This window comes from Panthera leo, chromosome B1 (genome assembly GCF_018350215.1).
Source record: "Panthera leo isolate Ple1 chromosome B1, P.leo_Ple1_pat1.1, whole genome shotgun sequence".
Classification (NCBI taxonomy): Eukaryota; Metazoa; Chordata; class Mammalia; order Carnivora; family Felidae; genus Panthera; species Panthera leo.
This window is the reverse complement of record NC_056682.1, coordinates 82929801-83140981: the sequence shown is the minus strand read 5'-3', so window position 1 is coordinate 83140981 and position 211181 is coordinate 82929801. Positions and strand designations below refer to the sequence as shown.

At 38.9% G+C, this 211181-nt stretch overlaps 1 protein-coding gene, 1 long non-coding RNA gene and 1 pseudogene across 2 annotated transcripts; 2 read left to right on the top strand and 1 right to left on the bottom strand.

The window, feature by feature from the left end:
* Positions 1 to 62319: 62319 nt before the first annotated feature.
* Positions 62320 to 184929, top strand: GAB1 (GRB2 associated binding protein 1). Its single transcript, XM_042935407.1, is given in 12 exon segments — positions 62320 to 62359; positions 62362 to 62390; positions 142633 to 142927; positions 154345 to 154570; positions 158549 to 159150; positions 160370 to 160455; positions 160635 to 160938; positions 169654 to 169743; positions 171440 to 171533; positions 172550 to 172673; positions 177621 to 177743; positions 180620 to 184929. Coding segments are annotated over 12 exon segments (2172 nt in total). The 3' UTR covers positions 180779 to 184929.
* On the top strand, positions 84531 to 118659 carry LOC122217828. Its single transcript, XR_006201697.1, has 5 exons — positions 84531 to 84689; positions 89747 to 89861; positions 98112 to 98277; positions 101274 to 101374; positions 118457 to 118659. It is a non-coding gene; the product is annotated as an uncharacterized LOC122217828 (long non-coding RNA).
* A 22335-nt stretch (positions 184930 to 207264) lies between the features above and the next one.
* Positions 207265 to 211181, bottom strand: part of LOC122218418 — a 7461-nt pseudogene continuing 3544 nt past the window's right edge.

Below are 211181 nucleotides of genomic sequence, written 5' to 3'. Positions count from 1 at the left end.
ATTAAAGTATTAATATATTAAAGATATAGGTATTATTATTCACATATTATTATATTAAAGATAGATATATATATATTAAAGATAGGTACATAGATGATAGATGATTGACTGATGATAGATACTTAGATAAATAATAGCACACTATCCATGATTTTATCCACCATACTTTTTAAAAAAGCATATCCTAGAGATCACTCCACAATAGTACAGAGAGACAGTGTTCCCTCCCTTTTGGAGCCAGAATCATCCTATTGTGTGGATAGACAATGGTTCATTAGACTAGTCCTCATCGGTGAACATTGGGTTGTTTGCCTGTTACCCTCTTTTTGAAGTGTTAACTCCTTGTGTTGTACGGACGGACTGCAGAGGGTTCAGGGCCCTGTTGCCTTATCACGAAGACCAGCCTGCAGTTCCTTTGAGTTCTGTCATTCCTCCCTAGATGTCCTCCATTTCTGAGCTTTCTCCTTCCTCTGTTTTGGGGAGGTTTTCACTCCCTCTCTTTCCTCCTACCCTTTCCTATCCTCCTGCATCATGTTCACTCCACTTAATGGAGGGGGGTGGGCAACTGTACTCTGCAACATTCTCAAGGATTTCATGTTTTCTTCTCCTTTGTCTCTTGGTGGAAGGTTGAAGGAGGTCTTTCTTTTCCTTCAGAAAACTTGTTATTTTGATAAAGTAAGTGGGTTGCAGGCAGCGTCACCAGAAATAAAACCTCCTCAAAAATGAAATCCTCAAGTCCAGCACTTCCTGGTTTCTGAGAACATAAATTATTAAGTATTCTCGTGTCAAACATTTCTAGCCACAGCTGCCCAACACCATGTGCAGCGCAATCCTCGCTTGTGATGCTGGGCAGGGACAGCGGGCCACAGCTCCCAATCAGCCGCGTGATCAAGGGAGTGAATAACCGATACATTCACAACCATTCTGCACGCATGCAGCCATTCTGCTTTTCACTCCAGCACAGATTCAGTAGGTTACATGAGATAGTCAACACTATTATAAAAATTGGCTGTGTGTTACAGGATTTTGCCCAACTGTAGGCTAATGTAAGTGTTCTGAGCACATTTAACATAGGCTAGGCTAGGCTATCATGTTTGGTAGGTTGGGTGTATTGAATGCATTTTCGACTTATTGATATTTTTAACTTATGATAGTTTTATCAAGACATAACCCCCATCTTAAGTCAGGGAAGATCTGTGTTGTTGGGAATAGCCCACCTCAGTCTGTTCAAAGGGTCTGAGGGTCCTGCCTTAATTCTCACCCTTATTAGAATTTATTCAAACGCAAGAAAAGAAAGCAAGGCTGTTGAGAATCCAAAAAACAGGGCACGGTGGCTGAGATGTCACCTCATGCCCATGTCTTAGTGAACAAAATAAAGGTAAATCTACTGAAAGAGACTGAGGTGTGGCTTCTACATTAGAGGTGATGTGGGTTGGACATAAATATTCAGGAGAATGACTTACAGTACTGAGCTGGCATTTGTTCCTCTCTTCTTTAGTCTTTCATCATCTCCTCCTCTCACCTGGCCCAGCCTAAATCCAGGGGGATTAAGACAGGGCAAAATAAGAACAAAAATCGGCCACAGTAAAGGTAAGACACACACCAAGCCCTCACTCACCTCTTACCTTTTATTGCTAGTCTTCCCAAGTTATTTTTATATTGTTATGAGTCACTCTTTATATATATATAGTAGCTAAATATTTATATATATATATATATATATATATATATATATATCTTTATGTGTGTATATATATATATATATATCTTTATATATATATAAAGATATCAATTGCTTCTTTATATCTATATCTAGATAGATAGATGGAGAGAGAGTGAGAGAGAGAGAGAGAACAAAGGGGTATATAGTGAAAAGTAAACTTTTTCTCCTGCCCCCACCCCACACCCTACACATGTTCAACTCCCCAGAGACAACTGCTAAAGGAAAAACTCCCCATTCCTGATTTTTCCTTCTATGTGGGGATGTCAGTCCTGGCCTCTCTCCATTCCACCCTGGAATTTATTTTAAAATGGCTTAATCCGAGTGGTGAATTTGAGAAAGAGAAACTAGAGAGCAGAGCTTCAGGGTGAAGGCATGCTCTGCTGCTGCCCAGTTGTGGGCTCTGCCCCAGTCCAGCCCTTTCATCACTGCATGGGTCAAGTTCCTGCTCCTGACATGCATTACACAAGCCTGTTAGTTCTCCCAGCCACCAGGTACTCCAGTTCAGCCTTTATGAATAATAAAGTAACCCTGGAATCTCCCATCAACCCTACTCCTTGCCTTATTCTGCAATTTGTTCAGAAACCGGATGAGAAAGAGGAGCTCCATTGATTAGTTCTCTTCAGAAACTCCAAAGCCACTTACTTATCATAATACTACTTGTAATATTTGTAATGTTAAAAAAAAAACACACCAGTATCTTCTATTTCTCAACCCACCTGCTTCAGATAGTATTTCTCAACTGCCCAATATATGAGGAATTAGTTCCCTACATTTTTGCTCCAACTCTCCTTCTACACTATCCTCCAGCTTATCAGCTCTATGTTTAATTTTATAGTATTGAAGTTTAGAGTATTTTTATTTTATATAGATGTACATACATGCCCATGCGTGCAATTATTATAATTCAGTGTTCTAAACTTTGTCTGAAAGCCAAATTATGAAAACTAAAAAACAACTGTAAATATTTAAAATGTGATTAAGGAAATGCTATTTTCAGCAGAACGAATGAAAAAGTGAAATGTAAGCTTATGTCAGTAAACCTGTGCTACATGAAGAAACCTCTATCAATGTCAAAATCAAACAAATTTTCTTTTCTTATATTCCATTAATCACTCACTATTATGCCACATTTTTTGTTTGCTTCATATTTAGACAATGAGTTTTATACAGATGATTGTTTTCTCCTATTGTATTAGTCAGCTCAGGCTCCCATAATAAAATACCAAAGACTGGGTGGCTTAAACAACAGATACATATTTTCTCACAGTTCTGCAGGTTGGAAGTCCAAGATTAAGGTGTTAACAGAGTTGGTTTCTGGTGAGATCTCTCTTCCTGGTTTGTAGATGGCCACTTTCGCACTGTATACTCACATGACCTTATCACTGGAGATCTTTCTCTTCTTATAAGGACACTAGCGCTATGGAATTAGAGCCCTACCCTTATGACTGCATTTAACCTTCATTACATGAAGATTACATCCCTAAAAGCCCCATTTCTAAACATGGTTACATTGAGCATTAGAGTTTCAATGTATGAATTTTGGAAGGATACAATCCAGTCCATAACCTCCATGTCTGTTCAAAATCTACATATTTTGTAAATACTAGAATAGGAATCCCCTATGTCCATAAATAAACTATCATTTACCAAATGTCTAGAAACTAACCTGAGGATGCCCTAAAACTAAATCATGGGCTTGTCTGCTCTGGAAAATATGTATAAAGTTGTATAATTCCCAGGCCAAATTACTCTTGTCCTCAGAGAAACCCAAATTCTTATCTAAATTCTAGAGCTCCCACTGAATGATCAAGGACCAGACACTGAGGACTATTCCCTCTGCCCCAACCTCCTTTCTCCATCTGTCCCACACCCTAATGAAGTTTAGTGATAGATACTATGACCTACATCCAGGAATGAAGTGGTGATGACCCCAGCAATCACTCTTTTCATAAAATCAGGAGTGAAAGGCATCTTAGATATCCACTTGTCCAAAGTCTCCATTTTATAATTGAGAAAACTGAAACCCAGAAATTTGGATGATGTTTTATGCCCAAATTACAGAGCAAGGTATATTAGAACCCAAGACCTCGACATTTTGTTCTGTTTCTTGTCCATGGAACCATTATGTTTTTCAATTCCTCTCAATGAGCAGAAGGACTCTGGAATTCAGGGAAGCTGCCCAATTGTTATGGATAAACATACATTTAGCCCAGAGTTAGAACTACAAATTGTGTCTCTGTTCTAAAGTTTGAGGTCTAATTACTGTCAAGAGCTAAACTGGAAAAAACTGAGCTGACAGATGCTGAAGTGGTCAACTAAGACAACAAGCCAAACCGAGAGTAACAATTAAGCCTGCATTTACTTGTTGCAATAGCATAACAAAGAGGCAAAATAATAAAAAGCACTGGCTCCCACAATGTTCTATTTTCCTTTCATAGGTCAGCTCCAGGTGAGGTTCAAATGTAACAGCACAGCTTAGGGGATTGTCTGACTGCTGGGGAAGCTCTGGATGGGAAGGAGGACAAAAGTGGAAAAGCACTAAACACTGAGTCAGGGTGTAGGAAAGCATCCTGAAGTCCCCTTGAGAAGGAGGCCTCTGAATAGAGGCCTTTGGACTAGGAATGTTGAAACATGTAACAGCGCGGCTGGCCTGTGGGGGCAGGTGCCAAGTGTCTGAAACTCCCTCCAGACTGTTATCAAGTATGGCAAGGACAGCTTTCCCCCAAGGAGCCTACCAGATAAAACCTTTCTAATTGCCTATGATTGGGCTTGAAAGATCATACATAGAATTCTGGTCTGGAGCCAGACTCCTCAATTACATATGCTAACATCACCTTTTCATGTCCCTAGACATGTTTACAAATAGTCTCTCACTCCCTCAGCATGACTATTGCTTAATGTATATTTTGATTATCACAGTAACTATAGCCAAAATAAAACTAATTATCACCAAATTTTGGGGGTGAAGATACCAAAGATAATATAATTGGACATTTTGTGCATTATTATGAGTGCTTTTCTGTGTTCAAATACAGAGTTGGGGAAATTGCAAAATCTCACTCCATAAATACATGCATATATTTCTTGTCTTGTTTTGGTTACTCTAAAGATCTAAATATAAGCAATAGTCCATTATATTTTCATTTCCTAAAGCAGATGGCCATTAAATTTACTTTCTAATCTTATTATTCCATAAATTGTATATGGTTGTAATTTTAATTCTCTCATATCTTTCTTAGTAGAAATAATCTTGGTAGAAATAAAGAAGATATTAAAGATATATTGATTGATATCTAAAAGATGCTGCCTGAGAAGATTTCATCATAAGAAAAGATACCCCAGATAGTATATAGGAACCTCCCTTTCCTAATCTTTTTTAAATTTTTTTAAACATTTATTTATTTTTGAAGGAGAGAGAGACAGAGCATGAGCAGGGGAGGGGCAGAGAGAGAGGGAGACACAGAATCTGAAGCAGGCTCCAGGCTCTGAGCAGTCAGCACAGAGCCAAACACATGGCTCGAACTCAGAAGCCTCAAGATCATGACCTGAACCAAAGTCGAAGCTCAACCAACTGAGCCACCCAAGTACCCCAGGAACCTCCCTTACCTAGTCTTGCCTCTAGATTCCACCTGCTTCCCTGCCTCAACACATTCCCTAAACTACGACAGGAAATTTTGGAGAAAGAAGAGATGGGAAAGAGAAGAAATTCACATCCTGAAACAAGCCAAAGCATGTTTCCGCCCATTTTGTGGGACTTTTCAAAACTTGCTAAAGTAAACTTAGCTCTGTAAATGTTTATTTTTAAAGGTTGGATATTAAGTATGGAAGGGAAATTGAACTGCAGAGCAAGATGGAAGTGTTGTGTGAAATTTCAGTAATTGTTCCCATTAACTGAAAAAATATTTGCTTAGGATTTCTTTGCAGTACCGCCCTTTGGTTAGCCAAGGACACTGGAATGTGCCTGCCAGGAGAGATCTACTGCCATTTTACCTACCACATTTGCAAAGCTGGCACATCTCCACCTATGCCTTCCTATGTTTAGTGTATTTACATACCTTCCCCTATTTGAATAAATAACACACAGAATGTTAATAGATCGGATTAAAGTGGAAACACACTACAAAAGAGAGAGCAATCATTAAGCCTCATCTTTCTGCTTCTTCCAGCTCTGCCTCAGGCTTGGAACACTTCTTTCTCCTGAGTTTTAAAAAATTGTTGATTATGATTTTATTTATACGACACACAGTAAAATTAATTTCTCTTTTGGTATACCATCCTACAAAGTTTGTTTCAGGTTTCTTTTGTTGTTGTTGTTTTTATTTTAGTTGTTTTTTTTTTTTTTTTTTTTTTTTTTTTTTTTTTTTGCTTGGCTTCTTTTATTGATTTAAGACCATTCATAGGCATTGATGAAAGTAGGCCTTTAGTATTTCCTTTCCTTGTATTTTTTTTATAAATGATTTATAAGTCTTCCCAATACCTTGCTCTTTTTTTTTTTTCTCTGCCTACTCTCTTCTCAATTTTTTGATCTTTCTGCTATCTAGTTCAGTCAGTTTCTATATGCAGGCAGCATGATATGCACACTATAAAAGACAGTTGTCCTGACTTGCTGTTTTCTATCTTTATGTTTGGACACAGAATAAAATTTGGGAAGCATAGGTTTCCCACCTTCTGAAAAGCCATGCTGTACCAACTGGTTTAAATTTTTTAAATCCAAGTTCAGTTGGCCTATGTTATGACTTTCACAGGTTATTTTGAATAGAGCCAAATTCTAGCTGCCCAAATCAACCGTCTTTTAGGCTGGATCCATGCTATTGCCTGGATCCCCATGGCTCTTCTGGCTCAGATCCACAGATCATACCTTGACCACTCTCGGCCCTGCCCTTCTCAGCCCTCGTTAGAGGATCGCACCTTTGGTGCAAGGTAGAAACTAAAGACTCAATAAGGAAATAAAGGTAGAGACGTTATGTCAAGGACTCAGGACTCTTTAACATCCAGAAATGCTAACAGTCCCTGGTTTCCTTCTGGCCACTCTTTGAGACCACTGGGAGTATAGTGACCATGTGAGCCTCCTTTATTCGTGAAAAGAAGTAAAATTAACCTAAATGATATTTGGGTGAATTCTCTTCCTCATGTATTCAATTTACTAAGAAGGACAACACATATATACATGAAGCCAATACATTTCCATCATTTACCCACAATTAAATTACTTAATATTTCAGATGTATTAGGATTAACTATAATCCTTTCCAAAGAAAATCTACTGAAGATAGTCATAAGTAATGAGTCAGTCTCATCCAAGAAATCACTCAGAAGTGGCATACGAGCAAAGATAATGAGGACTTTTTCATGGAGACATGCCAAAAATAAGATATAGAATAAGAAACCACTCCAAACTATTTTATGTCTAAATATATACAATAAGAGCAATATTATAAACCATAGACAAGTAAGAACTTGAGTGAGTGCTTCTGCATATTATCCATCTCAGGAGAACAACTTGCCAAGACTTGGGGAGAAACTATGCTTTACTTGCTACTAATAAAGAGGAAGAAGTTTGGATCTTCACACAGGAAAAAAATTTGTCTAGATATGCATGTGACATTGAGTAGCAAGGAAGACAGAAAGTGCCATCCCTTTATTAAGCATCCCAGGAAGATGAGTTTCACCAACAGGGCTTTGGACTCTATGCTTCTTAATATGGAGACTCTGTTTTCCATTTGGATCCACAATCAGGACTCTTGTTATCCCACCAAGAATAACTGCCTTAGTCACAATGAAGCACTTAACACAAAGAAGCAAAGGAAACAACATCCTATCTCAAGTTTCAAAACTCACATCAGAGCAGTGCATTGGATAGGTCAGGGATTTCTCCCTGTTTTGTTCCCTGATATGTTCCAAGTACTTATAACGATTCCTGACACCTAGCAGATGATCAATAAATATTTACTGAGTGAATGATATATGCAAAAAGTGAATAAGCAATGATTCAACATTATTTGCACTGATGGATAAACTATTCCTTGGTGTAACTATCAGACATATTTTGCAAAATGTTTTAGAAGTATAGTTGCCTCTTTCACTTGCTATTCAGCTACCAAATATTATATCTGAAATGAATTCAAAGCAAAAGCATAAGCATAGTTTATCTTTTTATTTCAACAAATAAGTCATTGTGGACCTACTATGTGCAGACCATCGTAATAAATAAAAGTAAGAGCTCTTATGTGAAAAGCAAATCACAATACAGGTATAAGACAAAACAGGAGTAGAACACACAAGAGAATGAGCACAGTGGATAGCATAAGAAAAAGAATGTATCTTGTTTTAATCATCTGAGCCTTGATGAGTAGTAACTAAAATCGCATAACAAAAGTCTACCCTTTTACCCTTAATGTCTCTTCTGCTTGGTTATATAGATTGTACCAGTCAGAATTTGGTCAAGAAAACAGAAACCACTCTAGGTATTTCAAGCAGTAAGGTATTTAATACAGACAATCAGAGCTCTTACACAAAACCACTTTAAGGGTGAAGAGAATAAAGGTCAGGGAAGCTCCTCACAGCATTGAGAAAGTACAGGGATCAGAAGAAATCTCTGCCACTGATCTCAGCTTTCTGCAGCACCAAAGTGGGTGATTTCTAGAAGAATAGTTAGAAACTTCTGGCAAAGCCTCATGTCTGCCCGTTACTAGAGCTCACATGCTTATCCACAGCAACTGAGTCAATGATGGCTTCTACTTCTCTTTTTTCCTTCTGTTGTGTTGTAAATCTCAAGGAGTGCCTTCTCATTTCTGGAACCTATACTGGAAGCCTGATGACAAAGCAGTTTTTAAAAAGTAGTTTCCAGGCTTCCAAATGTACAATGCAGGGAGGAATGGAGAGGAGTTGCAATGTTGCTTAGATCCCAACAGAAAATCCAACACAAAGATTTAAGTTAACACTATAGCCAACAAACAAACAAACAAACAAAAAACAGAAAACAAAATAAAACAAAAACATAAACAAAACACCCAAAAGCAAAAAACCAAAACCAACCCCCCCAAAAAAAGAATATAGCTAAATATAAATTGTTTTCATTCATCATGTAGATTCAGTCATCTTCCTTTTGTAGTTCTGTTGTTTTTGTTGTCTTTCTAAAAATCTCATTTAAGAACCCCTCTAGGTACCATCACAGAAAGCAATTGGACTGGTGGGCCCAACTTGTTCCCACTTGTCCCAGAAGGGACAAAAACCTGTTAAGCAGCTTGCCTATAGGTTGCTCAGAGAATGCTGTTTCAATAAAGCTTTATTTCCACCAGGGTAAGTCACTGGGAGGTCATAACAAGATGGAAAGGAAATGCTCTCAGGGAAGGTTTTGCAGAGTAGCAGTCCTCTGAACAGACAAGAAAGCAGTGGATAGTGAAAGCAACAGAAACAGCGTGTGATAAGCCTGTCCTAGAATTTAACAGAAGGGGGAAAACATGTCTCCCCTGACCACCTTGCATGTTTTCTCATATCCGCTTAAGAAACCTACATTACAAACTTTAAGTTAGTGATATCTGTTGAGGGAAAAAAAAAAAAAAAAAGGCATACTCTAGAGGTAGGGCTGAAGAAAAGATAAAGAATGGAATAATACAATCATATTTCTCTCATTTAAAACAACACAGAAAAGAAATTATTTCCAGCAGCCCTCCCAACATAAGTTCCAAACAAAAGCCTCCTGGGCAGTGTAGGGAAGAATGAGCACAAACCACTCACCTACCCATTGCTCTGACCACTCCCTTACTCTCAGTTCATCTCTCCAGGAGGAACTTAAGGGCCACCCAGGCTGTGAGCAGTGTTCTGCTCTGGAGGGAATGCCTCTGGGAACTGGATTATGGCCTCCTAAGTGGAGAGAAACTCCCTGCCCTCCCTCTTCTGACCAGTTTCCTTCGGTTAGGGAGCCCCAAAAACAAAGCTCAAGTATCAGTTTCTTATTCTGATCTGTAAACTAAGAAAAACATTCTTTTATCTTTTTTCCCACCAGACCCTAGAGAGTTTTTCTCCTGTAAGTGCAGTGGAAGTTCAGGCTCCAAAAAGCCACCTAGGAAGATGACCCATGGCCAACTTAAGACCCACACCCCTCAAGACCCAGCAGTAATGTACCGGAAGACTTAGCCAAAAGCAACATGGCAGGAGCCGTGCCAGGAGAGGAGCAGAGGGGTGAGAAGGTGTGTTAAGATTTTAAAGTTATTTCTTCTTCACTGGGTTCCATTACTCAAGATGGATAAAAATGAAGCACTTGGAGAACAAAAACACATTGAGAAGTAGCCAAAGCACTAGAATCTTCTTCATAAAAGAAGGAGGAAAAAGGAAGGGAGGGAGGGAGAGAGAGTGATGAGTGAATGAAGGAGAGAGAGAAGATTTTAATTTTTCTTTAGGGGAAATTAAAGTCTCTTATATGAGGAAGCCTAGATTTAGGGTTGCAAACACTTTCAAATATATCAGTGGCATACAGAAAAGACTGAAAATAAGTTGATAATACATTGCTTTTCAATGTGTTTACTTGCTCTCAGCTCAGTGGGTGGTATGCTTCAATTTGTGCTTTTCCTCATTATATAGTATAAAATGCAATTAAGGAAGGGTCATCAGTAGACTAAACCTTCCCTTATAATAATCTTCTGTAATAATGAATAATCAGTCACAGGGAAAAGAAGATTAAAATAAAAGGCTTAGTCAAATCCTAAAACTACAGGTTGAGCACATAGCTGCAGTTGTGTGATTGCCTGAATGCCTTTGCATGAAGCCAATAGATGAAGAATATGTGTTACAGAAACGTCCTTATGCTCAATCAGTTCATTAAGCAATAGTTTTTTTTCTTAACGTTTATTCATTTTTGAGAGACAGAGAATGAGCACTGGAGGGGCAGAGAGAGAGAGAGAGAGGGAGACACGGAATCCAAAGCAGGTCCAGGCTCTGAGCTGTCAGCACAGAGCCTGATGTGGGGCTTGAACCCACAAGCTGTGAGATCATGACCTGAGCCGAAGTTAGACACTTAACTGACTGAGCCACCCAGGCGCCCCTATGTGACAGTTTTAGTTCAAAGTCTATCATGCTGCATGGCTAAACACATTAGTACAAACCCAACTTTCCCCAAATTGGAACAACGACAATGACAATCAATCAGTCATCAATCAATAAATATTAGGCCAATAGACTATTGGACTTTTTTAGGTATAATTAACATACAATATTATGCTAATTTCAGGTGTACAACGTAGTGATTAAACATTTGTACACATTAGGAAATGATCACCAAGATAAATTTAGCTTCCATCTGTTACCAAAATTGTAACAATATTATTGACTATATTCCCTGTGTCATTACATCCCTATGACTGATTTATTCTATAACTTCAAGTTTGTACCTTTTAATTCTCTTCCCTTATTTCACCCATCCCAAGATGGCCCGCCCCTCCAGCAAACCAGATTGGTCTCTGTATGTATTAGTCTGTTTCTGTTTTGTGTTGTTTTGTCGGTTCATTTGTTTTGTCTTGTTTTTTTTACATTCCACATGTAAGTGAAATCATAGGATATTTGTCTTTCTCTGTCTGACTTATTTCACTTAGCATAATACCTTCTAGGTCCACCCATGTTACTACAAAGGGCAAGATTTTACTCCTTTTCATGGCTGTGTAATCTTCCATTGTATATATACCACATCTTTGTGCATTGGATATTCTTTATCTATTGGATTGTTTTGAGTAAGAATTAGGCTCAAAATGAAAAATGTAAATGAAAAGTATTCTTTATCTGTTTGATTGACATTCTCTGTATTCAAATTTGCCATCCCAGAAGTCTAGATAAAATTATAAAGCCCAGAAAAGTATAAAGGCTGATAAAAATTCCAGCTGGTATATTTTTGAAACCTGATTTTTTGTAAGCTTCTCTCTAAAATAAATTTCACAGTGTTACCACTTTCAGACTCTAACTGAAGAATTCCAAAGCAGCTGGTTTCTCCCTGGATGATGTTGCATAAGGGTATCTAATAAAGCCCTTCCTAATATACTAGGTACATTCCTGCACTGTGGAATCATTACCATCAAAACAAAACTTGATATTCAGAGAAGTGTGTTTTTCTTCTGTAGTCCCCCTCCTCCTTCCATTTTTGATGATAATTTCATGATCATTCCCAGCTTTGCTCTTCTAGCGTTTTCTTATAGGGTCATTACTGGAATTCTATGGGGGATGATTCCTCATTATTCAGGACAGTCTACGACACTATAGGACAACATTAGTATTCCCAGCCCTCACTCACTACATTGAGTAACACCTCCTAGTCATTCTGACATCACACATTCTCCCCCACATTTCCAAATGCCTACCAGGAGGTGGTACTCCTCTGGTTGAGAAGCACTAATGCCTCTAATACATGCTTCTGTACGGACAACTACTATCTCTCCCAATCCCAAAAGGCAATTTATACTTCTTGTGGCTGGGACACAAGATTTCTTCTCAGAATGTGGTGATTTCTCTCCAACGATGTATTCCTCTCTGCTGAAGACATGGTTCCTATAGAACGTGGGCCCATTTTGACCATTACACATGATCAGTGTTGTTTAGTGTTTTCCTATCTTATATAAAGACACAGGCCAATGTGGAAGTAGAAGTAAATGTATTTTCTTCACCTAGGAGTTCCCTCTCAAGTTCTCTCAGCGCAGCTCTGTACACATTCATCACTTTATACCACTTCCTCATCCGAAAGGACAAATGAAAGTGTTCCCTACGGGCGCCTGGGTGGCTCAGTCAGTTAAGTATCCGACTTCGGCTCAGGTCATGATCTCACACTCCGTGAGTTCAAGCCCCGTGTCTGGCTGTGTGCTGACAGCTCGGAGCCTGGAGCCTGCTTCAGATTCTGTGCCTCCCTCTCTCTGACCCTCCCCTGTTCACATTCTGTCTTTCTCTGTCTCAAAAATAAACATTAAGAAAGATTTTTTTTTAAAAAGAAAATGGTTCCCTAGATATTGCTGCTGCACCAATTACATTCTTTTCAAGAAAATGATTCTCAGTTCTAGTAAGAGGAACTACTTTTATTCACTGAGATCTTTTCCCAGCAGCATATTTGGTGCAACCTCAGCCACATGAAAGAATTTCAGCAGGCCTAGGAAAGGGCTTTTTAGGCTCAGGAACGTTCCTAAAGATAAGAGACAAACAGCTGCCTGGTAGAAAACAGGGAGAAGTTATGGATTAGGAAGAAAGTAGGCCACTCTGATACCACCTAGATACTCTCTCATCAATCATGCTAAGGCCTTGAAGAGCTTTGTGTTGAACATTTCTATCCCTTGTGATGGTGGTCTTATCAGTTCTCAGGTCTGTCCTCATCAAGAATTTTCCATTATTCAGATTATTCAGCATGAGAACATAGAAAAATCAAATCCTTAAGTCCACATGGTGTTTGGAGAGAGGTAAAACATTTATTTCGATGCATAGGTGGTGATCTTGGCATGACATAATGTTTGCCATGAACAGTAAAGCATTTTGGAATAAGACCAAACAAATGAAAGAGATAACCCTCAATTCCACCTCACTCCAAAAACTATTTTTTATTTTTTCCTGTATAGATCCTATCTATAACTGCAATCAGTTTACATGTCATTACTTATTGTGCTTTTAAAAAGTACATCACATTTTCTGTATTCTTACTTGCTTACATAACCATTACTATATTTAATGGTGGTACTAGAGTCCCTCTCATTTATAATCTGTAATTAGCTACATTCTTTTCTTATTGTTGAATATTTAATTTTTTCTTTTTCTGTTTTTCTCTTACAGATAAAAACATCTGTCCTACATCTGTCAAAATATTTCCTTAGGAAAAATTCTCTAGCATAGGATTACTTGGTCAAATGAGATGAATGTCTTTGTAGGTTTTACTTAGGGTTACCTTATACCTTTTAAAAGGAGATATGTCCATTTGAAATGCTCATCACTACATATTTATATCTCTACTTTACTTTCAACCCAGATGACATAAAATAATAACTCTCAATTGCATTTCTTTGGTTATTAGCAAGAGCACCTACCTTTGATTAAGCTATGCTCAAATTACCTCCCTACTCATTTGCAATTCTTTTGTTAAATGTTTTTATTATTTATTTTTGAGAGAGAGGGGGGCAGAGTGTGCAAAGGAAAGGGGTAGAGAGAGAAGGAGACACAGAATCTGAAGCAGGCTCCAGGCTCTGAGCTGTCAGCACAGAGCCCATGTGGGGCCACGAGATCATGACCTGAGCTGAAGTTGGAGGCTCAACCAACTGAGCCACCCAGGGGCCCCTCATTCGCGACTCTTACAGTGGAAAGTATAAGAGCAATAACAGTTTATGAGCTTATGTTGCTTTCATCCAAATTTAAATCAAATTGCAGAGGAAAACACTCAAAGGAGACAGAGGAAGTATCATTTATCCTTTGTGTTTTGATAAACCCTTTCCTGACTTTCTCCTGTGATGTAAAAAAAAAAAAACAAAAAACAAAAAACCCTCAAATATTTAGTGAAAAGCTTATATATGAGTTAATAAACCTATATAATAAGTTAATGTTTCTTTGGCTGCACAAAATATAAATTTACATTAGTTACCCAAGTGAGAAAAAGAATTTGTAGGCAGTATACTAATGAATCTAATAAAATATAAGGAAGATTCTGGGCCATATGGTCTATCATTTAGGATATATTTTATTGCAAGTAACTGAAAATTTAAGAGTGGCTTTATAAATGAAGAGATTTAATTATCTAGCAAAATAATATTCTACATATTCCAGGGCTGGTTCTGCCACTTGACAATGTTATCAAGGAGCCAGACTCTTTCCATCCTTTTATTTCACCAGCCTCAGTATGCCAGCCATTTGGGGGCTTAGTTGTCTCATGGTCACAAGATGGTTTCCTTGACACCAGGTACTCCATTCAAAGACAGGAAGCAGTAGGTGAGGATGGTGGCTAGGGTAGAAAGGAACTTATTCTTTCTCTTTTTCTCAAGGAGTAATAAGCATTTCTCAGAAGACACTTGGCACATTTCCTATTGTGTCACAGTAGATAAAACTGAGTTTATGATTATTATTAGACTTATTAGACTGAACTTGGTTATGACCATCCCTAGCCTGGAAGTTAGGACCACTTTCTATGACATCAAGGAATCTTCAGCTAACACTGGAGGGAAATTGTGGTGTTTGATAATGGATAAGAATAGAAGCTATGCCTCTAGGTAGACAACCAGATTGTGTGACACATATGGGAACCAGGGAGTTTGTGAACCTTCTTTTTTTCTATAAATGGGTTTTCATTGACAAGAAACTCAAATGTCTGTTTTTCTCCTTAGATCAAACTACAAATGTCTAAGAGTCTTATTGGTTCCATTTGCCTTTCAGAGAGCACCTCAGAGTGAAAGTATGGCTTCTGATGCCTCATCTGATGATTCACAGGTGGGAAAGGGGAGAGCATCAGCCTTAAAAAAAAAAAAAAGGGAATCGTCTTAAACAGCAATAAGCACAATGTATATCCCTTTCATCTAAATTAAACAAAATACCATCAAAAGATATTTATTGATTCCCTAACTTGTAGAAGAAATTGTACCAGATCCTATGGGGATGCAATGTATATCCCCTTGTCCTTGTCCCTAAAGTGACTACAATCCATTTCAGGAGTATAGATAGCACTACAGGGAATAGATGAGAGCTAATTTTAAGATACAGACCATAAATGTTTTTTACCCTAACAACTTTGTTAAAGAGAATGGCACATAAACTATTTCAGGTGAAAGGAGAGAAGGACTGGAAATGTTTAATTCATTCAACAACCCTCATGTAGTCAGCTGTGCCACAGCTCTTTCTTGGTCACTGGTCACCCAGGGTCTCAGCCTCTTCTTATGTTATATAGTCCACCATTTTGATGGCATGGGCCAATGGTGTGGCCTTAGAGATTGCTTCAAGAAATCCTGCTTCTTTCAGGCAGCCTTCATCTTTTCCACCTCTTCTTGCCTTTTTCAGGACATTCATTTTAACTCCTTCCACCTCTCACTGTCATTTTCTGAGTGGTTAGTGAAAACTATATTATTAGGGACAAAATTTTTCTAATCTCTTTTATAGCCACTAAGCAAACACATAATATAGGACACAGTTAATGATTCTGCTTTTGGTTTTCTGTGTGATAAAGAGCAAGTCTCTTAAATTTTCTGTGCTGAAGAAATCATTTAAAGGAAAAAATAATATGATTTGTTTCTTTTTCACCTTTTCAACTGAGTTTCTGATGTAAATCAGGGAAATAGCCCACCAAAACTTGTAGTATTTTAGCAAAATATTTTATGAAAATGTGTAGTTCTTTTAAGAAAATACCAGAGTTCAAATGGATTTGTTGTATATTCTCTCTTTTTTGAGAGAGGTAATAGCTCTTCAGCTGGAAAACCCAATTACTAAAGTCTATATATTTTATCTTGGTCATCAGAGCATTCAAGAAACACTATGAATCCAGTTAAGAAAAATAAATGTTCACACCCTTGAATGAATGATAGTAAGGAGGACTAAAATACAATTAGAAATGCTATTATCTGAAACTATTTGTGAGTCAAAAACCAATTGCTTAAACTAAAGCAGAGAGACAGACACCCAAAGGCCCTGGAATAGCATTTGGGTTGAAAATTTGGTTAATATATTCCTTCCAGACTGAAGCACCCAGATCTGGATCCATTATTGTCACACAGAGGTTCTTGTTTTTTAAATCATTAACTGCTATTCAGGACTTTCCTCAGGAAGCAGACCCTTAGTAACAGGAAGACTTTCTAAAAATTTCTCCTTTCAGGAAAAAGACTGGAAGTCCGGAAAAGGGGAATTCACTATATATTAGACTACATTATTTGCAGATGCAACTGAAAACCACTCCTTTGTAAAACCTTTTTTGATCCCATAAATTAGCAATTAACTTCCCTGTGTTGGAGACTACCAGGGCTGATAATTTTAATCTCTTCCTAGCATTTATGTTATTAACTTACACTACTGTTAGTTATTTCCCCATCAATCTTCCTCACCAAAGTTACAAGTTCTTGGGAGGAAACAACCAGTTCTTTCACATTTTTGACTCCTTCTTGCCCCCACAGTGTCTGGAATAGTTAATAATAACTTGTACTATGCGTCAGGCATTGTGTAAGCTACCAGACAGAAAATGGACAACAAAATTAGTACAGTACTCTTTGCTTCCTGCTTAAAATCTAGAATGTATAAGAGATACGATTGAATAAGCATTAACAACAAAATACCATGCATCCTGGGATAGGAGTTGAGGTGTTCAAGGAGGGCTCATTTCCGTGGCATGCTTGCATTATGAATACCTCATGGGTATGAATACCTGAAGTGTAGTTTGTTCAGTAGCATTCCATATGAGATTGAATATAAATTCATGGAAAGCTGGGTGAGTTCAGATATCAGTTCCTTGTCTTTGAGTCTGATACGAATCACGTGAGCCTCACACTCAGACTGTGTATGCACTAAAATGAAAAGGTCCCAACAGGCACCCTGAGGCTTTAGGATGGGGAGGAGGGAACTCTAACCCCCAATGCCCCAGCTTTGTTGATTGTTCCTTTTAATGAATGTCTTTCTACATATTTCTGAAGTCCAGTGTTTGCTTGTGCTAACACGTGTACGAGCTTCATCTTTCATGAGGAGTTCAATGAACTGCGCTGGTAGATATCCCTTGCACGAAGGAAAGTACAGGAAACTGTGGAAACACACAGAGCATATAACGTAGTTTCAACACACGTTCATTTGAACTATGAGTAAGTGATTATCAAAACTTGAGAAAAAAACAGCATTCAGATAACACTAAGAAAATTAAAATGGAAACAGAAATTATGAATTATTCATTCAACTAATAATTATTGATGACCTATTGCATGTATGTTATCTTACAACTATAAAATCTGTGATTACTTTAGAGTTTGGAGATTGTTCCTTCTCCTCCTCCTTCTTCTTTTTCTCCCTCTCCTTCTCCTCCTTCTTCTTTTTCTCCCTCTCCTTCTCCTTCCCCTTCTTTTTCTCCCATCAAAGAAGTGAAAAGACAACCTATAAGATGGGGAAAAAATATTTCCAAACCATATACCTGATGAGGGGTTTCTATCCAACATATATAAAGAATTTATACAACTCAATAGCAAAAATAAATAAATAACCCAATTTAAAAATGGGCAAAGGACCTGCGTAGACATTTCTCCAAAGATATATGAAAGGCCAACAGGTACATGAGAAGATGCTCGACATCACTAGTCCTCAGGGAAATGCAAATTAAAACATAATGATATATCACCGTATGCCTTTGAAACTGGCCATCATCATAAAGACAAGAGAAAACAAATGCTGGCATGGATATGGGGAAAAGGGATCCCTTGTGCACTGTTGGTGGGAATGTAAATAGGTATAACCACTATGGAAAACAGTATGGAGGTTCCTCAAAAAAATTAAAAATAGAACTACCATATGATCCAGCAATTCCAATTCTGAGAATATATCCAACATAAACAAAAATATCAACTCAAAAAGATATCTGCACCCCATGTTCATAGCAGTATTATTTAAAATAGCCAAGATACAGGAACAATCTAAGTGTCTATCAGTGGACGAATGGATTAAAATATATATACAATGGAATATTATTCAGCCTTTTAAAAAAAGGGATAGGAAACTGTTCTGGATTGTGGACTAAAGAAGTGCAACAACTAAATGCAATGAGTTATTCTTTTTTAGATCCTGGATTAAAAAAGTAAAGCTATAGAGGATATCATTCAGATAATTACAGAAATTTGATAATGGGTCATGTATAAGAGAATAGTTTCATACACAAGCTACTTGTACCTCCTAAGGGTTGGTGGATTATGATATTTTCAGATGGCTCAGAAAGAGAGAAATGGAGAAGCAAAGGATTAAAAATGAGCTAGCCTAGATAAATAGATAAATATATAGTTGCTCATTGCTCTCATCTTGCAAATGTTCTGGAGATTTGAAATCTCATCATCAACAATGAAAAGAAAACAATGCAAGTGCTCTGTCTCCAGAGGTGGAGATTTATTTTATTTATTTAATATTTATTCTCTAAGAGTAGAGAATAGCTTTCTGCATTCAGTCACTGTGCAGAACAGCATGGTAAAAGGCAGCATGGTGTGGTGTTAAAGAGGAAATTCCACCATTTGCAACAATATGGAGGGATTTTGAAGCATTATGCTAAGTGAAATAAGTCAGACAGAGAAAGACAAATATTGATCTTACTTATATGTGGAATCAAAAAAGAAGAAAAAAAACCAAACTCACACAAAAAGAGATCAGACTTGAAAGAGGAAGGTTCTCAAAAGGCATAAACTTCCAGTCATACAAAAAATGCATACTAAGGATGTAATGTACAACATGATGACATAACTAACACTGATGTATGATATGTAGGAAAGTTATTAAGAGAGTAAATCCTAAGAGTTCTCATCACAAAAATATTTTTTTTCTCTTTTCTTTTTTCTTTTTCTTTTTATTGTATCTATATGAGAGGGTGGATGCTAGCTGAACCTAATGTGGTAAAGGAATAGGCTCTGGAGCCAAACTTCCTGGGTTCCTATTGCAATTTTTTGCATAGTAACTCTGTGGCTTTGAACAAATCACTTAACTTCCTTGTTCCTTAGTTTCCTATAAAATGGGAATAAAACTAGCACCAACCACATAAAGTTTTTGTGAGGGTGAAAGTATATAAAGTGATGCTGGCAAATAAAGAAGTCAATAAACATAAGCTACTAGTATTTCACCCCAGTGGTCTCTTAAGGCAAGACTGAATGTCCTCAAAAGATGTCAGTGAGAGAATACATCCTTTAAAATGTAATAATTGTGGGTCTCACCAATAATAAAAATTATCATCTGGGAATATTTTTATTATTTCTTATTCCCTCTCTGGTATTCTCAGAACTTCAGTTTAGTGGCTTATGGGTTTTTTTTAATGAACAATTTTAATAATATCTTCCTGGTAGGGTTATTGTTATGATTAGAAGTCCAAGAATACTCACAACGATTATTCTGAGTAAGCAAAAAAAGTTAAATTATGCTTGATAATCTCTATTAAATATGACAGGGAAATATTTTAGAAATATTTTCACTTAGGGTGCCTGGGTGGCTCAGTCAGTTAAGTGTCTTGACTCTTGGTTTCGGCTTAGGTCATGATCTCAGGGTTTGTGAGTTTGAGCTCCACATCAGGCTCCATGCTGACAGTGCAGAGCTTGCTTGGGATTCTCTCCTTCTCTCTCTCTCTACCTCTCTCCTTCTCATGCTTACTCTCTCTCTCAAAATAAATAAATAAACTAAAATTTTAAATAATTACAAAAATTAAAATTAAAAAAGAAATATTTTCACTTAAAATAATTTTAATTTTAATTTTAATATTTAAATTCAATTATGCTTTCAAAACTACTTCCTTCAAGACTTTTCTTTCTGTTAAACCCACAATGGGGACTTGAAATAAAACCCAGGGACAAGCTAATGTATGAACCTAACAAAATATGTTCTTCCCCTTCCCCAACATGACTTTTTTCCTTTCATCACATTGACATTTTTTTTTTTTAGTCCAGGACAGACAGTTATTGTTGCAGATTGTCCCTCAGTTTAGATTCATTTTATTGCTTCCTCATGATTGGATGCAGGTAAAACATTTTGGAAAGGATAACATTTAGACAAAGTGGAGCCTTCTCAGTGAACCATATCATGGGCAAATAGGGTCAGTTTGTGTCGTTATTGGTAATGCTGAATTTGATCATTTGGCTAAGGTAGTTTCTGCCATATTTCTCTGTGGTAAAAGCAATGTTTCTCTTTCAAATTAATAACTAATATGTAGTGGGGGAGCACCTGGGTGGCTCGGCCAGCTGAACGTCTGACTTGATTTCAGGTCAGGTCAGGACCTCCTGGTCTGGGATGATGCTGGAGGAAAAGGTGAGAAACACTGCCTGCTTCCCTAAACCTTCTTTCATATGAAGCAAAAGCTCTATACCATTTGGATAGGGGAAGCAAACCGTCGTGCTGAGACCTACTTCCTGAAGGGAGGGTAGAAATAAAAATCCTGCAGGGCACCTGGGTGGCTCATTTGGTTAAGCATCCCACTCTTGATTTTGGTTCCAGTCATGATCTCATGGTTCATGATTCGAGCCTTGCATTGGGCTCTGCTCTGATAATGAGGAACCTACTTGGGATTCTCTCTCTCCCTCTCTCTCTACCCCTCCCCTGCTCGTTCATTCTCTCTCCCTCTCCCCCCCCCCCTAAATAAATAAACTAAAAAAAAAAGAAGAAGAAATAAAAGCCCTGCTCCTAGGGAAAAGACAGGAGTACCTCCTGGGCTCATATTCCTGTACTGGTATAAATTAAAGGTCTGCTGCCACTGGAGGGAGGGTAAGAATATATAAAAATGCTATTGAATTAATACATAAAGGAAAAAAAGATAAAATTTAGCAAAAGATATGTGCATATGTGTCATTAAAGAAGAAACTCAAATGACAAACATATTAAAAGTATTCAACTTTATGAATAATTAGATAAATGCAAATAAAAATCATAAAATATCATTACATATCCTTAAGGTTTGTATAATTTTAAAAATCTGGCACAACCAAATGCAAAGAAGTGAGTCAGTGGAGATTTTCATGCATTTTAGGGGGTAGAAATGGGGTATAACTGTTTTGAAAACCAATTTTTCATCACTAGTAAATGTAAATTTGTACATACACTGCAGTTTTGGTAATTTCACTCCAACATATGTACCCTAGATCATCGATTCATGCCCATGAGCACCTGGGGACAAGTGTAAGAATAATCAAAGCAGGATTGTTCACAATAGCTCCAAACTTAAAACAACACAAAGCCTATGACCAACATTTGGATAAATAAAATATAGATACTAACCAGCAATGAAAAGGAAGGGACTACATCTACACTGTTGAATATCACAAACATAATGTAGAATAAAATAAGCAAGTATAAAAGTATACATAAACTATGGTTGTATTTATAGAAAATACAAAGCAAGGCAAAACTAAAAAATATATTATTTAAACATGCAAACATTGGTGACAAAAATATAAAGAAATAAACTGAATTATAGACATAAAATTTTTACTCTCTCTCCATGCAAAGCGTGGAGCCTGCTTAGGATTCTCTCTCTCTCTCTCTCTCTCTCTCTCTCTCTCTCTCTCTCTCTGCTTTTCTCCCCACTCATGCATGCTCTCTCCCTCTCTCAAAGAAAAAAAGAAAAAAAAAAAAAGAGAGATACCAGCTCTCAAGCCTCATCTAGACCCGCTGAATCAGAAACTCTGAGGGTGGGGCCCAGTGACTCTCATTTTTACCAATTCTCCTGGGTGATTTGGATGTGTGCAGAGTTTGAAGACACATCTCTATACCGTCCTTGGATTTACCTCAGAAAGCCACTAGTTCTCATCTGAACAAGAAAGTCTTCCTCTCTTCTCTTCTGAGAACACATTCCCCACCCCCCTCTTTTTTTTTGTCTTTTTCAGGCTCATCTCTAATGCTACTTAATGCAGGAAGCTTTCCAAGCCTGGAAGAACTAAATTTGGTTTCTCCCATCATCTGGAAAGAGTCACCTCTCTGACTCCCGCCCTGACCCAGCAGAGGATATTCACATTGTTTCTTTAAACAAAAATAAATAAATACAGAAAACCAGAATCAAAACTTCAAACCAACCACAGAAAGCATTTGGTGTGTGTTTAGATGATATGTGAGTAAACATGTGACATGTTTATTTTACTGCTTTAGAACTTAAACTTCTGGACTCAAGGAACAATAACATATATTTACTCTTGGGCAACAGAGGAGCCAAATACATTTTTAAACACTGTATAATTGTGAAAATACTCCCAAATCATGATTCTGCGCGATTATCTGCTGTAGAATCCCAGGGCTGGATTGAATCAGTGTTCATGTAATTGCTTGCATTTAAAATTGTTCCTCAGAGGTTATGTCCCCATGGTGCTCTAACTACTGCATGGAATATATGACAGCCTGGCCCCTGTTCCCATGGCCACTTCCCTGTGGCTTTCTGTGCTTCTGGCTGAGCTTTCCCTGGGAAGAAAAACTGGATGCTTTCTTGGTACTGAGCCATGCTCTCATCTGGGATAAATATTAAGAAAGAGGGAGGGAGCTTTTGTTCAGATTATAAATGCCAGATCCTGCCACATTAATTGTCCTGCACATCCCAATGGTGCTTACTTCAAACATTTGGTTTTCAAGCCCTCCTCTCTAAAGGATGTGCTGGGAACTGTCAGGAATCACAGAGGAGTGAGTCCTACACTACTTTCATGAACACTTACTCTAAGATTGCCACTGACAGAATAAAGGGAAATCCCTGGACCATATTGTGGTTTATCAGCTTTCACGTAGCACAATGTTTCCCAGATTGGAGACTTCCATACCCCCAGGGAATCATGAGAATTGTTAAAGAGGTCACCATTTTGGCTTCAAGCCAAAAGGACATAAACCACCACCAATGAAAGGCTTTTTAGCCTTAGAGTTCGTATTGACTTATAGGAAACCACTCAGTTACTATAAATGAAAGAGCTCTTTGACCGTTTTCCTTGCAAAATCTGAGGGAGAGTAAATAGGCCATGGCTGATGGGCAGAAAGTAGCAAAAAGAAATGTGAGTGAATGATAACAGAATAAAGAGGAAAGAAAAGAATAGTCAAAGAAGAGAATGTGGAAAGAAAGAGCAAGCAGTGAAGAGGGAAAAACAGTGCAACAAGACCAACTCAATTTCTAATCCTATGTTTTTAATCACGGTGATAACTTTAGACACAGCTTTCAAGGAAAAAAAAAAAGGGTTACAAAGGATCCTAAATAAGATTAGTAATACTGACTTTTCCTTGTGTCTTAAGTTCCAGTATGGGCTGGCAAGCACTATTACTGATCCTGCATTTCTTTAATATTTTAAAATTCTGTTCATCCTGGATTTTTTTATTTTTTAAATATTATTTATCCTGATTACTGTGTTTTTTGGTGTCCCCTAAATTTTGCACCTTGAGGGGGTTGCCTCTCATGCCTCACCCTAGTCCTGGCCTCATAGACCAGGCTTTTGTTCAAAATTTGATTTGGTCTTGTCAGAAAATGAGATGGAGAAAAAATACTTCCTTCGAATGGAAAGTCTAATTAAGTGTCTCAGTTGAGCTGAACACAGATTTTGAGGACCGGAAGGTCTCTTGAGAAGCTATTTTCGCAGATTATAGGGTTAGAGAAACGCTTGTACCTGAAGAATCAGATGTGAAGACTTTGAGTAAAGTTTCCTCCAAGTGCTCATTGACGTCATCTAGCCAAAGCCAGGCAAGTAATTTTCTCCTGGTTCTCTCTTGCTCTGTCACAGATGTAAGGCCCAAATATGAAACCAAAGACTCTTGTCCTGCCAAATCTGATGAGAAGGGCAAACCAGAAACACAGCAACTCCCAGGTTTAAATTGCAATTTGAGGGGCGCCTGGGTGGCTCAGTCAGTTGCACATCCAACTCTTGATTTAGGCTCAGGTCATGATCTCAGGGTCGTGGGATCAAACTCCGGATTGGGCTCTGTGCTGAGTGTGGAGCTCGCTTAAGATTCTCTCTCCTGCTCTCTCCCCTGCTCTCTCACTCTCTTTAAAATAAAATTTAAAAAGTAATATAAAAAAATGCACTATGAACCTGACAAGCTTCTCCCTAGAGCAATGTCAGAAGGTTCAGGAAAAACATGTTTTGAATGTTGTGGGAAAGGATATGTCAACCAGGCTTCATACGTATTAAGTCTGAATCTGTAGACTCTAGCAGGAGACCACAGAAATGCATTTGGATGAAGAAAATCCTTGTGGAATCAAACTAAATTGACCGACCTCAAAAATCTGATCTTATGCTACCATTCAAAGAAATGTACAATGGTATGTTCCAACTACAAATATGGGTGAAAATTTGGTATGTGTAGCTAACGATAATAGTTTTATGAAATTGTTACCAATTGTTAAGGGAGAACAGAGTACTAAGCATTTTATTTGTGTTACTTTTATTAATCTTCATTTTAACCATGAATAGAAGATTTTACTATGAAGAAACTGAAGCTTAGAAAAATAATCTGTCCTCAGGCTAATGAAGCAGCTTTAGTCATGGGGCTGTATTTTTAACCTGAGTCTATCTTAGTCCCAAGTCACCGTTCTCTCTTCTAAACCAGGACTCTGCAGGCTACAGACCACACGCCAAGTTCACTGGGCCACCTCACAGTCTGCAGACTACTGGTTTTTACACCTTTAAATGGCTGAGAAAAATCCAAAGAAGAATACCATTTCGTGATGTGTGAAAATAATTATTTTGTGGCATGTGACATTCAAATTTCAATGTCCATAAACGAAGCTTTGTTGGAACACAGCCATGCCCATTCGTTTCCTTACCTATCTATGTGGCATGCCCACCACAGCAGCAGAGTCGAGCAGCCACTACAGAGACCTCACAGCCCACAGCCTAAAATATTTACTGTCGGACTCCTTATAATAACACTTGCTGACCCCTGCTCTATATCACTTTGCACCCTAATTTGGTAGTAGCAATTTCCTTAAAATTTCATTTTGAAAAATAATAATCCCAACATTGACAGGCCTTCTTTCCTCACTGTAGACATAACCAATATTCCTGATCCACATCTCTTTTTCTCAATTTCCCTGCTTGCAACCTCCAGCCTGCAAAAGAAATCTTATTCCTACTTAATGTTCTACCAATCAGATCAAGTCAAACTCTTGTCTAATTCAATTCTAGTCTATGTGGAAAAGAAAACTCTAAACAAGCACATAGACATGACTGCTAGTTTCTTGATAAAACACACATTTCTGCCAACACCATAACTGATTATAGGAATCCTACACCAAGCCAAGAGAAAGACCCCACTTAAGTAGCATCAAGAGAATATTTGTTTCAAGCTACATAATCCTATGAATAGAGAATAACAAAATGATGGCAAGGTAAACATCACCATGCCACAATGCAAACAAAACAAGCTATTGCAAAATTCTGTATAAATATCTAGTCTTTAACATCTTCTTCCAATAGATTTTTGCTGCCTGCATTTCCTCTGACACTTAATCTGCTGACCTGGCATCCCAGACATCATTGTGCAAATGTTCTGGGAATCCAAGAGTCAGTTCTCAGCACCCTTCTTCTAGCCCCCAAGCATTATTCATAATGCGAATGTCATCACCATGATCCAACTGCAGTCTCATAGTCTCCCTGAAACAGTGGAAGGAAGAAAATGAGAGAAATGTCTATCCCAGGGACTTAAAAGGTAAGACTGAGAGCAGTGCTGCCTTCACAACAACTAGGTAGCCTGTTTCTGCAGCCCTTGCTTCTCAGGTCTCAGAGCTGCCTCCCTGGACACGTCCCCAATGCTTTCCAGTGGTACCCTCCAGTTCATAATATTTATGGCTCTTGCTGTCCACTAAAGGAATTCATTGAACAGCAATGAACTATTATTAATGGGCTGGTAGGAAGCTCTTCCTTGGCTGATGAGATTGAAGTTTCTATGCCAAAAGAAATTTTGTTACGTAGAAATTCTACTTCTTCGCCTGGTCCTTAGTGGTTTAATTTTCCCCCCAATCTTCAGCCTTTAGTTATATCATCTTTTCATAGGGAAAAATATTCCCAGCAACCTAAGTATACAACCAACTTTCCATGAAAATAAACTCCATTTCTCCATTCCCCTGACCTCCCAGATTTCTGACACATTTGATATTTTCTAGAGTCTGCTAAAGTCAGAGGAGTTCCAAAAATACCTCGCACACCAATCTGTTTTTCAGACCTACTTGATATGATGCAGTTGAATTTTGACAGGCTAGCAGAAAGGAAGTGACTTAAATCAGAAGCAGGCTCGGTTTAAAATTGTCTTGTCTGTCTGATTGTTTTCTTTTTTCCTAGATGGTTCCAGAAAAAATAAATCCGATTCTTTGTGAGTGTCTACTTTGGAAATTTGGTTTTTTTCCCTTCTTTGTCATTCTCTGTGTGCATTCCAAGGGGCTGCTGAAGAAAATTTTCCGGGAGCAAAAGGAAGAGAAGAGTCAGTGAAAGACTCAGTTTGCTTTTACTAATGTAACTCTTTCTTACTTGTGGGTGAGTTATCAGTCAGCCAGCAATGGGATTATCGTTGAAAGCTCACCTAGTTCCTTGACCTCAGGAAAGTAAGTATCCGTTAGTTCTTAAATGAAGACCAGTTTGAAAAGTTCTTTTTAAGGATCCTGGTAACTATGCCAGAAATGACTTAGATAATTAGGTGGTTCGAGACCAAACTTTTAAAATATAAAGTACTTTGGAGAGAAAAACAAGATTTTTAAAAAAGTGACATTCCAAGGAGAACAAAGATAACCCTTTAAAATGTGGGAAGAGGCTGAGTCAGACCCTGTCAGCAAGCTTCACTGAGGCCTGGGGACTTGTAGCAACATGATTAAAAAAAGAAGAGAAGAAGGAAAAAGAAAAAAAATTACACAGCAACTTTTATTCAAGGATCTCAAAGTATTCTACAAAAGTAAAATCGTCTAACATTCCATGGTGGGGGTAGATTTAGGAAATTACCATGGTCCTTCTAAATCAGAGTTTCTCAACCTCAGCATTATTGACATTTGGAGCTTGATTAATTCTTTGTCATGGGGGGGGAGGGGTGGGAGTGGGGGGGCGGGATCCCCTGCAGTGCAGCATCCTTGACCTCTACCCCCTAGATGCCACTAGCGCCACCTTCCCTTCCCTGGTCATGACTACCAAAAATGTCTTCAGACATTGCCATGTGTCCTTCGGAGGGCAAAAATCTTCCCCAGTTGAGAAACACTGTTCTAAATGAATAAACCAAGGCACGAAGCAGTCAATAAACTTGCACAACAGCACCAGCCAGAAAGCAGTGGCCAAACTGGAAGAAGAAAATGATGATTCTTGAGTCCCAAGCAGGTGACGCTTACCACCACTGCTGCCTACCTCCATGGAAAGTCGTACAGTTCCCTAAGTTATTCCCCTGAGTCCCTAATTTATTCCTCGGGTTGGTTAGTTCTGACCACTAACCACTAGGACTCAGTGGTCAATATAAATTTTCTCTCATGATGTACTGGATGCTTGGCTGTGTTCAGTATGTCCGATTGGTGTTATTTTCCTGGGACTCACTAAGGAACTTCTGAGACCAACTCTTCTCTCAAAGGGGGCACGTCCATGTAGTATGAAATGGATGAGCAGCATGCCTATAACTGTATGTGCAGAATCACTGATACTATAAAGTGTTTACTAAGAGCAAGGAGGCTTGAGGGCAGGTTGGGTGCAGGAGGAGTCCACAGGACGACTTAGCCAAGCAGATGGATGCTTTTTGATTTGGTTATCTGGTAAGTCCTTCCACTACATTAATTTTTTTTCAGGGCATTGCTTAGAAATGATTGCAACATATACTTCTGTTAATTGATTTATTTAAAAGATGGTTTCATTTGCATACAACATTTTTGATATGTCAGTGCTTGTCTCTTGATAAATTAGAAAATGCCTGTTCCCTCCCTCTTCTTTATTCACATCGGTGTGCAAACTTGTTGATCTCTCCAAGTGAGTCAGGGAAATCAGGTACAGATTAATTCAAGCGATGAGCCACCTCCAGCATTTTGGAAATCGAGACAGGTGTAGAAAAGTATTTTTAAAACACGAGCTCTGAGGGGCACAAAAGAGGAGTGGGGTGGCATGCTGGTGTAACCATTTTGCAAAGCTGGATATAAACTTATACCACTCAGCTCTATATTTATTCAATGAACATATGTTGAGTACACGTTGGGCCCAAGGCCCTGTACTGGAGAATACAAAACTGCCCAGAATCAGCCTCTGCTTTGAGATATATATTTTTTGCATAAGCTACTTTACAAATGAGTAAGTAATCAGACTGTGAGGCCAAAGGTGATCGGGAACAGACAAAGTCTGTGTCTTTGGCATTCTGCAATTTTTGGTCCTATGATACCACAAAGAATTAAGTTTTCATCATGACAGCAGTGTAGAGTAAAAGACGCCGTGAATTTAGGGTGAAAAGTCTGGGCTGAATCCTGCTTCTTCCATTTCCTAGTTGCATACCTCTAAGCACATTATTTAACTTCGAGCCTCATTCCGTCATCTACAAAAAGAGAACAGTAGGGCCTCAAAGGGTAATTGTGAAGAGAACGTTAAATTTTCAGATAAGTGCTAAAATTTCTAGTGTTAGGAATCAGTCATAGCTATACTCTGTTTTTCTTACCTATGCAAAGTCCCTTAAGATACTGTCTTTAACTTATACAATAATTCTATGAAATAGGTATCATTATTTCCCTTTCATAGACAAGGAAATTGAAGGCCAGAGAGTTTAAGTGATTTCTCTGAAGTCCTACAGCTGCATTCAACAGACTCTACTGAATCTATTGAACTTCAGCCTATTGAACTTAAAAGCATGCATAATTCCCACAGCATCATGCTGCCATTTTGCTGTGTCTCCATTTTGCATTAGAGAACAAAATGTATTAATAAACAGGTTACTATGGCACTCATTAAAATATGGAGATTGATAAAACAACCATCAAGGAAAACATTGATTTACCATATTTCAAGGAAAAAAAAAAAAAGAACAAATCCAAGTTACTCTCAAGAGGAGTCTCAGAAAATGAGATGAAGTAACTTTGAACTTGAGACCAAAAAAAGCAGGTATGAGGATACTCACAGAGGTCCTTGTCCTAGTCTTTCTTTCTTCAAACACTGGAGCAGAAGGAGGCCCTGAGAACCTTGGGAGTTTTTGTGAGTTTGTGTTTGAACTCAGACCCCAGCAGCACCTCTCTTACCTAGACCAGGCTAAAGCTGTATTCTGCAGTATGAAGAAATGAAAGAATTAGCTAGCTCTCCTCAAGAAATGAAGACGTTTTCTTTTTAGCCACAGTATGACATATCAGAGGGAAATAATGTATGTTTACGCTTCACAGATTAAAAATGTTGCTTTTCTGGGACAGAACAGGGAAACATAGAATCATGAAAACTACTCAAGGCCAACAAGGATTTAAAGAGACTCCTTTCTAAAATAGTCTGTTATAAGCTGGCTGTATACAGCTATCTCATTCCATTCTTAGGACATTAATGTAAAGTACATGCTAGATCACTGTTTTGCAGATGAGAAAATTGAGGTTCAATGACCCTTGTATTTTCCCCAAGGTGTCTCTGGAGCAGTCATTTGTGTTGAGTGAGAACCTGTCCCCTCCAACATGAAAGGCTGTCCTCTCTCACCCACCAGGCCTGTCTTGTTCCCTGAGCACAGACTTACCTCCACTCACCTGCTCTGCCCCACTCTGCTCACCCTCCATCTGGCACCCAGACACACTAGCTGGCACCTAAATGAGCACTGAAGATGTTTCCAGTAGCCTGTGACCTTTGAACCCAACAATGTTTGACAGCCAACTCTCAGTTATCTGCAAAAGGCTTATGCATCTCCTTGGCAAACTCCTGCCACTTAGGTGTATTCCCACAATACAAGGGGATGAGTCCCTTGATGTAAGAGAATTTTCCTTTTGGCGTGAGCAAAGAATTAGGAATATAAATCTGTAGGCAAAAGGAAGCATATGAGGGGCGCCTGGGTGGCTCAGTCGGTTAAGCCTCCGACTTCAGCTCAGGTCACGATCTCATGGTCCGTGAGTTCGAGCCCCGCGTCGGGCTCTGGGCTGATGGCTCAGAGCCTGGAGCCTGCTTCCGATTCTGTGTCTCCCTCTCTCTCTGACCCTCCCCCGTTCATGCTCTGTCTCTCTCTGTCTCAAAAATAAATAAACGTTAAAAAAAGGAAGCATATGATGCCTCCAAAGCGAAAGAGAAACTCATTCTCTTTAGATTATCTATTGCTCTCCTCCATTAAGGCAGATAATTGGGGTCACCTGGAATCTCTAACCTTACACCAGCACTGAACTAGGTATTAGTCTATTTTTATAGATGATGAAAATAAGTCTCAAAGGTTAAGCAACTTGCCCCAGGCCATACAGCTAGCAGTTGCCAGAAGTGAGGCTCTTGAACCACATTTACCTTTGGTAAGGCATTCCCTTCCCAATGAAACAAACATCAGAGTGGAATGAAGGGGAAACATTCCTTTTCTTTAAAAGCATGATTAAAAACAGTTAAAACTTTGGCTCAATTATCTGGCCTTACATCTTGTCAGCTACTTACAGTAAATGTTACATTTTATTCTGGCCTTTTCCTTATATCTAGTAAGCTTCAGGGCCCTGTCAATGTATGTGCTCATTGGCAAGAATCATATTAATATTAGCCCCAAAACATAGCATTGCAAAAATAAAACCAAAATGGGAAAACAACATCAAGATATCTGATTCATTCCAAGTCAAACAGAAAAGACCCAACTTGAAAAAAGCTTGGATCTATCACTTTATTAATTCCAACAATAAAAGTTACCATTAAGTATGGATCATGTTAGCTCTATCTAGAAATTAGAAATTATTATTCCTATATCAAGTTGACAAAACTAAAACTAAGCAACTTGCTCAAGATCGCTGATCTAGTAGGTACTAGAACCTCAATTCAAACCTAGGTCTTTATATACTCACTTCCTTCCTACTGCACTAATATCTATGCCAAAGAGCTGTTTGTATTTACAACCCTTCATGTGATGACTTCTCAGCCTCTCAAAAATATTGGATGATGGAAAGTCACAAGACTAAGAAATCTGAATGGGTCCAGTGCCCAGAACCCTTCACCGCTGGGCTGACTTAGGGCTTGAAATTTTCACACTTTCAGTCATCTGACTAGAAGAACTAGTTGGTATCAGGAGCAAGCTGGGATAACTGGCATGATAGCAGATCAGCTTTGGGGGAAGAGTCCTGAGAGATACTCAGTCAAAAGAGGTCTCAGTATACAAGTGGTGACAGAAGGGCATTGGATGCCCGGGTGAAGTAGAAAACGTCCTCATCTACAAGGTTCATCCCAACCGTTGGACCCAGGCTTGCTTTGGCCAGAAGCCCTCCCCTGTGACATGTGGAGAATGGCCTATATAAGATCTGTCAGCAAAGCAGTGGTTAAACCAGCAGTGGGGCCCAGGATGCCCAGCTGCTAGTAGAGAAAATATACTTGGAAGACAGAGCTAGTATTTAAATTGCATCTTCAGGAAGCAAATTGAGTCAGGGGTGCCTGGGTGGCTCAGTCATTTAAGCATCTGACTTCAGCTCAGGTCATGATCTCACAGTTTGTGAGTTCCAGTCCCACATCAGGCTCTATGCTGATGGCTCAGAGCCTGGAGCCTGCTTTGGTTTCTGTGTCTCCCTCTCTCTCTGCCCCTCCTCGCTCATACTCTGTCTCTCTTTCCTTCAAAATTAAATAAACATTTTAAAAAGTTTTAAAAAATTGTAAAAAAGAAGCAAATTGAGTCAAAATCCAGATTCGTCCACCAGTTACTTACTGCAGGTTCCGTAAGGGTATCGACAGAGTCATCCCATGTCCAAGTACTTCATCACTCACTGAGGTTCTGACCCCAATCCCTCTTCCACTTTTGAGCTGGGTAAGTACAGCCCCTCTAACTTAATTAAAGCTTAGCCTAGAAGCAGGCTAAACTTTCCTAGGCTAGTGGTTCTCCAACTTTAACCTGCTTTAGCATCATCTTGTAGACTTGTTAAAACATAACTCACTGGGCTCCACCCAGTTTTTGATTCAGCAGATCTGGGGCCTGAGAATTTGCATTTTTACTGGTCCTTTGGTGATATTGATTGATGTAGCTGGTCTGGGGACCACATTTTGAGAATCAGTCTTGTAGACCTACACTCAGGCCTTGACTCCAGGGTCCTACATCTCCAGAAGCAGGAAGAGACAAGACAAATTCAAGGAAAGGGCACTTCCACACCAGGGCAAGAACAGCTGGTAAATACCTACCTTTCTCAGAGCCCCATTCACTTCCCTCCAGGACTTCCAAAGGCCCAGGACTTCCCTGCCAATTGACAGGCTACCTCAGTTTACCTCTCTTTGAACCAGCCGCATGGAAAAAAAAAAAAAAAAGAAATAGAAAAAATTGAAAGGACAATCTGAAGATCAAAGTAAGTCCTCCTCCCCTTCCAGAGAGTACTCCAAAGAGTAGGAAAAAATGGTTAACCTCCTTGCTTTTCCCCCAGGAACGCCACTTCTTATCACAACGACCTAATTATTGATCTTCCTTTCTCATGCGGGAACGGGGTTAAGCTTAGACGTGCCATTAACAAGGTTTACAGCCTCGGTCTGTGTCAGGTGAACTATGTTTTGCAGAGACATTTACCATAAAGTAAAGGAATTGGCACGTCTACCAAAAATATCTTTTCGGAAATTTTATCCGACCATTCCAAGAAACATGCACAAAAATGAATCTACACATCAACACATGGTAACTCTGTAATTATTTTTTCTCTTAGGCCTATGGTCTCTGCAAGTGTTTTTAATCATGCAAATTAGAGAGGCTCGAGTTAATTCTATAATGCATTAGATGGTTGCTGGGATGACTATTGATTTTTTTTCACCTCAAAAGACATTCAATTAAGGAACATGTACAAATAAATCATCACTGCTTCCAGTTTGAATGGTAATTTATAAAGTTTTAGGGGGTGCCTGGGTGGCTCAGTCGGTTAAGCGTCCGACATCAACTCAGGCCATGATCTCACAGTCCATGGGTTTGAGCAACCACGATGGGCTCTGTGCTGACAGCATCATGGAGCCTGCTTTGGATTCTGTGTCTTCCTCTCCTCTCTCTGCCCCTCCCCCCACCTCTCTCCCTCCCTCTCTCTCTCTCTCTCTCTCTCCCCCACGCATGCGTTCTGTCTCAAAAATGAATAAACATTAAAAAAAATTTTAAGTAAAAATACATAAAAATAAATCAATAAAGTTTTAGGGGTTAGAATATACAAAATAATTTTAGCTTGAAAGATGTCTTACAGGAATGTTTGTGGGAAATATCCTCTACATGATGAATTTCTGCTTCAAAATGCCTTGATTAATTAACATAAATAGCTCTGAAGAAAAAGGGAACAGCATCTCTGGCAGGACCCTGGCTGAGTTCTTTGGAAACTACAACACAAGCTAAACACAGTGAAGCCAGGACTCTTCCATTCATGGCTGGTCCAATTCCAGGGAAACGCCTTGGGCTTGGGACAGCTCTGGAAAGGATCTGCTCCAGTTGGCGGTTAACCAAAGTCCATTTCTTCTTCTGCTCCCAGTTCCCCTGAGAGAATGAGTCAGCTTCAGGGCCCTAGAGGTGTGGGCTGCGGCTGAGGAGATCTGGAGGACCTATAAAGAATAACCCTAATGCCCTGCTCTTTTCACTGTGAGACTGTCCTTCCACAATTCCAAAATGAAATGAAGCATTATGGGAAAGAAGTGTAGTATTTACTCAAAGTATCCTGCTGAGCTTTTTTAACATACATTATTTTGTTCTAACATTAATGCTGCAAGTCAGGATTATTGCCTCTGCATTCAGAGAGGTTAAGTAATATGCCCAGCATCACACAGCACATTAATGACAGAACCAGGAAAAGGACCAGAGCCTGTTTCACTCAAAAGTAACCATCTTCTCCACCAGTTCCCTCTAATTAACTACAGGAAAGGGAACAATTCAAAACAGCTCTACAATTAAGCCACTCAGACATTGAGTGGGAAATAAGAAGTTTTCAGGTCTTTCCCAGCGTCAGGAATGATTCCCACCACCACCCACCTCCCACCACCAGGTCCTTGAGCGACATTGTGAAGTAGGTGATGTTGGGTTTACAGACTTCCCATCTCCCAACCTCCCTTTCCTGCCACCCAGGGACTACATTGTCCCTTCTAGGAGAGTTCCCATCCAGCTCCTGGAATCTTCCAGAGCCCTGATGTGGTCTCATTCAATGTCATCAAGACCATGTAGTTACACTAGCATCCACTCCACTGTACAGGAAGAAACCCACCTACCAATTGTAGGGAGGCAAGTGCCCCTTGCTTAAAAATGAACCCTTCCCCTCCCACTACCAACCTTTTAGCAACCCTTCCAATGCTTCCACATTCCTTACCTCGGCTTGAGAAATGAGAGTAAACTGTGGCTGAGTAAAGTAGTTTGTGCTATCTGAATGACGAGCAGGTTCACCTCTTCAAAGAGATATATGTATTTTACAGCTTTTAATAAGTTGCTAATGCTGCGTGGGGAATTTTATGAGCTTGGGAGGGTTTTCAAAATGTATTTCTTCTTGTCTCTATCAATTTTCACTCTTCCCAGTCATGGGCAGTCCAAGACTTGGAGTCCCCTTGTGAAAGTTTCTTAAGGTCTTATCTAACATTACCAGGTTTTGACTGGGTGACCCTTTCTGCTGCTGTGATTTCTTCCAAATAAAGAGATTTTATCTTTCTATGAACAATCTTCTGCCTAGAAATGGAATATTGCCAAGAAAACCCTTTGGAGTCAAGGCAGTTGTAAGACTTCCCCAAGTTCCAGAACTAAATGGTATAGTTTCCCCCCCAAAATATTCCATTAAACAATATATGTCACAAAACTTTTTATGTAAACTACTCAAAATATTCTCCGTTCAGACATACTACTTACTTAGGATTGTTGAATAGCCAGTATGTCTTGCTTAGCATCAGAGCACATACAACTGTAGTCAATGCAAGTTTAAGAAACTGAAACGTTAAACTTGATATTTACATTCAAAGCAGAAGTTACATAAAGTTGTCTTTTACTTACTATGAAAGAAAAGTTGCCTGTATGTTTAAAAATCCAATGGTATGTTTTCCAAAGCAGAATGGATGTGGAGTCCCTTACTGGTAGTAAAAGCTAAGCTTGCTTCCTACTACAGTTGGAAATAGAAGGAGGGGTAAATACAAATACTGGGGAGAGGAAAAGCAGGTGAGGTCACAGAAAACCCTACCACCTGTTTTCTGTCACTACTCTGTAATCCGCCCAATCACTGGCTCTTAAGGCACCTCCTATAAGGCAGGCTGTTAGTGACATCAGAAGAGTGGGCTACTGCAGATGATTGCCCTGGAGGCCCTCTTCTGTTCATAACGTGTATTTCAGTCCCACCAGCGTCCTAGCTATTTCTCTGGTGTACCTCAGGCCCATCTGTCCTTGGCCTACACTCAAGCCCTTTCCTCCTCCAGGCACACACTCAGCCCTCAATCTTCCTCTCACTCATTAAATATCAGTCATTTATCAAGGTCCATTCTTCAGAATGTCTTTCCTGGTCCTTCCCAACAGGAGCATATCTCTTCCTGTTGAGCTTCTCAAGCACTATCTTCATATTTATTTAACAGGACTCTGATATATCGTTCTTTTTGTTTCATATTGCCATATTCCCCCTACCAGAACTCCCACCAGAAGGGGAACCAAGGCTTGTCCATCCTTGTACTTTTATTTTATTTTTTTAAGTTTATTTATTTTGGGGAGAGAGAGAGAGTGGATGCGTGTGCAGGTGAGGGAGGGGCAGAGAAAGAGAGGGGGAGAGAGAATCCCAGGCAGTCTGTCAGCACAGAGCCAGACACAGGGCTCGAACCCACGAACCGTGGGATCATGACCTGAGCCGAAAGCAAGAATCGGATGCTTAACTGACCGAGCCACCCAGGCACCCCACCCTTGTACCTTCATCAATGCTTGTCACATTGTCTTGAACACAAAAGATAGTCAATAAGTGTGTTTTTTAATGGAAGTGAGAAGAAAATAGTAGCAGGCTAAGGAAGAGAAATAATCCTAGAATATTCCCTTCTTTCTCCCTTGGAAAAGGGAAAGAAGGATGGTTTTTAAGCTGTTCCCATATTTCAGGGAAGTGAAAGGGCTAAAGTCCTGAATATGAAATTCAAGTTATTGTTTTTGTGCTTTCCCCTCAGTTAGTTGTGATGCTGCCCAGGGATGACAATACTCATCCGGAGGGATAAGAGTGGGCACAGGCTAGTGTTCACCATGCAGAAAAAGAAGTAACAGGAGACTAGAATTTAGATAACCAGGATTGTTTATTCATCTCCCACACTGACTTGCTTAGTGGTTTTGTAGGTTAATCCTACAAGGCTTTCTTTATATCTGGTCCAAAAAAATTATGCTTGGTGACTTTCTCACCTCTGAGGACCTTCAACAGCAGAGTCTATCATCCTGTGCTTTAGTAATCCTTGCCAGGCAATAGTATAGACCAGCTTGATTTCTTTTAACCCCAATCAAAATGTCCGATTAAACGGCAATCAGGAAAGATTCTCCACGTGAAGTTTTTAAATTTTGCCCGATTACGCTTGAGGCATTTTAATTTTACTAAGTAATTTCCCGGTTCACCTTACAGCAAGAGTGGACTTCCCCACCAGCCAGCATCACCCAAGTTCTGCTGCAGAGGCTTTTCCTCCCACACCACCACTGCCCATCAGGGGTCTGAACCAGCCTTCTGTGCACAGGGTGCTAGCACTCCCAGATGGCCTCAACTGAAGGAGGAGAAGTCCATTTGTGGCAGTGTGCACAGTTTCCAGGAGACTTTGGCCCCTGTCCAAGGGTGATGTGAGGCTAAGGAGAGGCTTGCCCTTGGCTCTCATGCTTCTATCCCGGACATTGCCTGGCAGTATTTTCCAATGCAGCCTCCTTCCTCTTCCTTCCTCTCCGTCCTGCACACGCTGTCAACCTCGGCTTCAACCAGGTAACTGTCGTCTAGTCCCCCCTTGTTAAGGCATAAACTCCAGGATAATCTATTTCCATTATCTTAAGTCCAGCTTGGAAGTACAGAACTGAACAGTATCTGGTTATTCTTCAGCTTTCTCAGTAACTAGTCCAGATGTTGTTATTGCCCATGACCTCTTGGTTTTCCTCGGAAGCAGCCTAATCAGAGGCTCAGGGAACAGAGCTGGGAGATCCAGATGATATGGTTAGTGTTCTCAGACTAGAGAATGAATCTTTCTCCAATGGGATGTCCCCAGGGGCACTTCCTAGACAAGTCAGACCTGAGAAAAGAGAAATCAATTCATTTTAGCTAGCTTGCACATGTGTCTCTCCTGCATACCCCGAATCCCCCGCCCCCTGCCCATAACACCCATATCAGGTTTTGAACTTCCCAGCCTCAGTCGTCTCCTCTGTCTCTCTTCCCACGTGGACCCCCTCCTTTGTTGCCTGGCAACGAAAGCCTGTATAGCAAACTGCTGTAGCTTTCCTATAGGTCAGTGAGAAAACACCCAAAGCCCCCACATCAGCACACTTTCCACCCGTGCAAAGAGTAGTGCTACCAAGTGATAGAAGGATGAGAGAGAAGCTGAGGGGGCCCAAGACAATGTCTGTCTGCTTTACAGTTTTTCCTGGGGCCACTCTTGAGAATCCTCAACCATTTCTCTTCAGCTCTCTCCAGCAGTACAAGCTGTTCACAAAGGTGCCATCCCATGCACATCACAGCACACTTTCAGTGGGGATGCTGGCTAGTGTGTATGGAAGTGTCAATTACCGGGGCGCCTGGGTGGCTCAGTCAGTTAAGCGGCCGACTTCGGCTCAGGTCATGATCTCCTCGGTGAGTTCGAGCCCCGCCTCAGGCTATATGCTAACAGCTTGGAGCCTGGAGCCTGTTTCAGATTCTGTGTCTCCCTCTCTCTGACCCTCCCCTGTTCATGCTCTGTCTCTCCCTGTCTCAAAAATAAATAAAACGTTAAAAAATTTAAAAAAAAAAAGAAGCTCCTCAGACACACCTCCTGGGAACTTTTGCCTGGGATGGGAAGATGGATAATTGATCTCTTCCTTGCCTGTTTCTCTAATTTGACTTGCTTTGGCACATTTACAAGTGCAAAGGAGTGCGAAGTACAAAGCATAGTAGTTAAGTGCAAGGGTCTTGCCATAAAAAAAAATCTGGGTTCAAGCTGTGAGTCCGCACTCATGAGCTTTATGGCTTTGAGCAGATTATTTTTGTTTTCTTGGCTTTTCTTTTTTCAAGTGAATAATGGAGGTAACATCTAACCTGCCAGGTGCTGTAAAGATAATACACATCTTTAGCACAGTAAGGATTCAGCAATGGTCGTCATTAACAGTACTGAGGACTCACGTCCACATGGTAACATGGGTGAGAGATGCTCCCTGGAATTGATCAGCGCCATGCCTGCGGGGAAATTTTATTCTGTAACTCTGGGGAGATGTAAGTAAAAGGGGAGACCTTTCAAAGTCCATGTGAAGCAGAAGTTGAATAGCTAGTGGGCAATTCTCAGCAGCAACAATAGCACTTTCATTTTTGCCTAAGTGTAAATTTGGTTCAGGGCAATTCTGGAGCTAGGGAGGAGGTAACCCCCTTTTACTAATTTTCCCATATCAGGGGAATATAATGATACCTTGTAGAACTCACTTAAAGGAAAAGCTTGCACATTTAATCAAATAAACACCTTGGACTTTTCAAAAGAGGACTGTAAAAATAGAACTTTATTTTACTATAAGTTCACGTCAGGAAACACTAAGATTTTTAAGATGTAATGGGGTATTAGGCAAGAACAGGAGGAATATTATGCAGATTAGACATAATTAGATACAATGATTAGACATAATTGTTGCCATCAAGGAGCTTCCAGTATAAAGAGCAGGGATTCTTAACCTGAGGGTTACGGATGAGCCTCAGAAGATCCATGAACCTTCTGAAATTGTATACACAATTGCATGTGTATTTGTGGGCAATTTCTGTCAGAAGGTCTAGGGCTTTCTTCATAGTCTCAACGAAATAAAAAAAAAGGTTAAGAACCACAGATCAGGACTAAAGAATCATTTAATTGTAGTAATTTTTCTATGGAATGCTATAAAAATAGACTATTTACAGTCATCTAATTCTGGGTTTCTCACACTGGTTTGGATAAAGGACCAGCTTAATTCTTGGCCTGCTCAATTTAAAGACAGTCTGAGTCTTTCATTCTTCTGTAAACATGTGATTTTTCAATACATTTGGATTTCTCAGAAATTATTCACAAAACCTGTGCCAAGATCTATGGCCCCCTCGGTATTACATTTGGGCTGCCTTAAGCCCCACAGTAATTTATGACCAGCCCGCTGTGTCGAGCCCTCCTCCCTGTATGACTAACAGGAAGACAAGTTTGGCAGCAACACAGTCTTAATGAATGAAAAATGCAAACCTTGCAAATCCCTCAGCATTTAAATCCCCCAGAGTCCTGATGCAGACGCATTTCCAAAAAGCCTGCATTTCCAAGATGCAATTTACTGCCCTGACAGATTTGTTGTAGGCCACCCAAAGTAGATAGGCCTTATTAAAACAGAAGTTTATCAGCCAAGCAGATATAGTGATTTTGATGATAAAATGGGAGAAATTTGTTGAAATGAGAAGCTCCAGTGAGAATGATAAGTCACATATTATCGTTGCATATTTCAGCTTGATTTGCACACACCGTCAGGAGAAAGAATTGATCTCTGACTCCACATTGGTTTGCTGCATTCCACCACTGTACCTTGAGGAAGGAAGGAGACATCCAGCTAGTTATACCCTTATGTGGAATTTTCTACATAAAAGTAAATGTGTGCCAAGGGAGAAGCTACCCCTGAATTCTCACGAGTAGTAGCCAGTAATTTCTTTTCATTTGTTGCTTTGAATTCAATGCAATGAAGACTCTGGGGAGATGCTGGTTACCAAAAGGCTGCTTCTTTGTTAGCATATGAAAAATAAGTTTTCCTGGAACGTGGGGGTACTATTCACCCTAGAAACGAGATTTTGTTACCCTATGCAGGATACAAATTATAGTACAGGTCCAGGATCCATGATTCAAAACCCTGAAGGCCAGATGTGTTTCAGAATTTGGAATCTTTCAGATTTTTAAAAGGTTAATATGGGGCATATACACTACTCTCCAGAGAGGATGGGGCAGCACCCCATAATCAAACAGACTCCATTTTTCCCCTTCTTTGAACATTAGAGTGTTGGTCATGTCTCCCCTCATGGTCCCATGATGGGTACAACAACTACAAGAATATTGTTCTCATACAATGATATTTAAGAGCAGGGAGAGAGGGACATGGGTTTCTCCTCAGGTGTCTTTCTTATCATGGAGAAAAGTTCTTTCCTAGAAGCCCCAAGGAGAATTTCCTCAAATACCTTTGCACAAAACTGGGTCTGAGATATATTCAAATATGAATTCCAGACAACATATTCCTTATACTTGGGACAGATATATCCTTCCCGAGCATGCTGCTGCCATAGCTGAACAAAGGATCCTTATTCAAGCACTAAGGAAGGAATAGTGTTGGCTAAGGCAACTAATGGTGACAACCACCCAGATTATATCAGAAAGTCAAGGCAGGGTCCTGGTTCCCAGGGAAGGAACGGCAGAAATGGCCTAACTGGCACCTGATTAAAGCATTAACTGTCTAGGATCCTAATCTCTGTGCTTCCTCTAAGAAAGCCCCTATAGACACGTGTTACTCAGGTACACAGATTGGTATAACCAGTGGTAATTAATGCCCTATCTTGGATTTGATGCTAAGGAGTGGTGTCTGACTCTCAGCAATATAATAGGAGGGGATAACAATGGAGGAGATCAAAGTAAATGAGTAGAAAATGAAGCAATAAAGGCACAAGTTATAGACGAATCAGGGGGTCAGCGAACTATGGCTGCTGAGCCAAATCTAGCCTGTTACCTGTTTTATAAATAAAGATATATAGGTACACAATCATGCCCCTTGGTTTACACATTGTCTATGGTTGACTGTATGCCACAACAGTTGAGTTGAATAATTGTAATAGAGATCATATGGCCTGCAAAGCCTAAACATTTGTAATGTAGTCTTTTACAGGAAAAGTTTGCTGATCCCTGAGTTAGACCAACTCGCCAAAGCAAGGAAATAAAAGAACAAGCATAAGATGACATTCTCCATTCTCAAGGAAGGGTCCCGGAGGAATTAACAGGGATTACAATAGATGGCCTGCGTGGCAACAGGGAATCTAGGTTAAATGTCCTAAAATCTGGGCACAAGGCCATAAGCATGTGGGAACTTGGAAGAAGGAATAGCTAGATCCCAGAGCTCATTGCAGGACTGGAGGATTAAACAGATGACTTGGGTGGGAATTTAAAATGAAAGCCAAAGTAGATGCATGGTTCTTCCAAATGGGCTTTTGCACCAGGGAGTGGGGAAGGGTGTGTGTGTGTGTGTGTGTGTGTGTGTAAATTCAAAAATTTGAAAACAACAACCCCATAATTAGGGTGAGAGTCCCACAGACGAGCAAGCTACAAATCAGGAAATTTGGTGGTTAGTAAAGATTTGCAGCATAGAGTCAGCACTTGGATATTATGTTTGGGATAAACCTGTAAGAGAACTAAAAAGTAATCCTTTACTGGTTTGAGGGGAACCTGAGGCCCTTGAAATAATTCCTGCCTCAAGCCAGAATTGTTCTGGGAACTGACCAGAACAGAGCCAGATGGCAAGACACCAGTAGCTCATCGGAGGGTCACTGGGGGCACTATAGACAGGGACACTGGGTGGCTGAATAAATCTAATTGTTTTCATTGGGAGTAATTACCTGAAATTGTTGATCTAGAATCACCACCCTCTGCCTTAGATAGCACTAAAGAAAAAACAATTATTTCCCAATTCTCTTTTTTCAAGATTCCCTTCAATTTAAGTACAACATCAGCTACATCCCACTTCCCCACTCTGTACTCTAATGATGTTGTTGTAATGTGTTGTTGCAAGATTATATTTTAGGTTAATGTTTCCTGGTGGCAGCTGGAAAGGCACCTTAATACCGATATTAAAAATACTTGGAAATGGCATTGTAAGATGGGCTTCCTGTAGACAGTGAATCCACCCCACGGTGCAAGGATCATTACAGCTCCATCAAAGAGGGTGTTCCCTTCCGGGAGGCAGTGTCCTTGCCTCTTCCTGTTCTTCTGCAGCCCAGATCTCATAGGAAAGCCTCCATATCCCCTGGAGATTTAGGCAGACTTGGTTTGAACTCCCAGCTTGTGTGAATCCAGGGCCTCCTAATTTTTTCCCAAGAACTCCTGGCCTTTTAACCTCCTGGTTCCCTCTCTATCTTTGCTCCTACATCTGTTTGTATAATCTGGGTCTCATCTTGAATGAGTTGAATTACATCCCCCAAGAAAGATATGTCCCCCCAGAACCTCAGAATGTGACCTTATTTGGACATAGGGTCTTTGCGGACATAGTCAAGTTAAGATGAAGTCATAAAGGTGGGCTTTAATCCAATATGACTGATGTCTTTATAAAAAGGGAAAATTTGGACACAGGGATAGACTTGCAGGAAGGGATGATGAAGTCAAGAGACATAGGAGAAGAAAACCATCTATAAGATAAGAAATTCCTAAAAATACCAGAAGCTAGGATGGATCCTTCCCTAGTGTCTTCAGAGGGAGAATAGCCCTGCTGACACCTGAGTTTTGGACTTCTGGGCTCCATAATGGTGGGACAATACATTTCTGTTGATCTAAGCCATTTACTTTGTGGTACATTGTTACAGCAGCCGTAGAAAACTAACACACATGCCCAACAGGCCTGGGCTCAAGGCTCTGCCCATAGCCCACAGAACACCAAATCTGCTCATGCCAGGCCTCTCCTGAGTTTGCCAGTTAGAGTTCCCCAGAGCAGTGACGTCCCATCCAATTACCCAAAAGAGAAGCTGTCAGACACACCGTTCCCCGCCAAACTACCCTTCTCCCCACATTTTCTGGTCATCTCTACATCTTCACTTGCCTCCCCCCTAACTTAAGTCACTATTGACTTTCTGTAGCAGCCACCTAATGGGATTTACCTGTTTCCCAGTCTTGCCCCTCTAATCCATCCTGCAAACTGTAGCAAACTTAAAATACATAAGTCATCTCACTATGCAAACCCTCAAGACAGGGTCTGAAATCCCTAAGTTGATCCAATCCTTTCTCTGGCCTAAAACCCTTGATAATACTTCATTCATGTGGAAATTTCTTCAGTTCTTCACAAATTCTACCCCATCTTTCCTCCCCCAACTTTGCATGTACTGTTCTCCTTGCTTGGCACACTTCTACCTCCTCATCTAGTGAACTCCATCCAACTCATTCACCAAGTCCCAACTGTAAGTTCCCTTCTCTCAACCAGGGGATTCCCTGAACTGGAGACCAGGTTATGTTTCTGGCTCTACATTCCCTGCCCTACTCCTACCATAGCACTCGTCCCTGGAATGTCTTGTTCAATGTCCGCTTCCCTCACTAGAAGAGGAACTAACTCCCGCTCACTGCTGTAGTCATCACTTCCAATAAAAAGCCCAGCATATCCTAGGTACTTAAGAAATATTTGTAAGAATTAATGAATTATTTAAATGAATTTGACCATAGAAGTACTTATTTGTTTATTAATTTCATTAATTCTAGGAAATATTGTTCCACTTGTTTAAACTGACTTCCTGGGATTCAAGGCTCTTCAGAATCCTTCCACCTTCCTTATCAACGTTCTCTGTTCTTACCTTCCTGCATCTGGGTCCTAAGGATATTATTCTCTCTCCTGGAATGCAAGATTCTGGCCCCTTATCTGCTCAAAATATAACCACCCATCAAAGCCCAGCTCAGATTCAACCTCCTCCTTGGAGCCCATTCTGCCTCTACAGCTAACTAACACTAATATCTCCCTTCTCTGAATACTTCTAAGAGCATGAAAAGTCTGCACTAGTAATTTTGCATTTTGTGTTCATGGTCTTCATGTTTTACCATATATTAACCATTTTTTCATATATTAACCATGATTTTCTCCCTGGATTTTCATATATTAACCATTATTTTCTCCCTGGATTTTCCCAATTCTTTCCTCTCCCTGACCCACTCAAGCACATCATCAGACCTGAGCTCTGACCACAGAGAAGGATGCATCAGAAAATAAATCACTGGGTTTTGTTACCCATACAAGTAAATTTCCAGAATGTTTTAAAAATTAGGTCAAAGAGAAGAAGAGATGACCAAAAGATTCCCACAGACTAGATAGAGAGAAGAGTAAGGATGGAGAGGACTTAAGCCAGGAGACCTCAGTGGATCCCCAAGAGAGAGGGTTTCTCCACCTGTTTCGGGGAAGAACAAGACCTCTGAGAGGTATGGGGACTGAAAGCAGCAGTCATCTGCAGGATGCTTACTGCACAGAGCTCCAGGGAGACAATAGGACTCCAGAAATCTGTCTGTAGATGTGCCTGAGCAAATAAGGACATGAACGTCGCAAATACACTTCATCTCAGTTTGGCAAGAAGGAAGCAGAATAATTCCTGGGTCTTCCAGGCATAGCATGGGAGTATCTGAGAGATTTGTAGGACCTAAAAACGCCATCCAGACCATTTTGGAATGAGGGACATCTTACTGGCAATCTGTATGCAAAAACAACTAGAACCATGGATCCCTCAGGGACAAATGATTCAAGGACAGATGGATCCTTTCCCAATATCCTGGCACTATTTACACCATCTAAAAGTTAGACAAGCTGGAGATTAATCCTACTAGACTATAAGCTTCTTGATGGCAAAGATTTCATAACATATCCTTTTAGTATCTCCTCACACTGGTGTCTTTTACCAGAAAGGTAAATGAATAACTGAACAAATCATACTCCCTGGAAGGATATGTCCAGTTGTCTAATTAGAGTCTCCAAGAGGAATATACTCCCCTAAGTCCCGAAGTCTAGGTAACTGCACGTTGAATATGGGAACTCAGGAAAAAGACTACTTCATCCCAGAGTGGAATGAAAAAGATATGTGAGTCCTGAGAAGGCCCATTGGTTGCTCTGGAAAACAGGGACTGGTGAATGTGTATTTGGGGGCCATGTCTCACCTAATCCAGATTGTGCCTTCATTATGGACAGTAGGCCATGGAGAATTTTGTGATGATGGCCATTTCAAGTAGGCCTCAGAGCTCCTACTTTTCTCATAGATAACAGAGGAAGTGGACCAAGTGCCTTTACTGAATGTTCTCTTTCTATACTGTTGGCAATGTATGAGTTTCCATCAACTTACTAAAGATGTTTGTTTAGGTATCTAAGTGCAGAGATAAAAGAAAAGGGGGAAAGAGAAGGATTGTTGCTGGAATTCATTCGTGACTAAGTTTAAATAACCTGAGAAAAAATTTTAAAACTAAATCCTGAGAAAGTATGGACACGTTGTAATGGTTTCATACTCTACTACAAGAGCATACATTTGTGTAGTGATTGCATGAAAAATCTTAAGGTATGAAAGAAGAGGATGATAAAAACTTGACTAGAAAGCAATGCCATTTTTGGAAATCACTGGTAGTGTACACATTTTAAGCATGTTAATTTCCTTTTTAGTGACCCCAAATAGCTCACAATTGTAATAAGATAATAACTATGGTTTTGTTTTACTCTTTGCTCATCGCCAGCTTCAACTTTTTGTTGTGCAACTAGCAATCTGAAAATCATTAATCACTTATCCAGGAATTTAAAGATGTAACTATTTCCAGATAAATACATTAGTGCTTTTCAATGAGGAAATCTCTGGACTTAACATTTCATGAAAAGATAGAAAAGGAAAGAGAATCCCACAGTGAAACATGTTTCTAAACCTTTCTAATTTGTACAAGATAACTTTTACAATGAAAACAGTTAGATATTGGGTTCAGGAAAGCATACTTTTTAAACCACCGGGGAGGGAAGAGGGCTTAGAAGTCTGAGGAGGAAGAGCTGGCACCCACAAGCAACCCCAATGCAGCAAAACACTCTCAGGAGCTCCCATGGGTACTTTTCAGACCAGCACCTTGGATTCTCATTCCATTTGGATTCAGCATCTCCTTTTCTCTCATGCTTTCTGACCTCAACATTTTGTAGATTTATAGGCCTAGCAATATCCAGGGCTTTAGTGGCTTTGCTTGGATGTTTCCCTGATCTGTGTTTTTATCAAACAACTTGGAGGAAGGCTGAGGTGAGGGAGAGGGTTGTTCGTGGTGACCAGGTCAGTGAGGTCAATGAGGCAGAAAAGATCACTCATTCACATATACAAGAGCAGTTCTGGGCCGAGTCCTCTATCAGTATAACTGCTTTCCTCATCCTTCCCGTCTGGGTTACTAGAATTTATATCTGCAGTTCCCAATAGTGGTTATTCCATTTGGTTTGCAATTCAGCTTTGCTCCTGGCTGCAGACTTCTGACACCTCCTAAAACCCAGCTCAGTGCCTCTCATAAGAATACCTGTTGCCAGCTCAGCTGTCTAACCGCAGTCCAGCCTTCTAGATATTGGGCAACATCTGATACTCAATCAAGACTCCAGTTGCTGACTGAGTATGCCCCCAGACTGGATCAGACAAGCCTAATCATGCTGGGATGCAATAAAGCCAAGTTTTCAAATCTGTGGATGACACAAAGCTAGGAGAGATGGCTCATATGATGAAGATATTTGAAGCTCATGAGAGGTTGGAAGGCTGTTTCAAAAGCAACAGAATGAGATTTCAAAATTTTGAGTTTGGGTTCCAAATACCATTTCATAAATACAGATGATGGAAAAAATGGTTTGACTATTTTATGTGAAAGGACTGGGGCTTTTTGTTGATCATAAGTTCAGTGTGATATGACTTAGCTGCTCTAAAAGCTAATCCTCTGTGGGCTGCATTAATAGGATTGTGTCCAAATCACGCAAGACAATAATCTCAGTAGATTCACCTTCAACTGGTCAGGCAACAGCTGACTACCCAGTTGTGACCTCCATTCTCTAAGAGTTGCTGTCAGCAACCACAGCCAACTCAGGGGAAGCAGACCAGGGTGGAGAAGTATGAGCTCTCCACTGCGTAGGGAACAGTTGGGACCACTGCTTAGCCAGAGCAGGAGTTCTGTATCAATTAAAACTCTTTTGCCACAGCAAAAACTCAGCTGGTTTAGGCAAAGAGGGGGTCATGAATCCTAACGATAGAGACAGGGCTGCCGTTCAGATGAGATACATAGGTATGGCTGAGCTAGTTGTTTATCTCTAGCATCTGCTCTGATTCATTGGTTCCCATAGAGTACCAGCTTTAAATATTTTGAATATCACCCCTAGAAACAGGAGTGCCTCATAGAATCCAAGGGTAGGAATATAGCTGAGCTTTAAGAAGGGCTAGAGCCAGGAAATGGAATGTCACTGGGAAGGCAGTATTGGCTGTCTCCTCCTCCCCTCTGCTTCATTATGCTTTGTCTCTGTGACACAGCTTTCTCCAGTTCCTAGTCTACTTGCCAAAAACTGGCTTTCTCTTTATCCTAGCTCCATGTTCCCAATAGAAGGGATTCTGTTTGATGTAGCATGGGTCAAGTACCTACCCCTATCCTTATCAATGTGGCCAAGTGTCTAATGGAGTCCATTAGACAAACATGGATGCTAGAAACCCACCACTATGAATTGAGATGGAGATGATTAATGAAGTATTCTGTGGCAGGCAAATACCCAAAATATTTTGTATCAGCTTCTTAACTTTCCTTGATGTCACATGCCTCTTTGAAAAGCTGAAGAAGCTTGTGTTTTCCTCTACATAAACACACACAATTTTCTTTACCTTTGCAAAAAGTTCCTAGAACCTTGGAATATTTCCAGGGATCCCCAAATAAGACACCCTGGCCAGAGAATATATCTAATATATTTATCTATATCTAATATATATATCTAATATATCTAATATATTTCCAGGGATCCCCAAATAAGAAACCCTAGCCCAGATAATAAGGGGAGAAAATATGAATATCTGCCTTCAACAGCTGAAGAATTGTTGGGGGAGGGGGTTAAATATGTAAACGTATGCATAGTAAGAAGTTTAGAATGCTATATAAAAATGAAAATGTGGTTCTCTTTGGGGATAGTAATGGATATTTACTAATGGATAATGGATAACTATCCATTTTTGGTTTGTTCAATCCCAGACGCACAGAACAGTGCCCAGCTAATAGTAGACACTCAGTAGACATTTGTTAAAAGAAGGGAAGGAGGCAAGGAGGGAAGGAGGGGAAAGAAGACTTGAAGTGATCAAGCAAAGACATAGCAGATCTCACAGAAAGAGTTCCTGAAATGGGAGGAAAGTGTGGCTTGGACCACTTGAAAGTTTCCTTACAAGTCTAAAATTCTACAGGATAGAGCTCTTCTCTTTTTGCACCACAACCCAGATTTTTACTTACTTAGATTTATTACTTGCCAAATTTCTCAGACAGGAGGCATTTGGTTACAAGGAAGAGAAACCTCCCAAGTTATATTAAATAAAAAGGGAAGTTTTAATTTCATGCATGGATTCTTATGGAGTCCAAGAACAAGAACTCCAGGGTGGCCCCTTGAGAGGCTAAAACCAGGATTGTCTCTTTGTCTTTCTGGTTCTTCATGAGATTCATCTCTCTTTCCCTCAGGGGCATCTCCTTTCTCCTTATTGGAGAATTGCAAGACCTCTCAGCTCCCGGGCCCATCACTACGTATTACAGTCTCTGTCTCAAATCCAAATTCTTCAAGAGTGAATCTGATTGGCTTGGCACAGCTTATCAGTTGTTTTCCCATATGTCAAATGGTACCATCAGCTGTCACCAAAGACAACAGCATTAGAGGGCACAACTATGACCAAAGAAGCCACCCTGGTGGGCTTGGGAAGGGAGGCAGTTCTCAGAGAAGAAACACATGAGCTGAACAAGCAAACTGGCTAGCATGCCAAGGCACCACCCCACTGGAATCTAACTGCATTAACATTCTGAACAATCTAATTTCACTTCCCCAGCAATTTCCTGTCTGGAAGAGGTTGCTGATTTCTTTGAAGCTAAAATAGGCACATCCCTCACTTATAAAAATAATAAACAGCTTTCTGAGAAACTTCTGAGGAAATTTTTTTACCACCTGGAAAAGCACAATGAGAGGATTCTTCTTCCAGAATAATAGTGGCAAAGACTTTACCCTGAAACAGACCTGCAACCTGTCACAAAATTCTGTACCATGATCACACACACACACACACACACACACACACACAATTGTTTTTTATAATAAATAAGCTTTTTAAAATTGAAGTCTGACATAAATACAGAAGTGTGCACCAATCACGTTCAGCTTGATGAATTCCCAAAAGGAAACACTCATGTAACCAGCAACCACATCAAGAAATCAACATTACCTCCCTCCTAGATGCAATTTCTCCCCTGTCCCAATACCTAGCAACGATAACCATTCTCCTGACTTCCATAGATTAGCTTTGCCTAAATGTAAGTGTTTGACCCTTTTTTCCTATTAAGTTGCCTATCTTGTTTTTGTTGTTGTTTTAGTTTTCAAAGCAGCTTTATGGAGGTATAACTGATACGCAGTAATTGCATGTATTTAAAGTGTACAAATTTTGGGGGGTGCCTGGGTGCTTTAGTCGTTTGAGCATCTGACTTCAGCTCAGGTCATGATCTCATAATTCTTGAGTTTGAGCCCCGCATCAGGCTCTCTGCTATCAGCCTGTCAGCACGGACCTGCTTCAGATCCTCTGTTCACCTCTCTCTGCCCCTCCTCCCACTTGTGCTCTCCCAAAAGTAAATAAATATTTTTAAAAAGTGCACAATTTGATGAATTTGTACACCACAATCAGGATAGTGAACATATCCATTCCTCCCAATCCCAGCTAATCACTGATTCACTATCTGTCATTATAGATTCATTTGTATTTTCTAGAATTTTTTTATAAATGGTATCATACAGTATATCCTTATTTTTGCCTGGAATCTTTCACTCAGCATAATTATTTTAAGATTGATCCACATCATTACATGGATCATTCCTAGTTCATTTCTTTTTATTTTTGGGTAATATCCCATTGTATGGATGTACCACACTTGGCTGATATAACCTGCTAATGGGCATTTGGGTTATTTTTAGTTTGGGGCTATTTAATATAGAGCTAGTAAGAGCATTTGTGCACAAGTTATTGAATTAACATATGTTTTCATTTATCTTGGGTAGATGTGTAAGAGTGGAGTGTCTGGGTCCTATGTTATGTGTATGTTTAACATAAGAAATTACCAAAATGTCTTCCATTTTATACTCTCACAGGCAGTCCATGAGGGTTTCAGTGGCTCCGCCTCCCACTAACACTTGATATGATCAATCTTTTTAATATTAGACATTCTAATAGGTGTATAGTGCTATCTCATTGTGATTTTAATTTCCATTTCCTTAATGATTAACGATCTTGAGCACATCTTTTGATGTGTTTATTTGTTATCCATATGCCTATTTTGGTGAAGCGTTGTACAAATATGCTCATGTTTTTATTAGGTTGTCTGTTCTCTTATTATTGAGTTCTGACAGTTATTTATATTATCTGGATACATGTTCTCTATCAAATATGTGATTTGCAAATAATTTCTCTTAGTTTGTGGCTTGTCTTTTCATTCTCTTAACAGTGCCCGATGAAGAGATTTTTTATTTTGATTAAGTTCAATTTAGTAATTTTTGTCTCTCTTGGTAATACTCTGGGTGTCATATCTCAGAAACCTTTCCCTAACACAAAGTCACACAGATTTTTTTCTATATTTTCTTTCAGAACTTTTACTGTTCAGAGGTTTTACATTTAGGTCTATAATCTATCGTGAGCATTTGAGCATGTTCTGACAAAGTTGGGTTTTGTTTTTTGGGTTTTTTTTGGGGGGGGTGGTTGTTTTGCATTTTGATATCCAATTGCTTCAGTATCAATTACTGAAAAGACTATCCTTTCTTTTTTTGAATTGCCTGTGTACCTTTGTCAAAAATCAATTGACCAAATACGTATGTCTATTTCTGGACTGTATTCTGTTCCATTAATCTATCTGTTTATCTTGATGCCAATACTACACTGTCATTACTCTTTTTTAATGTTTATTTATTTTTGAGAGAGAGAGAGAGAGAGAAGGAGAGCACGTGTGTAGGCGCACAAGTGGGGAAGAGGTAGGGAGAGAGAGAGAGAGAGAGAGAGAAAATCTGAAGCAGGCTTCAGGCTCCAGGCTCAGTCTTAGCTGTCAGCACAGAGCCAATGCTGGGCTGAAACCCACGAACCATGAGATCATGACCTGAGCCGAACCAGGGTCAGATGCTTGACCTACTGAGCCACCCAGAGCCCCTACGCTGTCATTACCGATATGGCTTTATATAGATCTTGGGGTCAGGTATTATAAATTCTCTAACTTTGTTCTTTTTCAAAGTTGTTTTAGCTACTCTAGGTCCTTTGCATTTCAGAATTAGCTTATCAGTATTGCAAACAAACAAAAGCTTTGCTGAGGTATTGTGTTGAAGTTATAGATCAATCTGGAGAAAAGTTGATAATAATATCATCTTGTGATTCATGAACTCAGCATATCTTACTTAGGTCTTTAATTTCTCCCACCAATTTGCATCTTTAATCTATGGGTTTATAGTTGCAATAAATTTGGATAATTTTTGGCCATTATCTGTTCAGATATTTTTCTGTGCCTCACCCCTCCTTCGGAGACTCCAATTACATGTACATTAGGCCAGAAGTGGTCACATTTTTATTGATGTTCTGTTTATTTCAATATTTTTCTCTCTGTGTTTCATATTGCTATGTGTTCAAATTCACTACTCTTCTGTGATGTCTAATCTGCTGTTAATTTTATGCAGTATACTTTTCATGTCATTGAATTTTTCATCTCTAGAAGATTTATTTACATCTTTGTAATATCTTTTATGTCTCTACTTAAATGATGTCATCTCTCTATCTTCTTGAACATATAGGATATAGTTTTAATAACTTCTATTTTTATCAACTAATTTTATCATCTGCGTCATCTCTGGGTTGGCTTCAGTTGATTTGTCTCTTCATTTTGGGTGATATTTACCTGTTTCTTTGTAATTTCTGATTGGATGTCAAACACTGCAAATTATATCTTGTTGAGTATTGGATATTTTTGTTTACATATAAATATATTGAACTCTTATTTGGGACATAGTTAAGTTACTTATAAACAGTTTGATTCCATAGAGTCTTGCTATTAAATTTTCTTAGACAAGACCAGAGCAGCATTTGGTGTAGTCTAATTTTGCCCCACTATTGAGACAAAATCCTTCAGAGTACCCTATAGCCCTGTGAATTACGATGTTTTTCTCTCTGGATGAATAGGAACTCTTTCTACTGTATGTGACTCCCTGGTGATTTTTCCCTGTAATCTTTTCCAGTGGTTCTTTCCCTAGTGTCAGTTACTTTCTTCACCTGTACCTGCTGATCAGTGTGCAGCTGAAGACTTGACAGGACTACTTGAGTAGGGGATCTCCAGGGCTCTCTCTCCCTGTAGCTATCTCCTGTCTAGTGCTCTGTCCTGTAAGTTCTAACCATATTAGTCTCCTCAAATGCCTAGATCCATCTTCTCAACTCAGACAGAATGCAAGCTCCCAGTGCTGTGAACTAGAAAGTATCTGCAGACAGTAAGCCAGGGCCATTGTAATAATCACCTTGTTTGTTTCCTGCCTCCATGTATTACTGTCCTTCAATGTTCGAGGTCCAATGTCATGAAAATTGTTGTTTCATATATTTTGTTCTCTTGTTAAAAAGTTGTTTCAGTACGGTAGGTAAATCTAGTCTCCTTTACGCAATCTTGTTTAGAAGCTGGAGTTTTGAATTGCCTATCATCTTCTTACTGGTTCTGAGGGTGTTTCATATATTCTGAATACAGGCTCTATGGCAAATAGAAGCAATCAAATGTCTTCTTCCATCCCGTCACTTGTTTTTATATTCCCTTAAACAGGGTTTTGATGAAGAGATGTTCTCAGTTTTGATGTTGCCCAATATATAACTTTTTTAATTTTAGGATTAGTGTTTTCTGTTTCTGTTGACCTATTCCAAAATCAAAAAGATAGATTTTTGTTTTTGTTTTGAAACATTCTGGGTTTTTTTCACTTTAATTTTTAAACCCACAAATCATCTGGCATTGATTTGTGCATATGTTGTGAGATAGGGGTCAAGATTTTTTTTTTCCATATGAATGTCCAGCTGACCCAGGACCACTTATTGAAAAGCCTATCATTTCCCCACTGTACTGTACAATCAACTTTTGTCATCAATTTAATGACTATATGCATGGGTCTGTTTCTTGACTGTCTGTACACACAGTTTTTATCTCAGTCTGATAAGTAGCACTGTTATGAAGCAATCATTTGATAATTTTCAGTTTAAAAGAAAACTGAGTTGGGAGTGCCTAGCTGGCTCAGTCAGTAGGGCATGCTACTCTTGATCTCAGGGTTGTGAGTTTGAGCCCCATGTTGGGCATTGAGCTTAATTAAGATAATAATAATAATAATAATAATAATAATAATAATAATTTAAGAAAAGAAGAAAAATAAAAGAAAATTTAGTTTTCTTAAGTATATATAACTTTGACTTAGTAGAATATTGTTGCTCATCCAAAATACAATTTTAACTCAAGATGTGTGAAATATAATTATCATATTAAATTACTCTAGTACCATTATATGTAATGGTTTTTTATGTTACAATGACGTAAGTAATTTGGTTTACATTTTACAAAATAAATACTTTCTTTTATCCCAGTTAATAACTTACATTTTGAAGTATTAGGCTAGAGATAAAATTATATAATTCAGGCAGTTTTATCATAATCTGTTTATATTTTTCATGGCCCATAATAATTATAATTGAAATATTCTAAAAACAAACAATATTTTATTCCTTTGTCAAAAGACTGTTTTCTCATTATATCTGTGTAAATCTTATTCCAAGGATATTTTCATTCCAAGATTATTTAAATAGAACTTCCTTAGAAACGCTTAGGTGTATGAAACTTTCAACTTTTAAAGTTGAGGTTTAAGTGATTTGTTAATCAAAAAATATTACATGTCTTTTTTTTAACTTGAAAACTTCCAATTATAAATTTTTGTCATAGAGAAATCATCAAATATACATAAGATAAATGGAAGAATTTTAAAAGAAAAAAATCCACCTTTGGATAATGATACAAAGCATGGTTTGTCACTTTTTGGAGTCTGGTTATTCAGGAGACAACGTCTACCTGTCTTAGTCCATTTGCACTGCTATAACAAAAATACCTTAAAGTGGGTGGCTTATAAATAACAGAAATTTATTTCTCACAGTCCTGGAGGCTGGAGAGTCAAATATCTAGGCACCAGCTGATCTGGTATCTAGAAAGGGTCCTATTTCTGGATCATAGTTGACGCCTTCCTGCTGGGTCCTCGTACGGTAGAAGGTGGTAAGGGAGCTTTTACTGACTTTTTATTAAAGTCACTAATCCTATTCATGAGGGCTCTGCTCTTATGCCCTAAGTACTTTCCCAAAGTCCTACCTGCTGATATCATCACCTTGAGGACTAAGATTTTAACATGTGAACTTCGAGGGCACATAAACATTCAGACCATAGCACTGCACCTTGATGCCAGCACAATCTCTTGTTACCATGTCAGTAGTGAGCAAACTTCTGGTTCACTCAGCCACCTGATGAAAGCCCTTTACTTCATCTATTCAGTAACTCACTGGACAAGCATGTGTTTGGTGTCTATTATATGCCAGCATATAATATGTCTGTTGTATGCTATGTGATAGGGGTACAAAGAAACTGAATAAACAAAATAGACACGGTCCTTTCCCTCTATAGAGTCCATTGTCTAGTGAGAAAGTAATTATCAATAAAATAACCTCAGAAACAGATGCAAAATGACAACTGCCATATTTATTCAGAAGGAGAAGACAATTAATAGCGAGGCAAGAGGGTAGAATAGGGAATGTAACTGAACCAAGTTACCAGAAAAAGTTTCCCTGTGGGAGAAGTGGGTGACCTGAGATCTGAAGGATGGGCAAGAATTAACCAGCCCCAATAAAACTAAATGAAAGTCACACAAGGGGGATGGTGGCATGCCAGGCATTGGAATAGCAAGAAAATAGGCCTTGTTGGAGGAAGGGAGAAGGGTGTATTTGCAGAACTGGAGGAAGGCTGAGTGATTTGGCACAGAAGGAGATAGGACAGTGGTACAAGATGAGGCTGGATACCTGTGGAGGGGAGAGGCCATACACATCTGTAGGCCATGTTAAAGAGTTTTGGTTTATCCTGTGATCAATGGGCTATCAGTGAAGTGATTGTATTTGTGTTTTATAACAATTACTCTGGCTAAAAAGTGGAGAATCTACTGATCAGGGTAAATAAAATGTGGATACATTAAGAACATGACTAAAAGTCCAAGTGAGAGATGAAGTAGTTTTAAAAAGAGTGGTAGTACAGAAATGGATGAAATGGGAAATTATTCCACAGGAAGCTCACCTACATTTGGTAGTGGGCTGGTGATGGAAGGTGAGAGATGTAAGGAATGACTCCAGGAGAAAAGGAAGGAATCGGAAAAGGACTGGATTTAGTGAGAGCTGGGAGCAGATCAGGATTTTTATTTTGTTGATTCTGTGGAGCCAAGTGGCATATAAAGATGGCAGTTAGATTCACAGAATGGTCTTTCAGAAGGGAAAATTCGGCCGGAATAGAAATTTGCGAAGTGTCTGTGTGGAGATAAAGACACAGATACCACCACACAAGAGGAAGCATAGAATGAAAAGAGAGGTGAGCTGGACTTTAGAATGCCAAGAGGGAGTAGAAGAAGAGCGTGCAGAGAGATCTAAGATGCAGCAAGGAGACAGGAAGGTTCAAAGCTGCAGTGTCTCAGGGAACAGGGGTACTGAGAGTTTTAGGAAGGGGTGATCAAGAAATATGAAGACTGAAAATTTGGTCTGAGTTAGTGATGTGGGGGGTCACTAGTGACGTTGGCAACTAAAAGAGAGAAATTGGCATGGCAGCCAGATTCAAGGAGGTTGAGGAATGATGAAAGATGAACTAGAGATAGAAACCATGGTAGCACTTAATAATAGTCTGGCTGTGAGAGAAGAGAGAAGAGCTGGTACCTGAAAAGAAACATAAAATGTAGGTTTTTCACATCGTTTTCTTTTTAATATCTATCTATCTATCTATCTATCTATCTATCATCTATCTTGAGAGAGAGATAGAGTGTGAGTGGGGAAGGGGCAAAGAGGGAAAGAGAGAATCCCAAGGAGGCTCTGTGCTGTAAGCTTACAGCACAGAGCCCAATGAGGGGCTCGAACCCACGAACCATGAGATTGTGACCTGAGCCGAAATCAAGAGTCGGAAGCTTAACTGACTGAGCCACCAAGGTGCCCCTCACCTTGTTTTGTTTTAACAGAAGAGATATAGGTTTAAAATGCAATGGATAATTTAACTTGGTGATCAATTAAAACTGAAGAGAACTGCAGTCTATTGCCTGTAATCCTTTTGTCACCTACAATGCAGCCAATTCTTATTTTAATTAGATGGTAGTTTATTCAGAAGAATAATGCTAACATTAGGGAAGAATTAAATAATCTGCAATTGCATGTTATCAGCAATTTCATATAAGATTCCCCTCACAATACCTATTTTAAAAGGCATTATAATAATGGTTCATTTCCATTTTAAAAACGGTAGTGCGTCTTAATGTACACCTGATCAGATCATGATCACATAAAGCAAACTTTGGCAAACTATGGCCCGTTTGCCAAATCCAGCTGACCACTTGCTTTTGTAAATCAAGTTTTATTGGAATACATACATACACAAAAGGTGATGGAAAGGACTGCATTGAGTGTATTTAGATAAAGAAAGAAGAGATCATTTATAGGGTGAGGTTCTTGAGAAGGTGCAGTGGGATGAAATCCAAAGCATAAGTGGAGGGATTGGCCTCTCGTAGGAAGAAAGTGATGTTCTCTGTTTTCCATAGGAAGAAGGGAGAGTAGGAGGAGTGAAGATAGTATGCAGGTTTGCATATTTAATGGCTACAGGTTGAAGAAGTTTCCATCTAAGCACTCTGGCCTTCTGAGGATGCTGTAAGAAAGATCTTCTTCAGTTGATGGGGGAAGGTAGGGGGGGTTGGAAACTTGAGAAGTCTGAAGAAGGTTTAAGAGTTATTGCAAGCATTATTTATAATAGCCAAAGAGTAGAAACAATCCAAATGCCCATCAACTGATAAATGGATAAGCAAAATATGGTATATCTATACAATGGAATATTATTTGATAATAGAAAGGAATGAGGTACTGATATACGCTACAACATGGATAAACCTTGAACACATTATGCTAATTGAAAGAAACCAGTCACAAAAGGCCACTTATTGTATTAGTCCATTTATGTAAATGTCCAAAAGAAGCCAACAGAAAGATTAAGTGGTTGTCGGGGGGGGGGGGTGGTATGGGGAGTAACTACTAGTGGGAATTTCTTTGCTAATGGGGTTTATTTTGGGGGCACTGAAATATTCTGAAATAAGTGATAAGGTTGAAGAGTTTTGTAAGTATATTAAAAATCACTGAATTGTGTACTTCAAAAATGTGAATTTTATGGTATGTGAATTGTATCTGAATAAAGCTGTTTTTTTTTTAAGACAAGTTATTGCAGAGGGTAGGCTAGTGCACTATCCAGTTAAAGAAAGTAGGACTTCTAGGTAGCAGGGACATCCATAACACTAATGTAACTTCAGCACTGGGCCACTCATTTTACAGGCTCCCGTGAGAGCAGGGAGCTGCTGGGAGAGGTGGAGTGTCCTAGTCAGGAGGGAAAGCCAGGATGCATTCAGGAATCAAATCTGTGTAAGGATTCTGGTAAATCATTACAGAGCTCTCAAAAGAAAGGCTTCTGTATCTCCATGGCTCCAGTAATATGTTTGAGATTTATTTTTTCATTCCAAATACATATTCATCCTAATTTTAAATTTGTTATTGTATATTCTATTCCTTTAAAAGAACTCCCCAAACCATAAAAGCTACAGGGCCCAGAAAACTAAGATCTGCCCCTGCAGATAGTTGAGGATCTACTTGAGGTCTTTGGACATGAATTTATAGAGATGCCACTTATCCTGTTGGGTGATTCTCTCCAACAGCACTTGGTTGCTTGGGTGCAGAAGAAAGTAGAGTTGGGCTCATCCAGAGTTGGGTTTTGGGAGTTGGGACCATGTCATTAAAAATGTGCACCATGAAATTTAAATTGGGTAAGGGAGGAAAGTGGAGAAAGGAGAGGTCTGATGGATCGTAAGAAAGAAAAAAGTATCAACAGGCTAGAAATAGACTAGAAAAGCTGTTAAGATTACATGGAAAGATCGTGAAAGGTCAAGTTGGAAGGTATGTGGTTAAAGTAGGATGCTGGAGGCGAATGACAAAGTCTATAGTGGCGATTGTTTGAGGTGATTTGAATCACAGGAAATTATATGATCATTTGCTCTAAGAAAAAGTTTAATCTGCAAGCATCTGGAACCTCACCCAGTCCAATGTCCCTCACACTTGCTTCACTGCTGCCTTCATTCAGGTCCTCAGGAGCTCCCTCTAGCCTGACGACTTGTGCACCTAGCAGTTTCTCTTTTGTGTGGAATACTGTTACTTTGCCAAGCTAACTTTACTCAACCTGAAGATTTCAGTTTAAAGTCGCTTCCTCAGGGAAGTCTATCCCTACCTAGCCATTCTCCTCCCTGGGGTAGATTCTCCTTTTATATGCCCAAATCAGTCTCTATTTTTCTTTTACCCCATTTCACACCACACATGACTGTATTGTAGAAGTTACGGGGTTTATTATCTGTAAAATGTTTTTTTCCAGGGTATTGAAGTGCAAGAGTAGGTCTGGTTTTCCTCCCTATTGTGTTCAGTCCTCAAGAACTTGTACATACTAGGATATACCATAAATATTTGTTGTATGAATGAAATTTAAGATACTTATGTATGATAATTTTTTCTAGCATACATTTTAATGTATAAAGATATAAAATGTGATTTAACAGATAATCTAAAAATGGCATACAATGTAAAAATAATGCAAATTTTCTTTCTAAAATATATGCATGAAGATGTATCTATATTCAACCTTTCCTCAACCCTTATTTGACCTCTAGAAATACAAATCTAAAACAACACCGTTGAAAATAGAGAATATACTTAAAGATTTCTTCAAACATTCTTCTCTCATAGAAATGAGATCATTGAATCCCTTATTTGAAATAAAGAAAAGATTATTTGAATTTTGAAAAGCTAAATAGTACAAGATATACTACAATTTTCCATTTAAAGGACTTTGTAACAGGAATGGATAGTGATAAATTTTCTAAAGCCAACAATTAACTACAGAACAGTGAACTAATGCATGTTAATTATAAATACTCTTGACTCTGTGTACAGACACAGTTCCAATGGGAAAAGTGAAAAACCAATTCCATGATTTATTTTCCTTTGGACTTGTGACAAAATCTGTATTCACACACTTTAAAAGAATTGCTTTGGTTTATTAGCTGCTGTAAAAATTATAATCACTGGTGTTCTAAAAAGCCCTACAATTTAAGAAAAGCAAGCCCCCTTGCTTGTTCTTTCCCTCTGCCCTCCTCATGGTTATCCCTTTTATTTTTTCATAAAACAAGTCTGATTCTCCCCTCTTCACACTATTTTACAAATCTGTCTAAATGCCCCTTCAAGGAAGACTTCCCTCTCATCCCATCTGAGTCCACCCCAGTATTCTTTCACATTACTGATTTGTTTCACATTACTGATTTGTTTCCCTCAGGGCACAACATTTATCACTATCTGTATGCCGACCCTTTGTTTAGGATCCTATGCCACCACAGGAATGCCACTTCCCTGAATGCAGGAATCTTTATCACCACCACAGCACCTAATTCTCCACTGCAATTGTACATCTTCAAAAATAGAGGAACTCCAGACTATGAGTGTCATGTTAATAAACAAATCCCTGTGTTAACTTATCTCCTAGTATTTTTAGCGCTTTTTATTTGATTATTTATATTCTGAAATTTGTTTCATAAATAAACTGGAAAAGATATTTCTACTACAGGACAATGTTAAGCTCAGGACCAGGTGTCATAATTGTAAAACACACACAAGTAGGCAAATAGAAGTAGGACATCCAGTAAGTGTCCCCGTTCTAGTCCAACATTCCAAGAGTAGATTTTAAACAAAGTCAAGTGGAAGAAACTGGCAACAAACGGAGGGAATGTGAGACTTTAAAATGTCCCATAGACAGAATCAGTCAAATACTCTGGCCACACAAGGCACTCCCACCACTCTGGCAGGCCTGCTCCCGGGACCAGCCCACGCCAGCCCGGGTAGGTACCCCTTTGTCCACCCGGCCAGGCTAGTCGCCATGGAACGCTCCCCCTGGCCCTCTCCCTCCTGTTCTCGCCCTTAAGTCTCCCGGGCCGGGATCCGCCGGGTCGCGGTCTCCCTCCAGGCTGCTTTGATTTGCAGGCTGTCAAGTGGAGAAAACCCGCCCCCCCCCCCGCCCCAACTCCCGATCTTCTGTTCCGTACAAACTCTGAACTGACATTCGACAGAGCCAACATGGCAAACCACAAACTGACGCTCGAACGTTCCTCGCTCCTCCCAGGGCCCGAGCCCCGGCGGCGCCGGCCTCGCCAAGGCCTCGGCCGCCCTCCCAGACTAGGTGCCTGCTGGGGGCTCTGGCTGCTGCCGCAGCCGGGTGGCCGAGGACCCCGCTCCAGCTTCCTGAACTACAGATCCCAGGGTGCCTCTCGGACTCCCGCTCCCTCCCTCTCTCGCTCCCTCCCTCCCTCCGTCCGCTCCCTCCGCCCCCGGCCCTTGTTGTTTTGGCTGGAAGCGCTCGGTGGAGTTTCAGAGAAAGTCTGGGCTGTAACCGGAGCCGGCCCGAACGTGGGAAGGGGAGGAGGAAAGGAAGAGGGAACGGGGAGGCCGGGAGAGGGAGGGATCGGGACCGGGGGACGGGCCGTTCTGAACCTGCCGCGCGCCCCGCGGTGGGGGAGGCGGCGCGGGAGGAGCGTGAGGGGACGGGACAGTGGGGTCCGTCCCCGGAGCCGAGCAGCCGAGTACCTCGTTCCTCCGCCGCTCCCCGCCCTCTCCGGAGGTGGCGAGAACGGACCCACCCTCCGGCGGGACCTGCGCCCTGCCCTGCGCCCGCCGCCCAGCGACGCCCCGCGCTTCGCCGCCACCCGGGCGGCTCCTTGCGTGGCCCAGGACCTGCCCTGCGCCCGCACGAAACCCTCGCGGCTTCCCTGTTTTCCTCTGTGCGCCCCCCGCGCCGCGGGGAAGTGACCCACCCTCTCCAGAGGAGCGGGAAGGAGAGGATCTCGCCGGGCGCATCGAAGCCGAGAGGGGCGAGCCAGAGTGGGCGCCACGCGGGGGCATTGTGTGTGTGTGTGTGTGTGTGTGTGTGTGTGTGTGTGTGTGTGTGTGTGTATGTGTGTGTATGTGCGCGCGTGCAACGTAGTGTCTGTTTCGGAAAGAGCTCTGGGGAGGTCCTGTTCCTAGGGGGCGGAGCGCAGGGGACCGAGGCTCGGCTCTGTGTCGGGGCACAGTGCCGCTGAGCCTGAGCGCTGCTGAGGCGGCCGGCGGGACGGTGCGCGTGGCGGCTAGGCGGGCGCACTGAAGGGAGGCCGGGGCGCCCTCGGCTTGGCGGCGACCCCTGCCCGGAGGTGCCGGCCTTGGCGGTTCTACCCGCTTCTGTTCACATCTGCGGACCCGCGCGGGAGACACTCGGACACTCAGAGCCAGCGCGCGGCGGAGCGTCCCGTCTGCCCCGGCTGCGCCTCGGAAGAGCGAGGTCCTCGCCACCGCGCCGGCGGCAGGCGTCGGCTTTGTCGGGAGCGCGCCCGCCCGCCCCTCAGCTGCCCGGCCGGGAGCCGGAGAGGCGCGCACCATGAGCGGCGGCGAAGTGGTCTGCTCGGGATGGCTCCGCAAGTCCCCCCGGAGAAGAAGTTGAAACGTTATGTAAGTAGAGCTTCGGCCGCCGCTCCGTGGGCCTCCGCGCCCGCACCCCTGCCCTGGTCGCGCGCGGGACTGGTTCTTCAGCTTAGTCCCCCATCTCTTTCCCCTCGGCCCCTTCCTCCGCAGGCTCGTGACCGAGGCTGTACACTCACGCCCTGGCTCCCTCCACTTTGCCGGCTAACTTTCTTCCTCCAGATTCCAGATGGCCTGCTTTGCGGGCCTCATCGGCCCGTGGGAGGCCCCGGGATTTCCACCTAATGCCTGCTGCGTGTTTTTATTATTCCTTGTAGCAGAGGTAAGGGGAAGAGCATTCTCCTTTCTTTATATCTGCAATTAATCACTATGGGGCTGCTGTATCCTGAATTTCCCGCAATCGGAAAACCGCTGAGGTTTTAGAGCTCAGCAGCCCTCTGGTGCGCTCTCTAGTCATACCCCTCGAGGTGCATTGCGTGCGGGAGGCTGTGGACCTGAAAAGTTGGTGTTAGAAACCAGCATCTCCGATCCGTGCCAAAGAGAAAGAAAAGTTACTACGCGCCCTGCCGTTTGCTTAGCAAGGGTTCGCATTTTCGCGGTTTTGAATCCTGGGGACCGTGGAGTTTGGCCGGAGAATCTTGGCAGTTTGCTGCGAGAGGAGGGCACTGGGGGGAGCCTGGCGGCTGGTGTTTGGGCGCGTTGGACGCGCTGTCAAGCCTCGCAGGAGGGGGGACAGCTGCGGCCAGTAGGATTTCTGTGTGTTGCGGTCCTTTTCCAGGCCACCAGGGTTACATAAACGGCATTTGTGTAATTGATACAAGATACTGATTGTGTGTTAAGCTATTTTAGCTGTTAAAAATATTCCTTGAAAGAACCAACCTTACTTTGGTGGAAATCTGTGTCCTCTTCAGGGGTCTGGAATCTTATCCCCTTCTCACCCATTGGTTCTTTTGTTGCTGCCCTTTGCAAAGGAAAGAAATGACACGTTCGTCCTGGCGTATGGAGCCAATGTTTTTCTAGTACAGTGTGTTTTCAAAAGCAAAACTTATGCCCCCTTAAATATAAATTCATTGTCAGTGACCAGCACTTCGAATGGAACTTGAATCTTGTTGAAGGATTTTTACACCTGATATTAGAGCCCAAATTAATCCTATTAGTCACTGCTTGGATGGTGGAGTGAAGTGCAATAATTAACTTCAGGGACTCGCTGGAGTTTCTGGTTCACTTTCTGTCAGCCTTTGTTATAGACAAGTAATTCTCATTTAAGGACTTGATGCCACACATCCGGAGAAAGTTCTCCAGAAATCTTGAACCCTTCCAAATCTTGTCTCCTTGTACTTACCACAGTTTGCCTGAATATTCTGGTGAAGATGCTAACTGTATTGCAAAATTTGGGGGGGGGGGATAAGTGGTTTTTTTCAGTTCGTGGTTCTAAAGAGAAGGTTGTGTATGTGTGAGAAGAGGGAGTAGGGAGAGAGGTGTATTTGAGAGGCATAGGTTAGGCAACATATAGACCTAAGTAGGTTCTAGGAGGAAGCTTAAGGACAGTACCTTTGCCTAAAAAGTAGTGATTATAGAGACTTAAGGCATTCTTTCACACGGTTGGTTTATGGCTCTCTCAAAAGATGCCTAGCACTGGACTAGGCACCAAAAGGTTAGAAAATACAGTAGGGAAGAAGCCCTGCCTTTTGCCCTGCCTTTTGGGCTTGCAATTTAATGTAAAATGACCTAGGATGAAAATCAGCCTGAAAGATTGTCTTAACAAGGACAAAGAAAATGAAAAGTCCAAATTTAAAAAATATATATTATTTTATTTGATCATCACACCGGTTTTATGAGGTAGGTGTTATCTCAGTTTTATAGATGAGAAAAGTTTCTGTATCCAGAATATGCCATGGATAGGATTTGAACCCAGATCTGCCTGACTGGGCTATATAAAAGGTTAATGACTCATCTAGTTCATTTCAAGTGGAGTGCAGACTAAATCATCTCTAAAGCTCCTTTCTGATTATAGCTTTCTAGGAGTCTATGACTATTAGTTGAGAATGCAAGGAAGAGGCGAGCTGGGGATCAGATGTGCAATGCTAAAGAAACATAAGACCCTTCAGGCAGTTTTCTGAGTCTTCGGGAAATGAGACAAGAATATGTGAAAAAGTGAGCCCACAACATAAAGTGGTTTCATGTTGTGTGCCCAAGCTGATTGTTATTTATTTTTTTAAATAGATGTTTTGAGGAACAAGCTCAGTGTAGTCTGAAACCGTGGGAATACTTTAGAGACATAGCAGGATCCCTAAGTTGTGTTTTCAACAGGGGGAAGAATATGCTTTACAGCTGGGGGGAGGTGGGGTTTTTCTTGCCTGGCTGAGCACTAGTGTTTTCTTTATACATGGCTATGGCCCAGGAAGATAGCGTGCAGGGTGCTACCAGAATTTAAGAGGTCCCTGAGGATGACCAGAATATTATAAGTTAAAGTGAGGTCGGTCTTAATATTTTAGCTGTCAGTTTGGTTGCCCAGAAGATTTTGACATTTCCAGATTTTTGATCTTTTGGCTTTGGTATTCAGTTCGGATTGTTTTTGCTAAACTAGCTTTGACCCTCAAAGACATTCATATATATATATATGCATTTCCTATGCTTGTTTTCTTTTCATGTAAAATCTTTATGAAAATAAAGGGTAAAAGGAAACATTGTTGACCATCCAGTATGCAAAATGTTGCTCGATAATGGTTTTTAATGAATGAATTTGCTGTGAAAAGATGTCTTGGATGAGTGGTACTGTAATTGTTAAACAAGACATCAGGGAGTTTGAGCATTGATTCTGTTGGGGAACTTTTGGCTCACGGAATTTTGACAGTTGTCTTGCTGTTTACAGTTTTTATAGGGTATTCAAACATTGATTAAGATGATCCTTAAGGGCTTTTATGTGGCAAAAATTGTTTTAGTTTTATCATTAAAGTCATCTCATGTTATGGCCCCGTTGCATTCCTTATACAACTCCATTTTATGTTTACTGTTTCATAGTCAACTACACAGCATTGTTGTCTTTGCACACTAGTGTGTTCATCTGATATGAAGGCTTTTCTTGAATTTCCTAAAGAGAGTAAAAGGGACATAAAAGAGGAATACTGGAGTAGTGAGTAGTTCCTCTAGCCTTTTCATCTCGTTTTACTTTTTTCTGTATTTATTTGCAAAAGAGCAAGAACCTTTGTATGTGTTTCAATTCATCCTCTGTGAATTTTTTGAAGTCTACTTAAAGTGGAGGTGAAAGTGTTCATGCTTTCTTGCAATTTTGCTACTACCGTGTTTTGGTTTTTGTCCTGTGTTGTATATTAAACAGCTGCTTTTTTACTGTAAGGACCTGAATGGAATCATTTACAGATCACCGTTACCAGGGTTACAGAGAACAAGTAAACTCTTGGTAGTATGCACTAAACAGTGATGCTCAGATTTTTTAAAAGAGTTCTTTAAAGACAAATCGGATGGTTGAAATAATGGTAGGATTTTCATCAGGACTTGAAATTTCAGCTGAGAGAAAATGTAAGTCTGAAAACAAAGGATTGATTCAAGCCAGCTGGCTATCACCATATCTCTGTAGGGGGAGCTTCCCTATGGCCTGCCTCAAGTCTGGACACTGAGTTTGTACTCCTCCATGGCCCAGCTGTCAGCATTGGGCAGGTATGCAATCTCAGCAGGAGAACCTACTTCTGAGGCTAGACCAAGGTGGCCTATTAGCTGCCAGCCAGCCTGGGAGTAAGACCTTGGCCAGTTCTTGGGTGTGTAATCTGTACCCAGCTTGGGGTCCACTCTTCTACTGTCACTTAATAGGATGGTTCTTGTCTAGAATATGCCCCTGGTTTTGGAAATGGGCCTAGAAACAGAAATAGCCTTTTCCTCCGGGTGGGCATCTGACATGTTACATGGAGGAGAGGGGCACAGACAGGCAGGCTGTCCTATTTAAGGACAGCCCAGGATCTGTGCTAAGTAAGCATTGTCTCTGCTCAATATTGTTGCTACAGCAAATGGGACTGTGATGTCTGGAAGCTCTTCTTGCACTTTTTTTTTTTTTTTTTTTTTTTTTTTTTCAATTACCAGTAACAATCAGGGGATTCTGAAGCTTTTGCTTGTAGTGACTGAAGGAACATAATTATTCTGTTGAAGGAATTTTTTTTCTGGAAAACTTCACTTTAGTAAACATTACACTCAAATTCTTAATGTTTTCTTTTTACTTTTTCTAATGTGGCAGGAACACTGTTTCTATTAACAAAGATCATCAACTACCAATTACATTAAGCCTTTATGATAGGTAATAATAGTTCATTCTCTGATTGTGCCTGGACTTAATGATGAGTACAAAATTCTCCATGTAAAACTTGCTGGATTCCTAAGTCTGATTGTTGTCTTTTGGGATTCAAAATAACCATTAGGAAGTTCTATCAGTTTGGAGGGTGGTTTTAGAGTTCTTTGTTAAAAATTGGTTTTTAAATTTTTTAAAAAGATCATCTTTGGACAAAATAGTAATACGACAAGAGTTACACTTGGATAATCTGGTTGCCAGCTGACTTGGTTATTTCTGTGTGTTTTGTCATTGAGTCTGCTTTAAAAATAAGAAGATATAAAATGACAAAGCACTTTTTATGACTAAATAAAATTCCATATTTTGTAGTCAACATAAAAAATATGTAGATAGGTCTTGATAATTTGCAGATTGAGGAAGTTTAAGAGGTGATTGATTCAGAACAATAAGTGTCATTACTCCTAATTTTCTTACAGAAGCTAACACAGGAGAAGGGACAATACAGCAGGTGGACTACTGCTTTATTTTTTTATGAGTTTGGGGTAAATTGTGCTGCTGTGGAAGGAACTCTGGACTGAGTGTCAGGACCCAGGATTCGACTTGACTTTGCCATTATCCACCTGATACTTTGACCATTCTGACCCTCAGTTTCCTCATCTGTAAAATGGAGAAATGTTGTAAAAATCTAGATTCTAAACTCTTGTGGCTTAACATTCCTTAGATATTTGCTTGGAAATGAGAGGCAGAGTGGGGAGCTTCTCATTAGGCCTCTGTTTTTGGGAAATAAATTTTAATTTCTTGTTCATCTTAAATAGTTTAGTGGATATATTAGGAACTGCCTAAGCAGAGTTCTTTAGGGACCCTCCAGCATTTGCTTTAACAGAACACAGGCTTACTGAACACAGGCCTGCTGCATCCTGCTGTGGGTGCCTCAGTTGTGACCCTAGCACCCAGAGCAGTGCCTGGCTCAGAATAGAAGAGCAACAAGTACCTGTTGACTGAATAAACAGGTATTTCTGGAGCTTTTGTAATGTGTCTTGTGTGGAATACAATGGACGGAAAGGCCCACTCCCTGCCCTCAAGGAGTTTCTAATCTATTTGTGAAGACAAGCTGTAAATGCACCTACATTTAAATCATTTTCCAAGACATATGTTATAAGGCCATATATGATTACTTGCCAGATGAATGATTCAGATAATAATTGCTTAAGAGTTCAGACTGGGAGGGAATGGAAGGGGGCTGCCAGGGAAGATTTCACAGATGAATTTTTAGGCTCTGTTCTTGGAAGAACAGAGGTACTTACTGTTGGCAAAAATAGCAAATCCTAAGGGAAGCCTGGCTTTAAAGGAAGAACGAAGACTTTGTGTTGATTTTAGACCTCCTAGTTAAGGGACGGCTTTCCGAACACCTCAGTTTCAAGCATGGAGTTTGGATGTCAGCTGTAACATCTAGTTTGAGAAGTTTCTGTTTCTGCCATGACCTAATGCTTCTGATGGGATCCTGACCGCAAGTGAATTTTATGTGTCAGACTAGAAACAAACAAAACAACTCCTTTGGTCACCTGAGCTTATTCAAATTCAAGGGCTATGTGTTATTTAAGATTTCTTTATGTCTGTTTTGAGCTAAATAATTCATTCTGGCAAGCGTTTAGTTTACAACAGAGAGGGAGCATGTTCTGGTGGGAGGGAGAATAAAAGAGCCTTTGATTCGTTTGCTCCTGAGTTCCAGCAGGAGGGCCAGTGCTGCCTTGGGCTAGTGTCTTATTTTGGACTTTGGAAGCCATCTTAGCCCAGCTGTGTGAGTGCCAGCTAGTGTTGGAGGAAAGAGAAGAACGCCACTGGGTCTCATTAAACCCCCTCTGACTGTTGATGGAAGGGGTTCTCTCATTTCACATTCCTCAAATTAACATGGTGGCTAATTTCCACCAACTTAGAGCTTCATCAGAATTTGCCATTTGAACTTTGGCTTGAAAGTCACAACGTTTCTGTGTGACTCCTATTATCTCTGTGTGTGGATTTGAGTACAGGAAACTTATCAAGTCACAGGTCTTTTTTTTCCTCCCCTCTTTGGCTACAAGCACAAATGAAATTAGCATTCTTTTCTTCTTTAGATTACTCCTGGGGAAAAGTGGTTCTTTGTACCGTGCATTTCCACATCCATTAAATAAGTAGCGTCTTCAGTTGCCAACTAGATGGCTGGGGAGTCTTACTGAATAGTAGGTGGCAGTTCAGGCCTGTGGAATTACTGGGAAAAGTCACTTTAGGAACTGGGCGTTTTTGACCATTCCAGGCTTGTACGCGTGAGCACCTTAATACAAGAATAACTGGACTGGAAAAGAGAGTCTTTTATATTTTAAGCAGTTCTTTTATTCATATGCGCAAAATTCTCCTTAACTAAGGGAAGAATTCTCACTGTTAAATGCATATGAAGTAGAACCCAGCAGCTTTTGACTGTGTGATAGCCTGCTTTGTAAAAAATAGTTAACACGGTGCACCGAAATACATGTTTGGTTGTTATCTCTGTTACATTAGCTCTTGAAGCATTCTGATTACAACTTGTAGCTGCCAAGCCCTGTCCTGCAGTATTTATCTGGAACAAAAATTTTCCATGTGGTTGTTTTTAGCAGAGCTGCTATATGCAAACTGCACATGAAGATGTAAGTTGCAAAGAAATAGAGCTTCCAGAAGAGGAAATGTGAGTTATCTTAAATTTTTTCATTTAATATTCTTTCCTTTATGTGTATTTCAGAAATTTTTATTATCTTTCTAAACTGAGGTTTTTTTTTTTTTTTTTTTTGTTTTGTTTTTTTTTTTTATCTTGGAAAGAATGCCAAGTTCACCACGAGTTTTTCTTATGGTGGTGTTTCTTTTTCTTTCTCAGCTTTTTACTTTGAATTCATACTTGGCCTAAAAAATTCCTGTGTATTCAAAAAGAAAAAAAAAATATACTAAAAGGAAAAAAAACAAATGGGTACATTGTTCCATGAATTAAAAACAATATACAAGAGAGTCCAAACATGAGTCCAAACATTTCTTTTCAATGTAAAAATCTTAGGTCATTTTTTTTTTTTTTAAAGGAAGAAAAACACTAAACTGTGCTTTAACTATCCTGTTCATTGTTTTTCTTTTCCCTTTTTAATTTTTCTTTGACTCATGTAGTTGAAATTGTTTTGAACATAGTTTTATATGTTCTTTAAGAATGGCACTCATGGAAAAAGAAAACATCAAAATTCCACTTTACGTTTCAAGAGAAAAGTGAGAGGAAGGCATCCATCCTGTGGTCTGAAGAGGGGAAAAATTGTCCTTTAGCGCCAAGGCTTTGTACATTACTTTCCTGTTGCTTGGTTGAGTTCAATATTTGTTGGTATTGTCCAGAGATATTTAGCTATTATACATGAAATAAGCAGGTAAATATAATATTGATCAAGAGGTTTGCTTTTGTGAAATGAAGACGTAGGACAGTAGCTATCAGGAGAAGGTTGAGAATTCTGTTGTTGTTTTTATTTTTGTTTTGTTTTTAGTTTATTTTTATTTATTTTTTTAGTAATCTCCAAACCCATTGTGAGGCTCAAACTCATAACCCCGAGATCGGGAGTCGCATGCTCCACCAACTGAGCCAGCTAGGCGTGCCCGTTTATTTTTGTTTTTAATACATCAATTAGCCAGTTGCCGTAATATTTTATTTGCTAACTTTTTTTTAAGTGGGAGAAAGGTAAAGGCACTCTTTGTCCTGTGGTTCTCTATCTAACCTCTTGCTCTTTTCCTCTTTGTTTTCACTTCTTTCTCTCTAATATAAGCCCCGCCACCAGTATCAGAGAGTATTTGTGTTAGAATCTTTACACACACATTCTTTTATCTTTTCTCTAAAAGTGGGAAGTTATTTCTGTCCCTGTACCCTGGTAATCAAGACTGGGAATAATAATGTTCAACCCAGCACGCAGATTGTTTTTCTCTCCTGAAATGCAGTTTTTAGTTACTACTGTATTGGGAAATGTGGTCAGGCCACTTTCCGAGTAGCAGATCTCCTCCCTGAGATGACTACCTGATGAAAGAATTAAGTACCTGGTGTGCTTTCTCAACTCCAGTCCATCACACATTCCCTTTAGTGCCTTGGCCAGAGTCAGAGCAGCCAGGATGAAAGTGCTTCTGGTGGAGGGATGACCATTTGATTAGTGGGAGAGGAGTTTTAATGTTGCACTCTTGAAAGAGAAACACGGTAAAATGCTCCCTCCAGTGTTTTGAATTCCAGTGGTGTTAGGTAGAACATGAAAAGGAACGATAACCTCATTCAGTTAAGGAGGTATTATTTGAACCCCCTTCCCTCTGGCAAAGTTATAATTGACCCTGAAGTTGTGTAGGAGTATTAAATTTTACAAGTTCTCCCTGACAGTTTCAGGTTTAAATATTTGAAGTGTTGAGAAAAGGTAAAAGGAAATACTGAACTGGTAAGAATGCAAACTATTTGGGAAGGTAATTTGATCCTAGTGATGCTGTTACATAAAACCAAAGCCTTCTGAGTAATCTTCATTTGGTATATAGGTCATTTATCTCCAAAAAACAGGCTGCAAAATTAAATTGGTGCTGTTGAACGGTATTCCTTTTTTTCTTTTTCTTCACTTAAGTAAATAGTCGAAACAGGAAAAGAAAGCCTAATATATTTAATATATTTTTTAGATGCTTTTCATAATGACCACAGTATACACAGTCGAAGGTGTGTACACATGATCTGCTTACAAAGAAAATTATGCCTTCATTTATCATTTTTTAGTGTTTGTGATAGGATATTAATTTCAAGAGGACAAAGATGGCATTTGTTCTGTGTCTAAATGTACAATGTGATCCTTTGCATAATCTCTTGAGCAGCATGACCAAATAATTACAGAATTTTAAACCTAAATTTATAAATCATCTAGTTGGTTGTTTCTCAACCTTTCTAACCCATTTCTCTTTCATGTATTGTTTGGATGTCCTTTGGCTTTTAATACAAAAGATTTGGATTTCTGTGATTACCAAAGCAATAGCTATATTTCATAAATCTCCTTCTTCCCTAGTCAAGAACCCAACCTCTTCATTTTACAGGGAGTGAAAAATTAGCCTTTGGGAGACTAATTGATTTGTCCCAGGTCATACATGTTTACCAACTGTTAAGGCAGAGCCAGATCTCTCACCTCTTGGGTCACATCCTTCAGTCACTGAGGGAATACCCACTATGAACAAGGTACTGTGAAGAATTCAGAGGTGGACCAAGAAGGCACTGTCTTCATTTTTTGGGAGTTTATATGCTACATAGGATGCACTCAGTATTGCTAATTATATTATGATCAGTGATGTTTGAGGCAAGACTCCAGAAGAATCTAGCAGAAGGAGGTAAACTCAGGGGCACTTGAAGGCTTAATGAAGGTGGTAAGAGATTTCTTACCACGACCTTAAATGGCGGATTCCATTTTCAAAGATGGAGCTGGAGTGAGACTCTTTTTATTGCTCCTTTTCTAGCCAGACTCTTGAGTAGGTTTTGTACGGTTGACTGCCCCTTCTTCCTCACCTGCCACTCATTTCGTAATGGAATAGAGCCTGGGTCCTTTTCCACTACTCTTACCTAAACAGTTCCCGCTGAGATCCCCAGTGACTCCTGGTTGCCAAATCTAGCAGAACTAGATTTGAACTTTTTAGCTCTTGCTTTTCATGGACCTTCTGACTACATTGTTGAAGAGATGACCAGTCCCTCTTTCAAAATCTGTTCTTTCCCATGCCATCCTGATACCAGGCTTGGGTTTCCTTATATGTGCGTGTTCTTCAGTAGGCTAGTGCTAGCCCTGGATGGCCCATTCTCCCCTCACATGCTGTTAGTGGTTTGTCATCCAGTGTGTGTTTGTGAACCCCTATGAAAATTTGATAAAAGCTCTCAGCTCTCAGTTTCTGCAGAATTCTTACAAACTTACACACAAACATTATCATAGCCTTGAACATTTTCTAACCTTTAAAGCCCATCTCTGGATCTTAAATGGCCCTGAATTATACGTGTGGATGCTTTGTAGGCATTATCTCAATCCGTTTCTCACTCCGCATCTGTGGATCTAACTGCTTAGGTCGAGGACTGCTTAGATCTCCCACAGCAACTGAGACTCAGCATGTCCATGCCAGGTCTTATCATCCTGTCATTAAACCTAGTCCTCTTGTTCCTTCAGTCAGTCACTCCACCAACCCTTGTCTATTGGCTTAAGCCAGAGGTGTTCTGTGTTGTCCTTCCCTCATTTTCCACACCCAGTGACAAATCCTATCAGTTTTACCTCCCAGATCTCTCTTTTTTTAATGTTTGTTTATTTTGAGAGAGAGAGAGAGAGAGAGGCGTGTGAGTGGGGAAGGGGCAGAGAGGGAGGGAGAGAGAGAGAATGCCAAGCAGGTTCTGTGCTGTCAGCACAGAGACCAACATGGGACTCGATCCCACAATCCATAAGATCATGACCTGAGCCAAGATCAAGAGTTAGATGCCCAACCTACTGAGCCACTTAGGTGCCTCCACCTCTCAAATATCTCTTGAGTTAATTGACCTCTGCTACCTAAGGTGCCTTTTGCCTTCTCAATTGCTGCAGAAACCAGTGGCCTCTACCTTTCCATTCTTTCACTTCTCCTCCAAACTGGCTCCATTGAGGCAGCCAGAATGGCCTTCTGAAACACCAATCTGAGAATGCTATTCCCCAGTTTGAAGCTGCTCTGCTGTGTCCCTTTGCCCTTACAAGTGCCCAAACCTTTTCTCTCAGCTTGCAAGGCCTGTTGTGATGAGGGGCCTGCGTGTGCCCCCCCGTAGTATTTGTTGCTGCCTTCTCACTCTTGCCCTTTGCTTCAGCTGTACCGAACTTCCGCGTCCCAGGCCGTGGGACCTGTCTGTGTGGCCTTTGCTCATGCTCTTCTCCGGAAATTCTTGGTCCTCTACTGTCTGCTTTCACACCAGGCTAAGTTCTGCTTGTTCTCTTCCCCCGAAGCCTCCTCTGAACTTCCACCACCACCGTTCCTCTCACACATAGAGCTGGTGGGCTGTGAGTATCTGCTTTATCCTCCTTTAATGCTCTGCCGTTTCCATGGCATGGTGCTTGTCGCACCTGATCATACATGCTTGTTTTAATTGTTTACTGCCCTTCAGATGGTGGGACCATATGGTGACTTTTATGAACCCCAGGTAATTTTGCCTTCATGGGCCCCAGTTCCTCTACAAAAAAAAAAAAAAAAAAAAAAAGGAATAAAAATTGTACTTTGTATCTGTGTCACTATAAGATGGATATGTTCCAAGCTGGTATTGTTATTATATTCATTTTTTATTCTGATTTTAAAAGAAATTAATATAAAAACACTTTTTCTGGGCTTCTAAAAAGTTTCATGGGCCCTAGCTCTGTGCCTCCTGTGCCTGATGGGTATGTTGGCTCTGTTACATGGGCATAAATACCTTGGGCCTACTCAGTTATTTTATTGTGTGTCCCTTTTCATAATGGCTTGGATAGCTTATTAAAAACAATATTAAGATTTTGTGTTTTAGCCCCTGGTAATAGAAAAATTTATGGAAAAATTGGGTGATATACTCAAAAGGCATATATTTTATATTTATATTTAAAAGCAGAAATTGTAAGGTTTCTTATGTCAAAAATATGTTATATGAGCTATTTTACTAATATGAACTTTTCTTCATGCTGTTTCTGCATGGAACAGTGGTTTTTAGTGGGAGTGGGGAGGTGATTTTGCCTCAAGAGGGGACATTTGAGAATGTCTGGAGACATTTTTAGTTGTCACAACTGGGGGTACTACTGGCCACTAGTGAGTAGAGGCAGGGATGCTATTAAACATTTCTGCATTGCACAGGACAACCCCAATAATAAAGAATTATCTAGCCCAAAATATCAGTAGTGCTGAAGTTGAGAAACCCTATGTAGACGAATTCTTCATAAAACCTAGTTTCTACATGTGTTTTATTTAGTTTATTTTCCTATGTCCATTAAAAGCTATACAGTTGACCCCTGAACAGCATGCCTTTGAACCAAGTGGGCCCACTTAGACATGGAATTTTTTCAGTGACTGTACTGGAAGATTTTTGGAGATGTGCAACAATTTGAAAAACACACAAACCACGTGGCCTAGACTACCAAAAAAAAAGAAGAAGAAAAAGGTACTATTGTAAGGATGCAGTATTTAATACATATAACATACCAAGTATGTGTCAGTTGATGGTTTTATCGGTAAGGCTTTTGGTCAACAGGAGGCTCTCAGTAAAGTTTTGGAGGAGTCAGAAGTTATATGCAAGATTTTCACTAACAACCCCCGGGTTGTTCAAGAGTCAACTGTATTTTAGGTGTAGGATTATGTTGTAGCACTGGAGCCAAACTTTTTTTTTTTTTTTTTTTTTTACCTCAGTAAGGCTGAGGAGAACAGTCACTGAGATGGCTGAGCTTGTGAACACACCAGAAGCTGCTACCCAGTAACCTTTCACCAGGGTTTATTTGATAGAATTTCTGTCAAATGGTCTGTTGTCATTTAAATCATTACCCAAATACTCTTTTTTGTCCTTGCTAATCCTAGCCAGAATACAACCACTTGTTGTCTGGGTGGGGAGGGGGATGTTGAGTCATTTATTCATGATTTTTATTACCTCTTGGCTTGAATATCCTCATTCATTGTTCATAAGCCGCCCAGCTTGTTTACTTTTTATAAATTACATGTAATCAGTCCTCTTGCAGGTCTGGCTACTGTAATTGGCAGTAGCCACAGAGCTGGGCTGACGAGTCTGCATTTGTGCTGATGTCTCACATTCAGCTTATATTCTACTCACTGTGCTTTCTTGCCTCTTCCATCTGCTTTTTAAAAGGAAGGTGAAGGGAGAATTGCCACCATGCTCTCTCTTCTCAGATGCTCTGATGGTACTAGTTTATAGTTTAGTCGAGTCCCTGTGTCTTGGGAAGAATCAAGGGTTTGGGACCATGATCTTCAAACTTTTGTAGTGTGTTTAACAATCACCTGGCTAACTTTTAACGTGAGGAATCTTGAGCCCTACCCACCTTCTGATATTTAGTAAATTTAGGTAGAAGTCCAGAACACTTTTTAACTCAAGGCCCTGCTGATTCTGATGGAGGTGGTCCCTTAAATTATCCTTCGAGAAATCCTGAGTTGGGCATTGAGGGAAAAAGGGAGAAGAAAGAAAATCCAATAGAAGTAAATACGTATAAAGAGTGGGATAGGAAGGCAAGAACCAAAACTCAGAAAGTAACTTTAGCCTCTCTACTGTAAGATAAAGGAAATATGCTGCGATTCTGTGTGCGTACTGTTTTCTAGCAGTGACTTAGATCAAACTGTCCCCTAAAGAGGACATATTTAGTGGAAGACAAAAGTGAAAGGGAAATTTTAAAAAGGTTAGCATGTGAGAAAGTACCTGAGACTCTCAAAAGACATTATTAAATCAAGGAAGGTATTATGTAACTATTGATTTAAAAAAGAATGTGCATTCCCGAATCAAGCGTTTATGAATGACTTGAAGACAAAGGAGGGAAGGTGAAGAAGGATTAGCTCTTCACCAGAAGTTCTGGTTATTCTGGTTTTTGGATCTGAAAGCATATTATTAAAGTATGGTCCAGATTTCCTAGAATAGTTCTAATTTCAAACACTCTTTCCCATTGTCTTTATTATTCATGTCTTGTTCACCCTAATTTTGGTTAGTTGAGATGTGGTCGATTTTAAAAGAGCACCAAAGCAGTCATACGTGACTAAAGAGGTTCTCTTGTTTTTCAGTGTGTGTGTGTGTCTCTGTGTGTGTATGAGTGTTTAATCTAGACATTCTAATCTAGCTCTTTAAATCTAAACTTTGATTTTAAAGTCCATTTTAGAGAAAGAGAAGACAAGACAAACAGACAAGACAGACTCTATTTAGAAAACTGGTCAAGAAGTGGACTAGGTAGGAGTGGTTATTTAATCTTAGAGGAATAAAGTAAAACCCTTACTTTATTTCCAGCTGCCTACTGAACTTAATCCATTTCGAGAAAGCTGTCTCTGTTTTTTTGGCATATGAGTTCCTTAGGGCAACTTTCTGATTCCATTCAGTTACCTTACAGAAAGCTTGTGACACCCGCCCTACCCCCCACCCACAGGAAAAGGATTTTGGAGAGTTACCTACAAAATGATGGCTCTCAGATTTTGTTATATCATTCTTTTCTTTTTTAATGTTTATTAATTTTTGACAGAGAGAGAGAGAGAGACAGAGACAGAGCATGAATGGGGGAGGGGCAGAGAGAGAGAGAGAGAGAGAGAGAGAGAGAGAGGGAGACACAGAATCTGAAACAGGCTCCAGGCTCTGCTCTGAGCTGTCAGCACAGAGCCCGACGTGGGGCTCAAACTCACGGACAGTGAGATCATGACCTGAGCCGAGGTTGGACACTCAACCGACTGAGCCACCCAGGTGCTCCTTTGTTAAGTTATTCTTTACCCTGCTCCAACCATCTCTGTGTCAGTATGCATTTTTCCATGCTAGGAACCCAGGCTGTTGTAAAGCTTTTCACCACTATGGTATCATATTGACTGGCTTGCTGATCTTTCCTCCCTCCCTTTTACCATCCTTCATGCTGTCTTCCTTCTCCACTTACTTGCTCAGGAATACTTCAGCCTCTTATGTACTCTGTGCATCTGCTTACAAGATCTGCTGGAATCTCCTCCACATCTGCTTTGTAAGTGTCGAGTATCATTACTGTTATTATATGAAGTGTCCACCACACCCTCTCGTTGCACTGTGAGTCCAAGTAAGTTTGGTTAGTAGATCACTTGGCTCCTGAAGTGTGAGTAGAAGGGCTGTTGCTGGATATGGTGGAGACCTAGAACCAGCTTCTGCCACTTACACCTGGCAACCAAGAAAGGCTAGACTCCTGGGACCTCTACTCTGTGCAAAGAATTGAAAGCAGGACTCACGACTTGCTCTCTTCATTCCAGGTGACCTTATTTCCTTGCTTTCTTGTACTTTTTAAGCCCTGTACTTGGTAACCCTCTTTTGTTATGAGTCTCTTAATATTTCTAGTTATTTTTTCAGATTTTTTTCTATAATTTATTCCAATCCATATGTTCTTTACCATAGTGATAGATGCTTCAGATTTTGTATTTGCTGAAAACAAGGATGAATGCTCTTAGGGAGAACTGTAACATTAAGTAGTCATACAAGTGCAGCATAAAAAAAATATATAGCTTATAAAGTTTCAGTGGGGTATTTTAAATTAAAATTTTCGGGTTTGGGTTTAACTTGGAAAATATATTAGAAAATCTTAGGTAAGCAGATTTGTTGCCCTTTGCATAAGTTACTAGAGGGAAGGGTTTCTTTAATAATTACATATGATTTATTATTAAAGAAAATTACATAGATGGACTTAAAATTTATAGTATATTGATACTTTGGTTATTTATGTTTTAAGGTATAGTTTTTAATGCTCACACATATTTAAATGTTTAATATCTCCCTACTAATTTCAGTGATTCTTAAGCAATTTATGATACTCTTTTATGGTAAGTTTCATACATACATACTAAATTTTTGAGGAAATTAGTTTTTATTCCTTAGAGAAATAGTACTTGTTGAGAAACCCATGTTTTTCCTAAGGTAAATTGGAGCATGAATATTGAAATATTTTTACTCTTTCAAATAAGTTTCTATTCATTCATGTATGTTTTCAAATAGAATCTGTTGTGTTTCTAAAGGATATATTTCCAAAGCAGAATACATTTTCATAGCTTTGAGATTTTTATTGAAAACCTTAGGGAGAAGAAAATGGCTCAAGAAAGATAATGGCCAGCTTTTCTTAATGTGATGAAAGGAAAAACACTTTTATTACTCTTCCTATTCCTAATGGGAAAAAATGAGGCCCTAGGCAGTTGAACCTAGGAAATACCCTGAGTCCAAGGCCAGCTGGTTTCCACAGACAGAGGCGTGAGCACAGGCTTCTGACCTGGTGCCATTCCCAGCCTGCCATATCCCCCTCTGTCTGTAGTAGGTTGGTGTAATTTCTCACATTCAAACACTTAGACATTGTGAGAGCATTTTAGTTGTCCCCGAGAGCAATGGCAATATGGTAAGTTCACCGCAATCTCTCTTTTTAATTTTTATTTTTAATTGTAAAAAATACATACCATAACAGGTACTGTCGTACCCATTTTTAAGTGCACAGTTCAGTAACAGTGAGTATATTCCCACTGTTGTGCCACCCCAGTGTCTCTTGCCTCTGTCTAATCTGTGTAGCATCAGAAACATCAGAAGGGGCTTCATACCAGCACCATCTGGGGAGGTTGTACACCTCACCTATGTTTACTCCTTCACTGTAGTAGGAAGTTAATTATGTGGGATTTGCTCACCTGAGCCACACCGAAGATCCTACTTGAGTGTACATTTGGAAATCCCATGCCCCTTTCTGCCCCTGAGGAAAAATTCTTTCCTGATCCAGAGTCAGTGTTGAATTTAATCGTGAGCGTATGAGAATGAGTCACCCTGGGGAAGTATGTAATCCCATTTATACCTTTCTTCCAACCTCCCTTTAATTTTTAAACTTAAGATATTAGATCCTGATTTCCTGCGTAAGGTCTGGTGACTGGAGGACTAATTAGGGACTGGGCAATGTTGAGATTGAGATTGTTTGTTTGGAACCAGCACTTTCTGTTCTACTGAAAATGAGTCTCTATGGCCTAAGTTTTAAAATTCAGAGTATGTGTGGAATGTCTGTGTGGATGAAGAAACAAGTTAAATGCTTTTTTGGGAGGCAGGAGGAAAGAAGAGTGAAAATTTTAAGGTAGTCAGATTTTGGGTGGGGGAGATTTGGGGATTTTTAGGATTTATACAAACCAAAGATGACTGACTAATTGCTCTGTTATTTCTTTATGTACACAAAATAAATACTTGATTTTGGGCTAAAGGGATATTGTTGGATAGTTGTATTAACTGATAAAATAACTGAGTTCTGCTTTTCATTTCAGTTACTGTTATCCATACAATGTGTAACCACTACTTGCATTTCTTTATAGAATGAAAAATATTTCACTGGGAAATTATTTTAAAAGAATACTTGTGAAGTACTTTGTAATCTTCAAGGTACTTGGAATGTGGTACTTAAAGAATATAAATCGTTAACGTTTGTATTTTTATACCCACAGAGGTATATGGGAGTGGAAGTGACTTGAACCTCATGATATCCATTTTTAAAGACAGCATACATTTGAACAAGCCACTCTCCCTAAATGCTTATTTTAAATTGGCAGTGGGTTAGCCAGCAGTCAGTAATTTCACATAGCAAGTGTTTGGCACGCCTGTTTTAACCTGTACAGGTTCACTTCACACAAAGAAAAGAGAGGTGGGGTTACATGGTGGAAGCACCACGTTAGCCTCATTAACATATTCTGAATAACTGTATTTGAACATTTGCCAGCCAAGCTGGGCTATTTGGATGCCTGCCAAATGAGCAATGGGAATTTCTGAGAGGCCCATAGAGATATGAGCCTGTAAAATGTTTACTTTTTCTTCTTGGAAGGGAAACATTTTAGAAGAACAGCTCCCCCCACCCCCAAATGTTTGTTTATTTTTGATAGAGCGCTTGCATGGAGGAGGGGCAGAGGGAGGGAGACAGAGGATCTGAAGTAGGCTCTGTGCTGACAGCACAGAGCCTGATGTGGGACTCGAATTCACAAACTGAGAGATCATGACCTGAGCTGAAGTCAGACACTTAACCTACTGAACCACTCAGGTGCCCCCCCCCCTTTTTTTTTTTTTAATACCGCAGAAATTTGAGATCTTCTCTTCCCACCACCTTTGTGTATTGTTTTTAGAATATGTACTTTAGGATTTGTCTCAGAAATACCTTTGGTAATCTCTCTTGGATTACATTGAGTTCCTACTCAGCCTGTTTTTGTTCTTTGCAAAATTAGTCCTAAAGCTCTTTCTGTGAGCTGAGCTGGAGAACCTCTTCTGCAGGCTTATCATGTGAACACAGATGGTTGGAACAGGACAGACAGGATAAGCTAGGGCACATGTAGAGTCAACTCCTACCCAGTGGATGCTTGGATGATTAAGATGCCAGCCTGGCTTGGCTCTATAGAGTACAGAAATGGTCTTTCCAAGGTTCTGGCTTTGTGGCCTGCAACTGTGTCCAGAAATATTTTTTTTGGCTTTGTGTTGACACCTTCTGGCTGAAACCACAACTTGGGGCTCTAAAACTAGTTAGGGGAGTAGTCAGCTAAAACCAGGGGTTCTCAGATATTGTGATGCGGCAGATTATAAAGGTAAGAAAATGAGGCAGCACATATGCTTAGTTCTATAGTTCTTATTTTGGGGGCAGGTCAGGGGAGTATCAGAGTACCAGGGAGCTTTTTCAAAAACCATTCACCTTGATTGTTTGTTCCTGTTCACTTATTGCAGTAAAGGGTGGAATGACAACATAATGAGGGGGCATTTGAATCTACAATCTGTTGAAACCATGGGTGCTTACCACTGTGTGGTAATTTCCATAGTTTAGGCCAGTTTGCAACCCTGTGTCTCTTATTCTTTTGAATGGAAAGGTGTAGCGTGGTAACACTAACTCTCACTGCTCCTATGAAAGATTTTAAAATAATATGTTAAATCTACCTTTAATAGGCTTGCCAAAAGAGGGTTTTTTTCCTACTTGGAGCTTTTTTTTTTTTTTTCTTTGTCTCGTCAAAGATGGTTCTTAAGACTGACTTTTAAAAATCACACAAATACAGTATATTGAAAACAGGAAAGAAAAATTTGATTATAGCTATTAAAAAAAACCAAACTTTAAAAAATGAGAACCTGGGGAAGAACTCTGGTACATTGTCAAGTCCTAAATTTTTAAGAAGTATTATAATGAGCATATGTATTTATATTTTATATGCCAATCATGTATGTGTATATAAATATATATACTTTTAAATTTCTAGGCTGAAGTTACCACATTTCAGCTAGTTTTTGTTGAACTTCATTGATTTACTTGTAATTTTTTGAATAGTGTGTGTGATTTATATTTTTACAAAATCACTATCTACTCTTAACCTAGTATATAAATGTAACTGAGTCTTCATAGTTTTGTTTTTTTTCTGGTTGATTCATAACAGCCCTTTTAAAAGAAAAAATTTATAGGTGAATGTAATCATGAAGCAATATGATATTAATGAGTGCCTTTGATCATCACTTCAGTATTTATCTTTTTTATCATAAAATGTTAAATATTGTGTTTGTGGAGTTTCTCTCTTATGTCAGTTTATTGTGTTATGGGAATAGTTATGGAATATTACCAGTTCCATGTTTTGTACATGTTTAACATCTCTGAGGGTGGTAGATATAAAATCTGTTTCTCAAACAAGTACATGCATGAAACAATTTATTCAAGTCCTGTAACAACGCTAGTGAAACTTGAGTTCTGGCACTAGGCCCACATTTAAGCTGATAGGGTGCGTGTGCTTGTGTGCGTGTGTGCGTGCGTGTGTGAAAAAGATACTAATCATTGATGGTTTCTTTAGAATGTGTTAAGATTTTTAGGTCCAAATATGAGTCATTCAGTAGGTATATAAGATTTTAAAAACTGAATGAAATGTAGATAATGACTTTTGTGTCCCTTTTAATTAATTTTAGTGACTCATTAGGTGGTATTTGTGGGGATACATATAATAATTTCTTCATTGGTTTTTGCATTCTCCACATTTTAGTAACAAAGTGCTGGGAATGAAATGTGAATGAAGAGGCTACCTTCAGGTATAGTGAGGTTTATTTAGCTCATTTAACCATTGCTCTGTCTTACCCTCCTGTTAGGTGCTCCCTAGCTCCCTGGCATATTTACATATTATATAATCCAGACTGGTTTGTCCTGTTTGGTAGGTTTGTTATAAACTGCAGGGCTAAGTAAATGGGTGATAACATTTTAAATGGCATTAGAAGTTAAACAGTACTTGAGGAGTGATGTAGCAGAGGGCCCCAGCTGTCAGGTGCTCTCGGGTCTGCCTTCTTTCAGGCCATTTCCGTTTTCTTGTGGGTAACAGTAAATAAACACGAAACTGTAGTAATGCCTGGCCAGAGGACCACTCCATTTTACAGATGACATCCCACATGCATTTCTGATACTGAAAATGTCTGATTCTGAAAGTAGGTATTAACTGTGTCCATTAATTACTTGTATACATAGGCAGAAACCACCAAATCAAACTGGTAGAACCATTTTCATCTGGCTTTGCCCAGTATGAAAACAGTGAAGGAGGAAGGTAACTAGATGGGTTTTGTTCCCCTCCTCCCTCCGTGTATAATGAGAGAACATTTCCACATGCTTTGTGGTGAGCATTTCTTATGGCTGCACACTACTGGGTTAAGCCAACATATGGAGCTTAACTTATCCCCAGTTTATGGGGCTATTGGTTTTTTTAAAGCATCCTCTGACCTTACTTGTTTAACTTTGTGAAAGGTATTCATCTCATGCGAGTGCTCTAAACCCTCTGTAGGGCTGTGTCCCCTTGAGCAACGAGTACGTCCTTCTCACGTTCACTCATCAGGTCCCCAGCTGGAAACTGGGATCTCCTGGTGGGTGTGGAAGTCTTTCCTGGAATGCCCCTCCCCTCCACACAGGGCTGCTTTGAGGTTTGCACGGTACCTAGTGCCTCAGGGTGTTTGTTAAACTTACAGTGGGTGGTGGTGGTGACAACCTTGCCCTGCCATGCTGCACGCTCCAGTCCCTCTACTCTCTCACCTGTTTCAATCTCAGGGGTTCTCTTTGAGCCAAGAGACTGGGGACCCTAACATAGAAGATCCTCAGTTTAACAGCAGCCTGCTTTTTCCTTGTGAGTCCATGCTTAGTTTGAAGTATGCTAAAAGAGGTTCTCATTTCTGTAGGTCAGGCAGGTTGCAGCCTGCTTGAGTTTTTAGTATCTCTGGTTAATAATGTTTGAGCATAGAAGAGGAAATGGCTCTTTTATGAATGTTGCATAAAACTCTGTGGCCTTGTGCAAATGATCTAACTTCACGTGAATCCTGCCTTATAGACAGAATCTGCATTTGTGTGAGTCGATTCACCACCCTGTGTGCTAGTCTGAAATAATGAGTGTTGGAATCATCCCACATTTAGCACATACACTTATTTTATGTATTTATTTTTATTTTATTTTATTATTTATAAATTTAAATCCAAGTTGGTTAACATATAGTGTAATAATGGTTTCAGGAATAGAATTCAGTGATTCATCACTCACATATAACGCCCGGTGCTCATCCCAACAGGTGCCCTCCTTAGTGCCCACCACCCATTTAGCCCATCCCCTCCACCCAACATCCCTCCAGCAACCCTCAGTTTGTTCTCTGTATTTAAGAGTCTTTTATGGTTTGCGTCCCTCTCTGTTTTTATCTTATTTTTCCTTCCCTTCCCCTGTGTTCATCTGTTGTGTTTCTTGAATTCCACATATGAATGAAATCATACGATATTTGTCTTTCTCTGACTGACTTATTTCGCTTAGCGTAATACACTCTAGTTCCATCCATGTTGTTGCAAATAGCAAGATTTCATTCTTTTTGATCGCTGAGTAGTAGTCCATTGTGTGTGTGTGTGTGTGTGTGTGTGTGTGTGTGTGTACATACACCACATCTTCTTTATCTATTCAGCAGTCAGTGGACATTTGGGCTCTTTCCATAATTTGGCTAGCACATACATTTTCTTAAAAAAAAACAGAACTCAGAGCTGGGAAAATTTTCAAACAGTTCACATTCTTCTGATTCTGATTTTTTTAATGTTATTTTTGCTATTTTAAATTTGCTTTTATTGTTTGAAATCAGAAATACATTTTTTATTCTAACTTTTTATTTTGGAACTGAAGATTTAAAACTTATATCCGTGGAATTACCATTGTGTCAGTGGTTAATTATCGTAATTTATAATCACAAGATGGTGAGACCTTTGGAGGATAAAATGGAAAATAAAATTAGGTTCGGACAAGGAATTCTACTTGGATATTGCAAAAATCGGAAAAAAAAAGGGAATGAATAACTGGCAACACAAACCCGTTTTCCTGTAAGTTCCTTTTTCCCAATCCCTTGCCATCATGCTAAAAAAAGTTTTCTTGCAAGTTGATTTTTCTCAGAATCCTGCTGCTTACTGTTAGTAATATTTTTTTTCATGTGCCAGAGTTTTGTTTTTCATGTGATTTCTGCAGTGTGATTTCTTACTGAAAATATTTTTTTAAGTGCAGTGGCAAAAGTTCTTGATAATAAGCCAAAAGGAAAATTTAATACGGACTTCTGTACAGTTTAGTTATAGTGATTAGGGGGAATTAAATGTATTATCCAAGGTGAATGAAGTTAAATTATTATAGGAGAAATAATTCTAATTGAAGAAGAACTATGAGTGCTCATTTTCAGTTTCAGAAATTACATTTTTCAGTTTCTACCTGGTCTTTCCCTCCAAGGATGCATATTTTTAAGATTTTTCTATCAGGCTAACGCAGGGTGATGCCACTAACTGAACCAGCTTAATGGGATGACATCATGGTTTCCTTGGGAATAATTAAGCAGGGTAAAAATTCAAGTTTTTAAGAGGGCGTGATTGGAGTTCTTGAGCAGTATGATACTTTAAAATACTTTGAAGATACTCTAACTGAATGCTTTTAAGGGGATAGCTAGTGTTCTGCATCTCTCAGTCTGATAGGAAAAAAGAAATCATGTTTTAGATACTACTATTAAAACAGCATGTGATTTTTTTCCTCCTGTTATTCTTTTAAGAAATGATTTCAGAAATGGTCAAGAACATCTTGTTCAGCAGCTCACTCTGACTCCTTGACTTACTGGGAGGCTCTCACTACATTTGTTTACTTTATAAATCTTACAGTGGCCTTTGACCAAAAGTAATAAAATGTTACCTGACCTGTTCTATCAGTCAGGATTCTCAGTTGTAAGCAACAAAAACCCTGGCTAATTTCATGAGAAAAGGAGTTTATTAAAGACATTAAGTAGTGCACAGTGTCTCTGGAAAGCTGAGGACCTAGCTTAGAAGCACATCAGTCAGGAACTCCCTCCACTGGGGGAACACATCATCCCTGCCTCACAGGCCATGACCATAGGCCCTGCGTCTCCTACTACCACCACCGTTGACAACTAGATACTGAACACTGCCATTGCTACCTCTGCAAGCTGCATTTGCTGCCCCAACCACAGACCCAGATTTTGTGCAGTTCTTATTTCTTGAGATTTCTTGAGATTTAAAATCTGGAATGAATTTGGTAGAACCAGTGTACCTGATTGTGTACCTGCACTCTGTTGCATGGTAGCTAAGAAACCAATTATCTGGAATTTTCTGCCTTTGTAGTATTAGGGTTAATGATTTTCCGAAGATAGGGAGGGGAGTGCAGATGCTGGACATCCTAAAAGAATCCTATAAGCCTACAGTTCCAGGCATATTGGGGGTAGAGGTAGAAGGATTCAAAATAAGGACAACAGGGGCACCTGGGTGGCTCACTTAGTTAAGCATACAACTATTGATTTTGGCTCAGGTCATGATCTCAGGGTTTGTGAGTTGAGCCCCACATCTAGCTCTGTGCTGACAGTGTGGAGTCTGGAGTCTGCTTGGGATTTTCTCTCTCTCCCTCTCTTTGCCCCTTCCCCACTGTGCTTGTGCACGCACGCTGTCTCTCTCAGGGTGAATAAAATAAACTTAAAAAAAAAATAAGGACAACAACTACCCTCCTACAGAACTTACAATGTCTGCTAATAATAGGTATGAGGAAAAAATGTCATAACAAAACCCATAATTTCTCAGTATTCTCATCTCAGCAGCTTCCACAGACATAAAAGCAAGCACTCTGTTTATTAAACAGCTGTTGTGTGCTGAGTGGTGGTTTTTTTTTTTTTTTTATTTTATCTCTAATCCATAAAACAACCTTGAAAAGTAGACATTATTGCCCTTATTTTTACAGGTAAATAAACTGGTGTTCCAAGGTAACTTCCCCAAATTACATAGCTGGTATATGTCAGTGCTGAAATTCAAACTCATTTGTGTCTGTTCCAGAACCCCTCTTCTTTCTACTGTTCCGGCTTTGTCCTCCCAGAAATTTTGTGAAAGAGCACATACAGCCTCCCTGATTTAAACCAGAAGTTTTTGTGGGTGCTTCTGCATTGTTTCCCTTAATCCAGTACTTACCATTTATCATGAATTGGGAGACCCTCCTTGGCTCAGGAGAGGGACTGGGGCTAGAGCTGCAGATTCAGGAATGATAAGAGCCTAAGTGTCCCTGGGTGCTTTGGACATCTATGCCATCTTCCTGGAAGAATCTGTTGAGTGAGAGGAGTTGGTGAGACCTTGCAGAACACTAGTTTGTCACGTGGATCAGGAGAGAGGAAGCAGCAAAAGACACAGTGACGGTCACTTGGTAGGAGGAGATCAGAGTAGGTACTTGTTAGAAGAGTTTATAAGAAGGAGGGTGTGGTTGAGATTCAGGTGCTTCAGGAATCGAAATAGAATGAGGTAGAAGATAGCCACTGAGGTGAACTGGCCAAGCAGGAAGGTATGGTGGCCTTTCATAATTTGGAATAATATTCTCCGAATCTTACCCTGCTCTGTTAACCTACCATAGTGCAGTGATGGAAACATCATCCTGTATTTTAGGTTCACATACTCCACGGACATGTACAATTTTGTGTTTAAATTTTTAATTCCTTTTTAAATAATGCTTTGGTAGTCGTTGGGGCCACACCCGTAGAGTGAACAGTCCAGGTGGACTAGAGTTTTCCCTATATCCCATTCCCTACATCACATTTATTTATTTAAAGACCATCGTGCCTCAGGAGTGACTTAGATTGACTCCCTGTCAGTCTTGTTATTTTACGTCTGCCCACATGGAAGCTAATCGTCCACTTTCCTTCCTACTCACGCGGACTTGTGAAATCTTCCAACCTCTTATGCTATTTGTTTGTCTTTTGCAAATCAGAGGAGCATCATGTCACCTTGAAACATCCTTCGAATTAAACTTCAGAAAGGATGAGTGATTAAAATTTAACTTTTTATAGTTTATTTAATTCTTCCCTCTCTAGAGAACCTCTTTAGAGTACACAGGCATAGGAAGAGTGAAAATAAAAGTATTCCTGAATGGGTTATAGAAAATTATGGGGAAAATTGGAGAGGTGTTGGAGTAGATTTTAAAAAACATTTTTTTTAATGTTTTATTTATTTTTGAGAGAGAGAGACAGAGTACGAGCGGGGGAAGGGCAGAGACACACACACACAGAATCTGAAGCAGGCTCCAGGCTCCAAGCTGACAGCACAGAGCCCGACGCGGGGCTCGAACTCACGAACCCGTGAGATCATGACGCGAGCCGAAGTCGATACTCAACCGACTGAGCCACCTAGGCGCCCCTGGAGTAGATTTTAATGTCTATAAGGTTATATGTCCGGAGCAGAGTCTGTTTTGGATGAGCCCTGAGCAGGATAGCTTTTTCCTGATTGAGGTACAGCTTATCTTGTCTGTTCCTGATCACAGCACAATTTCTCCTTTGTTTCAGAGTGATGGTATTTCCCTCCTCTCAGACCTTTTTGGTTACTATACAGCCCTAGTGTTTGCTAGTTCACTCCTTAGCCCTGGTCAATGCCAGTCATCTCTGCCCTACACTAGGAGGTATTGGGATTTGTTAAAAGGGAGTAGGGGAGATGAAAATAAAAGTTCTCGCTGCATCTCCTTTTTAGTTATTTCTGTCCCTCATCTCTTCTCACCTCAATGATGAAATGAATGTAGATAAAGGAAGAAAGAGAGGGAAATGATATCTAATACTTTAAAATTCTTTTCCTTTTCTGTTCATCACACCTTTCCCCTCTCCCCCTCATCCCTATTCTTATTTCTTACCCTCCAATATCTGTCTTCCCTGTTAGAATGTAAGCTCCCGAGGTAGAAAAAAAACCCATGTCACACCATGTCAGTTTTGGTCTCTGGTATGCCCCCCATTGCCTAGCATAGGGCCTGATGTATAGAAGGCACTGGGAATGTGCTTGCTTGGTCAACGAGTGAAGAAAGGAAGCCATGGGAGTAAACCATTATTTCTGTCAGTATCATTCTTGACAACTCTATCCTGGTCTGATTTCTTACTCTGCCCCCCCAAATCTCTAATCCTGAAGGAACCTGCCTCCTGGACAACATCAAGAGGATGGCTCTCACAGTATGGTGCTGGACACATTTTCCTATGGTGGATTTTTCTGCATAGTGATTAGTCTGTTGGAACTTTGTACTTAAGGAAGCTTTTGTGGGTTGGTCAGAGAAGTGAACCATTATGTTTACAACATTGTTTCAATGGGCAAATGCATTCTGAGTTCAAATGAATCTACTTATATACAGACTTTTGGATTACAACCTTTCCATTAGTTGGAGACTACCATTGCATGATCTCCCATTCAGGCTTTTATTCATTACTAATATGTAAATGAACAATAAGCCATTTCTTTGTAGAAGGACCAGAGCCAGAAGTCTTTCTTTCTGAGATTATAAACTATTACATTAAAATGAATTTCATTCATCCAACAAACATGGTAGTTTATTTCAAATGTATTTATAGAGTGCCTAGCACATACTGGGTTTTGTACCAAGGATTCACATGTGGATAAAATAGGGACTGTATCCTGGTAAGGTCACAGCCAGGTTTCCATTTAAATAGGAATTGGATTCATAGAGCCCACAAGGTCACTTCCAGCTCTGAAATTCAGTAATTCCCGAGTTTTGAATTGCTCTATTCATTGACCCATTTTCCTTGTCATATGTGGCTCTATTATAAAATGTATTTTTAGATAATACTAGAGAAAGCATTGGCATTCACGAGTAGCAATTAATGGCAGCAAACCCACCTTTACAGTTTTTAAGTAATTCTAAATCTGTTTTTATTATTAGCAATGAGAAATCTAGGGGAAAAAAAACACTTATTTTCATTCTCGCTTCTTTCATAGAAAGAATGAAGCAAGATACATGATGAAATTGACGTAAAAATACACTGAATGACTGGGACTTTAGTTTGAAAGCGTGTATATTCCACAAGGGTAACATATATAAGTGTTGGGATTAACAAATATTTTTGTTTTTTCTGAATGCTCTTCTGCAGTTTTTGAACAGTTTATAGCAAGTATGCGTCACTTTCCCACCGCCATTGTTGAACATACTCACGTTCATGTGCATACAACGCAGTATTTCTTCAGATAAGTAAACATATTAGTGAGGTATGTGTCTTTCCTCAAATCATTTACCCATGTGTCTTAATAAATAACTTGATGAACAAAATCTAGTTTCTGGGAATTGGAATGTGGAAAATTTGGATATTTAGATAAAAAATTCTATAGATATTTATAAAATATACTAAGAACTCTGTGGAGCAAAAAATAAGACTTTCTTGAGCTTTCTGACTTGTGACTTGTATTCTGTCAAAACAGTCTTATTCTGCCCTGAAACTTAAAAAGTTACCTGGTAGTTAATTTCAAATATTGGAACCACAAACTTCCTTATTGATAGATCTCTGATTTTTATTGAAAGTTTGTAATTCAAGTAATATAACTTGTTTCTGGCAAGTGAGTTAATGACTGTTTCCTCCCAGCACCTGGAGAAAACAGGTACTATATCTAGCTTCTAGAATTCCGTGTTATGATCAGGGTTTTCCCTGAATTAGTATCTAGAGTTAAATTTGCAAATGAGTTTTAGAGTGTTATTTTTTTTCTCTACAATAACTACTAATAAACTACATGTTTTATTGCCTTATTGGTTTCCTATTCATCATTTTAGCAGTTTCTTTTAATGTAAAAATCAATCACTAGCTAGAATATGGTCCCCATAATTACAGGAGATTGAAAACCCACATTTGAGGAGTAATTCGGTTTTAGAGAAAGAACAATTTATAAATTATTCATTAGTTGGCTTCTGTGGTCCTTTATTCTTTGTTATTTCATTTAATGCAGAATGGTAACTCATACAGGTATATAACACAGTGCTTCTGTTGACAAAAAGAGATCATTATCTAGAGTTGGCAAGAATCTTGCATTACTAAAACAAACTGGGTGCATATTAACTTGGTTTAATCAGTACTTGTTAGTGTTTCACCATTATAGGAATTGAAAGTAGAGGCACTTCCACAAGTTTATTGGAAGATTGTTTTTAACTAAAGTTTCTGTTTTAGGAGAAAATCACATTGCAAAGTAATGATTCACATTTAAAATGAGAGGAATGCTTCTCTTGATGACTGGCAAATACTAGGTACACAATAAGTAATAGTTTCATTTACGACAGAGAAGGTAAATATTCAGATTTAGAAGTTAAGGTCACCTCACAGGTCACAGATCTGCACATCATGAGGCATTTTCCTTCAATTTGTGTACACGGTGCAAAATTGGCAAGCTTTTACTCGTTTTACATGCACTCGTGTTTTTTCTTTCATTTGCTTTTACTTTTTTTTTTAAATTTTGTTTTAATGTTTATTCATTTCTGAGAGAGAGAGAGAGAGAGAGAGAGAGAGAGAGAGGGAGAACACGAGTGGGGGAGGAGCAGAGACAGAGAGAGGGAGACACAGAATCTGAAGCAGGCTCCAGGCTCTGAGCAGTCAGCACAGAGCCCAACACAAGGGTTCGAACTCAAGAACCATGAGATCGTGACCTGAGCCAAAGTTGGAAGCTTAACCATGCCCCAATTTGCTTTTACTCTTAAAATGAACTTTTGCTTAAGCTAGGTTTTTGCTTGTGATGAGTCAAGCTTTGCTTATACTTAAGTTTTTCTAAGTTCACTGTGTATAGCAAAGCACACAGTCAGAAATTTATGACAAATATGACCCTGAAGAGGAAATCTTGAGCTTTCTAAACTCTGAGTCTTTCTCAGGGAGACAGATTAAATTAAATACTAATATGAGGCCCACTTTGTGTAATTAAGAACAAATAAATCAGCTACCAACACAAAACAAAAACCAGCATCTGAAAATATGTGATTTGTCTTTTTTTATGCAGTCTTAGAAAACAACACTCCCAGTATAGAATGGAATGGAATGCAGCATTCCCAGGTTTCAAAAAACAATGCCATTTGAAAATTACACCTGATGCCATGTAAAAGAAACTGATTCTTTATACTAATAATTTTACCTTATGTTCAAATACTGAGCTTCATATAACTTGTGTTTACCATTTATTTAATACCTGAAATGAATCTTGAGTTGGGGGATTAAGAAGGTAAGCAGATGCATTTCTTCTAGGAATATTCTAGTGCACTGAATCTTAAACTTAAAAATGTCAACCTGCTATTATGTTCTATGCATATGTGATGTCCTCTATACATAGTTAATACATATATCTGGTGAAAAATCTGTTAGGGCATTAACTAGGTATCAATTCTATATAAACATAAATATTCAAATGGATTAATTTTATTTTTTGTAACAGCTTTATTGAGATATAAATCATGTACTATAAAATGTACATGTACCCTTACGTAGTGTACAATTAAGTGGGTTTTAGTATATTCACAGGGTTATGTATCTATCACCACTAATTCCAGAACATTTTTATCACCTCAGAAAAGAAACCCCATACGCGTTAGCAGTCATTCTCCATATCGCACCCCCAGCTAACCCCCCACCAGCCTTAGGCAGTCACTAATCCATCCATGTGGATTTGCCTATTCTACATATTTCATATGATGGAATTATATAATATGTGGTCTTTTGTGTCTGGCTTCTTTCGCTTGGCATAACATTTTTAAAGTTCCACGTTGTGGCATATTTTAGAACCTCATTCCTTGCTATTGCATGGATATATCACAGTTTGTTTCTCCAAAGTAGATTAAATTATTTTTGAATTGAAAATTTGGCAATCCTCAAAGCCCTCTGTAACTTTCCCAGGCTTCTTTCTCTTTCTTCTCTCTCTCCACATCCCGCACCTTTCATGGCTGGGTTTTCACTGTACTATTTCCTTGTTTGAGGAATATCTCAAATGCTACTTTCTTTTTTTTTTTTTTTTTTTTTTTTTTTTTTTTTTTTTTTTAATTTATTTTTGGGACAGAGAGAGACAGAGCATGAACGGGGGAGGGGCAGAGAGAGAGGGAGACACAGAATCGGAAGCAGGCTCCAGGCTCCGAGCCATCAGCCCAGAGCCTGACGCGGGGCTCGAACTCACGGACCGCGAGATCGTGACCTGGCTGAAGTCGGACGCTTAACCGGCTGCGCCACCCAGGCGCCCCTCAAATGCTACTTTCTGAAATTTTTTTCCTCAATTGCTTGAGTAATAAGTAATCTCTTTCCTTCAAATTCTCACGGCTCTTCGTCTTTGCCATAGTTTCAACTTGTGTTTTGGTTATTTATATACGTGTCTCTCATTTCATATCTTAATGCATCAGACCAGGGACATTTCTGTTGCCATCAGAAATAACCCTGCAAATAGCCAAAAATCAATACATAGTTTTTAACGTAATGAATGAGATCATTGAAGATCACTTGGGTGTCATAAACCAAGGCTGTCATTCATAGTTATTATTTCTAGTTGGGATGCCAAAAACTGTCTTAGGAATTAAAGAAGATAACTATGTTTTTGGAAAAACCTATCTTCTCATTATTAATGCAGTGACTTAGTGTCTGGTACATAATTGGAACTCAGTAAATGTTTCTTGAGTTGGACCTGGTATCCGGTAGCAGGACTGGGTAAATTTTCAATGTCTCTAGAAAGGAAATTCTATATTTGTTTATAAAGACATTTAGAAACCCCAAGTTTAAAAGAGAGAGAGTGTGGAGCACCTGGGTGGCTCTGTCGGTTAAGCGTCAGACTCTTGATTTCGGCTCAGGTCGTGATCTCAACAGTTCATGAGATCAAATCCTACGTCAGGCTCTGTGCTGACAGTGAGGAGCCTGCTTGGGATTCTGTCTCCCCCTCTCTCTCTATGCTCCTCCCCTGCTCGTGCTGTCTCTCTCTCTCTCTCTGAAAATAAATAAAATTAAAAATAAATAAAAGAGAAAGAGTGATAAAGTGAGAGCATATGTTGGTCAAATGAGGAAAAGGCAGGAGTGCCACGGAGGAGTTGCTTTTCACTGTCCTATTTACATATGTCAGTAATTATTTGCTTTTTTCTTTTTTCTTCCAGAGAAGTAAGTTCTAGTTACTACATAAGACTTAATAAAACAGGCTGCAATAAGTTGTCCTGTAAGTGCAAGGTCTGAAGGTACATCTTCCATCTTTTTTGAAGCCCTATTTGGACCAGCCTTACGTCAGGAGTACAGTTGTAGATTTGGATGAAGGTCTTTACGTTCTGACAAGGGGGCCATCCACAAAATGCTCTTCTAGGGTGCCACGGGGATCTTGATTCTGAACTAGTACTTTCAGCCACATCCATAGGGCTTTAAAGGAAGGAAGATGTTATTGGTGGGTCTAGATTTTGAAGAAAAAGAGTAAACAGGGGTTCCTGTCAGCATGGCAAACAATTTCTTACTTTCTAGTGTTTATTACTTTATGTGGTCAAAGATCAGAGAAAGGGAAGAAGTAAGCACCAGACTCTTGAGGTTCGCTTAGTTTCTTTTTTCCCCATGACAGTTGTCCCCAGAATAGGACTGTGCTGTTTTTGGAGTAGGTGATGGTACTCCATCATTTTGTGATTATATTTAAAACTTAGATTATTTAAACGATTTGAAAACTCCTTATTGTAGGAATTGTAATATAAAAGTTTCATTTTTATCTTCTCTATTCCCACCCCTCTAAGTTACTATAGATATGCCAAATTTCTATAACTATGTACAATCAAAATATTTTCATTATGAAACATATAAGCAGTTGTTCTTGGGAGTAGATTTCCTTTAGTGGTTTTTTGGTTATATTTTGTGCAGCTCTCAAAACTTTGTTCCTCTTTATTTATTTATAATGTTTATTTATTTATTTTGAGAGAGAGAGAGAGGGAGAGGGAGAATCCCAGGCAGGCTCCATGCTGTCAGGACAGAGCCCGATGTGGGGCTTGATCTCACAAACTGTGAGATCATGACCTGAGCCAAAATTAAGAGTCGGATGCTTAACCAACTGAGCCACCAGGTGCCCTTGTACCTCTTCATTTAATAATAACTTACAAAGTTATCTTTATTTTCCTTTGTCTAAATTCATCTGTTTTTATGTGTAATTTTCCCACGTGATCTTTTATTTACTTATTTGCTGTGACTCGAGGACATATAAAGAAACACCGACCCTTCCTAACATTTTCTTGCATTTTAAACCACTCTGTTGGCACTGAGAAAAGGCAGTTTTTTTCCCAGTTGGTACATTCTTTACAAGGTAAGAATCAGGGCAAGGAGAAAATATCCTATTGCTCTAGTAATTCCTGCAAAAGGTCAGCCTCAATAATGAAAGATGAAAAAGAAGTTTTGTAGTGTTTGTTCTTTTACAAATTCCTATCTGGAGAAAACATAATATATACATGATTTCCTGATAACTGCCTTTGGTGTCCAAAATTTGATATTGTTGCATGATAATCTGACATTGCTTCCTGTTTCTGAAGGAATGATTGGATGTGAAGCCAAACTGCTTGCTAAACCAGGAAACTGCTACTTCAAAATGCACAGGAAATCAGACTGCTTGAGCAGTTGTGCTGAGGCACAAGGCTAACTGTAAACTGTATAGGCTGCATGTCTTCCCACTGTTGTGGCTGTTTTTAAAAACCAGCTTCAAGGGGCGCCTGGGTGGCCCATGATCTCATGGTTTGTGAGTTTGAGCCCTGCATTGGGGTCTGTGCTGACAGCTCAGAGCCTGGAGCCTGCTTCAGATTCTGTGTCTCCCTCTCTCTTTGCCCCTCCCCCGCTCATGATCTGTCTCTCTCTCTCTCTCTCTCATAAATATTGAAAAATAAAAAATTAAAAAAAAAACAGCTTCAAATAAGTGAAAGGCCTAGTGTTAGTATAATACCACTAAAACTAATGAATAAGAATTACAGAGTTGACTGAATATAAAGGAGACATCTGTAACAATGAGAGCTGAGCAACAGAGCTCTCCAAAATCTAGCGTGCTCCCTGTCCATTCCTGTAAGCATTCATACAGGTCCTGGATGAGGACCTGCTTAGGTAGTGATTGGTTAGGGGCCTGGTGAGATGAGAAGCAGGTGGCAACATCCATAATTTGAAGAACATTCAATAAAAAGACTACTTCCTAAAATACTGAGTATAGTGAGAATATAAGGGCACATAAATGGGGTGGGCAAGGGCTAGTACCTATTCCTGAAGAGGACAGACGAGGGAATGTTACCAAACCCCCAGAAAGATGGCGATGTAGAAATAGCTGCCTTGTAGGAGTTGAGATCTCCAGTCAAGGGACATGTCCATCCATTGAAAACAGGGATGCAAGCCAGTCAGTCCCCTGCCCTCAGGCTCCTCTCTCTATTATCCACATTGGCCAAAGCTGACTGAAAGCCAGAGAACAAGGGTTGAAGCAGTCGTTCATAGTTCAGCCCTCCAGGTTCAGAGCATGATGGAACATGATGGAGGGTGGATCTGGAGTGGTAGATGGCAACTACTGCAGATGCCATAAAAGATTTCTGTATTGATTGGGGTATCCCTCTCATCCCTATTGATACAATGGAACTCATTTCTATGAAAAATCCTTGAATCTCAAAAATACTTAAGGTTGCCTCGTTAGTTCAAGCATGCAGAAAATGTACACTTCCTATTCATCCAACGTCTAGCTTAATGTTTTCAGTTATGGAGAACAAAATCTTCAAGAAGCAGCTTGTTCTGTTGTTAAACAGCTGTAATTATTAGGAAGGTTTTTCTTGCATTGAAACCTACCTTTCTGTAACTTGTAGCGGTTGCCAGTTCTCTCTTTTGGAGCCATGCAGGAAAAGGCTACCCTCTTCCCATTTCTCTTTTATCCCCATTTAACTTTGTTGTTTAACAGTCATTTATTTATCAATCTTGTATTTATTGTCTGCTCTGGGCCAAGACTTGTAGGTGCTGGATATTCAGTGGTGAACAAGACAAAAAACTCCTGCATTCATGAAGCTTCTATTCTGGTGGGTAGAGACAGACATTGAGCAAATATATAATGTGATGTCCAGCGGTGAAAAGTGCTGGAACTGTCAGCTGTTAGCCATCTTTCACAAGAGAAAACTCTGGTTGAGTTGGGGTCTAAATTATTATGAGTCCGTTCTGTAATGCAGTTGCCAAAAAGCCTAATTCCATTTTAGGCTATGTACATAGAATGTCCAGCATTGGAGAGGTAGTGTTTCCTCCACTTTCTTCTTCTTCTTTTTTTTCTTAAAGTTAATTTATTTTTTTGAGAGAGAGAAAGGGAGAGAGTACATGCATGTGCAAGTGGGGGAGGGGCAGAGAGCGAGGGAGAGAGTGAATCCCAACCAGGCTCTGTGCTGTCAGCACAGAGCCTGACTCAGGGTTCTGTCCCAGGAACTGTGAGATCATGACCTAAGCCAAAATCTAGAGTCAGATGTTTAACCTACTGAGCTACCCAGGTGCCCTTCCTCTGCTTTCTTATTGTCCACCTGGACTTGGAGTATTGCATTTACATTCTAGAGGGACATTGACAGACTGGGACTTGTTCAGATGTCCTCATTATAGCCTTTTAAATAGTTGAGGAAGGCCACAGAGTATTCTTTAGGCCAGACTTTCCCAGTTTTGTTAATGTGATATCATCTGTCTCTCATGTGATATCATCTGTCTACTTTTGGCCTTCCTAATCTTTCTCAGATAATTAATTTACCCTTAAAATTCTGCTTCTAGAATTTAACTCCGTTCTCTATATGTGGTTTTAACTTAGGTAATGCCTAATAAACTGTTTCTTCCCTTGATCTAGTTATTTAATTTTAGTAATGCAGCTGAGGATTGAATTTCCTGTTGTTGTTTTTTTAAACAGCTGTGTTACTTCTGACTCCCAACATTAAAGTACTGTTAAGCCAGGTTTCCAGCATTTCTGTTTGTACAATTTATGTTTATACTCAAATATAAGACGTAATATCTATCTTTATTAAAATATCATCTCATCCCTGTCCATACAGTATTCTACATGGAGATTCTTTTGAATATTGTCTTTTTTTTTAATGTTTATTTATTATCGAGAGATAGAGACAGAGTATGAGCATGGGAGGGGGAGAGAGGGGGAGACGCAGAATCTGAAGCAGGCTCCAGGCTCCGAGCTGTCAGCACAGAGCCTGACACGGGCTCGAACTCACAGGCCACGAGATCATGACCTGAGCTGAAGTTGGACGCTCAACCAACTGAACCACCCAGGTGCCCCTGAATATTGTCTTTAATCGAACTTTTGGTCCTCTGCAAAAGTATTAAGCATATTTCTCACACTTCATCTATGTGATTAATATAACTGTTTAATTAAAGAAAAACAGTGACACCAGATCATTCCTTCAGATTATAGCAGCTCAGTAATTAATATTCTCTTAGGATGGTGTTTCAGAGAACTGTGAACACCCTTAATTATGTCATCCATGTCATATTTCTCTCTTTTATCCAGACATTTTCAAGAAATGAAGATATATTCTGTTTACAGTATTTCTCTCTAATACCAGGCTTATCCAAAAGCATATTAAGATAATTGGACATGACATTGGAAATACAATGGGCTGTCGCTGCCCTGTCCATACCCAAGTCTTTATAATCTGTCTACTCGAAAACCCAAGGTAGAGTTTTGTTCGAGTTGATACCAAGCATCCATGTCTGTAATTTCCCCTTTTTGTATGTACCCTTTTCTTCTTTTCTGGAACTCTAGGGAACTTTGCCAGTGCTGATTGTTTGGTTCCTGAAGATGAGATGAGGCTAAACTTTAGAAGTGGCCTTTGTTCCCTTTTTTAGGGAGGGCTACCATTTCCAGTTTTAAGTCTCTTCCTTGATCAAATCTATAACATGGAGGCAATACAGCAGCTAGATGATTCTACCCTCTCACTTTTCTGAGGGTTGTGTCATTTTCCCCAGGATTTTAAAAGAAAGTGGGAAGGAGAATGGATGTGTTGCTGTGGTTGCTGCTGCTGGCCATACCTGAGGTCCTTCTGGGCCCTCTCTAGCCTCCCTGAAGCGCTTGCAGGGAGTACACTCTTACATTCAGCCCTAGGTATGTGTCTAGAGCATTAAGACATGTTTTTGGTTTGGTTTTTAATTTGTGAGCTCCTGTAAGACTACAGTATTTTTTTTAGAGGCTTCCTTATTTATGGGTTGGAAAAAAGACAGTATTGGCCATATTCTTCATGCTAGTGTTTTTGTTTTCCAAAGAGTTTGGTGTCCTGTTTTCTAGGATTTTCTAGATTTTAAATATAAAATGTTGACTCTACTCCATTGCCTAAGAACACATACACCTTGCTAGCAGTGTGACTTTATAGGAAAGAGTTCCTGAATGAAGCTGTGTCTTGCCTTGCACACAAGTGGCCGTGGACCTTGTAATTAAACATGCCAGACCTGTAAAGTCAAGTGACTTTTAACTCCCGGTGTGCATTGACTGCAAGTACTAGAGATGTCTGTGCCTCTGCTGATTGGAAGATTATGTATTAGCTAAGTTTCAAGACCAGGAGCTGTTTAACAATTTTTCTTGCTTTTCACATACTGCAGAGAAAAGGCTAACTCCATCTGGTGCATGCTATTGTGGGAACTTTATACATTAGATTCGTAAACAGCATGTTCAGGTTTTCTAGATTTGGCACTTCCCTGAGTGTGTTCTGTGTCAGTTTTATATAAGCATCAAATTTCTTTCCTTTTGACCATCACTGAATTTTAGTTGACTGAAAAGAGCAGAAGTTGTACTTCTGTTTAGTACCTGCAGCTGTAACCAGGCTTGCGTGGCATTGTTGTCCCCTTGGGGTTGCTTCACAAGTGCTGCCGTGGCTGTCACACTTTAGTGAACGCTTAACCCTGTTTTACACCATTATTCTGGCATAACTCCTTCTCCAAAGTGTCTTGGTTTGGAAGAAAAACTATATGGTTCCTTTGGATACATCCCAGAATATCCTAGAAAGCACATGCTTCTCACCATGTCATCATTGCCCTGACCTCTGGCCCTTTCTTACTCACCTTTCCTTACAACAAGAGCCCAGAATGACTTGTAGGACCAGAAAACCCAAAGATCGATGGAATACTGTTTGTCTTCTTGAAGGGGCATTTGATTCCATACTTCCTTAGAAGGATAGAGATGATACTCATGGCAGAGGAGCAACTTGCATCGTTTGGGAGATTGCAAACACATTTTCTTAATGTAACCAAACTTTTTTTGCTGAATGGATCTATTTGAGAACTTGCCAATGATGCCTCCTTGGTAATGTCTGCTGTTTAAATGGAGGATCTTTTAAAGAACCATGAACTTTTGCAGGTCGCATTGCACCTTGCTCTGTCCAAATACTGACCACCCTTTTCATTTATCTGTCCCCTTCTCTGGATGATAGCACCTGGAAGGCAGGGACCATACCTTATTCCTCTTGCCTCCAAGCACTGAGCATTCAGTAGATACGGCTGAGAGAAAGGGGAAGAAAGGGGCTGTGAATAAGCCCTATTGCTTTCTCCTTCCCTTTTAGAATTGAAGCACCTGAGCTGCCTGTCTAGGAATATGAAAGGTAGTAAATATTTTAGGAAATGGCCTCTTCAATTTTCTAGATAGGGCACAGCACTTAGTTTCCCAGGGTTGTTACTCTGCCCCAGAGCTTCTCAACCTCTGCACTATTGACAGTGCTGGCCTGGATGCTTCTGTTGTAGGGCTGGCTGCCTGTGCATGGTAGGATGTCGAGTTAGCAGCACCCTTGCTCTCTACCCACTAGATGCCAGTAGCACATCCCACCCCCAGCTGATGACCAAAAATGTCTCTAAACATTGCCAAGCGACTAGGGGGCAAAATAGAGACCCACCCCACCCTTTTGAGAACTGCTGCTGTACCAGAGCTCCTGGCTGAGATAAATGCTGAGACAAAGAAACTAGCAAATAATGGAAGTTTGGAGTTGGAAGGGAACTTAGAAATCATGTCACATACTCCTCTGGTTCTCCTCATCCCCACCCCCATTCCAACACATACCACTGTTTTTTTACCTGAACAAACTATGACCCAGGGGAATTAGTGAATATAAAAAAGAAAAAATAGAAGTATTTGAAGTAATACTGAAATTGGACTGTAGGCTTTAGTTTGTTCACAGACCCTTGGAAAAAGAAGTGTCTCCTTGTAGGCAATTCAAAATAAGAAAACATAAGCTTATGATTCATATCACAGAAAAACCAAAGATTAGCACCACTAAAAAAGAATTAAAGATATACATTGAATACTTCTCAGATTAAAAAGAATAGAGCAACTCACTAGGATATGGCTAGATTTCTGGCACAGGCTTGTGAAGCTGTATGGGCTTCATATTAGACTATTTTAAGTGCTCATATCTAAAAATAAACAGTGAAGAATATTTAAAGTAATAATAATTTGGCTTTTTCAAAATGACTTGCTTTTTACATCTAGATAATCATGATAATGGCCTACCTGATGAGATATTTCTACTGTAGGTTCTGTTTTATAAGGGTATTTTGTATCTTACTAAGAATTCTCACATAAAGGTAAGAACTCCAAATTAAATATTAGCTGCTTGTGGTTATTTTAAGACTCCTCTCAATAACCAAGAGAATTTGGTTCTCACACTTTGTACCTTTTGATTACAAACAGCTTTAAACAGGTTTATGTTGTACTTCATCAAAGATTATAGAGGATCGGCAGACTGAGACGCTTTGGGACTGAAATTGGGCAATTCAGAGTTTCTCATGCATGTAAGCCGCCTTTTGTTTTGATCCCTATCATTCTGAGTCTGTATTTCTTAAGATTCTGCTGGAAGGACTGTCCTGAGTGAGGACACCAGAGAAAATAGCAGGGTACTGAGCCACTGGGGCCACACGATACCTGCTGTTTGAGGTAGGGTAAAATCCAGCTGGCAGACTTTTGTCAGAACTTTTCTGCTGAGAGTGTCCTATTTAGATTCAGATGGTTCTTTCTTGTTTTTGGTTGGGTTTAAGCACAATACAGTCATGAACTTATACACAGTTAATGTTTCTGAAAAATTGTAGGTAAGTCCATTTTTAATAAACTGGTTGAACTTGCCAATTTATCCTAATGTTCTTGTCCCCTGTTTCCATTAAAAGAACAGTGATTATAACCATGCTCTGATTTATTTCTTTATATAAGCTGGGGTTTTTTTTTTGTTGTTTTTAATATTCTTAAACTGGGCACCTTGATTCTCAGTGAAAACACTTTGAATCATGCATGTTGGTGATTTCTTAAAAATTCATAACCAAAACCTACCATTCTGCTTTAGTACTTGAAATCCCTTGGCAGGGAGACATTTTTCTCAAAACACATCTTTTGAAGGACCTCACAAAGTTCATTATTTTGGCAAGAAGTCCTTTCTGAACTTTGAATCATTGTAATAGTATGCTATTTATGTAAAGAGTGGATTCCGACTTGAATAACTGTAGAGTCCTGGCAGACGTGAACATGTCAGATGTCTTGGCACAGTTTGGGGCAGAAGGGGACTTTCCCATTTCTTTATGTAATCCACAATCATAATATGTGGGAGTTTTATGAAATTTCTTCCGTTATACTGAAATGCTTAGCTTTTCATACCATACATGCTGCTCAGTGAGAAAAGGCTCTGTGTATGTATGCATATATTTAAATGAAATGAAAAAGAAAAATGAAATCCAAGAAATTCCTTAAGTTTGCAGTGGTGATTATTTTTAGACTATGTTCATGTGTTAAAAGATCTCTTTTAAATCAGTTGATTGGAACTTGGAACAGAACTTCCCATAGAAACAATAGTATAGTATGTGTGCTGGTAAATTTTCCAGATGAGGCCTCACAGCTTATTTAACCCATCATATGCTAACATGCTTTGCACTACAAGGGACAGTGATATATAGCTTATCAAAACACTGTTGAATGGTATTCAAACTGCAACCTATTTCAGTGCTAGAAATTAAAATTGAAAATTTTTTAAATAAATAATAAATAAATGTTATTTCTATGAAAAGATGGGTCTGCCAGAAAGTAACTTAAAGAGACTTGGTGATGTGGTAGATGAGCCCCAGACCAACCTAAAGATATAACATTTGCTAGTTTGGGCATCTTGGACAAGTAAATGAACCTCTCGAACCTCAGTTTCTTCAAATGTTGTCATTGTGAGGGTCGGAGCAAAAAGTGCACACGATGGCGATCTGTAATCTGTACAGCTCTTTACAAATATACAGTGTAAGTTCTGGTTCTTTCCTTGAAAGAAAATGAAAATGCTATGACCTGATCTTCCTTTTCCTTGGCATAGGTGTGGTGGTAGAACTCTTTATGCCTAACAATAATTAGTAAGGTCCCATTTAGCTCACAGACAAAATAAATACATATTATTTTGGCCCACTTGGAAAACAGTAACATTTGCTTTTTTGAGACTAATGAACTCCCACCATAACTTCTCTCTCCTCTCTCTCTCTCCCTCCCTCCCTCCCTCCCCCTTCCCCCCCCCCCCCCCCCCCCCCCCCCGCCCGACAGTTTTTTAGTCTCTAAATCTCTCCTGTTCTTTTCTTGTCAGAGTATCCCATTCTTTATCGCCTTCTCAAGTTTCACACCAGGGCATTCCAGGCTGGCCCTTCCAGTGGCCTGGCCTCTCTCTGACCTGTACCTCTGGCCTCAAACCAGCACCGCACTGCCCGAAGACCCTGTAGTTGGCCAGCTCTGACTGGGGCCCTCTTCTGCTTAGGGTCTCACTGGGTACCAACCAGAGGCCTTGCTGGGGGACCGTGGCCTTGCTATAGTACTGCTGGTGTGACAGGTCCAGTCTTGAACCCTGATGCCAGGAATAAGGCTAGAAGTGCTTGGGCCTAATCTCCCAGACCTAGGAGATTTTCTGGTAGAAGTGGTACCAGGAAAGGAAATGGGGACTCTGGCCATCACACAGCAAAGCTTTCCCATTCCCTGCCTGAGGAAGGATGGGCATGGGGATTACTTGCGTACTTGTAAGAGTCACATTAACACACCAGACAAAGAGGCAAATTGAAAGGGGGGCTGATTAAAGTATTATTTTGGGGGTCAAAGTTATAAATTTAAGATGCAACAAAATAATATTTAATACTAGAAGAAGTATTAGAGATCAGGAAATGCAACGAATTCATTTTAGAGTAGAGGAATCTTAAGCTGGACAGGTTAACTGATTTCCAGGTCTGTCGTGCCTTCCAATCTTAAAGGCTTTCATGGGACATTTTTAAGACACTGACATCTGGTCCCCACTACGCCTCTGTTCTCTGTATGAGGTTGGCACTGATTTTGTACAGCTGTGTACTGGGACCGTAGGATTTGCCTAACAGTTTACAAAGATCAGAAGGGAATCAGAAATGGTATATCAGGCTACCCACCTCCTTCCCTTCCCCCACCACAGTGAGAATTAGTAATATTTATTAAGCAAGGCATTTTGTAGAGGTTGGAGAAACCAGAATCTTACCAGAAATCAGAACTTACAATACCGTATTATCTTACATCATTAGAGGGAGCGAATTCTGGACCATGTGGCACTCACTGAATTAGATATTAGCGCTCTGGGTTCTAGTTTTATTTCTTCCATTGCTTCTCATTAAGACTTAGAAATGGTTTCATTCTTGGACCATAAAATGAGATTCAGTTCTGAAGTTCTTGTATCTCATACCTTTTGTGAGTCACAGTCTCATGATACTTTCTTATTTTAGTCATCAGTCTCTTGAACCCTATTATTTGTTTCAAGAAATTTTTAGCCAGGATGTAGACACTAATTAAATTGTATGCTGATGTGATAGGCAGCTTAACAATTTATTGAACCACAGGCTGGAAAAAGTCTGGGAATGTATAATGGTCCATAGCTTCAATTTTAAGGCAGAACTAGATCCCAAACCTATGCAAAATAATTTGGGTTGTTATATATACCTCATTAGCTTTATAAAATAGAATATACCTGCTTTTGAGTATTCACAGACTTAGAAAGTAAACTAGAGAATAATTATTATAAAATAATATTTTATAATATTATTTTACAAAGGGATTTGACCACAGAATTCTTTTCAGTAGTGAGTCCTTGTGCATGTAAAATATAACATGATTTGCAGAAGCTTAGTTTATGTGCATCAGAAATACATGGTTGTTGGGCGCCTGGGTGGCGCAGTCGGTTAAGGGTCCGACTTCAGCCAGGTCACGATCTCACGGTCCGTGAGTTCGAGCCCCGTGTCAGGCTCTGGGCTGATGGCTCGGAGCCTGTTTCCGATTCTGTGTCTCCCTCTCTCTCTGCCCCTCCCCCGTTCATGCTCTGTCTCTCTCTGTCCCAAAAATAAATAAAAAAAAACGTTGAAAAAAAAAAATTTAAAAAAAAAAAAAAAGAAATACATGGTTGTTTATATTTACGATGCATAGTTGTCTGCATAGTGCTGAGCATGTGCATGCCAAATGTGCTTTCTGGGAATTTTCTATGGTTTGAGAGGCTTTTTTGCTGTTACGTTGGAACTTTACACACCTTTCTTCCCTCACTCTTCGTGTTCCTCCCAGTCATTCAGGCAGCGTTTGTTTGTGAAGCAATTAGCTCAATATGGACAGCATCTCTGGTTGTCGGATGAATTGCCCAGTTAGGAGATGAACTTCTGCCTGGGGAGGTTGGATGCTTTCTGTAATAGCAGGAGCACGGACCGTGTACAAACAGGTTTAGGGTCACTAGCATTAAGCAAGATACTTAACCCTCAGAATCTCAGTTTTTCATTGGTAAAATGGGAATAATAATTATAGTAATAATAGTAATAATAATGTTGATACGACATCATAGATGAGAATGTTTATCTTTTCCGAAGGAGACACTCTGCCTTTCCCCTCCAATCCAGGGAGCAGCCGGAAAGCAGGAACAAAATAGTAGCCCTGGGAGTAATAGCTTCTAAGGCCAGCCTCAGGTTTAGGCAAGCAGGGCTGCTGGTACTAGCAGGATTCAGTGTGAAATCGATAGCCTAGTGTGTTGGTTAAACCCTTGGCCTTCAGAGCAGAGCCTGGGTTCTACTGGACTAGCTCTGTGATCTTGGAAAAGTCACTTATCTGTCACTTAAACTAAAGTGACTAAAAGTCACTTAACTGTCAAGATCAGTTTCTTGATCTGTAAACTGAGGATAATAACACCTGTTTCATCATGTTGGGAGATCACGAGTGTTAATCTGTGTACAAGGCTCAGAACAGTTCCTGGCATATGATAAGTTTTTGTGTTTGCTTCAGTCTGTTGCAGTGAAAATCTTTTTTTGTTAGAGTTTAATGCAAACTTTAAAAACATTGCGTGGAATGACTACATGCTTTATAAAGATAACCGATATTTTCTATTGAGGAAGCTGTTCTTTCCGAACAGTGCTGGGCCAGGAGATACATTTGCTCTTAGAAGTCTGCATCAGCCTTTCATCTCTTCCTCTCTCCCTGCATGTCCACTCTGTACAGCTTTTGTTATTAATGTGGAGCAGTTGAAGTCACTGACTTGGGTGCAGGCCAGACCAGTGTTTCTGTGGGCATATATTACTTTCCTAGACTCTGGCAGGAGCAGGATGATGGAAGTCAGAGGTATGGGGAAGCTGTCGTTTTAGGCAGCCCACATAAAAGGTGTGTTTGCTGTCTTCGTCACATTGATGCTGATAGATCAGAATCTTATTTAGTGTATGTAATTTTTTTTTTTTTTTTTTTTTTTTTTTGTCTTACCCTACAGTCTATCTCTTTGAGCTGTCATTTTGCTTGTTCTCTGCCTGGACAGACTAATGCTGTTTTGTTATGCGTCTCTCTCCATTGTTGTTTCATTGTTGAAAATCTTCTCTTCAGTTAACTAAATATTTATTTAAGGCAGGTAAAATTTCTCCATAAAGCTGTGTATTTGTATTTGTGTAGGATTTTATATATCCTATATAGGATATATATGACATTTGGGAATTATACAGTCTATATTGTCTTCTTTTTTTTCCTCTGTAAATAAAATAATCCTGTGGGGAAATATTTATCGAAATAGCAAGTGAAAGTGTGTTTCCCTCAGGAATAATGTAATTTGAGAACACATTTTTATTTTCAGCTCTGCTTTTGTGTTTGAGGCTGGGGAGACTTATGTTTTTGTTTTAGAAACGTGATGGAATTTTATCAGACATTTTCCTGAAACTCCCTCCCTTCACCTTTTCCTGAAATATTTCTTTCAAAGTCCTGGTTTCCTTTGTTCTGAGCCTCCATCCTTTAAAAAGTAAAGGAGTTTGGTTAGTTTAGGCCTTTTTGGTGATACCCTTGGCTTTACAAAAGAAGAGACTTTCTGAGAACAGCACTTGGAGGATCATATGACCATTAGAGTGAAACTTGGGGCAGTGATTTGTTAGCTTGAGCCGTTAAGATTTTTTTTTTTCATTATCTACAAACAGATAGGTTGCCCCAGATCCTGTTGTGCCTTGTGACTTGGGGTAGGAGATCCCTTCTCCAATCTTAGACTTTATTCTAACTTCTGTTTCCAACTTGTGGGGATTTTCTATGGTTTTAGTAACTCCCATTATGAAATAGAAACTGATTTCTAGTTGATTTTAGCTACCGCTGCATTGTGACATGTGTGTATTTCTTTTTAATTTGACAGTTGTTTTCTCAATTTGAAAACAGTAATTGTGAATTAGAATTCCTGGAAATATTATTCTTCCATAATGACATGTCACAGATGTTTCAGTGCTACACACACTCCTCACACCATTTTTAATGTCGATTTAGTGGAGCTGAAGTGTGGAGAATAGCTGTGTGTTGTAATGAGTCTGGACCCTCTCCCCAGTGGCTCTTTCTCCGTATGTTATGGTTCTTCCTGAAATGTCCACTGTTGGAACATTGAGATTTGGTGTGTTTAGTATGAGTTTCCGAGATGTTTGTATAGAGAGATTTGGACATAAAATAACTTGCACTATTCCCCAGACCACATTCTATATCCACTTACAGAACACAATGAAAGGAGAAGCCTGTGCCTTTAGTGTTGTGATATTCTTTATATAGTCCAGCTCTTTTAAAAATGTGTACTTTTATGTTACATTCTAGAAGATATTGAAAATGCTGAGAAGAAAATAAAAACCACTTGTAATTTTACCACTCAGAGAAAAACTGCTATTAAAATGTAGAGGTATTTACTTCCAGACTAATTTTCTATGTATATTTATATAGATCCATAGTCATTCTTCTATAAGAATGTCTACATACGTTTTTGAAAACTGCTTTTTTTTTTTTTTTTGGCATAGCAGTATATGTGAGAACATTTTCCAATCCCAAAATATTCTTTTAAAATAAGATTTTATTTTTTTATCTTTTAAAAATTAAAAAAAATATATTGATTGATTTGAGAGAGAGAGAGAGACAGAGAGAGAGAGAGAGAGAGAACAAGCGGGGGAGGGGCAGACAGAGAGGCAGAGACAGAATCCCAAGCAGGTTCTGCACCATGCACAGAGTCTGATGCAGGGCTCAAACTCATGAACCTTGAGATCATGACCTGAGCCAATATTAAGAGTCGGATGCTTAATCGACTGCGCCACCCAGGTGCCCCTGAAAATATGATTTTAAATGGCTGTATAATTTCGCATCCATTTGGCTCTGGAAATACTTAAAAATGTGCCAAATTAAAAAGTCTGTTTTGAGGGTAAGGTTCTTACTTCCTATTTTTAAATAATTGGTTTAAAAAGTAACTGAGAACATGTTAATTTTTTTGCCTTTACTCAAGATAGACTTATTTATTCTTCACTGCATTTCTGTAACAAAACATTTTCTTTTAACTACATAATCCTTAGTACGGTAACAATTAATTGTAATAATTAATTTTTAATTAGCCTTTTATAGCTGATTAAACATGTGAGGTTTTCAAAACTTATCCTATTAAAAATCACACTGTTTTGAAATAGCTCTTGCCTTCAAATTTGAAATAAGGTTAACATTTCTTGGAACTGAATTTTGGTTTCATCTACCATGAACAGTTGGTGCCATTGGCTATGCTTTAATTTTAGGGTGGATTTGACTTTCCTTGAGCCTCTAGGCTGTACAGAACAGGAAAGGCCATGTGGTCGGGGAAATGGAGCCAGATGGTCCCCAAATGAGTGCCAGGCCCCCAGCAGAGACGGATGCTACACCTGGCAGAGTAGGGTCAACGGCACATGTCGGTGGCATTTCTCACCCTTTCCTGGAGAGAAGAAAATCTTCCCCTCTGCTGGTATACTTTGAAACCACTATGCAGGCTCCGTTCAGCCTGGTATAGCAGGTGTCCAGGCAGTTAACTTCTAATGGGCAGTGGAGGAGGAGGTGGTGGCCTTAGCCGGGACCAAGTTGGCAGCCCCCATGACCGTCTCATCAAATCTGCACTCTGGCATTCTCAGAGTCTTTCAAAAGAATCTGGGTACGTTATTAAACTTGTGTCATTTTGGTTTACTTGGCTCTTTAAGGGGAATAGTAACTAAACCAAATGGAGCTGTCAGCGGATCTTAGTGGTGCTTTTCGGTTTGGAAATTGAAACTTGCAGTCACAGAGCCATCTCTAAATATCACCCTAGAATTGACTACCGTGGCTTGTCCTTGACACAAGGGAGCTGATTTGTGGAAAAGTGTATGTTTGAGAGTCACGTCCCCAAGTTTGTATATCTGGGCAGCTACTTATGACTTTGGGTGTATTTCTTAATGCTGTCTGAACTTTGTCTATAAACATGATCATCATAATAATTGCTTTCAGGATAAATGAGAGCTTATGTTAGTGCATGCCACAGAATAAGCTTTCACTTGGTATTAGTTCCTGTGATGGTGGCAAATTCGTGCAGTCATCTGACCAGTGTGTGGGTTTGTGATTGATCATTCCATAGCCGTGCAACAAAGGCATTTCCCCTTCAGAATACGATCTCATATGCTGAGCTAAACCTGAAAATGCAAAGCTTTATAAAAAGATGAGCCAGAATATGGTGGCTTAATAGGCTAAGAGGTTTGGGGGGCTTTTTCCTTCTTATTCTGTCTTAGAATAGTCCAGATGGTCCGTACTGCTCCAGGACTAGTTAACGGTTCTTCACTAGATAGATTTCTGCCATCTTGTTTCTCTGCCATCCCAAGGATATTGCCCCATCTTCACAGTCAAAGATTACTCACCATGATCTCCTTTCAGCCCCAGAGAAGGGGGCTGATCTAGAAGTTGTACAGATCATTTTCACTTATATCCTGTTAGCCAGAACAGAGTCACATGACCACAGCTAGCTGTAAAGGAGGCTGGAAAACATCATCTTTAGCAAGTCAGCCTCCCCGTGAAAGCTTCTGTTATTGTAGAACAGGGGTCAGCAAACAATGACCTGAGTGTCAGATCAGCCAGCTACCTGTCATTGTAAATAAAATTGTGTTGGAACACAGCCACTCCCATCTGTTCATGAATTGTCTATTGCTGCTTTCACACTACAATGAAAGAGTTGAATAGTTGTGCCAGAGACCATATTGCCTGCACAGCCTAAGGAAGTTATTATCTAGCCCTTTATAGAAGAAGTTTGCTGGCTTACTATCGAAAAACAGTGTTACTGAATGATCTATCTCAGTTGCTAACTCAGAAAACAGGTAAGCCCTGGCACACTGCCCCAGCCAACTGCTCATTCTCTGGGGAATCCCGAAGGGGGTTGGGCAAATAGAAAGCATAGAATCTGGCTGGGCTTGTCAACACTGGCGAAGAAAATCGGATAAACGTTGCAAGAGAAGCCAATAACTCATGAGTTGAGGGTTTGGAAAAGCAAAAAGAGAAATTTATTTTGGTTGCCGGCAGATTCAATCCTTAACAGTCAACCTCTCTGCCCATAAGATAGATACCTAGAGGTTTGTAGGGAAAGGTTCAGGGGGTATGTGTGAGAGAGCAGGCAGGGAGCACTGTGATCATGGGTGGGGGTCAGTATGTGTTCAGCTCATGATCATGGACAGAAAGGGATGTGTGGGTTGTTGTCTTCTAGGCATTACGTTGCTATCAGGGCTTTACTGGACTGGTGGTTGGAATCTTCCACCAATTGTCAATGCCTCAGGAAAGTGTCATAAGAAATAGTTGGTGTCTATAGTTGAACAAGAGGGCTCTCTGACAAGAGAAATGAACATAAGAGGAGCAACTGGTAGTCTCTACCCACAGGAAGAGGCCTGGTAAGCAGGATGAGTCACTGCCTTAGAAATTCAGAGTCAGGACTTTCTGCTTACGAAGTCTAGTGACCCATAGAGCAGAGAGTTGGTATGCAACTGACTGTTGAAGAAGCACTATTTAAGGAAAGATTTCAGGAGCTAAGCATAAAGTGATCTGGTAGAAGTAGACGAGGAGGGTACAGAAGTGAACTTCCATCTTTAAAGTAGAGCATGATAGCCCTTTCCCCCACGCTTCCTGCAGACCACTTCTCCATCTTGCATGTGGCTTTGCTGTATTTCCACGGCCAGGGCTGTAGGTCCAGTGTTCTTTCCCCACTGTCTTGTCACTGGTCTCCCGGCGCCTCAGCCTCTTCTATATCCTGCAAGGTAACCTTGTAAGTGTGGCTCTTAGGCTGCTCCCCTTTAAAGGATTTCCAGTAGATCCCATGACCTACTCAATAAAGGCCCAGTCCCTTGGGTTGTCTCTCCAGGTCTTCCCATACTTTGGCCCTAATCTTAATTTCCTGTCCTGCTTTTCTTCACAGCTTTCCACTACGGGCTATAGCCTCAGAGGAACACCTCACACCCACTCTGCACTTTGCTGTCTCTGCTGTCTTTGTGTACTTCCTCTGGTTGTCTCCTTAGCCTCACTCCATTGAAAGACTTTGGAGACCTAGAGACTGTGGCTCACACCCAGTAGGCACATTTACAGCTGAAGCAGATGAGGGCACTGACTTCTTTCTGTTACCTCCCACGTTTCTATTTCCCTTTCTAGCTGGGCCCCCTTCTCCCAACCTTGGTTCCTCCTTGAATGCCTTGTTTCTATCTCTTGTGGTGCTCACTGCTTTTCTGTGTGGTGTTAAGAGTTACTCTGTGTGTATTTCTAGTTTTGCAGAGCCTGCAACATCTCTGTGGCCAGGTTCAGAACTCACTGCGCTGTGCAGTCTTCGCTTTCATCCGGGACAGGTTGGTCAGTGTCACGGTGATGCTGTTTATAGACAGTGCCGTCTGCAAATTTAGGTGCAAATGAAAACAGAGCTCTGACAATTGTGTTCAAAATGAGTGCCACTTAAGATCTTAAAAACCCAAAGCCATTTTTAACTAGTTTTTGGTGAAAGAACGCAGTATTTTTGAAGTGTTTTCTTAAGACCTGAAGGGGTATTTGAATGCAGTCATATTTGGAAGTTTTAAACAGTTCCTTGGAAAGCCAAGGCTTAGCCAAAATGAGACCGTGCTTTTGTGAGGCATAAGGGAGGAGCATGTGGGCAGAATCCCTGAGTGCAGATGGGCCACCTGCAGCAAAGCCAAGTAGGCCACTCCTGGTGCAGGATTGGGGCATTTTTTCAGCTGCGCTGCCAGGGACATACCTTACCACAGAGAAGACCCCTCTAAAATCACTCCTGTAATACTCACAGAAAGTAGTATTTTCACAACTTCGTCTTTCCACAGTGGGTAATCAAAAGAGCTTTTATTTTTATAGGAATGATTGGCACTATGGAGTGCCAACTCTCTTTTCTTCCTCGGTCTTTTTCACCCAGCCTAGAATGAGGAGGCCCATCTAAATCACGAAACACTTGCTTATGCCGGCCAAGAACTCATACTGTTCGCTCATCTCCTGTTAATTAAAACCTAGTGAGGCTGGCGCCAGGGTTGGGAAGCAGATGGATAAGGATGAATTTTCAGTGTGTATTCGGACCTTGTGAAGGATTGGAAGGAAGGATACGACCTAGACAAAGTGGCAGGGCTTCCCCTGTAAGCCCAGGAGCTGATCCTGGAGGCATAAATACACAGTGCTCACAGCCCCTCTGACAGAGGCAGGAAGAGGCGCAAAGAAGGGTTTTCTTTTCTTAGAGTCTCTGCATTTTGCAATTATTAGAATGTAAGGCAATTTATTCTGGAATTTTCACACAAGCTTGAGTTAGGGTAAAAAATCATTACCATTACAAGAAAGTCACGGCTTTACCTCTGTCTCGTAGCACTCTGCTTTTACTTACTGTTCTGTGTCCGTGTCTGATACAGACTCAACAAACAGTGTTCAGTACATATTTATTGAATGAATAAATAAATGGACTCTGGCACTTAATTGTAAGAGCTTTCTGGAAGATTAAATGGATTGTTAAAAAAAAATGGTTTTTTTAAGGCGTGAAATATAAAGACAAAGTCCCCCTTGTCCCTTCACCCTGTCAGACCTCTCTAATACATAGATTTCTGGCAAATCTTCTGGTTTGAGTTCAAAAAGTTTGGAAGAAGTGAAGGTTGAAGGTGTGTGGCCTCATATTACTGAAAGGAAACCCCAGTGTTGTATAAGTGTTTCATGGGCCCTTTCATAACAAACACAATATTAAACACAGCCAAAAAAAGTTTGTTTTGAATTAATCCTGTGTCTTAACAGCATTGAACTGAGGTGTACAGACTTAGGCTTTGCGTGTAACATGATAGAGTTTTGGAAATGGAGTAAAAAGTTTCAACCAGAAGTTTCAACTTGGCCTGCTGTCTGATTCCTTTGAAGTTTCGGGGTTTTATACAAATTTAGATCTTTAGCATAGTAAATTAAAGGCATTTATGAACAAGCCAAAAATAATTTTTATTCCTCCTTTTTGAGCTCATAATGTTTCTGCTCTAGGTATATGAGAGATAACACGGAAGAAAAATCTCAGAGTGAGATACTTGCACAGTGATCATTAGTAGTTTCCTTTTAAGGAACACTGTAGTGTGGTTGGGCATCTGAACTTTGCATCATACAGATCTGCAGTTGACCACTGTACCATCCTTCCTATTCTTTTCCCTTGGAAAAGCACTCACCCCTCAAGTCTGTTTCTTCAGCTGGGAAATGGGAATAATAACAGTACTTTCCTCAGAGGCGTGTTAATGAGATAATTCACGTAAAGCACTTAGAACAGAGCTACATACAGTGTTTGCATCAATTATGAGAAAGCCTGTGCTGCTGGAACAAAGAGCCCCAAACTATAATGAATTAAAGGAGATAGGACTTTATTTATTGCTCACGTAACAAAGTAAGCCTTCCAGGCTTTGCGAAACAGTCATGCCCCTTGTGGAAGTTCAGGGAGCCAGGTTCCTTCTGCCTTGTTACTCCCCCCTCAACATTGCAGAATCCATCTATGTGGTTAAGGCAAGGTCATGGGCATGTCTGTGTCCTAGATTGAGGTTGGGGTGGGGGGAGATTGTGAAGACATCGTGTTCAGTGCCCTTAGACCCACACCCTGAACTGGTACACATCCCTGCCAGTCACTCCACTGGGGAGAATTATGTCACCTGGCCACATGTGGCTACTAGGGAGCCTAAGTGTCACTACTAGCTGGGACAGCCCTGTACCCAGTTACAGCTCATTCACTGTGAAAGGATAGAAGAGCAGATTTGGGTGAGCAGCTCGGGGTTTGCTAACATTGTTTATTTAGTAAAAAAGAACATTTTAAGTAAGCGTTTAAATATCCTTGTTCTAGGGGAATCAAAGACCTGCTGCAGCTGAATTTTTTGCCCCGTAAGATGCTAGTTTTTTGGGGGGAAGGGGTCTTTCAAGTATTGAACCTCGAATTCAGGTAAACCTAGGGGTAGAAAGGGTGGATACTGAGCCTGAGGGGTGGGATTGTGGTAAAGAGGAGTGAATGCTGATTTAACTGTGCTCCTCCTTCCTCCAGCCAGCCACTACTGGAAAGGCCTGATCTGTAAATTCAACTTAAGCCTTTATCCGACCTGGCAAGGACAAAGTACACCAGCTTCTAAAGAAACTTTTTATAGGAGCAAGGTGATTATTTCAAAGCAGACAAAAGAAGGCAGGTTCATAGGGAGAACCTCCATCTTTGATTTTTCTCTTTAAAAGTTCTCCTTTGTAGTGTGTTAAGAAACAATTACATAAATAATTCATTGAAATTATCTCTCAGTTGTCACAGTTGTCAAAGAAAAAGCAAAGGTGAAAGGCACAAGTTTTTTGCATTTAGAAGAAAATGCTTCGGGTAAAAATTAACTATAAAGTAAGCAACTTTTCTCAGCAGAAGAAATGTACAGACTTTTAAAATTTTTTTTTTAATGTTTATTTTTTGAGAGAGCATGAGGGAGGGGCAGAGAAAGAGGGAGACACAGAATCCAAAGCAGGCTCCAGGCTCTGAGCTGTCAGCACAGAGCCCGATGTGGGGCTCGAACCCATGAACCGTGAGATCATGACCTGAGCCAAAGTCAGACACTCAACTGACTGAGGCACCCAGGCACCCCAGAAATGTACAGATTTTTAAGGACAGCCGAATTGGGAGTAAAGATGTAGTGTTACAGCAAATATTTTTAAATTCTTATAAAAATGACTTCTCCAGTCATTTTATTTGTGTGTGTTTAGCAATTGCTAAGAAACGATTAGAAGGAATGAAATCATGTCCTGAGTTGCTCTATAGTATATATATATTTTTTTATCTGCATTTTTAGGCTTGGCAGGTAACTTGCACTGGACTCTTGTGTACAAGTAATGCTCATATGTTTGATAACCTGTCATCTTAAAGAGCAGGCATCTGTTTTTGTTTTTGTAAGTAACCCATTGCCTAATTGCTAAAAATAGTTGCAGTCATTTTAAACAGATGGTCCCAAGCTGATAGGAAAGACAGAAGTGAATCTGTTTTTCAGTTTTTATTTTCCCTCCACCAAAATGGCAAAAATAATTAACAGTAGTCCCTGAACCAAGGTTTATCTAGATGTTTACCTCTAAGGAGTTAGGTTTCCTAAGAGGTGGGATTTGTAGATTTATCTGGTTTGGTAGAGTCAAAAGCCAAAATAAAGTGCATAAGTTCCTACTTTCTGATTGCATTTATCAAAATGAACACTGCATTGTTGAAATAGAGCTTTTGCTTTTTAAAAGAAAATTAAGCTGTGGTAAAATATATGGAGGCTAAAAATTTTTAGAAAATTTTGAAATCATAAGACAGTGCTAAGTGGTGATAACATGTTAATGTGAGTAGAGGCTCCTGGTTGGCTCAGTCAGTTAAGAGTCCGACTTCAGCTCGGGTCACCATTTCACAGTTCATGGATTCGAACCCCACATTGGGTTCTGTGCTGTCAGTGCAGAATCCACTTCAGATCCTCTCTTTCTCTCTCTCTCTCTCTCTCTCTCTCTCTCTCCCTCTCTCTCCCTCCCTTCCTCTCTCCCTCTCTCTCCCCCTGCCCCCCTCATGTGCGCGCACGCACGTGCTCTCTTTCAAAAACAAACATTAAAAAAAATATATGTGAGTAGGACCTTGCCAGAGGACCTGAAGGAATACCAACTGAAGAAATTCATATTCTTACGGATTTCCAAATTCTTCAGGGGTTTTGAGCTAATAGCTAATTAGCTACTCTTCTTTAGTTTCTGACATGGAAGATCGTGAATATTTTGATAATGCAACGATGAATTAGTATTTAGGAGGGACTTTGAAAAAGACATTTCTTTCATACGCAGATGTTGTTCTTAGACATCAATGAGGAGATTACAATAGTAGTTCTGCCCAACAGATGAAGTAAGGAAGAGGCATATCCAGAGTTTTCTACTTATGAAATATTAGGTTGTTGAAACTCGCTTAGATTTTTGTTTTTTATTAATTCCCACTTGTAATAATCATATCTGGCTCATGTCTGTAAGCTATATGCTGTTGTGTGTGTCCACAAACTACCTACAATGCTTTGAATTTGATGTTTGTATTTTCTTTACTGTTTCACTGGCACCCCACAATTGATAGCTCTTGGGCGTTCATGGTCTATGGATTGTAGACTACCTGTCTGGAATCTTTTACCGTTGCTTCTGTCTGAATTTGTCTAAATAAAAAGTAGTAGACTGGCTCGCAGGAAATAATAAAATCATAGCCCAGGAGTCAGCAAACTACAGTCTATAACCCTGATTATGTCTAAGAAGGTTTTTTACATTTTTTAAAAAATTGCTTAAAGAGACAAAGAAGAAAAAGACAATGAGATTAAGACCATGTGTAGCCTGCAAGGTCTGAAGTATTTACTGTCTGGCCCTTTACAAAAATGTTTGCCGCCCCCTGTCATAGATAGACAGTGTAACAGTGGTTAAGGGCACGGGCTCTGGAGCCAGGCTGCACTGGTTCAAATCCTGACTTTACTACATCTGGTATGACCTGGGGCAAGTTGCTTAATCTCTCTGTGACTTGTTTTCTCATCTGTAAACCGGAGTAATTACAGTGCTGACTTCATAGAATTGTGGTGAGGACTATGTTAATGTGTAAAGTTCTTCAGACAATGCCTGGTATTTAGTATTCAATAAATGTTAACGATTATTTTATTGTAGTGGTGGTGGAAAGTCTTGGAGAATCAAAACTAGTGCTTGCTTTTGACTGATGAATGTCCATAATATCAAAGATCATTTTCTATTTTCTGCATCAAGAATGAAGGGCCAGGGTTCCTGGGTGGCTCAGTTGGTTGAGCATCTGACTCTTGATTTTGGCTCCGGTCATGATCCCAGGGTCCTCAGATCGAGCCCCATGTTGGACTCTGTGTTGAGCATAGAATCTGCTTGGGATTCTGTCTCTCTCTTTCTCTGTCTCTCTCCTCTCCCCCTTCCCCACCCCTGTCCCTCTCCACAACTCCTGCTCTCAATCTCTCTCCCTGTCTCTTTCTGCCCCTACCCCGACCTTGTCCCCAGCTCATGCTCTCTAGTTCTGTCTCTAAAACAAACAAACAAACAAAAAGAATGCAGGGCTATTTTATTTTTAACAGTGCCTGCTGTACTGAAAAAAGATGTCAAGATGACCCAGACTCAAATGTAAAAAAATGCTTGAAAGCATGAAAAGAAATAATAAAGATACCTGTTTTTAAGTTAAGAAAAAGACATTAAATGTGACAGACACTTAACAAAAGCAAATTCTTTGATGTATATATGAAAAGTGTAAGAGGAAATGAACTGGATGAGAGACATGGTTAAAAAGAGAAAGAAAAAAAAGAAACAAGAATAGGAAAAGTAGTCAGTAGAAGAGGAGAAAAATTTAGATGAAAAGGAAGGCTGGGGGTGTCTCCAGCGTGTCCAGTGCTAACATTTCTACTTCCCTACGGAGCCCTCCTCAGTTATTCTCTCTGCCCAATTTAATTACTCCCATTTGAAGGAGAGTGTATTTCTTTCCGATTATTTTTCCTTGGCAGAAGTGAATTTTCAGCATCAAGTAATGTTTATTGAACACATGTGTGCAAGGTGTGTTCCCTCAGGAAACCTGTCATATATACAAAACTATAATACTTTATTTATTTTTGAGGCCAAGTAATGTTATTATCTTTAGCCACTTGCCTTATTATCATACAACATTTGTTTTTTTAATAACTTTCTTCATTGTCTCTAATACCTCTTTTTTTAAAAAAAATTTTAGTGTTTTTATTTATTTTTAGAGAGAGAGCATGAGCAGGGAAGGGGCAGAGAGAGAGGGAGAGAATCCCAAGCAAGCACTGCGCATTAGTGCAGAGCCTGACCGACACGGGGCTTGAACTCACAAACTGTGAGATCATGAGCCGAGTCGAAACCAACAGTTGGACACTTACCCACATGAGCCACCCAGGCGCCCCTCTAATACGTCTTCATTTGCTCCCTTGCTCTCTCTCCGGTAGGGAAAGAGCAAACTTCGTTGGTTACAAAATGTAGAAAATGTTAAAAGAAACAAAAAAATGTAATGAAGGTTATTTCACGTTTTCTTTTTCCTTCTTTTTCACTTGAATTGTTTACTGTGTTTATGGATATCGGACCAGAGCAATGAGTGTTCCAGGATTGGTATTCGATGATGTCAAGGGACTGAAGTAATGGCCTCGTGTGGAGATTACAGGGTGAAGCCGCGCATTGATTACTTCATCTCATTAGCTGATGGAAACCTTTGAGAAGACAAGATTGCAGACCTTTCAAGCCTGTCCTCACTCCCAGGATCTGATCCTAAGAGCTTGATAATTGTCACTGCCCGGTGGGACTGTGTTAAGAGTAGTGGTGGCTTAGAGTACTAAAATACTTTCCATGAGAGTACTATAAAGTTCCATACACCCTTTGGATTATTTAAATAAGGTTAGGTATTTCAGATCAACTTTAGTTTTCCTTTATAGCAATTGTAGAACTCTAAAATCAGCCATGTTTGCTTGTTTTTGTCTTCCTCCACTAGGAAGTTTGCTGAGGTAGGTGAATTTTTGTTTCTTGAATTACTACTATTCCTCCAGTAGCCAGAGCAGGTAGTCAGTAAATATTTTTGGAGGAGTGAGTGAATGAGTAAATTAAATACAGTTACTCATTTGCCACTGAAATACCCTCTTCACACTCCTATAGATCACCAGTTGATATCATTTTAGATGTTTTTGTGCTAAGAAGAGTATTTTTGATTTTGAATGAATTCTGTTTAACACGTATACAGTTGTACATAAAAGGGAAATTGAACATGAAGTCCGTGTTTTCATGGGTTAATATTATTATAACTTAAATGGTAAATAATAAGATTATCAGATACACATGAGTTAGGCCTGTAGTTGCAACTCAACCCCCAAAAAATGTTTGAAAGAACTTTTATAAATAGTTGTTTCCTTTATTCTAATAGAGTAGCATAACACTCATTTTTTTAAAATGTTGTTTATTTTTTAGAGAGAGTGAGCATGAACTTGGGAGGGGCAGAGAGAGAGGGGGGCACAGAGGATCCGAAGTGGGCTCTGTGCTAACAGCAGAGAACCCAATTCAGGACTCGAACTCATGAACTATTAGATCATGACCGAGCTGAAGTTGGATGCTTAACCAACTGAGCCACCCAGCCGCCCCTCCCAACAAATACTAATTTTTAAAACTGTTGTTTCAAACAGAAGTGAATTATGAACATTAGTAACCACTGTCCTGTGCTGTCTCCTTTAAGAATGCCTTCCATGTGCCCTTTGTCAGGATTTCAGTGTAACAAAATGAGGACTAAATCAAGAAGACATGGCGTGCAGGGGTTGGTGGACTCACCCTGGGGAAGCAATGTAGGAAATCCGCAGGTGAAAGCCACAACCAGGCCTCTTAGCACCCAGTCCTGGTGAAGGAGAAGGGTGAGGAGGGGGGAGAGTGGACCTACGAAAGGAAGGAAATTGATAAGAAGTGGAAGTTGAGAAAGACAGTTGGTGAGGTAAAAAACAGAATCTTTTAGACTTTGGCCATAGGAGCGTTCTCTGTTGTGGAACATGGGGTAGTGACACTGACACTGGACAAGTATAGAGGCAAATGCAGTCCTAGCCCCAACTTGAGACTGTAGGGGAACAACACACCTGTCATCATGATAGTGTAAGTACCCTTTGCTGATTTTAAACTCTTGGACTCAACCTATAGAGTGAAAAAACAGAGAAGTGAGGTGGTTATACAACAGCATGTAAATATTATCAGCCTTGACAGTGCAAAAGTATATGTATAGCAGGTGATAACTAGGCAATGGAGGGGGCAGAGGGAAGATGAAAGGAGGGGATGAAAACTGATGGGCCCAAGAAAGTTACACTCTAGGACTGATAACTAAAACCTGCTAAAGTATGTGGCTTGAAATCCCCTCTGTGAGAGACTGAACTGGTGGTATCTCTATGTTGGGAGGAAGAAGGAAAGAAGCAGTAGGGGGAAAGTGAGCTGATCGGCAGGGCTGGGTAGATAATGTTGAAAAGTAATAAGTTATATATAAGCATGGTGTTTGGAAATATGAGGTATCTTTTAGTGTCTTGGTAAGAGTCTGAATTCAGCTCAGAAGATTCAAATGCAGACTTTAATAAAGGCCTACTTACAGTGCTGTGGGCTGGGTTTAGATGAGGTTTCTTACACCCTTAGGGCTGGAGGGACAAGGGAAGACATAATAAAAGCTAAGTTAAAAAACGTACATAAGACCTGCGAGCTCTGCAACAGTGGAGGAGCCACCGCCCAGGGTTACTGTGCTTAGGAATTAGGCAGCCACCACTGGAAACTAGGAGCTAAAGCCAGGGGAAAAGAGAGTAAATACATTCACCTCTTCCCCAAACACAGAGAAGGGCAGAGAATGGTTAGGGATAGAGCAAAGCGGGGTGGGGGTGGGTGGATTAAAACAAGAATAACCAGCTGGAGAAATTACCAAGAGAAGCCAAAATGAAGACATGTTTGTCTTTAGAACAGAACCGGGGATGTGGATGACACAAGTGGGGATTACTGTGTTAACTGATAGTGTAGAATTTGATGTTTACCCTCCTGTAGGTATGAATTTTATAGGCTATTTTCATGTAAATACTCTTATTTATATTATTACTGTTTCATCTGTTGTGCTGTGAGCTTGGTAGCAGGAGTGTACTCAATCTCTGCTCTTAAGTTGCTTGTATGTAGTCTACTTGGAGAAAGAAAATGCTAAACAAACCAGCAGAAAAGATAATAAATATGATTACAAATTGGATGAATGCTGAAGTTTAATTTTGTAGCACACAAAAAAGTTAGTGTTGCTTGTATAAACTTAAGTCTACTAACGATACTGCACAGATTTTAAAAATACAATTATTTGAGAGTGGGAACAATTCTGTCTTGAGTAGCTTATTTTGCTCTTTTTAACTATAAATACACAACATACTGCAAATGAGATACACAAATTGAACAGCTGCCTCTTCATTGTTTTGTTCCTTTGTTGTTCATTTTAATGAATAATTTGAGCAGACTCCAAAACATTAAATTAGATGTATAAGCATGCTTTAAGGGTTGTATCATAATGTTAGTGTATTTAAAACTTAGGAGTGATATCATTGCCTAAATATAGTAAATTTTTAAAGTCAATTATTTTAGCTGCTTTACCGTCTATAAATAATCTGGTAGTAAAACAGAAAAGAGATAAACATTAACCCATGGATCCATATCCAAGTACAGAGACTAGGGAAATTCCCCCCCACCTCCTTTTTCCTGACATATGAACCTTGATGATTTGAATAAGTCTTTTGGGGGTCCCTGGTTGGGATTTGCCTTTTCCTGCTTTTCTAGTAGAGATCTGAGCAACAACAGAGAAATTGGGGAAAGCATTAAAAGCACAAGAGTTGTATCCTGTCTTCTTTGATACTTCCTGTCGCTGAGGGTGTTGTCCAGAGGGGAAAGATAAGCGAATGAGGAAGATGGATGTCAGCTGCCTCCTCCTTCCTCGCGCCTTTCATAGCCTTCACAGCAGTCTGAGAACAGAAAAAACAATGTTAAGTCCTGTACTCCTGTATCTTGAGCATTTGCTTATTAAAATAAACCTTTGAACATTTTCTCTCTCCTGATTTAGGCTACTCTGTTTCCTCCATGAAAGAGCTGGTGAGGGTGTTTTAAGCTGATACGGCATACATGTAAAACGTAGTCATAAATCACTGGAAGCTCACTGCTTTTAGAACCTGCCAGAATTAACGTACTAATGCACTTCTTCAAAGGTTGTTAAAAATGGTCATTAAGTTAACTGTTTTCGTGCCTTTCTTCATCTCAATGTTTTTCAATGGATCCTCTCATTTGATTTTGATATAGTTCTGGGAAACAGAATTCCTACTAATGCGGGAGGAGTCTTACATGTTCAAGTACTTAAATATGGGAGAAAATCTAGAATTGCTTCTCTAGAATTCATTTTGTTTATAATTATCATGAATTATGCATTCTTATTGCTCTAGAAGTTAAGAAATGGAACCACGAGATCACTGTAGCCCAGAAGCTGTGTCTAATGCTTGCATCTCCCCTTCAGAGATCATTTTCTGATGTTTTCTTCAGTGAGTGTGATTTGTATATGCTGGCTGGTTGTCTTGCAAATGTGTATCACCAGTCACGGGGGGATGGAGGGTGCCACATGATTGGTTATTTACATCTGTCATCTTCATATATAAAGAGTGTGCATGTTAGTGCGAAACTCTAGTATAAAATGGGCAGACAGTTTAGAGGAGAGTCGGTTGTTGCTGATGATGAGATCATAACCAAAACCCACACTCCTCTCTAGACAGACAGATCCCATGGAGATAAGCATGCTTTTTGAGAGGAGTCACTCAATCACGCCGCCACTGAACCCTGGTGTCTGTTTCACTTTACCTGTTCCTTGACTTGAAGTACGTTGGAAATCTATAGTTTTCCAGAATCTTTGTTATGGAAATGACTTTGTTTTAGCTATTCATGTCTGAGATATCTGAAAACCAAAAATAGCGGCCAGATCATGTCAACTTAGAAACTAGCAGTAAGTTGTTTGGTCTTCTTAAACATTGAGAAAACCATGTACTACCTAGATTCAATTTAGAGATGCCAACTCTTCCTTAAAAGGCAATGATCAGAAGTCCAAATGTACTCAAGGAAATAGTGAACCTGCCTAGGTTGATACAAGAGTCTTGTCTTTGGATCATGGTGTTTAGTAGGAATTCATAAATTAACTTTGTGTTCTTGAGTGACTGATTTGTAGGAGTCCAAAGTAAGTGCATCTTGCTTTGTTTTGTTCTGTTCTGTTCTGTTGTTTTTGTTTGGTTTTCATTTTTGTGCTGCTTTTTGGTTGTTGTTTTCTCTGCTCATAAGGACTCCACTAGGGGGCAGACAGAAGAATGGAGAAGAAACCCATACCGGTGTATGCATTGACTGTAACCTTAAGCCCCATGTTTGCTGCTCCGGGATAGCTTGGGGGAGAGTTTTTCTATTTAGCTGTATTTCATATAGTAGTACATATTTAAAGTGATTCTTTTTTTTTTTTTTAATATTTTATTTATTTTTTGAAGGAGAGAGAGAGAGAGAGACAGAGCATGCGTGGGGGAGGAGCAGAGAGAGAGGGAGACACAGAATTCGAAGCAGGCTCCAGGCTCTATGCTGTCAGCACAGAGCCCGACGTGGGGCTCAAACCCACGAACCATGAGATCATGACCTGAGCCGAAGTTGGACGCTCAACGGACTGAGCTACCCAGGCGCCCCTAAAGTGATTCTTAATATGCTTGTTTCTACATTTAAAATGTAAACATTTTTATACAAGTTTAATGATAATTTTTTAATTAGTCGTCATCATGTTTGTTTTGCTTTCATAGCATGTTTCCACCATCAAATCACTTAATAATTATTTATGGATGACCATAATGATGATACCTATAAGGTCCACCTTACACATGAAGACTCTCATTCATTTGTTCACCTAACTTTAAGTCCCTCCTTTTTGTCAGGCACTGTGTGTGTCAGGTTTTGAGAATAGAGCAGTGAAGAAAAGAGGTAGAGCCTGGGAGACTGGGCATAAACAAATGGTAAGTTTCGTTTGCCCTCTGAACCATTTGATGAAAGAACTAGGATGAGAGGAACCAGAAGAAATTCTTAATGGCTACAGTGCTGGACACTTTTTATTAATGACTTAATTTTTTTTAACTGCTCATAAATATTAGAATGCCATGTGGGATTGGAGTGGGGACTTCAGTTGTTACGTGAGACAACAAGCCCCTCCTCTTAATCTGTGTCTAGGAGGACAGCCAGAGATGTTGTGTTTTGTTCTTCTTAACCATTGTCTTTGCTCCACCAAGAATTGCATTTTAGTTACCAAAAAGTTGTTTACTTCAGCCAACCGTGGGTTACTTAATCTGTAAGTGAAAATCTCATTGCTTTGCCTTTTCTTGGCCAATCATTCAACAAAATAAAGAGCCGTGCTTTTGTTTATTTCATTTTTTAAAGTCAGTCAAATTTTCACTAGAGATACTTTGTTTCTCCCCAACTTTCCTTCGTTTTTTGGAACAAACTATCCTTTGTTCATTATAGATAATCTTATAAATCTTTTAGTTTTTAAGGTATAAACATGTAAGTGTTCAAGAGGGAGAGGTATGTATTCCAGGAATGTCTTTAGGTTACAACGCCTAACATAAGTGAAATATCAAAAGATCTTTTTGGTGGCATAAATTCTTCATCTATTAGATTTAACAAATCGTTCTGTACAGTATGAGAAAGTAATTATTGGTAAAGCAAGTGATAGCCTTTCTGTCGAGGATTATACACATTTGTTCTGGTTATTATTTGTGTGTAGCATAAACTGCATGCTGTCGTAAATTGGACAGGACTTAACAGGACATTCTTTGAGTTTATAATTAAACATCTTGGGGCACCTTGGTGGCTCAGTCAGTTAAGCGTCCGACTTGAGCTTCAGGTCATGATGTCACAGTTGGTGGGTTCGAGCCCCGCGTGAGGCTCTGTGCTGACAACTTAGGGCCTGGAGCCTGTCTCATTCTGTGTCTCTCTCTCTCTCTGCTCCTCTCCTGCTCATGCTGTCTGTCTCTCTCAAAAATAAATAAACATTAAAAAAAATTTTTTTTTTAAATCTTAATTACTAACATGTATCTAGGATGCTGTGCTAAGAAAGTCCATGGTAAATAAGTATCTTGTGTTTGTACAGTCATTAAATATATTTTCTTTATTGGGTTTCAGAAAACATTTTAGCCAGGGCTTTACCTTCAATTTCCATAATTCTAGCATGATAAGACAGACCTGGGAAAAGTCACAATAAGTGAAATATTAATGGATTAAAATTTTAAACTTGAGAATTTTCAACCTCTGAAAGTTAAGAATGAAGCTCGTGAAACCAGAGATACATTCGGGGTGCCTGGGTGGCTCATTCGGTTGAGCATCTGACTTTGGCTCAGGTCATGATCTTACAGTTGGTAGGTTCAAGCCCCATGTCAGGGTCTGTGCTGACAGTGTGGAGCCCGCTTCAGGTCCTCCGTCCCCCTCTCCCTGCCCTCACCTACTGCACTCTGTCAAAAAAAAACCAAACAAAAACAAAATAAACAAAATAAAAAACACAAAAATACATTCATCTTATTTAAAAAAGCTAGCTACCTAAAAAGTATATATGTACATGAATAAGAATTAGATGAATATATGGAAACAAATGTTTTTTTGATATTGGTAGGATTATATAGAATTTCTCCCTAATTTTTCAGTTGAATTCATTGTTCCTTGTAGTTTAGTAATAATAAATTTAAGAAAATGCCTATATGACTTACACCATTTTATTCTAGAGAACACTTCACTTGGAAATTGGATAACCTCCAGAAATAAAGATCCCACCACAGTACTTTAAATTTTTTTTAATGTTTATTTATTTTTGAGAGAGAGAAAGAGATCAAGCATGAGCAGGGGAGGAGCAGAGAGGGAAGAGACACAGAATCTGAAGCAGGCTTCAGGCTTGGAGCTGTCAGCACAGAGCCCGATGTGGAGCTTGAACTCACAGACCGTGAGATCATGACCTTAGCCAAAGTCGGACACCTAACCGACTGAGCCACCCAGGCGATCCCCACCACAGTACTTTAAAGTAAGAGGTGCAGGGGCGCCTGGGTGGCTCGGTCGGTTAAGCGTCCGACTTCGGCTCAGGTCATGATCTCACGGTCCGTGAGTTCGAGCCCCGAGTCGGGCTCTGTGCTGACCGCTCAGAGCCTGGACCCTGTTTCGGATTCTGTGTCTCTCCCTTTCTCTCTGCCCCTCCCCTGTTCATGCTCTGTCTCTCTCTGTCTCAAAAATAAATAAATGTTTAAAAAAAATAAAATAGAGGTGCAGACACTTGAAGTTTCTGACATGAAAGTATAGGGTGAAGTCTGTTGCAGGTTTTTCTTTCTCTTTATTTTTTAAATAGCTGCTACATTTTCAAGATGTCTAAGAATTAAAGGCAGAGGATAAAATTTAAACAAATCCTATCCAAAAATTAATATCAAAAATAATTTCACAGGGGTGCCTGGGTGGCTCAGTCAGTTAAGCATCCAACTTTTGGTTTTGGCTCAGGTCATGATCTCATAGTTTGTGAGTTCGAGCCTGACACCAGGCTCCGTGCTGACAGTGCAGAGCCTGCTTGGGATTTTCTCTTTCTCTCTCTTTCTGCCCCTCCCCCGCTCTCTCTCTCTTTCTCTCAAAAATAAATAAACTTGAATAACTTCACATAACTCACAGAGAACAAATGGACTTTTTTTCTGCACCAATAAAATGCTTCTTTGAATGTTCAAAAGTCTTAGTATAACCCACCCCACCCCCACCAATCCCAGTTGGTTTTTAGTTGGAAAATTTTCCATGTGTTTGGCTTATTTTTTTTTTTTAATTTTTAAGTTTTTAATTGAAGTATAATTTACCTATAATATTAAATTAGTTTCAGATGGGCAACATAGTGATTCAAGAATTACATACATTGCAAAATGCTCAGTGCAATATATTACAATATTATTGATTGTATTCCCTATGCTGTACTTTTTATCCCCATGACTTATTTATTTTTAACTAGAAGTTTGTGCCTCTTAATCCCCTTCACCCGTTTTGCCTGTCTGCCTGCTCCCCTCCACTTTGGCAACCACCAGCTTGTTCTCTGTATTTATGAGTCTCTCTCTCTCTTCGTTGTTGCTGCTGTTGTTGTTTGTTTTGTTTTCAGATTTCACATTTAAGTGAAATCATAAATGGTGTTTGTCTTTCTCTGTCTGGATTGTATCACTTAGCATAATACCTCTATGTCCATCCGTTCATTCACAAATGGCAAGATTTCATTCTTTTTTATAGCTGAGAAATATTCCACTGTATGTACATATGCCACATCTTCTTTATCCACTCATCTGTCCATGGACAGTTAGGTTGCTTCCATATTTTGACTATTGTAAATAATGCTACGATAAACATAGAAGTACATATATCTTTCCAAATTAGTGTTTTCATTTACTTCAGGTAAATACCCAGGATTAGAATTACTGTTGATGGGATCCTATGGTACTTCTGTTTTTAGTTTTTTTTGAGGAACCTCCATACTGTTTTCCCATATTGATGCAGTGGCTGCATCAATTTGCATTCCCACCAGTGGTGCACAAGGGTTCCATTTTTCTCCACATCCTTGCCAACACTTGTTACTTCTTGTCTTTTTTGACAGTAGCCATTCTGATTGGTGTGAGGTGATATCTTATTGTGGCTTTGATTTGTATGTCCCTAATGATTAGTGGTTTAGAATTATCTCACTTTTTAGGAATAGAATAAAAATTAAACATGCCTATGCTCAACATGCCTTCAACATGCCTACTTTCATGTAGCAGCTGGGATGTGGGGACTTTTTCATATATGTATATGTTCCACTTGACTTCCTGTCTACATTTATGTGTTGCAGCAGCATCTAAAGTCACAGGAATGTGGAAGGGGTAAGAGATTGGATCGGAGAATGAATAGGTTGAATGGAAAAATACAGACAGGATATCCTTTTTCAGAAGGTCATGTCCCACCATAAAGAGTTGGGGGTTTGTGGTATTCTGGAGCCCTCTAATTAACTGGGGGGAAATGGTACCATCTTTTCCTTTTCTGCTCATCTTCCCCATTCCAAATCTGCCCCTCCTTCACTCTAGTTAAATACCACCAATTGCATATTGAAAATAAAATACTGAAATGTGAGTTTCTGTGGTGAAGTGTGGGATGTCTTGATGACGTCCCTGAAAACCCAAAGCCAATCCTTGTCCTCCAAACTCAAGGTTTATATTTGGAAGACACTGCGGATCCTGTAGTTTCAAAATGCTGTAAACATGTTTGTGTGGTTATTTTTAGCTCTTACAGACTTTACTGAACTTTCAAGTTGGCAAGTCAGACACAGTCAGTTGTCGTCTGTTACCTCAGATGGCAGCACTTTGTGAATGACTCTGATTGTCTCATAGGGTTTCTAACATATTTAAAGCAGATAAGTTATCTTGTGTTGACTGTGTGTGGTGTATCTATATATGTATGATTCTGCATACTCTACATAATTTTTAAGCTTTTATGAACTGCGTAACTTGGGTAACAGTTTTGCTTGGAGTTCAAAGATGACTTGGGGGCTGCCAAATGGCACTGTTACTCCTCTGGCACAAATAGGTGGTCGTTTTCTCCTTCCCCCAGCCCTTTTCTCCTAGTCCTCAAGCATTAAATCCTCATACAGAAGTCCTTACGGTCACTGTTATTTTCAACCCATTGTATCTATTTCCTGTGGGTCAAAGGTTATAAGGCTTGAGTGGTATAGAGGGGGAGATAGAAAGTTGACGGAAAAAAAGAAAGCTAGGCTCATTTTAGGGCTGACACATCACGAAATAGGTAAGATGGCATTGAATTGTTGAAAACAAAAAGAAGTCAATGATCAATAGCTTTTCTTGTATGAGGAGATCATTGTCTGCATGTTACATGGATGAAAAAGTGATTTTACGCAAAGAATCATGTTTTGTGAAACGGTGACCCCCACCCCCAGTGCCATGGAGGGGAATGCGAAGTCACCAGCAGCAGCAGCAGCAGGAGTGCTTAGGCCGAGTCTCCCACATTTGCATCAAAGATCTTCTTGATGTCATTTATCTGTGGCCTAACTTCTGTATCATGTTCAACTTTGTAGTCAGTTCCCTTCTTTGCATGAGGTTATTCTTCCTTGCATTTTGAACTTGATATGTTTTATAGTCAGTGACTTCAGAATGCATAACTTACCTATTTGGAAGTGTCTTTCTAAGGGAAATTCTCATTGCCACATTTCTTCGGTTCTGGAAGCTTTGGTGTATGAGTTTTATGTTTAGCAGAGAATTGTACTAAGCATTACTTTGGTTTATTATGTATAAATGTAATTATGGAAATTTGAAATTTGTTTCTGTAACACTTCAATGCTTTTCCTCTAGTTCTTAATATGAAAGTGTTGTTTTTGAGCTGTGATCCAAGTCTCAACGTATCTGTGTTTTGCTTTATTGTGAATTGTGAATGTTCAGTAAGAAACATAAAACAGAAAATGAGAACATTTTTTGTATGTTTTGCTGGGAACTCAAAATACAAGCCCTATTCCAGCATTAATTATTTTGGATTGGATAGCTGAACAAGAAATAGAGTTTAGAAATGTGTCGGTTTTATGGAAGATAAATTTCTTAAATTCTAGATTGTTATTGGTATTCACTTTTTAAAAAAATCTCTCTTGCAGCAAGCATGTTCTTTTCCAAGAAATAATAACAACATAGATTACATGTATTTGTGGGGCATAGTAAGCTTGTGGAACACAGTAAAATGAGGAAATAAGTTCACATAATTGTTCCCATCTCCGGCACAATAACTTACAGTTGCGCTACACGGTTTAAACATTGGTTGTGGGTCTTATTATTTAGAGCTACAGCCTCTACAGCATTTGGTATTGCCTCTCAAGTCAAAGAATGGACCTTAAAACTGCACTGTCCATATAAATAGTTACTAGCCCCATGTGACTAAATTAAATAAATTAGAAAATCAAGGGCACCTGGGTAGCTCAGTCAGTTAAGCGTCTGACTTTGGCTCAGGTCATGATCTCGTAGTTCATGAGTTTGAGCCCTGTGTCAGGCTCTGTGCTGACAGCTTGGAACCTGGAGCCTGCTTCAGATTCTGTGTCTCCCTCTCTCTGCCCCTGCCCGCTCACACTCTTTCTCTCTCTCTCAAAATAAACAGTAAAAAAAAATAATAAAAAAAAAGAAAAGAAAAGAAAATCAGTTGCACCAGCCACTTTTCAAGTCTCCTATGGTGACATGTGGCTAGTAGCTGCTGGGATGGTCCGCACAGTCATTTCCCAAGTTGCAGAAAGTTCTGTTGGACAGCACTGCTCGAAACTGCAATTTGAATTTGTATCTTTGCTGGAAATTTTTGTGACTTTAAGATGTGATATCAACTTCCTACCACTTAATAATGTTTGACTAAAATTCTCACATCTTGTTCATCAGTTAAACATGTACATTGACATTACTTCGTAGCCCATGGCATTTTGCCCATATTCTTTCTGATGACATTACATTCTACCCTCAGGCACTGGAATATCATTTTACACACGTATATGCATATGCGACAGTTCTGAATATATATCGGTATGTGTAGGAAGAAAGAGAATATAACTACATACAGTTAAATCTACTTCCGCAAAGTAGATGTTCTCCTAATACTGTAGGCACTGTCTGAAGTGGTAGTTTCCTAAGTACATTGGCATGGTTTCATATTGAGTTATTTCTTGATTAAGCTAGTTTCACTTTTTGGTGACTGAACCTTGTAGAGGAGATTTGATAGGATTTATGGCTGTACTCTTACAGAATAAGAAGGCCCCCTATTGCCTTTGGTGTATCATGCATTTATGTGGAGACTAAGTTAGTGAACAACAGAGACAGCATCCTCAGGGTCACCAGGAGACATTAGTCCATTTGTTCAGGTAACAGTTGTCATATGTACCTTTTAAGCCTCCGAGTCCTGGCATGTTGTACCCTGTGCTAAGCACTTCGATTAAAGGGGAATAAGACAGGGTCTTGGGGAGGAAAGCAGCTAGAGAAAGCCTGACATGCAAGGTGAGAATGCTCTGATAGAAGTTTGCACAAGGTGCTGGGGACACCCTGGAACAGTCAGCTCTGCCTAGCACAGGTGACAGGTAGAACGATACAAAGGAAAGTTGCCAGTATTTCTTCACACCAGTTTCCAGTTACTCCAAAGGAAAAGATTAGTTCCTTGCCAAGATCTCTCAGTGTTTTGGAAACTTTATAAACCATGAGGGGAAAGTCTTAAAAATGCCTTTCAAAAGCATCATTTTAATGACTGTGTAAGACTGCTTTGTGGAGATGTATCCTAACTTATTTACTCGGTTCCCTTCGGTGACCTACCTTACTGGTCTGCTCAGGACTGAGGGGTTTCCCAACTTGTGGAACTTTCAATGTTCTAAAACAGGGATGGTCATGGGAAAACTGGGATGGTTGGTCACCCTACCTATGGTTGAATATTTAAATTGTTTCAATTATATACTCACATTAACAACACTGTGTTGAATATTTCAGTGCCCACGTACTTAGCTGCATTTTGCATTATTTCCTTAGATGAGATTCCTAGAAAGGAATTAATGGCTCAGTGACCCTGGATGTGTTTGGAGCTCATGATAATGCTCACAGCCCTTTATTGTATTTACTTTTTCTATTTTCAGCTAGGTTGATAAGAGTCTGCCTGGACATTTTGTGCTACCTCTGTGTCCACAGATTCTTAGGGAGATACGCAGAAGACAGAGATATGTATATACTTGCTATATCACTAGCTGTGGCTCCCTTTCTAAATCACTAACTGGCCAGACTACATATGACATTCCAACGACCTTTTCCTTTTTTTTTTTTTTTTTTTTAATCATTTAACACTCTCATTTTATTTCACATAAATATTTCTCTCTTTTTTTTTAATTTTTTTAATGTTTATTTGTGAGAGAGAGACAGTGTGAGTGGGGGAGGGGCAGAGAGAGAGGGAGACACAATCCGAAGCAGGCTCCAGGCTCTGAGCTGTTAGCACAGAGCCCAACACAGGGCTCGAACTCACGAACCATGAGATCATGACCTGAGCAGACGCTTAACCGACTGATCCACCCAGGCGCCCCTCACATAAATATTTCTTGAAGTCCAGTTACATTTAACAAGTATTTATTACCTACTCTGTGTTTAGTTTCATGCTGAACAAAGTGTGGCAAAATATCAAATAAATATAAAATACTGTCCCAAATCACTGTTAGAGCACAAGACTAATAATTGCCGTAAGGCAGTCTGCTTTTTGTCTAGGCCAGAGGCAAGGCTGAAGTCTGATTCCCAAAAGATAGAGTGGACTTCCTGACTCCATTCTCCTATGACCCTTGCTCCTTCTCGGGGCACATCATAGTAAGAAAAGGATGAGATCACATGAAACCCAAAGCTGGCGATCTTTCTTCCCAGTACAGGTTCAGCTATACGTCACCCAGGCCTCTACCCCTAGCCACTCAGGATGTTGCAAACTTATCTTGGACCCACTGCCAGCCAGGATCCTGCCTCTCTTCAGCCTGCTCCTGGTCAGGGTAAAGAAGCCATGAAAACCCCCAGACTTAGAGTGTGTCCCCTCAACCCTGACAGTTGGGAATATGATGAGATACTTGAACTAGCATTCACAAGTAAAAATATATTTGACTTGCCCCACCATGCTGTATTGAGAGTTAATGGTATGAGGTGACCTACTTTCCTGTGGAACTTCAGTAACTACATTTCCCTGGTTGGGGTCCAAGGTCTCATACCAAACTGTTCTTTGTAGTAAGAAATATTAAAGTGTTGTTCTATTTCAGACATTCTTAACATGTGCCTCAGAGGTCCTGTGAACCCCTAAAACTGTGTACAATGTTATTTATATGCCTTTTTCTAAGAAACGTTTCCATTGCTTTTATCAGATTCTCAAAGCGATCTATGACCCAGAAAAGGTGTAAAAACTGCCTTGTATACACTGAACACTCAGCAGCTTCTGCTGTTGCTTCTTTCGTTTGTTTGTTTTATGTAGGACTTAGGCCAGGGCTTTGAGGTGGGCATCAGTTTAGCAATGATTTCAACAAGTAAATTATATGTACTTTTATTTAATTGCAAATTCCCTGAGTTTCCTTCAGGTACTATAATATTTTTTTCTGAATTGAATTTGATTTTTTTTATTGTTGTTGTTGTTAGTTTTGCTATTATGAAGTTGTTTCAGGTCCAGCAGTTTGTTTTTGTCCAGGCAATGTATGTAAACTGTTTGAAAGGTTTGTGGAACAGTTGTTAGCCTACATCTAGGTATTGTTCTGCATTATTTTTGGTGTATTCTTTTGTTTATATTACTAAGCTAAAGTTAGCACAGATAGCACCAGGCTAGAAAATGGTGACAATAGTTTGAAAACAGGAAATTTTAGGCTTGTGTGTGTTTGGAACAGATGATCATAATGATAGAGCCAGTAGAGTGGAAACTTCCACCGAGCCTGTTTTTTCCTTATTTTGCTCTATGAGAAAAGATGGTGTTTCCTGGAAAACAACTCAAGTCTTTTAAAGCAAATGGTTTTCTTTTGTCCTTGTTTCATGGCTAATTTGTTTTTCTTTATTTTATTTACCTTAGTTGTATTATTATGGAAATTTAATATTTTTAATAGGTAAAGCAATTCCTAAAGTGCTTATTTTTAGATATTTAAATATCTAAGTATGTTACCATTTACTGACATGGTTTTTAAAGAAAATTAAAATATTAAGAATATTATAACTATCAAAACTTTATGGGAAATCTTTTAAGTGCTCCCAACTTGCCTTTTTTAACCCCCTAAATTCCAGTCATTGAAACAAAGTAGTTATACTTTGTCTAAGCTATTTCCTGACTAAGAGCCCTTCCAGATGTATCCTGGAATTCTATATTTAAAAGAAAGGCTAAATTCATTCACTAATTTCAGAGTAAGAAGAAGAGTATACATTTCCATACATATGCAAACCCTTTTTGTTTTGTGTACATCGTTCCTAAATTTTTAAATATTAATAGACTTTCTTTTTAGGCATTTTTAGTCATAAGCTTTTTAAATATGTAACTTTTTTACATTATAAGTAATAAATGGGAACTCCTTGAAAAAATCAGACTATACAAAAGTATATAAAATGAAAATATGAAACTTGGGTGACCTTCCAATCCCTATTCCTGGAATTAACCACAGTTAACACTGTCAATGTGTCTCCTTCCAGTCTTGTTATCTAAACATAGTTTGTGTGTATAAGCACACAATCATTTCAGACAAATGCAAGTCATACCATATGTGTAATTCAGAAAGTTGCTTTTTTTTTTATTTGACAGTTATCTTGTGGTCGTTTATCATATATATAAATCTATCTCACATTTTAAGTGTTTTGCATCTATTTATTACCGTATACAAGTCTCGTCATTTAATTTAACCATTAACCTTATGAAGAAGTTTAGATTAAAACCTGTCTTATTAAAAACAGCATTTTCATCTTATGAAACACATGTCTTCAACTCTAAAATTTTACACATTTCTATGATTATACATAAATTTTGAATTATAGCAAAGAATTCATGGTAATGATTTTCTTTCCTTATCAGTTGTGAAATAAATATCTTTTAAGAGATTGCAAATAAGAACGTTCCACTGTCCTTGCTTTCCCAGTTTCCTAGGATGATGTAGGGTTAATAAAAGTACAGTGATGATGTCTCTTAGGTAGTTGGTTAAACAATGTAGAAACTGCTGTTCTTCAGCTTATTGGGTCCAGGCAAACTTTGGCAATGATGAGAGACCTAAATGCAGGCATCAGAGTTCTTTCTGAAAGGAATGGGCTTGCTAATGGGCTGCTTGGGACCTGTATGCTGAGAGCTCAGAAGAGTGTAGCAGGTAGATGCCTTAATGAGGGGGAAGCTGAGGAAAGCTTCAAAGAATAGGTCTTGAGCTTGGTCTTGAAGAATGAGTGTGGGAGCTCATTGCGTGAGAGAGAGAGGGTGTGATAGACTCCAGACAACATAACATGGGTGTTTGGTGCAAGTTGTCTGTGAAGGTGAGAGATTGGAGAGGTGAGGCGGCAGGTAAGTGTGACTTTAAAGAACCTTGTATGAAAGGAGTTTGGAGTTTCCCCTAATAACAACTTTAGACTTTTTTTCTTTCCCTGAGATCTTTTCATTTAAGTTTGCTGACTCTGCAATCATTCTGATGAACAGAAAACTTTAAAAACATCCCATCAAGGCTCTGAGGACTTCACAAGTTGTAAAGTGCTATTGCTGATACAGAATAATTTAAGGAATGGTCTTGGCTTGCCTTTTTTTTTTTTTTTTTTTTTAATGTTTTAAATCTTTATTTTTGAGAGAGAGAGCGCGAGTGGGGAGGAATAGACACACACACACACACACACACACACACACACACACACACACACAGAATCCGAAGCAGGCTCCAGGCTTCAAGCCATTAGCACTGAGCCCGACTCGGGGCTCGAACCCACAAACTGCGAGATCATGACCTGAGCCGAAGTTGGATGCCCAACCTACTGAGCCACCCATGCGCCCCTTGGAATGGTCTTGACTTTCAAGGAACTTGATGTCTAGTTGGGAAAATAATTCATAAACATTTGGAACATTTGGAAATGTATGTAGTAAAATAACAGATGGTTCCAAACTGAACTGTAGCAAGAGACATTTCAGAGCAGTAACTGATGAGTTGCTAAGAGTCCAGAGGGAAGGTGTGGAGAGGAAAGGGGAAGGTTAGGATAGAATCTTAAGGAATGGATTAGGTTTCCAACAACAGAAAGGAGTTCAGACGTTCACCAGTGGGATAAATACTCAACAAAAACAAGGAGGGAAGTATATTTAACCTCACTGGCAAGAGTAGAAGCCATGAGGAATTAGATAGACATAAGCTTGAAAGGATCTCTGATTGTTTTTGAAATTCCATTTCGTTGAGCAACCTAATTCTGTCTATTGATTGGACCAGTGGTTCTCAGTCTGGGTGGTACATTAGAATCATCTCTTTAGCATTTAAAACTATGTGCCAGGGCTAATGTCCCAGACCTACTATCTATCTGAGATGAGGCCCCAGGCATCATTTTTTTTTTAAAGTAAAATTCTCCAGATATTTCTATTATTTATTTATTTATTTTTCATGTTTATTTATTTTTGAGAGAGAGAGAGAGAGAGTGGGGGAGGGAAGAGGGAGAGGGCGATACAGAATCCAAAGTAGGCTCCAGGCTCTGAGGTGTCCACACAGAGCCCAATGCAGGGCTTAAACTCACGAATCCTGACATCTTGACCTGAGCCAAAGTTGGATGCTTCACTAACTGAGCCGCCTAGGTGCCCCTCTCCAGATATTTCTTATAAGCAGTTAGAGTTGAGAAACACTGGACCACCCTGACCTCTTCTTTTTTGCCCACCCATATACTTATTTCTTTAATAATTAGTTCTTCCTGTAAAGGAAGGCACTAGGCAGTCTTGGCAAGGGTTACACCAGGCATGTTCTCTGTCAGTTATGCCACAGAGAAGTCAGAAAACATCAGTGCAGTAGTTACAGTGTATTTCTTTAAAACTGAGCCCACTTGCCATATTAGGCAAATTAGGCATATTTTGTGAATTTGTTAATATTATTGCAGGTGATGGTTTGAGGCTAATCTAGATTGAAATTTTTTTTTCTTCTTCCCACTAGATAATGGGACTCCATCTGTACTTTCTAGCCAATGTATGCACACCGATAATCTGCAGGGTATATGATAAACCTATTTTAAGACCTTGTTTCAGTGTGACAAGCTTATCTTCAATTTACGTAATTTGCTTAAATGCAGAAATTTGCTTAAATTTAAAAGAACAACTCCTTTAAAATGAAGTTTAAAAATAACTATTATCTGTAGAGTTTTTAACACAAGTTAATTTATAGCTTATATACCTCTACCTTGCCCGACAGTTCTCCATTTACAAGTGGTTGGGCAGAGTATAGTTATATCATTATCCCCATGACACATAGGTAATGTGAGAAATTCTGTATTTTTATCCTTGCCTCCTGTGATTGGCATATTCAGCAGATGTAGACTGAGTACTTCCTTGGGGTTGGGCAATGGAAAACAAAGATGAAAGGTGAAAAAATACGGCTTCAGCCCGCAGGAAACTCACTTTTGGGAATGTCAAACATCATAATTAGGATCAAGGTGGAAATGGAGAGCTTAGAGGGGTCCACTCAGGGATGGTGCCCTGAAGGGGTCTGAGTTGAGTCTAGAAGTAGATTATGTGCCACAGGGCAGCATGTATAAGGGCCAGAGGCAGGACAGAAGCAGAGCATTAGAGGAACTGCAATAATTTCCAATGTGGTTGGAAGGCAGAGAGGCAAGAAGTAAGGTTGGGGAGACAGAGAGAGGCGTGGAGGGCCCCATGTGCCCTGCCTACCAGAGAGTTTGGGCTTTATCCTGTAGGCAGTCACTGAATGTAGGGAATGGGTAAATGGCAATGCATTATGGACATTTAGTTTGTCATCTCATCTAAATAGATTTCCATTGGCATCCATGGACTGTACAGGCTCTTCTCTTTTGATGTTAATGTGGTAGCCAAAGTTATTCTTAAAACCCTGAGACAAGACCCGGGGACCAGAGTAGGGTGCTTTTAAGCTACTTTAAAACACATACCTGCTGATGAAGTCTTATTACTGCGTCATTTATTCAACTTGAAATGATTATTGCAACGTAAGGAAAGACAACAAAGTAGATTTTTGCATAGTTCCTCTGAAGCAGACCTGCTTGTAATGGCATGCCAGTAGTGAAAATGATTTTCCACATGAGTTTTGTTGAAAATTGCTTTGAGTATTTTTTTTTGAAGGTTTCTAGAAAACTTGTCCTCTTTTGTCTGCTACTGCTGCAGGATTGGTGAGGCAATGTACAGCTTTCTCTGGGGCTACCAAGGCAGCGAGGATAAAAATAGGGCAAACTTTAAGAATCCCAGATATTTTCAGATAACAAAGACTGATTTATGTGGGCCCATTTTGTGCTCTGACAAAACATAGAGAAGCTTTTGTGCTGTGATTAGCAAGGGCGCTGATGTCAGTTCTCTTGTCGAGCATCAAGCTTTATTCTGTGGCTAAATTGTGCTTTGTACCATAATCCAGAGAACCTTTGTATCTGCCTTATTAAAGTGTGTAGTTTATGTAATTGCTTTTGTTTTCCAGTTTAATCTGTGCCAGATTCAATAAGAGTGACTCATTTTGTGACTGAGACAAACATTCACATTTGGACCATGTTAAAAATAAATAAATAAGTGGCAGGTGCTGTTGGCTAAATTCTGTGTTTTAATGCTGTAATTTCCTGCTGTAAGGGTTCATCTCTTATCCTCTGTAATCGCCAGTACAGCCTAGCTCGTACTCCCTGATTCTACTCCTGTTCCCCAGTGCTACTCATGTCTTGGCTATTTATTTTAGTTTCCAAGGGCCTTTTACATTTTAACAATATCATTTCAACAGAGAAGCAAAGAAATGGCTGGGGAGCCACAGTTAACCAGAAGACAAAGAGTGACCCATAAGCTGTAGCAGAAGGACACATTCTTTTCCTTTCTTTTTGTCATTTTTTTCCAAGGTGTTTTGTGCATGTGTTTTGGTAAAGCTCTCTTAGTTATGTTTATGTTATTATGTGTATGTTCAGTATCCAGGTCTTTTTTCAAGTGGAAGAGTTTTTGAAAGCACGCCTTCTGTTCAACGTGGCCCTTATATCTAATCTAATATTCGCAAAATTTTACAACTTCAGAGTCTTAGGGGAGATTCTCCTTATCGTACAAGTATTTTTAGGTACCAGGTGCTGTGTTATGCATGGAATATGTAATAACAAGTTACTATCTTTGTGGATTTTACAGTCTGCCTAGGGAGTTAGATACTAAATAAATAAATACAAAGAAAATTTAAACTGCAAAATGATAATAATCCTTTAGGTAGTAAGGTACCTTATTACATGGGTAATAAGGTCCCTAAAACTGTGCTCTACTTAAATTGAGGGTCGCTGGGAAGGGAAGGCCCAAAGGTCGGAGTCCGCCTGGCAAGAGAACATACTAGACTCAGGAAATGGCATGCGCAAAGTCTCTTGAGGCAGGAAGCAGTTTGGCATCCTATTAACTGTATTATTAGAAGAGAGAAGTGACAACTGACAAGGCTAACTGTATTAAAAAGATTATAGATCAACTACGCAGGCACAGCAGTAGGACCCTATTTAGTATAGCGGCAAATAGTTGAGCAGCCTCTCAGAGCTTCCCTGAAAGTGCAGTATAGAGATTGATGCCTATAATACTTAGTCTGAGTCATTGGGGAATGGGTGGATTGTGTTCAATGAATTATGTAGTGAGGCATTGTAGAAAGATTTCGACAAGAGACATTAAAGTTTTAAAAAGTCATTTCTGCATTTAAAGACAGAATCTTTCCTATCTGGAGAAATCACTTACTAAAAGATATGATTCCTTGATGGCCCTAAAGAAGTGACATAATACTATATTTCGTCTCTCTTTTCTTCTCTATTACTTTTTCAGGCTTACCGCTTGATAGAGAGGTATCACATAACTGTACTAAGAGATGATATTTATTTATTTTGAAGTAAATAAATGTCTTACTTACTAACTAAATGGATTTTTGTAATCCAGAAACCAGTGCTAAAGTCATGTGAATTTAACATGTTAGGATTTTTCAGTGTTCTCTAAAGCATCTAGAAGAACTTCCCACTGCCGTCTCTTTCTGGACATGACTAGTTCCTCTTTGCTTGGAGTTATAGTTGGACTGAGAAGTTAATTTAAAACCTTGTTATTTGACAGTAAATTTCATATATTAAAAAATAAAAAAAAATAAAAATTAAAAAAAAAAATAAAATAAAATAAAAAACCTTGTTGACACTAAAGAACTACGTAATATTTTTAGGCCTTTGTGATATTTCTACTAAATCTTGTTGAAGGATTGCATCCAGTTTTTCCATGAAGGAATGCCTCTCCGTTTAGCAATAGTTCTGCAGGTACGTTGACAGGTTTGCTGTATTATCAAATATTTTCATGTATTGTAAATATTTGCTTCATGATTAGTCAACTCCTTAAGAGTAGCGATCATGAATTACCTACTTGTAGTTCTCCCCACAGGTATTTACAATAGAATAGATAACTTATTGACTGGTTAGCTCACTGATTTACCTTTTAATGTAGCTACATTTCCTTGAATGGATACAGTTTAGAGTCTATTAAAATGTTAAACCTAAAGTTATCGCCCAAGCTAATTCAGTTATAAGTATAGTTGTCCAGGTTTTAAGAAGGCGTTGGGGGGTCTGGGCGGCTCAGTCGGTTAAGTGGCTGACTTTGGCTCAGGTCATGACTTCACAGTTCATGGGTTCGAGCCCCACTTCGGGCTCTGTGTTGACAGCTTAGAGCCTGGAGCCTGCTTCAGATTCTGCGTGTCTCTCTCTCTCTGCCCCTCCCTTGCTCATGCTCTGTCTCTCAAAAATAAATAAACATTAAAAAAATCTTTTTAAGAGAAAAAAAACATTCAAGGAGGATTAAGACTTAATATTGTTTCTGGGCAGAGTTGTTGGATTTAAAGACTGCTGAAGCACTGTTTCAGTCATTCAGTTCTGTTTTTATTATTTAATCAACGAGATTTTAGAGAGTAATAGTAAAAGAATTTTAGGCCTGTTGAGGCATAGTGTGAAACCCGTAATTGACCAAAATTTGTGGAGGAAGTACATGGTGAGTGTAGATCTAGATTGCTAGTATATGTTTGTTGGGAAGAAAAGGGAAAAGAGAGAGAGAAAGGAGGAGGAAAATTGCAACCCGTAAGAATACAGATCTTATCCATGTGGTCTTTGAAAATAGACTCACCGGAAGAAAGACACAGCCCATTTCTTTGCTTGCTTTTCAGGTGAGAAACGAGGAAAGCTTTTAAACTCTTTTTTCTCCATTACCCTCACACAGAAGTGAGTGAGAAGAGATCTATAGCTTAAAATACAAAGGAGTCTTTTGAAGAAGTACCTTTATGTATTCTTTTTTTTTTTTAACATTTATTTATTTTTGAGAGATAGAGCATGAGTGGGGGAGGGGCAGAGGGAGAGAGAAAGAGGGCTGTCAGCCCAGAGCTGGACGCAAGGCTCGAACCCACGAACTGTGAGATTATGACCTAAGCTGAAGTCAGACACTTAACCGACTGAGCCACCCAGGTGCCCCCCGCCCTTTACGTACTGATGGCTTGATAGTAAGGCATGAAAAACCTTGCCTTTTTTTTAATGTGGTAAGCTGTACCTAACATAAAGTTTACCATTTTAACCATTTTTAAGTGTACAGCTTCAGTGGCATGAAGTACATTCACTTTGTTGTGCAACCGTAACCACTATCTATCTCCAGAATTTCTTTATTATCCCATACTGAAACACTGCCCACTAAACACTATTATCCCCATCTTCCAACTACTGGCAACCACCATTCTGCATTTGGTCTCTAGATTTTGATTACTGTAAGTTCTCGTATAAGTGGAGTCATATACTTTATCCTTTTGTGACTGGCTTTTTTCACTTAGCATAACATCTCAAGATTCATCCATGTTATAGCATGTGTCAGATTTTTCTTCCCTTTTAAGACTGAACAGTGTTCTATGTATATTCCACATTTTGTTCATTTCTTCATTCATCAATGGACACTTGGATTGCGCCTATCTTTTGACTGTTGTGAGTAATGCTACTATAAACATGGGGTGCAAATACCTGTTTGAGACCTTGTTTTCAATTCTTTTGGATATTTACAACTGGAATCTTTTGTGGAACTGCCATACCGTTTTCCATACTGGTTCTAATTTCTGCCATCCTGACCAGCACTTGTTATTTTCTGTGGTTTTTTGTTTTTTATAAAAGACATTTTAATGTGTATGAAATTGTATCACATTGTGGTTTTGATTTGCATTTCTCTGATGATAGGCTGTTGAGCATTTTTTCATGTGCTTATTGGCCATTTGTATATCTTCTTTGGAGACTCTGTTTAAGTCCTTTGCCCATTTTTAAACTAGTTTATTTTGTTGTTACTGAGTTGTAGGAATTCTTTATATATTCTAGACGTTAATCTTTTATGAGACAAATTATTTGCAGATACTTTCTCTCATTCTGTGAGCTGACTTTTCACTCTATTGATTGAGTCCTTCAATGTGTACATTTTAAATTTTGATGTAATCCAGTTTACCTATTTTTTTTTCTTTTGTGTTTCTTCTGCATTCTTAATGTCCTGTCAGTTGCCTAATCTAATGTTATGAAGCTTTCCCCTGTGTTTTCTTCTAAGAGTTTTCTAATTTTAGCTCCTATGTGTAGGTCTTTGATGATCCATTTTGAGTTAATTTTTGTATGATGTAGAGTCCAACTTCTTTTGCATGTGGATATCCAGTTTTCCCAGCACCATTTGTTGAAACCACTGCTTTTTTGTATTTAGTAAAAACTCCGTCTTCCTTAGTTTATTGACCTGATGTTACATTATGTAATACCATCTAATATACATCAATATCTTCTAATATTCTATTAGATTTAATAGAAAATAATAAATATGTATATATAGACACATTTTTAAGTTGAGGCATCAGTAAAGAGTGGTAGATTATTCCCTGGAAACAAAGAAAACATGTATGTGACTTTCAACAATTCATTTGTGAAATGTGCATTGATAAATGTGCATCTTCTTGAAAAATCTCTCTCAAATTGATACTAGATGGATATTTTTGTTTCATCCCTAGGCATGGAAGAGGAGATGGTTTGTGTTACGCAGTGGTCGCTTAACTGGAGATCCAGATGTCTTGGAATATTACAAAAATGATCATGCCAAGAAGCCTATCCGTATTATTGATTTAAATTTATGTCAGCAAGTTGATGCTGGATTGACATTTAACAAAAAAGAGTTTGAAAACAGCTACATTTTTGATATCAACACCATTGACCGAATTTTCTACTTGGTAGCAGACAGTGAGGAAGAGATGAATAAGTGGGTTCGTTGCATTTGTGACATCTGTGGGTTTAATCCTACGGAGGAAGGTAAGCTCAAGATTTTATTATTCAACCTGAGTTCTCCTTTATTGCTGCATTTTTAGAACTATTATAAAATTCTTTGTTATTTCAGTTACACAGTATAATATTTTCTTTTTTATAATAGCTAACACCATTTGGAAAAAGCACTAATAACCCTCTAATCATTTTGGGGAGAAGCTTTTCATAGGTTTAGAAAGAGAGACTTAACCATGTGGGGCAGTATCTAAATAAATGTCTTGAAGAAGAAGGTGACAAGAAGACATACTTATTTGAGAGCATTTCCTGAGTTTCTATATAAATATTAAGTTGAACTTTATAGCACTGCTGATACTTGACTATTTTTCACCTATTTTAAAAACAGCATTTTTATGTGACTCAATTATTTTGATGTTATTTTTAAAACTATATTGGATTATGGGGCACTTGGGTGGCTCAGTCAGTTAAACATCCGACTTCAGCACAGATCATGATCTCACTGTTCATTCTTTCAAGCCTCACGTTGGACTCTGTGCTGGCAGCTTAGAGTCTGGAGCCTTCTTCAGATTCTGTGTCTCCCTCTTTCTGTGCCCTCACCCCCCGCTTTTCCTCTGTCTCTCTCTCTCTCTCTCTCTGTCTCTCAAAAAATAAATATTAAAAAAAATTTAGAAGACCATATTGGATTATGAAGTTATGAAATAGTCAAGAGGATTATCAATACCTATGAAAAGCAAGTGACAGTCAAAAACATGATAAAAAAAAGTAACAAATGAGATTATTTAACACAAAGATCCTAAAAACAGCATGGAGGAAGAAGAGGCTCAAGGTTTGGATAACAGGTAGTGAAGAAAAGCTTCTTAGGTAAATTGTAGGTTTTTGAAGGAAGTAGTATTTCTTTTTTTTTTTTTTTAACATTTATTTATTTTTGAGACAGAGAGAGACAGAGCATGAACGGGGGAGGGTCAGAGAGAGTGGGAGACACAGAATCTGAAACAGGCACCAGGCTCTCTGAGCTGTCAGCACAGAGCCCGACGTGGGGCTCAAACTCATGGACCGTGAGATCATGACCTGAGCCGAAGTCAGACACTTAACTGACTGAGCCACCCAGGCGCCCCAGGAAGTAGTATTTCTACATAAATGAAAAAAGGGATGTAGAACCCTCTAGGCTTAGGGGCAAGGAAGAGCAAGGACCCTGAGGTGGAACAGAATCATATGTGACTAGAGCAGGGGGCTGTGAATGATAAAAGTGGGGGTGGGAGGAGAGGAAAGAGAGTTGGTTGAGGCACTGAGTTCTGGAGTATCTGTCCTGGGAAGAACTGAATGATTGAGTAAAGATCTCATAAAGAATTTTACACGTGGGGGCACCAGGGTGGCTCAGTCAGTTAAGCATCAAACTTTGGCTCAGGTCATGATCTCACGGTTTGTGAGTTTGAGCCCTGCTAGGGCTCTGTGCTGATAGCTCACAGCCTGGAGCCTGCTTAAGATTCTCTGTCTCCCTCTCTCTCTGCCCTTCCCCTGCTCACGCTGTTCCCCTCTCCCTCTCAAAAATAAATAAACATTAATAAAAAAAATTTTTTTTAAATATTTTTACAAGCAGAATTCCTCTTCAGGTGCTTATATAGCTGTCTTGACCACTTATTCCCCGTCCACTTCTCTACTTCTCTTACTTTGACAACAAACACATATCTAGGGGACCCCAACACAAATTTAGGTCTGTAAACCCAAAAATCAGAAAGAAAGGCACCCTCAGGTCTTTGAACTTAGCATCTTCATGGTTATACTGCCATTTACAGTGTGCATTTCCAAATATCTATATTTAGGAGTGTTGGAGTTTCAGTGAGGGCTGGAAAAATTGCATCAACAATCAACATCAAGTTTTGAATTGAAGTGAAACAGCAGTCATCTCTAATTAGCTCAGGTCAGCATGCTGCTTCCTCTCTGGCCAGTCAGCAGCCCACAAGGAGGAGCCTTCCAGGGCTGGGATTGGCCCAGTGGGGTGGGGAAACCCCTTGGTGAGAGAATCCAGAATCCTGAGAGGGAGCAGCACTGTAACAGGCAAGGAGGCATCCAGTTTAGACAGGAGGTGGCTGATGAACTAGAGCTTTTCAGCAGAGTTCTAGTGATTAAAAGCCTCAAGAAATTGTTTCACCTGTGGAATTAAGCTTTAGTGGTTTTTGTGAAATTACTAATAAGTATGTTCACATTTAAGTGCGTGTGGAGGTATGACTGGTATGACTCCTAACTCCAGTTAAACTCCTTTCCATTCTTGCATATAAGGTCTATATTTGAGTGCAGTAGAGGATTTTAAAGTTAAAGTCACAAATAAGATAGCTCTCTAATGGCTGTTTAATGACCATGCAGTAATGATAATTTTTCAATTAAGATACCACATTAATTTCATTATATGATGGATTTTCAGTTAAAATAATTTAAGTCCTTGTATACGCTTTTTGGTGATGGCTTTCTTTTCAATTTAGATTTTGTTTTTAGGGACATAAAAGTAGACTTCTGTCTTCATCAGTTGCCTGTATAGATTTAGTTGATCTGAAAGACTAAGTAGTAGGGATTCTTCCGTCTCTTTTTGTTTTCTGTATAATTCTCCTAAATATATTGCCAAAGGAAATGAGATACCCTCCAAGAGGAGATACATTCTTCAGTCAAGGAATATGTCTAATTTTTGGAAGCCCTTTCAGGGGTGGGTAGACTTGAGAACCCCCAAAATAAGAATTTCAAATGCACAAGTATCTGAGATTAACTTTGTGAGTTTCAAGGCATGGAGTCTGGTCCATTTGTCCACCTTAGCATGACTCTCATCTCATCATCTGGAAGTTTGATGAACACCCAGTCATCTCTGGGAAGAAGGAAGGTTTTATCTGTTTTGGAAATTGATTCATTAATTTACCAAATTACTGAATTTGCCAGCACTCTACTAGGCTTTGGATATTCCTGCAACCTATATATTATTAGGTGACTAGTTAGGGAGACAAATGGCAAACATTACAGATGTGGAACTGAGCGTCTAGTGGGGAAGGATTCATACTCAGAATAATAATTCATTACAGTTGATGAGTGCAAGATACATAATGTGTGTGGAAAAAAAATATAATATATATAATTTAATATATTTAATAATTATATATATTATATATAATTTAGTATGATTATTAAAGTATGATTATATACATATATCAAAGTATGAAACTATGGGACTGTGTTAATACAGCTCTTGCCCTCATAGAGCTTATAGTCAGTCTAACAGAGACAGGAAAATAATCTAGGAATTATAATATTGTTAGATAAGTGTCCAGTTAAAGAAAAAATAAATAAGCATCGATAGCAGTTAATTTAGTTTTAAGAAGGTCAGGAAAAGCATAGGTAGTTTTAAATGGCTCTGTAATAGCTGATAATGTACCGAGAACTTTATTTTATACTTAGTGAAACATTTTCGATGTATTTGTAGTCATAATCAGTCACAATGTCTGTTTTTTGCTTCATGAACTTACCAATATAGGGAGGGGCGCAAAACTCCCAAATCCTTTTAAAATAGATTAGAATGCATTTGTCTAGGGGCGCCTGGGTGGCTCAGTCGGTTAAGCGTCCAACTTTGGCTCAGGTCATGATCTTGTGGTTTGTGAGTTCGAGTCCCATGTCGGGCTGTGTGCTGACAGCTCAGAGCCTGGACTGTGCTTCGGATTCTGTGTCTCCCTCTGTCTCTGACCCATCCCCTGCTCATGCTCTGTCTCTCTCTGTCTGTCTCTCTCTCAAAAATAAATAAACATTAAAAAAAATTTTTTTAAATACATTTGTCTTGAATGAAACTCTTAATTTGTGAATGTTTTATCTTCACAATATCAATAAAAGGGGAGGTTGTGAGAAAATTTCCAGTATTGTTAATCAAATTTGATGTATATAATGAGTTGGTTACCACAAACAGCTGTACTAATCATAACTCACTTTTATTTGTTCACATAACAGGCCGCTAAGGAGTTCAATTTGCCAGTGCTAAGTGTAGTTCATGAGCTATATCTAAATGCAACTACATTTGTTTTTGTAAGTTCTACAGTATAGAATTTTTTGCAAGTTCATCCTGGCTTTCTCCCAAATAGCCACAATTAGAAATGTCTGACTATGATGTTGAAGACTTGAGTGTCTCATAAATTATGAACTTGTAAATAAATTAGTAGGTCATATATCAGTGAAAGATGAATAGTCCTTCATTGCGTAGTATCTAGGAGCCACAAAAAATTTTTTTTTCTATAATTTTGATTTTTCATGCATGGTAGCAAAACTGCAAAAACGCTTCAAAGTTAACCACTGCATTTTATTCATTGGTAGTAGCTGACTTTGCTAGATGCCTTAACAAAAATCCACACATTTAAAGATTCAAACAGCAGAGAACTGCTATTATCCTTTGTGATCACATTCATACAATTTAATATGACAAAGTAAACATCAGAATGTCTTTGTTCTTCCATTTGCTTTACCACCTGCTTTATATTCTCTTGCTTCTAAATAGATCTCCCCACCAATCACTAAATAATAGGTGTTTTTGTTTTTACCTAGAATCTGTCCCCTGAGCCCTGTGCTCTTCCCATTTCAAAGTTGAGTATGCTCTTACTCTTGGCTTAAAACTAATGACACGAAATCATTTTTCCCTATGCTTGTGTCAGGCAAGATGTGGGAAGAAATATCCTATGCTTGGGTATTACAGTCTGAGAAAATAACTATCCCCAGTCCCTATGAGAATAACTACTTTTTGCTGAAAACAAAAGGAAAGGGGAAAAATCTGACCTGTGTTTTGATTCCAGGAACCTCTCAAAATATCGTTACCATGTTATTTCCGCTGCCCCAGGTGACCACTGCTATTATTGAATACTCAGAATGCTGGCAAGCTGAATCTGTTTTTAAATTGTAGTTCATTGAACTGTGTGCGGTTCCTATGAATGCTTTTATTTAGCAGATTTGAGGGTAGAGACTAATTTCTTTTGTTTTTCTTGGAAATGTGCAGATTTATTTTTGTTTCTACACCAAGGTGGAAGCTGTTAAATCTGCTTAACAAGTGCCAGGAAACACAGCCTAAGGGCTCTAAACAGCTAACTAACTTGGCGCAATGGCTCCTGGTCTAATTTCAGGGTGCAAGATTAGAAAGTTGCCTCTTATCAATCAGTTGAGTTGCTTTCCTTAAAGTGCCCAGATAATAGTGGCTTAAAAATAGTCACTGTTTGATATTCTTCCCTTTAGAAAAGTAGGTAAACTAATGTAAGAATATACATACGCTCCCTTTTCCTGTAAAAGCAGTTCTTCTTAATTAGAGAACTGCTAGATTTATTTTTATTTACTTTTTATTCAGGTATGACGCATTACTGTCGAAGGTACAGATCTTAAGTATACAGTACAATATAGTTGTATACATCCATCTATATCTATAGATAGAAACATAAATCTGTGTAACTGCCACTCAGAGTTAAAAAAAGAGAATATGTCCAGCCCCCAGAAGGTTTTTTTCATCCTTCTTTCCAGTACAAACCCAGAAAAAATTTTTTTGATTTTGATTCTATAACCATAGATTAGTATTGCCTGTATCTGAACTTTATATGAGCAAAACCATTGAATCTGGCTTCTTTTTTCCAATAGAAGTCTGTGAGATCCATCCATGTAGCATGTAGTGGGAGTTCTTCATCTTGTGTAGCATTCCATTTCATGAGTATATCACAGATTATGGATGTGTTTGTTGATAGACATTTGGGTTATTTCTATTTTGATACAAATAAAGCTGTTGTGAGCGCTGTTATATATATCTTTTGATGGACATAAACCCTTAGTTCTTATGGGTAAATAGCGATGGATGGAATTGCTACATCATAGGATATGTACTGGTTGCTTTCCTACCAGCAGTGTAGGAGACTTCCAGTTACCTACATTCTCATCAACATTTGGTCTTGTCAGTCATTAATTTTAGCCATCCTCATGAATGTGTACTGGTGTCTCATTGTAGTTTTATTATTTATTTTTATTTTTGAGAGAGAGAGGGAGAGAGACAGAATCTTAAGTGGGCTCCACGCTGTGCACAGAGCCGAACAGGGGACTGGATCTCACGACCCTGAGATCATGACCTGAGTGGAAATCAAGAGGTGGCTGCTTAACCCACCAAGCCACTCAGGTGCCCCTCATTGTGGTTTTAATTTGCATTTCCCTGAGGACCAGTTTAACTAGAGTTTATTCTGTTTTTGTTTTGTTTTCTTACACATTTTCAAGTTGCTGCTCTTGAGATCTTGATTCATTGAGTCTCCTGGGATGGGGCTCCAGCACCTAGGTCTTTAAAATCCCCGCAGTGATTCTGATGACAGGATGGATGCCTCTGGATTAAGAATTAAGACATTTTCAGCACTTCCTAGGGGTTTATTTAAAAAGTTTCCAAGAATGTTTGCACAACCTATTAAGGAGATCATCAAAATAAAAAAAATTTCTATTTGAAACACATTAAATAGGTTGGGCTATGATTAAAGGTCTTCAATTTTTGAAATTGCAGGTTGCTTCACTAAAAATTGCAACTACTGATGTTTCTCATTTGTATACATTTGCTAGATTTACCTTTACAGAATGTTCTTCTATAAAAAATGATGTGTTCTGAAATGAGAAAACAGTTACTTTAGGATTGATGTTAATTGATGCATAATCTTTGTCGATAGACTCTTAATTTGTTAAGTTAATTAGGCATAGATCCAATCAAAATGCATCTCTTGACAAAAAAAAAAAAAAAAAAAATTCTACAACAGACCAGGTAAATTAGTAATTAATAGAAACAGAGTAACCTTCACCTATTTGCCTGTTGACCTGTTTGTGAACATAAAGGTAAAATTTTTGCTGTAGAAACCAGAAAGTATCCTATCAGCAAATGTAGCCCAGCTTGAGAGAAAAGGATCTCATCTAGTCTCCTGACAAAGACATGAGCAACACTGCAGTTTTATTACCACATGCTAAATACAGTATGGCAGTAGTTACAAAATCAGAGGACCTGGTCATATTAACTTTGAAATATTCTCCTTATCAATGAGAAAGAGTAGAATTGCTTCCCTGGGCTTGAGCTCTTGTGCCTTTATATATATATGTATGTATGTATGTACGCATGTATATATGGGGTACCTGGGTGGCTCAGTTGGTTGAGCATCTGACTCTTGATTTTATCTCAGGTCATGATCCCAGGGTCATGGGATCCAGCCCCATATTGGGCTCCTTGCTGAGTGTGGAGCCTGCTTAAGATTGTCCCTCTCCTTCTGCCCCTCTCCCCGACTCACACGCTCTCTCTCTCTCTCCCAAATTAAAAAAAAAATTAATTTAAAAGAAAAAATATTATCTGTATATATTATTTTGACTGTTTAGAGGCATTACGTAGGCACCCGACTTCTATGAGGGACAGTAACACCAGGGCATTATGGTTTCAACCAGGATAAAACTGTGCATTAAGCCAGGGTCATGTGGACCAATTTATTATTTGTAGTTCTCTTCACATAATAATATACTTCTCTTCACCAAAAGCTGGTTGAAGCTTACCTTACCAGTACTTGTTACCTTTCTAAGTAAAATTTAGTTAAGAATTTGCTCCAGCAGCTTATTAGGCCTTTAACGAATGCTAATTATACTCTTTATGTTTTTTGAATTAAGACACAGGAAATGATTTTACACACATAAGCAAACCCTGAGCTGATATTTGGTTCTCAGAAACTTGATACCTGCATTACTTAGAAAGAGCAGTAAGTTAGAGACCCAGGTGAGGCAGAAAACAACAAACGGGATCTGCTCAACTACTTGTCTGGCAGAATGAGGTAAATCATGTGTCTTTATAAAGTGGAACAGAAGTTTTTCAGACCAATTGGTTAACTTTGACCAGAAATGAGAGTACTTAGACACACTGCAATGCTTGCATTAAAATATGCAGAGCTGAGTATATAGTCAAATTAACATGAGTAAAACAGCCCCAAAGACTAAAACTTTGAAGATAGTGCATTATCTGAGCCAAAGTGGCAGAGCAGTGTTCCCTCTCCTTTTTAAAAAAATTTTTTTAATGTTTTATTTAATTTTTTTGAGAGACAGAGCATGAGCAGGGGAGGGGCAGAGAGAGAGGGAGACACAGAATCCGAAGCAGGCTCCAGGCTCTGAGCCGTCAGCACAGAGCCTGCCACAGGGCTCGAACCCACGAACGCAAGATCATGACCTGAGCCGAAGTCAGACTCTTAACCGACTGAACCACCCAGGTGCCCCGGTTCCCTTTCCTTTTTAAGGCCTTCATATGCCATCTTGTTTGGAATGGTTGGGCTTGCTTTTCATGGCTGTTTAAAGGTCTTTTCTTTCATGAGCTTGCTAGTGAACATAGTGGAAGTTCTCTCCAGTTCTTGCCTCTTAGAAGTAGATGCAAGCTTTCCCATATTGTGAACAAGATACTATATATTTTTTAAAAAGGAACCTTTGAATCCCAGTCTTTTTTTTTTTTTCCAGAAATTGAGAGGATCTTGCATCTCTAAAGAGGATAAAAAACTTTAGTCATTCACAGGTAGAAGAAATGGAAGGTTAAAAAAGAGATGGTCCCATTGTGTTAATAACACAAGGTCAGACAAAAGGATTGCCTGGCTGGGTGATTCTTTTCCCACACTGAAGATGAATCACTGTGTTCATTTAGTGTGTAGCTATCAAGTTTAGAAAAAATATTACAGGAAAAGTGTATCTCTAAAAACATCCACCTGAGAAGCTTACTTTAGGAGTTACAGTGGAAAATTAGGATTCAGACTGTTTTATCTAGTGATGTGTTTCCAGTGTTGAGTTTCATTTTGTTTTGGTCAGAACTAAAAATTGAATGGGATCATACGATTTTACCACACATCTATGGCACAAAAAGAAGTATGTAAAATGTATTTGTGAATACAGCCTATAGGATATGGTAACTGCTTTCTGACCTCTCCCTCCCCCTTTTCTTCCTTGAAGTTGTATAGGTTTTTCTGAAAGCTCTTCAGAAAATATTTTTTCTGAAAATTTTTATATTTCAGGTAAATATTTTTCATAATTCTCTTAAGTTTAACAATGCACAAGGATTTACTGAGTCACTGATGTAAAATCCTCTTAACTAAATCTTTATATATTTGCAACTGAGTCAAAACAGTAAAACATTTCACAGAGTACATTATGTGCACTATTGGCAATCAACATCTATTAGACGTAATGAGGTATTTATGAGTTCCCACTGAAATTATGGCATTATGTTGTATAAATGTCCAAAAGAATATTTTTCTGTTCTCACCATTTTCTTTTCTCACCTTTCATAAATAAGAAGGAATTAACTCCTGGCATAAAGTATTAGATTTTGTTAGATGAGCTTGTATGAAGACTTGACATTGCATGCAGCATAACAAAGAGAAAATATTAGAAATTAGCTCAACTTCTATGTACTCAGGCCAAACTCTCCAAGTGAAAGAAGTCTTCATACTTAAATTAGCACCTAGTAGGGCTGACATAATGCTTGAGCAAATTCCAAACTGCACTTGCAGTTGAATGGATCTTGAAGATTTGGGAGTGCCCCTTGCCTTAATCTCTTCCAGCATGACATAGAGAAAGTGCCTAGTGGGGCACCTGGGTGGCTCAGTTGGTTAAGCTGAGTCCGACTTTGGCTCTGGTCATGATCTCACAGCTCATGAGTTCGAGCCCCACATCAGGCTCTGTCCTGACAGCTCAGAGCCTGGAGCCTGCTTCAGATTCTGTATCTCCCTCTCTCTCTGCCCCTCCCCTGCTCACGCTATGTCTCTCTCTCCTTCAAAAATAAACATTTATTTATTTATTTATTTATTTATTTATTTATTTATTTTAAATAAACATTTAAAAAAAGAGAGAAAGAAAGAAAGTGCTTAGTGAGTTTCTGCTGGGTGAATGAAACAGTTTAAGCATCTACCACCTGTGGGGCACACTGATGCATAGGAGTTCTGATCCTTTGTGTTTGTTTTGGGGACCCATAAATAAAGGTAAGCTTATATTTAGCCATACTAATGTGTTTATTCAAGCTTTATAATTATGAGCTTTTTTAAAAAGTTTATTAATTTTGAGAAAGAGCACGCATGAGGGGGAGAGAAAGAGAGAGAGAGAAGGAGAATTCCAAGCAGGTTCCACACTGTCAGCACAGAGTCCAGTTCAGGGCTCGATCCCACGAAGCCATGAGATCATGACCTGAGCTGAAACCAAGAGTTGGATGCTTAACCGACTGAGCCACCCAGGCGCCCCATGATATGAGCTTCTGTGCTTAGGAAGAACAGTTATAAAATATAAACTACATAAATTTTGCTGTGGTGCATATACAGATACTAAAGTTGAATACATAAAGACATTATCAAAACCATGTGGACTTATCCTGTAGTGTCTAGGGAAGCTAGAGCTGACATGTAGCTCCTTCCTGGTGAATTGACAGGTCATATGACCTCCCATTTGATTTTATTTGGTTGAACATATTAAATCCTTTACCACTTTTTAGTGTCTTTTAGATAATGTTTTGTTATTAAAAAAAAAAATCTCAGTTTGAAGCCAGCCTTTTCTGTTCTAACATAGACAGTAAATAAATTTGTTTATTCATATATGAGTATTTACCTTTTTCTGGATTTATAGTCTTATATTCCTAACCACACTAACAGAGAATTTTTCTTCTGGGTTCTTGAAAATTTACTTGGTTGTGTCAGTGATTAACGTGGGATTTTATCTCTAGGTTTTCAGTTTGTTTTCAGATTACTTAACTGTAACCAATTTAGCTAGTTTCGTATATCTTCTCAGAACATTGTTGAGTGCTTAATAAATTACTCCCTCACTTGCTGACCCCTTTTGCCTGAAAATATTACAGAAACCCAATAAATGGTAAATGAGGCTATGAGCTGAGGGGAGAGGAGAAGCATTAAAGAAAATCTCTTTCCCTGAACATGAATCCCAGAATTAGAACTATTTCTCCTTAGTCTGCTGAGGAGTAGAAGGAAAAGAATGAACAGCAAAATAAAGATGGGGCGAAGAGATGATCCTTGTGCCTGTAAATGCCACATAATAAAATGGGCCTCCTTGGAAAGTTGGCTTGGCATGGGAAACACTTTGTTTTTTTATTATGGAAAAAATCTACCTCTGGTGCTACGATTATATAACATCTTCATTGCCAGTAGCCTCAAAACTAAAGATTGTTCAAGGCAAAGGGAACATGGCTTTATTATAGCCTCTGGAAGAAAGAGCCTTACTCTTCATATCTCTTTGACAAGAGCCAATAATTTCTTGTACAAATGTTGCTGTATAGGTAGAATTTGTTTTAACTGACATTGTCATGGTTTATCACGCTCCTGTGTGTTTAAACAGTTTGTCTTCAAACTTTCAAGGAGCTTTATTTAAGAAACAGCCCTTAAAATGGGATAGACGATGACAGTTCTACTTTGGTGTTGCAGATCTTGTGAAGCCCCCTGGCAACTCTGCCCAGGCGCCAGCCGATTTACCTTTGGCGGTCAACACAGCACCGCCGTCCACCCAGGTAGATTCATCCTCCACTGCTCCACCTCCTCCCTATCAGCTAATTAACCTTCCACCACACCTGGAAACTGTTGGCATCCAGGAGGATCCTCAAGACTACCTCTTGCTAATCAACTGTCAAAGCAAGAAGCCTGAACCCACCAGGTAAATACCTGTGAGTGTGTGTGTGCGTGCGTGCATGCGCACTTAGAATCTTGAAACTTTTAAAATTCTGATTTGAAGGCTTAAGAGAAACCCAACTATCTAGGGTTATAGTTTAGGCTTACTATATTTCAGGTTATATTCTCCTAATGGTTTCTGATATTCAGGAGTTTTATGGAAGAAACGCATTCTCTACTATCTTTGGCAAAGAACACTTGTACCTACAAGGCTCTTTTAGAAATCTGTCTCCTGTTTCATAGTCTTTGTTACAGACTCACAGTATTACTTGCTTAACAGATTTCACTGATTTATAAATGGTGATCTTGCTCCATTTCTTATGTGATTGTAAACCAGCCAAGGGTCATCTTTTGTTTCTGAAGAAGGAGAGGAATACCTACTACTAGAAGATTTTGAAAGCAAAACGATTCCATTGCAGTGAGTGTGTTGTGGTTGCTTTGGATCTGTGTGAGAAATTAATTATACAGGTAAAATCCCAATATAGCAAATTCTATGGGAATATATAAATTGGGTTTTAGTGAAATTTGATGAAATCTAATCAATCAAGTATATTGCTAAAAACCGTAAAACTTTCCAGTCATCGTACCTAGCCGTGAAGCAGAGCTTACCTCAAGCTCTGAGTTTATACATTTTTAAGTAGAAACAAATCTATGGACTTCAGTGCTTGCCCAAAGGTATCATAAAGCCTTCCCCAAATCCTTGGTTTCCCCATCATCTCCCTTCCTGCTTCTTTCTTTTCTTCTAAGCTGTGCAGTGGTTTCATTTGATCACTCTTGTCATTTTCTGTTAATTGGAAGGCCAGAGGTAACAGAATTGGAGCCAGAAAATGAAGACCAGGGAACCCGTGTCTGCCATCAGCAGTGTGGTGGCAACTAGTGATGTTGGGGATATTTATGTCCTCACTTGAGGTATATAAAAGTGGGAATTACATAGTAGATGTGAAAGATGCTTTTTAAATGGAGTGATTGGATATTAAGCATTATTTTATAACAAAAAAATGTTGTGATTGTTTTCATGGAGAAAGTGACTGTTACCGGACTAAGATGGTACAAAGTGCTTGTTCAACAATTTTTATATGGAATTTGTCAAGAACTACAGATTAGGTTGTTGTGAATGATTCCCCGAGATAATGGAATACAGACATTCCAAAGATGGGTTTCTAGATATTTGTTGTAATGGGATTTTACCTGTAAGAGCAAAAAAACAAAAACAAAAACAAACAAACAAAAATCTTTTTATAAATCAATACTAGTTAATAATATCAAATTCTAACTTGATTTTGCTTGTTTGCTGTGAATATTTAAAATTATACATTCGCAACTTTGTTACCTCTGCTACTAACTAAGATTTTATTTTATAGAGATTCACAATTATTTTTCAGTATCAACTTTTTAAAAGCCAATAGTTAAGTCACCGTTTTCAGTGCATTTTCTTGTTGTATGGTACCTTTCATTGATCTCATTGGTGTTACAGCTTTCCTGTTATAGTAGAAATTATGCTGAGAATCCCTGCTCAGATAGATTTTGTATCTATGTATTTCACAGAAGTGACAGTTAATTGACAGATATTTATGAAGTATCCACTATGTGCCCACTGTCTTGGTAGGTGCTGTGAAGGAACAGACTAACTACATAAGCCGCCTCAGATACAGTCACCCTCAGAGTTTACAAGCAAAGCTTATGAAGAAGTCAAATGTTAAGTGTCTGCAGGTGAAGACAGGAGAATTGCTTTGCAAACTCTTGTTCATCTGGCAGGACTCAAGATTCAGCTCAGACATCTACTCCTCTAGGAAACATTCCTCCAAACTCCCAGCCTGAACTAAATGCCTCTGTGGGTTTTCATAGCATCCTGGTCATGCCTCCCTTTTATCACAGAATTGGAAATAGTTTGATGTATATAGTTTATTGTTCGCTAAACCATAAGCTAGTCAAGAGCAGGGAACTTATTACTTGTGCTTCTAACTTCTCTTAACCCACATGTTTGAATTAAATGAAGTGCAAATTTAGAATATGTGTAGATGCATTAGAAATTCCTAGAAGGGACAGTGCAAGTGTTCTTAAAATGGAAGGTGAAACGTTTCCAAGGAGGTGTAGGATTTGAACTATACTTGTTGGTGAGAGAAAAGGACCCTGTCATTAGCAATCTGCATAAAAAGCATTTGAGAGAAAGGCGAGGTGAGAGTGAGGGGCCAGAGGAAGCAAATGAGAGGAAAGCCTGCCCAGAGTAGAGGGTTCCACTGGGGGAGAGTAGGGCATAAGATAGGGCATGTCAGGTGGAGCCAGGGATGGTATAGCCTCAGCCAGGGATGGTAAGTGGAGTTGCTTGTGGGCTTTTTTTGTAGTTCCCACAGCCTGCTGGGACCTTTAACAGTATTTTCTCCAAATAGATGAGTGATATGAAAGCCATGTTCTGAAAATACTGACCTTATAGCAGCCTCGCAGTATGGTCCCTTGAGTTCACTGGAAGAGGTAGAAACTGGAGGAAGGAGGTCCACTGAGACTTCTTAGGAGGGTTCGGTGGTGTGGATCTTAGCAGACACCCAGACCTGAACTTGGGGTGGGGACAGTGGGAACAGAGCAGGGAATAGTTACTTGGTTAGGAAGAAGGAGTCAGTGCCTGAAGGGGGATGGTGGAGATCAAAGAGAGTGAGTCAACGCTGATTGCCTTTTGAGCCTAGAGAATCTGGATAAAGACATTTCTTTTCATGGCAAGTCAGAAAGGACAATCAGTTTGAGAAGTAAGTTGAATTTGGCTTGGTATGCATAAGCAGGGTTAACACTGGGGTAACCATATAGAAATATATTTGAACAGTTTGAAAATATGGGACTCAAGAGTTTGGTGAGATGATGGGAGTCATCAGCATTCAGTGGAATGTGAAGTCATGAGAAAGGAGGGTTTTTAAATGGTGTGTGTGGTCAAGAATCAGAATCCAGAAGACTGGATTCTGTTGGCTGTAGCCAGTCAGTGAAACAAGGGAGTAATCAGTGAGGGAGAATGGAAGTGAGGATGTTACAGTATGGGTTCCATGACACCAGCGGTGGAGAGTTTGAATAAATACGTGTGATACATAGTGCTAGGTGTTACTAAAAGATCAGGGAAGATCAGACCTTAAAGAACTCTCACAAGTTACATTTTAAAAGATTAAATTCAAGTTCCTACCAGACTTTAGACATCACTCACAAGAGGTTAAGTATCTAGTTAACCGTTAAGGAAGTGCAATGTGCTGGTATCATTAGCTTCATTTTGGCTTTTACCCAAATTTTGTGATACCACAGAAAGCAAAGCCTGGAAATGTACCCAAAACATTAAATATACTCTAATGAGATTTCTCAAGGTTAATTATTTTTTGGAGTTGGCGAACTCTGGGCGTTATATTTTGATCGTCTTTATAGTATTGGCTGAGTGTTCGTTAAAGAAAATTAGTGGAAAGGAAGATATACAAACCTTTCAAGTTGCCACCTCCTTGTAGGTCACATTGAATTTATTCAATACCAGGAAATCATTAGACTTATAGTCTTGCAGAACAACAAATTTGCCACAGGTGGGCTAAAGAGCAATGGACCAGCTTGATAAACTGCATTGGCACGAGGTTTCTGCATGCTCTTCAGGGGAAATGATTTTCCTTGTGTCTATGTCTTAATCATTTACCTTTCTCAGAGTTTTGTACCTTTCTAATTCCAGTGCTTCAGGGATCATGGATTTAATAGGTGGATTTGGGGGTGTGGGCACGTACAGGGCAGGAATTAGGGAGAATGCTTTTGGTGGTTTTGTGGTGGTGGTTTTATTGTCTGGTGTATAATCATAAAAACTAAGGAACATTCATGCTTTAAATCTTATGGATCACAAAAAAATCTAATGCAAAAAGCCATGTAGTTTGATTGCTAAACTATAAATATATTTATTAAAATGTAGTCTTATGTCTTCACTGTGTTTTATTTTCTGTCATTAACAATTTTTATTTAGAGCACATGCTGATTCTGCAAAATCCACCTCTTCTGAAACAGACTGCAATGATAACGTCCCTTCTCATAAAAATCCTGCTTCCTCCCAGAGCAAACATGGAGTGAATGGCTTTTTTCAGCAGCAAATGATGTATGACTCTCCACCGTCTCGTGCTGCATCTGTTTCTGTAGACTCCAGCCTTTATAACCTGCCCAGAAGTTACTCCCACGATGTTTTACCAAAGGTGTCTCCATCAAGTACCGAGGCAGATGGAGAACTCTATATTTTTAATACCCCATCTGGGACATCAAGTGTAGAGACTCAAATGAGGCATGTATCTATTAGTTATGACATTCCTCCAACACCTGGTAATACTTATCAGATTCCACGAACATTTCCAGAAGGAACTTTGGGACAGACGTCAAAGCTAGACACTATTCCAGATATTCCTCCACCTCGGCCACCGAAACCACATCCGGCTCATGACCGATCGCCTGTGGAAACGTGTAGTATCACACGCACGGCCTCAGATACTGACAGTAGTTACTGTATCCCTACAGCAGGGATGCCACCATCACGTAGTAATACCATTTCCACTGTGGATTTGAACAAATTGCGAAAAGGTCAGCTCTAACTGGCTTCTACTGTGTTAGAAGTTAACGATAGAAAATCTGTTTATCTGAATATTTGTTCTTTTCAGCATAGAATGATGGTAAATGATAGTCCTTTTTTTCCTCAGCTCTGCAGTCACCCACTCATGTAGGAAGATGGCAGAGTCTCAGTAGATCCTTTGAAGGGTGTTTGTGCATGCAGCGAGTGCCTGTGTGCATGCTCTGCTGGAAGGGAGAAAGAGGTGGAGTTTTCCATCCCTGAAGAAGTATGGCCTTAGTAATACCTTCCTGCCTCAGGAAGTGTGCACCCCTCTTTCCTGCTTTCCCTGTATCCTGGGTGTGTAGACTCTAATGGGACAGAGGAGCAGGAAAAGGACCAGCCACAAAGCCTCTCCGAGTCATCCCTTTCCTGTATTTGTGTGCCATCATAGCTGCTTCCGTGTCACATCTGTTGGGCTCCGTTTCCTTCCTTCCTCGATAAGCAATTTATACGTTGTACCCAACGAGTATACTCAGTCCTAATCAGTTGTTTGTTTGGTTTTATTTATTTTTAAAGCTCTGAATCTTCTCTCCCCTTACCCTAGCCACTTCACTGAGTCCTATACCATCTCCTAGAGCCTGCCAAAAATCACAGACCTTGAGAGGGGAAAAATTCAGTCGGGGTTCCAATCTGAGGTTCTTAAAGTCCTAAAAAATAGAAGGCCAGAGTTTAAGAGGCACATACCCTATAAACTATGTGCTAACGTTTCTGTGTTTTGTGGTAGTTATCCACCTGTCCTAAAGAAAATGAAGATTTAATGCATCGTGAATAGTACTAATATGGATACTTTATTTGGCCATTCAATACCAATTTTTAATTCCCTACTTGAAGTAGCTCTGTAATCTAATTATAGGTTACTGAGATACAAGTTAGGCCCAAGGTGGTGCAAAAGATGGGAAAATAGAAGTATTTCGTTTCTCCATCATTAAATACCCATCTCATCCCAGGCTTAGACAATCATTCATTGCCATAATCAAATGCTGGTACTGGTTAGCATATCAGTGAGTGTCTGTTTTCTGGTGGTTTAATGTGTCCATTCAAGATACTGTTCTGTGAGCATCTTTTTAAAAATCTGCGCATGTGCATGCTTACCTGCATGCATGTGTGTAAAGAAAGAGAACAGATCATTCTGAGAATCCTAAGAGATGGCAAAGATGGGAAGAAATGCTTATAGTTTGTTTTCTATTTTAGATGCTAGTTCTCAAGACTGCTATGATATTCCACGAACATTTCCAAGTGACAGATCTAGTTCACTTGAAGGCTTCCATAACCACTTTGTAAGTATAACTGACCTTGGTATCAAGTGTGTTTCATTGTCAGGATCTTCACACTTAGTGCCCTGAAACTAAATGAGATCATGAAATAAAAGTCCTTTCAGATCCATATGAATAGGTGTGACTTACAACTGTGTTTTCCTGTTTGATAATAGTTTTTGTTTAATGTATGTGTGTTTTAGAAAATCAAAAATATATTGACAGTGGGAAGTGTATCAAGTGAAGAACTGGATGAAAATTATGTCCCAATGAATCCCAATTCTCCTCCACGACAACATTCCAGCAGTTTTACGGAACCAATTCAGGAAGCAAATTATGTGCCAATGACTCCGGGAACATTTGATTTCTCTTCGTTTGGAATGCAAGTTCCTCCTCCAGCTCATATGGGCTTCCGGTCCAGCCCAAAGACCCCTCCCCGAAGGCCAGTTCCTGTTGCAGACTGTGAACCACCCCCCGTGGATAGGAACCTCAAGCCTGACAGAAAAGGTAAGAAGGGCCTTGGCATAGTGAAAGGGCCAGGGACTGCCAGCTTAGATCTGCACTTAACTGTCGTTAAATCCAAAATGGAATTGGGACTAGAAATTCTGAAGTATTTCATAGTACCTTAGTTATCAATCTGTTCATGTGCGGTGTTGCTATTTGTAGATTAATAATTGTTGTATGTTGATGGCCCAGGTGAGATTTCTGCCTCCTGTCTCTAGAGCAGAGGTTACAAACTGAAATACTCACAAGGTTTGGCAAGCAACAGGAGAAAATTAGCAGAAACTGGAATGCACTTGTCCATTCTAAATGGAATAACTAACTCCTTGGCTATAATCCTTTGTTGACTTGTGAAAATAATACAGGCCCATATGGGCAAATCATCTGATGTATCAAAAGAAGCCAAAAATTTTAGCACTTACATATAAGTATTATCTTTTGATTTTGGAGTTCGATCAGCTAGTTTAATTTAAAAACAACCAAATAAAAACATTGCAGACCAAACCAAACACTTCTATAGGCTAGATTGGTCTTTGACTGCTGTTTTGTAACCTCTTCTCCGGAATATAGGATATCAAATCAGATTTGAGATTATTAGTGCATTTGCTAAAATTCTTTAAGAATAGTGAGGTTGCTTGCACAATTTTTTCCAGTCTGTCCATATGACAACTTCTTAAAAATTATTCTGCCTTTGCTGGGTTATTATAAATGCTTCTAGTCTGTTCTCTCACACTGGCCCTCCTAAGTAACATAAAATTCTAAGGTAGCATGGTTTGCTAAGAACTCAGTATAAAAGAAAATTCTCAAACTGGTAATACATACCCAGGTTTTGGGTTTGAGTGGTTAAAACCCAGACAACCAGCAGTGCTGCAGCATGCTGTTAGTGTGATTTAATCTTGACAACCAAGTAAGTTAGTATATTGGCTCTGTGATAAGTTGGCACCATTTCTGGGGAATTCAGCACATTTGAAAAGTCTCATGTGCTGTATATAGCTTTTTAAGAGCATGTAATATTTGTGTAAATTTCTCATTAACCTGGGTTTAGATCATTAATAATAATTCTAATTAAGTTCCAATTGTAGGGAACAGAGTGTGAGACTCACTCAGGGTATACGAAGAAAATGAGTTTTGTTTTATTTTGCCTTTAAGTAAATAAGGATGGTCCTGTGCTGAAATGAGAAAGTTACTGGAAACAGAGGCACTCCCAGGGGACTGTCCCTTTGTCCTGCTGTCTGCATTTCTGTTCTCTGGGAAGTCTTTGCATCTGCTTTGTTCTATCTCACATTATTTCCTTCTTTTCTGTTTCCTGTTCTATATCCTCTGCACAATTTTTTGCTTTCCTAGAGCTTTGGCCTACAGTGCCCCTCTCTGGCCTTGGTTCTGCCTCAGGGCCCCTTTTTAGTGCCCTTGCAGCTTCCACATCTGCTGCTAATTGCCTTGATCATTATTCACTCACTTTAGAGTGCTCATGGATAATCCGATTGCTGTTATTTGTCTTTTCACACCAGGCCATGTGATTAATTGCAGGCCAGCCCATACACTGGCTGCCACTGGTCAGCTGCCCACCTTTGGTCTCACAGCTGGAAAGATAACCATGCACAACACCCACAGCCACCCAGACAGCCCCAGCAGCAGGGCCATAGTCAGGAATAGTTATCCTAGAAAGGGTGTGAGCATCACAGGCTTTTTATTTGACAACTTTTCCTTTTGCTTCTCTTTGTCCTCATTTGTCTTTAAATCTATTTAGACATTTTTAGTCATTTTCTTCTTTGCATACAATATGCAAAAGATCCCCTTATTTATATGTTAGAAAAGTTTTAAGATCTTTTAGTATTCTCTAGGTCTGACAGCTCGTGTACCCCATTTTATAATATGTATTATCCTATGTATATATCATGATAATATGGCATGTATGCTATGTATCATTTATATTACATATATGTATAATTATACCTCCCTATTTATATGGTGAAAGTACAGTATATTCTAAGTACATTAGAGATTAATTGCCCCAGTACTCTAAACCAACCTGAAGTGACTTTATAGTAGAACAGAACAAAGTAGGTTCTTAGTTACTTCTGGAGGTTGTGTTCAGTCTTAAAAGTTAAGTGAACTATTGAGAGACAATCCTGAGTTCATTGGCCAGTTGCTTATTTGGTATCTATGCTTAGATACAAAATGAACTGAGAAAGCACCCAAAATAAAATACATAGTTTGGGCAAAATCAAGAAGAATTGGTTTAGCAAAACAGTAAAGAGATTACTAAAATCATAGTAATTTTAAAAAAAATAAGGTTTTGCTTTTCGTTAGTACTATTCTACTTTTTAAATAAATATACAAGAAAGGAAGCATGAGAGACTATTTAACTTGGCAGTTTGTCAACTCACTTTAGAAAGTTAAAGCGATTCAAGAAAAATATATTTTAAAACCCAAGTAAAGATCTTGGAGCAGTTTGTCTTTAAAAACTTAAGCTGTAAAACAAATGTCTTTTTTGTTCTTCTCATGAAATTCTTCTCATGCATAGCAGCAGATGAGTCTGTTTTACTTTCACATTTTGTGACATCAGATGCATGTCTCAATCTATTGTTCTAGTATCTCTTATTAACTAAACTTCATAATTAGCAAACTGAATTCTATCAAATATGGCTTGATTCGTTTCAAAGCCCAATATAACTGGTTCAACACCCAATATAACCAATTTCTGTGATTGTCTTCTTTGGAAGAGTCTGCAACAAATGAGTGACATTCTGGCCTTGTTTATAACCCCAAATATAGATGTCAGCTGCTGTAGTTAGCAGTTCAGATACGTTTTTCAAATACTTCTGAGTAACTGAAGCTTCAGAAATACATAGATGTTCTTAACATTTATGTTTAATGTATTTTCATGGACCCTTTGCCCGTCACCCAACTTGTGGTAGCTATATTTTCAGCCATACTATTTCTGTCATGATAGTATTTGTTTTGAACCAAGTTTTGGGTATATTAATAGAGGAGAAAAAGCATAATTTATATAGATTGTATTAAATATAGAAGATCATATGAGTCATTGTAAATGCAGAGCAAATTGTTTGGATTGCTTCAACTAAAATTTATATTTTACTTGAAAATCAAGTTTATAAAGTTTTAGAAATTTCTGTATTTATTGTGGCTTCTCTTAAAGTAAATCATTACATGAACCTACCATATTTAATCACTGTACTGACCGAGGTCCCCCCTACTTCCATCCAGTCTCCTTCTAACATGACGTGGCAGCCATTTGAGCCTCAGATGCTATCTTTATAGTTTGTTTTCTTCAGCTTTGTCCATCCATGGCTTTCTGCAGTAGCTCTGACCATTAGTTATTGTATTGATTTTGATTTATTTCTGGTATTTTTGTACATTAGTCTGATTAGAGTATCTTCAGGTCTTCACCTCAGTATAGGTGAAGACTAGTCCAGATCCAGAAGACGAGTCCCAAGGATCTTCCCTTGATGGGTCTTTTTGGCACAGTTGACATATGGGCTCTAAATGTTTTTTCAAGAGATCTTTTAAAGTTTTTGACTGTGATTAAAAATTAACATACTTTTTATTTTTATTTTTTTAATGTTTGTTTATTTATTTATTTATTTATTTATTCACTCTGTTTAGAGACAGAGTGAGCATGAGCATGAGCCGAGGGAGGGGCAGAGAGAGGAAGAGAGAGGATCCCAAGCAGGCTTCATGCTGAACATGGAGCCTGACTCGGGGCTCGATCTCATGACCTGAGCTGAAATCAAGAGTTGGATGCTTAACTGACTGAGCCACCCAGGTGCCCCAACATGCTCTTTAAAAACTACTTTTATACTATAATAAATGTTTGGGAGTTGGATGAATGATACTAGTAAATAAAACTAGATTTTTAATAAACAAGTATTAAGTTTGAATCTCAAGTCAGATTTTTGGTTTAGAGTTAGAATTTAAAAGAAATGAGAATGGAGTACATTTTTGGAGAGCCTTGCTGGCTCAGTCAGAAGAGCATGAGAGCCTTGATTTTGGGGTCATGAATTTGAGTCCCACATTAGGTATAGAGATGACTTAAATAAATACACACTTTTTAGAACAATGGAGTGCATTTTTATAGCATAACTTTTACATGCAGGTTTTTTTTTTCCTGAAAATTCTTTACCTTCCAATATATAAGTATCATTATTATATTCCTCTTCATACAATGAGACTATTAAAACAGGTGTAAAAGTTTTTCACGATACTACCTGGATTACTTTTTGGAATTTAGCAGAGGATAATAATGTTGTGAATTATCTTTCTAGCTTTCTTAATTTTCGAGATGCCTAATGGAAACAAAATGATCTGTAAAACTGCAGAAGAGTAAATATTTTAGGCTAAGATAAACCTGTAATTATACACAAAATAAATGTTCTACTTTGTGCTGAATTTATGTAAGCAGTACCTATTACAATAATACTTGATAGTGTATGGACTTTCCAAAAAAGATTGCATCTGCTTATTTGAAACGTGACCTCGTGTGACTTCCTTGACCACATTTGGGGTGACCAACTTTTGAAACAACATTCAGTTGCTCTTAGTTTCCATTTAAAGGACAACAAAAAATTATGGTGTTGATCAGATTAAACACCACCAGCTGTAAGAGAACTGCAGTTCATCCACATAGATTTACGTGCCTGCCATTATAGGATATAGTCTTTGCTGGGTCTTGGGTCTTCGAATACAAGGAAGGTATAAATGGCTTCCCTGAAGAAGCTCACTGTCTAGTGGAGGAGGTTGAAAAGTAAACACATTATCATAATTAGCGTGGAAAGGACTGTGGTTGAGGTAAGCTTTTGGCACTGTTATCTAAGCTCCCCTGAGGAAAGTCTGAGGGGGTGAATGGCAATTAAACGATGGTAGAGGAGGGGAGGATGGCAGAGATTGTTTTAGTCCGAATAAATAGCATACCCAGATCCTTTAAAAGAGGACAGATGGGACTGGCTGAGTCGCGAGTGGGAGGGAGGAAATCAGATGGGAAGGGAGGACGGGAGTAAAGTATGAATGGAGGAGGGAATGCCAAATGCCTTGCAGGTGCCTGATCCTGAGGGTGTTATAATCCATGCTAATGAGTCTGGGCTTTATTCTGGGTACACCATTAAAGGGTTTTATGCAGGCAAGTAACATAATCAGGTTAGCCCCTAGAAAGCTCAGTTTAAGATTTAAGGATATGATAGAAAAAAGAAAAAAACCTGTATTCTCTAAAATGTTATAAAAATCACATTTTTTCAGCGTCTTCCTCAGAGAGTGCTTCGCTCAGTTTTCCAAATCCAAGGTTCTTAAAGCCTTGGTTTAGAAGTGATTAGATGGGTAAAGGCATAACAAAATCCCTTTCCTGGCTCTCATGGTCCCTTAACTTGGGGACTTAAGTGATTTTTACAAGTTTTAAGGGCATTTAGAATATAGATGGAAGTCATTTAGCCATACAGTGTGAGCTCATCACTTTCAGGGAAACAAACCAGGTAAGTGAAGTGCACTTTAAAAACAGGGAGGTTTAAAGAATGGACTTCAGACTTGCAGATTTTTTTATTTTCTTAGGTAAATGAAAACAGACTATTGTCATTATAAATACAGAATAAAGATTAGAGAGAAAGTAGAAGCTAGAATGACTCCTAAGAGATCTGCCATGGCAGCTGCTAATAGAGAAAACAAAGCAGGTTTGTGGTGCTGAGTCAAAGGATAAATTCCGTTTTGAACATGTAGTGTGAACGCTGGCGGAATATCCATATGGGGTAGTTGTGCAGAGGTGTAGGTTAGGATCTCCAGGGAAAGATCTAAACCAGAAATGAAGATTCATTAATTTGTACTCCAAATGAGGGAATAAGTCACATGATCCAGAGATTGACCCCCCTCAAGGGTTAAAGTCCAATAGGAATTTCGCCAGTAGTGAACGGGCTGTCTGCAAAAGAAATAATGTTGCTTTATCTGTTCAAATTTAGTGTAGCTAAAATCAGGTTGCAAACTGCCTTGGATTTAAAAGTTGACGCTCAAATGAGTTCCTCTGCTTACTCTCAGCATTTGAGAATCAATGTATCTCCAAAGTTGGTTTATTTTTGCCTTTACTTTATTATTCTTATTTCTTCTTATTTCATACTTTTCTCCAACAATCAGGGAAACATTCAAATATTTGCCAGTAGACAGTAGAGAAGACAGGGCCACGACAGGCATACCAACACCTTGGATCCGTTTTCACCTTTCTCTCCTCATAAGCAATAACTGGGCTCTCATTTGGGTATGACGTTCATTTCTTTCTGGAACATGAATGTCAAATTGAGTTTGGAGGGATGTAAAGAAATAAAGCTAACAAAATGACTAAGTGACTCACTACAATTCACTGCCACATTTCCATATTGCGACTTGAGCCCCAAAATCATCCTCAAGCTTTGCATGAAGTGGAAAACACAGGTAAATTTTATAACTACACTTTTAAAACCGCACTTGATACAGTATTTTCTTTTTATTTTTTTAACACTTATTTATTGCTGAGAGACAGAGAGAGACAGATCACGAGCAGGGGAGGGGCAGAGAAGGAGGGAGACACAGAATCTGAAGCAGGCTCCAGGCTCTGAGCTGTCAGCACAGAGCCCAATAAAGAGCTCGAACCCACGAACTGTGAGATCATAACCTGAGCTGAAGTCGGATGCTTAATCAACTGAGCCACCCAGACTCTCCAATACAGTATTTTTTATTAAGAAAACCAAGGAGTACCCTTGAGATACTTTAAAAAAAAAAAAGTAGAATTGGTTTGGAGAAGAGATGATCATTTCAGGGTCAGGTATTAGAAAGATCACTATGGGGACTTGTCAGACAATGGAAGAATGGATAGTTCACAAGCAGGTGGATTTAGCAGTCACATGACCTCAAGTATGTAACTGTAAACATAGATGAACATAACTGAGGGTGCAAAGTTGAGAGATGCTGAGGATGACCACTGGGAGATAACCACACTGAAAACTCAGAAGGAGGCTGAGAGCTAATGAAAGTGGGTCTTACTGAAAAGGAGCAGGGCAAAAGACACTGAGTGAACACCACCAAACCAAAAGTTGCTCTGAAAAGCAATTTGTAATTATTAAATGTCACATTACTCACTAATCAGTTATCTGTGGCTTTAAGTAGATGTAAGATCTCAAACTGAACTTAGCAGTTCAAAACTGACCTCTAAACACTGGTTTCTTCGGATTTTCTATTCCCAAAGGGATAGACAATGTGGACAGCACAGGAGCATACACCAGCAGTGGGAGGTTAGGGGAAGCCTTCATTTGGTCTCCAGTTAATGTTGTGACCCAAGCAAGTCACTTAACCTCTTTCGTCCTTTAAGGGTATCTCATCCATAAAATGAAGAAGCTGGATTGATCTGTAAAAGCCTTTCGGCTGTAAAATAAGTGTATTTTTCTGTAGTAAACCTTACCCTCTGCCTCTTACTTTTTTTTTTTTTTTGAAGGCAAGTACATTATTTTGGGGAGTTTATAAAAAGCTGACATCCTCCATTGTTTTAGGAAAGTGCCCTGCCATTGGGGGCCCTGGATAGGTCAACATTAGGGATAGGATCATGACCTCAAATTTTATCACTCACATTTTAAACTAAGCCTGCCCCCTTTCTGAATAAACTCAAGGTATTAATTACCTAACTCATAAAATTGGTTCATTAGAGAACTCTTCCTATTTTATAACCTAGAGACTCATATTTTCAGAAACTTTTAGCCTTTGGTAGATCAGGTACTAGATATTGTCATTTAATCGGCAAATTCTGATTTTGCCATCTATTAGATGTCGACTAAATTTTGTAATTGCCAAAAAAGAAGTAAATTTGGTGCCACTGAGAAGAGAGCAAATAACTGATTTAATAATCAAATAACTGATTTAAACGATGTTGCTGCTCTAGCGTCCAAGCTTCCTGTAGGAATAAGTGAGGCCACTGCTGGGTATTAACTCTGTACTTTTCATAAGGCTTTTCAGCAGTACTTACATGTGGCAGAGAGTAAATGAAAAGAAAATAATGGCAACTGAATTTATGCTTTCAAATACTTAAATCAAAGCTAGACAGTCAGCAGTTCCAGAACCTAGCTTCTGATCCTTGCAAAATTATGTCACCAGGCAGCTACCAGTATATCCAGGGGAGACAAATGTCGGTCTTGGTTTTAATATTGGATTAGCAAACACCATGGCATCAACCTGCTTTTCTCAAAGGGCTTTGGTCAAGAGGTAAAGGAATAGTCAGATTAAGGTTATTTAAACACCTGAATAAAATTAAGAAAATAATACTATTGGGAAGTACGCCCCGGTACTTACATATCAGACATCAGACTTCAAAGAAAAGATGTACTTGAGGTCTGATGAAGGTATTTTATAATTTTTTATTTAGTCCGGTTTTCTAAGGCATGTTAGAAGAGTAACACGGCACGTGGCTTTCCTCGCTTCCCCCAAGTAAAGATAACCACTAACCAGGCTGGTTACCCCACGAACACCCTGCCATCTTTTATAACACTTTGCTTGTTACCCTGTTGCATGCAGCTTCATCCTTTCCCTTGGACTGAGCATGAGTGATGTGTGGCAAGGTTAAAATATTCTCCCCAATCAAACTTATGTTTATGCTTTTGAGGTGTGACATTTCTGCTCAGGGCTCTGTGGCTTTTTTACAGAATCCATTTTTCCAATTAAAAAATAACATTATATTAAGAGCATCTTCTTTTTACCAATTAGGTCAAAGTCCTAAAATTTTAAGACCCAAACCCCCTGGTTTAGAGCGAACTGATTCACAAACCATAGGTGACTTTGCTACAAGAAGAAAGGGTATGTACTTTAGCACCGCATGCTGGATGGGGCATTGGGAATTTCTTTATTTTGTGATGTTTTTTCTTAAAAAGTAAAGGAGAAGAGACTTAAATACTACCGCTGTTGTAAATAAAGTTTCCTAGCACGTTATTTCTAAAGTGAATGCTTCCCATAATGTGTGTCTTCCCATTGTCTTTCCATAGACGTAGTAAGTCTACTTGTTATGCCATTAACAGCAGCATGTTAAGTTTGATAATACATGGTATTCAGTCTTGTTCTTTTACATTATTCTCTTAACCTTTTAGACATCAGTGCATTGTTTTCTTTAAGCTTGTTAGCTACTTGTGAGTTCCAAATGTGTCCTTTATTTATATATAATGTATGTATTCTATTCTAAGACAAAATACAGAATCACTTCCATAGATTCATTATTTTATGGCATTATTTAGAATTTGACTGCTAAACTGCCATTAGCCTTTGGGTTTCAAAAAAGTGAAACATAAGGAGTTAAAGAAATACGTTGACTTAGCACAGTATTCTGTGCTGGTCCATTTTAAGGGTATAGATGAGCAAGATTTAAATTTAATCTAGTCTTTAGAAAACCGCACTGAGTTTTTCGTATTGAACAGACAAAAATACTTATAAGCCCCAGTGAATCGACATTGCCCTTTAAAATGACCACCTATTTTATAGTTTGATTGTAATTATAACATAGTTGATTAAAAATACGAGTTGAGTAAAAGTATGTCCATGTATGGACAAAGACTAGAAAAAGGAAACCTAGAAAAATGAAAACTTTTCTTTGGAGTGGCAGAATGAAATGTAATTGGAATATTTACCTAATATGTTTAAATAATCTCCTAAAATATAATTAGCATTAACACATAATATTGTTTTAGTTCTTCTGAAAAATGTTTCACTCTCATGAAAAAAATGAGAGCTCTGTGGTATGCACTAGCGTGGTAATTGCCTATTGTGATAATGAGGTAAATAAACAAAGACCACTTATAAATCAGGCTAATAAGAATATTATTAGTGTGTTTATTATTTAATTTGATATAAAGGATATTGTTGGTTAAATTAAGCTGAAAATTCAAAGTAATTGTTTAATTAGGCCTTCTCTCAGCTGAGTGTGAGTCTTAAAATATTATTGCTTTTATTTGTTTTCAGACTGGGCTTGAATTAATTTAAAAGATTTAGTGAATTCTGTTTTCAGTTTTTGATTTTATCAGAGTTTTGTATTTAATACTTTTTTGTACGTCATATGTATAGCTGTATAACTGATGCTTCAATATTGAATAGAAATGTTTTTACATAGATTAAATCTCCATACTTGAGAATAAAATTATTTAAAAAAAAAAGAAATAAGGAAGTAATGAAAACTGTACATCAAGTAACTGTTAAGGAATTGGGTCACGTTACCCTTTCTTTAGTTTATATTCATAAAATATTAAATTAAGGAACAACATGATGTAATAGAGCTTTAGACTTTGAATCAACAGTCATGAAACATTATCTGATTTAGCTTTTGTCACTAATTATTTAGCTCGGTAACCTTGGGCAAATCACTTAACACCCATGAACTTCGTTTCATGTATGAAACCATTGGTCTTAGGTGTGTTTGGCTATAACACATAAGTAGAGACATAGAGGATCTTGTTTTGTTTTTCAAATGTCTGTATACTGAAGCCTCTTTTTCTCTCTTTCATTTCAGCCAAGCCAGCACCTTTAGAAATAAAACCTTTGCCAGAATGGGAAGAACTGCAAGCCCCAGTTAGATCTCCCATCACTAGGAGTTTTGCTCGAGAGTAAGTCTTTGTTTGAAATGTGTACTTTAATTGTTCACTATGATGGAAAATACCTGAAACAGTGGTTCCCAAAGTATAGTCTGGGGACCCCCCCCTTTTTTGGGGTTCTGTGAGGTGAAAACTATTTTCATTAAGATTCTAAGATGGCATTTGCCTTTCTACTCCTGCTTCTCTCATGAGTGCACACTGGAGTTTTCTAGGGACTGCGTAATGTATGATCACATCCCCGAGACAGCTAATAAATAGAATGTGTATTTGTGTACTCTGGGTTTTAAAAAAAATGTTCTATTATTTGTAATACAGTAAATAGATACAACCTATATAAACAAAAAGTTCCTCAGGGTTCCTGGTAATGTTCAAGGGTATAAAGCATTCATGAGGCTAGAAATTTCTCAGAACTACTGATCTGGCAAATACGGTAGTTTCTTGGCAGAGGTTATTTAATGAAAATTTGCTAAAATGTACATAGAAGAGGCACCTGTCTGGCTCAGTCAGAAGAGTATGCAATTCTTAATCTCTGGGTCGTGAGTTCAAGCCCAACATTGGGTGCAGAGATTATAAATATAAATTTATATATTTAAATTATGTATTTATACAGAGATATAAACAAACAAATATATATAGGGTAATTAAAGGATATGTGAAGTTATAAACTTGCATTAAATATGTGTTCATGTTTTATGTTTACATATAGGTAGCTGTATTTAATAGAAACTTAAACCTTCCTTTTCATGTCTGTGACTTTCTACTTGTCCCCCAAATCATTAGCAATACTTCTTTTGTTCTACACAGGAATTTGATGCCCAAAGGTCTACTTTTTACAATATAGCTATAAATATTAGGTGTGCATTTGAGGGTTTGCAGTAAGTTGTAATGAATAAATGTGTACAATAAATGATTGTAAACTTTAGTGGCTCTTGGTGAAAGAATGTAAACGATCACTCATTTTTATCTTGGAAGTGATTTTAGAAATTGTTGTCAAGGTTTAGGTTTGTAACGGTAATCTCTTTAATTAGCTCCTCTAGATTTCCCTTGTCTCCCCGACCGGATTCAGTGCATAGCACAACTTCAAGCAGTGACTCACACGACAGTGAAGAGAATTATGTTCCTATGAACCCAAACCTATCCAGCGAAGACTCAGTATGTAAAATTTGCACCTTAACTTCTGTCTTCCTGAGCAGCCCTTCCAAGTCGTGCACCTTTCTTCCAATCTCTAAATCTGGCCCTTACATCCTTCTTTATATACTTAAGGAAAAAGGATAGAAGACAACTTTTTAAAATGCTTCTTAAAAATAGCATTGTAAAATTTGAAGCCGATAATAGGTCAAAGTGTAATGCCAGTATTTATAAAGTAGATTAAAAATGAGTTAAAAATCATAAAATCTTTCTAGTTATATTTATTTTTGAGAAATAATTGATTTTTGAAACTGTTCAAGCAAATATACTAGAAGCATTTCATAATGCAGTCCTCCAGAACCTCTTCATGGCACTCTTATAGTGAAGTGCTCTTCTATAGGAGGTCTTTTGATAATCTTTCAATAATACACTCTTAGATAAGGCTTAAAGATTAAAGACCTGTTACAAACCTAACTTGTTTCATATTGGCTGTATTACCACAAAGCACAAGAATTTAATAATCATAGCAAGCCTGCGTTCCCCAGAAATTAGATAGTTGCCAGAAAATACTTCAGATACTTAAGAATACAAACCCATTTTAATTTTTAAAAATACTTTGCTTATGTTTTCCCTCTAATCAAATTCAGTTCTTGCTCTGCTATTTGTATTTTAGTAGATGCATGTATTGGTTATGATTAGGTTCACCTCTGAGTAACAGACATTTATCTCTTTCTCATGTAAATAAGTCCAGAGAGAGTCTAGCCAGGGTTGTGTGGCAGCCCTGTCCTAGGAAGCCCTTAGGGATGCCTGCCCCTTCCAGCTCTCCAGTCCACCATCTTCTGGGTGTGTCTCACATGCTCCTAGAACAAGATGCTGCTGCACCAACACTTCGCATCCCAAGCTACAAAACAGAGGAAGGGAAGAAGGAGCAAGGGTACAGCCTAACTGCCTTATAAAGAAGGTTCCCAGAAACTGCCATACACACAGAGACACAAAGGGGCTGGGAACCATAGCTTTTCTTCTGAGGGACAGCGGGCCTGACTAAAAATCCCATTCATGTGAGAGAGGGGAGGGCAGATATTATCAGGGCACAACCAGGTCGTATCTGCCAGGAGAAGCAGAAATCTGATGTCAAAATTTGGAAGGATTAACATTTTAGTGGCTTTATTTTCTTTAATTTTTTTTTTAACGTTTATTTATTATTGAGAGACAGAGAGACACAGAGCGTGAAGAGGGGAGGGGCAGAGAGAGGGGGACACACAGAATCTGAAGCAGGCTCCAGGCTCTGAGCTGTCAGCACAGAGCCCGACGCGGGGCTCGAACTCACAAACTGCGAGATCATGACCTGAGCCGAAGTTGGTCCCCTAACCAACTGAGCTACCCAGGCGCCCCAGCTTCATTTTCTTTAAAACAATACTCTTTAGGGATTCAAAATACAAAGTCCAGTTCTCTCGACATGTTTTACGTCTTTAATGTACTTTAAGCAAAAACGGATTCCTCACAACCCTATGTTGTCAGGAAACAAAATTAAGTGATTTGAAAAGCTTGATTTGGTGCTTAAACTCACTTTAAAATATCAAATTTCGGCAGTGCTCAGAATGAATAAGATGATTTAAAATATTTACATCAGCCTGGATTAGAATACAAACCAGCTATATCAATAACACTTTCCCTAATTTGAAGGCAGAGCAATTTTTATTAATTGGCTTCTGCTTTGGGATTCACTGTTTTTCAACTTGATAAGTGGTGTTTTATTATTTTTATTACCTTATTTTTTTTTCCTCATTATAGCAAATAGACTGGGAAAAGTCTACATAAATCCTCAGTGCTACATCAGAGTACATATTATCATCAATTTTAATCTTTAGGTGGCTGAATGGACTTTTTATTACAAAAGTAACTTTTTTCTGAGATACTAAAGCGTGTCCTTTTGCCTGAAATAGTAAATTACCATAAAAATTTTGCAAAGGGCATGTAATAGGAAAGTTTGGAAGTGTGATTTATCATGAAGGGAAAAGACTAGAGAGAAAAATATTACAATCAAAAAGTCAAAGGAAATAAAAATATGAAATTGTTTGTTCTTTTATACCTCGTAAGGTATAAAACATTAAGCCAGAAAGGTATTTTTGCCTGCCAGCTGGTGAATTTCTGAAATACTTAGGTCCTAAGTGTTAGAAAAAGCAAAAATGTTCGGGTGAAAATATCTGCCCACCATTCACAATAGAAAAACCAGCCACCATTGCCATCTCTTCACACTGCCAGCTGCAAGGGTTGATCATAATCCGGACAACTCTTCCTTAGAAAAGAATGTGATAGTTACAGCAATATTTTCCACACCTCTTTGCAGTTAGTGCATTAAAGGTATACCATAGAAATTCACAAGATGTCATTGTGCCTGGACTGATCAGTAAAAAAAATTTGTCTTGGAGAAGTTGAGACAGGATCAGATCAAACCTGGCTTATACCTACAATGAAGATTAAATGCTATACATTGACGTTTTGAAGCATGACTTATTTCTCATACTAGTGATCATGGAGCAGGCGGTGTTTAATGAAACAGTGAATTGGTGGTGCTGCCTGTTAATTTATAAAAAGATCCAAAGTCAGGCATTCGTGAGGTGAACCCTTAATGTGACACCTAAAATGTGAGTGACCACACGTCACTATTAAAGACATGAATATTGTTATACAACAGTAACAACAAAAATACCTTCAGTAACTTTTCACATTTTAAAAAGAATTTTAGAAAAACAAAGCACTACTGTTATCTTTTTTTCTCAATTCACAGAACATTTATGATAACTCCTAGAATCTTAGGGTTTTTCTAAACTGTTTTGGGAAAATACTGGGTTAAAGGCTAGAACGCAGGGACAGGCTGTTCGTAGTTGAAATTCGATCTAGAGCAAATGGACTGCCTTGCAGGGACACAAATTTTAACAGTATTTAAAGATGAAAAATTTCCAATTCTAATAAAAACTAGACAGAAAACAGTTTAACCAGCAATTCTGAGACATTCTCTGTAGAAACAACTTACTGAAATTAAATGTGTACATCATATGAGCTCGTGTGTTCCTTTCATGAGCCTTGCCATAGTATGAACAACCGTAGGCATTTCCAATTAGGGGTATTCCAGGCAGGGGTTCTTTCACAAGTCACATTTGAATACAAAATTGCACACACACACCATACCCCTGCTTGATATTTTTATATGAGAATGAAATGTAGAGTCATTCAGAAAAAAACCCAAAAAACTAGTTTCTTTATAAATTAAAAAAAAAGGGGGGGGGAGAGGGGAATGGCTATTTGTACATTACCTTTTTTGTGCCTTACATGTTATTGTTAAAATTTTTTTTTAATGTTTTATCACCAGTAGTTGGTAAATTCAGTTTAAAACTCTGTTCCCACAGGGGTGCCTGGGTGGCTCAGTCGGTTAAGCGTCCGACTTCAGCTCAGGTCATGATCTCATAGTTCGTGAGTTCGAACCCCATGTGGAACTCTGTGCTGACAGCTTAGAGCTCGGAGCCTGGAGCCTGCTTCAGATTCTGTATCTCCCTCTCTGTCTGCCCCTCCCCTGCTCACGCTCTGTCTCTCTCTGTCTCTCAAAAATAAAACTGCGTTCCCACAAATAGAGCCCTCACATTCCAGCATGCAGGTTGCTTGCTCACATTACACACAGTATGTAGTGTGTCGAGTAGACTGCATAGTACTGCATTCATGGGTACATGCAGTTCAGACCATGTCCTGCTCACTAAGCTGTGGGCCCTGGCACAGAGCTGGGTAGCCCCACAGGAAGGAGCACCATTTTCTAATTCACAAAAATGTTTCACGCGGACTGTCAGCAGCCCTGCTTCAAATGAGGGAATAGAGTCAATATTGCAAATTCTAGCAATTGTCTTTTGCCTAAATCACAGCTTACTCTGTGTGACTTGAGCAAAGACAAAAGGAGTAGTGATATATAAAAGGATTAGCAGATTCAGGTTTATGCAGTTTCCAAATTGTTTTGTTCATCATAACAAGTATAATTTTAAGTATATCACATCGTTAAGGTTTTCTTCAAAAGTATGTGAGTATTCCTATCTCTGTGATAGAAGACAAAAGAATGCTAGCTGCTAGTAAATATATAGTCTCGCCTATGAGAGGTCCAGAACATTTCTGGGTGAGGTTCAAAGCAGCAAGGCAGAGAAACAAGGCATTTGTTGGCACACCTTGGGAAGGACTGTCGTAATTCACATAGAGGGCATATGTCGGGGCGTCAGTTCGTGTCATGCTTTCCTTCTTATGAGCATTGATCTTGAAGTTCCTAACATCCTGTTGATTTTGCATTTTTCTGCCTTAGGCTTTTTTGTTTTTGTCATGTATTGCTGTCCTCTATCTGTCCTTTATCTGTTTATGGAGAGTAACCCTTGTATTGTACAATTCCTAGTAGAACAGAAGGGATAAGGCTAAAGAGAAGACAGAAGAAATTAAGAGCTAAAAATTACAGGTTGAAACAAAGCAGACTTTGCCGGTGCAGTCATTGTTTGTAGGCTTTAGTTAACATACATATTCTAAGCTAAATTTTAGCGTGAAAGTCTTAAAATACAGAACTTTTTAAAAATTTTAATTAGAAAGCAAGGAGTGAAAGGATCCAGTAGTTTAAAAATATAATCGAGTAAAGATATCATTTAAATAATGTTCAGTTGGAGCTATTGGCAGCCAACTCTAGCTTGATGTTTTGGTCTTAGTTTGAACCCAGTTTGACTCTTGAAACCATGTTTAGCTTACTCTAAAGCCTAGTTGTAATCAGTTCTGTTATATCACATATGTTCCTCCAATCCTAAAAGCAGATTTAATTTTCTCAGAAGACATTTTTTTTTTTATTAAACCATAGCCTCTTAAAATAAATATTTTGGCTTTGGTAGATGGCAGACAAAATAAGCAACAGGTCTCGTGGATGTTCAATAGTAGATTTCATTGTATCACCATTTTCAGAATCTTTTTGGCAGTAACAGCCTTGATGGGAGAAGCAGTCCTATGGTCAAGCCCAAAGGAGACAAACAAGTAGAATACCTAGATCTGGATTTAGATTCTGGGAAATCCACACCACCACGTAAGGTAAGTGAAATCTCATTCTATAGACACAATTAGCTCACCTTTTAAAGCCAAAGAATCATGTTTCCTTTGGGGAAATTTTATTAGTATGTTTAATTTAAATTTAGTAAAGTCTATTACTTAATATTGTTTCATAAGTCACAATTAACAAAGTCATGGAGAGTAATCCCTAATGGTATATAATAGAAATTATACACGTTCTCCTCTTTTAGTGGTTACTGTTGAAATGCCTACTTAACAAAATCTTGTCTTCATTCTCTTTCCAGTGTTAGCTCACATTATTCCCCTTTTGATTTACATGCTATTTTTGTCCAAAGTTTTGGTTTTTTACTTTTGTTAAACCACAAATTACACATTAGTAGTATTCTGGGTTTGTTTTTTTTTTTTTAATGTTTATTTATTTTTGAGACAGAGAGAGACAGAGTGTGAGCAGGGAAGGGCAGAGAGAGAGGGAGACACAGAATCTGAAGTAGGCTCCAGGCTTCGAGCTGTCAGCACAGAGTGCGACACGAGGTTCAAACTCACTGACCGCGAGATCATGACCTGAGTCACAGGATGCTTAACCAACTGAGCCACCTGGGCGCCCCAGTAGTATTCTTATTATATAGGTAGTGCTTACTTAACATTGTCCTACATATTTACCACCTTCCCTTTCTTATCATTCCATCTTGTTCCTCAGTCTTTCCTGTCATAATCATTTTTTCTTCTACCTGAAATACATTCTTTAGAAGTTCCTCTTGTGGAGGTCTGTTAGTAGTAAATTCTTGCAATTTTTGTTTGAGGGAAATGTCTATATTGTGCCCTCATTTTTGAAAAAGAATTTTTTTGCGTTCACAGTTCTTGATTGGCAATATACTTCTTTCAACACATGGAAGATACTATTCACTATCATCTGGCTTCCATTGTTCCTACTGAAAAGTATGTTGTCAATCTAGTTACAGTTACTCTATAGATAATTTGTCTTTTCTGTCTGGCTGATGTTAACATCTTTTCTGTATCTTTGGTATTCTGCAGGTTTACTACAGTGTGTCTAGACATCTAGATGTAGATTTCTTTTTATTTATCATGCTTGATGGAAGTTGTGCTGTTCTTATTTCTGGATTTGTATTTTTTATCAGTTCTGGCAAAGTCCCAATCATCTCTTTAAATATATAGCTTTTCCACTCTTCCTTTTATCCTCTCATTTGAGGTTTCTTATTAAAGATTAGTCAGAACATATTCTATTTTCTGTGCCTCTTTTCACTTTTTCATATTTTCTCTTTATTCATCTCTTTGTTCTTACTTGGATTATTTCTTTAGTTCTATCACCAGGTACACTAATTCTCAATTATTCTGTTTAACCCATTGTTTAATTTTTAATTTCAATTATTTTTAGTTCTAACATGGAATTTTGCTCTTTTGTTTCAAATATGCATAGCTGTTTTGAATAGCTTATTTCTTTCATGATATTTTATTCCTTTTATTTAGTTTTATTTTTTAATTCCTTTGAAGATTTTATACACACATAATTTATTCTGTTTATGCAATCATTTCAATATCTGAAGTCCTTGGAGGTCTGAATCTGTTTATTGTTTCTGCTCACATTCTTGATGGCTTGTTTCCTTCCATGTTTTATACATTTTTTTGCAAATTCATTTTGCTGAGTCTATCTGAGAATCCTGCAGACTTCAGTTTCCTTCAGACTAGATTTGCATTTTCTTCTGCTGGGAAGCAATGTGCTACAACTATAGGACCACCTCAGTTTGTTTCATTGGTCCCTAGCTTAACAGGATAGCCTCAGATTCGACACACCCTCCCACTGCGGGCCTCCTGATTGCATTGCTGAGATTGACATTCATCTGAAGACAACAGTTCCTGTAAAATTTACATTGAACAGCTCTTCATGCCCTGTTTCCCTCACACATTGGGTATTTCTCTTACTTTCTAGAGAGCCCAGCAACGCATTAATAATTCTTTTTGGGGACACCTGGGTGGCTCAGTCAGTTAAGCATCTGACTTTGGCTCTGGGCAAGATCTCACCGTCTGTGGGTTCGAACCCCGCGTCAGGATCTGTGCTGACAGCTCAGAGCCTGGAGCCTGCTTCAGATTCCGTGTCTCTGTCTCTCTGCCCCTCCCCCGCTCACGTTCTGTCTCTCAAAAATAAATAAATGTTCAAAAAAAATTTTTTTTAATGTTTGTTTATTTTTTGAATGAGAGAGAGAGAGAGAGAGAGAGACAAGAGCACAAGCAGGGGAGGGGCAGAGAGAGAGGGAGACACAGAATCCAAAGCAGGCTCCAGGCTCTGAGCTGTCAGCACAGAGCCTGACATGGGACTCGAACCCACAAACCGTGAGATCATGACCTGAGCTGAAGTCTGGTGCTTTAAGCAACTGAGCCAACCAGGTGCCCCAATAATTATATTTGTTTTAAGTTAGTTAGTATCTACTTGTATTTTAGAATAAGAGGTCGTGTCATCCTATGTAGTTTGCCATTCTTGAAATACTGTTTTTCAAAAAACATTTCTCGGCTCTGCAAGTCAACACTGGTACATGTTCTGAGGATTTGAAAAGGTCAAGGTTAAGCTAAAGGGAGAAGCAAGCTGTATATCTTAAGATGAACCAAGTGTCTGTGATCCTTACTTTATAAGAATTTCATCTGTGTTGGGAGCATTCATCTAAATACTTACATACAGTGATTTTAAATTTAAGGGAAAAACAGTGTACAGTGAGGAGAAAAACAACATTGTTAAATTGAAGTAATGTTATTTTTGTATGTATGTGACCCAGTAGAACTTCACGAGTTATTCACAGTGCATGAGTGTCTATGTTTTAAGGCTAAATTTCACCAAGAAGAACTCTCTTATACGTGGGGTTTTATGGTTTTCTTTCTTTGCTTTTTAGCAAAAGAGCAGTGGCTCAGGCAGCAGTGTAGCTGATGAGAGAGTAGATTATGTTGTGGTTGACCAACAGAAGACTCTGGCTCTAAAGAGCACTCGGGAAGCCTGGACAGATGGGAGACAGTCCACAGAATCTGAAACACCAGCCAAGAATGTGAAATGAAAATATTGCTTCGCTGTTTCTGAATAACGAGAACTGAATTGTAAACATAAATCCTGTTTGAGATGACCTGACACTTCTATTCTAGGTAGATCCTCAACTGAGTAGAATTGAAGTCAGAGGACTTTTCACACATAATCAAGCAATTTAGACTGTAAATGGTGCTTTGTGGTATCTCAACAATCCATAACATGTAAATAATGTGGGAAAATACTATTGTTTAGCTCCCAGAGAAACATTTGTTCCATAGTTAACACACTTGTAGTATTACTGTATTTATGCACTTTTTCATTTAAAACGTTGGTTTGGGTATTCCCAAATGTTCCTTAACATAATTCCTTTGGGAGTTCTTGTTTTTCCTCACACTACTCTATATAACAATACTAAGTTAACTAAGCTACTTTTAGATTTGGAAATTGCTCTTTAAACTGCACTCTAACAACATTAAAATGAGAAGTAGATTTACAATTTACCTGTCTACCTGAAACATCAGGTGGTAGCCATTAGCCTAAACTACACAGTATAGACGGGCTTGTCATTCACTGCGTTCCAAAGTGCTGAGGATAATATATGTACTGGTGTCAGGAACTAATTCTCTGGTTCATGTACATTTAGTTTTCAATGGTGGAACTTTATTATATTTTGTTAATTACAGTGTTTTTGGTTCATTGAGTGAAGATTCTGCCAGGTGGGATCTTGCACCTTGGGAAGACTGAATAATTACACTATCAAGTAAGCCTACAGATCACTTACCGGCATGCAGTGATGATGTGCTCTCACACTTGTTAACATGTATTAAACTTTACATTATTTGCAAAGATAGATTATATAACCAGGTACGTACCAGGCACTGATGTGCTAATACACTGATCAGGTTTAGACAATGAGCTTTAGTTGTGTTCTTGTTAGTCCTAATATTGGTTTCCAATTTGGACTTAAGGAAACATTCACTGTTAGTTATAGCAACATACTGTGATTTTTTTTAATTAGACAGTAATTCAGATTTATTACTCTAAGAATGAAATTCTATCTTTTGACACCATAGTGCCCTTTCTATGATTTTTTTAACTTTACTTAATATTCTTCTTGGCCTTATATTTAAATCCCTATGCAATTAATATTTTATATCTACATTTTTTTAAAAAAATAGATGTTCTATAAGTGATTCTTGTATGTAGCACCAGTTGCTTTTCCAGTAAAAGAATTAAGGATTTTGTACTGTGATTTATATTCACTGCCCTAATTTGAGAAATTTTGGAGTATTGTTATAATGTGAAATCTTAGAGTCATGAACCTCTTCCAACCAGATGTCTGAAATCACCAGAGGAATTATATAATTCTGTCTCACCTGTAATACGGTCCTGTGATACGGATATCAAAACCACAAATTATATATAGTCAGACTACAGTTGTATTTATCTGTTTTGGCTTTGCAGTGTAATTTAGAAAGCAGGTATAATTTGTTTGTTTGCTTGTTTTTTTTAACTAAGTTACAAACAATCTCTTATGTATTGATTTGGGACTTACTAACAGTTTTTGGAGGAGGCAGAGATAAGAGTACCCACAGCTGAGGCATGACTCCCTCCATTCAGACCTCTAACTGTTGCCTGAACACACAGATGTGCCCTGATTTCTGGTCTTTTGGCCATAGTACTGTGCCTAATCAATGTAATGGGTTTATTTCCCCAATCCACGAACTAAAATTGTTCATAACAAGATGAATTGTAGACTAGTAACATTTGATGCTTTTAAATGTTTGCTTCTTTTTAAACAAAAACTAAAACTCAGAAGTGAATTTTCAGATGGATTTTTAAATAAAAAAAGATTGTTTGAATTTGGTGTGCACAAGCTGTTTTGTAGTGAAACCACAAAATAAAATCCAAAGTTACTGAAATGTGCCTAAACCATTAAAACACACAACACAGTTGATGTGTGAAGATGCTAAATTGTGTTATGTGGAAGTTGAATGTATTTTCAGAATTATAACACAATAAGCATATTATTAATTCAAAAATGGAATCTTATCAGAAGAGTTCTAAGGCAAATAGACTTTTAGTGCAGTTTTTCAATTTTTTACAAGTTATCCTTTTTGAAGACCTGCAGCATTCTAATTGGTCGAAGTTTTTCCCATTGTGCAGAGTAATCTAATAACTGAAATGTGTTAGACAGTTTTAGCAAATGAAATCACATTATACATCGTATTAACAGATTAAAAGATAGTTTCTTACAGAGCATTATTTTCCAAACATTTGTTGAATAAAATTTTGTCTAACCCCAACACATAAAGCCTGAAAGGTTCGTTTTGTCAGTATAAATATTTTGGGTTCACATTTAAGTTTGTTTTAGTCCATTACTAGGAATAGAATTTGTGAATAACACAAATGTGTAATTGGCATTATAGAGTTGGTAGAAAACCTCAGCAGCCCATTTATTTTTATATCTTATTTTATTTGCATACTATCAAGAAAATTTGGGTTCACACAAACATAAGTAAGTGTAAATAATAGCAGGTTTTAAACACACATCTCAGGAGGTTCTTTAATTATAGATAGCTGAAGTTATATTCCAAGGTTTAAAAAAAATAAATTATTCTGGTCGTAGAAGTTAATACATAGGCATTCTCCAGTATGGTTTAAAAAAAAAGGTGGGGGAGGATATTTAACACATTAGAATGTGCATTTTTATTAAGTTTTCAAAACTTAATTTGATTCAAACCTTTTGAAAACCCTAATCACCTCCAAGAAGCTGAGTGTTGGCCCAGTGAGAGTTGAAAGCCACTGGTTAATCATGTGACAAAAGTCAGAAGTCTCTTTCTCCCACATGTTTGATGTTCTTACTCTCTATTCCTTATTTTGAAAAACTGTAAAATCTTATGAAGGTTTGAATACCAAAGCACAGTTCTGCTTTCAAGAATTGAAATTTAAACTTGAATAATTTAAGCTACTTAAGCCACAAAAGGTATCACTTAGTAAGCTATAAAAGATGATTTTTATCTACACTCTAGTTTATACAGTTTCATCTTTATTTTCATCAATACCATATAAGCTACTGTGAGCATTTTAGAGAATTCCATAAAGGTACTATGAATGTGTGTGTGTGTGTGTGTGTGTGTGTGTGTGTGTAGCATTGTATTTAATCCTAGACTAAATTTGATACAGAAATACTGCTATACTTGCATCTTAAGGTCATGCATCAATTTCTTCTGGACTCTTTGTATTTAATTAATGGGGGTCACAATCTTCGTATTCATAAATGCATTTAAACTGGAAATTGAACACCAGTGTTTGTCTTTCTTTTTCTACTAGTAGGAAGTTGTCTGCTTACCCCCTTTAGTGAAAACAGTATTTTTGATGTTTTTTAAAATGTTAGCTACTTTATGCCTGTACTATAGACACCGATCATAATTCTTGGATGCTTTCAAGCACTCTTAGTGCCTCTTTCTTTGGCCCATTGAAAGTACTGGTTAGTAGTATTTTGAATGAATACAAAGCCAGTAAAGTTATAGAGACAACGAGGTGAGCCTGTCCCTCCTAATCCTGTCCTGGGTCATTCCCGTAGGTCTTGTCCTTTATTGTCAGATAAGCAATCAGCTCCATAGCAGGGATTGTACATATGACCAAATCAAGTGATTACAGGGAGAGAGACTTCTATCCTAGGGTAAGACTTATTGTCAGTAACATCTGATACGTTATATGTAAATCTGTATGTAATTTAAAATACAGCTCTTAGATGAAAAGCCATGGTGTATATAAATAATGTAGACATTATGGACTTGATAAGATGAAAAGTTGATTGTTGGGTTGTGGAGATAATTGGTTTTTACTCTGACTAAATATGTTTATTACTACAACTTGAAATAATTTAGTTTGTCTTCTCTTCCATAGACGTAACTTTCTTTCGGTTCATTATAATGTCTGTTATGAGTCTCAACAAACTGTTTAGTCAACGGATTAACGTAGCTTCTACTTTCTTAACATAGAAAGACATGGACTTGTGTGAGTTGTTGTAATCTGAATCAATTGTTGATAATCATCCCAAATTTCAACAGCAAAATCTTATGTGTATTTTTCCCTCTTGCACAACTTCTTTTGTAAAGATCCAATTGTAGATATTTTCTGCTACCAAATAAAACTTTTCAAACAGTTTGGTTTCAAGACTTTAGTCAGTTTGGATACTGAGATTGTAAACCAAAGACATATAAATTTATATTTCTAACCCTTCCTCAGAGTCTTTAAATCAAAAATCCAACTCCGCCATTAACTATATGTTGTCCCTTGAACAACATGGGTTTGAACTGTGTGAGTCCACTTATTTACAGATTTTTTTCAGCAAATACAGAGCAGTATTCTAAATGTAATTTCCTTATGATTTTCCTAATAGCGTTTTTCTAGCTTATTTATTGTAAGAATACGGTATCTAATACATGTAACACAAAATAGGAGTTAATTGTTTATATTATCAGTAAGACATTCGGTCAACGGTGGGTTATTAGTAGTTAAGTTTTAGAGGAATCAAAAGTTATATGCATATTTTTGATTGTGCAAGGGGTCTGTGCCCCTGAGTCTTGTTCAAGGGTCAGCTGCACTTCCCAGCCCTACGTCTATAGGGGTCACTCATTTTCTGCAACAAAGATTGCACTAGATCATGCTAAAGTACAATAAACACACCCTAAATAGGAAAAGCTTCTGAGACGGTTGCCACATGCATATGCTCTTGTTATTCCCTCATCTAACCAGTACAACCAGCCTTTCGTTGAAGAGAAGGCCGATAAGTAAGGGTCTGCATGCAACCTTCTCCTTCAGAAAATACTTTTTATGTATAAAACACGACTTGGGAAATGATAACTGGCTGGGCTTTTTCATTTCTATGAGAGTTTCCAAACACCTCTACTACCTCATAAAACCCCAAGAAGGACCATGTGAGTCCTTTGGCCACTCATTCCAGCATTTTGCAACTTTGACTCATTAAATCGTATTTGGGAAGTTCTGGGAGGGTGAGGTTATCTTCTCTGAGATCATTCTCTCCTCATCTGTGTTTCTAGCACCTTGTAAATGATGAAATTTCTGACTATTTGCATATTATTTCTTTGGGAAAAAAGCTGCTTTGTCTGATAAACACTTTCTGAGTTACAGTTTTATTAGGAGAGTTTTATGGAGAATAACTTGGCAATTCTGTGAATGTGTGTTATTGCATATTTAAAAACTGAGTCAATGATAGGAGGCATTTTATTAACTGTCGTGATGGGTAACATTCCTCCCTGCAGTTCCCTGTTTTATTACAAAAAGTGTTTTTGTAATAAAATAACTTGAACATATATAGAAAACTAAGTTTCTAAGATATGTTTCTATACTTCATTAGACAGAATTTTATTACTATTGCAGTGGTTATCTTGGTGATTAACTCTTAGCATAATGTAGCTCTGATTTTGTGTTCTGTGTAATGCCCAGAACATTTATAACACGCAGCGTGAGGGATGTAGAGTGTACAGAAAAGAAAAAAAAATGCCCCCAAAAGCCCACTTTCTCAAGTACCAGTATTGTGATGGTTGTGCCATCGTGGCTAGGCTGTGGTGCCCATGTGTTTGTTCAAACACTAGTCTAGATGTTGCTGTGAAGGTATTTTGTAGATGTGGTTAAAGCAGATCACCATCCATAATGTGGATAGGCCTCATCCAATCAGTTGAAGGTTTTAAGAGCAAAAACTGAGGTTTCCCACAGAAGAAGGATTTCTGCCTCAAGACTGTAGCGTAGAAATCCTGCCTGGACTTCCACCCTGTCAGCCTGCCCTACAGATTTCAAACTTGCTGGCACACAGTTGTGTGAACCAATTCCTTAAAATAAATCTCTCCGATGGATGGATGGATAGATGAGTTGATTGATTCTCTTGGCTCCTTCCTCTTAGAGTAACAAAATTGGTAACCCCACCTATTTTTCTTATTTGGTTTTTATGATGGTGTATTAGTTTGCTAGGGCTGCCATGACAAAGTATCATCAACCGGGTGGGTTAAAAACAGAAACTTAATTTCTCACAGGTCTGGAGGCTGGAAGTCCAGTTATCAAGGTGTTGACAGGTTTGGTTTCTTCTGTCTTCTCTCTATGACCATTCATCTCTTCATGCACGTCCTGGTGTCTTTCTTATAAGGACACTAGCAGCATTAGATTAGCACTTATGCTTATTAGAGCATAGGATCACCCTTATGACTTCATTCAACCTTAATTACCTCTTTAAAGACCCTATCTCTAAAAGCAGTTACTTTCTGAGGTACTTGGGATTAGGATTTCAACATTAGTTTGTGGGAGGGGGAGAGGTGTGGACAGAATTCGTTCCATAATAGATGGCTATAATATTCTCATCTACCTGACCCGAATGCACCTTGGATTAAAAATTATGTCTTATCCATCATTATTTCTTTTTTTTTTTTTTTTTAAATTTTTTTTTCAACGTTTTTTATTTATTTTTGGGACAGAGAGAGACAGAGCATGAACGGGGGAGGGGCAGAGAGAGAGGGAGACACAGAATGGGAAACAGGCTCCAGGCTCCGAGCCATCAGCCCAGAGCCTGACACGGGGCTCGAACTCACGGACCGCGAGATCGTGACCTGGCTGAAGTCGGACGCTTAACCGACTGCGCCACCCAGGCGCCCCTTATCCATCATTATTTCAGTGACATTCCTGGCAGAAAAAAGATGGAACACTCAAAGAAGTAATTGAAGAGAGTCAAATGAAGGAATTACTGCATATCTGGATCCGGTTAAGGGAACAAACAAGGAGTGGTTAAAAACCACTTAGCAGCAGTCAGAAGGCATTAATATTTCTAGAAGTAAGAAAGCAAGTGGAGGGCACTGTAATTGATCTCTAGTTAGCAAGATAGCAAGAACTATCCACCAGCAGGTGCCTTACTCTTAGGTAGAAGGACACAGCCGCTACCAAAGTCAGACCAGAAGGGAGGAAGTCCGATTACATCTTCCATGATCTGCCATTGGCTAAAGTTGGCTAGCAGCCAGAAATAACCCAGGAAATGAAATATAGGGGTCAGCCTCCCATGGCCATGTCAAGGCAGAGAAAGGTAGAGGGCATCATCAGATCAGGTGGGTCAAACAGAAAATCTTTAACAATATTTATAATTATCGTGTCAAACCATCAAGGAAATAAAGGGCCTGTGAAAGATTGGATTGCTAAACAGTTGATCCAAGCTCTTTTTGGAGTGCCATCCTGTACTACAGGAGCTGTAAGTATAAAAACTACATTTCCCAGACTTCCTTGCAGCTTGACTTTTGCCTATATTTGACCTCTAGGCTAGTCGCATTCACTCAAACTCAGAAATCCACTCAGTGAAGAGGGAGGCAGAACTTTGTAGGGGCATCAATCTTGTTAAATCTAGCAGTTTACATTTAGTAAATAAAGCAATGAGTTCCTGATATTTGGTTCATAGCTAAGGTAAGGTATTCACCTTCATGACACAATGGGCACGTGATCCTGGATTCAACCATTGGTACAGTGGTTTCCTAAACCCAGACTCCTGATTGTTCCCATGTCTGGTGGTTCTATGACATTGTTCTGAGAGTCATCCCTAAAGACCCTTCACACCTGTCAGCGATTGTAAACTCTTAATTCTCTAGCTTAAATTCCCTTTTGTTTAAAATTAGTTGGAGTGACTTAAGTCTGGTGAAAGTGATGCAGGGGCCAACCTTCTTGCATTCTGGATTTTTTTTCTTACCCACATATTGTAAAACTGTGATGAAAGAAAATTTGGGGGGAGAAACAGGAAAATTCCTCACAAACTGTGTTACTTCACTATCTTTTCCTGAAAGTGCAGTTGGATTCTGGGTTTCTTTGCATTGACTGCTGTCAAATATTCCCTCAGGTGTGAAGGATCTGAATCGTCATCTTTAAAGACTGAATAATACTCCTTCCGGTATTTTCAAATACTCAATGATAATATCCAATGTTGATTCAGGGTGGGTACACTGGGATCATAAATTGGTACAACTTTTTAAACCAGCACTTTATCAATACAATCTTAAAGTCTTAAAACTGTACATAACCTTTTACCCAGCAATTGCGTTTCCAGGAATTAACTCTAAAGCATTAATTCAAGAGGTGCACAGGGCATGTGGGGAGCACACTGGCAGGGGACAGAGCGCAGGACAGAGCATGGCGAGGACAGTGTGGTCGCTCCCCGCAGGCTCTCCAGTTGCCCGCAGTCCCCAGGGCTGGGGCCTACCCCCACCTCCCACTCTCTCTCCACCACCACTGGGGAGACTGGCTGCTGCAGTGAGGCTGTCATGCTCTTGTGACCCGAGAGCCCCGCCTGCCAGGGATAGACATGGAGCCATGAGCCTCCTGCCTGGGAAGGTGGTGGTGCTATTTATTATTATTTTTTTTAACATTATAAAAATCATTTTAATAGAAAAAGTACTTACGATAGACATTAAAATGATAGTGGTGATCAACTGAGTTCTAAAGCCTGAACCATTTTTATTCTTTTCCTTACACATGACAATTTTTTTTTCCAATATATGAAATTTATTGTCAAATTGGTTTCCATACAACACCCAGTGCTCATCCCAAAAGGTGCCCTACTCAATACCCATCCCCCACCCTCCCCTCCCTCCCACCCCCCATCAACCCTCAGTTTGTTCTCAGTTTTTAACAGTCTCTTATGCTTTGGCTCTCTCCCACTCTAACCTCTTTTTTTTTTTTTCCTTCCCCTCCCCCATGGGTTTCTGTTAAGTTTCTCAGGATCCCTATAAGAGTGAAAACATATGGTATCTGTCTTTCTCTGTATGACTTATTTCACTTACCATCACACTCTCCAATTCCATCCACGTTGCTACAAAGGGCCATATTTCATTCTTTCTCATTGCCATGTAGTACTCCATTGTGTATATAAACCACAATTTCTTTATCCATTCATCAGTTGATGGACATTTAGGCTCTTTCCACGATTTGGCTATTGTTGAGAGTGCTGCTATAAACATTGGGGTACAAGTGCCCCTATGCATCAGTACTCCTGTATCCCTTGGGTAAATTCCTAGCAGTGCTATTGCTGGGTCATAGGGTAGGTCTATTTTTAATTTTCTGAGGAACCTCCACACTGCTTTCCAGAGTGGCTGCACCAGTTTGCATTCGGTGGCGCTATTTAAAAAACAAAACAAAAAGTGTGCGCAAAAGTTTAAGGAGTTAGAAGCATCCAACAATGGAAGTTTGGTTAAATTGCACATACATACATATGTATATGCATATGTATAATATAGAATATAATTCTCAGTGTGTTCTTCCAACAGGAGAGACCTCCAACGAAAGGGAGCCCAAGTATTGGAGAGATCCAAACACCCCTTCACTTTGCTTTAATCAGGCTACCTCCACTTTTTCTGTTTCTACATTGAAAGATAATAATACTTTATTTGAAAAATAGGTTCCACGGCATGAAAAAGTTCAAGGTGGTGCAATAAAACAATATTTGATGTCATTAATGGTTTTTCAAGATACACTGCTGTGTAAAACTTAAGGCTATGTAACTAAATATAGTAAATCCTATGTTTACCTGTAACAACAGGATATCACCACAGATATCACAGACATTTAAAAGGTAAAAAAAGATGGACGACCTTAGGCCAATATTCTGGAAATTATATAAAATCAACAGATTGCTAGAAAAAAAACAAGCTGCCAAAACTGAAAAAAAAAAAAAAAAAGAAAAGAAAATTTGAATAGTTCTGTATCAACTCAAATGAATTTGTTATTAAACACTTTTACAGGGGCACCTGGGTGGCTGAGTCGGTTGAGCGTTGGACTTCTGCTCAGATTATGATCTCTCAATTCACACTGGGCTTGCTGCTGTCAACACAGAGCCTGCTGTGGATCCTCTTTCCCCTCTCTCTCTGCCCCACCCATGCTTATTCTCTCTCTGTCTCTCTCTCTCAAAAATAAATAAAACATTAAAAAGGTGGGGGGGGGGGAGACTCTGGGCTCAGATAAATGGATTTTACCAAACAGTTAAGAAATAAATAATGCCAATTTTATGCAAGTTCAAGAATGAAAGGTAAGACACCAAATCAATAAAATAAAAGGGAAAAATTATACAATCATCTCAATTGGTGCAGAAAGATGGTGATAAATTTGAACATCTATGCACGATTTTAAAAACAAAATTCTTAGCAACATGAAGTAAAAGGGAAATTTATTACAAAGAAATAAATTGTGGTGGCTCAGTTGGTTAAGGACATCGGCTCAAGTCATGATCTCGCAGTTTGTGAGTTCAAGCCCCACCTCAGGCTCTGTGCTGACAGTTCAGTGCCTAGAGCCTACTTCAGATCCTATGTCTCCCTCTGTCTCTGCCCCTTCCCTTCTTACATTCTCTCTCAAAAATAAAATAAACATCAAAGAAAATAGTATCTATTTTTAAAAATCCATCAGCAAGCCTCACACTTAACTGGTGAAATATTTACAACTTTCCCTTTGAGACCTAAACAAGACTAGTATATTCACTGTTACCATTTCTGTTCATTATTGTACTGAGGGACCCAGCCAGTGAAAAGTATAATATTTGGACATAATAAATAGAACTGCCCTTGTTCACAGATGATATGATTGCATGTAGAAAATCCAAAAGAAATCTACAGATTAAAGATTGCTGCACACAAGGTCTATATGTAAAAATTAATTTTTTATGTGCCTACAACAAAAAATTCAAATATGAAACTTTTGTAAAAGTTGGAGATTATAATAGCATAAAACATCAAATACTTAGGAATACACTTAAAATAGGATGTTAAAAATCTCTAATGTAAAACACTGTTAAGAATAAATAAAACCAGAATGAAGGAGTATGCAACATGCATGGATTGGGAAATCGAGTAGTCAGTACTGTAAGGATGTCAGTCTTCCCCCAAATTTAACCCTTAAATTCAGTGCAATCTCATTCAAAATCCCAGGAGGATTTTTATTTGTTTCCTTATTTTTTAATGAACCTGAGAAACTGATTTCTTCAATATTTATAGAAGTGCAAAAGACTAAGCATAGCCAAACACTCTTGAAAAAAACAATGTGAAATACACTACACAAAATTTATGAGTTACTATAAAGAGACAGCAATTAATGCAGTGTAATATTGGTACAAGGAAAGAAAAATATACTAATGAAACTCAAGACAACACAAAAACAGAAGGCCACAAAAATGGATACTTGATTTATGACAAGGCAGTCTGCAGAGCAGTGGGCAAATAATGTCATTTTCAACAAATTGTGGTGGAAAACCCAGATATCCATGTAATTAAAGATCATTGACTTTATTCTTTATTTATATTTGACAAATATCAGTTCCCAGTAAATCATAGACATTGTGGGAGGCAAAACAATAATAAAGCTAATCCAGGATTATTTTATCATGATTTGAAGAGAAGATTTCTTAAAGAAGACAAGGAAGAATTAACCAAAAAAGAAAAGATTGATAGGTTGGATTACATCAAAATTAAGAACATCTGTTCATCAATAGGCACCATGAAGAGAATCAAAAGCAAAACACACTGTGGATTATGTTTGCAACTCATGTAATTAACAAAGGACTCATACCCCAAAAATATTTAGGTTAAGGATCAACAAGAAATACGGTAATCCAAAGAAGGGAGGAAGAAGATAAGAGAAATAAACAATTTTCACAAAAACATACAAAAAGGCTGAAACATGAATGGTTCAACCTTTCTAAAAAGAGGAAATGCAGTTAAAACCACAATGTCATATTACTGTACCTCCACCAGAATGATTAAAATTAAAACTGCCAGTACCAAGTGCTGACAAGGATATACAGCAACAGTAGTTATTCTCATACAATGTTGATGGGAGTTCAAACTGGTACAGTTACTTTGAAGACTATCATCTTTTATGAAAGTTGGACATATGCATACCCCGTGGGCCAATAGTGGTATTCCTGAATATAAGCCCAACTGAAATGCATGCACATGTGTACCAAGAGAAAGACACAAGAACATTCATAGTAGCATTATTTATAAAAACCAAGTATGTGAAATAAGCCAAGTGTCCGTGAACACTGGAAAAAACATGAATTATATATTCTTACAACGAAGCTATGTAAATGAATGAACTACAACTATTCACACACACACAGACGATCTCACAAAGACAATGTTCACTAAAAGAAGCTAGACATGAAAGAACACTTAATCTATGGTTTTAATCATAAAGTTCAAAAACCGGGAAAACGAAATCATGGCATTTCATGCGTGTTTGGATGGTAAAATTACAAAGAAAGTAAGGAATCAATTTCCATAAAAAGAATAGTGATCATGTTGGATGGGGAGAGAGGATTAAAGAGTTATGAAGGGGTCCATGGAGGGTTTCTGGGGTGCTGACAGTGTTCTATGTTTTGATTAGGACAGCAGCTATAAAAGTGTGTTTATCTTGTAATAATTCATTATACTGCTTTTTTGTTTTTGTTTTATGTATTTTGTTTTATAATACAAATGTTAAAAACTGTCAAAAAATTTTAACCTGAATCTAATTTCCAGAGAGCAGAGGAACAATTCAAATGATACCACTAGGAAATGATCAAATGTTCCATATAATACAACTTGCCTGGTCTCTACAAAAAATTAGTCATTAAAGCAATGAGGGAATGCTCTAAAACAAAAGAGACTGAAGAGACATAACAACCACAGTACTTTGTCTAAACCTTGTTGCTGGGTGGCAGACTTTTAGGCACAAGTACAAAATTTTAAATGGACTGGATAATAAACTATATTAAAAACTAACCTTGGGGCACCTGGGTGGCTAAGTCGGTTGAGCGTCCAACTCGTGCTTTTAGGTCAAAATCTCACGGTTTCATGAGCTTGAGCCCTCTGTGCTAGCAGTGAGGAGTCAGCTTGGGATTCTTTCTTTCTCTCTCTCTGCCCCTCACCCACTCATGCCTTTCTCTGTCTCTCTCAAAATAAATAAACAGGGGCACCTGGGTGGCTCAGTCAGTTAAGCATCCGACTTTGGCTGAGGTCATGATCTTGAAGTTTGTGAGTTTAAGCCCCACGTAGGGCTCTGTGCTGACAGCTCAGAGCCTGGAGCCCGCTTCAGATTCTGTGTCTCCCTCTCTCTCTCTCTGCTCTCCCCCCCACTCACACTCTGTCTCTCAGAAAATGAATAAACATTAAAAAATAATAAATAAATAAATAAATATACTTTAAATAATAAACTTAAAAAAACTACCCTTAATTTTCTCAGGTGTGGTAATAGCATTATGGCAGTGTAATTGAATATCTTTCATCAAATAGCTGCATACTGAAATATTTAAGGTTAGAGTATCTGAAAAAAAAAAAAAACTTGAAAAAATACTCACCTTACAAGTATATGTAGAGAAACAGTTTTAAACAAAACAAAAAATTATTATTGTCAAAATGGTGAGTACTTACTGTAAACTTTTTTCAAACTTTCCTTTGAAGAGTTTGGTAGTAGAAAATTGAAAAATAATTAAAAATTAAATAATCTTGCCTATACCTGGAAGGAAAGAAAGAGGAAAAAAGGAAGGAGGAAGGGAAAGAAAGAAGGGGAAAGAGAAAGAAAACAGAATGGCAATAATAAATAACACATGGGAAGATTCTTGAGTTCATTAGAAGAATGTTTTTAAAAAAGCTATTAGTATAAATTGGCAATCATTTATTAAAATATTTTAAAATCATCTGTCTAAATTTTGTACATATTCTCCACATCCTTTTTTATCAAATTTGTATATTAATCTAAATAGGCACAAAATAATTTTCCTAGTAAGGTAACATTTCACACAAACAATACAACCACATAGTTCAGAACATAAAAAGCATAAAATATTCAACAAAAAGTATCCCTCTCAAGAGAAGAAAAGGAAACCCATGTGCAGTGTAGGTGGGAATGCAAGCTGGTACAACCACTGTGGAAAACAGTATGAAGGTTCCTCAAAAAATTAAAAATAGAAATACCATACGATCCAATAATTCCACTACCAGATATTTATCCAAAGAAGATGAAAACACTAAGTTGAAAAGATACATGCACCACTATGTTCATTGCAGCATTATTTGCAGTAGCGAGGATGTGGAAACAGCCTAAATGTCCATCAGTAGATGATGAATGGATAAAAAAGATGTGTATATATACACAATGGACTTTTACTTGGCCATTTAAAAGAGTGAAATCTTGCCATTCGTGACAACCTGGGTGGACCGAGAGGGTATTATGAAATAAGTGAAATAAGTCAGACAGAGAAAGACAGATACCATATGATTTCACTTTTGTATGAGGAACCTGAAAAAATGAACAAACAACAATAAAACAACAAAACAGACTGATAGATACAGAGAACAAATTGAGAGGAGACTGGAGGTGGTGGAGAGTGAGTGAAATAGGTGAAAGGGATTAAGGTACAAACTTACAGTTGTAAAATAAATGTCAGGAGATGAAAAGTACAGCATAAGGATAAACGTTAAGAAAAATTTTTTAAAAGGCGGGGGGTGGGGGGCAGGGGGCGCCTCGGTGACTCAGTCGGTTAAGCGTCAGACTTTGGCTCAGGTCTGATCTCATCATTGGTGAGTTTGAGCCCCACATCAGGCCCTGTGCTGACAGCTCAGAGCCTGCAGCCTGCTTCAGATTCTGTGTCTCCCTCTCTCTCTGACCCTCTCCTGCTCACGCTCTGTGCCTTTCTCTCTCAAAAATAAATAAACATTAAAAAAAATTTTTTTAAGTAAAAAAAAAAAAAAAGAAAAGTACAGCATAGGGATATAGTCACTAATATTGTAGTAACATTTATGGTGACAGATGGTAACTACACTTATTGTGGTGAGTTGCATAAAATTGTCAAATCAGTATGTTGTGTACCTGAAACTAATATAGCATCTTATGTCAACTATACTTAAATAATAAAAATTAAAACAAACCCCCCAATGTATCCCTCTCATCCATGTCCATGTTATTTGCCCTTCTAGATATTGTGCACTCATAAGCAAATTCATATATATATATATGAATATATACATATTTTTATATATATGGTACTTATAAATATTAGTTGTTTTTTTTTCTATGACACTTTGGTTTTTTCTGAGATTTTGTTTACTTTCCTGCAGGTTTGAACAAGTTTGTCATTTGGTGGACAGTGCCCTCTTGTGTATAAAACTGAATCTGCATGTCAAGTTCGGACAAAAAGTGGAATAAACTCGAAATTCTTTTACAGTTGTAAAAGTTCCTTGAGGTCATATGGTGTGTCTTCACATCAATTATTTAGTTAAGGCCAGCTCCAAAATATTAGACCTTTTTTTTTAAGCCCTTAAAAAAGGTGTCCCCATGCTTCCCTTAGTGATTTCATATGTATTTGGTACTTTTTGGTCTCCCAAGTATTGTCGCATCCATATTTTGTTTGATTAGAACAGGAGTTACTGTCCTTTTCTACTGAGGTATAATTCACATACCATACAATTCACCCAATTAAAAAATTTTTTTTGTTTTATTTATTTATTTTGAGAGAGAAGGACCGCGTGTGCGTGAGAGTGCATGCATATGAGTGGGGAAGGGTCAGAGAGAAGGAGAGACAGAGTCCCAAGCAGGGTCCGTAACATCACCAAGTTGATTTATTACATACTTCTCAATAATAATAATTACAAATGAGTCATACATAAAGTCAACACAAAACCTTCTAAATAAATTTATACATCAAATTTTAACATGAAGTTAAAAGATGTTTAAAACTGTAATTAAAATAATTGGGAACTCATTCATCATGAAATTATCAGTATTTTTAAAATTAATCATAACAATCAAGAATTTGAAATAACTATGAAGTAATAATCAATTTTAAAAATAGTAATCTAGGGGTGCCTGGGTGGCTCTGTGGGTTCAGTGTCTGACTCTTGATTTCGGCTCAGGTCATGATCTCAGGGTGGTGAGATCAAGCCCTGCATCAAGCTCCATGGAGATTGTTTGGGATTCTCTCTTCCTCTCTCTGCCCCTCCCCCGTTCACATACATGTGCTCTCTCTCAAAATAAACTTAAAAAATAATCTATTAAAATCATAGAGGGGCGCCTGGGTGGCGCAGTCGGTTAAGCGTCCGACTTCAGCCAGGTCACGATCTCGCGGTCAGTGAGTTCGAGCCCCGCGTCAGGCTCTGGGCTGATGGCTCGGAGCCTGGAGCCTGTTTCCGATTCTGTGTCTCCCTCTCTCTCTCTCTGCCCCTCCCCCGTTCATGCTCTGTCTCTTTCTGTCTCAAAAATAAATAAAAAACGTTGAAAAAAAAATTTAAAAAAAAAAAATCATAGAAATAAAATTCTTTTTTAAAATAAAAAAAAAATTAATGTTTATTTATTTTATGAGACAGAGAATGAGGGAGAGAAAGAGAGAGAGAACAAGCAGGGGAAAGGTAGAGAGAGGGAGAGAAAATCCCAACTAGCTTCCACACTGTCAGTGCAGAGCCAATTCGGTGCTCAACCTCACAAACCATGAGCTGAAATCAAGAGTCAGAGGCTTAACTGAGTCACCCAGGTGCCCTGAAATAAAACTCTTTAGAACTATTTCAGTGCTTACTTACTCTCACATCTCATTTTCCACAATCGTTACCAGATTCATGGTCTTTCTTGCCACATTATAGGCTTAAGTAGTTTGCAAAAATCTTTAATTTTGCAAAATTAGCCAGTCTCACTGACTAATAATACTGGAAAAGAAAAATATCTCTGAGAGCTCCAACAGTATTTGGAAATGTGTTCAGTAAAGTCTTGCTTTATTGTAATAATTAAACAGATTTCATAGTAGATTTTAGAAAATAACAAGGTTTTCAGGTATGCATCAATGAACTATTGCTATTACATTTAGGGCATCAGAATCTGCTTTTTTTGTTTTTATCTGTTTTATGAATGAATACTTAAGCTTCAGCATTGTGTGTGTGTGCAATGCATGTAAGATTATTACCTAGTTGAAAACATTGTTGTAAACATTAGGAAATAATCAAGTAAAGTTCATTGCATGGTGCCTAGTATATACAAGAATCTCAGCAAACTTTAGCCATTATTATTATCACTGTTATTTTCTGATGTTTTAGATACATTGTCAAAACTTAACTTTTTATCAGCAGTTCTTTTACCCCAAAGGTCTTTTTTTTTAATTCAAATATAATTAACATACAATGTTATATTCATTTCAGGTGTATAATATTCAATAATTCTATATATTACTCAGTGCTGTTCACGGTAAGTGCACTCTTAGTCCCCTTCGCCTATTTCACCCACCCCCCACCTACCTCCCCTCTGGTAACTATCAGTTTGTTCTCTATATATAGTTAAGGATTTGGAGGTTTTTTGTTTTCTTTTTTCATTTGTTTCTTAAATTCCACTTATGAGAGAAGCCATATGGTATTTGCCTTTCTCTGATTGACTTATTTCTCTTAGAAATATTCATCTCAACATCCATCCATATTATTGCAAATGGCAAGATTTCATCTTTTTAATGACTCATATTTCACTGTGTGTGTGTGTGTGTGTGTGTGTGTGTGTGTTTATCCATTCATCTATGAATGGACACCCAGGTTGTTTCCATATCTTGCCTATTGTAAATAATGTTTCAATAAGCATAGGGGTGCATATATCTTTTCAAATTAGTGTTTTCATTCTGTTGTGAAACACTGGGTCATAGAGTAATTCTATGAATTTGTTTTTTAATGTGATCCAGTAGTGATTCACATGTACACTAAAGTTTGAGAAGCACTGAACTAGAAAAGCCATGATATTTCAGTATCGTAAGCTAATCTTTTTATGTAAAGATAGGAGAGCTTTAGTGAGGTATAATTGATGTATATGAAGCTGTACATATTTAAAGTTTATAAATGATGAGCTTTGATGTATGTATACATCCAGGAAATCACCATCACAATCTTTCTTTTGAAGGTATTATTGTTGTGGGGTGCCTGGGTGGCTCAGTAAGTTGAATGTCTGACTCTTGATTTTGGCTCAGGCCATGATCTTACGTTTTGTGGGATCAAGCCCTACATGGGGCTCTGCACCAATAGTCCAGAGCCTGCTTGGGATTCTCTCTCTCTCTCTCTCTGTGTCTCTCTCTCTCTCTCTCCCTCCCTCTTCCCTCCCCTGCTCATGCAGTCTCTCTCTCAAAATAAATAAATAAATAAATAAATAAACTTAAAAAAAATATTATTGCTGTATCTAATGTACAAACAAACCAAATAAATGTGTAAACAGTTTGATGTTGGATCAAAGACAGCTTGATTGTGACATTTGCTATCAAAACGATTTCTCACCCTTCTAGATCTTCTTTTTTTTTTTTTATGTTTTTATTTATTCTTGAGAGAGAGATAGAGACAGAGCACAAGCAGGGGAGAGGCAGGGAGAAAGGGAGACACAGAACCCGAAGCAGGCTCCAGGCTCTGAGCTGTCAGCACAGAGCCTGATGTGGGGCTTGAACTCACAAACCGTGAGATCATGATCTGAGCCAAAGTCAGATGTTTAACTGACTGAGCCACCCAGGCACCCCAGTAACATTTTTTATTGTGGTAAGAAAACACATAGGGGTGCCTGGGTGGCTCAGTCAGTTGGTCATCTGACTTTGGCTCAGGTCATGATCTCACGGTTTGGTTCATGAGTTCAAGTACGACATCTGGCTTGCTGCTGTCAAGACACAGCCCACATAGGATCCTCTGTTCCCCGCCCCTGCCCTGTCCCTCCCTCGCTCACACTCTCTCTCTCAAAAATAAATTTAAAAAATTTACAAAAAGAAAAAAACCCCACATAATATAAAATTTACCATCTTAATCATTTTTAAAGTGCATAGTTCAGTCGTATTAAGTACATGCACATTATTGTGAAACAAATCTCCAGAACCTTTTCATCTGCAAATCTGAACATCTATACCAATTAACAACATCCGTATCATTCCAATTTTTATATATGTGATGTTAAAGCAAGCCCAATAACATATGCCTTTGTAAATTTCATCACTGTGTTTATCTTTGTGGGTAAAGGGCATTATTTACAAAGTCTTGTATCATTTTGGCTATACCATACTTTTTACTTAAAATAGTCAAGTTTATCCTGAGAAAACAAATTTAAAGGGGATATTTTCAATTTATGCCTATAGCTTGAGTTTTAAAATCTCCATCTTTATTCATGACATCAATAATGTCTACAAAAGGATTGCATATTAGCTATAATTGAGTTTTTAATGGCCTGGTGGTATCATCTCAATTTTCCCATGATGTATTGGCAGTAGTTTCAATTTCTGTTTAGCAAATGTGTTTTTGATACATTTCAATGTGTTATGGAAACCAAAAAGTAGTTGTAAAATTAGTGTGTAAAATTCAGGGTATAAAAGACATTCTTCTGTTGCTTCGTTTATTACCAAGTTTAAAGAATAAATAGAACAAGGACCTGAATCCCTAGAATGTTTTTGAGTGTCTGTTTTTGCATCAGATGCATGGCCTTGTCATATCCCTGAACTCCCAATTTTTTTTTAATGTTTATTCGTTTACTTTGAGAGAGAAAGAGTGAGCAGGGGAGGGGCAGAGAGAGGGAGAGAGAGAATCCCAAGCAGGCTCCACACCGTCAGTGCAGAGCCCAATGCGGGGTTTGAACCCACTAACTGTGACATCATCACCTGAGCCAAAATCAAGAGTCATACACTTAACCAGCTGAGCCACCCAGGAGCTTCCCAATTTATTTTTAACAAGATTGAAATTTAAGCAGTGTACTAAAAACTGTTCAAGGTAGAAATAATGGCACTTTTAAATCCATGAATCTAACGATAATTTTAAACTATTTCACATGATTTACATCTACTACTTCAACTGAAAAATAATCAGGTAATAGCACATCTTACTTCATTGAAAATGATTTTGTGAATCACAGTTGCTATTATTTACGTTGTTTTTGTATTTCACTCTCTCTGTATTATGTCGTATTACCTCATGTCAGTGTTTGTATTTTGCATAAATATACACCATAATGTTATGAATTTTTGCTGTGGTTTGTGTGTTATGAAAAAACATTCTCAGTATCTCACGCTAACATTTATTGGACAATTCTCTGACGGTTAAACATGGCCTTGCCAAAAACCGCATCATCTATGTCATAGACTGGACACTGTCTTACCAGTACAACCTGTTTTGCTGCAAAGTTAGATTCCTATCAACTTTGAACACTTTACAATGTTCATTTCACTTCATGTTTACTAAGAATATAATACAAAATCTAACAGTCTTTATGTCTGTTCTCATTCTTCAGTTGCTTTTCCCCTCATTCCCAAAGAGTTTGCAAAACAGACAAAATACACAATCTTCTAAGCTAATGTAATAAAGACCAATTTTTCCCCTGCTTGGTTCCCTTCCCCTGCCCCCGCCACCACCATTAGGAAAAATATATCTATAATAAATTTCTGAAAAATCTCAGTCTGAACTATCCTTTGGAAAGTTAAAACTTATCACTTGAGGTGTATTATTTTCAACAAGAGTGCACCATTGTTTAACATTCAAATTACTTGACTATTACCTAGAAAGATTTAATAGTCTCTGTGAATAACGAGAAATACGAATTTGGTCTCTGCCCAGGTTCCTGACACAGAGCTCCTTTTAAAAGACTCGTGGGGTGCTTGGTGGCTCAGTCGGTTAACCATCTGACTTTGGCTCAGGTCATGATCTCACATCTTGTGGGTTTGAGCCCCACATTCGGCTCTGTGCTGACAGCTCAGAGCCTAGAGCCTGCTTCAGATTCTATGTCTCTCTCTCTCTCTCTCTCTCCTTCTTTCTTTTTTCCCCTCCTCTGCTAGCACTCTGTCTCTCTCTCTCTCTCAAAAATAAATAAACTTAAATTTTTTTGTTTTTAAATACGCTTGTAATTTCTGGGGTGGTAAGAGCTCTAGAAGCATCTTTCGGTCTAATATTTGGTGTTTGACCCCAGTTCCTGACACAGAGCTCCTAAGTCCCTCACAATTTCCTGGATGATAGGGGCATCTTTTGTTCTGATGAGACAATTCTTGATGGGCTCCTGGAGAGCTTGGGGGTGGGGTGGGGTGGGGGCTGGGTCTCGTCAGGAGAAACACCAAGCCCTGATTAGAAGTTTGGATCTTTCAGCCCCACCCTCAGCCTCCCAGGAGACAGAGTTAATCATTGAAAACACCATAAAATTCCCTAAATTGTAGGGTTTGGAGAGCTTCCGGGTTGGTGAATACATACGCATGCCAGGAGGGTGTTGCACCCCAACTCCATGGGGACAAAGGTACCTGTGGGGGAGACCTTTCCAGACCTCACCCTACATAGACCTTCATCTGGCTGTTCATCTGTATCCTTTGTTATATCACTTATAATAAGCCAGTAAATGTGTTTCCCTGGGTTCTGTGAGCCATTATAGCAAATTATCGACCCTGAGGAGAAGGTTGTGGGAATCCCCAACTTATAGATCTATGTAGCCAGTTGGTCACAAGTACGAGTGACAACCTGGGACTTTCAACTGGCATCTGAAGTGGGGGCAGTCTTGTGGGACTGAGCCCATGAATAACGAACACAGGAATAAATATGTCTTAGAATTAATGAAATGTAGTAATTTTCTTTCATGTCTTTTCTGATAGCTTTATATTTTTCCTTTTCTGATATGTATATATATTTTTAAAAATTCTTTCTGACATTACGGAAATGTAACATATAGCTTAATATTTTAACTTAGCATTTGTAGCATTTTGATATAGTATGCAAACAATATACCAGTGAAATTTTAATACCAATTAATTTTTGTATTGAAGAAAAGTTCATAAAAAAAACAATTTTTACAATTACTTACCAACATTTCCTTTATATCTTTATAGTTTATTATAGTAATATATCTGTATAACACATTTACTTATAATAATATGTTATCATTATAAGTATATTATAAATATATAATACAAATATGTATTTATGCTATATATTTATAAATATAAATATTTATTATGTATCTATGTTGTATGTTATATTTTTCAAAATATATATTACTTATGTGATGTTTATTTATACATAAAAACATTATACATGTATACGATATATAATACTTTCACGTAATATATTATCTCCATTAGGATAATATACACACTACCTATAGCATGTAGTAATATATTTTATAATATAATTTTATATTTATATATGTCTACATTTATAAAGAATTACACTGTATCCATACATATTTATATAAATATATTATTTACATATGTATAACATAATACATATTATTAACATATTTATATTATGAATACATAATTTTTATTATAGTTACTTTTTTATTCATTAAAGATGATTTGTCATATAGTGAAAATTTTTGTTGATTTAAACTGGGACTCACCAATAGCATTTGGTACAGCAAACATAGAGGAATATCTGAACCACTACATGAGTTGTTAAATTTAACCAGTGCAACCAGTACCAAGAAGAGATTTCTCTCTCTCTCTCTCTTAAAAATTTTCATTATCTTTGATAATCATTCTATCAGCCAGAAAAACAGTTTTTTATGATAAGCACATATTATTTTAGATAATAAATCAGTGAGATTTTTCAGTTATCAAATTCTTGCCTCTTTCATAAAATGGAATACAAAATATCAATCAGGTTAGAAAATGACCCTTAACCTTCATCTGTTGGATGACTATAATATAGTGATTTTGTTAGCATAAGACACATCAGGGCTGTCTGTTGGAAAATTATCACTATAATTTTGCAACTCATCCAAAGCAATAAAGATATCTGTATTAGTTATTTATTGCTGCCTAACAAATTACCTGGAAACTTAGTGGCCTTGGACAACAATGTACATTTATCATCTCACACAGTTTCTGTGGACCAGAAACTTGGAAGCAGCTTGGGTGGTTAATTCTGGCTGGAGGTCTCTCCTAGGATTGCAGTCAAGATGTCAGCCAAGGCTACAGGGACCTGAAGGCCTCACTGAAGCTGGAAAATCTGCTTCCAACGTGACTCTCTCATGTGTATCGGCCAGAGGCTGATAGTTCCTCACTCTGAGGCCCTCTCCTTAGGTCTATGTGAGTATCCTAAAATCCTGACATCTAGCTTCTTCCAAAGCAAGTGATTTGAGGAAGAACATGGATGCCTCAATATGTTGTAAGACTCATCCTCTGAAGTCATACACTATCATTTTTACAATATCCTATCGGTTGGTTATTCCCACTAAGCATGGAGGAAACTATACATGGACATGGTACCAGGAAGCTAGGATTATTGGAAGCCATCTTAGAGGCTGGTTACCACAATATCTATGATGTAAATGTAGCGCTCTTGTATACTGCACAACTTGAACAACCATGAATGGCAGCCTTGAGCAGTTACATTGAACAATATACAGTGTTTTTAGAGAAGATGTTTTCTGTCTCTCTGAGCAATAAACTAGTTTGATAGGTAAGATTTCTTCCTAACTTCTGTGGTTTTTAAATTTAATTTGTATATTTTCCCCCATATTATCCTATCCTAATGTGTTCTTTTCCTGATACTGTATCTTATAATATGGTAGATGGTCTTCATAAATACTTATTTCTCTTTCCTCTTGGTTCTAATATATCTTGTTTCTTCTTTACTCTTTTCTTTTTCTCTTTTAGTCCTACTCCATTTTCCCTTTTTGACTGTCTACTTCATTCAAACAAATAGTGAATAATTTTAAAGCTACCCTTAAATAAGTGTTCTAAAACCATCAGTTCTATACAAACTGCTTCTCTGATTAGGATGACATACAGACCACATCCCACCATAGGATGAGTCTACCTTCTGCTTTACACCTGTTGAGCTGGTGTAATTTTTTTTAATATGAAATTTATTGTCAAATAGATTTCCATACAACACCCAGTGCTCATCTCAACAGGTGCCCTCCTCAATGCCCATCACCCACTTTCCCCTCCCTCCCACCTCCCATCAACCCTCAGTTTATTCTCAGTATTTAAGAGTCTCTTATGGTTTGCCTCCCTCCCTCTCTAACTTTTTTTTTCCTTCCCTTCCCCCCATGGTCTTCTGTTGAGTTTCTCAGGATCCACATAGGAGTGAAAACTATGATATCTGTTGTTCTCTGTATGACTTATTTCACTTAGCATAACACTCTCCAGTTCCATTCATGTTGCTACAAAAGGCCATATTTCATTCGTTCTCATTGCCACGTAGTATTCCATTGTGTATATAAACCACATTTTTTTTATTCATTCATCAGTTGATGGACATTTAGGCTCTTTCCATAGTTTGGCTATTGTTGAAAGTGCTACTATAAACATTGGGGTACAAGTGCCCCTATGCATCAGCACTCCTGTATCCCTTGGATAAATTCCTGCAGTCCTATTGTTGGGTCATAAGGTAGATCTATTTTTAATTTTTTGAGGAACCTCCACACTGTTTTCCAGAGCGGCTGCACCAGTTTGCATTCCCACCAACAGTGCAAGAGGGTTCCCGTTTCTCCACATCCTCTCCAGCATCTATAGTCTCCTGATTGGTTCATTTTAGCTACTCTGACCGGCATGAGGTGATATCTCAGTGTGGTTTTGATTTGTATTTCCCTGATGAGAGTGACGTTGAGCATCTTTTCATGTGCCTGTTGGCCATCTAGATGTCTTCTTTAGAAAAGTGTCTATTCATGTCTTCTGCCCATTTCTTACTGGATTATTTGTTTTTTCGGGTGTGGAGTTTGGTGAGTTCTTTATAGATTTTGGATACTAGCCCTTTGTTTGATATGTCATTTGTGAATATCTTTTCCCATTCCCTCGGTTGCCTTTTAGTTTTGTTGATTGTTTCCTTTGCAGTGCAGAAGCTTTTTATCTTGATGAGGTTCCAATAGTTCATTTTTGCTTTTAATTCCCTTGCCTTTGGAAATGTGTCAAGTAAGAAATTTCTGCGGCTGAGGTCAGGGAGGTTTTTTCCTGCTTTCTCCTCTAGGGTTTTGATGGTTTCCTGTCTCACATTCAGATCCTTCATCCATTTTGAGTTAAGAAAGTGGTCTAGTTTCATTCTTCTGCATGTTGCTGTCCATGAACTGGTGCAATTTTAAAAAGCTTTCTGTGTCTCATAAGCATCCTGAAGTAGACGATAAATTGTATGGTATAAAACTGACAGGGAATACTAATAGGGAATTTATGTCTATTTTAGGCAATTTTATACAAGTATTATTCTTAAACAAGTCAGTTGGTTTTATGAATATTAAAAATAACTGACAATTTTCCTAGAAGATGGCTGCATTTGGGTGAAGTGTGAAAACCAAGGTGGCCTGTCTGTTAATGCATCATGAAAGATTGGGTGCTCTTTGTGGTTGCACTTAGTCTTATTTAAAAGTGCTCTTTAGGGGTGCCTGGGTGGCGCAGTCGGTTAAGCGTCCGACTTCAGCCAGGTCACGATCTTGCGGTCCGTGAGTTCGAGCCCCGCGTCAGGCTCTGGGCTGATGGCTCGGAGCCTGGAGCCTGTTTCCGATTCTGTGTCTCCCTCTCTCTCTGCCCTTCCCCCGTTCATGCTCTGTCTCTCTCTGTCCCAAAAATAAATAAAAAACGTTGAAAAAAAATAAAAAAAATAAAAAAATAAAAGTGCTCTTTAAATATTATTGAAGCCATGCATATTTAGCAGTAGGAGGTGGGCCTATTCTATTGATGGAGGAACAACAGTTTAAAACAAGTCAAAAACATTCTGCTAACTGTGGCTTGCATGATTTTAAAATGTATAACCTGCTTAATGACGTTTTAGTCATCAGTGTGGTTGGTTTATAACTTTGATTTGGATAAAAGACTCAGAGTCTTTAATGAGTCTAGTGGTGCTAATTCAGAGAGACTGTCAGGTGGAGAAAGGGGAAGAAAGACCTGGTTGGAAGAGTGTCCAGAGAATTAAGAGAAAACTAAAGAATTCTCTGTGGTAAGGCACCCAATAAAAGCCAGCTGCTGGTGGGCGTCCTAACCTCCTTCCCTCTCTCCTTTCTCCCTCCCTTCCTCCTTTCCACCCTTCTTCTTTCCTCTTTCTTTCTCCTCTTCATCTTCCTCTTTCTCTCCCTCCCTAACCCTCTGTTTCTGTCTCTTTTCTTTCTCCCTCCCCCACTTCCCATTTCTTGCTTGCCTGCCTTCTTACCATAACTTAATGGAATTAAGAGTGATTTTTATCTCAGATTTGAACATGCTCAGAAATGTTTCTCACAATTAGTTTTCGTGTGATTTAATTATGAACCATCAGATTCTACTTTTTTTTTTTTAAGTTTATTTATTTATTTTGAGGGAGAGAGAAAGCAAGGGAGGGAAAGTTTGTTTATTAAGCTTATTTATTTATTTAGAGAGAGAAAGAGAATCCCAATTCCAAGCAGGCTCCACACTGTCAGTGCAGAGCCCGAGGCGGGGCTTGAACCCATGAACTGTGAGATCATGACCTTGAGCCAAAACTAAGAGTCGGACGCTTAACCAACTGACCCACTCAGGCACCCCCACCCTTTATTTACTTATTTTTCCTTTTGACACTGGCTGAAAGACAGTTTTTGTTACTTTTATGTACCAAAAACCCAACAGTGTACCCTTAGCCCAGTTTGGTGGACAGTTCTTTGCCTTTTCCATCTTGGCAGTGACCACCTACTCTGAACTTGGGTGTTGCCTCCCCAGTGACGGTGGATCTCAACGTACCTATTGTCATCATTGGTCCTGCTAGCTTCCACCTGCTTAGCCAGTGCTCTCCTGGCTTCCAAGTTTACCTGGGTGAGGGTGACAGTGGTGCAGGTCTTCCTGTGGACCAGACGTCCCCACCTGGCCTTCCCCTTGATGATGCAGTAGGGAGCCCCCATCTTACCACACAAGGCAGACAGGAAGACAACCAGCTCAATGGGATCCTGTGCAATCACTACCGGCTGAGGCTTCTTGTTTTCCACTACGGTGGTGACACTATTAACCCTTGCTTGAAGGATAGGTGGCATCTTTGTGGGGACATCCCCTTAAACAGCAGCTTTCTTCTCTGTCTGGATCAACAATCTCTGCTCTTCTCTTGCTTTGTCTCTGGTCTGTATTTGTGGGTCAGTTTCAGCTGTTGAATAGCTGCTTGGTGGCCCAAGGCCTGAGTGAACTGAATGGCCGCAGGCACTTTCAGAAGCTTACAGAGAAGAGCCATCTGTTGAGGCAGCCGGATGTAGTAGGGCCATTTGACAAAGCAGCACATGAGGTCCCTTTGGGGCTGGATGTACTGTCCAATGTCAAAATTCTTGGGCCTTTTCTGTCAGGGGATGGAATACCTTCTTGGCCTCCTGTGTCTTCCTCCCATCAGCCCTCTTTCCTTTTGCATCTTGGGCAGCGGGAGGAGAGCTGATTCTACTTCTTTTAAAAAAAAACATTGGTGATAGGTTGACAGTCATCAAAATGCTGTTCCTTGACCTCTGAACTTTGGGTTGTGACCTCTGAACTTCAGGTTCTCTGTAAGCACATTTCAAAACACCCCAAAGTACTTACTTACCTTTTTCCCTCCACCCCTTTATTTTTAGTACCACTTCCATGATTTTCTCCATCTTCAATGCTTCTGTAACCTTAAAATACGATTCCTGTTCTTGTACTTCCTATTTTCTGCTTTTTGGCCATAAATTCTGTTCCTAGTCATGGATACAATATATTCTTGTGTTCCATTTGATGTGTTTTTATGTGTTCTCACATGTTAAGAATTGAAATTACTAACTTTATAAATCCTAACTTATTTACTTCTTAGTTTTCCACTGTAGTTGGGCAAGATTAAAAATTAGAGCACTCTCTTCTTTGTGAAAATTCTGTATCCTGGGTATCTGTCCTAACCTGGGCTCGTATAAAACTCATTTTGCATCGACACTTCTTGGCATACTCTGCAGGATATAGAACAACTCTCCTGAGATCACTGGGGTTCTCTGGAACTTGGTGCTTGGTACCAGCAAAGGCCCTTTGTGCCCCTTCGACATCTCAGTACCTCACAGGTATATGAGGTGAGTTCTCCTGCTATCTGGACCTCCTCAATTTGAGTTGATGGTCCTGACTTTTATTCATACTCTTAAGGGTTACCAGGAATGTTCTGTAGGTGGAAATAGCTTGGAGGGGTTGGAGTTGGTGTGTTGGTTGTTTCAATGTGGCATTATACTGATGTTATTAATGTAAGGTTTGAGTAAATTTACTGTCTAGAAATATGACAGACTGAATCACTGAGCTCCAAAGAGCAAGGACACTTGCTCCTTCCTGCCACATGGTGCTTTCAGGTGACTGAAAGCCTAGTGGAAGTGTCTGAGGATATTCCTGGAGATGTGGTCCCACAGGAATTTCCCATCTCATAAGATACTTAATGATTGGCTAGTTCAGGGATGCGTCCATAAGGATTGATCTGTCAGTGCTCTGAGCCCCCTTGATGGTCTTAGACCTCACTGAGAGAAACCGAGACAAATAAGAAAGTCTATAACGACCATTTGGAAGTGATTGTCATAAGTAGCACCCTCTTGACTCACCACACTTGATATCCTTGGATCTTATTCAAGCCTTATTCTAAAAGCTGAGACTGAAAGAAATGGGGAACCGTGCTTCCAAGGTTGGAACAGCTCCCAGAAAACCAGCATCCACCCATGGAAAACTGCAGCAGGCTATATGTACAATGCATATGGAACCTATACTTGAAGTGGTTACTTCGATGGGAAAATTTAAGGATAACCTGGGTCTCAGCTGACCCAAATAATGTTCTTTCGACATGTCTGAATTAGTTTTCTTGCATGCGCAGAGAAACCCGGCTATAAGACCAAGTACCCAGAAACTAGGGAGTTACTTGGTCGAGTCAGTGAAGCCCCCAGCTTATGGGGAGGAGTCTCCAGTTATAGAGATTCTCGGGGCTTGTTTGTTTGTGTTTGTTCCTGCGGCTTTTGGTATCTTTGCACAAAAATGGCCGTGTTCTAACTAGAAATGAAAAATAATTAAGGGCTCCATAAATTATGATGCTGTCTCATTATTAGTTTTGTTTTAATAAAAGGGGGCTATTTGGCAATTGGGTCTTTAATGTCCTCTACACAAATATTAGTGAAACAAAGGCTAAATTTTGTCTGCATCTTGTTTGTGCCCATGTGTGTTATAAATGTGAGATATTTTCTTTACCTCCGGGTAGTATGTAGCTAAAATGAACTTGTAACGGAGCTCTATTTAATTGATTTAAAGGCGAGCGCATGTGAAAAGTGGGCATTCTAAAACTCAAAAAGATAAAAACTAACCCAAATATTTTTCAATGATGTTTTCACACGATCTGGGATAAAACTCCCTACATTTAGACTTTTATGTGACTCCATAATAAAGATGCATCACAGGAAGGGACCCAACTGGTGGTCCAAGGAGATAAAGATGAACAAAAATTTTAGACACCTCAATACTGTCCCTTCCGAATAGTCAGGATAATGAGGAAGAGGAGGAGGAAGACAGGCAGACACTAGAAATCCTAAATCCAGCCCCACCTCCAGGCACAAGCCCCAGAACCAATGCCCAGCCCACTGCCTGCTCCTCTTGGCTCTTCCAGAAGGCTGAAAGTCAACCAGAGAAAAAGCCTGTTCTCTAGGAGGAAAAGACAGGAGATGGAAATTATTTTCTTTTAATGTTTTTATTTATTTTTGAGAGAGAGACAGAGCACGAGTGGGGGAGGGGCGGGGAGAGGGAGAGAGAGAGGGAGACACAGAATCCGAGGCAGGCTCCAGGCTCTGAGCGTCAGCACGGAGCCGGACGCTGGGCTGGAACTCCTGAACCACGAGATCATGACCTGAGCTGAAATTAGAAGGTTAACTGACTGAGCACCCCAGGCGCCCCTATTTCTTTTTTTAATTTTTTTTAAGTTTATTCATTCTTGAGAGACAGAGACAGGGGCGCAAGCGGGGGAGGGGCAGAGAGAGAGGGAGACACAGAATCTGAAGCAGCCTCCAGGCTCTGAGCTGTCAGCACAGAGCCTGGTGCAGGGCTCAAACCACGAACTGTGAGATCATGACCTAAGCCACCCAGGCGCCCCAGGAGATGGAAATTATTAAAGAAAAAAAAAAAAAAAAAGATGTCGTTAGTCCCAAAGTTTCAATCTGCCTCCGGCCTTGCCAGCAGCACACCTGATGCTTCCTCCTCCCCCTCCTCCTACACGGCACCTGGGTGCTCACACAGCCCCGCCCCATTCCATCATCAGTGTCTCCACGTCACAGGCTCCCGCTCCTCCCACCCTCACTATCAAGGAGCAAAAAGCACCCCAAGCCGCTGGGCCACCTCCCTATGAGGTTCAAACTGGAGGACCTCCTCCATCAGCATGAAGAGGCCCACGTGCTCCCCTGGACCAAAGCGCCCCACGGAAGCCCCAGGTAACACTGACTGTGGGGAACCAGTGGATTGACTTGTGAGCGGACACAGGTGCAACATATTTGGTATTAAAGCTGCTTCAAGGTTGTTGGCTTAATGAAAATAA